The sequence below is a fragment of the Amyelois transitella genome, chromosome 26 (assembly GCF_032362555.1).
Source record: "Amyelois transitella isolate CPQ chromosome 26, ilAmyTran1.1, whole genome shotgun sequence".
NCBI lineage: Eukaryota > Metazoa > Arthropoda > Insecta > Lepidoptera > Pyralidae > Amyelois > Amyelois transitella.
This window is the reverse complement of record NC_083529.1, coordinates 7,099,152-7,382,500: the sequence shown is the minus strand read 5'-3', so window position 1 is coordinate 7,382,500 and position 283,349 is coordinate 7,099,152. Positions and strand designations below refer to the sequence as shown.

Here is a 283,349-nt window from a genome sequence, read left to right as displayed (position 1 = left end):
GGCGCTTGATGACGAAGCTCTCTTGCAGATCTAACCAGGCTACACCAACTTGCAGTCTTCTCTGGTCCAATAGTCAGATCAGAAACTCGTTCTGTTAATGTGCAAGGCCCTGAAGGCAGGCATAAGTTAAGTATTATGTAATAGGGCACAGAGACATGCAATAAATAATGTGCTAGACCCGAAGGCAGGCTGAATACTAAAAGGCTCATGTTACTACATTTTTACATGCATGTTATGTAGACCCCGCATGCATGTGAATAATAGTAGGGAAGATTTATGTTGAGGATCCTTAGGGAATCAAAATAACTAATTATTTCATTTTTCCCCAGATAAAGAACATGAGTGAAAGAAACATCCAGAATGCCAATATTACAGTTTATCATGGACCGCTGTATATTTATATGATTGTCATAAGCAAGAGCTTGCCTGATGAAGACATCAGGCAGCTTTACCCTATTCACTAGTTTTCTTGTCTGAGACAGTTTATTTTTGGTGAATGAAAAAGATTTTATCAATTTCTCTTTCCATTCATTCCATATTGCTAGAAGTAGTAGATTGCACTTGATCATCTAATATTACTGTTTCTGTTTTTTACTAAACCCTTTAAACATTTATATGTTGTTCCTTATCCATTAATTTTTTTATACTACCTTACTATGTCAGATGAAGCAGAATTTGAGCTATAACTTCTATGGCTATGCTTCTAATGTTTTGACTGACTCATTATTATCTTAGAACTTTCTACCAAAACTTGCATGACAAATAGTCCAATTAAATGCAATCAAGTGTTTAAATTTCAAAATAAGAATTTCAAAGTAAGAAAGTGTTTATCAAATTGAACAAATATTATAAAGTCGAAACTGTTTATAAAGGGTCATCAAATGTTCCTATTCACATTACATATTTTACACAGTATTTACACTCACTTCACCCTCGAGTGTCTATGCTCTGATAGAAAAGAAGGAAATAACATAGCTCACCAGCAACAACAGAAGCCAAGATGCAGGTGTAAAGCTGAAGAGTAGCCGTGCTCGCACAGAGCATTCCTTGACCTTGGGGCTGGTCGAGATCTGTGTCCAGCATGACTGAAGCCAAATTTTCACCAATAACCTAAAGCGTCACTTCGCAACTTGTTCTTCCGATAAGTACTTTCAAACACACAACAAAACTTAAACAGGGATAATTACACACAAAAAGCATCCATACGTGCAAAAACAAGCATAAATTTATGATTTATCATCAAAGAAAGTATGTAACTATCCCATGCACTTTAGAGTTTTTTCAAAGCCAAACCACCGAAACATGCGAATGATCGTGAATTTAAATCTCACTTTTGAATTGTTAAAAGATTATTATTATTTAAACCAATTTTAAGATCAGCAGCAAACAAATAAAAAACAATAAAAACTCTATAATACAACTAGATATAACGCGCTCGTAACCACAAACTAAATAGAGATCTTTCGTACCAACATGCCTGTCAAAAAAAAAGCCCAACGTCAAAGTGAAAAATATAGTGACGTGACACATTAAACCGATAAAAGAAGTGATGTGCTGAATCTTTTGATTTCTTGTGGTTAACAGTATGTTTAAAAGAGTAGAGCGTTCGATTAGTTTCAAAGAAATTAGATTAAGTTCTGACCATAAATGTGGAAGATATTCCAGGGAACTCCTGTAAAATCAACAGAAAAAGCTTTGCTTTTTAATGTACATATGTAACGGCATATCTCCGGTTATTATGATTCAAGAGGTGTAACTTATTATTTTTAAGAATATTTTTATTTATTTTGATCATAATCTTTATACATTTTGTAAAGTGGCAATATAATTGACATAATGCCATTGGTTATAAGAATTTTAAGCGGCAACGCCGGCCTGTTTAATAAATCTGTTTCTTTTTTTTTTTTCAAGTTTTTTGTATTGCTGTACATTCCTTTGTAGCATGTAATGTAAATGTAACGAAGAGGAGGTAGAGGATTCAGGATGAAGGCTTTTTAAAAAAAACAATCTATCTGAAATTTGGTGTCATTCAATGTGTTTAAGATAAAAAACATATAAAGAGGAAATAACATATTTTTAATAAAACGAACTAATAAAATTCCATAAATAAAGTTAGGTTTCTAAAGTAATAATGTCATGGCACTTAAAAACTAGCCCATTTATAAATATATCACTAAATTTAATATAATAATGGACATAAATGAATCATATCACACGTCTTCATTGGCAAGAAAATAATTTGCTGGTAACAATTGGTCAGAATATCGCAAGTTCTATGTGTAGTTATGTCTTTCTCAACGAAAAAAAAGGTTTGACATAAAATCATTGCTTTTCTATTTAAATGGGTTTTTAAAATCATATAAATCGGAATAATATCACACAATAGAAATGTGAGCTTTTACTAGAAACAATAGGAGTGATGTGTCATCGCTCGCAGTTTTCACAACCATAAGTTACTTTGTAAGTACTTCGATAGTCTTATGGTAGGTATTCCTAATCACAATATTTTTAAAGTAATATATTACAGTTTTTACTAGTAATAAAAAATATATGTTATATTAGATTTTTTTTTCCTTTTTACTGCAATTGCTATATTCCACAACGATTTCATATATTTTAGCGACACATATAAGTCGTTCGTGTGTGTGGTCACTCCCCTCGCGGTGTGAACACGCTGCTGGAGTGCGAGTAGTGAGGACACATAGTGAGGTCAGAACACCTCCTTGCGGAAGTGGAACCCGAAGCGGTCGCACTTGAGGCGCAGCACGCGCGCCAGCTGCGGCGGCCCGCAGTAGAACACCGTCACCTTGCCTTTGTTTTGTTGCTGCCACCAGGAAACATTTTTTTAGTACAATCTTTAAATTTTTGTTGCAAACCAGTGTAAAGCAATTATCATTATACGTATGCGTACTTTCTTAATACCAACCGAACTAAATGTTGTTAATGAAAGTAATAAAAATAAAAAAAGGAAATTTATTATTCGTTAGATCACAGTTAAACCACTAAACCATCAAAATCTGTATACACTTCACATTGATTTGATGCTATTTCCAAATAATCTTATGAAGTAAAAGTTTAAGAACATTACAGACCTGTAACTGCTGAAAGACTTTATCCCAATTAGGTCTGCCAGCGTTGGTGCGCGTCTTGAGCCCCGTGATGAGGTCCCTCTTGTCGCGCGCGTGCAGCAGGTCCAGCGCCAGCTGCAGCCCCACCGCGCGCATGTCGGTGCGCTGCAGCGCGCTCGTGATGTACATGTGCATGTCCAGGAACCGCTCGGCGCCGCCCAGCTCGGCCTGCTCCATCTCTAGTTGAGACAGCAGTGACACGAACCTGTGGAGTCGCGGCGTAGGTAAACATTTCTTATAAAATTAAATCGGTACTTATTTACCAAAAAAAAAGAAACGTGCAGAATACCGGTTGTGGTTGCTCGGAGGACGCGCCTTAATATCATGCATCATCAGCATGACATTATTTAATGTACAAGTACTCATTCAATATAATAATGAGGCCATTGCTGCCATCCATATTCCAGCCATTTTACAACCAAACGGTCTGGCTCGGGATGATGGCACGAGACCGGAAGGTATGACTTTGGTGCCCTGGAGATTGGGGCGGCCGTTGGTTGGAAAGGTACCTACTTGAAACGGCGCAAGTCATCTTCAGATTACTAAATCTAAGGCCGGTGCTGCTACAAATTACGAAGCAATCCTCAAAATGCGAAATGCGCAAAATGTAGGTCTCGGTCATATATTTGAACCTTTTGGGGTAGACAACTCTGGAGCCGTGGAGTCCTCCAGACCCGACAATTGTCAAAGAAGCAGATTGAGGTAAGTATCTCGTGACCGGAAATTTTCTAGCTCAGATAATCAGCATTGTCATTCAAATTGGCACACTCCCGCAAGCTGATGCTATGCAGGGACTGCACAATTTGTAAATTTATTATTAGTTTGTAATGATCTTTTTTATAAGCAGGTTTAGTTTGTAAACTTCAAGGTTATTTAGTTATAAAAAGGATATTATTTTAAAGATAAATCAAATTGATAAAGAGGCCGAAGACGATAACATACCACTCGAAGGACCTCTGCTCGCGGTTGATCCAGAAGAAGTCGACCTTGTTGAGGTGCATGCCGCGGTGCGGCAGCGCGGCCGCGTAGCGGTGCCCGCACGCGGGGCACTCGCTGCGCGCGCTCCAGTAGCGGTACATTATCGACTGACAATCAAACCATAACCAATCACGTTGCGTTATTTTCTACTTTAATAAATTTTGTGTAAGATGCATCACTATTTGTTTGTGAAATTTGATGATAAAGATTTTATTGCTAATATCAAATTCAAAATCAAAATTTTTGTTATTCTTATAACAGCACTTATTAATTGCCATATCTATTTTGGTTTCACAACATTGGGTTGACTTCAATGATAATCCAAAAAGAAATGTGGACGAAGGAATACATTGTTATGACGTATTGACTTCATTGAAATTTAAGTAATTCTTTTATAAGAGTTCGAAAAACTGGTCTAAATAAAGTTTGTCTTTATTCTATTAATTTTTTAAATCATCTTTTATTTCTCTTACCTGCGACGTTTTACTAAAACGCCACATTAGGCTTCTATCTAAACTAACCTCATCGCGTCCTAGTCCATGGACAGAGCCGATAGTCATAATATAAGAACTTGTTCGATGAAGACAAAGTGGCGCACCTGCAGTATGGAGGCGAAGGGCGTGACGCCGATGCCGGCGGCGATGAGCGCGGCGTGCTGCGCGCGGAAGATGTGCGACGACGCCGCGCCGTACGGGCCGTCCACGTAGATCTGTATTACAAACCACTTCTTTTTTAAACGTTCGCAGTCATTCTGAAGAAAACAACTGAGAATCTTTATTGGAGTATAAGAATATAAGAATACCTAAGATACCAAGATTGATGAGCTGGAAAAATTTACAGCAAAACAATCACCTCCATTTGAAATGTCGTTCGACAAAGTTTATTAACCGGTGACTTGTGTATGAACAATAAAGTACCTCGAGTGGTTTCCCGATGGGGTAGTCCGCGGGCGCGTCCTCCGCGCTCGGCTCCGCGCGCGCGGTCTCCGCTTCCACGTCCTTGTCGGGGGACAAACTCTTCGACAGTCTTCTCCTAGCTGCGAAGTGTTTTTGTACATACAGTTCTTCTTTAAATTTAAGCATAAAATTTAGTTTACGCGCCATGTCGTAATCACGCGTCGCGCATGTCGCACACCAATGTACAGTTATCACGCCGATTTTTATCATATAGATTTAATCATAATGGTTTTGATAGGATCGTCTACATTCAGCTGGGTTGCTTTCAGGATGTTCTAATGTAAAGAGTTTACAGACAAACTGCGGAACCAAACACAAGAGAAGAAGAACAAACTGCAAAAGGTTTACAAATGGAGAGAGTTTCTAGCATAAGCGACTCATCTTCAACAATATACATCGCTGCCAACATTCTATAGAATGAAATACAGTTACCGATGGTGAGTATGCTCTCGTTGCTGGATCGCCTTGGGCAGGGGTCGCTGGGCGCGCGGAAGGCCACCATGGCGGGCTTGTGGCGCAGGTAGCGGAAGCTGTCGGCCAGCGCGCGGCCCGGCGCGGCGCCGCCCGCCGCCGCGCGCGCCTGCCGCAGCTCGCGCGACTCGAACTGGCTCTCCGACTCCGAGCGGGGGCACTCGCGGAGCCTGCAATAGGTGGGGCAACATAGCAACGATAGCATGGCTCTGTCAATAAATCAACAACATTAGAAGTTCAATTCCACTTTCGTGTCTGAGGACTGAAGAATAGATAACGTACAGCTAAAACTACTGGATGTAGAATACAAAAATTTGGAGTAAAAGTTACTCAGGGAGCGTATAGGAACACTAAGATAGAATTTTCTGAAATTCCTGAAAATGAATAAAACACATTTAACAACAATGGGCTTCGCCATTCGTTAGTCCTGTTTAGATTATAAGCTTGTTTGTTTGTTTTAACAAATTTCTAGAAAGAGAAATTTACAAGACAACAACACAACAAAAAGTGATGGATTGACGAATTCGCGAACGTCAATGCTTCATTGGAGAGCTTATCGTCATCGTTGTGTACTCGAAGATACTATGTATGTGTCAGAAATATGATGGTTACTGACGCGATGTGCCTCTGCTTGTAGACGTCGGGCATGGAGCGCGACTTGTGGAAGCGCAGCGGCGTCAGCAGCGCCGCGCCGCGCAGCGCGCCCGGCACGTGCACTGGAAACACAAGCGATCTGTTACAAATATAAAATCCCGTCTCTTTAGGGAGGATGGGGTAGGCAGATACTACATCTTTCCACTTGTTATGATCCCGTCATATGCAGTGCAACCAGTGTTCAAGAATATTTAAAGGCGACGTCGCCTTTAAATATTCTTGAACGTGCCTTTTGTCAGGAAGTCCTTCCTCATGATGGTTTCTCTCCCCTCACCTACGAGCATCGATTAGCGGTTGAAATTATATCAGTACTTATTCAGAAAATAGTCATGGATTCTTGTCCGCGGTGGTATTCACCCACCAGCTCTTTGTTCACACTCGTCTTTCTTACGGATATTTCACATTGACACGGCGTGTTTACAAATGCAATAACTAACGTGTGGCGTCCCCCTTGCGTGCGTCAGTGCCGTCGGGCGCGAACGCGAGGTTGTCGTGTCCGGCGTCGGGCGCGAAGTCCACGGAGCGCTTCTTGTGGCTCGGGGTCGAGCTCCGGCGGCGGGTGCTGGCCAGGGACGACAGGCGCCGCACGGAGCTGAACATCACAAAGTCACGCTTATGGATATACGGTAACAAAATATGGAATTGACTTATTAATTTTTGCACTGCTATATGGGTGTAGGAAACTGTTTGGAAACACGTTTTTATTACTTGCGGGGTAGACAGAGCCATCAGACTTAAATGACTGAAAGACCATTGAGATTCATATAGTGAGAAGTTGTTGACCCTTCGCTTACAAGGAAATCTCAAGTTTTTAAGTCTTTTCCTTAGTCGCGCCTTTTAATACATGCACGGGGATGACATGAAGTGTCCTAGTCCCAAGTGCCGGGAACCACACGGCACAGGCTTCGTCACAAAGCAGTCAAATGCAAAAGCTTCTTGTCTATGAAAACGACAACAATATAGACAAATGGCTGACCTGTGTTTCAGGGGAGCAGTGGCATTCAATCGAGCGTGCTCCTCTTCGAAGTAGGAGTATAAACGGTTTGTCCATTGACCGACTCCACGGATGTGGAGCCAAATGTAATCTGGAAAGAAAAAACATTAACCTTTTTTGTGCCGTGTGGTTCCTGGCACTATTACAAAAAAGAATAGGACCACTCCATCTCTTTCCCATGGATGTCGTAAAAGGCGACTAAGGGATAGGCTTATAAACTTAGGATTCCTCTTTTAGGCGATGGGCTAGCAACCTGTCACTATTTGAATCTCGGTTCTATCATTAAGCCAAATAGCTGAACGTGGCCATTCAGTCTTTTCAAGACTGTTGGCTCTGTCTACCCCGCAAGGGATATAGACGTGATCATATGTATGTATGTTTTTATCGGAAGTGGATTAAGAAATCATTAAATCATACACACTTTTATCCTTGCATACGTCTTCTGCTTCACCCGCATCCACTAATCTTTTTAAGCAGGCTTGTCTGTCTGTTCAAAGTAGTCGTGAGAGAAGTTACCACAAAATCGTTAACTGTTATGGATATAGATTTCCGATGCTATGATTACCGATTTTATGTTTATAACCTTCGATCAACTATAACAACAGTACGTCAATGTTTATAACTGATAACCCAATCCAATTGGAGACTTCACCAGTAGTCTTCGTTATTCAGGTAATGAACTGCAGTTACCAGGCTGGTCCGGCGCGCTGCTGATAGTGAAGGGATGCCACTCGTAAGAGGCGATGGCGGGAATGTTAACAAACACGTAGTCCCCCGCGTGGAAGTCAAAGAGCGGCGGCCGCTTGACCACGAGGTGCGTGACTCGTGACGGTAACAGGATGCCGGATGAGATGTAAGTTTTTCCGTGTTCTGACCTGCAACAGCAATCATTTTTAATGGTGGAATGATTAAAAGTAGGAAGTTCTCGCGTTTCGACACAATCGAGAAGTGCTTAAGTCAGGTATTGAGCGACTACCATTTTTGTTTTGCAAGCATATAAGTAGAACGACTCAGCCTAGTTTGCATCAGATAGTGTTTGTGAGCCTAGTGACAAGTTGCCAGCCCTGAAGTAGCCAAACCCAGATCTAACTAATATGAAGAAACAAATCTGATGGCAAATTAAAACAACATGTACCTTGCCTGAGCCAGAAAGCCTTAGTACACTTTCAGTGAGGTACACGGCGCAGATGGCACGAACTTCTTCCAGAAATAGGTGGTAGTAATTATATGATGCCGCAACAAGCTAATTTGATGATAAATTAAAGTACCTAATGACATACCTAAGCCAGATGAGCCTCAGCACCCGTTCTGCGAGGTAGACGGCGCCCGGCAGCACGAACCACTTCCAGAAGTTGGGCGCGTGGAACACCAGCAGCAACCAGAACGGGACGTACAGCAGGTGCGTCCAGTAGAACACCTGGGGTACAACATGACATAAATGAATAAATGAAAAGCTAGTACCAAAGACCATCTGAGCATTCTCATTTCTATTACTGTTACTTAATGTTCTTTAAAATCACACTTCCTCTTATCACACTGTTCATTATATTGTCATTCAATGTTTGCACTAATTGTAATCTTTGACGCTTTCACTTAAACCACTCCACACTTTTTCTCCCAGACCCAGAATTGTTTTTTGTATGTAAAATGTACGCAGGCGAACGTTTTGCCAACGGCATTCTTTGCCAGGCGATACTTTTCACCAAAACTGAGATGTTTGTAAGGGTGGTGCGATAACTGTAAAACAAATGATAATACAAATATGTACTTACCTTAATAGCTCTGTTGCCCGCGGCTCCGCCTGCGCGTAAGTTGCTTTTCCCATAACCACCCATTTTTGAAAAAAATCCCATTTCCAAACAGCTTAATGTGGCCTATCAGACTTTTGACTGTTGGCTGTCTACCCCGCAAAGGACAATTTGTATGTTTGATGATTATACGAACGCGGCTTTTTAACTAAATAAATACCAAATTTAATTAGAATCGGTCCAGCGGTTTATCTGTGAAAGCGAAACAGACAGACAGACATACGGACTTTCGCTTTTATAACATTAGTAAGCGACATTGTTAGTCCTGACCTCGAAGCTGCCGCGCCGCCTGATGAACGGCTGGCTGCAGACGATCATGACGAGCAGGAAGGCGAGCAGCGCGAAGCCGGTGGGGTTGGCGCAGCCGCGCACCAGCCCGAACGCGCGCGGCCGCTCCGTCAGCAGCCACTCGAACACCGTGAAGTTGGCCGCGTTCACCACCGGGCTCTTCACCACCACCATGCCTGCAACCAGAATGCACAGGTATGGATAAAACATAAATAGGAATTATAAGCTTTTTGTTAAATTTTTATAAGTGACACATGTGTTTCGTAGAAATCTGAATAATCATATTATTTAGGTTTCTACGATGCGTAACCACTTCTTTGGTTTAGGGCACTCTTAAAACATAAATAAAATAATTTAAAAACAACAAATAAAAAAAAAAATAGTTTAAAAAAAACTAAAAAACTACGCTTTTATTGCTAATCGAACTAAAAAATAGAAAAATCGCTAGCGTGAATTTATTAATCCTGGCAGTTTTAATAAGGATAATGAGAAACTCTTATCAAAATATTGCATTGTCATCGGTCCTTGATACGTGTGCAAAGTTCCAAGTTGATCAGACGTTTAAAAACCAGTGAAAATTAAGCTCAAAGATTCTGTTACATACATACATACAACCCAAGCTAATAAAAGCGTAGTAAAAATAGTTCGCTTAAGGTAAGGTAAGGGATATGCTTATAAACTTGGGATTCCTCTTCAAGGCCCAACCCAACCTGTCACTTGAAACTCAATTCCGTCAGTAAGTCATACAACTGAACGTGGCTTTTCCGTCTATTCGAGACCGCTGGCTCTGTCTAGCCCGCAAGGAATTCGACTAGTATGTATGTATGTATACCAATTTGACAAAATATTATTATGTATCACTAAAATTCAAGTTTTTCTTACTAAAATTGAAAAGATGCATTATAGTGTGAACGATGCTGAAGATAAAGATGAGGACGCCAGTCAGTTTGTGAAGGTAGATGTTGTGGTCGAGCGGCAGCACGGCGCCGAGGCCGCGCACGCGCAGGGTCGTGATGCAGCGGCGCAGCATCAGCACCAGCACCCATGAGCAGTTGAAGTTAAGGCACTGACCTGAAAAGAAACATCTGCTATGTTGACAGGTCTGCCTACCTTAAATTTTATTACTGGGCGCAATGGATTAAATTTTATTACTGGGCACAGGTAGCATTAAGATTTACATATAAACCTTCCTCAGAAAATCTGCTTTCCAACATTTCAAAATTACCTAAGACTAATTTTGCCTGTTTAAACTAAATTTATCTTTGCTAATCTCAAAAAAAACTGTGTCATGTCTGAATTTAAATAATTACCTTTTTTGATAAAAATAATTCATCAAAATCTGACTAACAATTCATCCGTGAGAGCATAAGTAGGGACAGACTTTCACAAAGGGAGGTATATAAGTATAATTATTCAATTTTTTTTTACAAATATACATTTTCCTAATTATAAGTACTGATTGATATGGAATGTATGGAATTTAAATACATACAAGTCATCAAAACCGTACACTAATAAACGCCTCACACAATTTTTTTTATAAATGATTTGAATAAGAGCGAGTTACCGCAAGCCCTGGCCATCATGAGGAACACGCTCTGGCCCGCGTACTCCGCGCAGCGCGCCGCGAACAGCCCGACGTTGACGGCCGCGAACAGCGCGAGGTACGCCACCAGCGCGAGGTTGTTCCGCAGGTAGCCCGCCGACAGCTGGTGCGGCTTGAGGCGCTGCAGCCTCTGACGCCAGGACGCCGGGCGTTCCGGCTTCGGCGGGACCAGCCAGCGGTCGATGCTGGAACATTGTGCATTGGTAACATTTGTTTGATAACGTGGTGAAAATGTTATTAAAATTAGTTTATAATCTCGTGTTTTGGTATGGAAAAACCAAACTTTCTTGGTACAATGTAAATTAAGAATTATAACGTGAAGAGTAAAGTGCAGATTCCAAATTATATTCCTTCTTTGATGTGTATCGAATGCTATAGATATGGTCAAGATTAAGTTATTATTTCTTGATAAGTTTATTCTGCTGTAAAGAAGTCCATGAATTTCTCGTGACTTTTGATGTTTTCGTTGGCACTTATATTTCGTAATTTTTGTAAATAAGAACAACAGACCTGATGGAAAGGTTCTCTCTAAGCCCGTCGTGCTTCGCGAGCTGGTGCCGGAGCGCCTCGTACGTGATGGCGCCGCGGCCCTCCGCGTCCGCGTCCTCGAACATGGCGCGCGTGAGCTGGCACAGCTGCTCGTCGCTGAACACCATGCCGTTCTCCTCCATGCACGCCCACAGCACGTGTTGAAGCTCGCGGTGTTGGATCAACCCGTCGCCTGTAACAACGAACTTCCATTGAGTAAGGGAGAACCATCAGTAATGTCAGATAAATATAGCATAAAAGGTCACGATTAAGTAGGTACCTACTTTGCGTATTATTTATTACTTATCGGTAAACGGATTATTGTTGGTTTTCATACAGAACCTTGCCGCTTTGAGGTTTGCTATGAGGCTCAATCAGTGTAATTTGTCCCGTATATATTTATTATTATTACTCGTATAGAACTTGCAGTGGGAGTAGGTATCTAACTTGGTATGGTTAGCTAGTAAATAAAAATGCAGTTCCAACATAGTCTTTGGGGTGGGGTATGTAGATTTACCAAAAGATGTTGGGACTATTTTACAATTTTTTTAATTCGGTAAAATACTAACCGTCCATATCGTAGACCTCGAAGAGAAATCGTATCTTGTCGTCGGGCGTCTGCCCGGCGAAGCGGTGCGCGGCCGCGATGAACTCGTGCAGCGAGATGCTGCCGGAGTTGTCCTCGTCGAAGATCTGGAACACGCGCTCCGTGAAGAAGGGCTGGAAAGTATAAATAAGGAGAACATAAAACATGCGTTATATGAATTATATAATACTTCTAACAATTGTCGCTTTGTGTTAATCAGTCTTACGTTCTTAGAGTCGAGTATCTTTCGAAACTGTTCCTTGGTGATCTCCTTCTGATCGCCGACGGTGTCTCGGAACAGCCGCTCGAGGCGGTCGACGCTCTGCTTGTCGATGCCGGCGCGCGCGCGGCTGCTGGTGGCCGCGCACAGGAACTCCATGATCTCATCGGCGGTCGCTGCGCCGTCGCCGTCCGAGTCTACAGCGCGGAGGATTTTATTGGTTACCACTCGGTTCTGGAATAAATAAGGACGGAGATATCATACAGATTGTCATTTAACGTAAGTTTCACACTTGTTTCAGTGATGGTCAAGCCCGAGACATTACTATATTGGAGCGTTGATATAACATGACTTCATAAAAATGTTATATAGAAACATCAAAGAGCTAGTCAATCAAAAAGGTGAATATCAACTTGACCAAATATCAAAGATGGATCTTGCTGGTTTGGTGTGATGAACTTTATAAAAGTGATTGCTTAATGAACTTGACATGTTTGCATCATATAGCGGTAGATATACCTGCAGAATCTTCTGGAAGTCCCTGCAGGAGATGGGGTCGTCGCCGCACACCACGTAGGCCACGCTCTCTAGTTGTTCTATCAACTCTAGCTGCTTCTCCTCCCTGCAGCAGATACAAATATATACTTATTTCATCTAATGTAGAGGCAGATTCGGAAATTTTGTTTTTTCTTCAGCCCATCACGGTTTTTTTATTCTGGTCAACATTTCGATAACTGACGCTTTAACAACAGGGTAATGCTGGTACCAAAAACATGCTTATGGATTAAAATGTTGACACATTTTGATAGTATCGTCGAGCAAGTATCTCGGTAACACAAGTCTCGAACTTCGAGGCTAACTCAATCTATGTAATTTGTCCCATATATGTATATTTATTTATTTCAAAGATAACTCGGTACATTTTCTAATTCATTATCAAAAACAAGTAGGACATAAGCATAATTTTTTAAATGCGCACACCAAAGTTATTCAAAATCTTTGGATTTGACCCATTCGATGCATGATCCAAGCATTGGTATAGCAACTTAGACTTTTATCAGTATATTTGATCCATTGAGCGCTGTGAGTGTTCATTCCGTGACCTGTGTGAGCGACCTCGTCCTCTAATCCCCCCGCGAGTTCTGAGTGATCCATCACACTCTAATTACAACATGAAATGATACCGGTATATACAAATTATAGTGTACACGAGAGTATAAATCATCTCATGGTGCAACGCTTGTTAGTGTTCGATCATTTTCACTTGGGATTCCTTGGTAGGCGATGGGCTAGCAACTTGTTACAATTTGAATCTCAATTTCAACATGAAGCCACGCAGCTGAACGTGGGCTCTCAATCTCCTGTCTACTTCGTAAAGGATAAAGACGTGATTATATGTATGTATTTATATATTAATTAAAAAAATTCTACTGAACTTAATTGAACTTAATTCGAACATATACGTGCGTGCATTCACGACTCAATATTTATAATGTAGTTAAAGATCCGTTTTGTAAAAATTCTCTTCATTATAGGAATTCCTTGTCATTACAACGATTTCTAAACTACTAAGTACTTTCTATTTTCACCTGCAAGAAATGAAAGATGACTCGAAAAAGATGCCCAAATAATATTAGGAAGCTTTAAGTCAATGCTTTACTGGTAAGATAAGTACCGCCTGTGTCCTGCTTGTTATCAACTTTGAAAGTAATCGCGCCTGCTGTAGCTGTGTGGCAACTGTAAAGCACTGGAGGATCGTTAATGCTGGTGTGAGCAACGCGCGCAAGCAACAAGGACTACGGTCGTAAGTGTGTCTCACGTGAGCCGCTGCTTGAGGAACTCGAGCCAGGCGACCTGCCGCAGCCGCCCCGCGCGCCCCTCCTCCTCGCCCTCGCCGCCCTCTCCGCCCTCGAACAAGTGGAATATACGCTCCAATAAGTCCTGCAACAGAAAAATCGTATTAATATCTGTACTTTGTTTAACTTTAAAGCTTTTGCCCGTGACTTCGATTTCGTAGAAGAGTATATTACCGTACTAGATATGTTCTATTTATTAAAATGAATTGTATATGTTGCTAGATATAGCATTTATATTTATCACAGAATTAAGTTATAAGTAAAAAAGAAAAAACGTTTTCTTCAAAAGTTGTCCAGAAAGAGAAATAAGCGAATACAAACAGACAAGGCAATTATTTTCTATATTATGAATCTACTAGTAGGTATTGCACACGGGACCTACAATATGTGTAATTTGGGCCGTATATATTTATTGATTTATTATATTTACAACTTTTAAAAAAATACTACATTTAATATAATTACAGATACACATATTTTATATAAAAACATGAATTAAGAAAAAACAAAGCATTTCTAAGTCCTTTTATTTAAATTAGTTTAATCCACTTTATACACACTGGCATCTACGCACAGTACAAAAAAATATGACCAGTTTTACAACCAATATAAAATTACCAATTATACAATTTATATGGAAACAATAACTATATTATTGTTTCTCCATACATACATGCCCCTGTAGTTTTGATAATTGATAACAACGAAAATAGATCACGTGTATTTCACTCTTACCCTGTGATAGTTTGATGCTGGCACTTATACTTTGACAATGTCAATAATAAGATTCGTAAATGATAATAAATGTTTATTTGGAGCGAGTATTTAGGAATGATCCTTTTGTTATACGATGACAGGTTGTTCTACGTACGTAAACCAGGTATTTCCAACTACCGTCGAGAATATAATTAACTGTCATCTTGTCACCGATGTTGCATTTTTCTTCGATAATGTATGTTTAAAAATACTCAACACATTTACCAAAATAAGGACGGTATTACTGCAAGAGTGGCTGAAAACCTAAGGCGCAAACGGTAAGTATGAGCAATAACGCTTATACTTAGTTTTTGCGCCTTTTAGTTTGAACCTATGACATCAATAAAGCTGAATTATCTCATAACCAGCGGGGCTAGCAAAAAATATCGCTGTTTCGTTTTTATTATGAAGTGAACGGGACTGTCGCGCGAGCCATGGTAGCCTCGCAGAGGGCTGGAAATTATATGGCTCACAGAATCAGCGTTGCCATTCAATATGGTAATGCTGCCTGCCTTCTGGGCACACTCCATCAGATTGATCTCCGCCACCGCTTCGGATCCCAGTCAGCGGCCGACGCTGAGCTTTGTTGTTGAGATGGTGTGAGAAGATAGCGTCTCGTCTGACACGAATTGTATCTTATCTCACACAATGTTGTGATGCGTGTCTGCTTGTGCGTGACTCGTGAATCCTGACCAAGATTCAAGTTAGATAATTATGTGATTCATACTAGTTTAAATCGATATAATTATCGTATCGCATTAGTTGTGACAATAATTTATACATACATATATTTAATACGAACATAAGACTTAATTCCTCATAAGGTAGACAGAGCCACAGTCTCGAAAAGAATAAAAGTTTACCTTCAGCTGTTTGCCATAAAATAGAGATAGGTGGTTTATCGCTCAGAAGAAGAATCCCCAGTTTAAGCCTAGCTTTTCCTTTGGTTAACTTTTACAATCTGCACGGGAAGACAAGCGATAAATTACAAATACATGGACACATACTACGTATTTACCTTATACGAAGCATACAGACCTAAAAGTTATGACTCAAAAGTCACGAAACATCCAGAAACTTCTCCACACAATTCCTGCCACAGCAACAAGTAACACTGCTTTCCAGACTAAAAGTTAGTGTTGTCAATATGTTTCAATGAGACGACGTGTGATGGGCGCCGGGCCCCCCACAGCAGACTGTGCTGAGCTCGCGGGCGCACATTTGTTATGCAAACTGGCAGATTCATTATGAGTACGTGACAGGCTCACTGCTACCATTATTTAATTATGAATTTTCTTGATGAAACTATCACAAGTACAAGTAGTTTTGTAAATAAAGAAATACACAACTTTTTCTCTGCTACTAAATTTTACTGGCTGTCTCCCAAGTTTTCCAGGAGTCAATTAAAAGAGATTCATGTTCACCCATACTATCCAATCCCTACTGATGAAAGAGGAACAATTTATTTTAGCTAACAAAAGGCATAAAATTATATACATATGTATTAAATAGGATTATAGATCGATCAAATAATATTATGAAAAGATCTGATCATGAAAAGTAATTATACCTTTCCCTTTTTTAGATTCTATCAAATTTTGTACTTAGTCATATTAATCACATTAAAAAACTGAACCATCAATTTATTTGATGTACGATCATTCTAATTTTTTTGCTATAAGTAGTAGCTATTAGACCTCCAGTTAGTTTATTTGCCATAATTTGTCAATCCACAACTCGATCGATCAATCGGATGTGTTCGGACACAAATCGATTACGCGTCACCTTCGGCGCGTCGTGTGTAACGCGCGGACACAATGACTGCCCTCAGAGACAGCCTCTCGCGGTCACATTGACACAGTGAACTAGCGAGTTTACTGGTCGCTTGCTTCGTCATCAATTATCATCAATTCAAATTAATATGAAATAAAATTATTTGTATTGTAGACTGTTGTAGCCAAATGGCCAAATCACTAAAATTTTAAAAGCATATCAATTTTCATCAAAATCGGTGGAACAGAGCCTGGCAACCCTAATTATAGTCGTTTAGAATGAGTTTTGAAAAAACGTAGCTAACATTTGAATGTGAGGCGATATCTACCTACAGTCCTACACGCATATAAAATTTCATTGAAATCAATACAGCGGTTACGATCAAAAAGCGTCAATAACCTTTTATAGACATTTCATTTTTATTTTCAGAAAAATCATTATGGCATTATCAGTATCATCACTCGCCATAATTTACTAGTGCCCAGTTCACTCGGCCATCGTATCGCCACACACCGCACCCGCGCTTGCGCAACGTGAGCAATCAGTCATTACCATGCGAGCTGTCGGAATGCGATGCACTGCGCAGATAAACAAATGATCATTGTACCACTAGAGCAAGCCCGCGGCTCCGTCCGCGTTAAAAGAAAATCCCGTTAATTTCTATTCCTGTGGATATTTCGGGACATATGATGTACTGCTAGTCCACCTGCATGCCAAATGTCAAATCTGACTTATCGATGAAATACATTATCACCCTACACGAACGAAGCCCCAGGCTAACGTCTGTATTTTTATTGTCATAGAGACCGCACTACAGAAGACATCAACGAGCATGTTTATTTCTTACAAAATTCTTGCGCCAAGAAATACGAATATAGGTACCTACGGATGTTCTACAAAAACCTCGCAGTTTTATCTACGACTCGATTATCGTCTGATTTTGGCTAGATACTACAGATCTCCAAAATAGATGATTAATTTTTTATTTAATTTCGCTCCGATTTATTTTTTAATTGCAGTTAATATTATCTTATCCTATTCAGTTCTTTACCTATGTTAATGATAAATAAATCATTTAATGTCCTGAGGTTGTACAGCGGTAAGTGAGGCCTTCAATACCTAATAAAATCGACCTTGATAGTCTAGATATATAAATTCGGTATAAATCAATTAATCATAACAATGTATTCACTCGTGCACATTTCTATTCTAAGTTTACCAATTGTGAAGTTGACGTTAAACATATGTATGTAGTTTTAAGTAATTTATTTCGCCTCAACCAATGTTGCGAAACAATTATTAAGTGATGTTGAAATGTCCCATAATAATGAATAAAACTATTTGAATTTCGAATAGCTTCAAGCAGCTTGTAATGTATGCAGAGTTGCTGCCAACGAGCTGTCCTGCGGTCGCGCGCCATCCGCAGCTCGCTCCGCTCGTAGACGCGGTCTCCTGCTGACTGCGATGTAAACACTCCAAGACGCTACTATGTTAAAGTTGATCTTTATGACATTTTTTGTATAATTAACTTAACGTGTCATGCTCCAAACAGAGTGGGTTATTTGAATCTAACTACTTCAGATAAGACGTGCTTGTATCAGGCAGTGTAAATTGACTCACAATTAGCAAGTTGAATGTTTTAAAAAGATATTCGCTTATTTATACTCTTAAAGTTCCTTCGTAGATGAAGTAGTATAATTGTAATGATAAAGCCTTCAACATGCTCCACTGACAAAGCTCTGGAGAGTATACGGAGCTTTTTATATGCTAGCCAGCGCCCAGCAGAACTATGGTCTGATATATTTCCTCTTAATATTTCACATCCATATTACATACATTATAATTACGGCTTTATCCGTTTCGGGCCTTTTTGAAAGAGCCAATAGTAGAAGTAATAGAGCCAGTTGTATTGTACACGTGTCCGTATCACTAGGAAAACTTCCTTTCTTATTTAGTTGCTTCGATAAACTGCTTATTATGAATAGATTAAAAAAGTTATTGGAATAAAAAGTCCTTTACTCGCACGAATTCATACAATCACATCCAATCCACTCGGTATAATTTGATACGACGAAACAAATTTTCTTAAAATGAGCAGCAACAGGTTTCAGTTGATACGCTCAGAGTCGCGAGTTATCTTAATCGCCGCGAGATTACGATGAGCTTAACAAACTGACACGAGTGCAGACGGGATTATTTACTAAATTTAGCAATTATAGTCGTAATGTTTTCTGCTTTATGTACATCTTTGTTATAATGACCCTGGCGTGGCGCCCGCTCTCCGGAGAGAAGAGGTTAGGATTCACAAAGCGACCCCTGTCTTACCTCTACAACCTTTGCTCTTATTGCACATCCTGTTGCCTGAAAGGGCTAATTTCCTCACGATATTTTCCCTCGCCGAAATAACATCGGTTAACAGTCAAACAATGATGAACATAACTCAGAAAAGCTCGACCACTGATGGTCAAAAAACACGACGTGTAGCTGTCGCTCTGCAACAGATATCGGCACACGCAGCACCTCAACCAGCCCTCACATTTCGCGGCGATGACATGTTGTTACGACGCTGATTGCTAATGGATTTACTCTCAACAGCACCGTTACTACAAACTAACAATTAACTGGTTTACACGAGGATAAGTAAGATATGAAACTAGTTCGCTAGCAAAATAAAATTGAACGGTGAAGTTATTTGACTTATCAATCGCAATTTCATGCTTATATATACCTATTACAAGTTTTATTTCCATAAAAATATCCATTACATCAAAGTTGACTGATTAAAAAACACGCTGGTTATGCCATATGAAAAAGCATTTAAGTAATCAAAATATTATTATATTACTACAAGAAAATTGGATAAGAACGCATACAAATCTTTGTCCATACCGGCTAAGCTAAGCGCAAAGCAACTAAACATCGTGTAAACCGGGCAGAAAGCAGATTAATGCAGATTACGATGTCGCCGGAGCGACGTGAGCCGCTTGGCGCGGGCACTGGTGGGATCCATTATTTTCATTCATATTACATTTAAATTGACAACACTATTCGCTTTTGCCTGCGGGTCTGTATGTCGTGCTTACATATGCAGATGGTTTAGTATATTTAATTATTTTGCCATAGAAGAGAAATTAATTGACATATATACTGACAAACAACTAAAAGTCACCAAAAGGACGCAACCTCCACAAATCGTATTATTTAGAAATAAGTCTGAAAGCAGGATCAAAAATCTTTGTTCACATATTCTGTGATTTGATAGGAACAAAGCATACCGCTTCATGTAAACACAGAGCACAGCCCACCCAACACAGCTTCTTCCTCGCTCTGTGTCGTGAAACAAGGTGCCGCCGCGCCCTCGCGCCGCGCGAGCAGGCTTTGTATGGTAATCTAGGGCCGCCACTCGCGAGCGCGCATAGGACAAGGGTCACACACCACTGTCGCATACATTAATCACATTATGTCTTACAAACAAATACAAATTGTAATTCTATATATACCATAATTGTAATAATAATCACATGTAAAATGTGCGACAGATGTCCTTAACGCCATATGGCATTCTTTGCCAGTCGCAACTTTGGAGAAAACTGAGATGTATGGACGGGTGGTGTGATTTGAATATACCGCGGGGACGTCATCGCGCGGATCAAACCTTCATCCACTTCACGTGCTGTGCTAAAACTGGACAATGTGTTTGTAGTACATAGCCCTCTTGACACATTAAAGCCTGTTGAGTTTTGTGTTAGTTGTTAAAATTAGTTCATACAATTTCAATGCCATCTAAGCCCTCCGGTGTGAGTGGGCCCTAAGGGATTGTCGACACGAAACTGGTTCGTTAGTGTGGAACCTGTCCCACGTGTCGCCAACAAACGCCTATTGTGGAGCCACCGCACACCACTGCCGGCTGCAGGCCGCGACATGTGATTGTGGGCTGCCGACCACCTTGCAACGTACAATAATTACCTATAAAACTGCATTTAAGCCCGGACTTTTGTTTCCGTGAAAATTTCCAGAAATAAAGGAAGAATACAAATAAGTACAGTCTATCGTATGTCACTATCATATAAGTGCAGTAGCTTACGTATTTATTTTCATAAAAAAACACAATTTGTTCTCTTGACACTGTTTATACGAAATTGATTTATTTTATTATATTTAAGGCGAAATGTTTTAGCGCGAGTCTTACCTTCTTCTTAAATAAGTTTTGAAATAGTTACGTGATCAAATCGTATAGTTTATGTTACAAAGTGGCATTTGAGGCTTTCTAATACAAGTATTTTTAGCAAGCAAAGTGCGTGAGAACCTAATGAGCTAGGATTTTAGTTAAATATATCCAGTTGCCTGAATTTTCAGATTTCCCCAATGATGTTTTATAGCAATAGCTATAGTCAGAACCGTCGGAACGCTGACCGCGGTAGGATTTGAACCCGTGCCTCCCTGTGCGTCACACTTATTGATATCCGATTATCCCCGAGCACGCTTGGCTTTCCAATACGGCATTTCTATAGTCTTATATTATGCCGATTTCTAAGGTCCAACTAGTATTAAAAAAAGCTGATCACTCACATCATCAATCTTCGACTCTTGACATCGCTAGAATTATCTCTAAGATTATTATAATATAAAGAATTGATATTCTATCTGTATGAGATTTAAGATAAAGCCAGTCATTATGATTTTGTACATTGAAGTCACAGTCTGACATATTAAAATGTTAAAGAAAGTTGTTATTATTTTTTTTAAAGTACCATCATAGTAAATTATATAATAAATCAAATCTTTAGATGAATCAATTAAGACAAAATTTTTATTTTGATATGTTAGAGCTATGCTAGCCCATGAAAAAAGATTTTAAAAATTTGAATTATAAAAGTCCTTCGTCAACTTTTATAACTTGCACTTGATGAATGTGCTTATTCCTTTAGTCGCCTTTTGGCGAGAGCTTCGACGCTCATGGCAAAGAGATGGACCTATGTTCTTCCACTTCAAAACTCACAAGAAGCACACGACATAAGTGTATGTGATTTAGGTTAATGTTATCAATCCGGACACTGCCTCTGGCTCATATACTAGTGCACTCGCGGGTAGATGTGGTTGGCTGACTTTCGATGGCTCGCCCTATACCAAACCCGACAAGCAAAAGTAGTAATTAAATACTTAACTTATAGCTCGTAAACATTCCACTCGATTTGCCTTCACTTTGAGCATTAATTCATATTAGTCGAGTCAAGTTGTAGAACCAATATTTTCCACACTTTTTAATTTATCTTTAAATATCAACTCCATCAGTTGACCTTCGCTTTTGGGTTGTATTAGAGACACTTGGCTCAGGATTACGAAACGTAGCGTTAGCACCAGAATCATAATTAGGTTGTTCAAGAATGAATCAATTCATATAAGGCAAAAGAAATTTGGATGATATGTTAAAATTAAGCTCGGTCAGGAGCTCGCCAATTCGCTCGCCCATTGTGCATTTCAGCTCATGATAAAATTCTCCAAATTGCTCCAAATACAGAATACATGAATGGGTGTCTGTAACCAACTAGCTGTGTCGCGTCAATGCGGCGCCCGCGCCTATAACAAGTATCGACTTAATGGATTTAAAAACTCTTAATATTAACCGTTTTTGGTAAATTTTGATTAAATGAGAAAATTTATTGTTATACATTACAACAAGGTGTTGCTTGCCCTGTAAAACTAAAATTTATGTTTTATCGGACCGTATACACAAACTAAAACTAACATATAAGCAGAATGTGTGGGGACAATTACATGTCCACTTCATAAAACACTGTGTTGGTTGTCCTGCTAGTTGGACACGGCTGTTGTTACTCATCTTTGGTTTCTTTTCTAAATAGGAACAGATCATACAAAAAGAAAAACAGATTATAAAGGGGCAGTGCCACAAGTTTCCTTGACTGTGCAACTGGAAACCGGGCAGTCTGGTACGGCAGTCAGATAAAAACTGAATAAATGAGTGCGTTATATGATAATGTCATCATTAGCCGCGCACGAGCCAGCCCGCGGCGCATCGCTAGTCTGATATGAAACTTATAACAGTTGAGCAAAACTCAGCTTTATTACATTAAAATTGAGTACTTTTTAGAATGATGGATTTATAGCTGTGTAGACTACCGTACTAGTCGTAATCAATGAGATATGTTTAATGCCGCATTATTCAGTAGATTACAGAGAAATCATCATAATTGGTTCTCTTGGGCTCCTGTGTGTGAAAAGATTTACTATTATTGTGAGCAGCGAGGAAATGAACAAAACAGCTTTTCATGGCATACACGTTGCGGAGAGGCGCAATTCATTTTCAATATTTTAACGTATCCAAAAAGTAGTTAGCAATAATTCAATGTACTGTTTTTTGTTCAGCGGCAATAAACTTTCAGTACTTTTCATTTCATCTGGATTAAATGTAGTGATGGATCGACCGCCAAACTCTTTATACGAGTATGTTGTGCGGGGGAAGACGGCCGGCCTCCAATGTTGTCCAATTCCTGTGTAGATGTACCTACGCGAGCCGTAATGATTAGCGTTTTATCTCGTGATGGATGACATTACTTACCGGCGTTTACGAGAACCTGCGCCTGATACACACAGACCGGCACTCGATCTTGTATCGATACACTGTGACGGATATCGAGAAATCGCGCCCACGAGTTTTCGGAAACACTTAGATCCAAAGTTAATATGGAACAAGATTTCTTCAACATTTTCCTTAAGTCTAAATAAAAAGTCATAAGAGGGAAGTGACTGCCCGACACCAACACATAGCCCAAGCCACGGAGTCAAGAGATTTGGAAATAAGCACATAGATTCCAAACGTGGGCTAAGAGCGGTCAATCCTAAACTCACGCGCAAGCGAAAAATAAACGGTTTGTGGCCCGGGCGGACTCGCAGCCGTAGGTATGCAGTATTAGCGTATAATTATTTAGAACGTACGTGATCGTATGCCGTTTGACCTCAGTGTTGAGTTATATCTAGAATTCTAGACGTACAGAATAACTATGTACAATATTTAACCAAATTTTATAATTAACAAAAAAACCCTTATCATGGTGATAAGGGTTTTTTTAACAAGTAGTTTTTGGAAAAATATTCTCTTCGATGTCAGTTGATAATACATATTAACAAACTAAACTTCTGTTTCCTTTCCATTCATAAATTGAAATAAGTATACGGATAAATTTTAACTAACTATTACTTAATTTATCCTTGTACTTGCTGGTGTTTTTACGATGACAACATTTAATCAGGTGATTCATATGAATTTGATCTAAGGCTTATTACACATTGACGCTGACGCGCTGACGACGATTGAGCGCGTTTATTAAACCGCGCGCTTGACTTGTGGACTGATTCCGATCGTGGTAATCGATCACTGATAAACCTTTCACAAAACGATGCTAAACCATAACAACTACATCATGTCGCGGCAAACAACTGGAGCAGGCTGCAAAACATTTATAATTGCGTAATACGTTAACACACCACGATACCCATGGAAATGGGAATGATGTAGTCCTGGATAATATTTTGAGAGTAGGATTGGAACGCAGTTGAATTGCTAATGGATGAAATAATAACATCGCCATAACTGCGACACGAATATCGCGCGTTTTCTAGCAATACGAGTATATTCGACAGCGGTGGCAGCGTCCCCTGCGCGCGTTCCGACTGCGTCGCTGTGTACCGTCCACGTAATTACCAGCGGGGCAAACGCCTGTCTCTGGAACGAGCCCTAAGCCCGAGCCGCGTGACCGCGCGCCGAACATACTGCGATCACATTAGCGTCCGAGCGGATTGCCGTCACGGACGACCGCTCTCGATAATCTGTTCAATTTCCATCGCTCATTTAGATTGTAAATAGTTTCCAAGCCGGGCGCGATGCAGATGTGGCAAGGTTTGCAGTAAATGTTATTGGTTTCCTGTTGACAGTGGACAGTTTGGATCCGTTAAACTTGATGCAGTTTATAAGTTATTTCCTTTTAATAACAACATTGTCCAGCTTATCTTGGTTGAGTTTTGTGGCTCCTCTCTGGAGAGAAGCTCTGGGTTTGCCTTTGACTAAGATCCTGGATGAGGTCAGTCAGGTTACGCAAAAATAAAAAAACTTTTTACTCACGATGTTTTCGGTCGTTTTAGGAGCGTATTGTTAAGTACATAGTTCAGAAAAGAGTTAAATCAAGGTAAGATTTGAACCGGTGCCACTCGTCACGATTATAAATCGGACATCTAAACCGCTCGATCACCGCGGCGCTAGCTAAAGTACAGGACCCACTTTGTGTACAGTGGCGACAACGCGGGAGGGAGCGGACACAATGGTCGGGGGGCGACGACAGTCGGAACCGCGTGCGGTGTGTCGCCGTCCACTCGTGTCGCATGCGGGGTTACATGACAGATTAACACCGAGATGTGTGATGTTTTTCTGGGCCTAAGGGAAAAGTTAAACGCTGTCGTTTTTATTATTATTGTTACATAAAAATGCTTAAGTACGAGTATATAAAAAATGAGTAGTTACCAAATAATGATAATCTGTGCTGTGCTTCAAATACAGTTTGTTTCCGCTTCTTCTGCACTAACGCTTTGGAAGCGACACTAAACTTAGTCATAGAATAAAAATATTGAATTTGAATATTATTACTAGTCCTCCTATAACGTCTCAGCACACATACTACATACATTCCCACCACACCTCCCTCATTACGCTCTGCGGCCCGACAGTGCCTGTCGTCGGCGTGATGTATGGCGCGAGCAATTCAGCATTTCACGGATAATTGCCAATTTAAAGCTCTCTCTATGTCCCTGCAGTTGGCTAGAGAACTGATCTATCTATAAATCCCACACCTAAACGGGATTTACGTTTAACGCGAGCGGTGCTGTGAGCGAAAGCTAGTCTATGATGACCGCTTGCAGATTGACTGATTGATTGATATGTGCGTTGCACAGCCCGAACCGCTGGGTGTAGTGCAGAGACTTGCGGCGTGTATGCAGGGTCTTTATGCGGGCTCGGGGTGATTCCTACGAGATTTTACAATTTATACGGGCTGAGCCTGTTCTCTAGTGAGTCGATAATTGTATTCCCGTTAAATAGTTTTTTGAGATTGGACACCGTGCAAGAAGTGTGCAAGTTCTCTTCTGGGTGTATTCAGAGTGCATTAGTCTCAAATGATTAACCGTAAGATATAGCTAATGGTTCCTTGATATGATCACAAACTATTTTTATCAATTCATTAAAGCCATACAAACTTATGAGCCGGTACTTATCTAAATAAAAACATTCCATCTCAGCCGCACAGTAGCCGCAGTCAGCACTCGCGAGATCACGACCATTATCATCATAGGCACCGCATCACAATTTATTATCTCCTGTTCCTTTCACACTTGAGTGAAACAATAGAGAAGTGTATTGACTTTTAAGAGTGCTGAAGAAAAAATATGCGTTATATCTCTCGATGTAAGTTCACCTGCGGCTCGAAGTGATCACATCTAATGTGTTCATGAGAAACAGGCGGCAGGCACGACGAAGACGGAACAGCCTTTTCCAGCTGAGAGATCATTAGGGCGAGATCATCAAATCGGAGTCTAGGCTAAACAATACAAAATAATGATGCGAACCAAAAATTAGGGTTATGATTTTGACCTGAATGTATGTAGGTATGTACATATGTGGGTATGGATCTTTTCCCACATAACTTCTAAACTACTTATCATAATTAGATAAATGAGGAGTCGTTAAAGCCTCTTGATCTCCGCTGTTTATAGAATACATAACGTCACATTAATTTGATAACAGCGCCCTCTAGGGGACTTAAAGGAGAGAAATGAAAAAAAAAACATCTTTATGTCATCGTGTCATAATGTGCACATTTCAAATATATAAACATTAATAGCTGTTATTTATAAAATCACTTCCAAGCTAGTTACGTATCATAATTACATAGTTATACCTAAACAATAAAACCTTTACTGCTATATTATAATATATTATACCATTACAGCTCAAATTCTGCACCCGCCTTTAGTTATAATATACTCCGAGAACGGCCGCGCGCCGGACGACGCCTGATGAATCAAAAAGCTCGATGCTAAATAAGCGGTTATCTTTTTGCTAGTTAGAGCCGAACGCTCTCAGCCGGCACCAGACGTGACAAATGGCCCCACAGGAGCTCGCGGCCGGCGGAGCTGGGACCCCGCTCCTGGTTTTATGGCTGCCTCTACGGGGCTTTATAAGGAAATTCTACTTTATATATTTTACAACAACTATAAACAAGAATACTTTTTTATTTTTTTGTAAAATCAAATACATGAATAAAATCACGTCTACATCCCATGCGGGGTAGACAGACAAACGGTTTAAATCAATACATTATATCATTAAAATGTTACTCTTGGCGGCAGAAACCAAAAATACACAAGTTTTTTCGATAGATTTTGCTTTGAAGTCCCTTACATATTAAAACTATCAAACTAATATTATGAATGCGAAAGTTTGTGAGTACGTATATTTTTTACTCTTTCACGCAAATACTGCTGAACCGATTACCATAAAATATATAAGACCCAGAATAACACATAGGCTACTTTTCTTCCCGGTGTTCCCGCGGATAGGTTCCTAATTGGAAATAAATACATTTATCGCGGATGATGTCGTGGGCGGCCTCTAGGAAAAAAATAATCTCTCTATACGTTATGCTGCCAATATAAAGCCATTATTAGCGTTGTAGGTATCACGGAATGGCAATGACCTCAATTGAGAGCTTAATTCATTTTCTTTTCAATCATTCTTCATTTGTTACTTTTAAGATTATTCCGTTGAACCATTAAACAAAAAAATAAATATTTATACGGAATCAAAACATAAACCTAATAAAACAGTAGAAAAAGATATTTCTGTAGGTAGGTACATTGAATATGAAGAAACATCAGTCGAGTAAGAATTTGAAAAAATACTCTGAACTCTTTTGTTTTTCTGTTTGTGATAAACACGCTAATCTCTGAAACTACTAGACGGATACGAATGCAACTTTTAATATAGCTATTAGATCAGAGCAACCACAAACCATGATGGTCGAACTAAACTATCATAAAATATAGGAATGATGCCTTTACAAGTTATTCAACCTGATGAGCATTTGCTGATGAGCTTTATAAATCTAAGATCTAGAAAACAGCTAATATCTGGTTCTAGGAATTAAAGAAATGACATCATAACAAAAGCTGCTCGGCGAGGCGGGCGAGGAGAGAGGATCAAGTTTGTTTTGTTTTTCTTGAACGGCGTCTTTGGTTTTTATTTGATGCTTTATCATAAGTTTTGCAACTTGCGAATCGTAATCACGTAGCATTGAAGGCTCAATTACAGCGTTAGTTTCGGAGACGAGTCACGATCTGGCGGAGGACAGACTCACAGCCTTGCTGGGGACCACAGTCAATGTCAATGTATTTATGTGATGACGTCACCGTTCATATATGTAGCTACAATAACCATTTGGATAACACTCACCTATTTTTGCATGTGAAAAGGCAGGCTTTAGCAAAAGCACGCGCTCAAACCAAGTCGGCCTACGAATGACTCTTTTCCGAGTTATGTACTTTTGTATAAATGCTAACCGATGTGTTTACGGTCAAGGAAAGCACCGCGAGAAAACCTGCACATTCAGGCAAAAAAATTGGGGGAAAAGCGTTCTATGTAAAAATCATGTGTATTTATTTAGATGGTTTAAAATAAAACTTATAATCTAGTTTCAGTAGTGACCATTTACACAGTAAGCGGATAACGAGTGACCTTACGCTTTTATGAACGCACACTCGAGCATATCAATACGCCGCATGTGCCGTATGTCTGTCAGGGTGCTGTCTATCGCTTATCTGTGGATTAATTAGTTTAGCAATAACAAGGTAGACGTGCCCACACAGCTGTAGGCGCCTGTAGCCGGCTGCCATTGGTCGAGAAGATGGAAAGGTCGGCCAATCAGAGGCTGGCAATAGCTGAAACTAGGGCAGTCGTCACCGCTTGACGTTTTAAGGTCGGCACTCCCCGCCGGTACGAGTAAGTGGTTAGAGGCAGCTCATGTCACTTATTGTCACGGATATGCACAGAAAAAAGATATAGGTAGTCTCATGGGGTGATTAAAGCATCGGATATCGTAAGGAAAGCTGCACATTAAATGTATGACCGTGACCCAATATCTGTCTGTCTGTCCCCTTTAAAGGTTGCGGAGGTAAGGAGGAGGGGAGCTTCATGTATAACCCTGGGTTCTCCTGCAAAGAGGTAAAGATGCAGTCGGTACCAACGCCACGAGAAATAATATAAAGTAAAATTACTCTTACTGTATTTCAATACTCCTTTGCTACGAACAGGTTAAAACCCCATTTTCAACATTTCAGTTTTCTTTGGAACATATATTTAGCTCGTAAATCAGTCAATGAGCCAATCAAAACGCTTGTTAGTGGTAATTATAGGAATTCACACGCTCGCGGCCAGTCCACATGAATGACCGTGTGTAGTTAGTGTAAGACAATCCCAAGAAAACGTGCCGTATTTTGTTTACAAAGGAATGCTATACAACTACATCCCAACTTATTGATGCGAAAGTTAGGTATATTGTGTGTTCTACATACACATATAAAATCACGCCTGTCTCCTGGAAGTGTAATTTTAGTCTCTTTCCCGATCCCGGCATACCTTCTACTATATCCGCATTCATTATGCTATACGCTTTTAATGCAAGTTTTGTTTTTATTTTAGGCGTCTCAAGTCTTTTTTTTAAACTTGTTAACTTTCTTTTAAAATTAATTTAAGACTATGCACCTTATACCTTATGTCCTATGTTTTTAATTGAAATTCTTTTTCTGTTTTGATCAGGTAATTCAAAGTTCCACTTTGATTAACCTTCATTATAACGCTGAATGCTATAACAACTGCTTGTTCAATTACTTCATGAACAACATTATAAATCTTATACTTCTTGAAGCATCTTACTTTATGTTTTTCTTGTAACAAAAAGTATAAGCGTTTCCAAGAAAAGCCCAAATATGGCAGCCGGGAGCAACAGGCATTCCTGTAACGAACGGGGACTTTTTGTCGTATAAAATATTGAGGATTTCTCAGAGACAACTCAATAAGGACAAAATTGCTGGACGCGAATGTAAGTACGGGAACGGTCGCCAAGATAATGCCTGCTTTGGAATGCAAAACAGTTGTGGCACAGAGTAAGGAAGTTCAGAATCGGAAAATACATTGTATACAGGTATCAATAAAAGGAAAGAGTGTGATTTAATGATTTCAATACTGTTAAAGAAATTGAAACCTTTTAACTTCTAGATTCTCTCTCTAGTACTATCCTTTTGGTTTGGCTTAGCTATACCATACTTTTTGATACCTCAAAGATGCTGAGGTCTGTTCCAAGTGAAATACTTATATTAGAAAGAGCAACAAATGCTAGAGAGGTACCTCTTGAATAACAGAATAGTGTAAAAACAAGCGTCGAAGCACGTCATTCACCGCTCCGCCGGATTCCGGCCACGTCGCGCGTCTGCTCCGACACACACCTCGCCACTTTTTTGTCGCGCGCCGGTCGCCCGCCTGTCGGAAACTCATTACCGACGTTCAGAGCAACGCAAAGCCTCCGCTTTTGTATATGGAGCGTAATTGGCGTCCATCTTTGAATAGTGTTGCAAAGTTCTTTAGCAGACATAATACAGAACATTAGTGTTGCACAAGATTAAAGAAACAAGAAGATTAACTTATTCCCAATCTGTTACAATAAATAATGAACAAAATTTTGCATGAAAAATGCAAGCACCTACTGTTTTTACACGTTTTTTTGTTCCAGTTTATATGTTATAGAATATATCCAATATAGCATTTTTATTATGTTTGTGCCATGTGGTTGCCGGCACCAATAGAAAAAAGAATACGACCCCAACATATCTTTCTCATGGCTGTCGTAAAAGGCTACTTCGGGATAGGCTTATATACTTAGGATTCTTCTTCTAGACGATGTGCTACAAACCTGTCACTATTTAAATCTAATTTCTATCAGTAAGCCAACCAGCTGAACGTGGCCTTTTAGTCGTTACAAGATTATTGACGTTATAATATGATATGCTTTTATGTTATGTAAAAAAAATGTTTACAATGTAATATTAAGCTATAAAAATGTTCAACTTATATTTATCCAAGACGGTAATATGGTAACGGCGTGACGTATTTCCAGTTACCATATCTGCCTGTTTCCGTTATCCGCGGTATGCAACTGAGGCATCTGAATGGTGACAATTATCCCCGCAGCAGATAGAAATGCTGCCATTACATGTTTTGTGCCCCGTCGCTGCCTGCTCCTGTGTTTATGGAGATGGAACCAGATGCTTAATAGCCCTAAGTTTTTGCAGGGTACAAGCAGATAAATAGTGTTCCGTGTAAGGATTGGATTTGAATATACAAGCACATTTTGCCGTATTATGTCTTGTCATTGACATTTTTAGATGGAATCTTTATGGATTTGAGAGTGTCTGACGGTGAGTAGAGATAAGGGTTAAGAAACAATTTGATCTAATGGCTCATAATATAATAAGTCCAATACACTCATGACATATGTATTATATTTACCTATAATTGTGGCATTAAGTCCACCTGTTGCTCATTTCACGTGCATAAAGCAATCATTTATTTAAAGTAAATGAATAAATTATTAAGTATATTACTTAATAAGTATTTTATGGTTAGTCGTTCGAAATGGGGTTGAAATAAACTTTGTTTTAATTTATGTAAGTAATTTCCAAGTTATAGTTACATTGGGATTACGTTTAAAAAGATCATCATGCAAGATCTTTCTTAAAACTTAATACAAAAGAAGTAATAAGTTCGTGCCAACTCGTAATCAGAGAAACAATAATTGACTGCTATCGACCCGCCCCACAAATCTCATCGTCCATTATGCTGTCATACGGGATCATTACGAGCGGGCGATAGCTCACAGATCGCTATTGTTTCAATTCCATTGTCTATGCTCGGTGTTTATAGCCATAGATCACACGCAAAGGTCAGGTAATTTAGATAAAGCTACGTGAAGAGAAATTAATAGCCTCAGAGCCTCGAAAAGTTGCAGTTGAGGGTGCAAATGGGAACATACAGAAATATATAAGTAAACCCTTGTTAGTTAACGTGGCGCAGCAGTTACATTCCTGCCACTAGCCATTTCTTTTCTGCCTAATTCAATACAACCAGGAGCATGTGCCGCTGTTTACAGCCAGGGTAATACTGGTCCACATTTCGCTGGATGGCTAATCCAGCGAAATGTGGACTTTGGCTATCAGCTCTGTCTGCCCTACGGGATACAGAAATACGTTTTTACTTCTACTTTACTCCATATAGACATACTCGATTTGCGAGATAAACACGTGAATGTTTATGTCGTAGACTGTACTCGAGTTATGATATCTCTGACAGCGACACTTCCGGCGCACGCGCCACAAACCATTACAAAAATATACACTAATAGTGTATTATAGTTTTTATCTCTGTTTTTTCATTCAAGTAATAAGCAATCAATATTACGATTTATGAGAATAACAAACTCTTTTTTTCTTATAGCTATTAAGAGATAGGCCGTTAAAATATTATTACTAGACTTTTACCTGAGATATTTTTTGATTCACCTAATAAAGTGCCACAATTTATTAAAATCTGCTTATTCTTACAAATAAAGATCAAATCTTTTATTTAATGTGTAACTACAAATAGAATACAATGAAGTTCCTCGTATAATCCTCGTTGATGTGTTTAGTGTGCATCGCTAACACTTCATAGAAATAAACAAATGAATAGACTTTATTCTCTCACAATCTGTGCCAGTTTGTATCTTGAAGGCTAACGTATAAGTTTAATGCTGGCTTATTAAGGGCTCGCGCATTGAACATGAACCGCCATATATCATTCCAGCTGCGAATAACAAATATAAATAATACAGATATTGAACTAGCGTGACTGTGGGAACCTTTTTGAAAGGCAATTGATTAAATAAGGCTGGTTTTCTAAGAGGTATACTAACATTCTTTTTTCAAATTTCGTCAAATAACTTGCGTTTAACCTAAAATAAAAAGTCGGTATTCATACTATATTTCATCAAAATCTGTCCAACGATTTAACCACTGAAGCATAACAAACAAAGTCTTGATTTCACACTTCACATTTGTACAATAATTTATTTGTAATGTAATAGTATGTGTATGATACGAGCATGCAGGCAATTACTACAATAAGTCTAGGACAGGCATTGTTCGAACTGGAGCGATAAGATTAAAGGCGTGTCTGTCGGTTACAGGCATAAATAAGACAGGTATCTGTGGCAATGCTGTGTGCGACTGAATCTAACTAATCAAGCTGTTTTGTTGAACGTCTTGGAGAAAAATATATAAAAATATTTGGATATATGTCTAGTGCTTACATAGGTACACATTATATAAATCACGCTGCTTCGCTTCTTGCCACGATCACATTCATAATTCTTCATGCAAGCTCGTCGATTTAGGGTACTATTGACCTGACCTTTTGCCAGGACGTCTCCGATTTGATCAATATAGGCCTTCCGCTCCACCTGTCTGTTACACACTCCTCTTATATATTTTTTGATGTAAAGATGCTCGACACATTGCATGCATGTTTATGTCGTCACCTTATTTAAAGTCTAGTATGATCATGGGTCTTTTAGCCTTTTCGAGAATGTCATTACGTTTATTCGTACGTTCGTTACGTTCATTAGGTAAGTTATTCGATGTTATTGAAAAACAGGTGACTTTTAATTCAACTGCATAAATTTAACTGTTAAGTGGACTCATCTTAAGGATACCTATTTAAAAACGTTAAAAAAAAATTCGGTTCATATTTCAGAAAGTACGAAAAAAAATAAAAGTATCAAAATCCACGATTCTAAATACGTCATTCAAAAATGACGTTTAATTTAAATAAAAATAGGCTCAAACGGCTCAGAAGCATGGGTATAGTCTATGTTTAAAAGGATGCAGTTGTTTTAAATGTCACCCTGTATACACGAAACTTTATCTGAAGGTTTAGTATCGTATTAAAAAATACCAAACGGCCATGAAAATATTACGATTCCGGAGATATCGACACCGAACTATTTTTTACTGCCGAATGACAATTTTATAAAATTGTAATGTTTTGCCATTACGATGTGCCTCAAGGTGGCGCTGGCCATTATCAATGTATTGCGACTGCTGCGGTTCGGTGCCAACAGTCCGGTAGCCAAGCGGATGTGAGCTCATTTTGTTTATTGCTATCAACATTGAACTTTCTAAGATTTGGATTAAAAGGTTTGTTTTATTGACGTGGGACTCTTCTTCATGGTTTACCTATACAATAAAAAATAAAAAAAATTGTTTTTTTATTGTTTTACTTTAATTTGACCTGTACCTACTGTAATATTTATCTAATAAGGTAAATCTTTTACTTCAACAGAAGTGATCCAAATCTAATGAAAGCATAAGCAGGTTGTATGAAACCGCATCAAGATTAAGATACCTTTCACCTGTCTTGTCGAAATTCACATGAATATATCTTCTAAACCAGGATATTATTATAATGATAAATTACATTTAAATCTGTCCATTAAGCTGTAATATATCGGTAAATGTAATGTGAACGCCAATCGCTCGAGAGCTAACTAGATGAAGGTTTCAGCCGTAGGTATCACGCAGCGGTTAGCTGGCGCTCTGCTGCCAAGTTGAAGCGGGCTTAGTCTTAATTCAACTCAATTCATATTTTTATTACGTAGTTGTATAACTTTATAATAAGCCTGACCTAGGAATGCAAAATCAGCTCAAAGCAGTCTCAGTCCTAGGAATTATAACTTGTTAGATATTGTTATTTTTGCTAGCCGGCTAGTTTTTGGGAGAGTAGATTGGAACGTATATATAACGTTGAAGGAAAAAAGCACTAAGGCACTTTTGGATCGCTGGCCCTCGTTATCTTTGAGATTATTATATTTTTCGGTCATGAAATTATCATTTTCAGAGCGTTTTTGACGACCAACATTAATTAAAAAAAGAATCAATCATAACAAAAATTCAGTGCAGTGAAGTGTTTCATTACTATAATGCAACCCGCTTCCGCGCCGCGTGTGCCCACGCGCTCACAATCCTCGCGTCGTGATCCGTCGGGCGTGGCTCGGCCGGGGACACACATGAAACTCACGCGCATATCTCCGTATCTATGATATCACCTGCATTTATTTTATAGTAATCTGATTAATACGCCTACGTATAAACAAAAAATCATGCAAATCAACGTTCCCACGGGAATTTAGAATAATCCACTTTTAGTATACGAATTGACCATACAAGGAACTTGAAGAATTTCGAATGTGTAGACCTATGATATGGTTGAGCCTGCTCATACGATGATACGTCAGTCAATCAGTTATTTTTCTCCAACTGTTTCGTTCGCTTTGAAGCTTTTATTATCTAAATCATCTGACAGTTTACTAAAACGGTAAATTAAGAAGTATCAGCTTAGCACGAATATTACTTTTTGATCAAGGAACTTTAAATTTTCCTTTCTAGCCCCACCTTATATACTTTATCGCTCCCTAAATACAAAGAATCAAATCCAATAATGAATAAGAATTCCAATCGTCGTATTAAGTCAATATAAATTCAGCGAGCGCCCGCCATCGATCACCGCCGCGCGCGCATCGTGCGTCTTGTAGATGTTCTTTAGTTTTTGTTCTTGTTGCGTTGTTTTCCTTCTCGTTTCTCTCAATATGTTCATCAAAGTCATCGCTTTGACAACTTGTGTCTTCGATAATATGATTTTGATGGATTTATGTGGCAAAAATATACGGGTAACGTACACATCGTCGAACTCTAAGTTTGTGTTTATTTACGAAATCACATCTTTAATGTCAACAAATATTAAAACTTAGATTGATTGATTACTAAGAAGAATGTTAAAAAAACTCAGATCATAAACATTACATAACATAAAATCACGTACCTCCACCACCTCTTTCCCGGAGGTGTAGGCAGAGACTACCTCTTTCCACTTGCCACGATCTCTGCATACTTCCTTCGCTTCATCCACATTCATCTCTTCATGCAAGCTCGGCGGTTTCGGGTACTTTTGACCTGACCCTTTACCAGGACGTCCTTAATTTGATCAATATACGTTCGTCTAGATCTTCCCATTCTGACCTTCCCTCCACACTCTCCTTGTATATCTGCTTAGTCAACCTGTTTTCATTCATCCTCTACACATGACCGAACCATCTCAACATACCCTTTTCTATTCCTGTAACTACATCTTCTAAACTCAGATCAAGTGTTGAATAATAACATTAATTGTCTTTAAGTCTATGTAAAATTTACAGCCACGAAAAAATGAAATCTTAGCTTATTGCATGCTTAAAAGTAAATACAAATGAAAATTACAACATTTATAATAATAACTAATTATATTCTCATAATTACGAAGCCTCTAAAAAAACAACATACTATGACACCTAGAAATATACTGACATAAACTTGCTTCTCTCGCAAAATGGTAAATTAAGGTGGCAAATATAAAAGGCATCTCAGATAAAAGCAAATATAAAGGCTTAAACCACAACAAGTTAAGCTGACAATCAGTTCAGTTTCCCTAACTGCTCAGACCCGACCATTGCGGTCCACTTTCGTTGGCGACCATCAAATTGATGGCCCGCGTGCTCACCTGCCGATATACCTGCTGGTGACATCATCGCTGGCTAAATATTGCGTTTATTTTACCTATTGTTGATAACATTGACGCTGTGAATGGATGGAAATTTTATGTGGAGAAGATCGTTTTGTTGATTTGAATTCAAATAGCTAATTGAGAAGAATAAATGTATAAGTATTTTTTAGAGAAACATTTATAAATATACTTATCACAATTATAACCTTCACGGGGCAGATACTGCCCCTGACTGGTTACTCACCAGTCTCGAAAAACTGAAAAGCCACGTTCGGCTGCAGCTTGATGATGCCTAAGTTAATGTTAACGTTCAGCCTACTGGATGGACCCGGGCACAGGGGCTGCGGCCGGTGCCACCCGGTTGAAACGTCAGCTAAAAACGAAAGTTATTATGTATTGGAATATTAAACTCGTAAAAGGTATATTAACTTGTATTAGTTTTATAACATAAATGCATATTTTTTTATATAACTAGCTGTCCCGGCAAACGTTGTTTTGCCTTATAAATAATTTAAAATTTAAAAAATGTTAAGTGTGGACAATCCTTAACACTTAGGGGTATGAAAAATAGATGTTAGCCGATTCTCAGACCTACTGAATATGCATGCAAAATTTTGTTAAAATCGGTGAATCCGTTTCGGAGGAGTATGGAGACAAACATTGTGACACGAGAATTTTATATATAAGATATGCCGAAAATAATAACCCAAACTTCAGACCCAAAAATATCTACATATTATAAGAATATCATACTTCGAGAATGAGCTATTTAGAGAATATAATGTTTTGCTTTTATGATGTTTTGTGATTAGCATACATATACCGCGACTGAGGGAAAGTGACCAAAGTCTAAACAACCACTTTAAAGCTACAAACAGTTAGACTTTAATTAATTTATGGTTCTACCAAAAAGGCAAAAAAAAATGTCGCTGATACATTTATTAGGTATTTCAATAAAGTTAATATCAATTGATGTTATGTAAATTGTAAGTGCAATGATTTGACATGTTCTTTCCCAATAGAGAGAGGACGCGTAACATAAACCGTTATTGGCTCACAAACTATTTATTGGCATTTGGCTTCGTTACGTTAATTTTATTTAGCATCAGCGGTCCCCGGCGCAATTAGTTACTTATACAGTGGTTTCTAAGTCATTGGACCAAATTGAGAAATATCATCAGCTATAAATCAGCTAGGACTAGCTTACGATCTGTTTTATTAGCATTCTGATTTAATGTTAAGACATTTAACGATATAGATACTATCTACTCTAAGAGTATGGAGCCGATTAGTCTACTAATCCTGTAAATGCTCACTTACTCAATATAAGGCATAAACAGTATTTTCTTTTACCCCGTATTTTTAGTATAAAAAACGTTGCATTAATATTGTTAACATTGTTCATCAAAGTATTATGACAGAGACTACATGCATCCCCTTGCCACGATCCCGCATGTTGTTCCGCTTCATCCTCACTCATCGTCGTTCCCGGTACTCGTGGCCTGATCTTCCGGCACGACGTCCGCGTTTTGATCAAGGTAGGTTTGCCTCGGTCTTCCTCTTCCAGCGTTCCCGATCATACTCTCTTCTTATATTTGCATAGTCGACCTATTTTCGTTTATCCTCTTCATATGAACAAATAATCACAGCATTCATCCCTTAATTAGATAAAGTGGAAAAATACATTTTTGTCTGGCAGAGTGCACGTCCCCAGACTGAATTCGAGCCCATGTTACCCGCAGTTATATAATTCACTCGATGCAATCAAAGAACATTAATTAAGACTTATTCTATTTGTGTCAACGCAGAGATCCTAGCTGCCATTCGTAAAGCCTTATTGGGTTGTGTGAATGGGTTTTATTTATTAAAGACATTACCAATAGAAGCTATGTTACTGATTCTATTTTAAAGTCAAATAACAATAACGCTGTCGAAAGCCTTGTATTTAACAAATTAGAATTAAAATTCTTGTAACATACCTATAGTTCAAGTCAGTCAAATTTAAGGAATAAGGTTTTTAGAAACGTGTGATAAGTTAATTTAAAGATAAATCAGTGAGCGGATGTGTTGGCCTTAACGCGCAAAAAATAATTTCTTATATTGGTAAAATTAACTTGTCAAACTCCTCAAGTGTTATTAAAAACGAAGATTTAATTTGACGTCGAAAGAAGAAATCTAAATTAATTTAATTATAGTGCATTAAAGACACGACCTTTATGGTCAAAAATCATAAATGAAAAAGCGTCACGTTTATACAACGAAATGCTGCGAAGGTAAATCTTAAACTTTAGGTAAAGTAACCACTCACCTCATCTTGAAAGGCTCTATGCAGCGTCTCCTTTGTAAATTTCTGCTCACTCTGCTTGAGAATAGCGGCACACTGCTTAAGCAGCGACTGTCGTCTCCTCTCTCTCGCACTCTCCTGTTCCATGAACGACTTTCTCTGTCCCCCATGAGGCACTGTCAGGAGATCTTTAGCGTCTGGCTTCTTCTGTCCATTTTGACTCATTTCTTCTATCTTTTTCCCATTGGCTAAAGTCCCATTTTCTGTCTTATCCGATTTGATCTTAGAGTTTATTTTGATTCCGTTGCCATTCATTTGTATATCATGTTTCTCAGCATCATCGTTTAAAGCAGTTTCCTCAAAATTATCATTTTTTATGTTGTTAGATTCATTTGCTTTATTAGAAGAATCTCCACCATTAAGGATAGACTCATGTTCTCGATCAGCCATTTTAAATTTAATTTCACTTTCACTTGGTTTGTTCGACAACGCGCTTCACATAGTCATTGATTTATCACTCGAGATTATAATATTTTGACATCGGTGTTATTAAATTATAATCTAAGATCGAAAGTTCAAGCGGTTGATTCTAAAATTAAAGTCTCTTCACATTTGTTCAAGAAAACATTTGTTTTTTAGAATAATTATAATTATTAGTTTTTTATTTTCACGACATATTTTTAAGGATTAAATTGTAAGACATACCTACATCCAGCCCGCTAAAATGTTTTTTTTATTTTTATAAGAAGTAGAGAATAAATTTTGCATTTTAACCAAATGAGGTATAAAGTAAAGACTGTTTAATTAGTTTTAAGTTGTAGAAAAAAAACAAGATACAACGCTTTGTGATTACATGTTTTCTAGTTAGAATTAAAATAACTACAAGTGACTCGTACTCATTAGCAATTATTAATTGGAAATTAAGACCCATGTAAAATGTCCAAAATTAACATAAGACTCGTGTGACCGAAGTATTTCGAGCGTTATAAAAGTGAGAGTGCTTGGACGTGTCTGATAGCAAACTAATTGTTGAGCTGAGACTGGTGCGTAGGGGCCGCCGACGCGATTAATCTCCGCGCTCTGTAAAAAGCTTTTGATTCATTTTTAATGACTTTGATAGATGCAATCAAACGTAACCGGTGGAGCTCTTTATAATGATGTAAAGCATCTTTTTGTAATGAAATTTATATTAATGGACCGCCCTCAGAATTCGTTGCTAACCGGTTTTATTTTATTGAATATTTTAGGCTTGGCGATATTATAAAAGTTTCTGGTATCTGTGTTTGTATGGTTTTATGTTCTGAAGGTCAATTAATTAATTGTGTCCTTAAAGTAGCAAACATCTTTGCTTAGAAATGAAATTTAAAATGGTTATTTTTATTAATATATTTTGACAATGTATGTCATTCTAAAGCTGTCTTTTTCTTATCGTAGGTAAGTTTAAAAAATCTTGAAATCCTTAAAATTAAATGATCACGACACGAACAGGATTTCATCTTTTTTGTTTAACCTTTAAAGTTTGGAAGTGTCGACAATGACAGACAATGTTGTTGTTCGATACTATGTTAGTGATTCACAATCATTTGTTTATTAAAGTTCACTTATTCAAAATAAAAACTTGATGAATAGTTTTATAATTATAACGAAGATAAAAGTAAAACTTATTTCAAAATAGAGGCTAGGCTATTGAACAGCTAAGTAACCACTAACAGACATACTTTATTTTCCTTTATCCTTCATTAATAGTTATCTCTTAGAGGATGGATGGATAATAATATGGTATTATTAATAAAATTTTATTTATGGTAATATAAACAATATTAAAGAAGATATTAATAAGAGAAAAAGAAACCTTCATTCAGATGTGAAAAACAACAAAAAGTAAAAAACCGTTGCGCCCTCTCCTCCGATCGGCGGCGCATGGTCCCAGAGGGGTAGGCAGAGCTTATGCAAGTGACAGTATGCCAATTGTCACGATAACTGTATTTGCTCTTCTGCTCCATTTAACTTCTATTCGTCTCTTCATAAAATGTATTGAATACTAAGTTGATAGCGGACTAGTTATATATAATTGTATAGAGATGTTGAGATCTGCAATCATTAATCCACCAACGCTAACAGATATATTAGCTAACTGATTAATCTTAATAGTGTGTAAATCGATCATCTCTCATCTAATTAAAAATATAAATAATTTCATATTAATATTTTCTCTATAAGTACTCGTTCTGTTATTGGTATTACTGCATAAAAAGTATACAAATAGTGAAATTTACGAAGCGGGTACTCCGCTTTTTAAATATTTTAAAATTAGGCATTAGTAAAATATATATTGATAAAACTAAATATATTTCTTTGTACAAAAGTAATGTCCTAAATTGTACATGTTACTTTTAACCTTTCTCCAATCACCTTCTTATTCGTTTTATAAAGGAATTAGCAATTAATTAGTCTCTTATCTCGCTTACAAGTGTGTAGTGAAAGTGAACCGCTTGTAGAATTGGTAAAAGTTAATTGTGGACCGACTGAGAATTAGCTAAATGTTGATATAAATTAATTAAGCGCACAAAAAAGATTAAGGATAAGATATTTAGCTCACCGTTTTTCATTTTAACCTAAACAGATGTGAACTAATACAATTTTATACCTGTGAATGAAATCACGAAACGAATTGAACAAAATTATCAAATTGATGTCATCTATAAGAGAACTTTATAATTTGGTTTCAGTAAAAAACTATTCATAGAGACACTTTTCAATAAAACTTAAAAACAGTTTATAACGAATATTATAGGTATGTAATAAAAATATAATTATACTGATCCGCGGGGCGGCTTGAGTTTTTTTCTTATTTGATTGACTTTATATGTATATTGATAATGTTTTAACTCCTGAGACAGGTCCTTCAAACCACGGTGCCAATAAAATTTAAAACTCAATTCCTTCTGATTAACTTGATTAATACGAGTCTCGGTCCCGCTGTTCCGCTATTCAGCGCGGAAACGCAACCAGTGTTCTGGACACATTGACATTTTTTATATATTCTATTTTGTTTATTTCAGTTTTATAATATTCATTTTTTTTCAGTTATATGTACGTTTGGAAAATATTTTTATTATTTGTAAAGCTCCACTTTTCAATCATTTCCACTACTATTACAAATAACACTCAAATGTAAATTAATGCTATAAAATTTGACGCTTCATTAAAGAGGGCTGAATGTCTGTTTGGTATCGTTGTGATTTATTAGATTTTTGAACTTACACATACTATTAAATTAAATTAAAAAATTTTGAATCACATTTATTTAGTTTTTCCACTCATGCAAATTACACACAAATTTACATTTACGAAAACTTGTCACTTTATCAAACAGGGCCGTACGCGTGTTCGTGAGTCCCCCGCGGGCGACGACCGGCGGCGCCACTAGTGCTGGCGAGACTACGCCGAGCGAGCTTCGCGGCGCAGGCTGGGGCACGCTGTCGGCTGCACTGCAAACTTATTTTTAATATTACAATTATTTTTTTATTAGATAAATACTTTACAATTCTCTAACATGTTTATTTAAATATATTCAACTAAGATGTTTTCTGTGAACTTAATTATTGTACATCTAAACGTTACAAGATTCACTGTCAGATAATGCATTTAGCGTAAAATCCGCCCATTGTATCAATATTTTTTTTATTCAATCTTTTTTCACTATTAATATGCTAATAAGAATCCAGTTTCAATAACCAAAGGCTATGATCACCTTGTTTAGAAAAATGACGTGAAAACAAGTACTTTATTTAAATTAGTTGTCCATCTTGTACCCGTCCTTGACAGGCAATCAAGTCAATACACCTGGCTTTGCTCATCTGCAATGTTAATGGGTTGTCAAGTGATCTCGTTGTATCGTATACGATTCCTTAGTGAGAGTATTTTTGTACATATACCTATACAAACGCCAGCAGAGAAACGTGCCCCTCTGTATCAAACTAAAACCTTCAAGTGAAGTTAAATTTATCTGCAGGAGATTGTACGGTTTTATTTTCTTTTTATATGTCCTATTTGAGAAAATAAAAAAGCCGATATCAAAGCTACAGCTTTTTATTTTTGCTAACAATGAATGATTTTTTTTTAATGTTGAGATTTTAAAGAAAATATAAACAGTTTAGTCCTGTGGAAAGAATGAATGAAAGCAGTCCCCCTGCTTTCATTCATTATCTCCACATATCTAAGCGAATGTAAAGGAGAGTATGAATGGGAATACTATAAGGAACACATTCAACCTGGACGGACTTGATGTCAGGTGGAGAGTAGCGTAACCGATAAGCTCGCAGGAATTCAGTTTTAATGTGGATGAAGCGACGGAAGCATACTCTACCTGCCCCTCCGGGATATGGTTTACTATATAACTATGTGAAATTATTGGCCAACCAAAGACACACCAAACTAAGTCACCTAGTGACGACAAAAAAAGTAAATTTGTATAGCACTTGACACAGTAATCGGGCTAAGATGGTATTGAATTTTGATCGTTACGCTCTTTGAATAAGTGTGAATTACTAAAAATCGGCAAATACTAACATACCGATGTCTCCAAAGAAGCATTATTCGTTGTATTTTAAGTGGGATATACATTTCAACATTACCATGATCCATTAAATAGGTTGCTTCATGTAAACCCCTTTCTCACCCTATAAAGGAGCATCCTGGGCTCCTCTCCAGAGCGAGGATGTGATAGGGATTAAAGCGAGGAAGCAGAAGTATACGAGACAACAATTGTACAGACCAATATAAGGTGTCATCTACTAAGAATCCGTATAAAGTAGAAGTAATCCGGTTGTATGGTATATCCAGTCACGAATCCTGCAAGAATTTATACATTGTAAGGTTATTTCTAGTTTAGACAGGAGCACAAAGCAAGCGACCTTTATCTGGTTTTGAAGGACTTTAGGATATTCAATTTAGATTTGTATTTATTTAATTACTAGCTGTGCCCCGTGGTTTTGCACCCGTCGGAATTTTGGGATAAAAGTACTTATTATGTAACTAGAGGCCGCCCGCGATAGATAGATTCCAGGTTATATTTTGTGTTAAGTATACAAATCATCCATCAAAATTAGATCAGTGGATTTTGCGTAAAAGAGTAACAGTCACACATCCACAAATTTCTACAAACTTTCGCATTTAATATTAGTAGCATTCAAAAGTCTATTCTCCTGTTCAGAAGGAGATGATATTAAATAAAAGGCAAATGTGATTAAATCATTCTAAAGTAAGTTTCATGTGCAAAGACTCGCAACGCAACTCTTAGTGGGGCACTTCAACATCCCGGCCACAGGCAAACCCTGGGCTCCTCTCCATAGGTGAGGACGCAACTGGGTAACACCAGAAAAATGAAGATGCTCTATGGATAAACACCTATCGGGGGATCCAAGCAGAGACCTCAGGTTCATAGGTGAGGCATCACCCGGCGATCATAGAATACATACCTAGTTGGGTAAGGGATCTCATATAATGTAATGTAAGAACCATTACACCCACTCGATAAAGAGCAATAATTTCCATCCTCATACTAACAGACAGTTTCGCAACCTTCGAGTCGTGATGTGGACGCTGTTCCGTTCTCATTATAATCGGTCTAATAATCGATTACTGTCGCGATGTTGATTGACGGAGGCAATGTGATGAAAGGTCGGTGCCCACGTCCATGCATACCTACACGATACACTTACATCATCATCACATCGGAGGACGTTCTGATGAAAGGTCAGGTCAAGAGTATTCTAGCTTGATATGCAAAAGCTTGCTTTAAAACACTGATAAAGAAGTATGCAGGGAGCTGCCAATAATGTAATCTTTGCCTACCCGAAACAGGAATAAAGCGATCCTATCATATATTGTATGTTTCATTCTCCCGGGTATTTATCTTGAATCAGGGTTGAATCTTATCCTTTATAAACTTAGTTTTTATTCTTTTAAACTACAGTTTTTTAATCTCAATTAAATTAAACCATCGGCCTGTGTGGCGTAGCTATAGTGCGTTTGTCTGTGACACTGGTTAAAATCCCAACAAGGGTATAATGAGAATGAACTTTCTCTGATTAGTCCAGGTCTTTGGCATTTATTTTTATAAATATTTATTATAAAATATATGCGTTAATATCTCATAACACAAGACTCGAACTAACTTCGAGTCTAACTCAATGTGTAATATTTCCTGTGCATGTACGTATGTATGTGTCGTAAATACCTATTGGACTTTTAAAATTTTAATCCTCAACCTCGATTTGTGACTATTATATGAAGGCAATAAAAAACAGGTCCTTGTCCGGACCTTCGCCCGTCGCCTTCCTCGCCAGCTTCACGACATCGCACTTAAAAATGACCAATAAAAAAATCGCACGCCGATATCAGAACATAAATTTAGTGTAATTTCCGCCAATTACTAGTTGAAGCCAGTATAACAAACACAGAATGATAAGAAAACTCCATCACCCATTTTTTATCAGTACCTACATGTACTCGTAATAAGACAGTAAGAATCGATTGCCATTACATTAGATATTTTGGTAGGCGGTTAAATAAGCGTAACATAAACCAAAAAAAATTCTTGGAATTCTTATCAGTGTGTCTGGTACGGTATAACTTCGGAACTACTCCACAGACTTTAACGCGGTTTTCACAGGTTTAACAATTCGTTTACGTGGAAAGTGACCTATACGCGGGCGGAGTCGCGGGCAACAGCTAGTGTGAAATAAGATAATTGTAAAAGAAACTCCAAGTGACCACACGTTATAAGAAGTACACTTACTTCTTCAAAATGTACACAAATTTGAGCAACCACAGCACAACGGAAGTAGAAAATAGATTGTGGTACTTCATTTAGGTATAAATAGTATGAAATTTTCTGAAGTTCCATCCATACTACAATTAGCCACAGTTGAGCCAGGCAATATATTTATAATCAATATATTTTATTTTAATACTCGATTTAATTTATAAAGATAGATAGATAAATAAATAAATAATCATAAAATGTTAAATATAATAGGAAATATAAATATAAATACAAATATGTAAGGCACAAATACACATCATATTTACCTTGCATTGTTTAACTTACAAAATATTTAATATAATGTAATAGTTACTAACAGAGATTACATAAATATTCATATAATAAATAGTATTAGCGCCGAACAAAGTCGTGAGGCGATCGTCTCGTTCGTTGTAAAAGCCACGATGATCCTCGACTCCGGGAGAACAATAGCAACTTTATACAGACACCCTCCGTCTCGTAGTAATCGACGCCATCGTAATAATACCTATTCAGCCGCTAATACTCTGCGCATACGCAACCACTTGACAAAATAATCTAAAATCTATTGTTTATTTAAATTTTGTAAACAATGTGTTATGAGTTGTGGAATATATATATATACATATATATGTGTGTATATAGATTTGCTGTCCACACACATCGGTCTACCTACACATACCAAACCCACAATATAAACATATTTCGAAATCAAATTGATTTAATTTTAAGACAATATTAATGTTCTAATTTCATTTGAATTGTCAATATACAAAACCAAACATCTTACGTACTCTCATCTAACTGATTTACGCTATGACCTGCATGTTTGTGATCCGATAGTTGACTCGTTAAGTGATTAGCGCGGCATAGAACTCGATGAGACCACGACCAGCCCGGGGCGGCGCGCAGCCGGTCGTTGAGAAATCGGCTGTTGAAGGAAGGTTAATTTGTTTTTTAACATCGTGGAGTACCCGGTGACCTCCGTGACTTTAAAGCGAAAACTATTACAAAAATGTTATCTATGTCCAAATAAATAAGCACCAATTTTAAGTCAACTCTCGCATTCAAAGGTATTTATTATCATGTTTATCTATATTCCTTGCGGGGTTGACAAAGGTAACAGTCTTGAAAAGTCAAATCACACTTACATATATTACGTCGCCATCTGTTACGGGGTAGATAGAATTGTAATAATCGGAAAAATATTCAAAGGCCACGTTCTGCTTAATGATGAATTGAGATTCAGATGACAAGTTGCCAGCTCATAGCGCCGAAAAAATACCCTCTTTCTTTCATTTTTTTACGCATATTTTGTAATCAATCAAGGGAAAGGCTTTTACGTTAGATCAGTAATAGAATTGTGTTTAATTTAAAACTTATATACGTACTACGCTACCAATGCTTATAAAATATCGAAATATCGGCATTCAGGAGTTCAGTCAGCGTGTAGTACAGTCCCTAAATAAACTCCCGCAGATGAAACTATGTAGTTCGTTTCTTTAACTTTTACAATTGTTTGCGACAGTGTGCGCTGACATTTTGTTTCCGCATAGAAAAGACATCAACGCATCAAAAATAAAAGCGATAACTTAAAGTTAGTGCTATCGCAAGTATTTTACTTCATGTGTTCATTCTTCCATAGTCCACATTCAAATGTACGTTTAATCACATCTCTATCCCCTTTAGGGTAGACAGACCCAACAGACCCAACAGCCCCAAATTACTGAAAAGCGACGTTCAGCTGGCTTACCCCCATTGAGATAATGACATGATGCTAGTGCGTTACATAAAGGAATCCTAAATTTATAAGCATATTCCCTTTATTGAAAAGCGAGGCAGCTGGCGAACAATATATTTTTCCTGTGGTCTTATACCAACATGGAAGCTTTAGCTTTAGAACTAGATGAATGTACCTATTCCTTAAGTCGACGTATTATGATATCCATGACAAATATATTTAGTGGTCCTATTATAAAGTGCCGAAAACCACACGGAAAAACAGAGTATGTAAGTGTGTATGTGGCACCGACGCCACGTGACGGCGAGCCGCGCACTACTAGCGACCACACTTTAAATTTTTGCCCTCATTCTAATACGATTTACATAATTAAAAATATGTACCAAATGTAATTCCCCGCACTGGACCAGTTTTTGTACCGATTAATCGCGCGTTATTTAATCGATTTATACGTAATCCGATAATCGGATTAAATCGGTCCGACGCCTCGAGATCAAAGACACCGCAAGTGTGATAGACAAGTCAAGTATCGAATTACTGAAATTCCTGTTAACTAGGTACATTACTATTTAACTTGGTACTGCACTCGTGGAAGAAACATGAACCAACAGGTTGAAATAGTATTTGTGCAGTACAGAGTATCGTCTAGGATCGACCACTTGATCGAATTGTAAATTTTACATTCATAACTTCACATCACACGAAAATACTCGTATATCAGATTATATCCATCCAAAAGTAACTCAAAGAAAATATACACATTATAATCACGGGGTAAATGAAGTCAATAGTTTTAAATTACTGAAACGCCGTACATAGATTTCCAAATAGCCATCTAGATTTTTGGAAATTTGAATCTCATGTTTCATATTTTCCACATGAGATATGCCATCTAAAAGCTAACCTATCAAGGGTATGAACATATATATAGTAATAGACATATATCGAGTACACTAAAGCTATTAGGAGCGAGGCCGCGGGTGTGGCTCCGAATATAATATTACTCACGACTGTAACAGTGACGAACCGACATTTCCGCAGCTATAAGTCATGTTTAGTGCTTCCTACAACAAGAGCTGCGCGTGCGCCGGATGTTGTCCATTTTAACAGGATATGCCATGCTTTCATGCCAATCTGGCAGCGAAAAAACAAACTGTGACAAACACACATTTCTCTTGTCCTCGTCTTTCTCCTGGCGTTACTCCTGGTTACATCCTCACATCCCGGTCTCACATCCCGGTCTCGGTGTTCGCTTTTAACCATGATCCAGGATTGGGTTAGTCAGGTTTGCAAGGGAAACTCCCCCAAATGAGATCATGGTATAAGCAATGGTAAAAGTAGCACTAGACGGGGGCACACATTTCCTAAGTCGTCTTTTACGACATTTGTGGAAAAGAGAGGGAGAGGTCTTATAATAAAGTGAGGGAATCTTCACGGCGTTCATTCACAAACTAATGAAAAATAGGTAATTTGAATGCGCAGTGAAAGAAAAGTTCAATTTTAATGAAAACTTTTATATTTCCGTCTTAATCTGATAAGCATCCAACCGAGCTGGGATATAGCGGTTAAGGATAACAGTTATATCGTTATAACGACGATAAATCGTAAAAAACGTTAATTAGTTGATAACATGTTATGCTGGCAAAAAGCAGTCTCGTGTCGGTTCATTACAGTATGGAGTTGAAAGATGTGCCTCGGAACAGCGACGATAATTCGAACGGAGGTTCAGCCTGCGTGCTAAATGAAATTGAGTACAATGTTCTTACATTTAGGATTTTAAATTTACTAGTAGATATAATTCAACATTGTCTTATTATTTATAGTATTATTAACTTTCAAGTTGTAATAAAAAGCGAAACTACAATAGTTTATCGCGCGATAAAAACGGTGTCGCGCGTGCTGCGCTGGTGCACTATGGAGGCTGATATGCGAAACGAAAGCCCGAACAAAAACTTCTTTTATATACAACTCGAGATGTCAGCAAAACTAACTTTATTTTTGCACGAACGATGTGTTATAGCGAAATGTCAATGTATATGGCTATCATTAGTGGAAGTTAAGCGTCTAGTGAACAGATATGATTGTACAGTGGGCTGCAGATAGCTACAATGTCTGTGATTTTTCAAGTATCTTTAAATGCAATTAATCATAAGTTTTGATTAATTTGTATCTCATGACTATTATTATAGCTAAGCCCACTATTATTATACCTCTTTAATTTTGTAAAATTAGTCCCAATAAAAGTTGATGTACTTATTGTATGGATCTTTAAATTATCTCTCATCTCTCACAAATAAGAATATACCTAGACAATACAAAAGGCGTCCCTAATCACAAATTAAATTTCTTTGGCTTTCAAAGTAAAAATTACACATAGGCTACAATATTCGTAAGTGGAGTCACGGGTGACAGCTAGTGACTTGATTAATTATTCCAATTCTTAATCGGTTGTCAGCGTGTCGAAGAGAAGGTATTGAAATGAGATTAATGACAAGGGTCGGCGGGCGACGCGGCCGCAGACAAATTAGGCGCTTATCTGATGGTACCGACAGTCGATTGCACTTAGTTAACCGATCGGTTCTGATTTTTGTTTGTTACATATATCCTTTGCGGGGTAGACAAAGCCAACAGTCACGAAAAGACTCAACGACCACGTTTAGCTGTACCTATATTATTATAAAGTTCAGATTAAAAAGTTCCATACCGAAAAAGTTCTTTTTCCATCAAGACTTGAACGATGATCGAACTCGGGGCCTTTTGGTTTAGAGGCGAGAATCCGAAAACTGCTCAAACAGTTATTATACCATAACTGATAAAAAATGACGCCCTTGCGAAATAAATGTTTATATCTCATCTGATTTTAATACATTTCGAGCCTTGTAACATAAATATCGAAAAATTTCATTAAGCCATTTATGAAATTTATCGAATATTGCTGCCAAATGAATCGATATTGTATCGATAACATTTGCATGCTAATGGCGGTGAAGTTGTTTCATTGCAAGTATTTTATTTAGTTGCCCTTGCCATGTCCACAAAGGCTCATGTTGGTAGTTAAGCAGAAAATCTTTACATTGACTCAAAGATAAGTCTAACTCTATTTTTTTTTTTGTATCCACCTGTTACATACATAAAATACGCCTCATTCCCGAAGGGGTAGGAGGAGACTGCATCCCTCCACTGCCACAGCACCTGCACTCTTATTTCACTTTATCTTCATTCGCAGTCTCTTCTCGCTAGCTCCTCGCCTTGGGGTACTCTTGACTTTATCCTACTCAGCTATAACTTTATTAAATTATTTACAGTAATTTTAAATTAAATTAAGTTAGCTTAACATTCATTTAAATTGCTCACGAAATATTTAAGTAGCGACATCTACAAATTTATTATTAAACTGATATACATTAAAGTTGAAGCAATTTGAATATAGATGGCATTACTTATTACTGAAAGCCAAACAATCTTCAAAACTATAGCAATAACGCCTCTTTCTCAGAAAAGAAGACGAAGACTAGTACTTTCCAATTGCAATGATTCCTTTACCATTTTTGGTGTAAAAATTAGACCTGAGCTATTTCATAGGCTTCAATTATAAACCCAATATCTGTTCATAAAGTTTTTGTCGTTTCCCATGACGGAGATCGCCGTCCCGCCCGCGAGCCCCCGTGTCCACCTGGAATGCAGCCTCGAGAACCCATAACGATCTCGATAAAGCCTATAACTGGTGCAATAAAACGCATCCCGGGCTATCAGATGCACGGGGACTTGCAGAAAGCGATTGAGCGCGCAATGAATCCTCTAATTGTGAACATAAACTAGAAAATATGCTTGGGAAATGAATCGCATTAGTTTTTGCCATTTTTATTGTACTTATTGGTGAAACGATTTATTTTTAAAACCGTTGTAATGCCATCTAGGGGGAAAAATGTCAACCAGTCAGCCTGGTAGCAATTGCTAGTCCCAATTCCGATCATTTATTTGGTTTTCAATAATACTTTATTATAAAGTAAGATTTTCTTTTACCTTGTACTTAAGTTTATTTATTAACAAAATTATAACAAATCTATTTTAATTCTGTAAATTCCCACTTTAGGTAGGAAAGGCAGTCACTGCATTGCTTCAAAATTCAATTCGAATTGTAAAGTTTTTCGATGCGAATAAAACAATCAATTAACTCTGATACATTCTTTATATACTTGTTGAGCTCGTAAATCTAATTAATTGCAAAGACTAATTCATTAAATAAACATGTACTCAATAAAAACACTACTGTACAACTATAAAAGCATGTTAAATATTTATAAAACATAAATTAATGATCCCAAATACAAGTGTAAAACGAGCATAAAATACTGTAAACATATATTTCAATATTTCCTTAACAATTAAAACAACAAAATGCATTAAAATATTAGTAACTGCCACTGACAGATGATGAAAAAAATGTATTTATTTAGAACAAAACTAGAAAGTTATAATACATACAAAGTACATAATTAGTCTGTCTTTACTTTTTAAATAGTTTCTTTAGAATCTGATGTCCTGCACTGACTACCCCGTATAGTGCAAAGACGTGATTATAATACAACTTGATAACATGAGGTTACAACTAAGACCTCTTCAAAAGTACCAGGACGGCAGAAACTCAAAGAAGATTAACTCCTAGTGAGATATTCATTGGCGATGCTCTTCCAGTCAGTGGGGTCGTCGACCTCGGGCTTGGACTTGCGCAGCTTGCGCAGGAGTTCCCAGCCGTTGGCCTTCTCCGTGGACGACACGTACGCGTTGTCCGGGTCCTGCTCGCGGGTGTACGCGCCCAGCACTAGGCTCTGCACCAGCCGGGATGAGATCAGCGTCTGGAATATAAAAGTAGATGAATTAATTAACAATACATAATAAATTTCAGAAAATACACAATCAACGTCATCGTGGTGCCGTGTGGTTACACGGCACTAAAGGTTAGGCTTACAAACTTGGGATTCTTTTTTTAGGCGATGGGCTAGCAACCTGTCCCTATTTGAATCTCAATTCTATCATTAAGCTAAAACGTGGCCATTCAGTCTTTTCAAGACTGTTGGCTCAGTCTACTCCACAAGGTATATAGACGTGAACATATGCGGGTGGAATGGAATAAACATTTTAGCAGTTCAGATTACTTTCCACTTTTACAACTACAAGATTGGCCATAAATTAAAAAAGCAACCATAAGACCAGCCGATATTTTACACGCGCCATGCGAGGAGTGACTTTTTGCAGTGATGTGACACATGCATGACTCGATTAGTGATGTACTCGTTACAATTCATTTATCACGAACTACTTACGGTACGGTACTAATAATGGGGAAAGGAGAGAGGTGACAGATGTTTGTGTTTACGATGTTTGACCTTATTGATGTAGCTACAAATATATTGCCAATAACGACCTTCAAGAGCCTGTACTCGTCGTCAGGCAGCCTCCTGTTGACGGTGTAGCCGGCGAGCACGTAGCCGGCGTGGCGGGGGTCGCCCGTGGTGAGCATCACGTACGTCATGGTGATGGCCAGCTCGAACACGTAGTACGAGTACTGGATGTCTCCGAAGTCGATGATGCCGCAGATCCGGTGTTCGGTCTCGCTGTAAGCAATAATGGTCATTATTTTGCAATTGATACCAATATAGTTATTGACGGAACAGCGTGATAAGGGAATGTTGTGATGTGAAAGAAGATGTAGTTACAGGAATAGAAAAGGGTATGTTGAGATGGTTCGGTCATGTGGAGAGGATGAATGAAAGCAGGTTGACTAAGCAGATATACAAGGAGAGTGTGGAGGGAAAGGTTGGAGTGGGAAGAACTAGATGAACGTATCTTGATCAAATTAAGGACGTCCTGGTAAAGGTTCAAAAGTAAGTAAGTAAGGTCAAAAGTACTCGAAACCGCCGAGCTTGCATGAAGAGAGTTATGAATGTGGATGAAGCGAAGGAAGTATGCAGAGATCGTGGCAAGTGGAAAGAGGTAGTCTCTGCCTACCCCTCCGGGAAAGAGGCGTGATTTTATGTTATGTTATGTTATAGTTGTTGATTCTGATAAATTACTTCACATGATGATGATGAATAACAATTTACTTTATTTAGTTTCTTACACATGTAAATAAAATATAAGTAAATCTAGACAGACGTAAGTGCTAAGTGTGTTAGTGAAAGAAAATAATGTTGACCACCTCATATTCAGTGTTTGTTTCTTCACGTTAACACGAGTAAGAATACAAGACCGTACGATAGTAATTGTACGTTGTAGATCCATTGCTCCCTACCCGAGAATACCTCAGATTGTCATAAGTATTTGAGTGACAATGTAAGGGAGGCAAGCGAAGAAATCGACAGATTGTCTATTTTGAGGTGTTACCTAAGTAAAATTCCGTGGAGGATTTTGGTGCAAACCTTCAGAGTAGAAGTGCGTAGAGGCCTAGTGATTAGAAAATGTTATTCATTTGTTAGTCTATCTATTTATTGTGATACTGAGGATTATCAATAACTTTGATAAAAATAGGTTTAAAATGTATCATTATTTCTATTAATTACAGTCCCAAAAAAATCTTATTCTTCGCCCTCATTGCTGTTTAAAAAGAAATATCTTCTGATCACTCATATCATAAAACACCCATGATCCTTTGGTCATTAGAAAACTTCTAGACCTTGGAAGATTATTAAGATTGCTATATGAACGTTGACTAAAACATATTTGTTTTTCGAACTATGATATTATGTTCATGTTATATGATGTAAGCGAGTCTGGCAAACAGTGTTATCTTGCTGATGAGCTAGCTAACAACAAACACGGATAAGAAAAAAATTGTGCATCCAATGCATACACATTGTTTAGATGCTAAGTTTGAGAATAATGAACCTCACAACACCAAACAAAACTCAGTTCATGACAAGGGTGCGATATTTATAGTCACTAATATTACTTATTACGGGAGTTGATTTATCAATTAAAAATTAGGGAACAATTATTCGAAATAAACATTCATTCATAACTCTCTTCATACAAAGTAGTCGCTTTAGGTACTGACCTTTTACCAATAGCTGAATAAATTTTTAAAAGTGCCTTTGATGGTTCTTTTTAAACAATAGAATTATACCGATGTTTATTTATTTATTATCAATCTTATCGGAATATAATTTACACGCACAGTACATATAATAAGATAAAAGTAGAAGAAGGAAGAATAATTATAATAAAATCATGAGTCGTATCCCACAGGATGTGTTTACACAAAAAACAAACGGGAAAAGAGTTGACAGTAGATGGCTCCATAATATCAGTATTAATTTGGGTCACCTCAACATTGGATCAGTAAGCCAATTGAACAACAAGTCAACAGATCACTTGTCTCGGTAATGTACCTAATGAGAGAGTTATGCGGGGCGTTAAGTGTGGCTGATCCCAACCATTGCATCCTGTTTCGCATAACAACGATAACCGCTGTGGGTGCAATAGTGAAAGATATTTGAGTAGATGTATTCATTCCGTAGGAATCCAAGCCAACCAAATTACAATAAAGGGTTTTTCAATAATTATTATCATTTAAGTTGCAAGTCTTATACTATATTTAGATGACATCATTTAAGCAGCTCGGGAGCTACGATGCCACTTCCAAACAGATAGACACGCTCAACATAAAACACTATGAATATCATGTGACGAAGAAGCACGAGATAGATTGATCGGAGCTAGAGGTACCTGCCGCCGGGCTTGTGCGCCACGAGCACGTTCATCTCGTTGACGTCGCCGTGGATGACGCCGCGCTCCAGCTCGTCCAGCCGCGGCACCACCGCGTACTTGAACTCTTCGATCACCTGCAGGTGACAGATCTCATGTTTAACATAATGTACCTAGGTGAAATTCCAATCTCTCTTAAATATATATACCCAAAATGTTAACAACAAATTCAATACTATACATAACTCTGTTTGAATTATGAATTTGTGTCAAAGAATTCACTGAAAATTCTCGATGAAAAATATTTTGATACTGCAATCATAAATAGTTACGGGCTTTCGTAGCATGCGAAGATTAGAACTTCAAATAAACTATTATGCCATAGAATTTGAACGTTTCTATCACCTCTTCGGCCAGCTCCTGTTTGTCAGCGTCCTTCACCGCGAACTTGAACTTGTCCAGCTCCGGCACCTTGCTCAGCATCCAGATGTGCTCGCGGGAGACCAGGCCCGAGTGGTTAAAGTTCTGGAGGCGATAACATTTACGGTTGATAAGTTGTCAGTAATGATGGAATTTAGATTCGAAAAGAAGAAATTATGCGAAAGAAGTATGCAGAGATCGTGGCAAGTGGAAAGAGGTAGTCTCTGCCTACCCCTCCGGGAAAGAGGCGTGATTTTATGTATGTATGTATGTAGATTCGAAGGTAATGACAGGTTAGGTTGCCTGACTGAAAATTTAATTGATTAATACAGACATAGAATGATAAAATTCAATCTGAAAGATACCAGACAAGCGAAGAACAAACGTGTCATTTAGTTATAGCCATACATTGTTTTGCCTTCTATTCCTTTTTTTCACAATTTAAAAATTAACATCTGTTAGAAGTCATTAGTCATAACTCACGTTAAAATATGGTTATTGTGGAAACGATACACTAACGAACTATTACGTGAAGCAATTTTCTTAACAATTTACATCAACATGTTCGGTGACTAGTTCACAGTAGTCGAGCGAGCTGCGCTCGTTATTTATATCTATGTGATCGTTACTAAGAACTTTTTCTATACAATCATCAATTCTGTCTGTTTTAGCTTTAGCTTCTCAAAAATATTCTTTGTATTAATGAAAATTAGGAATCAAACTTAAATACTTATAGATGCATTGGCATCTGACAAAAACCAATGACTACTTTTTTTCAAATTTTAAATGATCAATCAGTGGGACAAGGCAAAATTACAATAATTAAAGATATTAAAAATTTGATCATTAGAAACAGGATATCGATATCTTGTCGCCAGTTCCAACTCGATCAATGTGAAGCTAAGCGAACTGAAACTGAACACAACAATAGACTCGTACGTGAAGTGTCGACCTTGTGTCCGCGCTCGCTGTGAGGCTGGCAGCCGGACCGGTGCTGACATGACAAATCGGTTGGGATCTGATTCAACCTCAGGTTTGACCTTAGTTATGAAAAGTTGATTATAGGTTTTTTAGTCTGTGCATGTGTCGCTCATGCACGTTAGGTACTTTCCAAGGTTTCAGTGATGTGAGCATATCAAACCTATCGCCCTGTCTCATGTCTGCATCTAAAGTAACTCCGCTGTTATGATATTGTCTTTATATTTAGTTACAGCCTCACAAGAAAGTAGACCACATAAAAAGGTGTTAATTTACATAGTACCTAAGGTCGTATCCTCTTATTTTTGTGGCCCACTATAATAAGGCAAATCAATCTCACATGATGATGTTACGTCAGACATACTTGAAACTTTTAAAAAAATCTTCATGAATTCATTGCCACTGAGAATTCAGTGATTGATGAAGTTGGTGGAAGCGGATGCTACACCGACGAGTTTGATGACGAAATTGGTGGATTCAATGTAGCGAAAGAATTATGAATATCTTCGCAGACAAGAAAAACGAGTGAAAAACGTGACTAGAGTGACTTCGAATGAAGCATTACCTGTAGCTTATTATCAAGATTAGCAACAAACTCCCCGAGCTGGTAAAACAAGGCCTCTGTCTTGGGCACGTTCTTGAAGAGTTCCCCGGGCACGTACTCCAGCAGGCGCACGGCGTGCTGCTTGCCGTTGAGCGTCTCCACGGAGTGCAGGTGGCCGTACACGTTGCGGACCGGCTTCGGGCACACCACCGAGCGGGCGTCTGGAAGAGGAGCACAATGTCGTTATAACTACGGATCTGTAAGGCATAGACCGGTACAGTGGCCTCGAAGAGGCCACCTTCAGGCGAGGTGACACTGGGATCTCCACTGGGCTCACTGTACTATTTGGAATATTTTGGTGGTAAAAGTTCTTCTTCGTTTGCAAGCAGGCTTTGTAAGAGCTTCAAATTTAGTGAATTTTATTGTTTCTAAGTACCCACATTCCACTCTAAAACAAAATGACTTTGGGAACGTACAACAGACATCAAGCTGAAAAAAAGAAGCAAGCAGCATTGGCGGCAGCATTCCCGCAGGGAATACGTTGCCAAAAATTTCTCGAGTATGGGCACTGGAGTTATGAGTGCACTGGAAAACGCAAGATATTGGTGCGTCCATCCCGTACTCAGATCCTAAAGAAGAATCTGAAGGCCAAAGATGACAAAGAAGAAGGCTCATGCAGCAATGGCAAATGCAAGATACCAAACAAGAAGAAACGTCAAGAGTCAGATTGCTCCGACTGTTCAGACAAAAGCTCTTCATCGGGTAGTTCAAGTTCGGACTCTTCATCGGACAGCTCAGGGAGTGGTTCCGGTAGCGACAGTAGCGATTCCGAAAGCGACAGTGACAGCGGAAGTGAGTCCGGATCTTGCAGCGATTGTTAATATGGCACTCCTTAGTTTTTTAGGTATAGTTTTATTGGACAAAGGTTTTCGTTGATGAAGCAGGTTTAAGGAAAATATTTAAAAAGTGTAATAATATAAAGCTTATTGTCCCTAGTAATTAAATAGGTAGCAATCTTTCCAAATTCCTGAATATAATTTTTAAGCATCTACCAAACATGGCCTTCTACAGGCACTCCATTGGCAGCTTAAGAAAAGCTGAACAGGTACAGAGAGAAATTGGACAAATTCTTTATTAAAATTTGTAAAAAGTTCCCATTGATTGTGTAAAAATGTAATAGCTGATGTTGCTTGAAATATGATTTAACAAAAACCTTTGTCGAGATTTTATGATATGAATATTGTAAGTGCCGGTAAATGCTGGTCATTTTAAACAGTAAATTAAATTAAATTATTTTTTAAATGTAAAAGTGAGTTTGTAGGTTTATTTTATGTTCGTGTTGTGTGTTAATTTCATGTCACAGGAGTATATATGTTTTCGAGATATTATTTTATTCTTTCATCAATGAATAGTATAATATTGTTTAAGATTTACCGTGTGGTTCCCGGCACCAATAGAAAAAAGAATAGGACCACTCCATCTCTTTCCCATGGATGTCGTAAAAGGCGACTAAGGGATAGGCTTACAAACTTGGGATTCTTTTTTAGGCGACAGGCTAGCAACCTGTCACTATTTGAATCTCAATTCTATCATTAAGCCAAATAGCTGAACGTGGCCTTTCAGTCTTTTCAAGACTGTTGGCTCTGTCTACCCCGTAAGGGATATAGACGTGATGATATGTATGTATGTATGTATGTAAGTTCTAGAACAATATCCACGTTAGACTTGGGCTCTAAGACAGAGACCTACATTTCGAAAGCCCTAGTTGGAGACACTAGGAATTGTGTAGCACATTTGTTGTGGCCAAATTAAGATGAAATTTTATGCAATAAAAGCAGAAGATGCAACCTAACACGCAAAGATTACAAAGATATGATTTCCATAAAGTCGGCTTTTGAGAAAAAAATATCATAAAGGTGTAACTCAGAAATCTCCTACCTAATAAATGAAAATACAGCTTTAAAACCAAAAGTCTCTAAAATGGGATAATGTGTGAACATTGACTGGTTACTCAACACACGATGAATATAAAAAATTAACAAAATATCAAATCTCCGCAATATTTACATTATCTTGGTTATCTAGTTAGATACTTGTATTGCTACCGCTTCTATTTTGAGACATGACGAAAACACTAAATTGACACATTTACAGAACAGCCTGTTTTTGAAAAGTGAATGTTTTTATTCCAGAGTGCTATATTATCAGAACCGTAGCCTGCTAGGTAATCACATTAAGATAAGCCTTTCAAATATTACAGTTGTCCTTTTTCATCGTTGAACGTTCCAAAACATCTCTATATGGATGGATATGATCTAATGATAAGACGGCAGACACTCATATATCTCACTCAAATAGTTCATGATCTCGTTCTGAGCTTCCACCACCTCGACGTTCTGCGAGTCCATGGCGTTCATGATCTTGAGCACGTAGCCGTGCGGGCTGTGCGTCGTGATGAGCGGGTTCTTCACGTTCGGGTCCTCCGTGATGCGGAAGTTTCTGGAAACAATTAACGTTAATGTAGTGACAGGAATAGAAAACAAAATGCATAAAGGGTTTGGTCATGTGGAGAGGCTTACTGAAAGTAGGTTGAATTAGCAAATGACAATTTAATAAAAGGTAGATGAAGATTCAAATATGAGTTTCCATTTTTTGCTTGACTAAATATAAAATGGTAGTTTTCTTTTTTTAATCAAGCTATTGTTAAGATATGTATGAGTACCTACATGACTTATTATCTATTAAGATTCATTATCATTTCTAGCTGCGAGGGCAAAGATCCGTTTGTAATTACTGAACCTTAGGACTTCATAGATTTAACCCAGATTGAATTGTAGAAGAATTATTTGACATTTCATAAATGTGTAATGGTATGTATGACATTTAGATTGGAAATTAACTCATTCAAAATTATCATCATTGTCCTGACTGATTGTTAGGCCCGGTCGCGTCCTCACCTCTCCGGAGCCCCAGCTCAGACTAAAGCACGTACAATATGCAAAAAGCTTGAAACACAGCGCAACCAACCTGTCGTCATAGCCATTAAGTTCTGTGAGCTCCAGCACGCTGATGCCGTACAGCCGCTCCACCAGCAGCTGCACGCCCTCGGGGTCGATGACCGGCCGGATGACCGCGCCGGGCTGCAGGAACGACGAGCTGTCCGCGTCCGTCATCTGGGAACCAAGTTAGAGGGTCAGGAGGTCGTCTAAGAGTTATACCGGTTGCATCCTTAGCTAAGACCTGATTATCACTGGTTGATCGACATAAGTTCCCAGCTCAAGAAAATTATAAAGTCAGGTAAAAATAAAATTGGTCATTTTAAAATTTATATTAATTCAATATTTATGTGCCACTCAATCTCTTTCCCAAGGATGTCTTTGGGATTCTTCTTTAAGGCAACGGACTAGCAACCTCACTGTATGAATCCCAATTCTATCATTGAGCCAAACAGCTAAACGCGAACTATCTACTACGCAAGGAATATAGAAGTTTTTATATGTATGTGAGTATGTAAAATTTAAATATCAATGATATTTTGTGATACCCAAATGTCGCTAGGGTTCTTATCCATGAATTCTATAGTAATAATATAATAATTTTTGTATTTCTATGAAAAATCGTATATTCAAGGAAAAACGAGAGGTCTTTCTGTTGCTTTTTATCTAAAAAATCAAACATCAGTACGACTGTAACACGTCAGTGCGTGTCATGTCATCAAGATAAATCATTTAAATGATGTTTATTTGCGCGGCATGCACCGCAGTAGCGCGCGCAAACAGATGTGATGTAACAATGGTTTTATTTGGATCGTTTAAAATTCTTAAATTAATATATATATATATATATATATATATATATATAATATATATATATATATATATATAATGTGCATATTATGTGTGCGTTTTCTTTTTCAAACCAAGAGAATTTGTAAAATTTAAAGGGATTTTATTTTTAAACGAAATATCATTAATTGTGATATATACGTTAATGTCAAAGGACGATCTTAAAATAAATGGTAAGTCGAACACATATTACAGGATGTAATTTGTTCTGACTCAGATATATGGAGCGCGGACCTTCAACTGGTAACAAACCTGACATATTGTTACCACAGCGTTAATGATACCAAATGTGGCTTAATTTAGGAAAACTCCTAAATGTATGGAGTGCATCGACTTCTCACACCTCGAGAACAATTCCGATTTCATGATATTTCAACACGCGCAGACAATTATCACAAATTTGACGCGCTCGTGACGTCTAGGTTCCGTCTGTGTTTTGGATAATACCACAGAATTACTATTAAATATTAGACACACGAATCAAGTGTTTGTTCCTTTAGGGGTAGACAGAGGCAATCCGCGGGTAAAAGCTAGTTTATAACAAAAGTTTGGCATCTTCTTCTGCCTGTCTTTTGGGTGAAAAGAAACCATACCGGCATGATCGGCTGAAGTTGATGAGTCTCAAATCTCTATTAGAACAAAAGTTACATTGTACAGCTACCTACTACTGAAATGCAAAATACATATTTTGAAAATCAAGCATATTTAAGAGTTGTTAAAATTATTATATGTTTTATCAAATTGACGTAAAAATTGTTATAAGATTGATGTTTTGATGGACGAGCCCATGTGAGCGACGCAGTGGCGACGCCAAGCGGCCGGCGGCAGAAACTGTGTCACATGATTCACATGATGCATTAGTAGTTACCATTACCATGACCCACGACTTTCAAACAGTTTGGTACAATTACAGACCTATGATTAAGTGAGGTAATTGAAAATGTTTACGTATGTCCAGTGTAGCAACCTATTTTAATATATAGGTACGTTATAGAAACCATTGTCATTTAAACTTTTGTTTACCCGTAGGATGCTGCATTATTAGTACATGTTTACGAATATCTTTGCACTAAAATCATCCAAAATAATATCTTTATATTGGCCAATATAACAATTATATCAATAATAAACAATTGGTATATAAAAATAGCATAAATAAGTGTCATTACCAGCGGGATACTTATGAAACAACAAAATATAGCGTATAAATCGTCGTCTGTTATTTTAGAAATATAAAAAATATTTGTAAATTTAAATTCCAAAATTTATTTAAATCCTAATTTAACAATCAAAGTAGTGGTTAAAAGTACTTTATTTTGTTAAATATCACCGTTATTTCAATTTTAAGTGAGGATTGTTAGTGCCTGATAACTGCAATTGTTTGTTATTATTCCAGTTTATATGTCTGAATTTATCATGTATACAAACAAAATTGAAAACTTCAAAAATATTTTATTTTGAACTTGAATTAATTTCAATAAACATTCATTGCAACTCCGTAAACAGGAGTACTTTTTGTAGTTATTTTTATTTTATTAGTGTTGACATCCGAGTGATATACCTTTCCGTTTAATTCTTAATTGATTCCAATACATTAATCCGTATGTAAATACTTGTCACTAAACTAAAAGTACCTACGTATTAAAAATAAAGTAAACATGTACTTACTTTCCAAAGTCACTAAATCGAATAAAAGAACACAACTTGTGACAAAAAATAAGCGAGCTGTCTGTCTGTGTGCCGGCGGTCGCGAGATCACTGAGAACAGACGCTCACACGGCGGGGAGTGTTATCAGCCCACTGATACACTGATACGCGAGGAGATGGACCGCGAGCGGAGATTTCTGTGATCTCAGATTGTATGCGAAGGACTTAGTTTGGTGTTTATTATATGGATAAACTTATAACATGTACTTATTAAATCACGACTTTACGGGACATACAGAGCCAATAGAAACAAAAGACGCATTATCTTTATCTTTCGCACCTAAAGAAGCCTTATTATGAAATTGATGCGGCTACCAGGATTTTCTCCAATGGCTGAACTCTATACTTACAGAAAACAATTTGTTAATTTACAGCCTTCTAATATTACCTACAAACTTTCATTTTATGACAACCGTAGCGGTAAATTACTCAAAGTATAGTCATGATTTCTTTTTATACTGTTGATTTCAAGGTTTGAAGGATAAATTATATTGTTGTTGTGAGCTGAGCTACAATCTGTCGCAGCATCGAGATACACTGACAACTTGACTGATTGCCCGCAGAGGTCGTTAGCTCTCTCATAGCACGTCCGTCACTCTTTGCTCTGCCTACAAATAAATGACATGTTTGTTAAAGTTGGTAATTCGACGTACAGATATAAATAATAATATATATGGGAAGTGTGCAGAGATCGTGGCAAGTGGAAAGAGGTAGTCTCTGCCTACCCCTCCGGGAAAGAGACTTGTATTACGAGATACTTACCCAAAGATACGATATTTTATAATAAATACTTTTATAGATAAACATCCAAGACCCAAGGCAATCAGAGAAAGTTCATTTCTCATCATGCCCTGCCCGAGATTCAAACCCGGGACTTCCAGTGTCACAGACAAGCGCACTACCGCTGAGGCCGTCAAAGATATGCAGATACGCAAAAAAAAAAAACAAATTTATTTGAACTAGCAATCATAGGAAAAGGCTTTTAAACTTTTCGTGATTGTTCTTGTAGCGATGGTTAAACAAAATAACCTGTGTATTTGAATCTCCATTCCATCATCAAGCCACCTGAACACAGCTTTTCAGTGTTGTCTCTGTCTACCACGTAAGGAATAAACACGTGATTATACTTATGTATGAATGAATTTGAAATATTACTTTGTTTGATGTAATTTTAACTTAAAACGAATAGGTAAACCTCGTTTTATGGCTAAAGTAGCCAAAGCGAAGGCCGAGCAAACAAGGATTTTACATCAGTGACACATAAACCATTAATAATTAAAAATAACCTTAGGCTTGCTATATTAAGCTAATAATAGTATAGTAGTAGGTAGAAAATAAGCTCCATTAAGAATCTAGTATGTACTGTATACTACTGTGTTAGCTATCTAGCTCTGTCTACCCCGTAAAGGATATGGACGTGATCTTTGATCAAGTAAGTTTTTTTATACTTGATCGAAGGACATGATTGATGTACAAAAATGATATGATAATGTATTTACAATTTTTTTGGAACCGCGCCTGATTCGCGTCACATCGCAAAAACGTACGTGCACATACAGACAGACAATTTATTTACATAATAATTTCAATGCACATCCAGCAGACAGTTGCAATGTCAAGTGCATTATTACACAGGAGTTTTTAGTACCTTGATTAGCAATTCGTGTAATAAAGTAACTAAGTATAATTCACCACCATAAAATATTACAAACACTTAATTTATTTTATCATTTTCTCGTCGTGTGGGCAACGAGCTCTGTTTGTTTGTGTGTTGAGGAAATTTTACAACAAATCCATCAAATGATGACATGTGGCCGTTATCGTACACCAAGTGCAGAATATATCTAGGTAGGTAGTTTTGTATGTACACCGAGTACACCTTAAGTACTAGATTATTTTTGCAAGTAGGTAAGAATTTTGTATTTTCACGCTAAGTACCTAGTTAAGCTTATTAGATTATTTAACTAAATTAATCGTTAAATGTACTGAATACCTACTATTACTAGTACCTACTAAGTTGATAGATGATAATAAGAGTCTGTTTCGGTAAAAAGCACGAAAATTATTAAGAAGCAAATATTTTTTTCAGTGTTTGCTTTTAAAAATGTAAACTTATTTGTTATTTTATATATTTTTTTTACTTGATTTAACAATCTTTTTAATATAATCGTAGCGCCATCTATCAGGTAATATGTGAACAATTAGATTGTGTATCGCCATCTATTGACAAGATATTTCAACTAAAACTCAAGAAATTTTTATAGTTCTCAAAAACCACAATAGATGGCGCTAAGTTTAAATTTTAAAATATGTTAGCGCCATCTATTATTACCATTTTAAACTGTTATTTTATCTATTCGACAAAAGATGGCGTTGTAACAAATCATTGTTTAGTCAACAGATGGCGCTTAGACTTTTTAAATGATTTATCCATTCGACAATAGATGGCAGTATCATATACAGCATTTTACAAATATTGCGGATCTTATTTTAATAATATGGTAATCAATATAACAAAAATTTAATATTAAATGAAATAATACTTGTAAGTAACGAAGGAATAAAGCTAGTGTGTTTTAGCGGAAAATGTGTCAATGGAAAGGCATAAAAGTGTGATGGACTAACAACCCGCCAATATCTGAATCTCAATCCCATCTTTAAGTCATCCAACTGAAAGTGTTCTTCTTTTATTTTCATAATTTTTGCTCCGTCCACACTGTAAGAGGTAAAGACGTGATATATTATTATATTACTATTGTATATCTTACTACCGTGACGTGCCATGCCGTGTGGTTCCCCGCACCAATAGAAAAAATATTACTCCATCTCTTTCCCATGGATGTTGTAAAAGGCGACTAAGAGATTGACTTATAATCTTGGGATTCTTCTTTAAGGCGATGGGCTAGCAACCTGTCACCATTTGAATCTCAATTCTATCATTAAGCCAAACAGCTGAACTTGGCCTTTCAGACTTTTCAAGACTGTTGGCTCTGTCTACCCCGCAAAGGATATTGTCGTGTTGATATGTATGTATGTACTTCTTACTACCCTTGGGTTTGATTAAATTTTGTATTTAGGTAGTAGGATCCCAAGAATATTTTTTATGTTGGTACCTAATACCTAATACCTAATACATTTTACAAATCTATGTTTCCACTAAATTCAAATTCAAAACTTTTATTCATTATTATGGCACACTTCAATATCACTTAATAATTGTCATATCTATTGGATTCGTCAACCAATGTTGTGAAATCAAAAGATTTGACAATTATTAAGCGGTATGAAGTATCCTATAATAATCAATAATTTTGAATATGAATTTGAATTCACAACATTGGTTGACGTCAAATTAATGAGTCTGAAACGACAAATGTTTAATAACTTAAACCTAATTTTACTAGGTAGGTAATAAACTGCACTGCCGCATTTTCCTCGACAACGCCAACCTCACAACCATCGAAACTTAGAATACAAAGTGGACGAGAGAATACATTGCTGTGATTAATTAATTGCACCACCGTACCTAGTGATGTAAAATTTATATTAATTTTTGTACTTAAAATTTTTCTAACTAACTAAGATAATGAAAAGTAGTAATGAATATTACCCACCTAATTTCCACGTCATTGACCTTCATTTATCCCAATTAGAACAGAACCTACCTAACTAGGGCGGACTCGAAATTTAATTATAAACTACACTTTCCACTCCGGACCCAGCAGGCCAGTCGGTACGCTAACCAGCATCCGCTCGCTGTTCTCACTCCACTAGCGCCCCCTAGCGGTAATCCTCGGCACGCGTCGACAATACCAAATTAATTTGTTCTTGGTGATTTTTAATTTGATCTAAAATGTTTGGCGATGACGGCCAAAGGGTTGATGTGACGATAATGCGACAAACAGACGAACAATCACGCGACCATAATTTGAATGCGGTTTTAAAGTTTGGCAGAAAATCGGTTAATTTAATTAAGTACTTACGGTCTCCTTTGTTAAGCGAAATTGGTAATAGGTCATAGAAAGAGAGAGGTAGCCATAAACACATATATATGTATATAGCATATGTATAGCAGTCTGACACCACTATTCTCCGCCTGCCCGCACGCCGCCCGTTTGTCAGCTTTTCGCGAGATTTTAAAATAGAATTACTAGTAGTAGGAACGTGATCATAAAAAAAAATATTATTAAAAATCGGTCCACTGTCATTGTTGCATTCAGGCATTGTTAAATATTTGTTATATTATAACTTTTATTGGCCCAAATTTTTTCGATCTGAATCAATGTTTTTATGAAAACGTTGATGAAGATGTTTTCTTAGACAATCCATCATATAATAAGGGAGGTGGTATCTACAGATATAAGTTATCTATCTTTAAAGATAAAAGTAGCCCCAATGTGTCAAACTTATTTGGTTTTGTAGAAAGTGCGACGCAGACACATTAACATTACTTCGTCCTCGCTACAACTGGTCGGCTGACAAATACTGAGCTTCACCTACGACGACGACGTGATTAAACTTCAAATTACTCGTTATGCAAATTATATCAAAAACAGGATTCACAGTTAGACGATCGGTGATTGAAATGTTAGGTGCTCGACTAGAAACACATTATGCCCTGCAAATGCAACCTCGGCCATGAACCAATGACTCTTCAGTTATTTACCTACTTTAGTTTCAGCGCCGACCGACGCGCTTACGGCGTGGCAACCTCCACATCCAGCGACTAGACACAATATGGGTTAAGTTTCTCTAACTTCGGGAGTCCACTTCGTATAAAATCTCGACTCACCCAATCCCGCATATATTTTGTCTGGGATAAATAAATAAATAAATAATAAAATCGTTTATTTCCTCAATTAACAAAGACTCAACATGGTTTCTTAATGCTAGTACTCAGCTAAGTTGGCATGTTACATCAATCTTTGAGGAGAGGCTAGTTCCTGAAATAGGGTCTTGCGAACCTGTGCTACGGGTAGCTAGGCCTCCTCCTCGGATATAAGTAAATGCTAGGAGTAAAATCTTAAATATAGGGAGAATTAACTAAATAGGTATCTACGTACAAAGGAATGGTGGAAAATAATAGGATGAATTTATGAGGGATCGAGATAAGAAATGGAAGGGGAATTAGAGGAAATGTTCATGTGTATGTATGTTTGTGTGTATGATGTGTTGTGTGTTGTTGTGTTTGGTGAGTGACTGGAGTGTTTAAGGCACGATGATGAGGTAGTGATAAAAAAACAAAAAAAAAAAGAGATAGGGCGAGGTGGGTGTATTCCAGGTAAATTTTGAGTATGTGGTAGGATGGTTGGATAGTAAAATTGTAGATGAAAGCAATAATTTAGTGAAGGAGGAGGTCAGTTTATCGGTGTTAGAAGGTTTTCTGTGCTGGGATAGTCAAGAGATTTGAGGTATTGAGTAACAGTTTTTTTACAAGAGAATTTATGGAGAGGGTAAATATTGAGCAATGCATTAAGTTTGTTGTATAAATATGGACCGAGGAAACAGAAAAAATTGTGAGAAGTTGCCGTGTTAAATCGGTACCGTGTGCAGACTGGTCCCCTTCTACGCTGAAATCTTCGTAAGTTGGGATCGTATTGGACTTGGGAGTGCTGTTTAAGTATCGTGTACAGCACAAAGGACTGTCTAACTGTGAGCACGTCCCAGGTTCTGTACAAATCAGTCGTTGGATGGAGGTAAGAAAGGCCCGCCGCAACCTTGAGAATGGCACGTTGGGCTCTCTCCACCACCAGGAGGTGAGTTTTGGCTGTTCCGCCCCAGGATGTGATGCAGTAATTCACTAACGACTGGCATAAGGCATTATATACAATCTTGATTATTTTGCGGTTTGAAATGTGCCGTAGGGTTTTAAAAATATATATAAGTTTGCGGAGCCTGGCCGTTAGTGATTCGATATGTGAAGCAAACGACAAGGTATGGTCAATTATGACACCCAAGTATTTGGTTTGATCTGTTTTATGGAGGGCAGGACAGTGGCAGTTTTGAGCTTGGTTACAGTCGGAGATATGGGATTTTATACTGAGGGTGGCAGGAGGTAGATAACTAGTTTTGAGAGCAAAAGGGATGTAAGCGGTTTTGTTTATATTCAGTGTTAGAGAGTTGAAGTTTAGCCAATCTTTCACAGTGTCGAAGCCAACCTGGGCTTTGGAGAAGGTGTCCTCCCAGGAGTCGCCAGAGAAGAACAGAGCTGTGTCATCAGCAAACGCAAGGATTTTTGCATCTTCGAGTTGGAGTTGGCAAAGGCTGTCAATGTAGACGAGAAAGAGGGTGGGAGAGATTATGCTTCCCTGTGGGAGGCCAAAAGTGAGACATACCTCGTCACTCGTCCACTCACCTATCATGGTTTGTTGAGTTCTGTTGCTGAGGAAGTCTGAAAATAGTTTAAGCGGGATTCCTCTAACTCCAACCCTTTCCAGCTTGTCCAATTGAATGGGAATGGACACTGTGTCAAAGGCTTTTTTGAGGTCCAGAAATATAGTTAGACACTTCTTTTTCCCGTCCAGTGAGGTGATAACTGAGTGGACAAGCTCGTGGACCGCCTCGCCAGTGGACTTACCGGTTCGAAACCCAAACTGAGTGTTTGAAAGCAAGTTGTTTGTTTCCAAGAAGCTTATGAGTTTGTTGTTCATAATTCGTTCTAGAATCTTTGAAAGAGAAGAGAGTAAAGAAATTGGTCGATAATTGTCTACCCTATTTTTATCTCCGTCTTTATGGATAGGCTTGATAAGGGCCTTTTTAAAGGGAGCGGGGAAGGTGCCTTGTTCTAAAGACAGGTTACATATGTGGGTAATAGGTTTAGTCAGCAAAAGGGCATATCTTTTGATAACTTTGTTTGGAATTTGATCCGGGCCAACCGCACATCTTTCTTTTAGGCTTATTATGATGCTAAAGACATCCTCTTCAAGTACTGGGGTCATTTGAAGGCTATGTAGACATGAGCATGTAGAAGGGAGCGTATACATGGGAGATTTGTAGCTAGAGGGGATTTTGCCAGCCAATTTCCCTCCCACGTCAGCAAAAAATCTGTTTACCTGGTTTATGCTTTCACTTGGGGCCTCAGGGGTAATTAGGGCAGGGAATGATCGGGTGAGCGATTGGTGCCACTTATATCTTTAATAACCTTCCAAAGCTGTTTGCAGTTATTTTGAGATGCTTGAATTTGTAGCCTTTCGTATTTTCTTTTTGACTTTTTAAGGACCGCCGAACAGAAACTCCTGTAGCGTTTGTATGTCGAGGCCAGAACTTCGTTTGTCGGGTTCTTTTTATGTTTTTTATGTAAGTTGTCCCGGTTTTTAATGCATCGGAGAAGCCCTTTAGTTATCCACGGCTTGTGTATTATTTTCCGTTTGGGAGTTTTTGACCTATAGGAGCTGCTTTTAATGGCCAAGTAAACAGTTTCAATAAAGAGGTTGGCGGCTGCATTTGGGTTAGTACAGTTTAGGATAGGTTCGAAGTTTAGCTCAGACATGTTTTGATCTAGAACCTTAAAATCAATTCGGTATTCATTTTTGCTATGGGTGGATGTAAGGTTATATTGCATCTGTAGATTAAGGGCCACCGTGAAGTGATCTGTTAGGGTGGAGTTAATGACCAGGCAAGAAGCATCGTGTTTAGATTTTAACATCATGTGGTCATAACAGGTGCGTCCGTGGGTGGGGAGGGAGTGGCAGGAGAGCACACCATGGCCAGCGAGAATATTTAAGTAGTCATGGTGAGTTTTATTGGGGTTGTTAGGTAATATATCAATGTTAATGTCTCCACATAAAATAATGTTTTTAAATGTCTTTAAATTGGACAGGGCTTTATCAAGTGACTGTAAGAAATTTGAGACGTCTTTGTGAGCCGGGGGTCTGTAAATTCCTATAACACAGGTGGATTGGTCGATTTTTAATATAAGGCAGTTCGCATCTTCCACAGGGGGCTCTTCGATCGTTGCATTTAGGGATTTGTGGTAGTATATCGTGACTCCTTCGTTTTGTGTGGAATTCCGGGACGTGGTAAACTGCATATAGTTATCTAGCTTCGGTATGTGTTTAGTACTTGGTAGCCAACACTCCGATAGGACTATAACATCCCAGGGGACCTCGGATGCTTGAAGTAAGGCGGTGAAATCTTGCATATTGCAGTTTAAACTGCGAATATTTTGGGAAATTATGTTTAAAAACCGGCTATCGCAAGATATATGTTCTTTGATCTCATCAGCGCTGCACTCAATAATACGAGCTACAGACAGAGAGTCCAAATCCGAGGCTATGCAGTGATTGTTCATCATTTAAACTTTTAGTGCTATTTGTTTATGAACAGTACCTGCAGTCACGGAACACGCGTGACAATGGTAGGTATATGTTGAGTGAGGTATATTATTAGTTATGCCTGAATATGGGCTCTCGCTGCAGCTCGTGAATTTTTTGTGTTGTATGAGTGTGAAAAAATATTTGTGTTTAGGTGTGAGAGTTTTAATGTATATTATGTAGTTGGGATGAGGTAGGGTAGGGTGGATGTAGGAGAAAAGGGCGGCATGGCCACATGCGTACAGTACCTTTACAGCTATAGTTATACTAATTATAGACATTGAAAAACTCAAGTAGTTTAAAAATAATATGTAGGAAAAATTTATAGATATAAAAATCAAAAGAAAGTTAGGACAGAATGCAAATGACAATGAAAAGGGTGAAAGCCCGCTAGAGTAGGGTGCAAAAACTAAAACTAGTCATATGGTGATTTCAGAAATTTCGTTTTCTTCTTTTATGTGGATTGATGGTCCAGATTCTTCCTTCCGGATGAACACCTTCCCGTGGGATGTCCATGCCGCCACCAGCTTTTTGTTTTTAACACCTTCGCGTGCCAAATAGAATAGATGTTTCGATTTACTAGTTAAGGATTCAGATAAGTAGATTGGTTGGGGGGGACCGGGTAGGTTCAGGTGTATAGAATTCAGGGTTGGTTCCCTTGCGTGTCTCCTTGCCCTATTAAATACTTTGTAGGTCGATATAAGGGATTCCTTTCGGATGGCTCTTGTCAGGTCGACAACTACCGTTGTAGGTTTAGTTCTGTGAATACTATTTATGTCGCCTTCCGAAATAGGATTTTCCATGCCTAGGGTGGAGGAAATGTCTTTGACTATATTTATAAGGACCTCTTTGGTTTCACCATTTTTCTTTGGCAAGTTACGGATTTCGAAGGTCTTGGAGAGGGTCTGTTTTTCGAGGATCTCCATTTTGTTCTGTAGAACCATTACTTGGTCTTTATATGCGGTATTTTCTAGTTCTAGGGTATTTATTTTGGATATAAGATCGTCTTGTTTAAGGGTCATGTTTTGAATGGATTTTTGAATATCCTGATTTTGGTTTAAAATGGTAAGTAGTGTTTTGTTAATAGCTTCAAATTTGCATTCGACAGTTGAATTAAATTCCGAGACATTCGTGGCAGCTTGGTTTGTGAGATCGTCAAACGAGCGTTTATGACGCTTTGTAGTGTTGAAGTAACTATCCTCAGCTTGAATAATGCTCGACGAATTTATAGCCGAATCTGAGTTGTAGTGATCAATAGCCGTTTGATGATCATTAGCCGGGATGTTTAAATACTTATAATATATGTTTATTTTTTTACTTCTTACTATAAATATATGTGCGAAATAAAAACAATGTTGACGGAATAAAGGAAGGTAGTACTTACTAAAGTTAGGAAGACCCCAACTTTTTTATAAGCAACGTTTTTTATATTTTTTTTCTGTCCAGTAAACTAAGTGGTGCCGATGTCTTTCACTGGCCAATATTATTTTAATTCCTAGGATTTTAATCTCAGAAAGAAATTAAAGTTAAATGCAGCCGAAGACATCACATCTCGACCTTAGTAAACTGTGCCTTTTGGCGACCTTAATGTCCACTTCTGTTTGACCCCTTGCTAAACTCACTGCAGTCAAACAGACAGTTCACTATAAACTGGATCAAAATAATACTTTGACAAAACCTTGTTTTACGCCCGACATGCGTTCACAAAGTCTCTTACACATTACAAACTTTACGCTATATATTGTCGAAACTAAATTTTAACGATTTTCAACTCTATTTTGTTTAAAATAAGGAGATAACGTGAGTTTTTTGATGGAAACCCTACCCTTGCTAAGACATCCTCAGGCAAAACACTTGGCTGATAGGAATCTTGTTAAAGGAAACGTCTTTTTCAGCTTCCATTGTCTACAATTATTTAGCTTTGTGGTCTGATACGACTCGCGGCCTCTTTCTAGCAAGCTAAGGTTCATATAGTGCATCTCTGTCACAATCTTTTGATATAAACTTGAGATTTCCGTTGCGTTTCGAAGGAGTCTGCTTTTGTTTATGTTTCGTGGTGATGAGTTCAGCTGATATTCTAACAATCGGCTTCCGATTAAAACTTCTCTCCGATCTCATCTCATACGAGTACAAATTGTTTATTTCGCCGCTACTGGGACCCATAAAATTTTATCACTCTACTTATAGAGAAAAAATTCACAAACAGCCATACCGGCACCATCCAAGCACCCACTCCAGCAATGCATCGAAGAAAAAAATTTGTTCCCGAGAGATTTAAAATAAACGAAAGGATAAGAGTGAAAATTACTAAGTTCTTAAGATACGTATATTGAAAAATAACCAGTTTTTGATTTGTTATGATTTAAAAATATATTGATATCCTTTTTTTACATACTCACCTGCATACCTGCTAGACTGAATTTTGTTTAAGGCTGGAAATTTCCAGAAAAATAAGTCTACTGGTAATATTAGTATGGACTCACATTATTAGGATTCATACACAATTTTTGTGCGTATTCACAGGCTATATTTAACATAAAAGACACTGTCTATCTCCGGCACGCACTCGGCGCCGCGCCCTGGGCTCGAGAACAACAGATATAATTGCATTTTTCCCGCCCCCGCCCTGTGCGTGACAGATGACCTAACGGGTTAGGGGTGAGACACACGATTGCAAACAAATATTTACGATTTTAATTTATTTTTAATCACATCAAAATTGCGGATAAATGTGTCGCTTGTAAGAAAAATCACAAGTTTACACGCCATTACCTTGTATTTTACAATTTACATGGGAAATCTTTCCTTTAGGTATATTATATCTTTTTTCTTTTATTCATGGACGAAGCCTGTTGGCGGATAATTGTGTTCATTTTTAAAATTAACCTTATTACATATAAACTACCTATTATAATTTTTTCTTAAAAAAATAAATAAGATGTATATAATTGTCGCGAATCATCACCGCTCAACCCCTTGCTCGCTCAACCCTAGCTCGTATCAATAACTGACCCCGCGCTGTTAAAAAGATATAAAAAAGTAATAAAACGCAGTCTCAGCCGCCATAACATCTTCAAGAGAAGTTTTTGCCGAGAAATAGCTACTATTAGCATTTTTATACAGTTTGTTCGCGAGTCTGTTTGTCCGGTGAAGGGTTCCAGTGGGATTTATCGGCGTTTTTTGTTCCTACTTTCTTGTTCTGCGAGTGATGGTGGCATTGATAGAGTTAATCAGTTATTGTTTTTGTGATCAGTGTTTGTGGAAGTCCTCTAGTATTGGATTTAAAAAAAAAGAAAGCAAAAAGCTTAAGTAACAATAATTCCTGAACTTCTTCATTTTCCGACTTCCGACGGTCGTTTAACGTAAAACAGTTGGACGATATTATGTTTTAGTTTTCGAATGATAAAAAATATGTCGAACGCAGCAGTTTGACTCTTATGTCTCTCAACTTAGCTGATATTAGCAAAGAACTGATAGGTTTCTTTTGAAAAAATGGCGTAGAATTTTTTGACTATCAAAATATGGTTGTGGTAGCGGTGACCGCTTGCCGTCAGATGCGCCGCCTGCTTGCCTACTTAGCGATGTAAAAAGTGGTGTGTCGGAGTGCCGGCGACGAGAGCGGCCCCGAGCGCTGCGCCAGCGCCGGCCGAGGGCGCTTACAGTTTCGGTGTTAATTATTTATTTAGAAGTATAATTTCAAAATTGCCGTATTGGATAGGTACATTAAAAACTAAAATACATACATACATATGGTCACGTCTATATCCCTTGCGGGGTAGACAGAGCCAACAGTCTTGAAAAGACTGAATGGCCACGTTCAGCTGTTTGGCTTAATGATAGAATTGAGATTCAAATAGTGACAGGTTGCTAGCCCATCTCCTAAAAGAAGAATCCCAAGTTTATAAGCCTATCCCTTAGTCGCCTTTTACGACATCCATGGGAAAGAGATGGAGTGGTCCTATTCTTTTTTGTAGTGGTGTCGGGAACCACACGGCACAAAAAAACTAAAATATCCTAAATATCAGCGACGGATTGACTGACGTACCTATACTTAAACAAAACCGATGCGTCTGACTCTCTCTGGCGTGTAAGTAGGTAAATTCCTTATTCCGGAAAGGTAAAAAATATAGGGTTATAAGAAATATATTTGTGCCGTGTGGTTCCCGGCATTTCAGAATGGGACCACTTCATATTTTTCCCATAGATGTCGTGAAAGGTAACTAAGGGAAAAGCGATGAGCTAGCAATGGAAGCAAATGGAATTTAGATTGAAAATTTTTATTATTTGGACATACAGCTGAACGTAGCCTTTCCATGTTTTCAAGCCTGTTGGCTCTGTTTACCCCGCAAAGGTTAAAGACGTGACTATTTATATGTATGTATTTACATATTATATGATATTTAACTGTATTTTTGTTTAAGTCCGTCCCTGTAAGGCCACCCTGCTAGTATTTTGTTAGTCGGCAGCTTTGTGTCCACTCGCGTCTTCAACTCTGATCTCCTGTCCCTGTCACTCACCTCCCGGCAGACAGAGACGGCAGGCGGTCACGGGACAATGCCACAGATAATATTTGGCCACTCATTGGCTACAATGACCGCGAGGTATTTTTTAGTTTTGTTAAGTGTTTGTCCTCGTTTTTGATATTTTTTGGATGAGACTGTTTTGTTAGGTTGCGCAAGAGTCAGTGCGATGGACTAGCCTTCGCCCGGGGCTTCGCTTCCATGGGAAATTCGGGAAAATATATCCCAAAATTGCGAATGTCTGTCTGTTAAGTCTTCATTCATAACTTCTCGTTTTTAATGTTGGTTAAAAAGAAATCGAAAAATTGCACATATATATATCATGAAACCTCTTTCCCGAAACAATAGCCAGAGAAATTATCGTTTAACTTTATAACTCTGCAATGCATAAGTTCTTTTTCTTCATCCACATAACTACTTATCAGTCTATTTAATAAGCTCATTAATTAAGGATACTCTTGACCTGACCTTTCACCAGAAAGTCTTTAGTTAGATCCCCCGGATCCACTCGCGTGAAATGAAAATCCCGCTCACTTCCGTTCCCCCAGGAATAACGGAAAATGTTCTCTTAGTAACCCTAGACCATAAAAGGAACCTACCATCTACAAAACAAATTTCAAGTCTTTAGAAGCAGCGGTTTGGGCTGTGAGTTGCCTTGTCATTCAGTAACGGAAATGTTTCATATTTTACTTTAATTTATTTTAACAATATCAGCCATTAAGTATTTTACAAAATAGTACCTACAAAAACAACATTGAACAATAGAACATTATTAATACCTATTAGCAGCAACATCCATTATCTTACAAAATAATTATATACCTACCTAAGTAAACTAGATATAGATAAAATTTTGCTACAAAACTTTTATTTAACTTTTCATTTTTTTTAATGAAAATCCGCTATCTTAAACCCGTTCACTAGACCTGCAAAATGTTTGGCAGTAACAGACACACAGACAAACAGACAAGTGCGACAGAACAAATGATGGGTCTCCGGTGTCCCACGGTGGGGCAACTGTTTGTGATACGCAACGGATGTGTAGGGACAGCAAATATCCATTGGATTGTATGAAAATTTATTTTATGAATTTATTTATTAATAAACAATAATAAAAAAAAATATTAATAAAAATTAAATAAAACAAATTAAATGAACTCGTCGAAAACAGTAAATATTGTTTACCTCAATCAAATCGAGGAACGTCCAAGCGAAAGGTCAGGCCGAGTGTACTTCCAGAAACCGACGATCTTGCATGAAATGGGTTGTGAATGTGAATGCAGCGAAAGAAGTATGTGGCAAGTGGAAAGATGTCGTCTCTGCCTACCCGTCAGAGACAGAGGCGTGGTATTATAAATATACTGAGTATGTATGTATGCTATAACTGTTGTAATTTCGCGCGCGTTAAACGAAAAATCCTATAACTTCAATTCCCCCAGATATGACGGGAGAAAATTACACTCTAGACCATATTTCATATCTCACGATACAACGGTTTCTGCTCTGCGTTGGCATATCAGTCAGTCAGTGTCCTCTTTTATAAAATGACTTACAAACTTCCGCATGTATAATATAAGTAGGAAGCATATTTAGTGATTCCTTTGCCGACGGTCCATTCCACTTGAAATAATATTAATCTATCGAAAAACTGGAAATCACATTAGCGTCGAGGCCGCCACACGATATTCTAGCGAGTGACGCAAGGCGACGCAGGTTTACTTAATTCCACTGTTTGAGAACAATTAACCCGTTTCAAAGACACCAATTTGGTACAGCCGTTGACAAAACTGGATCCTAGATAAATTGCACATGCATTCCAATTCGCTCTTGACGATGGAACACAAGTTTCAAATATAAATCTACGACAAAATAGATAAAATTATAAAAACAAATATAAGTACCCAGGTTCTTTATTATCTTAAAATTTCTTACATGCTTGTCTTATACTTAGACCCTACATAAGTCCTTGGCCTAAGAGGACGCAAAAAAATGGCGGAGGTCGATCAGCTGATCGCGGTGTTTTACAAAAATGAACGACATCTCTATTCCCGAATATTTTGTTTTGTACGAATTTAAGGGACCACAGACTATTGCCTGTAAAAGAATTTCACCGGCCCTAACACAATATTTTTAAGGAGAAAATTTGTATTTGTTGTGGAAATGATCCAAATATTGCTCGTCTAACTTTGATGAAAAAAGAAAAAGTGCAAGTGCAGTGCAGTCTCTCTCGTGGTTGCATATATTTTGTGTCTGTGCTTTGGGTATTTGATAACATACATATTTTACTACGGGGGCAAAGTACTACAATCCAGTTTCTTATAAAAAATGAATAGGTAGGTACTCGAAATATAAAAAGCGTTTTCCGCCCGGCTGTTCTCTCACTGGTAACACGATAGCTGCTCGCTTGATCACCTGAACTGTGTTTGTTCACCTCGTGTTTGACTTCCACTGTCCATCCCGCCATGAACACACACACAGGTATAAAAATCACTACAAAGACACAATATTTGGACATTTTAGAAACTTGAATTTCTAATTAAAGATACACAAGAGTGATTGCGTATATTCTGTTGATCGCTATTTAAATTATTTTAGGTATTTAAATGGACATTTTAGGAACTTTAGTTAAATAAGGTTCTTTTAAAAGCAAAGATAAATATGTATAATATAAACTTGTTAATAATTGACATTATTTTGAATAATAATGTTTAAAAAAAGTAACGTTGGGAGTTCAGGTCAAGATTGCCCTAAACTGGCAAGTTCGCGTGAATAGAATGGCGAATGTTAATGACGCGAAAGTAGTACACTATAAGTGTATTACTTGGATGGACAGTCTCATAGTACCTACAAGTATTGGTATTTATTGATTTGTAGCGCCTCGTAGTACACAGGTTGCTAGCCCATCGCCGAAAAAAATGATTATGATCCTTTCTTTGAGAGCGATGATCCGGCTCGACCGCCACCTAGGCTAGGTGTGATGTCTGAGGAACCGATGATTGGATGTTGTGACGCGTGGCGGAGAGATGTCGCCACAACCCTTCCGGAAAATAGACTTTATTTTATGTATTTTTTTGTTAACAAATGCGCGGGAACAGAATCAACTGCCACCCATCGTTTTTCTTCGCTCCCAGTCCAGCGTGGAGTCTTAAAAGCTATATTTACTTAAATTATGTAAACATATTCGAAAAAAATATTCTTCAAATAGAAAAGAGATTAAGTTAATACAATAATCCAAGTTTCCGGGGGCTCATTGAACCGAACAATTGCTTTATTCGAATGAAATTCGATATTTTGTTTGAAAACGATATTATTGAATCAGAGCTATTTGAGTATTGTTGCTGGTTTGCAAATAGCAGGCAACAGAGCGTGTTGTGTTGTGTTGTGGGGCAGTGGTTTAATTGTATAATTCAGTGGTAATGGCGCGATACAAAAAAAAGCATTTGTTGGTGTAACACTTGTAAAATTCAAGTAATAAATATAAAATACACAATTCATTTTTTTTACTTCGGTAACTTATAATTTACAAACTGCTCAAAGTTTAAAGTTAACCAAGGGAAAGGCTAATATACTTAACTTGGGAATCTTAATTTTGGCAATGGGTAAGCACCACGTCAACACGCTACATAATTCTCAATTTTATCAATATGCCATTCAGTAACCGTCGAGTTTATGACTATTTACTTATTTTTTGTACTCCATATGTACTTTAATATTATAAAGAATTTTAGTAAATTTTATTGTTTCTTTGTAAGGGGTAAACTTCGAAAATACTAAACCGATCGTGAAAATTTTTTCACAGTTAAAATATACTTTATCTACGGTTGTTAAAGACTAACGTATGTAGGTACTACGCGCGAAGCTGCGGTGGACTGCTAGTATGGGATAAACATGATAAACATGACAAACAAAAGCCATAAAAATGCAAATTAATTGTAATAATTTCATAAGTTTATCCAGAGCGAAGCCCCATAAACATAATATTTTTTTTATATATCTACGAGAACTGACCCTAAATCTCAACAATACGAAAAGGTTTCCTCGAAGGGCGCGCAAACCCGTCGCATCGCATTAGTTTGTAACAAATCAGCGTCAAAATACAGTGCGGCGAAGCGTAGGGAAATGATTTAGAGGGATGTCGCTGTGTTTCATGTAGTCAGTAACTTTACTTCAAATTAGACAATTATTGTTATGGGATTTGATGAAAATTAAAAAAAATTAATGAAATTCGCCGAAATAAAGAAATAATTATTTTAGTCTAAACTATTATTTAAAAAAATGTTTAGAAATTAATAGTTAAACGTTAATAGTTTAAAAATTAATTATTAATAGGTACTAATGAAACTGTATGAGAGCTGACAAGTGACAGATAGAGCCAATAGTGACAAGTTTGACGGCCACGAACTAAGATGGGTAAGAATCTTGGGGGTAGTGGGTAAGAATTGTTATTTCAACTTTTACAAATCTCCCGCGTTAAATGAAAAATCCTGTTCACGAATCTTGATAAATCATTTCTTAGTGCACACTTCATGCTTCACTATATTTCAAATCTGTGGACTCAGTCACTATAAATACTTACAATAATCGCCAGCCCTAACGCCGTGCGGCGATGCGAATAATCGCAAATAGCGCGCACACTCCCGCGACCAACAAATCGTCCCGCGTCCAAACAAGCGCGTTACCGCAAGACTGCGGGCCGCCTTCGCGGAATTCATAGCTCGCGTTTCTATCGATACACTTAGCCATTCAGGTTGGTTTTTTCTTAGAAACTGTTGTTGTGGGTGATTTAATTTATTATTAGAAACATTTATCATGGCTCTATCTTTTACGCGGAAGACAGAGCCAACAATCTCGATAATTCTTAAAGGCCACGTTCATTTGGTTTCGAAATTCGGTTAGTGAAAAAGCTAGCCCATCGTCTAAAAAGATGAATCTCAAATTTTAGTCATTCTCTCGTTTAACTTTTACAGTTTGCATGGAAAGAGAAACAGCATGATACTAGGACAGCTTGAAATTTAAGAGGCAATTGACTTATAATTTAAGACGCCACCGCCCAAACCGCTGGGTCTAGAGTTTTGAAATTTGGCATGTATAAAACATATTCATGTATATATAGTACTTATTTACCAAATTTAGTCTAATGCAATAAGAGAGGAAAGCAAATCAACACGATTTTTAACTTTTCGCGAGGACAGCCGGTATATCCTACTTGTGACGATAATGAAAACGGTAAAGCTTCGAAAAAGTTTGATAATTCCGTTATATAAGAAACTGAAGGGCCATTTTTAAACATGCTAAACAGTTCACTATACAAATCTTGTTTGTCAATCACATATTACCAACCGCTTGTCAAGCCGCTAACAAAGAATATTATAATAACAAACAGAAGCCCACTATCTCCCACGCAATAAAAAATATTTTTAAAGCGGTGGAATCACAACCTTATTGTCATATAAATAGACGCAACTTAATTCAATGGGGATGTTAACACAATATTTTATTAGTACAATGGTTATAAAAAGCATTTTTTTCGGTCGATTCTGCAATCATCTCACAATGAGTAATTGATATGCTTCCAATGGATTTCAATGTAACTTCAACCAAGCTAACTTGACACACCAACCCTCTATGTTTCAGTACGATATTGGAAGTCGAGAGGGGTTGGTCGAGGAGTTTCAAGGGTTCACAATAAAATTGACGTTTTATTCAATGTTACCTGCTATTATGTTGAAATTTTCATTGAGTGCTTTTAATTTTTTTCTTTATTTGTACAATTAAAGTTGGATTGCGGTCCGTAAGCCACAGCTGGGCATATTAGATGACAGTATCTTTGTTGGCAAAAACCCTTTTGAGTTTTGTTGGTGATAGACTATTGAGTTGAGAGAATGGAAGAAAAATAAAATTATAGACGATACGAGTAAGTAAAAGGAAAGGATGAGGCGTGTGGTTGGTGGCCAAGATAGCATCAAACATTCATTTGTGAGAAATCGCAATCGAATGTTTTCACTTTTGCTTGAAGTTCCTGTTTCCTGGCGGATCAAATAAAAAAAAATACTCCTTTTTTACAAATGGTGGCTTATTGAACACCAGCTAAGTTCAGAATACCTATAAATGAATGGGACACACAAACTCTCTAAAGGATATACCTAGTAACTAGAGTGCGCCCCGCTCCCGCGGGAATTTTGGAAACTAATCGAAGTACCTAATACCAAATTGTATCCCTCTAGAGCGAGGAATTTGTGCTGTAAGATATTTCTTTATGTTGTCAAAAGTCAAACTGAGTTAAGTTTGCTCAGCTGGACTGTTGAGGTGTTATATTTGACGGCTTCTGTGGCGCAGCGGTAGTACGCTTGTCTGTGACACCGGAGGTCCCGGGTTCGAATCCCGGCCAGGGCATGATGAAAAAAGAACTTTTTCTGATTGGCCTGGGTCTTGGATATTTATCTATATAAGTATTTATACTAAAATATAGTATCGTTGAGTTAGTATCTCGTAACACAAGTCTCGTACTTACTTCGAGGCTAACTCAATCTGTGTAATTTGTCCCGTATATATATATATATATATAAAGTTTGCGTGCATGAGTTGATCATCTCTTCTTCGGGATCAAGCAATCGTGGTCACAAGAAGATCTATCTTACCTCTTGTGTCCTGGTAGGTACCTTACCTTAAAAAAAATAAAACAATTTCCTCCTATCAAATACATTCAAGGTTTCTAAGGCATTTCCTAATTATCCTCTGTAACACAACGCTAATCCTCAACAAAGGAGGTTTCCAACAGACCAACGACTTAACCACATTACACTTTCTGTCGCTCACGAACCCTCCAGGACTGTTTCAGGATCAGTCTCCACATCATGCGAGACAATGGGTTGGAACCCTGGGCCTGACTATGGAGCTCCACACGACTCCAATTGACTGCACTCGGGGGCACTCGCCATTGTTTTATTATTTCTTTGTAATGCACTTACTAGTTTTAAAGTATTCAGTTGTGCAAATTGGGCGAGTATAATGGACAAGTTGTATGGCGAGTGGTCCCTGGCTGTGGAAATAAAATGTACGGGGCAGTGACAGTTCCAAATGGTTAACACTTCATCTTAATTCTTTCGAATCTCTTTTTTTCATTATTACGAGGCTCCTTATATCTTTGTAACAAGATTTACCACTCTTAGCTAGATTTATTTTATATACATAGTAACAGAATGCTAGCCCGTAGCTACAAAGTAAGTACTTGGCCTTGATTGACTTTAGCAATCTACGTGAGAAGAGAAACTGCTGGCTTACACTGATTTTTATCCACTACCATATTATTAATAAACCTTTTTTCAATAAAATTTAGAATGTACGTATATATTTAATTTATTTTTAGACCTACAATCCTTTAAAAAACATATGTTATTTAGAACTTTTTAATTTGAAAGTGTTAGATGTTGCTCGTCGTGTTAAAACTCGCGCAATATGAACAAGAATTGAAATCAACGCTCAATAAGCTAACAATTGTTAACTTGAGTTTAATTCACATGAAATAAAGACTATAATTACTTATAGTATAATAGTAAATAGGTTTTTGAAGTATTTCGAACAATGGACTTAGTGTAAACTTGTGTTTTTGTGCCGAAGGGCGTGGACGCTATTTAGAGGTTAAGTTTTAAGGGCGGGGTCTTTGGTAAACGGTTGTTTGTTTAATTAAATGGATGGAAATCACAAACTGCGGTTATGTTATTATGAGTAATTACTTAGATACTTTTCTCCATTTAGATGCAAAGAAAAACATTGTTGGAATATTTTGATCGCTTAAGAACAAGACCACAGTATCTCTTTCCTGTTAATGTAAGTATACCTACTTACTGCGCAAAGAAGACTAAAATTTAAAATTATATCCCTTGCAAAATAAAGAGGAGGCTACACTAGAACTATTCTGATATAATTTCATCATTGAATAGGAAATAACACTTTAGAATAGGACTACTCAATCTCTTTCTCGTGGATGTCGTAAATGGCGACTAAGGGATAGGCTAATAAACTTGGGATTCTTCCTTTAGCCGATGGGCTAACAACCTGGCACAATTTAAATCTCAATTCTATCATAAAGCCAAACAGCTTAACGTGGCCTATTCGTCTTTTGAAGACTGTTGGCTCTGTCTACCTCGCAACGGATATACATGTAAGTATATGTATGTATGTAAATTTATCCACCGCAAACAAAATTTAGACACAAAAATCCTTAACCCAAACCCCTGTGTGTGTATCAATATCGCGTTATCTCCAATCTCCCGCCCACAACTATTGTCACAGTTCAACAAAGCCACTTGTCTGTTCGTCTGTTTATCTTTATATCGCAGATAAAAGCGATCACGCTACTTGAAAAGGTTTAAAACGTTACCCACGCGGTTGTGAACAAAAATTTTGAATTGACGACAAATAGTGCTTGTGGCGGCATGACTCCGAATCTATATAAAAAAGAAGGCTGACTGTACAGTAACATTTCAACGCACAGCCCAAACCTCTTGTTCTGGAGATAATAGTTTTAATGTTAATAGATTCCTAACTCGGTCAAAGATGGGCGTTCCCAAAATTCCCACTGGTGCAGAATTTTTTGTTTTATACAGGCACTCCGCGTGATCTAGTTAATAATAAATAAACAATTTGTGTGTTACAAAGTGACAGACAATGTACTACTGAAAATATTTGGCTGATTAACATCTTTGTTCTTGTGAGATGATTTAAATAAAAAGGAGAATCCCAAATTATCAAGCGATTTTTTGTATGTTTGTATGAGATTTCTGTTGTAACAATCCATTCACGACTTAAATATAAAAGTTACTTCAGCTGAAACATATGATTCGTAGGTATTTAGAAAGAGATGAAAGAGAGATCTAAAAAAACAATGTCACAGAAGCGAAATCCTTAACAATATTAAAACATCAAACACATTATTATCATGGTGTTTTTAATACTTTAGAGAAAAAAAAATTCCTTATTTTTTGTTAAGACTTATAGATTTAGTTTTATTTTCTTTGTGAACAAACAAAAATAACCACCGACATTGTATACAGGACAAATTACACAGATATAGTCAGTAAAAGGCCCAAGTAAAAGAACCGATGCCAAAAAAGCGTAGATAAAGGATTTACAAATAACCCGATTCCCACGCGACCTGCTCATCTGATCTCTCGGTTACAATACACCACAATACAGTAACACAAGTGCATCTTTATGGTTTATTGTATCGATGTTATCGCTCGATCGATTCGAAATCGATACTCCAAGGGTTGTTTATCTAACTCGGATCACCGCATTGGGTTTGTGAGTAACCAAACAGAATAGCTATAACAAAAAAGTTGTATTTTTCCGTCTGAACCAAAGGTCCAGAGTTCTATTCCAGATCAGGCTAGATTATAAGACTGTAACTGTACCGCAATATTTTATAATAATACTTTGATCAAATAAAGCAAAAAGTAAACGTTTGTTATGTTTATTATCAACAAAAATAAAATTACAGAGAAAAGAGATAAATGGACGAACTCCGCCGACAAGCGTTAGCTCTTAAATTTAAGAACAAGTATTTTATCGATAAAAGAAGTCAGTTGGTCCGGAAATCTAGCATTCCATACTATTCATAGTAATATTATAATTGCGAAAGTGAGTTTATTTGTCCTTCTTTCACGTCTTAACCAGTGAACCTATCTCCATGAAATCTTGCATACGTATCGTGTGTCGCCTTCAACTGAGCGAGGTGGAAGTCATTGTGGGAGGCCTATGTTCAGTATTGGAAGTCTTACGCCTGATATGATGACAATGATCATATAGTGAACACATAAAACCATGTTTCTATCCCAGAGGAGTAGGTAGATACTACATCTTTCTACATACCACGGTATAATGGAATATGTCAACAAAAATCAATTACCATGGACAGCAAATAAATAAAATAACACAATAATATAGCGGGTGTCCGTCTGTCCGTGTTTCCATCGCGATACTCGCGCCGTAAGTACATTTTATATTCACGAGCGGGCCGATGACGCCCGGCTAGGGAAGTAAGGAGAACGCTTTTTTAAAAAGATTATTGCATTCCCAGTATATAATTAAACATTTTTTTTACAAACATATTATAAGCAAAATTACAATCAACATTTTAACTAACAAAATGAAAATAAAATAAAATTGCCAGGCGTTCCAAACACTTGCAACTGTATCGTAATGTTGACATTGTATTTACAAGAGCTGTCATCTGGTCATTAATACATTGTTATCAATTAGAATCCATAATAAAAAGTCAATCAAGGGAACGGCAAATTAACCCACGGGATTCTGCTTTAAGGCGATGGGCTAGTATTCTGTTTGTAGTTGAATCTCAGTTCCATCATTGAGCCGAACGTGGGCTTTCAGTCTTTTTGAGATTCTAGGCTCTGCCTAGTCCTAAGGTCTACGTCGTAAGAGATTAAGATGTATTTATAAATATGTTTGTTAAAAATAAAACGTAATAGCTGTCCGTTCTTATTTATATTTTGCCTTCTTCGAATAAACCCAAAATAAATATTTCTTTACTTAATTTTGAAAAGTCCATCTCCTCACTAACAGCCGCTACTCGCTGTCACCGACACTCTCGCAGTAATTATTTTTATTATTAGCCTCTCCCCCCCCCCCCCTTCCCCTCCCTCCGCACCCCCTCCCCTCTAACCGCAGTGGCGTTTGTTATTTATCGGGCTCGCGCCTCGAATCAGCGCTAATTAACGCTTTTTATTTCTCTTTTACTTTTCACTAATTTATTTTATACTTAAGAGGGCGTACCGCATTCAGTGTTGCCGACAACGAAAAAAAATTTAAACAACAACTTTATCTGTTGTGTCGGTATATAGTCGCGATCCTGGATTGGTCATACGAGAATTTTACTGCCGTCCAAGGATGCGGACGTCAGATGACCTAACAAACATGAGAACTTTTTATTTATAGTTAGTTTTTGCCAGGGAGAGGCACCAGTTGAAATCCTACCTCATGAATCAATTACTCTTTTCTGAGTTATGAAAGTACATTAATTTGAGTGTTAATCAATCTGCAAACCTTCACAATCAGGCAACTGGACGTGGAACCATGATTCAATATGAGGTACAAAGGTTGCGAAGATAAGACGGGAGTCGTTTTGCGTAAAACCTGACTCACCCAAACCAGGATTATGGTCTGCACAATGGGCTCCTCTCTAGAGGTATGACGATGTCACCGGGACTTGCGCCAGGTGGAAATAGAGGACAGCTTTTGAAGCTGATATATAGTAGTAATAATAAACTAAGGTAAAGTAAGGTAAATAACAAACATAATAATAGGCTGTGTGGTTCCCGACACCAATAAAAAAATAGAATAGGACCACTCCATCTCATTGCCATGGATGTCGTAAAAGGCAACTAAGGGATAGGCTTGTAAACTTGAGATTCTTCTTTTAGGGGATGGGCTATCAACCTGTCACCATTTGTATCTCACTATGATTAAGCCAAACAGCTGAACGTGGCCTATGAGTCTTTGCAAGACTGTTGGCTCTACCCCGCGAGGGATATAGACGTGATTATATGTATGTAAAATAAGCTAAGGCATCGTCGCAAGGTCACTTGTCTATTGGTCTATTATATGATCCCTTTTAGTGAGTGTGCAAAGGCACTCTTTGAACTAATAGAACCTTCGACATTCCTCCACCGGACTGCGAGACGCGAACGGAAAAATCAACCTTTTGTCGTTGAAATATCAAATATGTAGTGGAACCAAACGCTTCGATAATTCCTTTTTGTTTCGAGTGGCTAAGGTCTGGAATGAACGGCCTGCGTCATTCAGAAGTAAAATAAATGGATATTTCTTGGATAGGCGTCGTCTGCATCGTCACTTACCATCTGGTGAGATGGAAAACAAATGCCTAAACCAGTATTGAATAAAAAAAGGAAGAATGTGACAAAAGATACAAAATAAATTAATTCAACTTGCGAACTAACAGCAAGCCAGTAAATAGATAACTGGCGAGTAAGTGGGGGAGAGGGGGGGACCTCTGGCGGGGGGAGGGGGAGGTCACAATGCGAGAGTGCAGGTTATTGTACAACTTTATGTATAATTCATCTGACACTCCGTTCCCAGTGAGGACGGGGTTATGCAAACTGTGACCATGATAGTTTTTTTTTCTTTTTATTTTAACATGTTTAAGAGAACTTTTTACAAAACAAATTACAGCATACGCATTGAGTATGTAAAATATCAATAACATTAGGCAAGGAAACACTTAACATTTAACAGGATTAAGTTTATTTGTCATATCAGAATAATAAAAACAATTAAATCGTACAACTTACTTTAAATTTCACTTTTGTTAAACTAAAAATTGGTTTTTAATTTAAGGTTTCACGAGTATTTTGGAATAATTAGTAAAATCATAAATTAGCTCAAAATAGAGATATTTTTGTTAATTTTAAAATTTAACATTAATTCAATAAAATAAATGGTGTCAACTCGCATGACCCCGTCCCCGAAGGCGGTATAATTCAATACTTTCTTCTAACTTAGCTACCACTATTACAATAAGTTGAGCCGAGCGAGACAGCGCTACAGTTTCCCAACGAGAACGAGCGAGACGAAGAATCCTTTGTACTAAGTTCCAGCGCTTCGGATGAAAATTGTAAAATTGTCGAACTTGCGGTGTTAGATTTATTTTGTTGGCGTGAGTTCGATTTGAATCGAGTTATTTCTTAGACGATCGGTTATTGGCAATCAAAATCCAAGCTAACGGCGCAAATTATTGGCCAAGAGCGCGCTAGAAATTTTGTTTTCCCCAATTGCACATTAAAATAAGTCTTTTTATCTTATAACTGAATGGTATCTATGATTGTAACAAAAAATTGAAAAATCTGCACTAGTTAAAAGACGAGGAACCCTAGAATGAAAACATAGTATTTCTGTTCTCCGTGAACTGCCTATATTTTGAACCAAAGGTTAAATTGGAATTTCAAATAAATCGATACCAAAATTATCTTTATTGACTCTCTTTCTCAAGTCAAATAAACAATAGTCGTAGACCGTCTACGCGCGTAGCATCTCGTAGCCAAACTTGTAGCAGCCTACGATAATTTGTAGAGTTCGCTACAAACTGTCTACGAAAATATTTTTTGTTGATTTAATTTATTTATACACATAATTTTTCCTAGTCTTTCATTACATCAGTTGAACACAGACCTTCCCCAAAGACTTCCACGTCCTTCCACATTTTTATTCCTAATTTCGGTAGACAAACTCTTAAAACACAAACTACCTTCATACATAAATGTCCTCTTCGCGTGGCTTTGCTGAGCTCATCTACGGCTCGTGCAGAATAATCAGCGTCGCGGTGCCTGCGACATTATGCTGGGTCAGGACCTTTTCCATCATTGTTCACATTGCACATTCACCATTGTTATTACTGTTAATAATGTATGTAACCAAGAAATGTATTGTGATAATAAGAATAAAGCTTTTATCTATCTATCTACCTCCTGAATGTTACAAACATGAAAAGTTATTAATTGAAACACTTTACCTCTTGCGGTTCACACACTTTAACTTTAACACTGGCTGAAAAGAAAATTAAAAAAAATATACTCACCCCATTTACATAAATCCGCATTACAATTAAAACTGAACCTTTCCCACGCAATCGGATTGCGTTTACGAGATTTAAATTCGAATTTGGAACAAAGCGGCGGCCATCTTGGCGCGTGTCGCTAAACTGCTAGAGGGCGCCACTGAGTGATGTGATGTGACATTTCAATGAATATCATTGCGGTTAAACTAAGGGTTTAAAAGCTGTTTAATAAATTGACTATTTAGACTAATTAGCTTGTTGTTTTCTTTATATTTCTAAACTCAGGCCTTTATCCATATTATTATTAAAGATGAAAGTGTTTTTATTTGTTCATCTTTTACGTCAAAACCACTGAACCGATCTCAATGATATTTGTAGTTATTATACGGTGAAGGACAAAGGGTACGTATCACGCGGGTTGAAGCTAGTTCCTAGCAAGAGTATTATTACAATTGACAACTGAACTGTTCTCTTTTTAAAGACAATATTTTTTGTTTTGTAGCAATGACAATTTTTTGTACAAATTCTTTGGCGGGAAAATATACATCATTGATTATTTTCAGAGACCACGATCAGCTGATCGACCTCCGCCATGTTCTTTAAGAATAATTCCTCAGATTAAGAATTAATTCTATCTGCACAGCCACAAATGAATGAAAGAAGAAAATGCTTGAGTCATTCTATTCGTTTTCATGAAATTCATGTGATTTCGTATATCGTAAAGGTAATTAAGGGAAAGCCTAATTATATTGGCATTATTTTAGGCGATGGGCTAGCAACCTATCACTTTTTGAATCTCAATTTTATCATTAAAGTTGCCTTACAATATTTTCAAGACTTTTGGGTCTGTCTACCTCATAATAGATAAAGTCGTGATCAAACGTACGTATTTTTTTTTACATGTATTTCTCAATAAAAATTGAGTTATATCCTCGATAACGTATAGAAATGTACGCGCAATTTGGCAAGGGCTTTAACCTAGGAACAGGCCTAGACTAGCCTCGTCTCCCAAAGGCACGCAATCACAAGATAACGTTTGACAGACAAACAGACAAGACAGATTGCCCGCTGTGGAGGACAAAGGACCAGGAACATGGGGGTCGTGGTCTTAGATTTCTAGTTAACGATGCTATAGTATGTCAATGGGCCGTGTGGTTTCCGGCTCTTTAGAATAGAACCTTTCCATGTCTTTCCTATGGATGTAGTAAAAGGTAACTAAGGGATAGGGCTTATAAACTAGAGGTTCCTCTTTATGATGGGCTAGCAACCTGTCACTCGATTCCATCATTAAGACAAACAGCTGAACCTGGCCTCTCAGTCTTGTAAAAGTTTTTGGCTCTGTCTACCCCTCAAGGGATATAGACGTGAATGTATTTATGTAAAAATTTCATCAAAATTGATCTATCTGTTTAAGTTACTTTGTAAATTACTAACAATATATGGATACTTAATGTCCGAAATAAACATTATTTATTATTATTATTTATTATTAAACCCATGACTACACATTTCAAATTTAAATTCAAATTTGTTTTTCATTATTTTGAGACATATCAACGTCACATAATAACTGTCATATCTCTTGGTTTCACAACATTGGTTGACGTCAAATAAATTACTAAAAACTATGTTTACCGCCGCTTCCAAAGCGTCAGTGCAGAAGAAACGGTGACTGACACCGCAGCATTTTCTTCAATAGCGTCTACTTCACAATTATCCAAACTAAGAATAGAATCTCATTATTCTATTCTTCTATCTATCATTAAGCCAAATAGCTGAACGTAGCCATACAGTTTTTTCAAGACTGTTGGCTCTGTCTACCCCGCAAGGGATATAGACGTGACCATATGTATGTATGTAGGTATGTAAGAATAGGAATGTGGACGAGAGAATACATTATTATGATTAATTGATTGATATACACTATAAGTTTGGTTAGCATGTACTTACGCCTAGCCCCTCAGTTTGATAGCTAGCTCTCAGTGTCCCGTCTTTGTACAGTACAAAGCGGGGCTGAGCTGTTGTCCGGCGCGTCACGTGTCAGATACACTCGCCCGCTAATTGAACTGGTGGCGATAGGTCGTGCATAGCTTAGCTAGCGATAGTTTGTTGCTTTATTGCTCACGGAAACAGCTATTCGGTTATCAGTTCAGAAGTAGTATAAAGGTCATTCTTAAAATCTTGGGATTCTTCATTTAGGCGATAGCTAGCAATCTATCACAATTTTTTCAAGATTAGGCATTTGTCTTCCATCTCACGTAATAAGTGGTGATGAAAGATATAGATGTTACCTACATGCCTATCCAAGAGATACCCGTTTATTCTTTATTTAAATCTCAATTTCATAATTTCATCATTAAGCCAATCAGCTGAGCGTGGCCTTTAGTCTTTTTAAGACTGTTGACTCTGTCTACCCCGCAGGGCATATAGACGTAATTACCTATATGTGTTATATGTTATTCAAAAGTATCCTTGATATGTATTAGAATAGAATAGAATAGAATAGATTTATTTTCAAAATTGGATACAAGGTATCACTTATTGACGTCACATAACTTAAATCTAATTATAACTACTACCGCTTCCAAAGCGCATGTGTAGAAGAAGCGGCGGAACAAACTACACTGCAGCATTTTCATAGGACGTCAATTTACAAATATAGATCTCTTAAATCTAAATCGTGGACGAATGCACATTGTCTACATTAAAAAACATGTATGAATGTAGAACTGATTATGTCAATATGAATATTTCGTCAAATAAAATAAATATAAAATAAAATATGTACATACTGTACAAATTATGTCCAGATCATGTCAAAAATACACAAGCATTTAAGAGGCCATTATGTCCAGCTCGGGCCACACATGTTTATCATTAATATAATCATCCGTGCTGTAATAGGCTTTCCTACAAAGCTCAACTTTAATATACTGTTTGAATTTTCTATCATTCATTTCAAGAACACTTTTTGGTAATTTATTATAAAATCTTATACAATTAATAAGAAATGATTTCCCTACCTTAGCCAGCCGATGTGCTGGGATCGACAACTTGTAATTGTTCCGCAGTGATCTACTAGTACATTCACCTACTTTTTTAAAAGAGTCTAAGTTTTTCCTAACATGCATGATGTTATCGAATATGTATTGGGAGGGCAAAGTTAAAATATTTAGGTTTTTGAAAAAATCTCTAAGGGAATCTCTTTGTTTAACATACATACATACATACATAAAATCACGCCTCTTTCCCGGAGGGGTAGGCAGAGACTACCTCTTTCCACTTGCCACGATCTCTGCATACTTCTTTCGCTTCGTCCACATTCATAACTCTCTTCATACAAGCTCGGCGGTTTCGGGTACTTTTGACCTGACCCTTTACCAGGACGTCCTTAATTTGATCAAGATACGTTCGTCTAGGTCTTCCCACTCCGACCTTTCCCTCCACACTCTCCTTGTATATCTGCTTAGTCAACCTGCTTTCATTCATCCTCTCCACATGACCGAACCATCTTAACATACCCTTTTCTATTCCTGTAACTACATCTTCTTTCACATCACAACATTCCCTTATCACGCTGTTCCTTATCCTGTCACTCAATTTCACACCCATCATACTCCTTAACGCTCTCATTTCCACTGCATTTATTCTGCTTTCATGCTTCTTTTGCCATACCCAACTTTCACTCCCATACATTAATGTCGGGACCAACACGCCCCTGTGCACAGCCAGTCGAGCCTTTTTGGATAGTTTCTGACTGCTCATAAAGGCATGCAAAGCTCCATTCACCATGTTCCCCGCGTTCACTCTCCTTTCAATATCACTATCATACTTGCCATCTGATGTAAACTTTGATCCTAGATATACAAACTCTTTCACTTGCTCCACTTTTTCTCCTCCAATCAAAATATTACATGCTGTCATTTCTTTCTCCATTTCAAAAACCAGTGTTTTAGTTTTACTTACGTTCACTTTCATTCCTTTCTCTTTTAAAGCTTCATGCATACAGTTTACCATCTCCTGTAACTCCTCCGCTGATGACGCCAGTATAACCTGATCGTCGGCATAGAGCAGACATTTGACGAGTAACTCATTCATCCTTAATCCACTTTTAGACTCTTTCAAATCTGTCAAACAGCTATCCATAAATAGGTTGAACAGCCACGGTGACGCAACACATCCTTGCCTAACGCCTTTCTCAATCTTAAACCACTCAGTGTGCGCTCCGTTTATCCTGACACAAGCACTCGAATCCTCATATAAGGATTTCAGTGCTCGTATTAAGAGACTGCTCACCCCATGCATAGAAAGTGCTGACCACAATTCATTCCTCTCAACTCTGTCATAGGCCTTTTCCAGATCTACGAATGTGCAATAGACTTTTTGACTCTTGGCCAAAAACTTTTCGGCTATGCACCGCAAGGAAAAGACCTGATCAGTACATCCCATTCCCTTTCGAAATCCCGCTTGAGCATCCCATATTTTGTCATCAGTTTCATTCCTGACTCTATTAATCAATACCTTAGCATACAATTTGCCGACGACGCTAAGCAGGCTTATACCACGATAATTTTTGCAGTCCAGCTGTGACCCTTTTCCTTTGTAAAGTGGCACGATAACAGCCTTACACCAATCTTTTGGTACTCGGCCGCTTCTCCAACACAAATTGAAAAGGCAGTACAACTGACTAGCTACTACGCCTTTTCCTGCTTTAAGCATCTCGACCGACACTCTATTACACCCAGCAGCCTTTCCCGCTTTCATACTCTTAAGTGCTTCCACAATTTCGAACATTTCAATTTCGCCTTCCATCTCATTCTCTTTTTCTTCGCTATAGCAGAAATCTTTCTTATTTCCTTCCTTTTTTTCAAATAAACTTTCAAAATAGTCCTTCCATATCTTTAGTACACATTCTTCTCCTTTCACAACGCTACCATCCTGGCATCTGATCCTAGTCAGCTCTCTGGTTATAGTATTTCCTCGGGCTGACCTTACGGATTTCCAGAATACTTTCAGATTTGACTGAAAGTCTTCTGATAGCCTTTTATCAAAATCCTCTTTATACTCTTCTTTCTTTCTAATCACAGCTTTCTTAACCAAATCTTTCATTTTCTTATATTCCTTACGTGCTTCATTCACATCTTCATCTATAACCTCTTGCATTCTTAAGTTAGCTTTTGCTGCTAACAAATCCAGCCATGCTTTCTTCTTTAATCGCACAAGTTCTTGCACATCTTTACTCATCCACGCATTTTTGTGATTTTTTCCTTTCCTTCTTCTACTTACACCACACACTTCAACAGCTACTTTCACAATTCTTTCTTTAAATTCCTTCCATCCATCTTCAATATCGCTCATTTCCTCTAAATCTTCAAATTCATCCTTCAGTCTATTAATATACTTCTTACCTACATCCATATCTTGCAAATTTTCTACTTTTACTCTTTCCAAAGCGCTGGTTTGCTCCCTTACCCTGTGCCGCCAGCGATTGAAGATACCCCTTATCCGGGATATCACCAGTAAATGGTCCGAGTCAATGCCAGCACCGCGATATGCACGGGTATCCAGCACTTTGTTCTTCAATCTTTCATCTACAATCACAAAGTCTATCATACTTTTTAAAATACCTTCCACTCTTGTGTAGGTGTGGATCTCTTTATGTTGAAACATTGAGTTCGACACAAAAAGATCCCACTCTAGACAAATTTCTAATACACTTCTTCCATTATCATTCACCTTTTCGTCACCAAACGCTTTCTTTGTTTAAGACCGTAGATATATCGAATTGCCCTTTTTTGTAAAATGAAAATAGTTTGTATGTCTGCTGCTGATCCCCAAAGCAGTAGACCATATGACATTAAACTATGAAAATAACTAAAATATACTAGCTTAGCAGTTGCCACATCCGTCAAATGCCTAATACGACGAATAGCGTATGCTGCAGAACTAAGCCTTTTAGAAAGTTTTAAAATGTGAGCATGCCATTTCAAATTTGAATCTAATGTTATTCCTAAGAAAGTAGTACTATCAACAAAATCTAATCTTTTACTACTTATACTAATATCCACATTTGCCTGCCGCACATTGGGAAGTGTAAACTTAATGCATTGGGTCTTATTTGCATTTAACAGTAAGTTGTTGATTGTAAACCAGTTAGAGATGGCGGCTAAAGTGCTATTCACATCATCACAGATTTCGCTACGGCGGTTCATTTTAAAAATTAGTGACGTATCATCTGCAAACAACACGATGCCAGTCTGTTTCTCAATCATGCAAGGCAGGTCGTTGATATATATCAGAAAGAGAAAAGGTCCCAAAATGGAACCTTGCGGTACCCCAATTTTTACCGTCGCTCCTTTCGATTTTGTATTATTTAAATCTACCGTCTGTAATCTATCACTAAGATATGATTTAATTAGTTCAACGGCAGCAGTATCGAACCCGTAATGAGCGAGCTTGAGCAGAAGAGTTCTATGATCTACGCAATCAAATGCTTTGGTCAGATCGCAAAACACTCCGATGGCATCCTGTGAGTCTTCCCATGCATTGAGAATATGAGTGACAAGAGCCACACCTGCATCTGTTGTACATTTCCCCTCAGTAAAGCCGTATTGCTGACTATGAAATAATTTATTAGACTTAAAGTAACGCTGCATTTGATTAAGCATGATTCTCTCGAACACCTTGCTCAAAATTGGTAAAATTGAGATAGGTCTATAATTACCAGGATCTGATTTTTCACCTTTCTTGAATAATGGAATTAGTTTACTATACTTCATTAAATTTGGAAATATCCCTTGGTCAACACAATTATTGAATATATAAGCTAAGTCCCCAGCTATAATATTTATAATATGACATATCACAACAGCCGACATACTCCAATAATCCTCAGACTTTTTCAGATTAAGTTCTTTAAAGGTATTAATAATGTCAGTAGGGTCAATATTTAAGAATTTAAATTTGGAACTGCAAATGCTGACATTATTTTTAAGTAGAATTTCAGCTTCATTAGGGCATGAGTCAATATTAGAAGTTAATTCCAACGGTATATTTGTAAAAAAATGTTCAAATAAATTTACTATTTCTGTTGTAGAGGTAATTTTATTCTCTCTCGTAATTCTATTCTCTCATACAACCTCCGACACACCATCCTAGCGGAAAATCTTCCCCGGTGACGGTCGAACCCGAAACATCGCTCCCGCTACAACCCAATGATAAACAACTGTAGTGTAGTTTTTCTTTAAAAAAATATTCAAAAAGATACTCGATATTTGCACACTGACACATAAAAGCCGATAAAAAACACGACGGAGCGTGAACGACTCTCGATCTAATTCTAACGCCCTACACGTGTCATCTCGACGTCACCCGCCGGACAGTCGCACAGACCGGTCGGACGGCCGAATGGTCGCCGGTCGGACAGGACTGCGCTTTGTCTGTTAAATTGGACTACGACATTGTTGGAAGAAGTGACGCGACGATGGACGAATTTAAACAGCGAGTGCAAACGCTCGAGTGCGATGTGGAATGCTGATGCGGACGATGCGGTTAAGGTTTTGTTTGGTTTCTGTATCTATTATAGTATCGGAAGATTTTGGGGGCGAAAGAATGAAAATGTAAGCTGTGAAGAACAAGAATTACACCAATTTTAAGATAAAGACATCATTGAACATTCATGATTCTCAGTTGCAAAAGACCCAATAAGCAACCTAATTTTAGATGTTTATGCACATGTAACTAGTTAGGTAAATTTTTCCTTTAGTCACTTTCAACAATAGCCAATGCATAGAAGTGGTCCCATTTCTTATTATGAATAAGAAATGGGACCACTTCTATCTTCATTGGATGAGACGAGAGATGATGAGAATTTATTAATAAAAAGACAAACTTGAATTATTAGTTTTATTTAGCGTTATTTTTACATCAATACTGTAAACTTCACGGTAAATTATCTTAGAACGATAAGCACTGGAAACTATTGATACTAATTATTTATTTACATTATATTTATTTACTTTATATTGAACACTAGGTCAAAAATAAGATAATGCCCGATTCACACGAGTTTAGTTAGAACAAAGCGCTTCTTTTATACTTGTTTAACTTAACTTGTTTCCACCAAGGTGAGGATGTTACCGGGGCTAACGCCAGGAGGAAGAACATTAGATTACAAACATTTATTTTATTGTAAGTACTCTTTAAAAATATTTTCTCTTTCGTTTAGCTTCAATAATAAGCTTTTTGTTATAAAAACCCTAATGGAGTAGGTATTTGTATACTTTCATAACAACAACAAACTGAACTTTCAAGCGCGCATTTACTAAACCCATGTAAACGAGGCACGTATTATAAGATAATAATAATTTCTTTGAAAACCTACTAAACATATGCATGTAAACTTACCTATTTTTGCGATTATAGCGTCTATTTACAGGTTACTTAAAATCAGATCCTGGAATGTTGTTTTAAATAATAATTATTATATAGAAAATTAATTACGTATAATAGGTATTTTTCAGTAATGAAATATTTACATAAATTAGTATGGCGTTACACGCATACACATCATATTCATAAAAACCAAAATTCTTACATTCTTAATTTATTTATGTTTTAGATTTAAAAAAATTTGATAATGTAGTCATATTTTAATCTAAAACATGATTTCTACTATATTAAGTATTCATATTTACACAGTATATTGGAAATAGTTCTTTACTTCTAAATCTACATTACATTTGGTTTATCAGAACCATTCGCCTAAAAAACGCAAAACATATTTTTCTATTTACTATACCTATATTAATCTGTTTCATTTATTGTATCTACATAACACGAAGTCCAGGAATAAGTACAGTATTATAATTATTTTATTATGAACTCTCTAAAGAAAAATTGTACTTGATCATTTTACATCAATATCAAACTAACATACGATTATACGAAGGAAAGGGTCAACTAATTATGAACCCTTATCAAATATTTGAAAACAACTATTTAATTTGATATTTTCACATTTGGAAATCTATGCAAGATCTATAAGAACAATTTCTTCCAACTGGTAGTTTTATAAAAAAAACATGATATTGTCTCTGTATTACGCTGCTACTCTATAACTTACTTACTCCATCTTTGCAACATATTTTTATTAATTACGGTCACGGATACAAGTCCTTCAAGGCTTTATTTGGTTCAAACTTCACTCGTACCCACACTCAGTATGTCAGACCTTGGATGGCGCCTACAGCATCGTCCAGTATTTCAGGTACCCCTAATCGGAGAAGCCTTCATTATTTGTGTTATCTGACGTCGGGGAGGTTCCGGGAGACGGCACTTGCAACTGCCTCCCATACATCAACTCCGCTGGAGGCATGAACGAGGATAAATAATCGGGAGGAGGTCGAATCACCGTCGGCAGGTACCCGGTTCCACTGTATGGCGGCGTCAGGAACCTTCTGGACGGGGAAAATTTGAAACTCTGATTGGAGAGTGGGGAGAACGCGGATTTGGACTGGTAGCTCTGTAGGTAGGGCGGGGACTCCTGCGTCAAGTTGTACGCAGCTTCAGTCCCGTTCACCATCATGTCCATGGCGGCTACGACGTCGCCTTTGCACCTGGTTAGTATCGCTTCGATTTCTGTGCGACTCCGTCTTGGAAACACTTTGATGAGGACGTCGACCGGGGACTTTTGGTAGGAGGGCGAGTCTTCGGGCTCGGGGATGGCTTCAGGCTTTCTGTCCCGTCTGAACATTTTGTATTTGAAATCAGGGTCCCATTTTTCTTCGTCTTCTTTCTTAACTTCGTCGGCTCTCGGTTCCTTCATTGACAAGTTCTCTGGCGTCAGGGAGTTTTCCGATTGGTCTTCCAGTTCCTCTTCGACGTTGAGGTCGTGGTCGGAGGGCGAGCGCGGGGGCGGGGTGGCGAGCGGCGGGGAGGGGGACGCGGGGGGCTTGTCCTGTGGTTCTGGCGGTGACGGGCTGGAGTGGACCTCGGTGATGCGGGCGCGTTTCTGAACTGTTGGCAAAAGAAAAAGAGAGTTATAGTCACATATACATAATAATCCTTCATGACGAAATATCGATGATAATATATGAAAATGTATCAAAACAGCTCGGACCTGGTTAATTCGACAACGAACGGTTAATATCTAAAGAAACTTGCAGGCCTATAAAGAAACTTGAAAGAAATACGATTATCACTAGTATTGTTTCTTTTGCTTCTTTGAAAAACCTAAGTAAATTTATTCTGGCTTTTAAAAATCAGTAAGCAGCACCCTCCCTCAACTTTCTGGTTATCTCGCAATAATTTCTTTAAACGTTGGTGTAACTCAAAAAGAGGGCGGAATAAAAATCACAAATGAGTTTGATATTTCACCCCTGTGTTGAACGGGGGGACTACAAGAGTCAATAAAATTATAATCGATAAACAAACTGTTTGCTTGTAAGTAATATCTATTTATACTTCTTCATTCTTCTAGTGTAAGTCCCGGTCCTGCTACTTCGATTCGGGATTGGGTATGTTAGGATTTTACATGAACCACTCCTGTCTGACCCCCGCAACCTTTGCACGGCAATCCTAACCTAATTAATAAGAGCATTAGTTATCAAACAAAGTATATTATATATAACTCAGAAAAATGTCATTGGTACACATTACCGATGTTAGGATTTGACGCGAATTAAAATTAACATCTGCGATAATTTCTACGGTCATTACAACAAACTGTTAGATAATGCTATTAGCATTAAGTCCGCCTATTGTACTTTACAAATTGTAATTGTTACAATAAAGAATAAATTACTAAATAAAAAAAATACAAAGAGAAAATTTCTATGCACTTTCATGCTATTACAATAGACTCCCAAACTTCGAATAAACACATAATACATTTCCTCATGACAGTTTAATAAAGGACTTCCATATTCCATAAGTACTAGGTACAATAAGAACAAAACTGTAAGACAATAAACTACAGTACACATTCCCCGACAAACAAAAGTGTAAGAAAAGCCACATAAGTGCGCGTTTACATCGAGTTAGTACAGTCGCGTGCACAAGTCATTGTGTCGTTCCAATTACACTCGGCTCACTCGCGCGGGAGATTTTAATGGCGATGTATTGTTTTTGCGGTGGTGGGGGTTCGATCAGCGATCGTTAACACTCGCTTGTTCGAGTAGTTTCAGTACAGTACGTTCTGATTTTGAAATTTAATATTTGGTGGTGACGTTTTAATTCCTTTTTTTTTCTTGTAATTAACCCGCATATTTAGGCAGCTTGAGCTTATGGATTTCTATCTATTAGCATAAACCATTAGATCATAATGTAGTTAAGCATACTGTATCATGGTATAATGATTTTTAATAGCGTTCTTTCGCATAACGGTTACGCATAACTACTTATTTAAAGCATAACTTACCTAACCTAACCTAAAAGTTAATTATGCCAAATTTACCCGGTTGGCGAAAATCAATGATGCTTTTATGCCAACGAACATAAGGACAAAATAATTTAAGTTTGCAATAAAAAGTGCTTATTCGCGGGAGTTATTCTCATTAAAATTTTATATAATCACCACTCTAGGATCGTGGCTATGCGCGTGACACCGCGCTAACACCAGCAGTGTGAACTATAACAATGACTATATAGAAATAACCCTGAAGAGTAAGGAAGAGACAAAATCTTCCCACAAACTATGGGATAATCACATTTATTAATATATTTATATTTACATATATACAAATTCAAATTAATGTTTACACGATCGTAAAAAGAGAACAAGTTAACATCAACAATGTGTAATGGAAGCTGACCAACCAACAAAACGTAAAAAGACAAATTTCAATAAACATAATAAATGCTTGCAGGAATGTTGAGCAGTCTAAAGAAAAGCCACAAAGAAAATAAAAATGTACTCCTTGAATCGAATTCGAGTGTGTTCACAAAAGCTACGCCCCCGCTTTAGACCTCTACAAAAAATCATTAAAATAATACGCCATTTTACTACACAATACACTTTTCATTTGTATAATTACAATAAAAGAAATACTGGCCATTTTGAATATCATTATGTGGGTGTAAGCGGGATGGATATAGCGTTTTATTATTGTATGAAAGGGATGCGTGGCGCTATTGAATTTGGAATTGGTATTAATAGAGACATCTGCTTGTAAGTTATGTTATATACGTCGGAGCCCAATTGTTCCACGACATGGACTATTGTACGGGACGTCGTGTGTGTGCGGTGCATCGTGCCCCTTGATATTTGTGTATTTCAATAATTACAATTTACTCTACATATACACACACACACACACATATATATACATACAGCTACAAAATTTCGAATATGGGGGTCGCATTATTACCTTAATTATCCGTTCTAATATACAAAAAAGCAATCGTGATCGTAAGCGGGCCCCGGACCATTTAAAGGCAGGATTCAACTAGGACAATGATGATGATACTGTAGCTACTAATTTTGTTTTAATAATTATCTGACTAATTCCTAGTGTGTCATAAATAACACCAAAGAATTCTGAACACAATAATATATGCATATCACACACAACTATAATTATGTCCACCATCCTTTTAATCGTTTAATCGTATAAAATTAAGATTACCTAGTTCTCTAAAAATTAAACATGTTGTTCAATTTCTCACTTAAAAATAAAATACTAACCATACATCAACAAAGCCATATTGGGAAACATGATCAAAAGATCCGTTTAAATTTCGCTCAAATTGATCAGTCAACTTTATTACCGGCGTGTAAAATCCAATTAATTGGTCATTAAATTATATTTTGCTTGCACTGGCCGACGGTGGCGCAATGTTCGGCGATGATTTACCACTCTGTTTATAACACTGGCCGCAGTTGCGAACAAAAGAAGCATTGTATTGTGTGCAAGCAATGTTGTCAGGAGATAAATCATCGCTATCGCCATTCAAGTGCATAACATATGGATATTTATGTGTACTTACTGTAAAAGTAATGTTTGTATTCTACTTAATGCTTTTCGTAACAAGTCTTTTAATTATTTTTTTATTTAATTAAATTTAAGTTGCTAATTTATCTCCAGCAATATTTGATTTCCTTCGGTTGATCTATAATTTGAAATAATATATTTTTCTACACTAGACTTAGGATAGTTCGCCCGCGTTACACTGTCTGGAATCTTTCAAAGAAATAAACAAAACAAACTTCAGGTTTTTTGTTAAATAGTTTTGGCTGTATGTTATTTATATCAGACACTCAGTACATAGTGCATGACCAAAAAAATTATACCTATATACATACAAATTGTCTATACATATATACATACAAATTGTCACTTCAATATCCCTTGCGGAGTAGACAAAGCCAACAGTTCTATAAAAACTGATAGGCCAGATTCAGCTGTTTGGCTTAATGATAGAATTGAGATTCAAATAGTGACAGGTTGCAAGCCCATCGCCTTAAAAAAGAATCCTAAATTTATAAGCCTATCCCTAAGTCACCTTTTACGATATCCATGGGAAAGAGACGGAGTGGTCCTATTCTTTTTTGCAGTGGTGCCGGGAACCACACGGCACCATAACGAAATATCTAGATATATTGATTTGTATAAAACTGTGAAACTAATCTCGTATTGGTCGCAGACATTCCCCACTAAAAGGCAAATCCGAAAAAAAAAAAATCTATAACATATTCCAAAGCAACCCTTCGACATTCGCCAGAAACTGCAAAAAGTGGGCTTTATTGCTTCGCGTTAGCTGAAATAGCGCCACAGAGCAAAGCACAGAGCAAACAGCACGAGTGGAACACTTTGTCCAGTTAATTATTATATGGACCGTTTCTCGAGTAATTAGCCGGTTTTAACTTGAGTTCCTCTGTTGCAGACTTTGATTTGTGCGTGCACTTTTTAATGTGCTCGAGTTTGTTTTTGTTTTCAGAGTGGGGAGGAAAATATTACTGAAAGAGAAAGGTTATGTTTGAAATCGTTTTATTGCAAACGAATGCTTTATTACTTTGCTAGTTCATACGAAGTCGGGTATTCGTATCTCTATTTCCCATTATTCCTATTCTTAAAGGATTTCAGGAAATTCTCTAGATCTTCTTTTCTATTGTATTCCGTGCCGTGTAGTTCCCGGCTCGAAAATAAGAAATAATAGGGCCACTTCATCTATTTCCCATGGATGTCGTAATAGGAGACTAAGGGATGTGCTTTTTAACTTGGGATTCTTCTTGTAGGCGATGAGCCTCTCACTATTTGAATCTCAATTCTGTAATTAAGTCGAACGTGGCATATCAATCAGTCTTTTCAAGATTGTTGGCTCTGTCTCCCCGCAAAGATAATAGATAATAGACATGACTACCTATATGTATGTATGTTCTATAATATAAACCTTATTCTTAGGATCACAGATGCTAAACTAAGCCTACTATTTTCTAAAAGGTTCACTATAACTTAAAGTTATACTAAAATTAGTTTCACACTTATTTATTAGGTATAGGTACTTACTACCAAATACTATGTATTTTTTACCAATGAAAATGTTATAAAAACAAAAGACCAAAACCATAATAACGTTACAATCATAGCGAAGCTCTGTCTAATAAATCAAGTACAATTTCCCATGAATAATAATCCGTCCACGCGTCACGGGCACTCGCCACTAAATCACTGGCACTAAGCACTAACGCCGCCACTCGCCCGTGGCGCGGCGCCAGGGGATCTGTGTTTACAGTACACTGTGTTTCACTTTATTACCGCGATCATGTAAGTATGTAGAAAAGTGAATCGTGGCTTTCTTGGTGAAAAATATATTTTATAACCCATAAATTGTCAGCTCTGTGTTCACGGTAGGTACACTGTATCTCACTTTAATATTGCGTACATTTCTGTACAAACATACATATGGTCACGTCTTATCCTTTGCGGGGTAGACAGAGCCAACAGTCTTGAAAAGACTGAATGGCCACGTTCAGCTGTTTGACTTAATGATAGAATTGAGCTTCAAATAGTGACAGGTTGCCAGCCCATCGCCTAAAAAAGAATCCCAAGTTTGTAAGCCTATCCCTTAGTCGCCTTTTAAAACATCCATGGGAAAGCGATGGAGTGGTGCTATTTTTTTTTGTGTTGGTGCCGGGAACCACACGGCACAAAAGTACAAAAGTTATATTTTTGGACTTTAATCCAATCAATGACATATAAGACATAACTCACAAATATCTAAACCCGCCCCACAAAGAAATCCTCAAAATCGAATTACATTTGACAAATGGTGGCTTTTAAAAATTAATAAAACATTTTCTAGCGACTTACGGCGTCCTCATTCTCCAGTGATTAGCAATCGACCCTTCCCAATTGTTGACGACACCTATTATTTACTACCAATCCTTAATTTTAAACTCACAACCCTATTTTATATAAATTAAGGATCAAAATCACTCGTTACGCAGAATAGTTCGAAATCAACTCCGTAACTTTGAAACGACGGGTGGTAACAATAAAACCAATTGTTGGGCGCTTCTATTATGAAAGTGTTCCGTTGAATTTGAACTTTTTAATTAGAGAGCTAAAGTTGGAATTGGAGTGGCGGAGATGAGTGATCTGGTTATGCATTCGATTGAGGAATTAGTCATCTATTGCAGCGCGATCATACGGCGCCTGGCGTCAGGGCTGCCTCGTTTGATCACATTGTATTTAGATTCTAAATTCAAAAACAGATTCAACGATTTCAAATAGGTATCGGAACAGTTCAGGCTCGAAAAATGGCTAATAGTAAGGGAAGAGTTTCAGCAAGGCTAAATGCAAAGGTGGGGAAACTATACTTCAACGGCATTTAGTCGGAATATTCATATAACCTATTCTACAAATCGTAGAAACTTTGGTATCATGGTTCTAGGAGTGTGTTGTATGGCTTAATAATAGAATTTAGTGTAAAGATTTGGATATTGACAAGTTTAAGTTTTAGGCAATGACAAAAACAAGTTAATTATTTTTATAAATTCGGTCAATAACTACTAACAGCCAGCCCTATAAACAGGGGTCGCCAACATTCAAAATTAAATTACTCACTGTATTTAATATTCCCGCGTTCCATTGTACGCGGATCACGAATAACGTTCACAGCAGATATTTCTATATAATTACAGTTTATTAAACCTCGCGTGAGGGACACAACTAATAAAATGTTGAGTGGTGAGCATCTGGTCTTTGTAATGTAACACTTTGGGAGTTTGTTTGCAAACGTTGCTTGCGTGAAACGAATTGTTTGATGTTCGATGTGTGTGTGTAGGGGAGTTGGATGGAATAAGATTCAGTTTTATTGGTAAAACTGCTTTTTTAGATATTCCTCAGACAGTTTATTCTTGCTCGTGGATGCCTTACAATACAACTGAGGAAATAAGTAGGTATTTTCATCTCCTGCAACAATAGTTATCTAAAGAAGGTTATGTTGTGCGTCGGCTTGATTACTTGACGAACTTACCGCAGACAAGCGAACTAACACGTGACAAGGTAGATGCTGGGAGGATAATGATAATTTCGATCCAAAATTTTGTTGGCTTTTTTGATACTTAGTTTGATTTCGCACTTGTATAACTTAGTTAATATAAATTTTGTTCGCTGATAGGATCACGACAACATCACCGAAAAGAGAACATCTTAAACAAAAGAAGAATGAGATGATAATGTGTTGTGCAAATTAATCGAACCCTTTAAATCAACGAAGAAGTATCTGGCATGTCTATGTATATGGCAACTGTGTATCTTACAGAGCACACGGCGGAAAGATAAACTGTTTGTCTGCAACGCGCTCGCGGCCGCAGGGTGGGTCTCCGGCGACACACGACGGCCCCAGGGAACAGCTTGGGGGCTTCTGAAATCGACAGGTCTTCCGCAAGGTCTAATGGAATAGATAATTTGTATTCGGTGTTGATGATGCTTGAGCTGTTTGATAGGGAGACACTAGAAATAAGATCTTCTCCTTAACTGTGTGTGGTTTTGAGTTAGAATTAAATATTCAAAAGTCAGTTTCGGATTATCATTAAAAAGCTTAATTGCCTATCAGTCACTTGGTAACGAAAGAGTTTAATTATTATGATTGTTTTGGGTTTTTGTCCATAGCATATTTGGTATGCAATTTTTGTACTCTTATCCTTATAATATTTTTATTAAAGAAGTTATATAAGATAAATTGTCCCTTAACTTTTTTCATCACATTTCTTATTGTCTCTGTTAAAATATAAATTCAGCTCATTTTATCCTACATCCAAAAAGTTCACGAACCGAAATGAAATTTGGCGAAAACAATAACGGACTTGTAAGTCTGCACATGTAACTGCCAATAAAACGAAACTCGATCTTGTTTAATCAAACCGAAATAAAAATGGCGTCGCGACCGGTTTAATAAAAAAAACTTTAGAAGCCTTGCGCTTCGAGTATCGAAGCTGTGAAGATCACGGTGGAACAGAGCCAAAACATGATAACAATCGTAAATTGATTAAAGTTAAGGAATAAGATTAGAATCCATTATTTTGTGGAAATAAATTCCAAAAAATAATTGATTCTAAAATGAAATGAATAAAATGAATTCTAAAAGAAAATAGATAATTCACAGGTATATTAAATATAAAAATCATTTCAAAATCCATTTCTTTTCTTGTAAAGGAGGAATGATAATTAATGTTCCTGAGTATGACTTTAAATTGAAATGTAATTACACAATTCGATTAAAATGTTTAATTTTTTATAAGATAATCCTGTTCTGTGTGTGCTTTCATAAATCTTTGTCTCTGTTTTTTTATTTCGTGCCGGGACGAGCCGGGGTGTTCAGTGTATCGGTTACACAGATATAGCCAAAAGGGGAAGAAAAATATTTTTTACTTTCATTTCCCGTTCGTGACGTGGGGTAAGTACTTTACAACCTGATTCTTGGAGTATTAATATAAATAATTTTTATTTATTTACCTTTAATCAATTCAAAAATATCTTATTCTTGCGTGAATGTCTGATAAGATAAAATATTAGGCGGGTATACAAATCTGATTTTACGTTCGCGTTTTTAGATGGGAATATAGAGAGGATTTCCCGAAGTCGACCACGAGAAGGGGTATTTCGGGAATAAAACTTAACGTGGATGGAGATGCAAACTTAAATCTTTTAACATTTGACGTTAAAAGATACTCGAAAAAAAAAACATCTACATATTAAAGTTCATGTAGTTTAAAATTGTATGTGTGCCATAAAACTTTATAACTTTATCTGCTGAATAAATTTATATACCTGTACTAGTCAACTAGTCAATAGACATAGTGATTCATGATAAGGAAAATTGGGTGTAATTATTTTACCTATGACTAATACCAGAAAATAATAAAGTCCGATATTAACGACTGTCAAAGTAATATTTCCACTTGTTTCGTCTTAACTATAATATTTACTTTTTACATAGTTTAAACCCCACACGCTGAGCTCATGAGGTCACAGTATGACCTTACATACCACAACAATTCGGCCTTCAGTACGATTCTAATTGTAGTTGGTAAATGTTGTTTTTACAATTTAATTCCGATTGATTTCGTAACTTTATTTGAATTTTAATTTTATTTCTAAGCAATTAAGCTTAACGCGACCTTTGTCCATCTATACCATATGGGATAATGACGTCTAGGTAGTATAGGTTTATTTTCACAACTTTTCAAATATCTTATGCAACAAAATTATTTAAATCAATAAGCTCTAATGGATGTAAAAATAGTCCTAATACTTAAGGTTATCTATTAAATCAGTAAAGTAAATCATAAATAAATAAATCATTTATTTTTTTAAAGCTTTATACTAAGTATTATTTTAGAAATCAAGATCCAGTTCTTGCATCTAGTGATTAAATTAATCTCTCACGTAATAAAATCAGTTGACATTTTGTCAAATTCAATACATTACGGTTTGGACCATTGATGAGATCCCGTCGGCAAATATTATATAAGTACCTACCTAAAGAAATTCTGAACACTTTTGCGTTCACATTGAATGAAAATGAAATAGGATTAATAGGATATCTTTCCGGCATTGAAAGGTTTCCCGGACTCTAACAACCCGTTCCAGGAGAACTATCTCCTCTCCTGATATCAAACAGTTTACCCTCAGTCGATTACTGAACCATTAACCTTACTCTTACTCGAGTACTCTCCACGCACACAGCTCTTCTAAACCCAACCCAATCACGAGCAGATAAAGTACATTTCCGATCGATGAAGTTTAAGATACGGTACTAACAGGTATTTTTAGAGTGTAAAAATTGTAAATCTCTTGGATTTTCAATGCCGTGGTCAGTTACAAGAGGACTTGAAGGCTCATTATTGAGTTGAACCATTTGGAGCGTGTGTACGCCATTATACTACTTGGATACTTGTGGCTCGAGGGAGGCTTTCCGCTCAAATTGGAGAGATGTCTTCGAGTTTTCAAGTGGTGAATTGTTATTTGAATAATTTTATGATTCATAATGGACTTTTAAGGGTTTCGTAACACAAATTGCAAAATACCACTCAAAAAGGGTCACAGGTTTATTGCAACTGATATTTTCGAATGAACTGAATTTGATACACTTAAGAGTGATTGAAAAAAAAGCAATGCAATTTAGAAATACTCGTAATACGCAATTTTGGAAGGCAAATAAGTTTCTATATCGTGTTATATAGGTATCATTTGCAAGGGGTTGCAGGGATATGACATTATAGTCATTTGCTCGCATCCCGAAGTCTGAGTTTCGAAGACAATACCTATAACCTATATATCATAGGTAGAAGAAGTTAGTATACATGTTAAGACTGCTTTTTCTCCAAAAGATTCACCCTGTTAACAGAAAATCACACCCAGCTCCAATCATAACATTCAATTGTTTTAATATTTTTCTTTTTAACGTTTAAACAGAACGCTACATAAAACAGAGAGCAACCAAAAAATGAAATAAAAACATTTCTGCTAATGAGTGCGGTGTAAACACGGACAAGTCCACTCGACGCAACCCGACCGACCTCACAACACAACTGTATACGGCGGGTCATCCCAAACTGCCCCAGAAGGTAGGGCTGTCTATACGGGATAACGAAATAAGAGCATACATACATATCATCACGTCTATGTCCCTTGCGGGGTAGACAGAGCCAACAGTCTTGAAAAGACTGAAAGGCCACGTTCAGCTGTTTGGTTTAATGTTAGAATTGAGATTCAAATAGTGACAGGTTGCTAGTCCATCGCCTAAAAAATGAATAAAAAAAGCTAATACCAATGTTCTTCAAGGTTTCGTTCGGATCAAATTTGATTCAAAGTTAAACTTGCAAAGCTTTTGTTTCTTGTTCGGAGATCCTGAACCAAGACTTGATCTTAGAATCAGTACAAATATTTGTCCAGAACTAAACCGGTAGCCATGATGGTTGACGACCATTTATTTTTGTGGACAATAAATAATTCTTAGGCTGAATGTTCAAACTGATTAATCAACGATCGATCAAATAGTCATATTGTTTTGGTTTTTTTTTCAGTTTGCGGCAGCCCTATACCTGGTGAATCATTTAGTTCGCAAGAGTGAGCAGGACGGGTATAGAAGTCGAGGGCCACTTGAAATATAAATGGTAACGGATCGAGCGGGCAGAGCGAGAGGTGAGATCTAGAAATGTTCACGAGATGATACTGGCCAGTTGTGCATAAAATGGTAAACCAGAAATTGAAGATTTGCAGCAAATGTTGGAAGGTAAAGAGAACCTAAAATACTGTTCCAGAACGAAATGTGTCTGCGTTGCTCTGAAGATGACGTCTCACCTCTTGTATTGTTCTGATTGTCTACTTGCTTACAAGGGAAAGTAGAAACGAAATAATAAAACCCACACAAATGAAAACAATTTCAAAATTCAAAAGCACACTTTATTTCTACCAAATGGCCCCTAAAAGAAACTCCGTAAACCAATAAACGCATCAACTTTCCACTTGACTGATAATATCAAGTAACAGTGACCACGCGGTGTCCAAATAATAGGTATTTAAAATGTATTATTGGTCTCTGTCAGCGCGCGCCGCCACCCGTCACCCGACTCCTGGCGACGACATTTGGAGCTATTACCGGGTCGCGTTACAAACCAATTTATTCGACACAACGATTGCAGAATTACCCACCCTTGGGGTAAACTGGGATATAATAAATTCGGGGAATTATTTTTTATCCGTTTAACAATTTAAGGAGTTCGTTGTATCTGTTAAAAATTTAGTACGGTTATCATATTTTTCGATTTAAATAAATATGTAAGTGCAAGAAATGAAAACCACAAACTTATACTTAAGAAAAGTTTTTAAATACGGTATGTCATACTAAAATTACAAAGAAGAAAAGAAAATTTTTGTATTATGTAGGTATTATTATTAAGTTATAATAGAAGCCTAGTCTATTCTAAGTATAATTTAATATTGTGAAGTTGACGTTGTTGAAGAAAATGCTACAGTGCAGTTTGTTACCGCTTCTTCTGCACTGACGCCTTGGAAGCGGCAGTAAACTTAGTTTTTAAGTAATTTATTTGACGTCAACCAATGTTGTTAAACCATACGACAATTATTAAGCGATATATAGTATCCTATAATAATGAATAAAAATTTTGAATTTTGAATTTGAGTCACTTATATTAATGGTTATGGGTTTTTTTCATTTCTGGAAATTCACATGCGATGTAGATAAAAACAGAGTGTACTAAGTAGTTAATATTGTTCCCGCGCACATTGTTAAGTCAATAATTATATGGCAAGTATTGACAATCTTGAAATTCTCCTTTTAGGCGATGGGCGAGAAAAAGTTAGTGATATAAACGTAATTATATGTAGGTAAGTATGTTTTCCAGGTATCTCTTACGTGTTAGACAGAATTATTGTATATGATTAAATAGAAATAAAGACAGAGACAGGTTAGCACATCGCCTTTAATGTAAATATATCTATATAGCCACAAAAGGTCCTTTCGATGTGCAGAGAAAATACTTAAAGTAATAAAAGTTCCTTCCTATTAATATCTACGATGACGCGATATTATACAAATACGAGTCGCAAGCTCATAAGACGCATCGCCACACAATACCACAGAGTACGCAATACTCGTAGACTGCCGCGCCACAGTCTAATAAAGAGTAGTAGCCACACAGTGTACCCGATATTGACGGCATTCCTCCGCGTGCCAGAAGCGGACAAGGCATAGGCTTTAGCGGGAACGTGATATTTACGAGTAAACTTGTTAAGAATAATTCTTTCATTGCGTCCTCCTAATGTTTGCCCGTAGTAATATCAATATATAAAATCACGCGTCTTTCCCGGAGGGCTAGACAGAGACTACATCTTTCCTCTTACCACGATCATACTACTTATATTAAAATTGCGATGCCGTTCCATATTATTTGAAAATTGCGATGCCCACCAGGGTTCATATTGTATATATTTTATTGTATATATTTTATTGTAGACATTTCTCAGCGATCGTGATAGCGATTATGAATGGTTTATAGTAGAACCTATGTTTATAGTACCTACTTATAAGTGCAAAACAAAAGTTGGCTTTCTAACTTTTGGCTTGTAAGGGAAAAGCGAGTCTTCTTCTAGGCGATTAGCTACCTATCTGTTATCGTCTCTTATTCTCGATTCCATCATTAGGATTTGTAACTAAACGTAAATTCGAGTTTTGTGACTTGAAGCTCTGGCTACATCGTAAGATAAGACTGAGATGGTATTGAGACTTGATATGGGTGTAACAGTTTTTCTAATCCCGTTTATCTATCATCTTGTGACCGACACCAACCCCCGTCCCATAAGACAGTCCCCTGCCTCTAATGTGGCCACATTTTATCGCCGCATACCGCCAACTCCCTCCCAAATGATATAATAATCGTTTAACTGCTTCTGTTATGGTCACACGATTCTTTTAATATAGCCTACCGCATATGAGGATGTAACTTTTTCATATAAAGCGTTTGGGTAAAATTCAGCGGAATATTCTGAACCATTAAACAGTTGTTTAAACAGTCATTTATCATATGAAGAGGACTTTCGTGAGATATTATGAAAAGGTATGCTAAACTTTAAATAAATACATACCTACAAACGAGTACAATCAAGTATTTATCCCTTACGGGGTAGATAGAGCCAACAGTGTCGAAAAACTGAAAAGCTACGTTTATGGTTTAATGGTGGAACCGAGATTCAAATAGTGACAATCGAGACAGAACTAGCCCATCAGCTGATAGAGTAAGTACTTACATGCGGACATGAAATACCGCACACTTATGATTTAGATGAAGATATTAAGGCAATAAAGCGTGCCAAAGAAACAAACATATAATACAAAAACAACCCTCATTTCGTGATTTTCTAATAATAGAAAAAAAACATACATTTTAGTGTAAATATTCGCGCATAGTCTGAGAGGCGGGCGCAAGAAAAACGTGCCAAATTAACACAGCTTGAAGGCGGGAGCTAGTTTCATACATTTAATAATTTAGTAGCAGCAATTATTTAGCTTTGAAGTCTAATGGCGGTGCACTGTTAAAGCGGCAAATTATGAGAGCTCGCCTTGTAAGTATACAGCTTTAATTGCTCCTGAGTAGGATGATTTATACTGCACGATTATTTGATTAGAAAATTATATTAAAGAGAAAAAATTATACATATTTTTCAATAATATAATATATTTTCTAATAGTACCTATAGTTTCCATTCGTCATAATCTTTTTCTTTTTAACTTACTTACACTACGATATTGTCTAATTTGCTATTAATTTGTATAATGACCGACGTTAACTTAATTTTTAGTATAATTCCATATAAATAACAAAATTATAAATGTCACAAAAAACTGCATGAGTAACATTCCGAGTCTTGCAGTGTAAACAGACCTCGTTTTAACTTCTTTTAGTCAACTTTCAGTAGACGCTACACTTTTAATTTAAGCTGCGAAGCAATACGTGGCTCTGAATAGGCAGTTGGCAGTATGGAGGTACTATAAGTACTATGTTACGAATAGATTTGGTTTTCGTTTCGACACACAAAAATAAACTTACTTGTTCTAATTGTTAATCCATAATTATTATAAGTAAGTAATTACCTAAATTATAGAAAGATATCTTCTAATGTCGTCTTAATCTTCATACTTCATTTTCCTTAAGAGAAAGTAAATCAAAAGATCTCATTAATCATTTGAAATTTGTCATGAATGAACTGAAGAATGCCTAACTTTTTTGGACTAGATTGTATGGCGAGGAATAAACTGATGGTTTCCATTACATACACGGATAGATGGACAGGTTCTGAGCCGGACCTTCCGTATATTTGAAAACGAAAGGGAAGTTATCATTGGAATCAAATGGAACATAGCATAATTTTTCTTCCTAACTGTTTGTCAGGGTATTTACTTATCAAATTATTCAACTGATCACCTTATCTTAAACTTCCTCATTATTTTGCATTCATCTACACTGTGTGAATCTAAATTGACTGATTCAGCTCTGTTTAGAAACAGTTAAAGCAGCCATCATTTAAAGTCCCGGCGCACCACAAGTTCACACGTCGTAACATTTTACGTCGACGTGACAAACACGACAGTGAATGTGTACAACGCCATACATCTGTATACAACACAACGCAACGCTAACAGTTTCTCACTCGGCTCTCAGCGACGGTGGCGCCGCCAGCACTTGTATTTAATTGCTTGCTAAATGTTCTTTTCTGCGGAAACGGGCGGTTTTCATTTTGTTGCGTTTTCACTGTACTGTTGTTTTTGTTTGACTGTTTTAACTGTTCCATTGGGGGTTTGATTTTTGTGGTTCTCTAGTTTGTTTTCCGGGAAAGAAGCGTGATGTGATGTACTTAGGTAGTCTGCAATACTCAATTATTTGAAGTATCTCATGTTTTTTACATATTTTCACTTGTCACGATCCCTGCATACTTCTTTGACATTCATGACAAGATAATGATTGATTTTGATTTTGCCACGGGATTTGACTTACGAGTAAAAATAACGGCTTCAGATGCACCTAGCTGGGAACCCTTAGGTACAGTTGAAAGAGAGAGTTTAGATATATGTAAATGCAACATGTATTAATAATGAAATGAGTGATCCCCACAAACAAAAATAAGGTTTTATAGTAAGAATAAGGGTTTTAGGCAAATTCTAAAAGAGTGAAGTACCTAGAGTAAATTTAATAAAATTTATTTCACCTGTATGATCAATCAATCAATGGTTAACAATAGTAAAGTTGTCAGTCCGACTCACAACCAATTAGCAAGAAAGCTGCTACACGTTTAGAAATTGCAAACTCAAGTAAAGCGACGCCAATTTCTATACACAATATAACTAATGGCGTAGTAAGAGCTAATTGTGTGTTCGGTTGGAATTAGTAGCTGTTTGATTTGTCTTTGGGATGGCGCACGAAGTTACTTTAGTTGTATTACCAAGACATTTTAAAAGTAAACTTAGGGGATGTATGAAAGGCGGCATTGTGACCTATGCAATTTCCAAGCAAACATTTTTTTTGTAACTTTTTATGCTTATTATAGCAACACAGTATTAATTTCAATGTATACTTACCTACTAATACATACATACATACATACATATGATCACGTCTATATCCCTTGCGGGGTAGACAGAGCCAACAGTCTCGAAAAGACTGAATGGCCACGTTCAGCTATTTGGCTTAATGATAGAACCGAGATTTAAATAGTGACAGGTTGCTAGCCCATCGCCTAAAAGAGGAATCCTAAGTTTATAAGCCTATCCCTTAGTCGCCTTTTACGACATCCATGGGAAAGAGATGGAGTGGTCCTATTCTTTTTTGTAATAGTGCCGGGAACCACACGGCACCTACCTTACCTACTAATCCTAATAATATTATAAATGCGAAAGTTTGTGAGTATGTCAGTAGCTATGGATGTCTGTTACTCTTTCACGCACCTACTACTTTACCGCAACTACTTTACCGCAACTACTAAACCGATTACGAAACTTGATATGTAGGTAGCTGAAGGCCCAGAATAACATAAAGGCTACTTTTATCCTGGAGTTCCCGCGGGATTGATAGGGTTTCCATGTAGACGAAGTCGCGGGCGGCCTCTAGTAATTTTATAATTTTTTTTCTAAATATTAATATAAATCTTTCAATCTTTGCGAAACTGTGGACACTGTCTACCCAGTAAGAAAAAAAAACGTGATGATATTTAAGTATCTTCTAGCTAGTATTTTCATTAGACTAAAAGTGATAGTGACCTACCTTAATCAACTTATATGTATATGCAGGGCTCGTGACGAGTGTAAAGATATCTACACGCTTATCTGCCTACCCCTCTGGGAAGACACGTCTATGTATAGAGTAGAGGAAGCCGCTTCATTACAAAGGGGAAATGCCGCCAGCAAACTACAGACGTCTTAAAGATGTGACTAGAGTTGTAGAAGACCACCACAGACATCGATTGTAAAAGTCCATCAATTTTATTGCGATTTAACATCAATAATTTCAAGTAAATCAATTCATCATAACACTGTAAGTATTCTCACGTTTACATTTCTAATTTTAAGTTTCAATAATTGTGTTGTTAAAGTGAATATGCTGCAGTGCAGTTCGTTACCGCTTCTTCCGCACTGACGCTTTGGACGCGGCACTAAAGTTAGTTTTACGTAATTTAAAAAAAAGAATTTTTAAATAGAACTAGTAGTTTCTGAGATTAGCGCGTTCAAACAAAAAACATACACTCTTCAGCTTTATAATATTAGTATTAATAGGTCAGATACCTACGAATTTTACTACTTAATATTTTCGGCTTTGCTCCATATTAACTACATTTTAGGGAACATAGTACGGTTGTTTACCCATTCACCTGCCGTTTGAGTTTGATGGACACCCTACCAGATCCCATAGATACTCAACATACTACAACATACCAACAAATAAAGAAATTAACTGAGAAAAGGAAATTAATGGAGGACGCTATTTTAAATCCACCGACAAGAGTTAGCTCTTAAGAAGACGAATTACTAGTTGTCGGCGCACGCGCATCACTCACCGGGGGCAGAAGAAGAGGTGTCGTCGCCAATGTCGGGGTAGTGCGGCGCGGCGGCCGGCGCTGCGCCGTACAGCAGGTTCAGTTCCCGCGCCTCGTTCTCTTCTTGCGCTTGCTGGCGACGCAACGCCACCTGGGAAGGGAATACTTGTTTATATTCATCATTTTAGAAAGAGGTAGTCTCTGCCTACCCCTCCGGGAAAGAGGCGTGATGTTATGTATGTATTTTATTTTTTTTATTTTATTTTTAATAGGAAGACCAACAGCTACAAACATAATATAGTAGTAGAAATAAAGCTAGTTAGCAAAGGAGCCAATTAAAGGTCCTCACAAATAAGAAACAAGATATATAGAAAAAGTTGAACACTGACAACACAAACTTAGAGTTCAAAAAAAAAATAATAGAAACTTAAAGTAAAAGTTTTTACAAGATATGTTCTACGATTCACGTGCAAGATGCAGTATACAATATAATTAAACTAAATTAGATACCTATCTTATGAGATACAAAATAAAAGGAAAATTTTGTATCTATGTATGTATTCATCATTTTTCAAGCATTTGGTCTACATGCGTAATCAATATTTTTTCATCATCTGAATGAACTATTGCTGATTGGCCTGGGTCTTGGATGTTTATCAATATAAATATTTCTTATGAAATATAGTCTCGTTGAGTTATTGTCTCGTAACGCAAGTCTCGAACTTACTTCGGGGCTAACTCAATATGTGTGTGTTTGTCCCATAATTTATATATTTATAATTTGTTAATTACTTATAAACGTTTGAATTTTATACGAAGTTATACAACCAATTTAATCTTAAAATATCATTTTTATAATGTCTACATCATCGTGTCAGTGGAAGAAGCCCGGGGTCTACCTTAGACCTCGATCTTAACATAAAACAGGATAATTCCAAAAAACAATTGCTAGTAATTATTATTTACCTCTCTTGTTTTCTTCCTTCTGGCAATAATCCCGGATAAAGTAACAAAATAATACCTTGTCAACCTTCGTAATAAAGGCCCGTGGATTTTATTATGATAAATGTTTATTTTCTTTGCTATAGGTAGGTATTTGGATCAAATTGTGGAAGGTGAACTGAGTTAGATAAACAACCCTTAGAGAATTAACTTCGGAAGATAAAATCAATACAAAGGAGCACTTGTGTTACTGTATTGTAGTGCATTGTATTGAAACCGAAAGATCAGAGTAGCAGGTCGCGTGGGAATCGTCTTTTGATAAATCCTATGACTACGCTTTTTGAATCGATGGTTATTTCGAAACACTGCTGTTTCGAGTGACAGTCACATCATTGCGTTTTATCCTTTCCGAGGAAGATAGAGCCAATGGTCTGAAGTCTTGAAGGCAACGGTAAGAATACACTTCTGATACCTAGATGGATTTCAATGAAAGAATCTCAATTCATTCAGAGATAGCGACAGGCTAGCCCATCACCCGTGAGATCAAACGTTACCAGTCTTCAAGTAATAATATAAATATGACAACCAATATGGACCCAATTTTATTAGGACTCAAACGCAAGCATTCTTAGCTTCTAGTAAAAATAATAATCACAAAAATCAACATAGGTACGTACTTGTGACTTTGAGATATGTGGAAACAATGTAAGATCACGTATCTTTCCCGAGCGGGTCAGCAGAGACTTCCTTTCAACATCTTCGTCTTCATCGTCACTTACCATCAGATGATTAGGAAGACAAATGCCTAATCCAATATTGATTAAATCAAATATATTTAAACGAGCAATTCTTGTATATATATATAATCAGGATCTCCGAAACGGCTCCAACGATTTTCATGAAAGTTACAAATTAGGGGCTTTTCGGCTTAAGGAATCGATTTATCAAGGTCCTAGGTTCTAGAAAAGCTCGGTTCCCAAGATATATAAACATTTTAAAAACCGCGTTTTAAGAAACTATATCTGCGCCATCTCTGGTAGATCGAGTACTTAGATAATAAAAGACCATAAAGTAATTGACATACCTGAGCAGCCATGACCCTCTGCCGCTCCGCGATGAGAGTGCACTTTGCGCACACGCAGTCCCGCCAGCGGCAGTAGCGCTTGTGGCCCTTCAGCGCGGACACCACGCCGTGGTTCCTGCAGCGCGCGCACTTCGGCGTCCGCTGGTGGGCGAAGGGGGGCTGGTCAATGTTGTAGTAGTGTTGTTACGAGGCGGGGAACGTTGCTTATAGTTATCAAGAACTGTCCGCGACTTCGTCCGCGCGGAATAGTTATTTTGGGCATCATTGAAGCAATCAAGGATGAATTTCGCCCGTTTTTTTTTTACATTTTCCATTATTACTTCGCTCCTAATAGTTGCAGTGTGATGTTATATAGGTAGCCAAAAGCCTTATTCGATAAATGGTCTATTCAACGCCAAAAGAATTTTTCAATTCGAATCAGTAGTTCCGAGATTAACACGTTCAAACAAACAAACTCTTCAGCTTTATAATATTAGTAATATTATAAAGCTGAAGAGTTTGTTTGTATATAATAGCAGGAGATTGAGGTTCCAAATCAAACGTTTTGTCACAAACGTAATATCTTCTTACTAACTAGTTACTGTGCTTACCTTGTACCTACATTTATTTGTGTTTATTTGTATTTATTTAGTTTGGAAGGGTTTAATGATAGTTTTAAGCTTTAAGGGATTCCCCATGTAAGCGATGGGCTAGCAACCTGTCTCTATTTGAATCTCAATTCCATCATAAAGCCATCCAGCTGAACGTGGCCTTTCAGTCTTGGAAAATGGCTTTGTCTACCCCGCAAGATTATAGACGGATATAGACGTGACTATATGTATGTATTTATGTAAGTAAAATTACTTACCAGCAAACTTGAAATTTATAACAGTACGATAAGGCAAGTACTTACCCTTACTTGCGAACAATATTATACTTCTATCTGTGAGTCAAGTCTACTTATATCAAAGTAGATAAAGCGTAGTGAGGTGACTAATAAAACAAACACTATTTTGAATTTCAGCTTAAGTTTAAGCAATCTATTTCTAAAGACGGTTAAATTACTTTAATTTACTAATTTGACTAGAAACATTTCTGCCTACCCCTCCGGGAAGGTGTGATTTTATGTAAGTATGTATATGACTACGACTATAAAAGCTATTAGATCTTAACTTCTTTTTACAGTTTATTTGATTATTAAATAGTGACAAAAAATATTTTAACTAGAACATACTATGTTATTAAAAGGGAAAAGTTAGTTCGTAAGGGCTAATCTTTAGAAATAGTAAACCGGTCATGATTGTTTTAGACTAAGTGGATGTATTATCCACCGGCGAAGCCTCGGCGGGTGCTAGTCATGTGTAAATAGATTTCCAGTGGCTGAGACTTATTGATCAAATTAATTATTAATTATTAAGTATAAACTGAATTAAAAGAAAATAAACAATATATTAAGCAGTCTAACACAAATAGATCAGATACGCCTTTACTTGTATATATAATAAGTTATAAGTGTATATAATAAGTTTGTTATAAGTAAGTAGGTATGTTTTGTTTTCATAATGGAACCTAATGAAAATAATTCTAAATTGTATTACAACGCAATAGTTTACGTTTTATATTTAATAATACCTAGGTACTTACCTGGATCTAACAGTATTTGTACTTACAAATACTGTTAAATCCAGTGTAAATACAAATTTCTTAGTTTCAAGTATCAAAAGTATATCTATCCCGACTTCTTTCCCTTGTTTTTTTCAAATGACAAACCAATTATGAGTTCATCATTAAACAGTTACTGTCATTGTTGTGTTTTAACTAGAATAAACCAAATGTACCATTTGGTTTTGCGTTATTATTACAGTACTTACGTATTGATATAAAGATGTGTACCGTCCGACCCATAAGTAATTACAGGAAATACTTTGAATAGAAATACATACCTACCTACAATGTGAATGCAAACAATGTTGCCACTAACACCCTTATAATTCAATAATGTTACATTACAATTGGCCATATCGCGTTACATTACAATACAATAACAATTTAACTGGGTAATTGTATTACACACATTCTTGGAATCAGGTTACGGGGTTAGGGAAAGAAATATATTGTTAATAATTATAGGCTAATATACGATTTTATGATAATAACTCGTGAATAAATGAATGTGTTCGCAGGAAGTGTAAATGAAACCATTGGTTATTGTTATAAAAGACTTTTTTGTTGAAATGACTATCATCATATAGTAAAAAAGAAAGTACCTACTTAGGTAACTATGCAGTCTCAGTAATTATGCTTAACTGTTAATAATGCAAATAAGAACCAAAATGAGTAGGTATTATTTAAAGTGCAAAAACAGTTTCCTTCGAATGTAGAAAATAAATGTCTTAAAGTAAGTACCTATATTCAGATTCATGTTTTAACAGCATTTTATTTTATTCAATTAAATCATTTATCTATCTTTCTTTTAACTTAGCAAAAAAAGTGGATGCAAAATTTTATGGTTTTATAACATAATGTAGGTATGTCAAATGTGGCGATTCGATTTTGAAAAGACTGTTTAACACTGTTATCCTCGTAAGGAATAAAGACATGATTAAATATAGGTAGGTATGTATGTTACAACAAACACAAAATTAATTACTTACAGACCCTCGAAAAGATTACCTACCTAAAAGTGCTCAAAAAATACTTTATTAGTTAATTTCTTGTCAATAGGTATTGCTCGTTTTTTTCCGTCGCTTATGTGACCTAGGTACTTATAAGTATTTAAATTAAGTACCAAAGCCACCAATCCTTAAGATACCTCCTTTTAGCTGTTTTAGTGTTTGTAAGGAATTAACTTAAAATTAATGAATATATTTTGAGGAAATTTAAATTTAACACCTTGATTCACTTCACCTAATGAAGTAGGTATCTAACATAATTTACAAAGCCACTTTTCTGGATTCTTTTTAGGATAAGGTATATTTATAGAAGACCTTAATTTGTTGAGGGCTCCCTGAGCTATTTCAACAAATTAAAGTTTAGATCAAGATAAAGTTATATATTTTTTCTATTACCACATTTTGAATATTTATTTTTCTTGCAATATTATTTGGTAGTTAAATGATTTAAAAACGCACAAACTCTTTGAAAACACTTTCCGTCACTTCAATCCTCGAGTTTCCATAAAATATTTACCTGATACCTCTCCGACGCCCTGAGGAAGAACGGCGGCAACGCGGCCAAAACCGGGTGCTGAACTAGTTGGGACACGTCCACGCCGTTGGGAAGAGACATCTCCATAACCAATCGACCCAAATAACTAGTGTCTAGAACCACGCAATCACACAAACATAGCACAATTAAAAAAACAAACTGTCAATTTCAAACGAACGTCAATTCGAACGCAGAACGCAACAGTTAAGGCGACGTGCCTCGCCGAGTTGCTACCGACACTGTTGCTTCATTTTCGGCGCTGACAGTTGCCGCGGATTCGCCAGAAAGAGACGGCGCGAGTGCGAAACGACACACTGTATTCTTGCGATAGCTGCGTCCCACTCTAACTATAGTGTTAACTGTATATGTTGTATCATCCGGTTATATAAAATGTTGTCAGACGAGAGAGCCGAGCCCGCCAATGGCGTTGCGATCCGTCCCCGCCTCTGCGCTCTGATTGGACGCCGTAAAGGCTGAAACTTAATTTATAAAGGTGACTTTTTTGAGAACCAGTTTTTGTGTTACCGGACAAAGCTCTATTGAATGAAGCACAAAACACACAATTATGTTTGTTATTCGCGTGGATTCTTTTTATTATTTGTTGTGGGTTTTTTAATTGTTTAGATCGTTTGTTGCAGCCACTATGAGTTTATTTCGAGAGAATTATTTTATAATGTGATTGGAATATGCGATAGCATTGTCAGAACTTACTGTCTGTCTGTTTATCTTCCGTCGTTGATTTAGTCTGACATGATATATATTTTGCATTATTTTCTGAACTGTTATCAGATGGACGAATATGCAAACATTGTGGGAAAATATTTATAGGAAATAAGCTATTGTCTAGTCATTAAATTAACATCATACTTACAGGCTGCCGCTAATTACGAAATCATATCTATTCAGCAAAAATATAGTTGGCCATAAAAGTAACAACGCCATTTTATAGTTTTAAATAAACAGTCCTTCGAGCCGGATCTTCCCTCAAACGAATGTTACTTACCTACTGAGGTATCTATTTTTCAGGTTCTAAGTTCAGGTATCTAACTATAGGTAGAAGATATGTTTATAGCTCCATTTGAATCGCGACAAAATTAAGTTGAAATATAGGTAGGTATGTGATTTCCATTAGATGGGTAGTGGAAGTAAAAACATAGCTTACCATTGAAGTATTTGTGTAAACATATTGTTTCTCTTCAGGTATTCTTATTACATTAGGTATATTAAGGTGTAGGCAGATATTACTTACCTATATAAATACTCCTACTTACCAGCAATAAATCATCGGATACTCCCTTAATTTTATTCCTAATTCGAATGTCGAACGCGAGCGGAAGGTGCGTTCAAATTGAAATATTTCAATTTACTTGTCGGAGGGAATTCGATTTAAATTACAATGAGAGCGCTGGCGTGGGAGGGGGGCGCTGTGGGGGAGGGGGCGCTGTAATTATCAATGTATAACTGAATATCTGCGCGTATTGTGTTCGAACCGATCGGGAATTCGGCTACAGGGTGCGTTCGGCAATATAATTTGTTCGAATGACTTTTTATATCGAGGTTAGACAATAGATTCGATTGATTGAGGGGTCGTGTTTGAGACCATCTGTGGGCCGGTTAGTGGGAGGTGGGTTGACTGTTTTGAATCTGAATTTAGTAGCAGGCGTATTTATTTTATTGTTTGTATAAAATAATTGATTTAATTGATCAAGGATACTAGAGACTATACCAATTCAAAATTACACAATATATAGGTACTCTGGTTTGTTTCAACTGAACATAAAATCATTTGCATAATAACCAACAGTTTCATTTTTGCAGTCAGATAAGTACCTAGGTATACAAAAATGTTAGTAAGTTTAATGACGCACAAACAAAAAGAATGACGGCTTAGCACTATTAATTCATTTGAATGTCGAAGATGAGACGCTTCTATTCCCAACTCCCCACTATTGAGGTCACCTCCCGTAGAACAGATACAGGTGAGAGGGATGAGGGTGCAAGGGAGAGCGTAAATGAGAATTCCGTCGCGCGACGATCAATTCGCGAAATGTGAACATTTCGCAAACGTCTCAACTTGGCCTCGGGCGTTTGGGTAGTGATAGTATCGATAAAAAATAATAATTAATTAATCAGATTATTTTCACTAATAACTTGCAAAAGTACCTACTAGTTACAGTACAGAATAAGCTTCAAAATTCAAGACAATTACATATCTAGGCAACAGTGGATCCATGAAGACCATAATATGCTCCACTCTTATGCGCGATGTCACAGATCATTAGAGAGGCTGCCTAAGTTAAAAGTACCTATAACAATGTAGCTACTTACGCCAACAGGAGAGGAATCAGTCACAATCTTGTTAGACCATTACCTACTGATGGGCCTGACTCTCTACTCGAAGATTAGATCTTGGATCTGTTGGTAAATCTGCACTCAACAAGCAATGCCTTCAATCTTATCGGCAGGTAAGAAAGGTACTGTCGAATTGAGATACCTTCTTGGCGGCTCCCATGGAGGACGCTGCTACTTATGTTGGGTAGATTATGAAAAACAATCAAGAGAAAGGCTTTAAACTAGGGATTCTTATTTAAGTAGACAAAAACCTGTTTCTGCCTCTGAAACTCGTTTCATCAAGCCGTGTGGCTGAAAGTAGACTTAATTCCTCCTCACTCTATTAGTCAGCGCTTCCATACCTAATATTTCTATCGACACAACATTTTCATCGTTGCCGGACCATCCCTCGGGAGCGTGAGAGCGGAGCGGAATATCTTCGCAAGCGTTAAAATGAAATGTTCGCAATTTGAATATCGTTTGTCCCCCTTCCCCTCCCCGCCCGCCGGGGTTCACACCCCCGCACCCGCTGGGAACATGTCTTTAAGAGACGTAGGATGTAAACTGTTCTGTAAAGAGATCGTTTTATTAATATTAAACATTAATTAATATTGTTTTAATATTTATAACTAACAGAATGAAATGAGAAAATATCAGCAATACCTAATATACTGAGTATCAGATATGATCATGACACGTAGGTATTTCTATTAAACAATTGAACATAAGAACTAATAACTGATGCACCAAGCAGTACTTAAGTAATTGTTCCTATTACTTATTATACTATATATATTATATTTATACTTACAAGTTCGAGAAATAATGTTGGTAAATACTGAAATTAATATATTTTTGCACTTGATATGGATTCGCAAAAGCTTCATCTTCATCCAGCTGAACGCGACCTTCTAAACTTATAGTTCTGTCTGCCCAGCAAGGGTTTAAACGTGATTTATGTTCATTTTTGTTAAATTCTAGACAACAAATCCTTAAGTATGTGTAGGTTCATCTGAAGATCTATTAGTAGGTAGCCTAAGAAGATCTATTAATTGCCAAATTTCAAGAATACCGTATAGTAGGTAATACCTAGATATTCATAAGTTAGTATAGATCAAGCAAAAACAAGAACTATAAATAAATACATACAAAAAATTTAAAATTATTCATGTATGACTTTAATTTATCTGTCTCAACCAAAACAATTTACGTTGTACGCCGGCCCCGCGAGCGCCGGATATTGTGTTGTAGAAGTAATTTCAGAGACACAGCCATATCACTCCTACAGCCGTACGCGACGCGCGCCATACTCACTACAAGTATAAGACAAAGACGAGGCCTTTTTGTGAGCACTTTATTGCTTTCCGTCGAGATACAGCCGTTGCTTTTGTTTTGAGATGTGCCTACTTCATTTCATTTGTTATTTTCCGTTAACATCTATAATTTCTAATAATGATCTTTGGTCCAGGTCGTATCTTTCCTGGGGTATTATTCAACTCAGCACGGCTATTTTTACGGAACTAGAAAAGGTCATTTGATCTGACATAAATATTTGAAATTTACAGTAGGCGAACACAGGTAGAAGCAGATTAGGTAATTTGATTCAACAACTGTTAATGCATTTTTTCGTTACAGATGTAAATAAGTTGATAAGTTTATAAGAAGATTTATATAGCTTTCAATAAAAAAATACTGCTTACCTTACTTTCTAGGTATTCTAACAACAACAGGATTTTGTCCGTATGCGAAGCTTGACCTTCTCCACAGAAATTACACTTACAAAACTTGTTCTTCTTAGAAACTTCTTCTCAATGCACACTTGTAGTGTCGAACATTTTGTATTCCCCTTAAACTCTTTTGTACCTACTTACTTATAATTAATAGGTATATGTGTAGTGTATATACAAACTGAAACAAAACCCGCCCGAACATCCCCACCACCAAAATTAACTTTGTATCAAACGAGCCCCCGTGTCGCCGACCAATCGCGAGCGAGGTAACTGTTGCGGGTTCGTCCATTGGAGGGGGGCACTGTAGCCGACTGTCGCGAATGGGCGGGAATGCCTACCCGAGGTTATATAGTTACAAATATATTCGTCAAAAGGCTTTTTTAAGCCTGTAATGTATGACGATTTTGGTCCAGTGGTAGTGAAGATTACGGTTTGAACCCTCTTTCAATCAAGGCATTGCTGTTCTTTCGTGGTTCAGTTCTAGTTAGGTGTTCCTGATACTAATAAGTAAGTACCTTCTTTGAAGGCAAAGCAAAGACAACATTTCATTTCGGAGATAAGTGTTATAGATATAGAAAAATATACCTAAGTCCTACTTACCTACTTACCTACTTAACACTTTTATAGTTGCAAGTTTTCTACTTCTTATGGTGCCGGTCAGCGTGTTAGTGAATGCAAATACAAATATAGGAATTTAAAAAGATACCTACTTAAAAAAATTTTCAAAGTCCTTAAGTAGGTATTACTTCGCCTTAAATATCATAATTTTAATTACCACTTTCATACTTCCTCTTACGTACTACGTAAATATATCTTAAGACTTATACCTACCTTTAAATAAATGTAAGTAGGTACTTTTCATAAATAGTGACTCTTAACTCTGCAAAAATCCCGCAACATCAACAAATTCGAGAAAATTTATTTCAAAAGGGAAAAGGCGCTAAACATACGAGCATGTTATTGCAATCCGCTGGGTATTTACATAAAGCCAACCTAAACACTACCGTTTGCAAAAACCAAAGATTTGGCAGCGAGCGGTCCTCTGTGCTCTGTGGTCAGCACAAACGATCGTCCGTTACGCGCTGACCGCAGGCACTGAAAGGTTATTGTGGATATTCTGTGATATGAAACATTTTGTTTTATTTCTAAAAAAGAAATACGTAGGTAAGTATGGTTTTGTTCCTCATAGACTTAATCCACGATTAGGTACATATTTTCTGGAAAGGAGCCCGCGGGAGTAATTTTCAACTACCGAAAGCGAATCACTGCTGACCTCCGCAACCTAACCAATATAAGATCCATAGTGGTACACACACAATCTAGCCGAAATGTGAAATTTCCTGTGTCCTCTATGTCCTCCCTCGCCGTAAGAACATCGGTTAGGAATCAAAATAGGTACCTAAGTAGGTTTATATAAGAATAGACAAGCAACATGTCCGCCATAGAGCGAGAAAATCAGGCATTTTTATTCAATCACCGTTAACTCTTTTAATTTTTTTTTTAAATAATATTACTAGTGTATTTAGGTTTATGTCATACATACCTAAATCTGCACCTGGAACTTAATAATTATAAATCATAATTTGTAGTTCTCAACATAGGTTAGGTATAAGGTAATTGTGTACTTCTTTCGTTTCAGTCATTTTCATAAATACAAGTTAATCAATTCATAATTGTCATTTTATGTTTACAAAACATTTTTTCATAATCTAATCCAGTCTTATCCCCGTTAACCCTTCGCAAAACAAATCGCCAGCGTTTTTCCGTCTGCCGCTGAGTTTGACGGAGCGCCGCGTCGCGCACGCTGCCAGTTTGCGGACACAGCGCCCTCTGCAGTTTTACGATTGACAGTTTTTTGTTTTTGTCTTTTATTTATTTTGTTATTGATCGCCGGTTTTCAGACTATAGCTAGAGGCAAACGATTGGCCGAAAACTGTAGATGACTTTGGAGACCGTAGTGTAATATATAGATGATGGATATTCCAACTAATATGCGACAGTAAGTTTATTTGTCATCATGGGTTATCTACTAAATTAATCTTCTTGAAATATCACGTATTAATAATTAAGAATCCTCTCCACATGACCGAACCATCTCAACATACCCTTTTCTATTCCTGTAACTACATCTTCTTTCACATCACAACACTCCCTTATCACGCTGTTCCTTATCCGGTCACTCAATTTCACACCCAACATACTCCTTAACGCTCTCATTTCCACTGCATTTATTCTGCTTTCGTGCTTCTTTTGCCATACCCAACTTTCACTCCCATACTTTAATGTCGGGACCAACACGCCCCTGTGCACAGCCAGTCGAGCCTTTTTGGATAGTTTCTGACTGCTCATAAAGGCATGCAAAGCTCCATTCACCATGTTCCCCGCGTTCACTCTCCTTTCAATATCACTATCACACTTGCCATCTGATGTAAACTTTGATCCTAGATATACAAACTCTTTCACTTGCTCAACTTTTTCTCCTCCAATCAAAATATTACATGCTGTCATTTCTTTCTCCATTTCAAAAACCAGTGTTTTAGTTTTACTTACGTTCACTTTCATTCCGAGGATGAATGAAAACAGGTTGACTAAGCAGATATACAAGGAGAGTGTGGAGGGAAAGGTCGGGGTGGGAAGACCTAGACGAACATATCTTGATCAAATTAAGGATGTCCTGGTGAAGGGTCAGGTCAAAAGTGCCCGAAACCGCCGAGCTTGCATGAGGAGAGTTATGAATGTGGATGAAGCAAAGGAAGTATGCAGGGATCGTGGCAAGTGGAAAGAGGTAGTCTCTGCCTACCCCTCCGGGAAAGAGGCGTGAGTTTATGTATGTATGTATAATTAAGAATCTGGAGAAAGACACGGAGTACCTTCATTCCGCTGAAAACTAAAGTTCCTGGGTGATTTCCGAAAATCCTTTTTTCTTTTGAAATATATTATCCTGATGGATGGCGTTAAATTCGTTGCTTTTTGTAGGTTTGTGCTAATTTCGTCTATAATATAAAAATATAAAAAACACCAAGAAAGAGGCATGATTTTATATAAAAAAAATCTAATAAAAGGGTAAACGACTATTTCCACTTGCCACGATCTCTGCATACGAGTACCTACCTACTTCTTTCGCTTATCCACATATTATAGTTTATACCATAACTATATAACCACATATATAGTTAATTGGTATCGTTATATAATGTTATAGGATTTCATTACCATATCACGCCTATAACGGTATCAGTTATAACTTTTTGAAAAATATCTAATAGATAATTTAATAACGTTAACAAGCCTTAATCTGTCGGGTAACGAATAAAACTTCATGTTTGAGTTGCGCCATCTAGTATCGAAAAGCTGTACTTAATCCTCCTTTCTTAACGCCATCTAGTGTCGAATTGAATAAATATTGAGAACCTATTCGGTGGAAAAAGTAGACTACAAGTACGTACACATCTTCTTTTATCCGACACTAGGTGGCTCTATGACTATTTCTATTATGAAGCAAAAAATTGTCTAAAATTTTCCGAATCCTTGATTGAACGATTATGTATTTTGGGTGGTAACGCAAATACTCCCCGCTAAGAATATACGCAAAGGAATCTCCGGTAAGTGATCCAAAAAATTCAAAACAAAATTACAAAAAACGATTGATCAAATAGCCTATCCCATAGAAGTAGAAAAAAAAATTTATTTTTATTAAATTTTTATTTCTGTGTGTACCTGTAAAAGGAAAACCATTATTTTTTCCATCTTTTTGTCTGGTTTGTATAAGGTATTAATTAACTCCATCTTTAGTTGAGCCCTCCGTGACTTATTGAACATTTTCCGGGGATCCTGTAATCTATTGATGTTGGTTACACATCCAGCAGCCTAAATGTTCCGGTTTCTGACCGGTGTTCCTCTTTCAGTATGTAGGTATGTAGGTAGTACAACACACGTGTTTTGTGTAGTATAAATTCATTAAATGAATATGATTGTCTTATACTCCAAATATCTAATTAAATATTTTTACATATATGATGATCACGTGTATATCCCTAGCAGGGTAGACAGAGCCACCAGTCTTGAAAAGACTATAGGCCACGCTCAGCTGTTTAGCTTAATGCTAGAATTGAGATTCAAATAGTGACAGGTTGCTAGCCCATCGCCTACAAGAGGAATCCCAAGTTTATAAGCCTATCCCTTAGTCGCCTTTTACGACATCCGTGGGAAAGAAATGGAGTGGTCCTATTCTTTTTTGTAACGGCGCCGGGAACCACACGGCACTTTTTTTATTTAGCAAAAAAGACGTTTTGTATGAAAACTTGAGCGTACGGGAGAGTCTTAAAGACTTATTTCAATGTAGCGATCTCACGCTTATCAAAAGACAAGCAAAACCAAGCAAAAATACAATCACAGCATCGGTTAAGAGGAAATACCACACACCAAGAAAATTCATTTTTATTGTGCACAAGACAATTGAAAATTGTTATGCCGGAGAAAAACCATGTTTGTTTGTTTATTTTAAGTAAGTAAGAACTTACAATGATGTGTGTGTAATGCAAATATAGTATGTATAAAAGGAGTTGTTGTGAAGTAGGTAAAGCCACAGGTTCAAATCATCAATTCCCACCTCAGCTATGTACCTACTAATGACTATTTTCGAAGTTATGTATGTACATTAGTCTGAATACTGACCGATGCTTTTACGTTGAATGAAAACATCGCGAGGAAACCTGCAAATTCAGGTAACTGGATGTATAATCATGGTAGATCCAATTTAGGTTCTCTGCGACGGTTTCGGAAGTCAGACAGGAGTCGCTTCGTGTAAAAACCTGACTCATTCAAAAGCATACGGGCTGCTCTTCAGAGTAGTGAGGATGCAATCGGAACTAAAGCCAGGAGGAAGAAGAGAGCTCTTGTCAGTGATGAGTCCATGTATATCATCTTAAGAAAATTCCCTTCGCACGTTCCCCGCATTGTTTCTCATAGTTGTTTGATTGTATAACGGCGGTAAGGTAAACAAGGTACCTACACTTACAACAACTGTGTTTGAAAACAGCGTTGCCACTCCGACCAGCATCCTGCGTTAGTCGCGATCCACCGGCTGAGGCAGCGGGGCTGGGTGATGGTAACTAATACGTTATTTTTATTACATTTTAGGTATATGACAAAAGATAAAATTTCAGGGCTAGGAAAGTGACTTTCATTATAGGTTCATAGAAACAGCATTATTATAAAGAATTTTAACAAGCTTTCATGTAGATTTTTATTTTGTAGACAGAATTTGTGACGAAAACAAATTTCGTACAAGATTTGAAGCGGGAAGAGAGATGTCTTAGTTTTTTGGAAAACACCTCGATCAGCTGATTGATTTCCGATATTTTTTATTGTCATCTCTCAGACGAGGGTCATCTTCTGGATCAGAACAAGAGAGAATAAAATGCATGCTGGCTAGAGAATGGGTTTATTCGTTTTCATGAGGTTTTGCATATATTTTTTACGTAAGATTATTTTTAAAAGGTTGTTTTCTGTCACCGTTTACGAATATGAATTTTGGAAGGGCCCTGCACTTTTAACTGCAAATAAAAATAAACTATAAAATAAGTCCTGTACGTAAAAATTTATAAGTAAATGGTTATCTTATTGGATTCCCTTCTAACCATACAATGTCACTTGGAGAGTCCAGTGACATTGTAACGTGGTAGGTATGTTTTTACCTGTATAGTTTCATCAAAAACCTTCCTCTACAGGTCCACGCGCCACCTCCAAACCACAAAATGCCCCGAACACTGCTCTCAATTTGCATTTTAGTGGCAACACTATGCATCATCGACTGCCAAGCAATGATCATGAGGAACAATGCGCTGATGAGCAAGATGGTCTCCCACTTCCAAGACAACCACGTCGGGGAACCTCCCCCCAAACATAAAGAAGACAAACCACGACCAGAAAAGGTCATGACCATTATGCAGAGCGTTTTGTGCAAGAATTTTCCTTCAATTCCTTGTCAGGTCATCATTGAAGACGAAACGCTAAGGATCCTAATAGAGAAATCAATCCAGCAGATCCAATATAAAAGATTGCAGCTAGAAAAGACCACAGCAAGGCCGGGGTACACGCTAACGTTATTCCCGATCGTAAACAGCGAAGACTTATCAAACTTCCTACAAGTCCGCGAGTCACAATACTACGGGAAGGACAAAAAGAAGGAGGTGAGGAAACGAAAGCCCAAAAAGAGCTTCGCGACGGGACACTGGTCGAAGGAAGAGACGAGCAAGCATTCGAAGAAGCAGAAAAACGATGCCAAGAAAAAGAACGTCTACTCGGGAAGGAAAATGAGGAAGTTTTACCCTCACAAGGTGAAATACAAGGATAAAGTTGATACGCATCCAGTTATGGAATCAGATGAGAAGATGTCACTATCAGTCGAAGTCCCCGACACAGCTGCGGTTAAAAAAAGACATCGTCTGGAATACAAAGCGGAGCCGGAAGACGCCGTGTGGAGAATAGACTACATGAAGCACGGAGAGCCGAGTCTGAATAAACTGCCTTATGGTTCTGACAATTTGAACGCGAAATTTTCAAAAACTGGCCCCAACGTGATTGTGGACGATGGTCTGATAGAACAAGGCCCGAGGAAAGACGTGCTTCATCCCGACGTGTATATAAAGAAGAATTTTATTAGGAAAAATGTAGATAATTCTGAGGGTACCGATTAAATGAAATGACTTCTGATAAGTACTTCAATTTTTTTTTTCGTCATTGTGTCTCCAACATGAGGACCGTTTAGATAATGCTCTAACTTTTTATCGAATTAATAAAGAGTTTGAAGAAGTAAATCCGTCGATAAAAAGTAACAAAATGATGACAATCTTTGTGACGATAAGTTGGAAGCGTTTCATTGTTTACTTTTAAAACTTTCAAAAGAATCAATTCATCATATCCATTTGTTGGTTATAAAATTTTATTTAGCCTTAGCCTTACTATTAAGACTATTTGACTAAGTTACTACGATGTTTTATTCTGATCAACAACAGACATTTTAATTTTGTTTAATTTCTCATTACTTAACTAAGTTTCATATCAGCAATTAATGTCAAACTTCAGTCGGAGACTCAATGAAATAATATCGACGTCAAATGGTTACTTATTATTTGTAGATAGTTTAGTAAAATTTTAAATCTCAGTTTAAGAGTACCTACACAAAATGAAGACACTTCGCTATTGAATACCTCCTATGTGAAAAGTACTATGTCCTTCCCCTTACTACAAATTATACTATGTATGTATGCGAGATTTCATAGAGATCAGTTCACAAGTTTTGACATGAAAGGCAGACAAACAAACACACACGCGAAAATACCGCTAATTTGCAACCCGCGAAAAAATTGAGGTGCACCGAGATAAGAAATTAGTGGGTATTTTTGGAATGGCGGACGAACTTTATACATTACGTAAAGTAATTTCTTTGCTATTGTATTGTAGCAATTGGAAATCCATAGTCTCTGCTTACCCCAATGGGAGACATGCGTGATGGTATGTTTGTATTGAACCACTATAAACTTGTGTAAACTTAATTTTATAACCCGACTAGATCAATCTTTGAAAAAAGATTCAACGCGATCCCGTACTATGAGCGATAATGCGCGGGAGACAAATCATGAGTCTTGATAATGTAATACAATGACCACGCTCTGAGACGAAACTAAACCAAATTTATATTAAATAAAATTTTGGCTGTAGGCTAGCAACCTGGCACTATTGAATTTAATCTCAATTCCATCATTTAGCCATACAGCCGAACGAGGCCTTTCAGTCTTTTCACTGTTAGCTCTTTGTACCCCGCAAGTGATATAGACGTGACTATATGTGTGTACCTATATAATAAAGAGTTATTTTGATAACTTCTTCAGAATTCGAACCCGGTACCCTTTACTACGTGCAAGATACTCCACCGAAGCAAATATAGACATTTGAATAAGTAAGTACATTATAACAACCTATTTAAGCGAGTTTTAAAATGCGTTGTTTAAAATATGAAGATACCTATAATCCATAAAATATGCCAACTGTTATGTTGCGACAAACAAAACAATGCATACAAATTAACTTTAAATTGTGTCCATTCTTTTCGATTTTTTGTAGGAGTATATAATATACCAATACCAAAGCATATTTTGTATAATTCCTGTAAGTACCAATAAGTATCCGCATTTTATCACTGTTTATTTAAAAAAAACAGAATGTGGTAGGCTGAGTTAAGCTTAGGACTTTCTATTGTATTTAAATAATGTTATAGATGCTCAAAGAGGTAAGCCATATACTTACTTATATTGTGTACCTGACTTCCATACATACAGACATACAGATATCTTCACTGATAGACAAACGGTAATTAAAATGGAAAATATTCTTTATCAATAAGAACTTAGGTACCTTCAATAATGTGATAATTACTAAATTAATAATCATTAACAAAAACGATAAAATTAAATTATCCCACGCGGGTGCGTGGTCACCCCACACATAACCTTTCTATCGAGAGTGCGCTGTAAACCCAAACAATACTAAATAGATATTTCTTCAAATAGCACGCGTAGTTTTACGAAACAAAATATGGCGAGACCCATTCTCTCTTCACACGTGCTGGACACTTCTGTGGGAAAACCAGCAGCAGGTTTATTCGTAGATCTGTTCAAAAAGAAGGACAATTCTTGGACTCAGTGGCACAGTGCGGTGACAAATGCCGATGGAAGAATCAGTTTTCCGTTCACGAGCGAATCTATGGCGGAAGGAACGTATAAATTGCATTTCAAAGTTGGGGATTATTACAAGAATGCTGGAAAGGAAACGCTGTACCCCTACGTAGAAGTAAGTACTTACATTATCTCTCATCACAGATATTAATATGTAATATATGTGTCTCATCTCACCTTTAATAACTAGAAAATCTTTACACAAAATACGTTGATAAATACCAGATGTGTAGCGCCATCTATAGTTGGATAGTAATATTTATGTTTGATCAGCGCCATCTATGACAGAGAGCGCGAATGACGATCGGTTGCTTAAATCCAAGCATAGATGGCAGCACGAGTATATATAGGCAAAATATATATGGGTATTTGAATAAATAGTAAATTGAGGAAGGTATATATTAATATTTTTTATCACTTTTTCAGATTGTTTTTGAAACCAAAGAAGGCAACCACTACCACATCCCCCTACTCCTCACACCTTACGGATACTCTACATACAGAGGCAGTTGATGAATCATAAATAAAACTCTGTTCTTATTTTCTCTATTTTTCTCTTACCATCTAGGTACTCTTAGACCGGACGTCCATTCCGATTCCTTTATTCCATCTAGTCCTACCAGTAGTTGTTTAGTCAAACTGTTCAGATATTTTTTGTGGGAAATACATAAAATCACACCCCTTTCACGGAGGGGTAGACTGAGATATTTGTATTATTATTGGCTCCATATAATTGTCTCTATTTTAAAACTATGCACCGATATATCTTATCAGCAATAGTGATTAAATATAAGCATGTATAAGAAGCCAACACTGATTGCCCGTGACTCAGTTCCCGCAGGAATGTTCGGAAAATAGTAGCTTTCTTTCGTTACTCAAGGTTTTGTCAGTGATGGTCAAGAAATAAAACAACAGTGAATGAACAACAAACTGTATTGCTGAATAGAAACCGCCTAAATCTAATTACAAAACAATATTTACAACCAACTTATTTACATAACTAACCACTTAATTTATTGGTAGCGTGCCTACATAGGTATTATCAGTGTAATATCTTTATATTATTGATGATTTATTGGTTGCACTATTCGCCTAAATAAAATAAGTATTAGCATTTAGCATGGACCAAATATGTTAGCCAAAAAGAAGATATATACCACAGAACAACTGTGTTCTGTGTGTATGTACTGACATATATATAGAGTAGATAAAAATAGTTATAGTACCATATACTGGAACTATTTTTTTTTTCGACAAAATTCATTTTGTCTTACAATAAAAAAAAAATTAATTAGGTACCTTATTTTCGAATTAAATAAATCAAAGGAATTTAAAAAATATATAAAATATTGATACCTACTTAGAACAAAAAGAAAGATTTTAGTACGTTAAGCATGTTTATAATTTTGCTTGACGTAAGTATAACAATAGATAATCAGTAATTATACACTTAATTCTTAGGCATAATGAGGCGAATGTAACTAAATAATTTCGTTGTTTAATGCTAATTTAAATGCAAAAATAGTTGTTCTTATTTAAAGAATAAAAGAACCAAATATTACTTGATTAAAATTTAATTACCTTTATTATACTTTTCGTATAATATCATTTGTTTTAAAAAAAAACTTATGTATAAATTATTGCTTGTATTTACAGTTAGGTCCGATCTCATGCGTTATGCTCCGGAACCCAGGTACCGCTTAATTTATATAGAATTAAATATAATATAACATTTATTTACTAAACAAAACATTATAAGCGCGAATAAGTAATTTGCTGCTTTTTCTTATTATTGGTTATTTTACTCGTGCACAGTAATTTCTCTTTAAGATTTTTTTAAGACAAGTTGTTTTTTGTAAATAAAAACAATCTGTTTACTTTTTTAGTAAACAATTAAATCGAACACAACTCGATCACATGGTAATGAAAAACTTTCCACTTCTCTTATACTATTTCTTTAATATAGTTTCTTGATTTTTTATCTATAATAAATATACCTAATTTAACCATTTCAGTGACAACAACTGAATTTGTAGTTATTTTCCAAAAGGCAGAATTAACTTTTGGGATTTGCTCAAAAGCTGTCTTTTTATATTTTCAAAATGTTAGTTAGCGGCCCTTACTATCAATAGCCACGAGACCACTTACTAGTCAGCACTGTGGATTTAACATTTAAATAATCGTGACCACGCAACCAGTAACACCTAGCTACAACACTAAGGACACACTGGTATTCCTAACAACTTTGGCACGAAGTCCGGTCCTTGGCGTCGATTCTGTAATGCAAATGGTCATATTCGTCAGTTAAACCATAGAAGTCACCACGTAATCACCGTTTCTTCATCACATCACTAGAAAATATCACAGTTTGTTTTGTATCACAGATACGTTCCTGTCCAAACATTGTCTCTCATTCGGGCTGTGGCGCTGTAGGGCTAAAAGCTAGAGTATTTGACACGAGGAAGGAAAAATACTAGTTATTGGACAATAATCGGGATATTTAGAAGATATTATTAGATTTAAATTATGTGACGTCAAAAGTAATACCATGCATCAAATTTTGTTAATAGTTGTAAATCTATTCTATTCCATTTCAAGGAAAAATTATATCTTCCTTCAGATACACACATACACTTTAAATTAAATATTTTTTTAAGTTTTCTAGATTCCCAATGATTATTGTCCAATAACTGATAAATTACCAAATAGAAAATCATCAATCTTCAGATTTCTTCCAAAATGCTTACCCATATAACCTGTAGGGGAAAAAATGTGTACAAGATATGTGTAGTCTATGGTACTTATCTATACTTACCACGAGTGTGGATGTCCTATCCCGGGGCTGAATGGAAGTACGCTGCGCCTCATCTATTGTAGTGAAACCAGAATCAAACCATTAGAGAATGATATAAAAACCACCTTACAAGACCTTTACCCAATTCATGGAAAATAAGCAGATGTTTCTTCACTTAAGCTCGTAAGATATATTATTTAATTTAAGTATACATAATAATAAATGTAAGAATTGTTTTTTATTTATATTTTAAAATATTGTAAAGAGAGAAATAAGTTGAATAAAAGAATATAATTATGTAAATAATATTATACATATGTATATGTATATAAATATTTGGTCAATATAATTATACTAAGTACCTATTAATAATTATGAGGTTTAATAAAAAGAAGAAAATAAGTTAAGTCTGAAGTATGTAAAAAAGAAATGTAAAATTATAATTTAATATTCTTCTAAATTAATTTTAAATTTTGAACCTCTATATGAAAATTAACAAATTTTATAAATTCTTATTATAGTAGGAATAGTGGGGGTAAAAAAAAATTGAATTCATTGTTCATTTTTTTGCCACAGATTACCTCGATTATATGACCCCCATTATCTGTGGATATTGGCAATCGTATCATGTTCAACATGGTCACATTTCTTCAAGATCTAATCTTGGGAAAATATACAGCACATACTGCCAATTTCTTATACCATAATTTGACTAGAATACTAACAGGATTAACATTTGAAAGTAGAAACTTCACTGACCTTTTGAAATCGGTACCTGTGAACAGAGAAGGTTAGGAAAACAAAGAATAGAAAGGAACCCACCTATTTTCCCTCCTCTTGTCCGACCACCTCCTTATATCTTGCTATCATAAGTTTCTTCACAGTGTCCCGGTAAGTTTCCCCAGGGGTTGGTGTGTAAATCCCTCTTTTCTGGCCAAGGCCGGCCAAACTCGGCCTCTGTTCTGCCTCTATCGGGGCTATTCTCCCTTGCTCGGTTTTCCCAAGGCCTCTGCCTTCAGACCAGCCCATTTTCTGCAGCATTTTGCCTCCGATCGTGTCTACTACGTTGGGTGGAGGGGCAGGCGGCATCGAAGTGTGCATGACGTCGGGAGGCTCATACCTCTTCCTCATTGGCGGGGGCTCATCCTCGCCAAACTTCATTCTGCGTTCCGCGGCCCTGTCTCTGTAACCATTGGTCTGCGGCAACAAGTCATTTTTCTTACGATATTCAGCCAGATTCTGTTTATGTAAGTCTGATAAGGTTTTGTGTTTATTTAGAACGTCCACTGAAGGGAACTTGCGTTTACACAAAAGGCAGGTCAATTTCGCCCAGTCTATTATACCTTCGTCGCTTTCAAACATCGACTCTGATGAACCAGCAACTTTCTTCATCAAGAACTCATCTGTGGAAGCGGGCGGTGGAGATATTTCTCTCACATGTATAGGAGGAGGTAAGGAAGGCCCTGCGCCGAGCACAGAAAAACCAATATCTGCTGATCCCTTACTTGCCCCTGTATCTAAAGGTTGCTCCATGACAATGTTGCTACGCGCATTGTCTTTCTTCTGGTTCAAAGTCCGGGCCCAACGCTCCATATCTTTCGCTATCTTTTTGGCAACTTTAACCTTATCCTCTTTGTCCTTCTTTTTCTTTTCTTCAGGTTCTTTAGCAATAGTGTTCTCTACAGTAGCCGTCGGGGGATTCGGAAGCTTCGGTTGTTCAGTATTCTGTTGTGTTTGGGTGGCCGCTATGTAAGTGGAAGTGGAGGCGTCCCAGTACATGTACTGAGATGTCTGGCTGTTATAGAAGTACTGTGTGGTGCCATCATAATAGAGACCTGTTGATGGGTCGTAGTAGTAACCTGAGGTTTCATCGTAAAGGAATGTTCTGACATCAGGGGCGGAGTACTGTGTTTTGCCATCTCCCGTTGGCGCTTTAACCGTAGGGACACTTTGTACAGCTGATGCAACGAATGTTGGCACCGATACGGGTGTCCAGGACATTTGCCTTGCCTGTGCTGCTGAAATCGCTGACTGAGCGACCGCTGCAGCAGCATTTACACGATCAGCTTCAGATAAAGCTTGTGAATTCTGGTATTTACCCATTTGAGAGTAATATGCGGTGTAGTCATTTGGTTTCTGTGGTTTCTTGGGCTCATTGTAAAACGAAACTAATACTTCGCGCCCGTCAATCTTCAAAGGCGGACTCAATGCTTGAATTTCATTATGTGCAGCCATGGAATCCGCAATAGAATTAAAATTTACATATGCTAGACATTTAGAGGCACCCGTCAAAGTCTCCCTGCCTATAGTGATGCCCGCTATGGAATCTATAACAGCTTTTGAACATCTATCTTTCAATGCTTCCAAAACTTTCTCCTCCGTAGTCAAAGCATCTAATCTCCTCAACAACAAGCGCTTAGTTATGCCTGAAGCCTCACATCCCCTATCAGAATCACCTCCAAAGACTATCCCTTCCGACCTTTTTCCATTACAGTTCCGTCTATAACACACTTGCCGCCTCTTAAAGTTATACAACCCACATTTACAGAACCAGTCCCCTGGGGAAGCATTGATTGAAGACGAATCAAATTGGTCTAAATGATTCATATCGTATTTAGCTTCATAACTCTCCTGATCTTGCTCGTGGCTCCGTGATCGACTGGAAGACCTAGAGGGGGGTCTGTCAGTGTCTCCGCTGATGTTAGGCGGCGACGGCGCCTGAGGGATGTCGCGTTCTTTATCATCATCTCTCCTGGGCGAGCGGCGGCGCTCCCGACGGTCGTAACGCTCGCGGCGGTCGCGATCACGGTCATCGCGGCGGTCCGCCCGGTCGCGGCGGTCATGTCGGTCATGGCGGTCCCGGTCGCGGTCGTAGCGGTCGCGGTGCCGCTCCCTGGGCGAGGCCCGCCTGTCCGGGGAGGCGCTGCGGCGCGGCTCCCACACGGGCGACCTCTTGCGCTCCCCGCGGTCGCCCCACCGCGACTCGTCGTTCCACCTTGAACTTCGCTCGTCCCGACGCCACGACATGTCCTGTGAACATCGACATTGTCAAAAAACACTCACTCGCCTCGCCCATGCCTCGGATCCCCGGATCGGTTTCGCCGTTCGATGACCTTTCTCCGCCCTGTTTTTTTACCTGTGTGTTGATAACCAGCTCGAACAGTAATAGATTGGAAAGCTTATTTGTCAGTTGAACACTGAACCACACGTGTACAAATTATCCTATGCTAAATTATCTGAAAATTGCACGGAATCTTTCACAATACTAGACAAAGCAAACGTAAAACGCAAACGAAGACGCCATTTTTCCATTCTTTCTTTTTCGATTTTTTGACGTTAGTGACAATACGAATGTTGCCATGCTATTACTTCGAAACACGTACAAATAATTTTCTATTGATATTTTAAAACCGCTGTTGCACAAAACTAGATAAAAATAAACACTTGTGTTATAAAATACTTACTCAGCGATACGAAATTGTATTTATTTATTTATTTACCAATTTATGTTCACAGAAAACTTCAGGAATGATAAATACAAGAAAGAACAGTTATATGGTACCTATATATAAAATACATTAAGTCACACCACTCATTTTTTCTGGAAGTGTAGGCAAAAACTACATCTTCACATTTACCACGATCATTGCATATACTTCTTTTACTACATCTTATATTTAGTAGATAGATGAACTGTTTGGTCAAGGTTTGTTCATCTAGCTCTTCCTCGTCCAACATCCCCATATTCCCCATTTACACTCTCCTTGTATATTTGTTTAGTCAATCTGCTCATTCTCTTTTTCTCTCATCTGGCATTAATCCTGAATACTTGCTCACCTTTTTGGAGAGGAGCCCGGGTTACGAGTTTTGACCATGATCCTTGATTAAATTAGGTTTTTACACGAATAAACTGCCTTCTGAACTCCGTCACCTGGGGAACCTGTATTCATTCATCCTCTCCACATGCCCAAACTTAAGAATTTCTATATCTAATCCAAAAACTACAATCTTTAACATCACAAAATAAATGTTTATTATACAAGGTTAACAGGATGATAACAGGGCACACACAAATAATAAGGTAAATGCAATAGAAGTAAAATAAATTTTATTTTCAGTAACTCACATTTTAACAAATACATTATGATAAGGCGATCACTATTTATTACCGACTTTAGAGAAGATAATGTGATATTAAATGTCGTGTATAAATAACACTAATAAAATGACCTTGTCATATGATTCAGCGTACCAAATAATCTAAGTACTAAAGTACTCATTCATTAATTATGAACGAAACGTTCAAATAAAAATTAATGAGAATATATGTGTAGATTCTGTCTTCTCAATGATGAATGAATGGAATGGAACTAAAATTTAAACACTATATTATAGAACAATATTTGTACATTTTAGATCCCTATCAAATTGAGCTTTTAGTCAAAATATGGAATATTAGCTAAGCTCCAACATAATACATTAAGTAGAAATGGCAACACAAGCATTGCATAGAATATCTCCTAAAATTACAACAGAATGGACAAAAAACACATTCATTCTCTACCTAATTCCGTGGAAGCGATGTTGTTATACAAATTAAGATAGCAAAATTATGCCAATTAAATTAATTTATAGCTTACATCATGTTATAAATCAATTCTCATGTCAATTCCGCAGTATTTACGAAACTAGACTGCTTAAAATTTTCAGATCACATTTCTCATAATTTTGCGTACTTATTTTAGAGAAATCATTTGACATATTGTAATGCCGTAATAAGGTCATTGAATACATACATATACACAGGACAAATTATAAAGGACTTGTATTACGAGATACCAACTCAACGAACGAATTCAACGAATAACCCTTAACCCTGTAGATAGTTACCTTATACTCGACAAAAAATTGTTTTTTTAACATTTAGGATCACTTCAGAGATTAAGAGAGGGAACATAAACATGATAGGTATTTCTTTTAAAAAAAAACATTCATGAATAAGCCTTATTTGATAAGCTACCTAATCATTGATCGTCATTTATCAATATCAAATACTCACGCAAAATTATGTGACCCACAGCACAACAAATGTCTATATAAAGCTAATAAATAATCTTTACAGGTTATCGTCTCCTATTCGTTCCTCCCGGTCAACAAATGTTCCCGTAACGTGCATATTTCCCGCTCGATATTTTCCCTCGCGGCCGACTCAAAACATTCGAACTCCGGCGTGTGGTATAACTTCGGGATTTGAGAGAACTGATTGAGAACCTGGAATTTTAGAGTTGGGTATAGGAATAGCATTAGAAAAAGTGCGTGGTCTACCTTATTACACCTAAATTTTAAGTGAATTCATGTTTGTAACGAATAAACTAAAAAAAAAATAATAATATTCGATATACATCAATACCTCCAACAGACACATGCTTATTACTGCAAATTTCCATTGCGTAAACCTTGGGATTGTTCAGTAGTAATTTTTTTGGACATAATTACTAGTAGTTCCACTGATAACACTACTTACTTGGTAATATTACAGGAATCAGGGGAAATTACCGTATCAAGTACGGAGTACCTACACGTGTTTCAAATTTTCAAAAGAAGTAGGTATGTTCGGAGCGATACAAAGATGTAGTCTTTGCCTACCCCTTTGAGAAAGAGGCATGATGTTTTTATGTATATGAAAAAATAATTGTACCTTTATTCTTAATTCCACATAATTTTCTTGCGTCAACTTGGAATATTCCGCCCTCACCAACTTAGCGTGGGCATCATATTCTTCTTTCGAAGCTGCCAAAACTGAAAATAAAAGGAAATCCCTTATTTAAAAATTTCGTTATTGCTGTGTGGTTCCTGGCACTTTAGAATACCACAGTACTATTCCATATCTGTGATATGGATGTCGTAAGATGCGACAAAACAAAAAAAAAACTTGAGATTCCTCATGGTGGCAATGGACTGTCTGTGGATGGCAACCTGTCACTATTTAAATCTCAATTCAATCATAAAGCGATACATCTGAATGCAATTTTTTAGTCTTTTCAAGACAGAGCCAGCCTCCGTCTAACTCGCAAGGGATAGAGAAGAGATTTTATGTATGTAGTTATATAAGAGCGATGTTTATGGCATCTACTTAGAGTAGTTGCTTGACAATTGCCATGTGCTTCCGATATTTTAGAATTGAAATTTCATTCCTTCTCTGTAGATTATTAATTATAAGTAGTTCGGTTGGGAGTTCAGACGTGGCTTCGTGTAACTTACCTTACGCATCGAAAACGCAACACTTAATGTAAAGCAACCGTCCTCATTCTTATTCATGGCGTAAATAACAATTATATCCTCACCTCTTTGGAGAGGAGCCGTTTGGGCGCAAATAAGTATTTTGATAATTATTTTAAAATTAAAAATTTATTAAGTAGTTACTCTAGCTTTAATCGAGATACGATACGACGAGAGAAAGCTGTAAGTTTCAAAGCAAGGCTAACAAACAATGTCAGATTCAAACCCATTCTTTCATAATTTCGAATGACCAGCCAGCTTTCTCTTAAACTTTTCTCAGTCCACGAGCTACAAACTCTCATCCTAACTTTTTTAAATTTCAAATTGAAACCAGCCAGCATTATCAACAATATATTTTCAAATTTAGAATGCGGTGTTACCAGCCAGCTCGCAGTCCCCGAACAGCTGCAGGTCGCGCAGCGGCGCGGGCCCGGCGGGCGCGGACGGCTCGGCCTCGCGCCCGCAGCTGCCGCAGAACTGCGCCTCGTCGTCCGTCAGCAGCGCTAGCACGTACGATGTTAGGTCTTGCTGGAAGTCGGTTGTAGTTTGCGGTTAGCATTTATTTTCAAATGTAAGTGCGGTTTTGGCTATGATGAGATTCCAATCCTTAGTAACTGTTTTATCATAAGAGGAATAAAGGAAAATTGTTTTGAGAAGTGTCATCATAATTCTTAATATGTCAATTATTAAAGAGAGTAGGAATAATTATATAGTTAAAGTTTCCCAACTCGAAACTTTTATTTCTTGTCTTCTTTCCATCCTGGTACAAAACATAGAGAATTTACTTACTATCTTCTTACAAACTATTACATTTCTATACAGCCGGCAGTGCAGATGGATCAACTTCTCTACCTGTTATATAAATATAATATTGCCTGCCCCTTTCTATCAAGACTAGTAATACCTTACAGCAATATTTTTAAAATTCGCCCCTAATACAAAGATTTACATATTTCGAGATTTCAACTTTCACGCAAAATGCATCTTTAAATAGTCATAACGAGAATGTTATCAACATAAACTAAACATCAGTAAAAACTTTTTATACCTACATTGCCATAATATGTGGGAATTTATGCTCGTCAAAAGAAATTTAATAATTCAAAAGAACTCTCTTTACCGCTCATTTAAAAACAAAATGAACATACCGACTGCGGATGCAAGCGCAACAAATCAGTGAGCAGCCTCACTACCAATTCAGATGGCGTGTGTCTTAATACAATCGCTAGCTTGAACGCCGCTGGTTGGATCACGTCGTCGATGCCTTTTGAAAGCAGGTTCGCCCATACCCCTGCCTGAAAACCAGCAATGGATGACGATCATTAAGATGTTATGGTTGAGAGCTGGTAACGGAGTAATCTAGAGAAACTCGTTTGTTGCTTTTGTGTGAGAGGGAGTTGTGAAGAGTTAAATTAATGGATGTGTCAACCTGTCAACGAATAAAGAGAGTAAATACAATTTTCTGATTATGACTAAAAAGTTTAAATTTGTAAAGAAAAAAAAACAATCAGTAAATATGAGAAAGTACCCATTGGCAAGAACAGATACTCTAAACTTTTGTCTGGCGAGACTTTAGATTAATTTACCATTTGTTTTTCTTATGTGTATACAATATTTTATGTGTACCTATTATAGTATCTAATATTTCCAGCAGAAAATAATATTAAGGAACAAATTTATCCAAGGACATCATTACAGGTGACATTGGAAAAAATATAAAATAATAAATAATAATAAGTGTTGGTGGAGGTTAGAGACAGTCAGTGCTAAAAGCAGTAACCTCTTCAAATCGTCTAAAACCTCTATCAGAGGATAAAAATGTTTAAAGAATTCCCATGTTACTCGTATAATCGCTTACATAAAACAAATAGCCTCTATAATATTGTTTATTCTTTGAAATGATTCTAATTTCTAATCTATCTCACGGCTATCACGTCCAGCAGTCATAACATCCATGTAATCTACTGAGAAAATAAAGGGATCAATGCATGTTTTTATACCGTGCATGTAAGTATGCGATTGTGAGCCAAACCAAGCATTGTTAACTGTTTGTGTGGGGCAATGGGGCCTACTTTTACTGCTTCTTTTACGACTACGATTCAAACTCGTGAAATTATAAAATCTGGTTCGTCGTTCTTTATATTTTTACATGTGATGGTTCGAGTTTTGGCATCGGTTCATGGTCAAGGTCAAAATGCAGGACAAGTTATCTTGTTAAAGCATTAATGGGCTGCAACAAAATTTTAAAGACTTTTTATTACAGTGTCCCCAATTTGATCGAGTTAGTTTACTAACTTCAATTTATCTTCATTCAGTTTTCCCATTTTCTTATCTATTTCATAATTATTATTTATTTGTTGCATATACTTTATCTTAAACTATATAATAACCAATCTCATTTCTAAAAATAATAACAAGCAATATTTTAAATAACGTTGCAATGAACTTGAATTACGACAGGACCTTGAGTTTTATCACACCTAGAACATAATAATTAACGCACATAACGGAAGTAAATGTAGTTACCTATATGATAAAATCTGTAGATAAGTTGGTACTCTACAATTTTGGTAGATTGAGAAAGTAACCTATTTGTATCTCATGAAATATTATTTATTTGGTAAGAGAGATATTTGTGAACATTTTTTGTAACATAAAAAGAAGGATTTTTGAGTAAACATTGATAAATGCTTCTACTTCCCTTTGAAAATTCGATCGGTATGTCGACATTTGTACACCATAGACCACTAGTTTAATCAATTTAATGCCTCAATCATCCGCAAACTAAACAATAAGTATAGACGTGATAGTTTGTTTTTACCGAATGAATAAAATTGTTTAGCTTGACATACATACATACATACATATGGTCACGTCTATATCCCTTGCGGGGTAGACAGAGCCAACAGTCTTGAAAAGACTGAACGGCCACGTTCAGCTATTTGGCTTAATGATAGAATTGAGATTCAAATAGTGACAGGTTGCTAGCCCATCGCCTGAAAAAGAATCCCAAGTTTGCAAGCCTATCCCTTAGTCGCCTTTTACGACATCCATGGGAAAGAGATGGAGTGGTCCTATTCTTTTTTGTATTGGTGCCGGCAACCACACGGCATTTAGCTTGATTTTGCTCAATATTTAAGTACGTCCTTCCTGATATACTTATTTACTTAGTAAGCATTTAGCCTATTATATTCAGTGTCAGTATCTATTATCATTTCTTCGAGAGAAAGTATTCATGAATTCTATGTCTGATTGCGTGCTTGTCATTTTTATTGGCAATAGAAATTTGAAATTTGTTATAGAAGCCTCATTGCTTCGACAAGAAATCAGGTTATCTGTCAAAACTTGGCCAAATATTCATTAAATTTAAGTACGAGTACATTTAAAGTTTATCATTCAAGTATGAGTACAAGCTGTATAAGCCCTTGTAATAGTCAGTTAAAAATTTAAACGTAAATTCGTCATTATTGGTACGACATTCCAGTATTGGTCATAGAAATTTTCTGAAAATGGCCACTTTGACCGACTGTAACCAGTAGCTTCCAGCTAACTTCTAACGAACCTGATAAGCCACGCAGTTCCTCAATGAGTGCCACATGGCGTCAGGAGGCGAGGAGTCCACGATCTGCTTCCAGGCGTCGTCCGCGCCGGGCGCCACCAGCGTCCCGCAAGCGACGCGCCACATGCGCGCCGCGGCGCAGCCTTCCCGCTCCCCGAGCGGGACTGACATGGAACACATTGATAATACTACTTATAGTCTGGAGACATCTGAACGTGGTTAATGTATGGGTACCCTAAATTAACTACTTTCTGGAAAAAGATCAATTGAGATTTATGAATGTGGATGAAGCAAAGTAAAAAAGTCTCTGTCTATCCCTCCAGGAAAGCGACATCATTTTATGTATGTATGTAAGTACCACGGTTTTCTGGGCTTACACAAGCTTGACAACAAATTGAACAATCTTAAGTACATTATTATTAGTTTATTCTCTAAGTACATTTTATTACCCTGGCCATACCATAAAAAAGAAAGTTTTACCAAATAAAATAGCGATCGAGATCTTTCATGATTATCTAAATAAATATTCATATTTAATTCGAAGAAAGCAGCTTATTATTTGAACTGTTTGTTTTAAAAGATACCTACCCGAATTCATGTTTACTTCTTAGTATTAAGAGATAATATTTATTTATATACTTTTTACATGTATGGCAACACCACAAATCAGTTGCATTGAAAAATAAAAGCAGCGGCAAAATTTTAAAACAGAAATTTTGTTGGTACATTTAGTAAAAACCCTTTACATGTAAATAAAAATAATTAAAAAAGGATAACACTTACTGTTCGTAGTAATTCCATAAAAATGTGCATTAAATTGGGTAAAAAAATTATAGCAGTATGTAGGCCTTCTGTATTTACATTATTTGTCTATGACGATCGATTTTTCGAGCAATAAAATTAATTATCCCTGTAATATAGAGTCTATACCTGCATCGATTGTAATAAAGGTATTCACCTCCCATGTCCGGTTCCTTCCACCAGTTTATCGCCAGTTTGAACAGTTTGAGGCCTTACAGCCTTCGCCTCGTCAACTGAAAACAATGAATAATTTATTATGTAAAGATTTAAGGTTTCAAGGCTACAGAAGCTGCGTTACCTAACCTGTAGGGTGATGGCACCAGTAATCGACATGTACCCAGTGATCGACATCTAACCTAGTCTTAAGGAAAAAATAAGAGTTATATTTTGGTTTCCCGTCATGGCAACACTTAATCATAGACAACAGGACTCCCTCTGTCGTCACAAAACAGAACTTTGGGCTCGGCCATTTGTTTTCAAAATGGCGAGCTAAATATTACTGTCACCGTTTGAGTTCCTTAGCTAATCCGATTTTATTAGCGAAATCCATAACAAGGTAAGTTGAAAATCTTCATTTTATTTTTAATTTAACGTAACTGTATCGAAGTGCGTATTGATTTCTGAGACTGATATTAAATAAGCTAAAGTAATTATATGTCATTGCGACGATTAATAGATTTGGAGGTTATTAAAAATCGATGTCGATAACTAGTTCCGTGAAAATTTATTTTTCCAGTTTTCGACATATGTCGATATTTATTTTTTTTTATTTTTTTTAATTCGATTTAAGATCTTGGCTTCTTGTTTAGTGCTTTATTATTCTGTGTTTTAATCATAAATATTTTAGATCGCTTACCATTAATCGACACTGTCGATGACTGGGTGTCGATAATTGGTTTTCATATAATTTTGTTTCCAGAACACGCGCACCTATTTCAAGAACTATTCATACAGATAAAATAGCAGCCACAAAAAAAAACGATGGATGATGCATTAGGTATTATAGTACCATCACCTTTTAAAAAGTTTCTTGAATAGAATAGAATTGAAAGACGATATAAATAAAAAGAAAAAAAGAATAAAGAGAGAAAAAATACCAGCAGCAGTAACAAGCAAGGCATGGCGCGAATACCATGAAAAAAAAGAAAATGAGAAAAAAAGGCAACAAAAAGAAAAAGAAGAACGAGCAAGAAAACGACAAGAAAAAAAGGAGTTGAAAGAAAACAATGCAGAAAAGAAAAAGAAAACCATTTCTAAAAAAAATAAAAAGAAGATACCCCGAATTGAATCATCTTCAGAAGAGTCAAGTTTAGAGATTGAGTTTGCTGAAAGTGATTGCAGCTATGCTGAAGATAATATTTCGGAAGATAACGACAGAGAAAATATAATCAACAAAATCAGTAAATCAGTTAACAGTGAAAGAAAACCATTAAAACGTAAAAAACCAGTGTCTCCCACCACCACTGACTCTAATTTTGACATAGATGCCTCATGCTCACTTAGCACACTTACTACTAAGAAGAAAGTAAGTAAAACTAGACAAACAAATAAAATTACTTCAGGATGTTACGTAATAGTAACGTACGAAAATAAATACTTTCCCGGGAAGGTAGAAAAGGTAGAGAATAATCTATTCGAAGTTAGTGCAATGGTTTTGTCAATGGGCAACACCTTTAGATGGCCTGAAAAACCAGATAAAATATGGTACAGATTTGATCAAATAATTGAGAAAATTGATACACCCGTGCGTCTCAACAATAGAGGGTTTTATAAAATCAAAGAAATGCAAAAGTATTTACCTGACATATATAATTAAGGATCTCAGTAAAAATATGTGATATATAAATATATATATAATATAAAATTTGGTAAAACGTTAGGTATATATATACTTACTTGGATAAAATATGTGATCGTTTTATAGAACTTAGTTGCTCACTCACTTGTTTGTTCCTAACAGAGATATACATATTTATTTAAAGGTAAGAGTCACTAGTTCTTCACTTAATTTTTTTCTACTTAATATATATTTTATGAAGAAGAATTAGATTGATATTTTTGAGAAACAGTAGTTAGGTATATTGAAATTATTCAGAATTCTATAAATGTTATAAACATCAACGTTAAAAAAGTTCGTTACTTATTTATTTGTAAGTAGTTTAAGTTGTCAGACTGAATTTTAATTTTGTAGCATTTGTACGCATTTCTGATATTTGTAATTTTAAGTTGTAAGACTGATTATTAAATTTTGTAATAATTTGTACGCATTTGTGATATTAGGACGCATTATGTGAAATAAATACTTAACTAAATATTTTACTGTCTTTAATTACTGGTTTTTCCTATTTTTACGACATCATTGTCGATAACAGGATGTTGATAACTGGGTAGGTGTCGATAAGTGGTAGTCGATCGTTGGATTTTGAATGTCGATAACTGGAGATTCTGATGATTTTTTAAATTTAATTTATATTCTAATAACCATTATTAATTAATTAAAAATTTGCAGCACATATTATTCTTATACTATTTCTTTATGATTTTCACCAACTTCAATGGTTCTTGGTATTATAGATTTTGAGTAATCGCTATTCATTGAACATGATGCTCTAAAAGTGTTGATTACTGGTGCCGTCACTAATACAGCTGCAATTCGAAGGCAATCTAAACGAAAACGATCGAGAAAATTATTGTAAACGAAATATAGTTTACAGTAATGAATATGTGTTGCCATTATAAAAAAAACGGATGATAAAACGTACCTAAATAATCCAGTATGTCCTTCGACCAGTTTATTGTAATAAAAAACTGTTCTATTTTTGAACGTGACAGTCTCGTAGGGCGCTCTCGAGTGTCATGGCGCGGCCGAGTCATTCCGTGAGTGAGGGGAGGAGGCGCGCGCAGTGATGTGTGCATAAAAACTTCACCGACTATCGATACAGGCATAACAACGGTCAATGTTTCGCCGGCAGGTTTATGTGTTTATGAGGCAGTTACGATTACGATATACTGCTAAATCGTTTTGCAGACAATTGCAGCCTTGTTCGACAATACGTTACGTTTACTTATTTGTAGTAGGTACCTACCTATAGCTTATTGTTTGAGCAATAAAACGTCTAGACGAAACTAATTAATGTATCATTTACAATTTATTTTACGAACTGTTTTTTGTTTTTAGTAGTGATAGCATGTGTGTGTTTTCAAACACGTAACTTATTTTGGAACTTGCTTTCCAACATCAATCATCATTATCGTCATAAGAAATCATGGTGTACAGAAATAAGTATAAAATTAAATCGTCATAGAATTAGTCTATACCTACTCAAGTGTTTTATTGCGTAGGTACAGCAAGTATTTTTACAAAGAAAGTTAAGACTTAAAAGTCTTACTTATTTTACCGACAATAACTTAAAATATTTATACCCATCTCTATAAATCAGGGGAGGGAAAAGGTGGAGAATCTACGCATGCGTGAGGGCGGCTGAAAGAACTATTTCTAGTCAACTTTATCAAATTTCACTTGTTTTCGCTAAATTTATTCTTAAACTATTTAAGTAGGGTTGAATTTTGAATGACTGCGCTTTAAAGTGTCAATGGTTAGTTTTAAATTTCGTTTAATTCCGTATCTTATGTTATTCGCATAAGGTTTACTTTATGCAGTTTTATTTTGTTCGCTGACTCATGCATTACCTACCTCAGTTAGATAAGCATTGAACTTGGAAAATTCACATTACTCAAATGTTTTCATTAAGGTTGAAACTTCACACATTTGACGAATTAATTAGCTATGAATGTTCTATAAGACTACAAAGGCGGTGCTTAAGTACTGATAAATCTGTCGTTAGAAACGTAATAATCATCACATTCACCACCATCAGACACCGTTGTGTTTAAATGTTTTTTTGACCGCGCATAAAACAACGTGCATGACTGCGACATATCTTTTCGATAATTTCAAGAACAATGGTAGGTACAGTACCTACCTGTGCATTTCTATTGTGATTTAAGGGCATAGGTATATGGATTCATACCTTCTGACGCAAGGAACAGTCATCTGTAGAGAAACAATGAACTTGATATAAACTAAAAATTAATGGGTCAAGTTTCTTTGTATACAACTTTAGCTAAGGTGTCTCTGTATTGGCTTTGGTATAAGAAGCTGTAGGCCGTAGATGATCGTGTGTTTCCCTAATATACGACCACTGTAAATCTAAATGTAGAGCTTTAAGGACTATGGTCGGTGTGAAATTGCGTGACCGGAAAAGAACCAACGTAATAGGGGAATGTCGTGATGTGAAAGAAGATGTAGTAAGAGGAATAGAAAAGGGTACCTATGTTTAGATGGTTTGATGAATGAAAGCAGGTTGACTTAGCAAATATATAACAACTAGACTTAGCAAATAGACGAACGTATCTTGATCCAATTAAGGACGTCCTGGCAAAGGATCTGTGGCGACATCTCTACGCCACTCGTCACAACATCCAATCTCACAACAACTGTCAATCATCGCGAAGAAATTGATGCGCTCAACCAATAGCAGCGAAGAATCTAAATCGCGATTTCAGAGATTTCACGGATTTATATACAACCTCCGACACAACACCGTTGGAGCCGCGGTTCCCCAGGCATAACACCTAGCCCGGCGGAAGATCTTCCCTTTGGTGGCGGTCGAGCCGAATCATCGCTCTCGCTACAGATCGAAAGAAAATAAGCGATGTAGTCTCTGTCTACCCCTCTGGGAAAAAGGCGTGATTTTATATATGTATGTAAATCTGTCCGACAGATAAGCGAATAATGACATCTTTACAGGAGTTATTGTAAGTGAATTATTTCTAAGCGCCTTTTATATTTAAAACCGCAAATGTTTATTTTTAAGTAGTAATATGCTACCAATTATGGAAGGAGACTTTGTAACTAGAACTTAATATAGTATATCCCTCCATTGCATGATTTTTCCTATTTTTTTAAAATAAATCAATGCTCTAGATTAAAAGAAAAATATTTAAAAAAAACCTAGTATAAATAAGAATTTGAATTATTTGAAAAACAGTGATGAAAATTTACATCATTATGCATTGTTACATTATATAGCTCAGTACTAAATAAGTCAAAAGATATTGTTTACTCATTCTCCTTTATTCTAAATGATAATTTTGAAAACAATTATTATTTTTATTCAAGCACAAATTAACTCCACATTGATTACACGAAATTGTGGAATAGCCTTTACATTTGGAAAATTTACACCGAAGTGACCTTTCTTTTTTATTATTGTAATTCTTCTTCTAGTAGACTGGTACTAGGGTTTTATTGTACGCAATAGTCATTTATAAAGTTGCCAGCAACAACAAATTTAAAGTTTACAGTTTTTGAGTAGGTACCTTTTTTTCTTCACTAAATGTTATGATTGAAATTTCCATCATCATGCAAAGAAGGGATATACGTAGGTGAAAGCAGAATTCGTCAAAATTTTTTCACCAATAAAATGAAGTTGTACTCTCTACTCAATGACGCCCACTCTCCTCTTTACCTAAAATCTAAATTATTATATATATATATTGATATGTAATAATTATGCCAAAAACGTAAAGTATGGCACCTATCCATAGACATATTTTATTAAAAAATACAACTATATTATAATAACTTTGAACTAACTAGATTCAGCGTGAAACAAGTGTGGGGCTGCATGGACCTACATATTTCTGACACAAATTGGAACATGGATAGAAGACTCACATAGAGAGATGTTAGTGTGATTGTCGATGATTTTGGTGTGTCTGTTAGTGTAACATAATTATCGTTTTTTTTGACGTTGATTTAATTCCAGGGGATGTGGGGTACGGGGATCCATACACAACACAAAGGGCTCTATATATATTGATTACGGATTCAGTGTAATATATTTTCTATAGTGCGAATTATACTTAGAAAAATATAAATTAGTACACCTTTTGATGTGTTGTTTCTATATTATGATCCATCTTTTCCTGTAGATTGCAAATGATATGATTTAAGGATAAATGCACTTATAATTAATCAGGCAGTTTTTAAGACCAAAAGCTTTACTTTAGGACAAAGGTTACCGTCAAAATTTCTTAAGCTATAAATTTTAATTTGATAAGCGATAATGAAGTTGACGTTATTGAAGAAAATGCTGCAGTGACATTTTTTACCGCTTCTTCTGCACTGACGTGTGAGACCAAACGATATGACAATTATTAAGTAATATTGGAATGTCCCATAATGATGAATATATTTTTTTATTTGAATTAATTCTCTTAATATTTTATCATTCTCTGCATGAAGCGCTTAGATAAGAAAATTTTGCTCTATTATTGAAGTCAGATAATAATACAGAAATGCATGTAGGAAATGAAGCCTACGTTTACAGTACGTTGCGGAAATTACCTTGAAGAAAAAAGTTTCTTATTCATGAAACTTAAATTTTAAATTCGAAAAAAAATTATTTTGGATATCTAAAAGAAATGTTTAGCTCTTTAAGTATCCTCTCTCGGTCCAACATCCCGTTCTTTCACCGTGGTCCCGCTACGGCAGTCCTCATCGCACTTCCGAACGCACGTCACGTAAAGAAGTAAAAATTTAAAAAGTTATTTGACAGAGCGGCAAAAAGTGCGCCGCGTTTGAAAGTTGAAATTATCGAAAAGAAATTGGATTGTATTTTTTTATAATTTTAAATGCAAAGGTGATTGTGTTTGTTGCTGAAATTGTGTGTTGAAGACGAGAAAATGACGCGGTTATTAATATTATGTTTGGTGAGTACATGGTTTATTATTTTTTATTTGATAATTTGGTAGGAATATTCTCTATATTTTCTGAGACAGTCTTAGTTATTACGCATGACAATGCTCGAAACGTGGTATGGCTTATATAAATTAAAAACTGGCCAAGTACGTGTCGGATGTGGTCACAAAGAGTTCTGTACCTAAGTACCTACTATTTGTTCCAAACGCTACAATGCATGCGATGGCTGCGGCAGACGTACAGAATACAAACATTATAGTCTGCATCAAAGAGATTTTATTTTACTTAGTCGAGATATCTAGAGAGACAACTGACAAGCTAAACATTTAACCACATGCTGGTCTAAATAAGCGAATCATAGTACCTATGTGCCATCTGCGTATCATCCCGAGAATATGGTGGGATAGACTAAAAAAATGTTTCTTTTAAGCTATATGCTAACAAAGCAACCTGTCACTGTCTGAATATCAATTCCATCATTTAGCTATCTGGCTGAACGTGGCCTTTCAGACTTTTCGAGACTATTGACTACTTGTACGACTCTATTACGACGATATAGAATATAATAGATTGACGTCACGTCACTTAAATCAAATTATACCTATTTACCAGCGATTATTTCACAAAATATTTATATTATCAAATACAACGTTTTCAGTGCCATGTTCGCTGCATACCTCTTTCGCTTCATCCATTTTTATAACTCTCTTCATACAAGTTCGTCGGTTTCAGGTACCATTGTCTTGACCTTTGCCCAAAACGTCCTGATACCTAAATGTCGCTCACCTCAATCCTTACAGTAATAGTACCTAATAAAATTCGTTTATTATCAAAATGGACGTGATTGTACCTATGTGTATGTTTTTTCAAAATACGATAAAATGTGTAGGTACCTAATTACATGAGACATTTCTTATAGTGTCTACGTCTAGCGCATTCAAAGTTTGCACTTTGAAGTCTAGAAGAAGTAGCATACCTACATGTAGCAAGCTAACGCTATTTCGCTTTATATTCGGACAGGTGATCTAGATGAAACAATTGAATGATGCAATTTTTTAACAGATTTCGCCGGCTTCGACAAGCACAGTTTAAAAAAAGAATATTACATTACAGAGTGCATACCTTTAACTTGAGTGTAAACCCATAGACCTAAAGGTAAATTACTTAGGAGAAAACGGAAATTGACGAAAGTAAAATAGTTGAATGGTAGAAAGCTATGCGTAATGTTTGGGCCAAAACGATCTAGTTTCTTTCTCAGTGAATGCTTCAGTGATCATTTTCTAACAAGATCGTTTGTGTCTTTTTACCCTTGTTGAAAAAGAAGTGTGTTAAAGTGGTTTCGCCAACTCTATCACCTATCAATTTTGGAACTACGAATCCACAAAAATATATTTTTATCGCATTTTGTCTGTGATTGTTTTTATCATTTTCGCGGTAATTATTACCATGCTTCTTTACTGAAGGAGTAGGCAGTGACTACATACTTACACTTGCGTGGTCTCTGTCTACTCCTAATCTTTCATTTTATACCGAATCCGTCAATCTTTTAATGCAAGCTCTTAGGTTAACGTAGTTAATTTAAACCTGAGTTTCCCCGATTTGATCAAAATACTCGTCTTCACCTTCCATCGTTATATGTTATAGGTGTAGTGTTAGTGGTGTATTGTGCTATGTGGCTCCCGGCATTATAAAATAGAACCTCTCAATGTCTTTTCCTATGTCGTGAAAAGCGACTAAGGGATAGGTTAAAAATATTAAATCTATTGAATTCAATTGGAATCTCAATTCCTTCATGTGAAAATGGGCTTTCTATCTTTTTGAGACTTTTGGCTATGTCTGGGATAAAGATGTGATTATAATATATTTATGTTTCCTTCCTATGGGTGCCTCCCAAAGGAGTTTAATATACAAAATAAGGCCTGTGCTACACTAGGCGGCTGGAATGTGACGTATAGGTACGATACCGTTCATCAGTTCCGTTACCATTACATGAATATTGCATGAGTGGGCTTCGATTTAGGTAAACGCTCAGCGCCTATGCTAATTCTGACACCATTGTTTTGATCGCTATCCCAACTTATAAATGCTTAAAAAGTATGTTTGTTTGTTACTGATTCACGCGTTATCTTCTGAACCAACAAAATTCTTGAAATTTCGCGTATCTATAATTAGGATGTAGTGTTGTAAAAGGCGACTAAGGAATAGGCTTACAAACTTGGGAGTCTTTTTTAGGCGATGGACTAGCAACCTGTCACTATTTGAATCTTAATTTTATCATTAAGCCAAATAGCTGAACGTGGCCATTCAGCCTTTTCAAGACTATTGGCTCTGTCTACCCCGCAAGGGATATAGACGTGACCATATGTATGTATGTAGTGAAGGACATAGGGTTCCTTTCATCCCGGAAAAAAACTATAGATTTGCTTTATTTGCCAAACACTTGTATTTTTAGGTGAAAAAAAAACAAACAAATACCTAGTAAGAAATTACTTTTAGAACTTTATAACACCGTAGACATATGATTTGTGTCTAACACAGATCATATGTCTACGGTGTTATTACATTGAAATATAACCCAACAAATTGAATTGCACCGATAACTAATAACTGGAAAGCGAACATATAATTGCTATCTAAGGGCTTTGGAGAAACTTGAAGTAATTATGGTTATTAATAAAGCTGTAATTAACATTTATGCGAGAGCTTGTTTATAACTAGAACAGGGCAAGTGTGTGTTCGGCCTTACACTACTTATTTTTGTTTTGTTTTCATACGAGTACATTCTCTTTTCCGGGGGTTTACGTAGATTACATCTTTCCATTTGCCACGATCTCTGCTTACTTCTTTCGCTTCATAAAAAAAGCTTATTGATGTAGTTAAGATTCATACAGTGACAGGTTGCTAGCCCAGCTCAGAAGCCTTATACACAAAGTACTTTGTATAATATGGAACCTTCCTTTAGATTGTTACCGATTCTTCTGCATTGACGCCTTTGAAGCGGCAGTAAACTTAGTTTTAAGTAATTTATTTGACGTCAACGAATGTTGTGAAACCAAAAGATTTGTCAATTATTAAGAGATATGATAGTATCCTATACCTTTTAAAAATAAAAATTTTGAATTTGAACCACCTCTCGCACCTGGCAGACCATATTTTTTTCGCTAAAAGACCAGCATAGAAGCGTTTTATTCATTACTCGACACGGCTTCGCCCTTGGTACCTACATACATAGCCAATACACCCACAGATAATGTACCTTTTTAACGGTGAAAGAATTTTCATGATCGAATCAGTATTTTCGAGAATTAACTATTAAAAACAAACACTTAAAGTTACAAACCTTAATAGAATAGAAGTATGGATTAAAAAATTATTGAAATTTTGCCAGAGTGGTCAATTAATTCTTTGTTTTCGTGGAGTTAGTTAATCACCTGTGTGGTATAGTATAGCTATGTCGCCATACCGGGGAAGGGGGTCACCGCGACCCGTTACACTTTCACGACTTTTGTTTTGATCCTACGCAAACAACGAGGATGTTTGTGCCGAGAATGTGACAATTCTTCGAGTTTTAAACTGATTTTCTAAACCCAATTTCATTTATTCATTCCATCACAGCTGAACGTGGCCTTTCAGTCTTTGCTCTGCTCTGCCTACCCCGTAAGGGACAGTTTTCCGACGTTTAGAGTTTCACGACATAGTTAACAGGCGTTCAGCCGTCATTTTTTATTTCGAACTATTTGTCGACAATAGACACTTTTCTGTCGACGAAAAGTTCATAGGCCGACCGAATACCGAAACCGAGGAGAATAGCTTCAGGCTTATACGCGGTTTTTGACCGAATGCGGAGCGAATCGATGTCTTTAATTAGAATTGGGCTACAAAATATTTTACGTAAAGTGCCTACGTCAGTCTTCATTTATGTATGTTTGTGATGAATGAAGATGAAGAAATGACATAAGTGTGTTTTTCGCATATTCTGGGGGAACTGAAATTTGTGGGATTTTTTATTTCACGCGATCGAACCTGCGGATGTACTTTAAACCATTATTTTTTTCAAGTTCGTAAGACATCAAAATTGTATAAAAATGTGTCAAAATACTTTAGAAAAGAGAGGGCTCTGGTTGGTCTAATGCACAAAAATCAAATCAATACTAAGACAAATCCTCAAAGGTTCCATTGCATTTTAATATTATGATCGTAATTACTACATCAAGTCTCTTACCTTACTAGCTTTGGGTCAGCGGTCAGGCGTCCCAGAGAGGTGAGGGACCCCCAAGCGCCGGTAACTGGGTGAAGGTCGCTAACGGGACAAATGACGTCAGCACGCGAGATCAAAATACAGATATAGGATCGTATGATGTGCCGTGTGGTTCCCGGCACCATTACAAAAATAATAGGACCACTCCACCTCTTTCCCATGGATGTCGTAAAAGGCGACTAAGGGATAGGCTTGGGATTCTTTTTTAGGCGATGGGCTAGCAACCTGTCGCTATTTGAATCTCAATTCTATCATTAAGCCAAATAGCTGAATGTGGCCATTCAGTCTTTTCAAGACTGTTGGCTCTGTCCCTGCAAGGGATATAGACGTGACCATATGTATGTAAGTATGAATCGTATAACTTTTCTTTATAGGTGCTTGTGAAGAACATTGTTCATGGAAGTCAATAACTGATAAGCCTACGGCTGAATGAGGTCAATGTTAGTGCCTCATTGAGGTTAGGATTTCGAAAAGAAAATTATAGACATTAGGAAGTCGTTGCCGCGTAGACCCGCGTAGATTGAATAATTTGAAAAAAATATATCATACAAATGATGAAAGGTATTGTTAGAAGCGGCGTTATGTAAGAGTAAGAGAAAATAATATTCATTTCATTTCTAAAATTAGATTAATTCAATATTTGTCTTTACTTTTATTTGAGATTCCCTCATTAAGGAGAAAGAGCTCGACAAAATAGGCATGTATTCTGTGGACAAACACACAAGCGTCCCAAAAGCTTAACCTTCGTTTTGGTAACAAAAAATAATTTTGGTGATATTTTTCACCTGAATGTGTCAAGGTCATCATTTCAACAAGAATACTTGCATCAAAAATAAACTTCAGGCACCGTATTTATAAACCAGCTGATCCAGTCTACTTAGGAACTGGTTTGTTTACAAGTACCGTTGCTCTATCTGGCTATCATGAACTTTATGTAAAACGTGCAATGTTAGTCGGATGGAAACATAGTATTTAGAATAATATAAGACAGTAGAAGTGGCGAGTTCTCGTGAATGTGACCTTTGTCGTTTATTACGACTACTTCTTGATTTTACCCGGCAGCTTCGCCCGCGCGTATTTAGCGCCACCTATAAAAGTAAATAACGTTTTTACTTTCAAGATTCTTGTCCACGATACCTGCCACTTCTATCGCTTCGTCTACATTCATAACTCATGCAAGTTTGGCGGTTTCGGGGACTCTCTTATATCCCTCACACACGTTCAGCTGTATGGCTTAATGATGGAATTGAGATTCAAATAGTGACAGGTTGCTAGCCCATCACCTACAAGTTAAACCTCAAGTTTATTAGTCGAAGAATGTCGTAAAAAGCGACCAAGGGAGAGGCTTATATCTAGTAGAGAATAATTCACATGTCGGGGTAAACGTCGTACAATCAGACACCGGTACTTCACGCGTGGTTGTTTGTCTCGCTCTGTTTGTCATCATAACGGTCTTGCTCTTCATACATCAGTAATTGATACGAAACGCCTTAAATATTACACCTTATTTGTGTGACGTTAAGGTGATAAGGTTGTTGGACGTGTGATCTTGTTAAAGAGGAAAATTGAATGTAAATGGTGGTAATTGATAATAACAGTTGTTTGTTTGAATTGGCGTGTATTTTTCGTTATTAGGTTCGTACGTTTTATTTAATTTATAATATATCTCAACGCATTGTTTTTTTCCATTAAATAATTGGAATCATCAGCTCCTCACGCATAACCTTTGCCCAAAATTAATATTGTTTTAGTATGGTCTTAGTCAACTAAGACCGATCATTCTTTCCTCGCCTAAAAAAAGACTAAGACCTGATCGCTGATCACAAATTGTGTATCGTACCTATTAGTTTTCTCTACCAATAAAAATTTAGCCTTTATAAAGTCTTAATCTTTTCTCCGACGGCCGTTTTACCTACGAACGGTTCAACGAAAAATTTTTTCGACATCGTGTGATTAATCTGTGACAGAAATTTTCATCTTTGAACGATTCGTCGACCGAAAAGTGAGTGAGTCTATGATTCTTTGTCTGATGAATGCTTTATGATGAAAAACCATGTCATTTATTTTTTCTTAGGTTCTTCTAGTTCTTCTTAAACGACGGTCTGAGACTAGTTTCATACTTCTTTATGATGATAATACACACTGGAGAAATTCCTGTTAAACAAATGACTGTGTTGTCCAGTTGTTCTTTCTAAGAAGCGAGCTCTCGTGGCACGAACGGAATCCAGAATACTGAGGTTACATTTCCCTATTTAACATTCACATAAAAGATAGCTGAATGTTTGATATTTATTGCTTAAAATATGGCACATAACAATAAGGAAAAGATAAATTATTTAATTGCTCAGGTTAATTGTCTCAGCGGTTGTTTAATTTTTTTTTAAACGGTAATATGAGTAGTTTACTTATAATTTAAAAAAAAAATTTTTCTTTTGTCTGTTTGTTTGTACACGTTACTTACTACCTACTGGAACTACTGGCAAATTCAATCAAAATCTATAGAAATGACATCTTAACAAAAGCTACGCGAGCGAATCGTGAGCATCAACTAATATAGAAAATAAGAATACCAGTCCATCCATGTAGGTATCTAATACATTGCTTTTATAAAAGAAAGTGAGTATTACTGTACTCATATTAAGGAGCTTAAAGCTTTCTTGACAAAAACTTTGACGTGTTTTGTATTGTAGGAATTAGTATGATTATATGTAATTTTCGAAATGGCAACAGAGTTTGCAACCTGCCATCAAAATTGCGTGTAATTGGGTCGCGGAATTACTGGTGTCATCTTTAAGTGGTCATATTTTTTTTATAATGACTGTGATTATCCGTATAAAATTTATGAGGTTACCTACTAATTTTAAAGCTATACTAGCGGCCCGCTACGGCTTCGGCCGTGGTACGAACATGGTCTGTCACACTGGCAAATATTGTACCTTTAGGTTCAGTATTTACAAAGATTAACCCTTACAAATAAACATACAATGTAAGTACAAACTATAACTCTTTAAAATAAAAGTATAGATAGATTTAAATTATATCTAAGTAGGTCATCCAGCGGACTTTCATTGTTTTTAAAACTGTTTTCGTCTGTCTACCCCGCAGTTTTAAAACCAAAAACTAAGATGTTATCATGTTTAATACGGTCATGTCGGAAAATATGAGACCATTAAGTCTATGTAACTGTGGTGACACAGAAATTACTATGTAGCATGAAGCAATTTTACGTGACAACGCTCTGGTTTGGAAACTTAATAAAAGTTGGATGATGGAATAAAGACATTCAAGTGGTCATGTTTATAAAACTTAGAGGCTCTTAGGCTAAGTCGCCGGATTGCGATTCAGATAATGAGAAAAATGCCAATCTATCTATACATATAATAAAAAATTAAAAATATTTTGTCTGTACATTTAGTATTTTTGCCTGAAATAGATAGAGGGATGCCTACTTAGAATGAATAAAAGAAATCAAATTTTTTTTGCCTGTCTATCTGTATGTATGATCACGCTTATCTCCGAAAGTACTGAACTGATTTACTTAAAACTTTCACCAATTGCGCTATTATGTCATACTTTTCTTGTATGTAGGTAGTAGGGTATGGGCTAGCAATTGGGCAGTACCTGTTTCAAACTCAGTTCCATGGCTCCCGAATATAGCACTGTCTACCCCGCGAGAAATATAGCCGTGATAATATGTATATACGTTCAAATCAAACATACTCCCTATTTCTCTGGATATCCTAACGAAACTTCTAGAAATACCTAAAACAACATAGGCAAAGGTTAGAAAGCAGCCTGTATTTCCGTTACCCCTCTGACCTCGTTCACATACTGTGACACCATATTTCAGTAATGACGTATTAGTGAAGCCATAATTAGTATTGTGGGAAAGGGGCGTCTTTAGTGTATCCAACTATACATAGAAAGAGATGGAATGGTCTTATTCTTAAGTGCTGGGTATTCGAACGGTTAAATAAACTACTTAAGTGTATTGCAACTGTGCAAACCACAATCAAAATCTTTAAATCTAAGAATCTGAAAGTAGTTTTATATATTGGGTTTCAACGTTCTTGACGCAATCGAACTCACTAATCCCATTGTAGGTGTCACTTGTACTACCATGGTACAATTTAGTGGGACTAGTGAGATAGGCGTAAGTGACTGTGTAAATTCCGTAACAATCAATTAATCATAACAATGTATTCTCTCGTCCACATTCCTATTCTAAGTTTGGATAATTGCGAAGTTGAAGTTATTGAAGAAAATGCTGCAGTGCAGTTTGTCACCGCTTCTTCTGCACTGACGCTTTGGAAGCGGCAGTAAAATAAGTAGATATTTATTTGAATGTTGTGAAACCAATTTGAAATGTCTCATAATAATTAATAAAAATGTTGAATTTGTATTTGATTCCAATTTTTATTTACATAGTATTTAGGAAAGGGAAACAGCAATAAATTCTATCATTAAGCCAAATAGCTGAACGTGGCCATGTATGTATGTAAACAGCAATAAGCATGGGTTTTACTTTAGTCGACGATATTTCAATCTCAATTTCATCATTGCGCTTTAGATTAGCTTCAGTTTTAAATACTGTTGTCTATGTCTACCCCGTAAGGGATACAGAAGTGATTATATGTATAGATTTATTTTTCAATATAGGAATGCCCGGTCTGCTACGATAACTTGTTTAGCAGAACGGTTATAACATACTATACCGTAAGGTCAGTGTCACACCGCGCGGAATGCGGGTCGTAACGGTGGAACTTGCGCATGCGCCACTATAGGGACGATTACCTCGCGACCTTGGGAATTTGCATATTAAAGAGCTTATAAAATAATAGTGATAAAACCTTACTAATTTTGACGAAAGGTGATTAATATCTAATTGATACTTCTTGTCTTCGCTTGACACACTCAATTTTCTTGAAATTTTGTGTATTTAGATAAATAATGTAACAAAAGTTTTAGAAAGAGCGCGTAACGCCGGTGAAGCCGCCAAAAGTCAAAATTAAATTTTTTACAATGAAAAAATGACAGTGACATTTTGTTTTTAATATTTTGACAAAAGCATGCATTCTTGTCTTTGGGCATCATTGGGCCTAAACACTTCTTCTTCCACTCTGGAGAGGACCTCGGCATTCGCCCTTGACCTCATGATTCCAGGATTAGGTCAATCAGGAATGAAGCTACATGAAGCGACTCCCGTCTAGTATACAATAAAGTTATGGCATTGTATATTGATGTTTTGGGTGCAATGAAGTGCAAATTAAATATGTAAATACAAAATAAGTTTCATTCTACGAGTACCTATGTACCTCTAACGTAGCCGCCTCTATTTTACAGTAACTCTATAAAAAACTAGTGCCACTATATAATTCCCGGCACTAATCGAAAAAGAATATGATCACTCCGTCTCTTTCTCATGGATGTCGTAAAAGGCGACTAAGGGATAGTCTCTTAAACTTGGGATTCTTCTTTTAGGCGACGGGCTAGCAACCTGTCACTACATGAATATCTGTATCATTATAAAGCCATACACCTGAACACGGCCTATCAGTCTTTTCAAGACTATTGGCTCTGTCTACCCCGCAACGGATAAAGACGTGATTATATGTATATATGCAACTATGTAACGAGGAAAGCTAGTATTAGATAAATGCCCACGTATTCCAGCAGAGACAGCATTTGATATGCAAGTAGCCCACTGCAGGACAGATGTAGGACGATAAGTGGGACTGTGCGGAAATGAGGAGTTTCAATAACTAGGTAGTTATACTAGCTCTGCCGGCGGTTTCGGTCGCGTTGGAAATTTATCCCAATTAGAATCGATTATGACACACATTTTCCTAATCTTTTCGTGGGCCCGGCATATTACACCAAATGCATTTGCATCATCATCATATCACGTTTTTCCCTCCCTTACTATCTACGAGAAGTTCGCGCGGGTAGGTACATAGCAGGTATTTCAGGTCATAAAAATATTAAAGTGCCGTGTGGTTCCCGGCACCAATACAAAAAAGAATAGGACCACTCCATTTCTTTCCCATGGATGTCGTAAAAGACGACTAAGGGATAGGCTTACATAATTGTGTTTTTTTTTTAGGCGATGGGCTAGCAACCTGTCACTATTTGGATCTCAATTCCATCATTAAGCCGAGCAGCTGACCGTGGCCATTCAGTCTTTTCGGGACTATTGGCTCTGTCTACCCCGTAAAGGATATAGACGTGACTATATGTATGTATGTAAAAATATTAAACCCCTTCTTCCTTACTTGCAGGCGCTCGTGACCCTGACCTCCCAGGCAGTTCAGGAGACCACACCGACGCCCGAAGCCCCCGAGGCCAGAGCTGAAGATGACGTCACGAGCGACGAACCACCTGAAGGATACTACGCTTTTGTGGAGTCTCCCAACGCTACACCACCCAGGTAAATATTGAGATTCTCCGATTATATCAAATCCTAATGTGTCCCGTATATATTTATTTATTTTATTTATTTATTATATATCAAATCCTAATTCCAACTAATATTATAAATGCGAAAGTAAGTTTATTTGTTTATTTGTAACCTCTTCATGGGTTATCTTTTAAACCAATCTTGAAATTTAATTGCGTATATTTTTGTACATTATATACCTACTCTACTCAGATAGATTGTAGACTACGATTTAACACCGATGGAGCCGGGGTTCCCCAGGCATAACACAAAGTCTGGCGGAAGATCTTGTAGTATTTATAAAAAGTACCTTTAATGCAACGCGAAAGTTTAAAATCAGTTGAAGTAAGCTCTTTTTGTATGCAAGAGAAGCCGATCACCATGTTATTTTTAATAGACCACACTTTCACCGCTGCACTAAAGTGCATCCTCTATAGAGGAAATAAACGTTTGGCAGTGAAACACTAATTGTGTATTATTTCTAAAGGCATAAGAACAAAGATAAAGTAATAATATTGATTTAAACTTAGCGAGATAATGAGGATAAAGTATGTTTTTAGCAGTAACTATAGCTGCTCCCTCGGGTTTCTTAAAAATTCTTATCGTATATTAGTAGCTGTATAAATATAAACGTAATAACGAACTAAACGGAATAGGGCTAATAACGTTATAGGCTAATAACGTCATTACCCGTGCATGTTTACCGGCGGGCCCATATGATGTCCTAGCCCAGTATTTTTCTATTATATTCACTCATTCTTTCATGAATTTCTTCACATCATACATTTAATTCTTACATTTTTTTGCAAACTTTAGCGTGAATTGTCAATTCGGAAGTACCTATCTATGTACTATAAATTTATTTAAACGACAGTTGGATAGATTTTTCATTTATTTGATTTGCTTCACACAATTTACAATGTACATATGAAATTCAAATTAATAAGGGTATGAGTTGCAGCAATACAAAAAGGTCATAACTCAAAAAATATATTGTTAATAGAGCAATACGCTGATTTTCAGTTAGTTAGTTAGGTGCTAGTGCTTCCATGTATAAAAGAAAAACTGTCATTACTAAAAATGCTTTAAACTTCGTCATAATAATGGAGTAATAGATAAAACATCACACGTATTAACTTATTTTTAGGGTCCGCCCGCCTCCCTATCGGCAAGTGGCGACCGACTGCCCCGAGGTGGGTGAAAAACGGCCAAGGGTGAGCGCGCACAACCTGTGTGGGGACCTCAACCGGGGGACCATACCGAGGAACCCTATGGGGCAGAACCCTAACGGGGAACCCTATCCATTGTGAGTATTTTTTAAGTTTATTTCTTGATTCAGGATTATATTTGTTTCGTGTGGTTGCCGAAATTTCAGAAATGACCACTCCATTTATTTCCCACGGATGCCGTTAAAGGCGACTAACAGAATCAGGCGCACATTCATCTAGTGCAGGTGCAAGCCAAGTCTGGAAGGAAAAAGAACTTTTGTTACTATGAAAACATAGTGTGTTCCAGCTTCTTTTCTTCCCGTGCAGATAGATAAAGTTTATCAAGGGAAAAACGAGATTTTTTTAGGCGATGGCCAAGAAACCTGTTACTATTTTAATCTCAATTTTATCATTTAGCCAAACAGATGAACGTTTTAGTCTTTCAAGACTGCTGGCTCTGTCTACCTTTCAAGGAATATAGTCGTGATCATATAAATATTAATGAATAATGCTAATAAATATATCATTCTCTACCAACTCAACCTTCAGAAAATAGCAAACAGATAAAAATCAATTTAAGAGTAAGATTAAAAAAACACAAATGTTTAGTTACTCGTAATAACGTTAAGTCTTTTGAAGACTGCTGTGTCTATCTGCCGTGACCAACTGTATGTGTGTGTGTGTGCGCCAGCGAGGTGATCCGCAACCAGACGCTGCGCTTCCTGTCGCGCACGCTGCCCGTGCTGCGCGCCGACGACACGCTGCCGCGCGTGGCTGCCCTGCCTCCAGCCAGGGAGACGCACGACCTACACTCCAACCAGTGAGTATTATTTTCGAATTTATGTACCTACATTAGTTTGATTATTATAATAATACTAGAGGCCGCCCGCGACTTCGTCCGCGTCGAATCAATCCCGCGGGAACACCGGAATAAAAAGTAGCCTATACGTTATTCTGGATCTTCAGCTACTTACATATCAAATTTCATCGTAATCGGTTGAGTAGTTTTAGCGTGAAAGAGTAACAAACATCCATACAAACTTTCGCCTTTATAATAGTAGTAGGATGATAACGTTTATTTGCTCTTCACAAAAATGTTCTTATTAACAAGTTAACAATAATGTGTTTAATCTTTAAATGACATTGAAGTCCTGCGAAGAGCTAAGTTCCTGAAAAAGGTCCAGGTGGACCTGTGCTACAGGTAACTTGGCCCCTCCCTTGGCATTTTAGGTGTTAGGTATTACACATTTAGATATTAACCGATAAGTAGTACTGTGAGTAGTAGTACCAGTGATTACCACGCGCTCATGTGGACAACCAGCCCTGATTTATCATTTTTGACAAAGTAAAGCTCGAGACTCGATAAAAAGATGTGTATTCGGTCCGCGTTCAAAAAAGGCGGGGAGATGTGTTCCTCTTTTTTTTTTCATGATGGAAATTGCGCACAGATAACTAATTGGCGCAAACACCGGTAAGGTGACCGGTTAAAATTCAAATTATGTTGAATTAGAATTTTAATCGGTCACCTTATTATTTATATTTAATTCATTATTACTAAGGGGCATTGCAAAATCACTTATAAAATAATTGTTACATCTTTCGGTTTCATAACATTGATTGACGTCAAATAAATGACTCAAACAAAGTAAAAAAGCGACAAATTGCTATGTTATTTTATTACCAATTATAAAATTGTATTCTAACATAAATAGAAATAATAAACATGACGTATGTTATACCCGTCATTATATATGTTCTTATTTATAAATAAACATACATGATCTGAGGTATACATGATGTAGTCTCTGCCTACCCCTCCGGGAAAGAGGTGTGATTTTATGTATATATCTGAGGTGAGTGTTATTATTTTCAGCCTTGACGACCGCGGCAAGCGCTCGCTGCCCGCAGAGGAGGCCGGCGCCGAGCACCGCGCCGCCGACGCGCCGAGGGATTCCAGAAAGTTCTGCGACGGCGGCGGAGTGTGAGTACCCTCTTTTATGTTACTTTTTTCAGATTTCACTGCGTATTATGAGTGTTAATATCTTAGTACCCGGTCTACCAGAGATGGCGCTGATATAGTTTCTTAAAACGCGGTTTTTAAAATGTTTATATATCTTGGGAACCGAGCTTCTCTCGAACCTAGGACCTTGATAAATCGATTCCTTGAGCCGAAAAGCCCCTAATCTGTAACTTTCATGAAAATCGTTGGAGCCGTTTCCAAGATCCTGAATACAAGAATTGCTCGTTTAAATATATTAGATTAGGCTGACAACATTCACCAAGAGGGGTTAGTACGAGTTTTAATCGATCAAACGCGTCAAGCAAGTAAACGCGAATTTGTATGTGATTTGATCAGCGCCACCTAGTGGTAACGCGATGGCACTAATGCAATTCCATACAAATTCGTGATAACTTGCTCGACGCGTTCGATCGAGTAAACCTCGCACTAACCCCTCAGATTTGCTTGCCGCCTTAACTACCAACATGGCGACTTCACTAACGTCACACGCCATTAGCCAATCACAGTGAGAATACGACGCTCTCAGCCAATAGCAGCGAAGAGTCTATGGTCACATTTCAAAATTCACACGTCACGACTAACAGTGCGTATTCTAAATCTTGATATTAAAGATTTCGTGGATTGAAGCATAAACACAACCTTCGCCTCAACATTGTCTGTCTCGCGGTTTCCCGGCATCACACTATCTACAGGATGATCTTTTTGCTCTGTGGCGGTCGATTAGTAAAGCATGTAAAGTAGGTAAAGCATGAGATGAGGAAGAGAAACAAAAATTCACGTTTACAGCATCCTAAAATTTCATTCAAAAGCTTATTTATTACCTCTTCACGCGTTATCTACTGAACCAAATTTATAATTACAAGTCTTGAGAAAGACATAGCGCCATATACATACAAAAGAACACAGGTTTTTCGCAAATCGTACGGGAACTTTTTTACTTAACCTTTTGGAGATGGCGCTAAATTCACGTGGGCGAATCTGCGGTTAAAAACTAGTAAGGTTATAATGAGAAAACCAAGGTGCTAAATATAATCATAATTTATTTAGTTAATTTAACAATGCTTACATCTAATCCACAGTTTACACTGAAATTCATACAAAACAGATGCTTTACCCCACATGTCATACACTCCCCGTCTCATACAATTTACCATACAGGTAAATGTATGAAGAACACACTATAATATATATTTTTTGTACAATTTTTACGTCTTCAGATCTCAACATGTTTACATTTTATTATTCGTGTGAAAACATTAAAATTTTACCCTAAACATTATGTTAAAATAGCATCGCCATCTAGTGACGATAATTGTAACTAACGCCATTAAAAATTTGCTAAAATAGAATAACGTTTATATATATCGCAATTTGTGCTATTCGCATTTCTGTGTCCTCATAAAATAGAATGGTCTGTCCTTTTAAAAGAACCAAATGAAGTTTATAATGAAAAGTTTATTTTTTACGATCTTATAAAAAATACATATATTCGCATTACTATGACCGCGAGGCTAATTCCTGTATATAAAACTGCATACAAAAATAATATTTGCGCACCAAACAACTATACGTTAGAAACGGTAAAAGAAAATAAAGTTTAAAGAACCTTATTATTAACACGTAAAAGTTTGTTTTGTGCCATACGAAAAATAAGCGTGGATAAGTAAGGTTTCAAAAATATAAAATTAGGCTTTATTTATCATTATTTTACATTTAAATGGCACCCGCCGTGTTTTTTGGACATCAATTTAGGGGTGCCCTAGCCAGTAGTAGCGAAGATTCTAAACCGCGCAAGCAAAGTTCCTACGGATACTATAATCACGTCATTATTCCTTACGGGAATAGACAGAGCCAACAATCTCGAAAAAACTGGAATGGCCACGTCCTGCTATAGAAGTGAGTATAAATGCAACCAGTGAAAAAACCTGGCTTCCTCTAGCTTAAAATTTATTTCCATACAATAATTGGATAAATAAAATGCAATAACATGATGATTGTTCTATTTCAAAGATACATACAGTCACGTGTTTATCCCTTGCGGGGTAGACAGAGCCAACAGTAGAAAAGACTGAAAGGCCACTAATTCAAAATATAAGGCAAATTACTCTTTGGTTTTTTCGATTTTTACGCTTATTTCCCGGAGGTATAGGCAGAGTCTACATCTTTCGACGATCTCTTTATACACCTTCCATTTCATCCACATTCATATTTTCACTCCGATTTTCGGTAATTTCAAAAGGACAGTTACAAAAGTTATTCTACACTGACGGCGCCCAACGCTGTGACGTCATTCATAACGGTTTCGAACACGTCCGGGCGTGTGCCGTCCAGCAGAATCACGCGGCGGTCTTTTTCTATCTGCAAAAAAATAAATAAAACTAAAAAAAAAATCTTTAAAAAAAGTTTTGGAATATTTTTTTTTAAGAAAATATTTTGTTAGAGACGGTAAAGCACTCTTTAAAAAGTAAAACTTAGATATGGAAATAAACTGGGGATGCTCTTGGGATGAAGTAAAACTGCACTTTGGTTTAACTTTAAATATGCACTGTAATAAACCGCTGAACTTATTGATACAATAATGTTTAAACAATTTGACTTGTACTAGATATTGTTCATTGTAAAAAAGAATCAAATGCACACTTATAAAATTTTCTTTTTCTTTTTTTGTAACTGGCCAGTTATGATACATTCTGAATAAAATATAAAAAAGATCGCACAATACAAATTATATTGAACATATTTATTTTTATTACCAGTGTCTATAGAGTAGCTGATGGTTTAACGAGTATCCTGATGTACTTATCTGTCGTAATAGTTATACTTTTGTGTTATTTATTGGCGTCAAAACTTGTTTATATATATATTTTTTTCTGAGTCAAATAAAAAAAGACCATATAAGGATGAAAATTGATCAGATGTTTTGATTGAACTTACATTACTTTTGTATTATTTACGAGCTCGGCTCTATATTTTAAATGTTCGGACCACACAGTGTCTGACAAATTTATTTACAATAGCACCGCTCTACCCTTAAGATATTTCGGCCCGAGTTGAAGAAACTATACAATAGCGCCATCTTTTAGCAAGTATCAAAGTCTGTCTGTCTGTTCCACTTGCACAGCTATACCGTTGGATCAATTCAAATGAAATTTAGTGTGCATATAGTTAAAAATCCGCGTTCTAACATGGGTTACTTAAAAAAAATCTATCTTTAAAATACTAAAATTAAGGACGAATTTTTATAAAATTTATCATAAATTGTATCCCTGCGAAGTTGATCCAGAGCGCTAACTAGCGCTACACGTATAGTATAGAGTCACCTCAGCCCTATATCTGAGATGCGCGGGCCACACGCAGCCGTCGAAGTAGCCGGCCACGTCGGGCGGCGAGTACAGGCGGAGCGCTAGTTAGTATAGTATAGAGTCACCTCAGCCCTATATCTGAGATGCGCGGGCCACACGCAGCCGTCGAAGTAGCCGGCCACGTCGGGCGGCGAGTACAGGCGGAGCGCTAGTTAGTATAGTATAGAGTCACCTCAGCCCTATATCTGAGATGCGCGGGCCACACGCAGCCGTCGAAGTAGCCGGCCACGTCGGGCGGCGAGTACAGGCGGAGCGCTAGTTAGTATAGTATAGAGTCACCTCAGCCCTATATCTGAGATGCGCGGGCCACACGCAGCCGTCGAAGTAGCCGGCCACGTCGGGCGGCGAGTACAGGCGGAGCGCTAGTTAGTATAATATAGAGTCACCTCAGCCCTATATCTGAGATGCGCGGGCCACACGCAGCCGTCGAAGTAGCCGGCCACGTCGGGCGGCGAGTACAGGCGCAGCGCTAGTTAGTATAGTATAGAGTCACCTCAGCCCTATATCTGAGATGCGCGGGCCACACGCAGCCGTCGAAGTAGCCGGCCACGTCGGGCGGCGAGTACAGGCGGAGCGCTAGTTAGTATAGTATAGAGTCACCTCAGCCCTATATCTGAGATGCGCGGGCCACACGCAGCCGTCGAAGTAGCCGGCCACGTCGGGCGGCGAGTACAGGCGCAGCGCTAGTTAGTATAGTATAGAGTCACCTCAGCCCTATATCTGAGATGCGCGGGCCACACGCAGCCGTCGAAGTAGCCGGCCACGTCGGGCGGCGAGTACAGGCGGAGCGCTAGTTAGTATAGTATAGAGTCACCTCAGCCCTATATCTGAGATGCGCGGGCCACACGCAGCCGTCGAAGTAGCCGGCCACGTCGGGCGGCGAGTACAGGCGCAGCGCGCGCCGCGACGCGCACGCCGCGTACTCCAGGATGAAGTAATAACTGTGAAAAAGACGAGTTTCTATACATCTATATATATATATATATATATAAAGCGAAAAACAATCACGAAATCTCTAAATCTACTGACCCAATAAAGATGAAATTTGACAGGAAGGTAGATTTTAATTGGGAGGGATCCAATAAGAAAGGATTTTTGGAAATTCTATTCCTAAGGGGGTGAAATAGGGGTTGCAAGTTTGTATGAAACTTCGTCATTTTTAGTGTAGGATAATTACTTGAAAGTTTAGATTTAAATTTACGGTTAGATTAAAATAATAATCCATTAATTGGATTTTGAAAATTGCATTCCTAAGGGGGTGAAATAGGGGTTACAAGTTTGTATGAAACTTCGTAATTTTTAGTGTGGGATAATTACTTGAAATTTTAGATTTAAATTTACGGTTAGATTAAAATAATAATCCATTAATTGGATTTTGAAAATAGCATTTCTAAGGGGGGTGAAATAGGGGTTGCAAGTTTATAAGAAACTTCAGCATTTTTATTGTTGGACACATGAAATTTTAGATTTTTTAACGATTAGATTAAAATAATAATTCATTAATTGGATTTTGAAAATTGTATTCTTAAGGGGGTGAAATAGGGGTTGCAAGTTTGTATGAAACTTTGTCATTTTTAGTATTGGACACCAGAAAATTGTGATATAAATTTACGGTTAGATTAAAATAATAATTCATTAATTAGATTTTGTAAATTGCATTTCTAAGGGGGTGAAATAGGGGTTGCAAGTTTGTTTGAAACTTCGTCATTTTTAATGTTGGACGCATGAAATTTAAGATTAAAATTTACGGTTAGATTAAAATAATAATTCATTAATTAAATTTTGAAAATTGCATTCCTTAGGGGGTGAAATAGGGGTTGCAACTTTGTATGCAACTTTCTTTGTCTTTTTCTGATTGGCCTTGGTCTTGGATATTTATACATACATACATAAAATCACGCCTCTTTCCTGGAGGGGTAGGCAGATACCACATCGGAAAGATTGCCACGATCCCTGCACACTTGTTTCGCTTCAGACTATACGTTTTTGAGGTTTTGGATGGACAAAGGATATTTTTTTTAAATATAGTGAATAAATGATAAATCAACAGTTTTAAGTGTACCAAGATGAGGTGAGATAAAAATATTTTTTTTAAGTATTTATTTTTGATCGACTAATATTTGTCTCTGTCGTTAGACAAACATATGTACATAGTGAAACTATGTACAAGGTTTGCTTATTAGAATCGTGACGTTAAAATTCTCAAAGTGTTAAGTTGAAAATGAAAATGCATTTATTTCTTTAACTACAAAGTGTACACTATACATTGTTAGGATTTTCTATTAAGCAAAGTATGCCTGTATCAAAAAATCCTGCTCTTTCTTAACATACACTATTGAACACTTGTTATAACAATAAGTAGGTAATACAAGTTAAAATAAAATATAAAATGAATTAAAGAAGATATGGATATAATTAAACAAAATTTGTTTATATGCAGAGTGTAAGAATATTTTTAACTAGTATTCGTGTGAAGAATAGAAGAATATTGTCATGTAATTAGGGCTTCTGTTTGATTATAATTGAGTGTTTTTAACCAATCGACAATTCTTTTTTTCACTTCGCGTAGTCTCAAAGGATATACATTGTGTATGTCATTAATTTTGTTATATATTTTTGCTGCTTGGTACTTAAATTGCCTTTTAGCAAATTTAGATTTTGTGTTATTATCTTTTGCTACCCTGTTCCTTCTCCTTCTACATAGTTACATACATACATACCATCACGCCTGTTTCCCATTGGGGTAGGCAGAGACTATGGAATTCCACTTGCTGCGATCCTTACAGACCTCTCCCGCTGTCTCCACACTCATTACTCATTTCATGCATATTCGACATTTACGGGCACTCCTAACATCTCAACATAAGGCCTCGTGGAACTTTCAAGGACCAAATTTCGAATGTGTTAAGTTAACAATAAATAATACTCACCGCAAATTACAAATATCCAAAATCGGTTTATAATTCAACGCTGTAAACCCTTCGACGATCAAAAACTTTTTTCCTTTAATTTCTTTTTTTCCTTTACTCTTCACTACGTTACTCGCGTGACTTTTATCTTTTCCATTCAACGTGTCTAAAACATCCTGCATCATTTTCTCCATATCTAGTGCAGATAGGATATCGTAGTTGTTATGTTCTAGACCTACGCATTTGATATGATTCGGGCTGTCGTCAGGGTAGAAGTATTTGTCCTGGTGGAACACGTAGACGGGGACTAAGGACTCTTTCAGTTTGTTAGCGAGTGTCGTTTTGCCACCGCATGTAACGCCGGATATACCTGGAAAAAAGAGACATTTATGAAAAAAAAAACATATAATAAAAATAAAGTACGTTACTGGAAATTTGTTTGATAAAAAATATTTAATAGAAATTTTTTATAAAGTTATAAGGAATAAATTAATAACGGGATTACAGAGCCAGTAAGGCTTTAACAAGATTTATTTAATAAAAGAATTGCAAAATTAAAAAAAAAATTCTCTCTTTTATAGAGAGTGAACGACATGAGACCAACAATAAACAACAATATTGGATTCAACCTTACTACTGACAAGTAGAGGAATAACAAAAAGAGATAAATTAAAGCGTAAGAGAGAGACACGTGTCAGAATGATCTGGATTATATTAGTCTGATATGTCAGGAGTGGGATTAAACTTTTTGTATTTTGTTAACTATCTTACCTGCGCCGTTTGGTTCCCGGCACAAATAGAAAAAAGAATAGGACCACTCCATCTCTCTCCATGGATGTCGTTAAAGGCGACTAAGGGGTAGGCTTATAAACTCGGGATTCTTCTTTTAAGGCGATGGGCTAGCAACCTGTCACTATTTGAATCTCAATACTATCTTAAAGCCAAATAGCTGAACGCGGCCTATGAGTCTTTTCAAGACTGTTGGCTGTCTACCCCGCAAGGGATATAGACGTGATTATATGTATGTACATTCTATTCTAAGTTTGGATATTTGTGAAGTTGACGTTGTTGAAGAAAATGCTGCAGTGCAGTTTGTTACCGCTTCTTCTGCACTGACGCCTTGAAAGCGGCAGTAAACTTAGTTTTAAGTAATTTATTTGACGACAACCAATTTTGTGAAACAAAAAGTTTTTGACAATTATTAAGCGATCTGAAGTATCCTATAATAATTAATAAAAATTTTGAATTTGAATATAAAGGGATAAAAAATAGAGAAGAAAACTCACCGATAACGATCCACTCGTCCTTATTGAAATGGGCCATGTTACCGCTGATCACAGATACGGGTAGACGTGGTAGAGAGTGAACGACATGAGACCCCCGACAAAGCACAGCCCCCAAGAACCACTGTGGATCCGGCACTAGGCTTGTTACGTATAAATCTGTGAAACAATATGAATAAAGAGAAGAAAACTCACCGATAACGATCCACTCGTCCTTATTGAACTGGGCCATGTTACCGCTGATCACAGATACGGGTAGACGTGGTAGAGAGTGAACGACATGAGACCCCCGACAAAGCACAGCCCCCAAGAACCACTGTGGATCCGCCACTAGGCTTGTTACGTATAAATCTGTGAAACAATATGAATAAAGAGAAGAAAACTCACCGATAACGATCCACTCGTCCTTATTGAACTGGGCCATGTTACCGCTGATCACAGATACGGGTAGACGTGGTAGAGAGTGAACGACATGAGACCCCCGACAAAGCACAGCCCCCAAACGGCGCACGCGACCAAGAACCACTGTGGATCCGGCACTAGGCTTGTTACGTATAAATCTGTGAAATATATAATAAAATCAAGTACCCGAAACCGCCGAGCTTGCATGAAGAGAGTTATGAATGTGGATGAAGCGAAGGAACTATGCAGAGATCGTGGCAAGTGGAGAGAGGTAGTCTCTACCTACCCCTCCGGGAAAGAGGCGTGATTTTATGTATGTATGTACGGTACGTATAATAAAATCTATATTACCAACTATATACTAAAATAGAAAACCGATTGATTGGCTGACTGAAATATAACGCACAGTACAAACCTATGGGTTTAAAAATTAGATTTTGGCATTTTGTAAAATTTTAATACATTACATTTTTTCCATGTAAGCGATGATGGGCCAGCAACCTTGAATCTCATTATAAAGCTAGACAGCGACCCCGTAGGGAACATAGACGTGACTATATGTATGTTTTTTAAATAAAAAATACAAAATCTATACACAGCAAGTTTTGATTCTTCTGACGTTGTGTTTCTCGTTTGTTTTATTGTGTAACAAAACATGTCGTTACCGTGTAAACATTATAGAACAATCAATCACCTTTATCCAAGAAGGGGTAGGTGTTGACCCACAACACGATGAGGCAGAAAATCGCGGCCGTCGTCACCAGCAGTAGTTTCCCGAGCGCCGCATCAGCTATGTCCATATACAGGCATGCCCGGCTACGGAAAAAAATAGGAAAATATTACTATGTATTTATTTCATCGTTAATTAATAGGAACCTGAATACTGATCAGATCAATACATACATACATACATAAAATCACGCCTCTTTCCCGGAGGGGTAGGCAGAGACTACCTCTTTCCACTTGCCACGATCTCTGCATATTTCCTTCGCTTCATCCACATTCATAACTCTCTTCATGCAGGCTCGGCGGTTTCGGGTACTTTTGACCTGACTCTTTACCAGGACGTCCTTAATTTGATCAAGATACGTTCGTCTAGGTCTTCCCACTCCAACCTTTCCCTCCACACTCTCCTTGTATATCTGATTAGTCAACCTGTTTTCATTCATCCACATGACCGAACCATCTCAACATACCCTTTTCTATTCCTGTAACTACATCTTCCTTCACATCAGATCAGTAAACAATTAAAAATAAAAAAGAGCGAACAACACTATCATTATTTTATTTGAATTTGTTACTTTATTATTATATTGTTGCTAAAAACATAGTGACTTGCCGCTTTTTACTTAATTATTTAGTTCCTATATTGTTTGCCGTTTGACTGGAAGAGATCCCTTCATGGGATAAGTCCGTCATTGCAAGTGATTTGTTTTTGTAATATTTCTTGTTGGCCTCTGTGGTGCAGCGGTAGTGCGGGTTCGAATCCCGGCCAGGGCATGATGAGAAAATAACTTTTTCTGATTGGCCTGGGTTTTGGATGTTTATCTATAAAAGTATTTATTATAAAATTTAGTATCCTTGTGTTAGTATCTCGTAACACAAGTCTGAACTCACTTCGAGGCTAACTCAATCTGTGTAATTTGTCCCGTATATGATTGATTGACGTAAACTTAATTCTTAGTATAATCTCAAACCTTACTTAATGTTTTGTAAGATCTTTCATACAATATTAAAAAAAACGTATGTATTGTTCCTGTGTATATTTCTATGCAATAAAGATATTAGCCGTATGGTTTCCGGCACCAATACAAGAAAGAATAGGACCAGTCCATCTCTTTTCCATGGATGTCGTAAAAGGCGACTAAGGGATAGGCTTACAAACTTGGAATTCTTTTTTAGGCGATAGGCTAGCAACCTGTCACTATTTGAATCTCAATTCTATCACTAAGCCAAATAGCTGAACGTGGCCATTCAGTCTTTTCAAATCTGTCGGCTCTGTCTACCCCGCATGGGATATAGACGTGACCATATGTATGTACGTATAAAGATATTACAAACAAACAAATCATTATTACCTCTCGGCAAACCAGTCTCGGACACAAGTCGGAACTATTGAGCAGTTGGTTCGTCTTCGTCTGCGAACAGGATGGACTTTATCTCCTTTGGTTTTGGCTCCGGCTTCTCGATCAGTGGCTTGCCTTTGATCGCGCGTTGCACTATCTGCGGAAAGAGAGTTATTGTTAACGAGTCTTGTTTGGGGTTAAATTGGCTTAGGAACTTTATGGAATCGAGCAAAACCTATTTCAAACTATGCTCTGTGCCACGTTAATGGGTTTGAGTTTTAAAAAAACCCTCTCTTTGTTATATGACTAGACCACTGGATTAAGGATTCTGATTGAAGTTTCATTCCAGTATGGATTTAGAAAAAAATAATACACTACTTTATTTTGTAAAAAAATAAAAAGAAATTGTTTATTTTATTTTGATCATTAACGTCTCTTGTTTGTTTATAAAATTATTATTATAGGTACATATAGGTATTTCTTATTTATTTAAAAATTTATTGAGCCTTATGCATATAGCATTCTCTAAGTAATTTCATTCTTATTCATTATTCGTTTGCAAACAAAAATATGAAAATTGGCTTTTGCAAATTAAGTTCGGTAAATTATGAATTCATACACGTTTAGTTATTTTTAAATCATTTATTATTCATTCGCTTGTTCACCACACCATTACCTGGAAATTATGGCAGTGCGATAAGAAGGAATGCTGTATTTAATTTTTTGTAAAAATATCAGTTATCATCTTATCATTTGTATGTTTTATGAGGTAACAAAAAGTAAACTTATTTTAGTAAGTTTATTTCCTGTGACATATAACTAAGCCATTCAAATCCAGAAATCCGCTTTTAAAGTATTAGTGCAGAAGAAGCGGCAACAATCTGCATTGCAGCATTTTCTTCAATCACGTTAACTTACCGAGGTCAAATTTAAATAAAATTGATGTACAGAGTGTACCGAATTGTAATTTGTATTATTTTGATTAGTTTCATTATAAAAAAATATAAGAATTAAATATCCAATAAAATGCAACAATTTACCAGGGGGATTTCTCCTAATATAAATTAAAAGACATGCATTATTAACTATACAACTATTAGATTAGATAGTTTTACATACCTAGATCTTTTCTAGATGTGAGCGGCGATCGTGTATAGAAACACCAGTCTGACTGCTTCATTTTGAACCACAAGTTGGTAATCAATGTAATGGTAATCAGGGAAACGGTAATCCAAGTAATAGTAATCGAAATAACGCTAATCTAGTTTAGTTTCAATCAAACTGTTATTTATTTTTAGATACAATTATGTCACAAACGATATTTATTCACATATCACAATTCTCGTTAACAGTATGTTTTACAAGTCTTGTTAACAATAATTATTCAAAAACACTTACTGTATAGTGTTGATAACTTTAAGTGATCTTAAATTGCATTCCTTGAGTTTTACTTTTCGAAAACATTCAATTTTTTTTTTGTAAAAATAATAAGTTATTAAACTTTCTTTAAGGTTTTTTTTCCCTTAGTTACATCAGAAATCTTATTTTTAAATCCTATTTTAATAATATCAATTTTATGAGTTCTAAACACTTTCTAAATTTATTTCTAAGGTTTAATATCACTTTCTAGTCAATTTTTTTCTAATAATACTAAAAATAAATGCACGCGAACACAGTCCCATAGTAACATCGTATGTAAACTGATTCAAATTATATATAGCCCGCGGCCGTTCTAGAGTTACTCACTAAACGATAATACTATCAATTCCGATGGCTGTGCTGATAACAAATCAGACATTCTTAGTATAAATAACTTATTGTGTCATGCTCGTATGACTTTCCGTAAATATGAGATATCGATGAGATAAAAACAAGGGTACCTACTTACCATGAGAACTCTTTAGGTAAGGAGTAGGTCGTACCCTAATTAAAGATATTGGTAAAAGTGAATAAAAAAAAAGGTAATTTCTAAAATTTGTTTTCCATAGACAAACATAAAAGCACGCCTTTTTTCGGAGTGGAAGGCAGAAAAATAAAATGTATCTTATGTTACTCCTGAAGGTTTTTAGTCTGGCTATGTGATAAATCTCATCAAAATCGGTTCAGATTTTTAGTATGAAAACATTACGAATATATTACAAAAAGACACAAATGTTTCCTCTTTATAATATTAATATACGTCTACAGTATGGATGAATATGGGGCAAAAAGCAATTTCAAGAAACCCTTTTTACTTCTAAAGTAATTTTCATCCAGAAGGCCAGCTTTTTCTCAAATTATGTGACGTAATCTATTAATTTATGTTTGTCATATTTGTCATTTTAAACAAATTGAGACTTTTCAGGTAAAGTTAAGTATATTTTACGTTTAAAGTCTTATGATAAAAGGTCAACGTCCATAAATGAACTTATCTAAAAGCTCATGGATAATCGTATTAAACTGTGATAATCACTTATATTTTTATCTATTTATACATATTGTCTTACGAATCAATTTTTAATCTATAAGAGTAGTAGTAAAAATGAATTGTTATACCTACTTAATTATAGAATATACTAGCGACTTGCCCCGGGCACAGGTAGAATTTAAACATAAAAACCTTCCTCTTGAATCACTCTATCTATTAAAAACAAAACCGCATTAAATTCCGTTGTTTAGTTTTAAAGATATAGGCATACATACAGACGCGGAAAGCGACATTGCTTTACTTATACTATGTAGTGACTAGCGAGCCGCCCCAGGTAGCATTTTTACATATAAAACTTTCCTTTTGAATCACTATTAAAAAAACCCGTCAAAATCCTTATTTATTTATTCCTTATTTAGTATATCCTTCGTTTAGTTTTAAAGATCTAAGCAATACATACCATACATACAGAGGAACAGCCGCAGGAAGCGACTTTGCTTTATACTTTGTAGTGATAGTGAAGGGCTTATAAATAAACTTATAATTAAAAGTATTTATGAGACTAATTTTAATTAAATTACAGACATTTCCTCATACTTCTTATACTTCATCCACTTTCATAAATTTTTCATACACGCACGTCAGTTTTAGGTGCTCTTAACTTAACCTTCCACCATAGTCCTTTTACAGGACTTTTACCTTAAATTAAATAACACAAGATCTGTATAAATTATTAAGGCCATTTTGCAAACCCTACTTACAGCAAATAAAAATGACCTAACTCTAAAAAAAGTCGATTAAAAAAAGTCTAGTGAGTATTATTAGTTGTGAGTTATGATAAAATGTGCAAATCACTAATGGGATTCCCTGTATAAGAAAACCATAAAACATACTACCCTTATCAGTAATATTTATACGACCGAACCAGAGGACAAATAATAGTAAATTATAAACATGAGAATTCCCTATAATTTAGATTAAATTATTGCGTTTCTGATCACGTATGCAAGGAACAACCACTTATCAAAGCTTAGCAATTTCTTTATCATAAGAGCATTCGCCAACTTCAAAAATGATTAACAATACTTCTATGTTAATTATCTATGTCCAGAAATATAGGTATAGAAGCAATCATATATTTTTAAGCCTTAATACTAGAAAGGCAAGAAGAGGGGAAGAGATGTATTTTTAATTACTCAATACTAACCTTGAAAATTTATCTATATACATAGTAAAACCCCCTCAGAATAGGCTTACTTATCTGACATTATCAAAGGCCACATGATCGCACCACCAGTACTTTGATAGCTATCTGAATTTATCTACAGTGACTTCTAAGTACCTATAGTGTATGTTAATTAAAGTAAGTAAAAATACCTTTATTATACTATTTACGAATAATACGGCTATTAAACAGAGACGGATTCGAAAATTCAGAGATTCTTAAAATAAAGAAAAGTTTTAAATATCCTTTGTAATAAACTGATGAATGTATTACCATACTCAGCTTATACTTGGAATGTTAGAAGATGATAACTCTATATCATCAGGGAAAAAGATGTGTTTATACGTATGTAAGAGCTGAATGATAACACATAGGTGACAAAATAAATAAACATTTACAATACGTATATATCATAGTAGGTGTGGAAGTGCCATAAGCTATGTTCCCAGAAATTCCCATAAGAGCTTCGTCTACATTGCAACCTCAAGACTGAGGGTCATGACCACCTTAATCTTTTCTCCTCAAGAAGGCACTCTAGGCAGCTCGGACTTGCGCTTACGCCATGGCCTTCTGAAGGTTGGTGCGAGTGACAGTCCTGATCATGTCTGTACATCTTGTCAGTACTCGTCCTTTACCTCTTTGGCTTGGGATATACATGGGACACATATTTCACTTTGAACCTCCAAGGTTAAAGAAATCAAAGAATCTCTGGAGACATGTTGTCGAGAGACAAGACTGGATTCCCAGTTCGAGCTATCCAAGATATTACCAGAACATCTATCTTTTGTTGAAGATAGGGTATCCAAGCCATGCCTAGGTTATAGTCTCTTAAACAATAATAATCATTATGAATCATACTAATAATTACCTTAAGTGCTGTTTTCTTGTCAGATGCTGGCTGTGACAATGCTAGCAGTTTCTTGATGGTTGCGTTAGTAGTTTGTGCTTTAGGCTGCTTCTCTTTTGTGGGTCGTTGGTAGGGCTTTTTCTGTTCTGAAAAATTATTAATAGCTTTTGTTAGGGATCAGCTCTGTACATTTATTATTTGTAGGTTATGTCTATTAATACCACCATTTTATTAATTAGTTCACATCTTGTTACTAAATAGTGGGTTTTACATAAAAAAGTTAGTTTAGTTAAATAAATATAAAATGAGGTAGTTTCCCTGCAAAGTATTGTAGGTCAGACGGAAGTTGCTTCATGTGAAAACTTAACTTCCTCATACCAGAATTATGGTCATAGACCCCAGGATCCCCTCATCTAGTTGAGGACGTAGCCGGGTCTAAGTCCAGGAGAATAATGTCTACACTGGATATAAATTATTATCATACATATTACAGAGTTAAATATAACCTAAATACCAAGTTAATGTGTTAACTCACATGATCTTTTAACACACCTCTGAATACGACAGACACGAATCTCATACTGAATTGCATAATTTATTACTTGAGATTCGATAAATTCTGATAACACACCAACTATTACATCTCAGTTGTTTGACGTATGATTACAAGTAAAACGGTAATATTCTTATCAAGAAGGCAATAAAAAACTACATATAGATTATAATGACGCAATGGTTAACGCACCTTGACCTGAAGACCCCTTCTTCCCCTTACGGCGTTTGTCACGTACCTCGCCTTCTGCAGACAGAAATAACATTTAATTGCCGAAAAATTTCTAAGCATAAACAAAGTGAATAGTTCCCGGAATAAGCGAAGTTCACCTTCTTGATCGACGAATTCCAAGGCCTGGCGAACTAGAGCTGCTGACATTTTTCTAAATATTGTAAAGAAGACATTTATTAATGGTAGGTATTTTCAGAAATACACACAAGAATTCTGCTTTCCTTCTTAACCTAAAAATGCGATTGTTAAACCGTCACCTGTCACTGTCAAAGGCAGCACTTTTTTTTTTGGTGTGAGCTGCGTTTTGTTGTTTAATATTTTTGTTTAATTTGTTCCGCCGCTTCTTCTACACATGCGCTTTGGAAGCGGTAGTAGTTATAATTAGATTTAAGTTATGTGACGTCAATAAGTGATACCTTGTATCCAATTTTGAAAATAAATCTATTCTATTCTATTCTAATAAAACCGCTCATAAATTTATTTTGTTCGATTTTGTTATGTATCTTTACCAATGACTGGCGAATAATTATCAAAATTATTATTAATAATTATTAAAATGCATCTGTTACATTTACCCTTTATCTTTTTCATTGTAGATTTTGTATGCTGTACCGTGCCTTCAACGGCGATAGCGAGCCGAGCCCTGCGCCTGGCGGCGTGGAGAGACGTGAAGATCCCGGCTCCAGGCCTCCCCACCTACACAGATATGAGGTATAAATGCAGTAAAGGTCCAGTCTAGTATTTTTGTGTTGAAGCAAAATTCTATGAAGATCGGTCTGATTCATGTGGCGACATCTCTACGCATTAAGTCACAACTGCCAATCACATTCACATTAATTATATTTTTGAGTTTTTGTAACGTATAGGTACTTTTTCATAGAAAATTTTCTCTCGGCTTAAACTTTCTCCCAATTTGAATCTCAATCGTGGCTTTCCTAGGGCCCGCCAACTCCGTGCCCTGCCCGCGTGGAGTACGCCACGCCGGTGTTCGCCAGGAACTACCAGGGCGTGTGGCGGTACGTGGTGCAAATCCCGTACGAGGGGTACTTCACGCAGACCGTGGAAGTCACCAGGTAAGCTGAGTAAAAAAAAAGTTTACCGCCATTTTTTTTAATAATAACGGTTCTCTCGATGATCAAACGATGAAATATGCGAGGAGGAAATCGACTTTTAATAGATTCTAAAAAAATATTATATTAAATACATAATTTATATAATACGTTTCATACCTATATTTATGTCTACATAACTAATATCACACACCAACTGTCAATCATAGCGAAAAAAATGACGCGCTCAGCCAATAGCAGCGAAGAGTCTAAATCGCGCAAACAAAGATTTCACGGATTAGAGGCATCAACACCAGCCTGGCGGAAGATCTTTCCTTTGGTGGCATTCAAGCCTTTAGCAGGAGATATGATTCGGTTCGACCGCCACCAGAGGGAAGATCTTCCGCCAGGCTGGTGTTATACCTGGGGAACCACGGCTCCATCGATGTGGAGTCGGAGGTTTTATTTATGCTTCAATCTTTAAAATCTTTGCAATCGCAATTAAGATTCTTCGCCGCTATTGGCTGAGCGTCGATGTTGTGTGAGATAAGTGATGACGCCACAAGCCTAATCAAATCATCGCTCCCGCTACATATTATTTATAAATAGTATCAACCTCTCCTGGAAAGAGGTGTGATGTAAAGTAATGATGCTGTGCACCAGATGCATGCAGTCGCGCTGCCACTACCTGGAGGGCGGCTGCCTGAGCTCGCCGCGCTGGGTGTCGCTGCTGGTGGCCGAGCTGCACTACCCCGCCGCCGCGCCGCACGCGCAGGTACCGCTCCGACACGAGTAGATGGCGTTACACACAATTACATTTTATTGCAACGTTTTGCATTGTGGATGAAGCGAAGGAAATATGCAGAGATCGTGGCAAGTGGAAAGAGGTAATCTCTGCCTACCCCTCCGGGAAAGAGGCGGGATTTTATGTATGTATGTATGTATGCAACGTTTCCTTACATTTATTTACTTACTAGCTTTCCCCCGCGACTCCGTCCGCGCGGATGTCGGTCTTCGCGTAGATGGTTTATTTCTCCATTTTATTTTCAGTCCGGTCAATTTAGACCAAAAAATAGGAATGAAGCTACATTAATTCCCATCAAGCTGAAAATGAGTATAATTGTTTAAAACACAATCAAAAGCATTATTTCAAAATTCCCCATGATTCCGGTTTAAGGAAAAAAAATACCCAAGGTCAAAGGAAAGAAAATGGGATTTTCACGATTTTCTTCAAAACGGTAAGTTTTATAGGAAAATTACCTCAGACATAGATTGTAGATCATAAAGATATCTATAAAAAGGAATCAATATTTTTTTTTCAATAAAGCTACCGTTTCTGAGACATTACAATGCAAAAAGTTGCAAGCGTCATAATATGCATAGCATAAGCACGTCTCGTATATACTCTATGTAGCAGTAATATAAGTAAAAATATTGTTCTGTCGGTAATTTTAACTTGAATTCAAAATATAAAATATACATAAGTATAATGAAACCCAGTCCCTTCATTTATACTGTAGTGAAACCTTGAGACAACATCTGTCTCTCTGTTTAATTGTGTACGTGGCTAGGGTAGTTTAGCTGCTTTATCTCAGAATGCTCAACACATGAAATACCGTTAGTCTTTAATAATAGTTGTCCTTGCGGGGATACCGTTGTCGGCTATGGACACCACGGCCTCTCATGCCCTAGGAGTGCCGGCCGTTTAGGGCGCCATGCCGCCCTAAATGATATAATCCTCCTAGAACCAAACGGTCTGGCTCGGGATGATGCCAAGAGACCGGATGGTATGACTTTGGTACCCTGGAGATTGGGGCGGCCTTTGGTGTGGGATGCTACTTGTGTCGACACACTTGCGCCGTGTCATCTTCAGGTTACTAAATCTAAGGCCGTTCAAATGAGGCAAAAAACCTCAAAAGGCGCAAATATGTAGTTATCGGGATCAAAGTTTACATCAGATGGCAAGTGTGATAGTGATATTGAAAGGAGAGTGAACGCGGGGAACATGGTGAATGGAGCTTTGCATGCCTTTATGAGCAGTCAGAAACTATCCAAAAAGGCTCGACTGGCTGTGCACAGGGGCGTGTTGGTCCCGACATTAATGTATGGGAGTGAAAGTTGGGTATGGCAAAAGAAGCACGAAAGCAGAATAAATGCAGTGGAAATGAGAGCGTTAAGGAGTATGTTGGGTGTGAAATTGAGTGACCGGATAAGGAACAGTGTGATAAGGGAATGTTGTGATGTGAAAGAAGATGTAGTTACAGGAATAGAAAAGGGTATGTTGAGATGGTTCGGTCATGTGGAGAGGATGAATGAAAACAGGTTGACTAAGCAGATATACATGGAGAGTGTGGAGGGAAAGGTCGGGGTGGGAAGACCTAGACGAACATATCTTGATCAAATTAAGGACGTACTGGTAAAGGGTCAGGTCAAAAGTACCCGAAACCACCGAGCTTGCATGAAGAGAGTTATGAATGTAGATGAAGCAATGGAAGTATGCAGGGATCGTGGCAAGTGGAAAGAGGTAGTCTCTGCCTACCCCTCCGGGAAAGAGGCGTGATTTTATGTATGTATGTAGTTATCAGTAATATCTATACTTTTGAACCTTTTGGGGTAGAAACTCTGGGACCGGGGGGCCTATCTGCCCATCAGCTTTTCCGACAATTGTCGAAAAAGCTAATTGAGGTATCTCTTGACCGGAGGGCTGGAAATTATCTGGCTCAGAGAATCAGCATTGCCATTCGAATTGGCAATGCTGCCAGCCTTCTGGGCACATTCCCGCATGTTGATGCTATGCAAGGACTGTACAATTTATAAATTAAATTTTAGTTTGTAGTCATCTTTTTTCTTTCTTTTTATGAGTAGTTTTAGTTTTAATTTGATTATTGCATTGAATTTGATAATTGTAATCTCTATTATTGTCCTAAGATGATTTTCTTCACTTAGGGTAATTCTATTTTTTTTTTAAATAATAAATGCGAAAGTTAGTCTTGAGTGCCACTGCGTAGTGAAAACACGTGTTTATTCTAACCTATTTCAGACTTTTTCAAGTTTAATAATAAAAATGTTAAAAAAAATGGGCTAATAGTACACTACTTCAGAGGTGGCAAGGAAACGGATGCATATTATGACGCTTGCAACTTTTTGCATCGTTATATCACAGAAACGGTAGCTTTGTTGAAAAAAAATATTGATACCTTTTTTATAGATAACTTTATGATCTACAATTTATGTCTGAGGTAGTTTTCCGATTTGAAAAACTTACCGTTTTAAAGAAAATTGCGATACACCCATTTTTTACCTTTGACAGTGAGTAAATTTTTTTCCTTAAACCGGAATCATGGGGAATTTTGAAATAATGCTTTTGATTGTGTTTTAAATAATTATACTCATTTTCAGCTTAATGGGAATTAATGTAGCTATGTAGTATTTTTTTCATAGTAATTAGTAGCGGCCCGCTTGTGCAGCAAACGGTTCAAGCCAAAGCCGACTTTAGGCGCTACATGTTACGGCGCTAAATCCACTGCGGGTAACGCAACGTGTGTTCGCGGTTCTACAGAACAACGTCTATGGATAAACTGAAAAATTAAGATTTTTTTTTCTTCGTATTTTTTCGGAATAAAAAGTATCCTATTTTACGCCCAGGATAATAAGGTATAATTATACCAAGTTTCATCAAAATCGAACCGTTAGTTTTCACGTGATGCCTGAACATACAGACAGACAGACAAAAATTTTTTTAATCACATTTTTGTGTTTGGTATCAATCCAGTAACACCCCCTGCTATTTATTTTTTCAATATTTTCAATGTACAGAATTGACCTTTCTACAGATTTATTATATGTATAGATATAGACTAGCTGTCCCGGCAAACGTTTTGCCGTATAATTAATGCTTAAGTAATTTAGGAGTATGAAAAATAGATGTTGGCTGATTCTCAGCCCTACTCAATATGCTCACAAAATTTCATGAGAATCGATCAAGCCGTTTCGGAGGAGTACGGGAACGAACGTTGTGACACGAGAATTTTGTATATAAGATAAAAGGTATTAGCTTAATTAATGAAAGAGCGTTGTTAAAACGTGTGTTGCTCATAAAGGCACAGGTTCGAATCATACCACGGCCATGTACCATTGACAATTGTCGAAGTTATGTACATTAGTTTGAATACTAACCGATGCTTTTACAGTGAGGGAAAACATCGTGACCAAACCTGCACATTCAGGCAACTGGATGTGTAAAGAAACCATGATCCAATACGAATTAGGTTCCCCTGCAAAGGTTGCAGAAGTCAGACGGGAGTCTACCCATACTATCTTTCACTTTAAAATTTCTTCAATTTGGTTTTTAAATACTATATTTTTTTATCAACCTCTGGGACGAATCCAGTTTAAGTAAACTTCTCTACCAGGACTACCAGCAGTATCTCCAGAAGCGGGCCGGACTCCCGACAGACGCCGAGCCTGCCTCGGAGAAGCCTCCGCATTGCGATGGTCATGATGAACTGGGATGCTATCAGGTCAGTTAAAATTAACTTCTTTTTCTGACATAGGTACATATAATCACGTCTATATCCCTTGAGGGGCAGGCAGAGCCTTCAGCTGTTTGGCGTTATGATACAATTGAGTGACATAATTCATATAGTGACAGGTTGTTAGCTTGTCGTCTAAGGGACAAAGTTTATAAGCCTATCCCTTACTCGCCTTTAACGACATCCATGGGAAAGAAATGGAGTGGTCCTATCCCTCTTTCTATTGATAAATTATTGAGGTTACTCTTTACCTAAAACCATGGACCTACTGGAAGAAAGTTCTCTAGAAATAAGTAGTAATCAATTTCTCCTTAGTTTGAGTTCTATTCGTATTTTTTTCCTTGTTTAAGATAGATACATTTATTTGATTTGCTACTCACAATTTACAATATACACATAAAATTACAAAATAAAAACTGTACATAATAAATGTACATAAATATATATTTTAAAAAACTTTCGCCATGATGACTTAGCTTTGTTCAAGATTCAATCATCAAGGCCTCTTCCCTAAACAATCAATACTAATATTACAAAGCTGAGGGGGTTGTTTGTTTGTTTGAACGCGCTAATATCAGGAATTACTGGTTCGATTTAAAAAAAAATTGTGTTTAATAGACCATTTATCGAGGAAGGCTTTAGGCCATTTATCATCACGCTGCAACTATTAGGAGCGAAGAAATAATGGAAGAAAATGTGAAAAAAAAAACGGGGATAATTCCTCCTTGAGGGTTTCAATGATGCACAAAATAACTATTCCACGCGGACGAAGTCGCGGGCAGAGCTAGTATTATTATAATATTCATAAAATGATGTACTAATGATCCAGGTGCGATTGTACTACGACTGGTTCCTGGTCCCCGGCTCGTGCAAGTGCTGGAGGCCGGACTACTTCGCCAAATACGTTCGCCGCGCGCACAACGCGGACCTGTAATGGCGTGCGTGGAGCGAGAATGGTTTACCTTGGCCGGCTAATTCTGATAATAACGGAGATTATCAATTTAAAGTGAGCTAACTTTAGCTGTCTGTTTTTGTTTTACAGCTTTACTCATAAGAACACTAAAATATTATAATGACAAGATAATAAATAAAATTATCAGAGCAACAAGTTTCAGAATACTAGAAATCTTGACGACGCGCCTTGTTCGATCCGTCAATATTAACAATACAAATATTATGTCATCCATATAAATAAAAATAATTTCAAAATTATACTTGTAAAACCAATTTTCTTGAAAAATAATTAATTTATATCTGATATATATTCCAAAAACAATATAATTATGTCTTTACAAAATTATTTGTCAATGTTTTGGGTTTCTCGATGATAAAGAAACTATGGACTGCTAGTTAGTTATAATCATTAGATAGATCTTACAATGAATACTTACGACGGTTAAGTAAAAAATATTATTTTGTTTTAAATTGTATCTTTATCTTTTTTATTGAATTTTACGACGTTCATTTTATACATAAGCATTTTAATATAAAAACAATAAGTACATAGATTTTGTACAAAAAATTACTTTTACTTTAATTGGTGCTATTTATGAATGTTGTGTAAAAGACTGTAGGGCACAATTTATAAGGACTTAATATTGTTATAATTTACTATTAACTATATCTTTTATGAATAAGGTATAGAGTACCAAAACTATATATTTAATGAAAGGAGAAAAGAGATCTCTTAAGATTGTAACAAGTATTCTATAGATAATTTGGAACGTAATTTTAAGATCGCACCTTTTAAATCTTTTATTGGAATTATGGGTAGAAAGTGCTGGTAATTTATAAACAAGAATTGTAAATGAGCCACTTAGCAGAAGATGTGTTAAAATTTTATTGTACCTACTAATTGTTTGAGGATTGAATTTATATGGCTTTTTCGAGCAAGAGATTTAAGACGATATAGTTTTTTTATGTATATTAGCTAAATACACACTTATATTTGACATTTGTACTTCATAACAGTTACAAATAAGATAATTACTTCGTGCTTTTTGCCATTTGGGCATTAGAAATCTTAATCGTTGGTAAATTTTTGATTTTAATTGAGCTCAAAGTGCATTTATTATTTATTTACTAGTAGACATAATTAATTTAAGACATATAAAGTCTAGGCTTGTATTTATTGATGTAGATGTAATAAATAAAATACAGTGGTAAATTATGTTTTTTTTATTTTAAAAATATTACGAAGCAGAGATCCATTGAGTAGGTATTCGAGGATTGACAAAAAAGTATAATTCAAAATTCAACTAGCTGATACTACTTAAAATAGTTACGATGTTTAATTAATTGTTTTCGTTGTGTGGTAATTTGTCTTTGTTTAACAGTTTATTTTAATTTAATTACAAAAGTACCTATTCAACTAATATATTGCTCATATTCCATTTCCATCTGCAGCTACAACTACTGCTTGGTTCGTGATTTCTACAGCTACTTATGGTGTCAAAATCTTTATGACTACAAAATTACAAAAATCATCTAAAGATTACAACTTACTGACTCTACAGGCTTGGGACTATAAAATACCTTATAATATGCGTTTAGAGATCAAATACTGGTCTATATGAAAACAACGTACAAAAATAACGTTACTCTACGTTTATACTTAGTTTTATATTTCTATACTTGAAGACTTGACCTATCAGGTACGTCGGATGAACCTGCATCACTAATATTCACGACACACTCATTTCTATCAACTGGAGTATTACTTTCACTATTCACATTATTGCAATCCCTTGCAATGACCCTCCCATTTTCGAAAACCAATTCTGTTTTAGAATTATCACAACCGTCACTTTCTTTGGCAGTGTTATCAGCGTTCTGAAGATTAATATCAGGCATACTACTTGAATGTCCAGCATCGAGTCTGTTTTCGTAAATGATTTCTCTTCGTCTGTTTAAGAAATGCACAGAAGGCACTCCATCTTTGGGGTTGGAGTACGCTACGTAACAGGCTGAATACGGAGGCGGTGGTTCTTCTGGGCCAATATATTTGTTGGCATCAGTATTGGCTCCGTTGGCACATTCGGAGTATGGCGGTGGAAGGTCATTGCTGAATGTATCTTGGTTGACTTCTGAATGTAGAACGTCTGAATCTTCCATTCGAGGTGACGACGACAGATCTAAATCGTGAATGTGTCGATCTGAAACAAAAATAATATAAATATTATAACAAATATGCCTACAAATTATTAACTACTTATTCGAATCTCAATAAAACAGCGGAATGTAATCTCATTTCTCGAATATACATATACCCAGATCTGATTCCTCATTTTCTTGTATGAACTAAGTTGTATTCTAATACGTGTGATGATAAATAAATAAAAAATAAATTATAAATGAACTATGAAGATATACTTACGACTAGTAGCAAGAACGTTTGGTGTGGGCCACTCTTCTGATTGTCGTCTTCTCGCTAAAACAAGAGAAATATTTTTACAGTTATTGATAAAGTTTAAAATTATATACCCGATGTGAATCACTTAAAGCCAGCAGTATGACTACATAATGCAGATATTTCCATTTGCTACGATCCCCCACACTTTTTTTCGCCTTATTTATTCACATACATAAAGTCTCTTCATTTACTCCATTTTATTTTTTTTCTATTACCATTTTATTTCCGATTTGATTCCCAGATTGCAGGCAGTATGCAGATTCGAAGACCTCCATTGACTTACTATCCATGGAGTTATAGCTATCAAGTGTTACATAGATAATCTTCTTCTCTAGCTAATAAATGTTAGCTAAACAGTGTCAATTATACTTATGCCCTGATCCGTTGAAACACTGCTTGCGCTTTTTACAATCTCCGTTGCTATTGGCTGATGACGCAGCAAGCTTTGCCGTGATTCGCTGATGGCGTGTGACGTAGTTATATCACCACATACATACTTTTAAAGAACTTCCTGTGAACACAGTTCTCGAGGGCTCTGACGATGAGCACGACGGCGAGCAGTATGAGCGCGCCGCCCGCCCACGCGCGCGCCGCGCCCTCCCAGTGGCGCGCGTGCGCCCGCGGCGGCTCCGCGCGCGGCGGGGACGCTAGCGGCTGCAGTCTTAGGTGCTGGAATACAAATATATGTACAGCAACATCTTGATAACCTTATCGATAACAGTAAATCAGCAGACCCCGATAGCGGTGTCTTTGACGCGTCTGATACCGTATTGCATTTAGGGCTGACAACTGTAAATACATGCATACATACATATAGTCACGTCTTTATCACTTGCGGGGTAGACAGAGCCAACAGTCTTGAAAAACTGAGAGGCCAGATTGAGCTGTTTGGTTTACTGATAGAATTGAGATTCAAATAGTGACAGGTTGCTAGCCAATCGCCTAAATGAAGAATCCCAAGTTTATAAGTATATCCCATAGTCGCCTTTAACGACATCCACGGGAAAGAGATGGAGTGATCCTATTCTTTTTTATATTTGTGCCGGGAACCACACGGCACCAACAAATTACGGCAATAATAAATTACATTAAGGCATAATATAATTTTTGCAATTAATTTTATAATAAGACTTAGGGATAGGCTCATAAACGTGGGATTCTTCTTATAGGCGATGGGCTACCAACCAGCCACTATTTGAATAAAGTGGAAAAGTGGACCCCAAGCATACTGGAAGAGGGTGCAAATAGGAACACACAAAGATGAGAGAGAGCATCTAGTGTTATCTATCCATTATCTATATTATATAGGTAATAAGGGCGACACTGTCAGTTCTTACATATCCAACGAACACATTCGTTTGAAACATTTTAATTAATTCCTGTACCCAACTACCTTACATAATTCGTTATGGCCAGCGTTCGTGTTTCATAAGGTACAGACCGACAATTACATGCAATCGAGTCACGGTAGAATTAATGGAATATTTGTCGTAAAATACAGAACAGATGAGATGAGAGATATTAATATTTAGATGCAAGTTTTGTCTTATTCTTTTGGTTTTAAATAATATTCGTCTGTCGTCATAATTTGCCAATTTTCCACTATTGGAAATGTGTAATTGAATAAAAAAAAAACCAAAATTATTAGAGCCCTTTACATCAGTACGAAAACGAACACAAAAATATAACAAGGCTGACTTAGTGCGGAAGGCGACCACAGTGCAGGCAGTATAAATCTAATAGATCAGCAATCTGATCATGCAATTACTTTTAAATCTGGCAGCTTCCAGTCCTCTCCACCAAACAGGCTGAATCCTTTAGAAGTACGCCCTGTCGGAGGAATGGGGGGCCATGACCCGTCCTGGTAATTCAGGCCTGTACCCCGCGCTGAGTTTGATGAGTCTAGTCTGAAATGTGAAAATGTATTGCTACTAGAACTGTGTATTCTCAAAATAGATCCCAAATATACATATGCCCAGCTGTAACATACTTTAGTATAAGTGTAACAAAAAGTGTTGGGACTAACATATACCCTTGTAGAATGCCTTTTTATCTGTCATATAAATTAGGACGTGATTAAGGCATTTTCGACAATTTGCAATGTGTATTTTATGCTGATGTCATTAAATCTTTGACATAATATACGAACAGTATTAATGAATGCAACGGAGAACATAATCGGTAACAATTACAGCGCAAAACTTAATCAAAAGCCTTAGGAAAATCAGTACTATTTTCCAAATTACCTGATTAAATGTTTCAAGTTCTTAGGCACGTACACAGCTATCTCCTGCCTTGGCAGATGGTTCCAGTCGATGTTTAGTCCTCTGGTTGCATCGTGCATGTTTCTGAGTTCAGCTAAATCGTGAAGCGTCAACCTGAAGCACATTGAAGATACATTATAAGGCATAAAGTAAATATTGAACTAGGGACTAACATACATATGTACATACTTATAATCACGTCTATGTCCCTTGAAGGATAGACAGAGCTGAAAGGCCGCGTTAAGTTATACGTTCAAAAATCACGGGTACTTACAGTTATTTCGTATTAAAGCAGTAATTCTAACTTCAATGACTCAATTTCTACTAGAATTTGAAGAAAAACAAATTAGAAGAAGCACAGAGTAAAAACTATCCTCTGGAAGTACAGGCTTCCTTTCTACCAAAAAACTCCCTAAAAATTCTCATATGAAACTTACCCGGGCTAAAATTAAACATCATTGATGCAGCCTCAACCTTCGTGCCGTCATTGTATTTCATCTACCCAAACTTACCGTCTGCTAGCCCCGTGGTATCTGTTCTTTGTCTTCCAATAAGTTTGATAATGCAAAACAAACCTGAACCGTCGCCTTTGGTAGCGGTCCAGGAGGTCCCCACGCGCGTCCCAGCCGGGCCACGGCCAGGGGCGGACTGTTGGCGGCTGCATTCTGGAATGAAGAAGAACTGTTTAAAATATATACTTTCTAACTTATTGAGGTCCATCCAAAGATCCTCTGTGGCGCAGCGGTAGTACGCTTGTCTGCGACACCGAAGGTCCCGGGTTCGAATCCCGGCCAGGGCATGATGAGAAAAGAACTTTTTCTGATTGGCCTGGGTCTTGGATGTTTATCTATATAAGTATTTATTAAAAAATATAGTAGCGTTGAGTTAGTATCTCGTAACACAAGTTTCGAACTTACTTCGAGGCTAACTCAATCTGTGTAATTTGTCCAGTATATATATTTATTTAAAGATCAAGTGTGATGTAGAACTAAATGGACACTTAAAGACGTTTTGTATGGAATTAAGAAAGGCATGATTTTCGTCTCGTATAACTGAAAGGTAATGGTTAAACGTCACGTGTACATTCATAAAGTCACGTCGCTCTTTCAGAGGGGTAAGCAGAGACTACATTATGTGTGTTCTTTGCTTGTGTAAAAAATAACAAATATGACTAAGCAAATATACAAGTGAAGTGTGAATGAGAACGTTGTAGTGGGGAGGTCTAGACGAATGTACCTTGATCAAAACGGAGACGTTCTAGCAAAAGGTCTTGTCAAGAGCACCTGAAATTGCGATCGAGCTTGCAAATATGTAGATAGATAAAACTCTTCATTGCACCATAAGTGTAAAACATACAAAACAGCACCAAACAGACAGAGACGGTACAAAGGCGGACTTATCGTAAATGCAATCTCTTCCAGTCAACAAGTCTCTCACTATTACTTACATACATACATATATCCCTTGTGGGGTAGACAGAGCCAACAGTCTTGAAAAGACTGAATGGCCACTTTCAGCTATTTGGCTTAATGATAGAATTGTGTTTCAAATAGTGACAGGTTGCTAGCCCTTCGCCTAAAAAAGAAACCCAAGTTTGTAAGCCTATCCCTTAGTGGTCTAACGACATCCATGGGAAAGAGGTGGAGTGGTCCTATTCTTTCATGTGTTGGTGCCGGGAACCACACGGCACTATTACCTACTCATAGGCAAAAAATAAGTAGGTGAAACTGTTGCCTAATGCCCACCCTGTCACGTCCGCAGTTACGAGTACATGCTTAGACGTGTGCTGCTGCTCTTATTACTTCGCCACCGAAGAAATCGACGTAGAATCATACGAAAACACTGGATCAGTCCATTTATAGCCTTGAGGAATAGTGACGGACTTTTTTTCTTTAAAGAATATCAAGAGTTAGTTTTAGACGAAAAGAGGTTTTACAATTTTTTTCGAATGAGCGTATCCACTTTTGAAGGTTTATTGCAATCCTTAGAGCCACATATACGGAAACAATATACTAATATGAGGAATCCAGTGGAGCCAATAGAAATGTTGGGTATCACTTTGAGGTAAGTAATGAAAATCTTTTATTTTTTCAACTTGCTTTATTCGAGTTAAGTACAAATGGTGTAACACACACGACTTTGTTTTATATATTATAATAGATTTTCAAATCAACTTCAGGGCAATATTATCACTTACATGTTTGCAAAGTCATATTCAATCTCTTCGCTATTTTGAGACACTTCAGAACCTTGATTTGGAGATTGAAATACAGCAGAATTTGAGTTTATTGAACTGTACGTACCCGTACTTTGGTAATTTCGGGTTTGATACCCGTGTGATAATTGCTCTTCAAACGCAAAGGACGAATGTGGAGTCGATTGTCCATAGCGCATTTCCGTGATTAGTTGTAAAACTTTTGTTTGGAAAGTCAGGGTCTGAAGTTCGGTAAAATCTTCTATAGATGGCAGTATGCCTTTAAAAAAGGACAAGTGGCGATTCTCCTTCTCCTTAGGAGCTTTTAATGCTTCTAATGTATCTTTTTCAAAATCATCCAATTGTAATGTTCTCTTCCGGGTGACAGGAACATAGCGGGACGGCCCAGGAACAGGAACATCATCTGTAGAACACATGGTCGATTCATCAGCTAAGTTTAAACTATCGTCCGTGGCATTCTGTGCTATTTTGGTTAAAAATAATAGCTGATTGTAATAATGATATTTTGCAAGCTTTTTAGCGGCTGAGCCGGATCTCGAGGCTTCTTTAATTTTTTTCAAATGTTTGAAAAAGGTGTCTTTGACATTTTTCCACTTTTTCACAACAGTATTACCTGAAATGAAAATCAAATATTACATGTATATTTGTAGGTTCATCGCGTCTTTTTTTAAGGTCCTATAGATGCGTAACTAGAGCCTTAAATCGAATACTTCAGAAATGCATTTCATAAATATAAGGGAAAATATTGCCGAATTTTGAATCACCTCTAAAAAGTGACTACAAACTACCAGTATGTGGTCACTTTCAAGGGGTGATTTAAAAACATATAATTTTGTATAAGCATCTACCCCTGAGTGAGTACTGTTTTATAGACGAAGAGTGAAGCGAAACTAGCGCCACCCGTCTATTTATTCTTTTTCTTTCTGATTACATCATATTATACAAATCTAATTCGATAGTGCCCTAGTAAATGACTCATAGTATTTTTGGTATAAATTTCACATTTTTCCTTCGGTAAATTCAGAGAAAAATTGATTACTGCCGAAAGTGGCCACTTTTGGCGATAATCAATTTTTCTCGGCGGTTTTGAAAGGAAAAATTGTGAAATTGATACGAAAAATACTATGAGTCATTTACTAGGGCACTATGGAATTAGATTTTTAAAATATGATGTGATCAGAAAGAAAAAGAACAAATAGACGGGTGGCGCTAGTTTCGCTGCACTAGTCGTCCTAATAATCTTAATTTTTTTTTTTACAGGTACCTAGGAAGTGGAAATACGATTCAAGATTTAGAATTCAAATTTAAACGGGGGAAATCTACGATTGCATGTATGATATTGAGAGTATGCGAAGCTATATGGAAACATCTTCTTCGTGACAACATCCCTGAACTGACAACAGACCGATTCCAAAAAATAGCATCTGATTTTGATGTCAGAGCAAATTTTCCTCATTGCATCGGGGCCATCGACGGAAAGCATATACGCATGTGTAATCCTGCTAATAGTGGCTCCCTCTTTTTTAATTACAAATCTTTTTTTTCTATGGTGTTGCTAGCTGTTGTGGACTCTAACTATAAATTTACTTTTGTCGATATTGGCGCATACGGAAAAGAGTGCGATTCAACTGTTTTTCAAAACTCAAAACTGTACGAGTTAATGATTTGCGAGAAGCTGCCATTGCCTGATCCCCAGCCACTATGTGGTTTTAATAGACCAATCCCATATGTGTTAGTGGGTGACGAAGCTTTTGGATTAAGCAAACATGTTATGCGTCCTTATGGTGGTAAAAATCTCGATGTAATACAGATGGTATTCAATTATCGTCTTAGCAGGGCAAGAAGATATGTCGAATGTGCTTTTGGAATCATGGCAAACAAATGGCGCATTTTTCACAGACCGATAAACGTATCCTATGATTTTGCTACTGCCATTGTAAAAGCATGTTGTGTCCTACATAATTTTGTGGCCGATCGGGAAGGTGTTCGTCAAAAAGATAAATTGGCGATAATTTGTGATGAGTTTCACTCTCTCCAACCCCAAAATGAAGAATTGACAGCAGCTAATGGCATTAGAAATGAATTTGCAAACTATTTTATGAGCAGCACAGGATCTTTGAAGTGGCAATTAAAGAAAATTTAGTCATGTTACTAGTATGAAGAAAAATAAGGACTCACCAATTTTGTTCTTTCGATCGGGAGCGTAGCTATCATATTCTGGAAATAAATTTTTTGTAACATCTGCCCATGCCTTCGCTTTTAAATTATTGTTTTTAAAATCCACATGAAACTTATCCCACAGTACTTCCCGTTCTTGAACTAAAGAAATGAGGTAGTCCATGTCAATATTTTCCTCATCACTGGTACTCATTTTAATAGGTACAGGTTACGTGATCGTACTTAATCCAGCATGCGTCCTTCCCTATGCTGCGCAAACAAACAACTGCGGCGCCGCTCCGGCACCGCTCTGCTTACACCCCTCCCCGCCTCGTCTCGAATCCGATGCGCGCGCGGTGCGGCGCCGGAGCACACCGCACGGCGCCATGTGGCTACAATGCATTTTTGTATGTAGAAAACCGCAGCGGCGCCGCTCAGGCGCCGCGCCGCAGCCGCGCCGCCCGTGTGGTTTGGCTCGTACGTAGCGATGGACAACCCCTCATTATGCTACCGCTGCGGCGCCGCCGCGGCTCCGTAGATCGTTGCGACGCCGCTCTGCCCGTGTGGTCGCCAGCGCGGCGAAATGGCTTGCGGTGCGGCGCCGCGCCGCCCGTGTGGTTTAGCCCTTACACAGAACTACCGAGTTCCTTGCCCATTTACACTCTACTTGTTATGAGTGGTACTGGTGTAAAGGTGTGGTCACACCTGCACGCACGCTTAGCACGCACAAATTAACTCTGTTTTTTTTTTATTTCGTTTTGGCTATCAACTTTTTCATGGATTAATTTTTGCCAGTGTCTTGTTTTAGTCAGTTACAGATTATTCATCGTATTATGGGTGATTTACTTCGCCCATTCTCGGGACTTTTTGGGACAACATCAAAAGTCACTAAATTCGTTATTGTAACACTTTTGCAATACTTATGCACTTTTGCATGTCCAGTAACCCTTAATAATCAACATTCCACATTTGAAAATCATTAATAAAACGACGACATATTTTGAAAAAAAAAATATATTACAGCACGAATGATATGACGTTTGGGTTCCCGCTAAAAAGTTCTAGGTACCTAGGTATTAAGTTTTTTTACTTTATAAGAATGGCTGGCTAGGGTTAGCTCGGTTAATCATGCGAATATAGTGTGTCTGCACCTTTTTGAAACTAGTTGCAAGCAGTTGTTGCAGTAAATGCAGTTTAACATAGATACAAGTAATGACCTATTCAGTCGACTGTGATGTGTTAAAAGGTATTCACTTTAGAAATAGATCCTTAAGAATCTAATAATTTGTAATTGACGAAACAAGGTTTTTTTTTTGTGCCGTGTGTTTCCCGGCACGTTACAATAGGACCACTCCATAAAGGCTTATAAACTTGGGATTCTTCTTGTCCTACAAGGAGATGGGCCAGCAATCTGTTCTAAATTCCATTGTCTAAACCTTTTGCCAGGACGTCCGTAATTTGATTAAGGTACGTTCGCCTAGGCCGTCCCACTCCAACTTTTCCATCCACACTCTCCATGTGCTTAGTCAACCTGCTTTTATTCATCCTTTCGAAATGAAAAAAACATCACAATTCACAAACATACTCCGATTTACGACTAAGTAAGTATGAATTATTTTACGTAATGCAGACACTAAAGTCTTTATCTAAGGGAAATGAACTCACATTGTATCTTTATAATTAGGTGGAGGTCAGATATAATTGTGTAGGTTAGCACATATCACTTGATTTACTTGTTTTCTTCTCAATACAATGTGGGTAATTCACCTAAATTGATATACTTAGTTACTGATTAGAAGGTGACATTATTGAGATATTTCACTTAGGCAAGGCTAGGTGCAACCTAGGTACTGTGCTTAACACCGAAGCTAAAACTGCTGTCTGTGTGTGTTTCTCTGACAACGTGCCTCCAAAACGGATGAACGGATTTTGACTTTTTGGAAATAAGGTCGAAGATGACGCAGCAGTCGCAAAGTTTTGAGTTCTTAATTGTATTTCATGGTTGCTTAGTCGCGTGATTGAATGCCCCGCCATCTCATTCAACTAGGTACACAATCACATATACAATACTAAACTAATCATTTATTGATAAAAGGATAGCTGTAGGTACAACTTATTTTCTATTATACCTAACCTCTTCTAATGTTACATTTTGCGCCAAATAAAGATTTTTCTTTCTTTCTTTCTTTCTTCTTTGCTACATAGACCTTTTGATCTGAAAACGTTACCGTGTCATATCCAACAATTTAGAATATGACCACTGTTTCTACTTCCCCTGGATTTTCTGAACGTGACTAAGGGAAAAGGACTTTCGTCTACTGCAACAATAATGATTCAATCAAGTTAAGATTCCGAAAGTGTTATGTAAATAAGTATATTTCTTTCTCTTTTTATTCTTCTTTAAACTCAAAGGCAGATTGAGAATGCCTTGCCAAGGTTCGTGAATCGACCCCCTGATCTTTCCAGACCTTGGGTCCGGGGTCCTATAGCCAGTCCTACGATAGATCCTATGACCGTACCTTAAAACATTACGTTTCATTTGATCTAACTTTACGAAACTGAATTTTGCTAACCTTGTGTTACCTTTATGGATCGTAAAACCACATCCATTTATAAGGAAAGCATGAGAACTTAGGTTATGACTTCTCAAAAGCGAAAAAACGGAACTTACGGTATCCTCAGATCCATTTTTTAGCAATCCATCACAACACAGTCACGAAAATTAATATAATCTCAGCTCAGTTCACTCGTAGACTCCGTAATATCGATATCAACAAACAGCGGGCGTGACGGCGCATGCGCGGTGTGGAGGGGGGTTAAGGTGCGCTGTTGAACGAGACGTCAGAATTAAAATGAATTAAGTATTATGAGTATAACATATATATGATCTCGATTCTATCATGAAGCCGCTGAAAGTGACCTTTTGGGCTTTCAAACTGTCACTATCTGTGATTTCCCGACACTTTTAAATAGGAAATCCATGGGAAAGAAATGCAGAGGGCATTTCTTTCCCATGGATGTCGTAAAAGGTGACTAACAAACTTGGGATTCTTTATTTAGGCGATGGGCAACCTGTCACCATTTAAATACTACTACTATCTTTATATACTGTGTACTATCTGTGATCTCGGTTCTATAATTACGCAGCGGAACACGACCTTCGAGACTTTTAAAGACTTGGCTCCGTCAACCCCGTGAGGGATAGAGACGTGATAATACGCATGGTTACGCGACGCTGAAAAATCTGTCGTTGAACGGAATCTTCGGAACTGGGCCTTAAACTTGAAGCTTATTATGTCTGAGTCCTAATAAATTTGATTGAGTAAATAACTGCATGTAAATAAGAAATTTAATAAACATTGACGGCCTCTGTGGCGCAGCGGTAGTACGCTTTTTTGTGACACCGGAGGTCCCGGGTTCGAATCCCGGTCAGGGCATGATGAGAAAAGAACTTTTTCTGATTGGCCTGGGTCTTGGATGTTTATCTATATAAGTACATACATACATACATACATATGGTCACGTCTATCTCCCTTGCGGGTTAGACAGAGCCAACAGTCTTGAAAAGACTGAATGGCCACGTTCAGCTATTTGGCTTGACGATAGAATTGAGATTCAAATAGTGACAGGTTGCTAGCCCATCGCCTAAAAAAAGAATCCCAAGTTTGTAAGCCTAACCCTTAGTCGCCTTTTACGACATCCATGGGAAAGAGATGGAGTGGTCCTATTCATTTTTGTATTGGTGCCGGGAGCCACACGGATATCTATATAAGTATATATTATTAAATATAGATTGTTGAGTTAGTATCTCGTGACACAAGTTTCAAACTTCGAGGCTTACTCAATCTGTGTAATCTGTACCGCATATATTTATTCTCTAAAAAATTTCAACCTTTCCCCTAATTGACTTTCACAATTCACGCAGGAAGAAATGTGTTGAAACACACTGGATCATCGTGGAAGCTATTGATATCATTTTTAATGGCTTGTGTTTAAACGCCTACCAGAAATGCACCTATATTACTTCCAATAAATTCGAAGTGCCTGCCATAACGGATAAATGCTCACCAAATTGTGTATCACAAAATATTCTAGAAATAAAGCTATTTTGCTTTTTATTACATTCTATAAAAATAAATACACACCTTTAAAGTCAATTTGAGTCCAAATTTTGTAAATTATCGCTAAGGAGATGTTACCAATATTTTATTTTATTACTTTCATTTTAGTTATCTATGCTGAGGGAAAAAATTACAGTCAACCGCAAATATTTTTTTCATACCAAATATAATATTGATTACACCAAACACAAGTTACATAATTAATGCATTATGCATTTAATTATATATTTTTATGCAGTTACATAATTACTTTGTTGTCAATTATTGCAACACATAATGACTAAGGTATACAATGAAACAAACCATTGGTAGATGAGGAAATAAAAAATCTAAATTAAAACAGAAATTTTATTAAAGTGTTCATAAGATTAATTTAAGAATAATCAATGGCACTTCAAAAGGAACACAATAATTACAGTCTTATACAATCTTATCTTATAAGATTAATTTGTACTTAAAAATAATCAATGGCACTTTATATTTTACGTATATATAACGTTTATATTACGTAATCTTAGCTTGACCATAATATATTTTGGATTTTGGTTACATAATTTGATTACAATAAAGCAAATTTGAACTGTACATTTTGGTATCAATGTTACTGTTTTAGTGAAACAATATTTGGTGAGCATTTATCCATTTTGGCAATCAAAAGAATATTTGTACACAACGTACGATTATTCTGACGTGTGTATACTTATTTTGAAGCTTAATACGTTTTACTTTGGGAAACTAAGTATAGATTAATTTTAATTTATATGGAGTTAATTTATTTTACTGGGTAATAAAATTTGGAAAACAAAAGCTATTTTGGTGAGCCCTTAAATTGTACCCATTTTTAATTAGCCAATATCCGAAATTTGGAAATTTCTATTTAATCCCATGGATGTCGTATAAGAGCGACTAAGGGCTTATAAACTTGGGATGCTTCTTGAAGGCGTTGGGTTAGCGACCTGTCACTATTTGAATCTCAATTCCATTATAAAACCATAAAGCTGAACGTGGACATTCAGTCTTTTTGAGACTCTTGGCTCTGTCTATCCCGCAAGGGATATAAACGTAACGTCACTGTCTATCATTGTTCATGGAACATACATGTACAATGCAAATTCATCTTTGTTATTTATGTATCCATGTATATAACCTACAAATTTATTGTGATAGTGAATGAAGGTTTTATTTTTAATATCTTTCTACTATATATTATATGTATCTATCTTTTGAGGGAGTATCCCCGCAACAGGTTCAAAATTGGAATAATACTCAAAAGTCCCAGAATACAACTCTACTTTAGGGCTAGCTTTATCTTTTTTTTGGTATGTTGTATAATGGTAACCTACACTTGCATGAACAGAGTAATAAATGTGTATGAAGCGAAAGACCGTGTGGTTCCCGGCACCAATACAAAAAGATAGGACCACTCCATCTCTTTCCCATGGATGTCGTAAAAGGCGTCTAAGGGATAGGCTTACAAAACTTGGGATTATTGTTTAGGCGATGGCCTAGCAACCTGTCACTATTTGAATCTCAATTCTATCATTAAGCCAAATAGCTGAACGTGGCCATTCTGTCTTTTGACTATTGGCTCTGTCTACCCCGCAAGGGATATAGACGTGACCATATATGTATGTATGTATGAAGCGAAATAAATGAACAGGGATCGTGGCAAGTGGAAAGATTCCTACCTACCCGTCCTACCAATCCGGGAAAATCCATGATTTATGTAACAAAGTGTATCAGGACAGTTCTTTGGGACCTAACCTTGAGCTTATGTCCTGAAAACCGAGCTTCAGAGCCGATACGTCCCGAACTACGATCGATGCCTGCGCGGTGCCGCGTCTATGTGGCCGCGCCACTCCGGCGCCTTGGTTGGGACGGAGACACACTGGGAACTTACTATAACATACAAACCCACAATGGTTTGTTCCCATTCAGTCACACCCAGATCTGTAACACTGTTACTCAATGGGAAAAAAATTCCCGTTGTGTAGCAGTGGTACACATTGCAACTATCGTTTTCCCAATGAGTAACACTGTTACACAGTGGCACTTTGTATTCCCGATCAGTAACACTGGTTTGGTTAAGAATATTTTTTATAAAAGCATTTCTAATGTTTGTTTAATTAGTTCTTAATTGAAAAAGAATAAGACATGTAACGAATTAGTGTATAAAATACATATGTATATTGTTGCAATGTTTTTCATTGTTTATTAAGTGACATCATTTACTTACCTGAATTACTTGAACCCTGCGCCAGCTCACTTGCGGCGTATTTCAAAGCACAATTAACACTAGTTTTCGTGGAACTGGAAGGCCAAAAAGATATAAGATCGAAGACTACAATATATGTTTTTTCTACACTAATTCGTTACATGTCTTATTCTTTTTCAATTAAGAACTACTTAATTAAATAAACATTAGAAATGCTTTTATAAAAAATATTCTTAACCAGTGTTACTGATCGGGAATACAAAGTGCCATTGAGTAACAGTGTCACAGATCGAGGTGTGACTGAATGGGAACAAACCCACACAATCACGTCTATATCCCTTGCTGGGTAGACAGAGTTAAGAGTCTTGAAAATATTGATGAGCCACGTCCAGCTGTTTGGTTTAATGATAGAGTTGATATTCGTACATATGTACATACATACGTATAATCACGACTTTATCCCTTGCTGGGTAGACAGAGTGAACAGTCTTGAAAAGACTGATAAGTCACGTCCAGCTTAATGATATAATTGAGATTCAAATAGTGACAGCCCATTGCCTTAAAGAAGAATATCAAGTTTTTAAGCTTATCCTTTAGTCGCCTATTACAACATCCATGGGAAAGAGATGGTAGTGATCCTAGCCTATATACGTCACATTGATATTCGTAATCATTTCAATTTAATATAATTTTTAATTTAATATTGAAGCGAGAGCGATGATTCGGCTCGACCGCCACCAAAGGGAATATCTTTCGCTAGGCTGGTGTGATACCTGGGGAACCGCGCGACAGACGATGTTGTGTCGGAGGTTGTATATATTGCTCCAATCCGTGAAATCATTGCTTGCGCGATTTTCGCTGTTTTTAATTGATAGCGTCGCGTGATTTTATTTTTTATTTCTGTGGCTTGTGGCGTATAGTTATCGCCACAATATCATTTAAGTTAACCCATTTCATGCAAATAAAGATATTATTTCTTATAAATTTACACTCAGTGTGCCCACAGCCTCCTCACCACTCTCGTTTCCGAATGTTTTGTCAGATTCAAAGCAGAGTGAGCTCTCATGTGGATACAGTTCAGTTGCCGGCGGTTGGTGGAGACCTAGCTGTTCCAATGTGATCCTTGTAGATTTGTCTGGTCCTTTGGTAAGAGTTAGTTTGTAATCAATATCAATATTATTAATGCTTATTTATAATAAATAGTACATTGACGGAATTGGATGGATTTTAATGAGAAAATTTTTTTGTGAACCTATTTTACTTAGAGGTACTTACAGTTACTGGTTATCTTAGAAAGTAGAAATAGTGATAAATAACAATTTAAGTAAGGCAAAGTTTAATTAAATATAGAAGACGCATCTTAGTGTATGTTCTGTTTATATTTTAAGACTTTGTTTATAAATATCAAATGTAGTTGTGATTTTATAAAATAAAGGTTGTTAGATTTTTGATATAAAGTTTCTTTTTTGTATTAATACGAGTACGATACTTAAATTTGTGTATGTACGTATATACGATACTTTTTGTTTTAATATAGTTTTAATCAGTATCGAGAAGAGTAATTTATTTTTAAATTATTATGGCAGTGAAAATACCCTGTAAATACCTACCTGGAGTATCAAACTCCATGACATTTTGCTATAGAGTATCCACTTAATTATAAATTACTTGTCACGCACAAAAAGATGATAAACAGTGGTGCTAGAAAGCGAACGAGTTACCACAGAGACTTAATAATTTAGAAATTATGCCGATACATACCGTGTGGTTCCCGCCCCTTTAGAGTGTTATCACATTGTAAAGGACGACTAAGTGAATAAGTAGATTCATCTATAGCAAGCTTCCATGGTCTAGTAGCGAAGACAAATAAATAAATACGTAACTTGTTCTATTCCCGCGCAGATTGGTATCCTGTAGATATCTATGACAGGTTACTTCGGATATCCAGTTCAGGCAGCAGTTCTCCACAACAGACCATTCATGCAACTTATGTATATTATTTATTCTTTATTGTAACAATTACAATTTGTAAAGACAATAGGCGGACTTAATGCCAATAGCATTATCTAACAGTCTACCATTGGGTTAAGCAGAGAACCTTTGTGTGGGTGATAATAAAAAAAATGTATAATAAACATACTTACTATACCATTTATACTATAAACCTATACTTATTAGTTATGGTATAATTGAGACACCAATTGTATTGTTGTGGAGAGAAAAAAAAAGTTCATTTTTATTTGTTTATTTAGATTAAAAAAAGTCGACCAAGTGCTGGGTTTGAGAAGTTTCACAGAAAATCCGCGTTAGGAACTCTCGCATTCGCGGCAAACTTCATGTCTCTGATATAATAGCAGAGAAATAACGATAATCGTCTCTACGTTATACTACATCTATTCCCACAATTATTATAATTATGCTTTAATGAAATTTTAAAACACCCTTTCTTATACATAAATACATACTTACATAAAATCACGCCTCTTTCCCGGAGAGGTAGGCAGAGACTACATCTTTCCACTTGCCACGATCTCTGCATACTTCCTTCGCTTCATCCACATTCGTAACTCTCTTCATGCAAGCTCGGTGGTTTCGGGTACCCTTTCTCAGGGGAATTAATTATATTAACGGGCTTTTGGCAGAACAAAAATATTAAATACAAAGAAGAATATTTTAGTCAAGAGAAAGGAATTGGAAGGTTGAACTCAGGATCGTTATAGAAAAAGGGCGCCTCAAAGTCCCTAAATTCATTACCTAAATAAAAAGCAATAAGCTCATAAGTACTCATAAACGGTGTAGTGACGTCAAAGTCCATATTTCCGTTGTTTAATGATTGTATTAATGACTCGTAAATCAAGAGCGACAGATTTCCCCAAATTGTTGCATTTATTAATGGATCATAATCGTTATGGAAATTTTCGGATGTTTACAACCGTGGTCCAGCAGTAGTGCCGTGTGGTTCCCGGCACCAATACAAAAAAGATTAGGACCACTCCATCTCTTTCCCATGGATGTCATAAAAGTCGACTAAGGAATACGCTTACAAACTTGGGACTCTTTGTTAGGCGATGCCTGTCACTATTTCAATCTTAATTTTATCATTAAGCCAAATAGCTGAACGTGACCATTCAGTCTTTTCAAGGCTGTTGGCTCTGTCTACCCCGCAAGGGATAAAGACGTGACCGTATGTATGTATGTTTGTCCAGCAGTATTTGCGTGGGTCCTCAAATCTCCTATTGAGATTAAGATAGTAAAGTAACAGGCTGCGTATCCATTGCATTAAAGAAGAACCAAGTTTATAAGCTCTACATTGCCTGAATTTTACAAAAGGGAAAGTCTAATACTTGTTCTTCTTATTCTTCTTTTATACCATGGGTTAGCGGCTGTCACTATTTAAATCTCAAATCCATAATTAAGCCATACAGCTGAATGTGGCCTTCCAGTCTTTTCAAAACTGTTGACTCTGTAGTGACGAATATAAAGTTACGCCTTTCCCGGGGAAGTAGCCAGAAACCAGGTCTTTACACTTGTCACGATCCCTGCATACTTCCTTCGCTTCACTACATGCTAAGTCTCCTCATGCCAGCTCATCAGATGTTCTTGGCTTTTAGTCTTTTCCGTAAGGTCGACGTAATCCACACTAGACAAAAATTGTGTGTTTACAACAAATTTACTGAACTGATTTTGTCGAAATTTGCTACACAGCTAGAATAGGCCTTTAGGAATACAAAAGCTTTATGCTGGAAATTCTCACGGAAGCGAAACTCAAGCGCAAAAGCTAGTTATAGATAGATAGATAACTAACTCTATATTGCACCATTAGAGTAAAACATACAAAACAACATAAATCAGACAGAGATCGTACAAAGGCGGTCTTATCGCTAATGCAATCTCTTCCAGTCAACCTATGTATTTTATGAAGTTATTATTATTATCAATTATATGTTATATGAAGTTATTTAATCATTCAGCTGATACGCCTGTTCCAACTGCTGTCAAAACCTCATCCTTTCATTTCCAGGTCAGCCTCAGGTCCTCAGCATGGGCGCGAGGCGAGGCGAGTCCACTCTGGCTCCGGAGTTGTGCGCGCCACTGCTACTCCTGTGCTGGCTTTGCTGCTGGAACGATGATACTAATTCAGGTATGGTGATGTTTCTTCTATCTTCTTTCATAATCATTAACAGAAACGATTGGCCGACAAGATTTTGCATCTTTAAACAATTCGTCAACGTAAAGGCATCCATTCAGACCAAGAAAGGTTCAAAGATTAAAGTCCTGTCTGGTGAATGCTCGCGGACAAAAATATATGTAGTTGAATTAATTTAGAACAATTTTATAGACTCTCTCTAAACTGTAATGGTGTTTCAGACTCTTCTAGTACGGGCAAACCTCCTCGAAAGCCAGCCAGCCATGGTGTGTATGTTAGTCTGTGTGTCACGATCACCAAACTTAGATGGCATTGGCACTGTTGAGTCCTGCTTATCACTTGATGTGGTAGATTTTGAATCATCCATTGCAATTTCATTACTTTCAATTTGATGATCGATCGGGGATAAGAACACTTCTTAATCTACATACAAACATAAAATCACCACTTTTCCCGGGTAGGCAGAGACTACATCTTTTCACTTGCCACGATCACAGCATACTTCTTTCGCTTCTTCCAAATTCATAACTCTCTTTATGCAAGGTTTTGGGTACTCTTGACCTGACCAGCCAAGACCTTGCCAGGATGTCCTTAATTTATTAAGGTACATTTATCTTGGCCTTCCCACTCCTGCTATTCCATCTACACTCTAATTGTATATTTGCTCAGTCAACCTGCTTTCATTCAACCTCTCCACATGACTAAACCATTTTAACATACCCTTTTCTATTCCTGTTACTACATCTTCTTTCACATCATCACATTCCCTTATCACGTGTTTACTATCCGGTCACTCAATTTCTTAATCTATTTTGTATAATTTTGTCACCTATTGGTGTTGTCCTTTTGCACCATTGGGTTTCTATCAACCATCATCTGAAACTATTTTAATCTCAATTTCTTCAAGTCAAACAGCCTTTTAGTCTTTAAAGACTGTTGCCTCTGTCTACCCTGTAAGGAGTATTAGATTTGAATGTATGAACATACGAATCATCTGAAACACAATAAGTATTTAGTCGTCATTTGTCATGATCAATTCAAAACAATCCAGAATGCGTCCACAAAATAGTGCTTAGAAAATTGGCAATCAAATGTGCAGTACAAACATTACCCAGCGGGTGCACGGGTCGCGGCTGCTAACTTTGCTCCAGTATTGACAAACACTCATAATTCTTATAAGAATTTGTGTTGTTATAGATTCAGGGTCACACCGACGCGCGAGTGAGTTCTTCAGTCGTCGTTTTGGCAGCAGCGCAGTGTCCCTGCACTTGCCAAGCACTTCAGGTAATTGATTTTCTATTGCTTATTATGAAATAAGAGGAGACGGAAGTATAACCATGATTGATCTAACCCATTCCTGGATCGTGGTGGGAACCCCATGCCCGCCAAAGAGGCCAGGACATACGACAGAAGGATGAGGAGCATGATTCGCTATGTATTATTCTCGAATCTGTAATTGGCAAAAGTGTCACTTCCTCTAAAATTACATCTTGCCCTCATGGATGAGGTTACGGGTTAGGATTGGCCTAAGTTTATTTTATTTATTTTCTATTTACAAAATACACAATAGATTTAATATATTGTAGTACCAGTCAAACAATGAATCAGGCTTATGATTATTTTTAAAATATGCATTTGTATTAATAATAACTGAATTTCCAACTATTACAGGAAGCACCAAACAGCCACTATCAGCACACAGAAGCCACGAGGAGATTCCGAACCGCAGGAAATCTCATCACGAAATCAAAGACGAGGTAGAAGCCCGATACCACTCCGCCCCTAGCGTCATCGATGAAGTGATACACAGACGGGACTGGGAACGGTCCACACGAGATCTACACATACCTCTTAATCCAGACTCAGAAATCTGTCTATCAGATGTCAGCCTGACACCTGAAAGAGCTCCTAAAGCTGAACCAGAATTATCTTCAAACGAAGTTATCAATGACCAAAAACCCTGTAAGAAACACCACACTAACATAAAATCGTCAAAGAAAGCAAAAGAAAGCATTGACGATGATAAAGACACTGACGCTACTGAAATTGAAGTATCGAATTTTTATATAGGCGAATCTAAAGAAGATGAGTCGTTGTTAAGTAAAACTCCTGTCGGAGATGATTTTGAATATGAGAAAATGGTAGCAGAAGAGAGGAACAAGGCGCTGTATAAAGCCAAAGAGACTAAGCAGTCTTTTAATGAATCGATTCGGTCTAAAGATCGTCCGAAATATGCTTTGGTACCGTTGGAGGAAGGACAAGCGTCCAATGTGTTTACTTATTGGTTGGATGAGGATATAGATCAGATTGACAGGTCGGGAGCGGTGCACCACACTGTTGAGTCTCGGATGAGTATCGGAAGGCCTTATCCACCTCCCTCTGTTGGTAAGTTGGATAATACGTTTGTTTATTTGTTCGTTTGTAATATATTTAATACACAGAAATGTATGTTACGAGGTATTTTTGTATCCATGAATTGTCTATTGAGGAATTAACATGCAGCCCATTTGTGAAATCCTTGCATCCTTCCTGGGTAAGCCCAGTATGCGCTTATAACTAAGATTCAGAAGTAAGTCTGTGACCCCATCAAATAGATAAACTTAACCCAACTAAGACATAAGCCTAAAAGTGGTGAAAGTGCATACTATGTTTAAAGTCACCAATTTGTAAATCTTTTTGTGTATTCCCAATTGAACCCTCGGCCATAGTGAGGGGCTTTCTTTAATTTCAATTCCGATCGTCATATTGTAACAATTACACTAAAATAAGTCTTAATTACAACTATTTCATTATTTATCACGAAGATCACTAAAGTTACAAGCTATACTTCATCTTATATAGAAGTCGTTGGCTACGACGGAGGCGCCTGCTACCTAGCAGAAGAGGGGTCAGAGTGTGACCTCCATAACCGGCCAGTGGTCAGCAATGTGGGCACTCTGAGAGCGAGGCACGCGAGCGATGGTGACATCCTGGCGCCACCAGTGAGGCCGGAATCTGGTGCTTTCTCTGGTAAGTGTAGATGAATAGATAAACTCTTTATTGCAAAACAGGTTATGAGGTACAAAGGCGGATTTATCGCTAAAGCAATCTCTTCCAGTCAACCTTAGGAGTTGGATTTTGATATTTCTTGTCTTATTTATACGGTTAGATGAATTTAGTCGATATCCCCTACGCCCCTTGCGATTCGTCAAATCTTTTATCATGCGAACCGCTGTGATTTGTAATTCCCGCATCTTTCTTCTCTAATACATACAACTTGGGGATTTTCATGGCAAGAGTGAATAGGCACTATTTGAGCTTGCTTGCACCATCTTAGGCCTCATCTTGCCTACCACCAGGTAAATGGTTAGCCAATGAGGCCAAAACCTGGTGCTCTCATTGGTTTTAGGATTTGGATTTCAAGGAAGTAGATTATTCTTGTCTTCTATGGTTTTTCCAGATAAGCCTCCTGCGAGGCAGAAGTCTGGGGCTTCCTTAGGTATACATAATTACGTCTCTTTCCGGATGTGCTAGACAGAGACATTCTGTTAGCACAAAACTTACTACAACCTGTGTAAATTCAGTTGCTTGGGATTTATGATTTATTTTTAAATGTATCATAATAAAAAAAAAACACTCTTTTGGTTTTACTGAAAATGGCGATGTTGTGTTTTATTTATTATGTGTCGAGTGGCACTTTGGAATAGAAAAAATCCATATATTTTTCACAGATGTTGTAAATGTACTGTCGAATAAACATTTTATATATCCATCTAAAAGGTGACTAAGGGATAGGCTTACAAACATGGGATTCCTCTTGTAGGCGATGGGCTAGCAACCTGTCACTATTTCAATCCCAATTCAATTTCCAGCCATGCAGCTGAACGTGGCCTTTCAGTCGTTTCAAGACTGTTATGTATGTATGTATATTTCATTTCAGAAAGTGACCTGGACCTGGATTTAGAAGAGAGTGAGGAGCGTCCTCCGGAGTACCACGAGCTGCAACTCTGCTCCGCTGACCACAAGGAGACTGCTATTTAAATCAAAGTTTAAAAAAAATCAGCGGAGCTTAAAAAATAAGCAACGGAAGACCGACTCAAAACATAAGAAAATCGGAATTCAAAGTTTCGAATGACTTTTTCTTTTTCATCTCTTTCAAATAGGCTATTACACTCTTTTTTGAAAACTGTTTTAAATCAATCCTGAGACTGTGTTATACCTATAGAATTTTTATTAAAATTTTTTGAAGCCGAAAAGTGCTCTAAAAACGATTTATTATTTATGATTTTGTATTTTCGCGCGAAAACGCCATCCGCCATGCTGTTTTGACTCGTGACGTCATACTTTTAGTAAACAATACGGCTCTACGTAAGACTAAAGTAAAAAGATTTTTGTAATAATGAATTACAATACATATTGTTGGTGTCTTGTTCCTGAATGCAAGAATATTAGTATAAAAACACCAGAAAAATTGTGGATTCCACTGCCAAGTGATATTAAAATGAGAAACACTTGGTTGAAATTAGCAAGAAGAGATCCAAAGGCATTGTCTATAAAATTATATACAATTATATAAATTATATACAATTATATACAATTATAATTATGTCTATTATATACAATAAATACTTACATCGCTGTTTTAACATTTCTTAACTCAGCAGAACAGAAATCGGGATTGGACGCAAAAAATTTCGCCACCATCAACGTATTAATCCTCGGTAGATTTATATTGTCTGCTTTCACAAAACCGTCTTCCATGATTCTATTAAATTATTAAAGAGTAAAAACCCAAAAACGTGATAGAAATTTTAAAATTTCAAAATAAACAGAGCCTGACATCATCAATATGTTTTCGATTCGATATTTGTTTACTAAAAGTATGACGTCACGTCAGTACCCAACATGGCGGATAGCGTTTTCGACTTTTGAAGAACAGATTAAAAAAGAGGATTTTTTAAATTGAATTATAAAATCCATATTGCACTTTTATGAATAATAATCCATGTTTTTCTTTTATTTTTTACAAAATCTATAAGATACGTGCATTTTTATATTTTTTTTTACATGGTGTAAAATAGCCTATTGATGTCGGTTAGAAAGAGGCAAATACTTTTCCGTTCCCTCTAGTTTTCCTTCTCATTGAGGTACGAATAATTAAATCTTTAAACAGACATCTTGAAATTTTCAAGTTCTATAACCGTTTAATGATATTCCACATTGGGGCCTTGTGTGCCCAATACCAGAATAAGAAAGAAATAAATTATTTTTTTGGAATAAGGGATTACTTTACCAAAATTCTAGTCAATTTGGTGATAAGGAATTATTGGAGGACTTTGATAAGGCCATATAAATAGCCATAAATACATATAATCACGTCTATATCCCTTGCGGGGTAGATGCGTTAAAAAGAAAGTAAGCTAATATTTTTCTTGGTAAAAATTGTTATTCAATTACGTGTCACAATCGCAATTCCTGGTATTGTTAATGTCAATTAGATGTAAGGTTATTCCTAAACTTATTTCAATTCTCATTACATTGATAATATTAAGCCTTTGTATGTTTGATTAGGTAAAACATTAATAGATTAAAAAACAAACTACTGGACAAAAATTTGTGAAGCAAAGATGTTTGTTATTTGATTTGTAAGATTCTAATATAACATTTTATGACGAAAAAATTACTAATTAATAACGCCTCTTGTGCCAAGTTTTTTGGAAATTAAGCCTTCATACATTCAATTAAAATACTTTTACTATAAAAATATATATATACTTGTATAAAGCATAGATAATTATTTAATATACAAAAATCCATGATAATATTTATTCATGCTCTAAAAAAAAGTATTCCGCCATATTTTTTATCTGTTATTTACAATGTATTGTTTGTAAAATAAACAATTACATGATGTTTTAAAACACTATTAGTTTTATTCATTTATCCTGCCCAAGAACAGAGATTAAAATATTATCCTTCTTCTTATTATTTTGTTTATATTATTTATGTAACTGAAGATAAGCAACTGTCCGCATTATGTTTTTTTTTGCTACCAGACCAGGCCAGCCTTGAAGCGTCGTGCGTTATGTACAAAATACATACATACATACATGCATATATATAGTCACGTCTAAATCCCTTACGGGGTAGACAGAGCCAACAGTCCCAAAAAGACTGAATGGCCACGTTCAGCTGCTCAGCTTAATGATAGAATTGAGATCCAAATAGTGACAGGTTGCTAGCCCATCGCCTAAAAAAAGGATCGCAATTTTATAAGCCTATTCCTTAGTCGCCTTTTACGACATCCATGGGAAAGAGATGGAGTGGTCCTATTCTTTTTTGGTGCCGGGAACCACACGGCACTGCCGGGAGCCACACGGCACTGTACTGCACATGTACAAAATATCTGTTAAAAACCGTATAAAACTTTAGGAACATTTTGATAGAAAAGTATCTGTCCCCGTATAGTGGCACGCGCGACGCCGTTATTATCGCGCGAAAAACTATCGCTATCTCGTTTCACGTCATAACAAAAAGCGAAACAGCTATAGTTTTTCGTCTTCAGAATCTATAGTTTTTAATGATACTTTCTACTTACTTGCTCGGAAAATAACCAGCATTTAACTTAATACTGTAGTGTTAAAGTTTTAGGGATATTTCTAAATAAATTTTCTTTTATATAGATGAGAGAATTTATTTTTGTTAGGACAACCATAGGAACATATGTAAATTTTGTTCAATTGATTATATTTGGTTACGATAAATGAAAGTAAAATATTTTGTGGATTTTTTTTAATAGTGAATTGATACATTCAAAAATATTTGGTATATCTTAACGAAATAATAAATAACACTACGTAAATAATGAAAAGGGCTTTACTCAATAAAAATGTTTCAGTTTTTTTGTTGTAATAACAGAATATGGCAATAGTAGTAAATTTTTTTGAGTTAATAATTAGAAACAGTACTTTTGAACAACATTGCAAAGTTTTTTAAGTTTTAAATGCTGACTTAAATTAAAAAAGTATAGTTACAATATTTTCAAGTCATATTTATTAAGTTTTTATTTCCGCATGATGATGATTTTGTGAACAAAATATATATATTTTTTTACTTACATGTCTTAAAAATAAAAACTTACTTAATATGTACTTTAGGTACATTATGGCAGGATTTTTAATACTTTGAACTACTAAATACCAATTTGAACTACTAAAAATAATGGCACCATACAATTTCCTAAATCGTAGCAAATTTTATAAAAAGCTAATTTACTATAAACACGTATAATATAGATAAAATCTGTTAAATATTTGCGACATTTTTCTACATATTCATACAGGCACATTGACACTTAGCTACATATACATTACTCTCCTCACCTTTTAATATAAATTGCAAGTTATAGTTTATTTTAAAGCTGTACTGTTATATATAATGGACACATATTAACTTTTATTATAAAATACAATTATAAATCTACTAAAATCACAAAAATCCTAATAATAATATGTGTTTATAAATTTTATCAAATTTCTGTCAATAAAATGTACTTATACAAAGTCATCTTAATTTGACAAATAAAGTTAAGTCAAATTAAATATTAAAAAAAAAGTTAAACTTATAATACCCATTATTTTTCATATCCACGTTAAAAATTCCGATTCAGTCTGGCAGTTACGTCTGACAAATTTACAATGCTTTATTAATTTTTATTTAATTAAACTTCATTGCACAAAATACAAATGTATAGCATAATTGGCGAATGCTAGTAGCATTATCTACCAGTCAAACGTTGGGTCTCTCAGAGAACTTTATGTGGGATCAAACTAAATAAATATATTTATACCTACACAAAATACAAAATAAAACAATTATATTTATGCCTACACAAAATTTATATTATAATTTTCATACATAAAAACAACAATAAATAAACAAAATACATATATAAATTTATTAATAAAAATACATTTATCGGACGGTTAAACCTTCATTGACGGCAGTGCCGGCCGTAGCGGCAGGTTTCACGGGGCGCTCTACAGGGGGCGCCGGGGCCTGCTCCGCGGGGAACACGGTGCCTCCGATGGGCTGCGAGGGCAGCTGACGACACAGCTTGGCCATGGCTGAAGCGCTGTCGCGGACCACTGGAAGTTCATATGAAGACATTAAATAGGGGAAGTCCCGGCAAAAGGTCGGGTAAAGAAGAGATTTATGATGGTCGTGGCAAGTGATAAAATATAGTCTCTGATTACTTCTTATTAGAAGAGTGGCTTTATTTTATCCTTACTAATATTATATGCCTGTCGATCTGTCTGCCTGTCTGCCTGTCGATCTGTCGATCTGTCTGCCTGTCTGCCTGTCGATCTGTCGATCTGTCTGCCTGTCGATCTGTCGATCTGTCTGCCTGTCGATCTGTCGATCTGTCGATCTGTCGATCTGTCGATCTGTCGATCTGTCGATCTGTCGATCTGTCGATCTGTCTGCCTGTCGATCTGTCGATCTGTCTGCCTGTCTGCCTGTCGATCTGTCGATCTGTCTGCCTGTCGATCTGTCTGCCTGTCGATCTGTCTGCCTGTCGATCTGTCGATCTGTCTGCCTGTCTGCCTGTCGATCTGTCGATCTGTCTGCCTGTCGATCTGTCGATCTGTCGATCTGTCGATCTGTCGATCTGTCGATCTGTCGATCTGTCGATCTGTCGATCTGTCGATCTGTCGATCTGTCGATCTGTCGATCTGTCGATCTGTCGATCTGTCTGCCTGTCGATCTGTCTGCCTGTCGATCTGTCTGCCTGTCGATCTGTCGATCTGTCTGCCTGTCGATCTGTCGATCTGTCGATCTGTCTGCCTGTCGATCTGTCGATCTGTCTGCCTGTCGATCTGTCGATCTGTCGATCTGTCTGCCTGTCGATCTGTCTGCCTGTCGATCTGTCGATCTGTCGATCTGTCTGCCTGTCGATCTGTCGATCTGTCGATCTGTCGATCTGTCGATCTGTCGATCTGTCGATCTGTCGATCTGTCGATCTGTCGATCTGTCGATCTGTCGATCTGTCGATCTGTCGATCTGTCGATCTGTCTGCCTGTCGATCTGTCGTATGTTTGTATGGTTGATAATAGGATCTTGAATGATAAGGGCAAATCGAAAAATGTAGGTGACACCAAAATGGGACTCCTAATGTTATCAAGATAGGATAAGTATTAACCTGGTTGTATGGGGTAGGTGGTCGACGAGGTCGGAGCCCGGGGCGCCGTCGTGGGAGCCGCACTGCAGTATTCTTGGAGGGTCAGCTCTGAAAACAGAAAAAAGGTTTTATTATGAAAATGCACGTTTATACATATACATTAAAGGACATAGTAAAACTTGAACTTTAATAAGATATAAAACCAATAAAATACTCAACAATAATAGTTTAATACATAAACATTGTAAAAATAGTGCACAATGTCTCAGAATGCCGTGTGGTTTCCGGCACCAATAAAAAAAAAAAAGACTGGGACCTCTCTATCTTTCCTATGGATGTCGTAAAAGATGACTAAGGGATAGGCGTATAAACTTGGAATTCTTCTTTTAGGCGATGGGCTAACTACCCGTCACTATTTGAATCTCAATTCTATCATTAAGCCAAACAGCTGAACGTGGCCTATCAGTCTTTTCAAGACTGTTGGCTCTGTCTACCCCGTAAGGGATAAAGACGTGATCATATGTATGTACGTATGTACGTTTTAATGAAATGCGTTCGGCTCTGCCACTTTTTATGTACACTGCTTTACCAGCTGGTCTGAATGAGTGCATTTCCACATTTTTTGGATGATTGCCAAAAAAAAACCAAAACCTGTTGCAACTCCTTATGAACTTTTTCTTTTGGACTATTGCCAAATGTTACTTCAAGGTCAACTGAATGAACGCTGTGCCTGTCTGTACCTCTAAAACCTCACAAGAAAATTCCAAATTGCATTTTTATTAACCATTTTTCTAACGGGTATAGTCATTGTGCGATATCTATTTGTTGCTGTCAAATAATAACCTGTGGAAACCGTGTTCAAATCAATTGAGAAGTTTCGAAGTTATAACGTACTAACTACTATACTAACTTAAGGATTCTATATTTTTATAATAAATACTTATATAGATAAACATCCAAGACCCAGGCCAATCAAAAAAAGTTAGTTTCCCATCATGCCCTGGCCCGGATTCGAACCCAGGACCTCTAGTGTCACAGACAAGCGTACTACCGCTTCGCCACAGAGGACGTCATTGTGTTAATACTCGTATCTTGTACTTACTTCGAGGCTAATTCAATGTTACTTATACAAAAGCCAGTCTCTCCAAGTCTTACCTTTTACCCTTTTGATACAGAAGAATAAAAAGTAACAGCATAGCAACAAGAGTAATCCCACCACTCCAGCTAACGCCACATAGTACGCCACGTGGCTGGGGGGCCGGGCCCCGCGCGGGGGAGGGGACCCCATGGTTGTAGCTGGAAGATAGAAGATATACATACATACATTAAAATCACGCCTCTTTCCCGGAGGGGTAGGCAGAGACTACCTCTTTCCACTTGCCACACTATAGAAGATATCTTAATCTTAATTTGTAAATATGAAAGTGCATTTGTCTGGACCACTCCATCTCTTTCCCATGGATGTCGTAAAGGCGACTAAGGGGTTATAAAACTTGGGATTCTTTTTTTCAGGCGACGCGGTAGCGACCTGTCACTTTATTGGAATCTCAATTCTGTCATTAAGCCAAACAGCTGAACGTGGCCTATCATTATTTTTAATGAAAAAATAAATTAAAGTACTTACAATTTGATGACAAGAAAATTAGAACATCACTATTTTCATCTCCATTCTATCGATATGAAAGTCCTTTGGTCAATCACTAATTTAAATCATCCTTAAAATTTAACCACAAACTAGAATTAAACTTCTATGTATTTTTACAATAACGTCACGAAGTCATTATTAAAGATTTTTCACGTTATCTTTTTTCACGCTTTTTGGAGTAATTTATCACATTTTCTTAAAGATATTGGTCATCTCTGCCAACCACGAAAGTGAGATTCGTCTAAAAGTAAGCATCACACACACGAACGCAAGTAGGAAAGTATAGCTAAAGCTGTCTTTACACGAGGCAAGTGAGCTGTGAAAATTCCTATTCAGTTACCGCGAGTTGTCTCTGTGGAGTAATAAGTAAGTAAATAGCTGAACGTGGAAGATCAGTCTTTTTAATTAGCTCTGTCTACCCCACAAGGGATATAGACGTGACGACGGACAGAGAATAAATATGTCGTTAAGTTCACAAATCCTACATATTTTTTTAAAGGAATAAATTTAAATAGTATATTGTTGATTTGATTATTAAGTTATTAACAAATTAGTGTACGAGTGAACTATATCCATGTAAAGTGGTCTTTAAAGGCTTTCAGTGAATGTGCGAGTCTCATCCTGTGAGGGTAGACTCGACGCAACAAGTCGCCGGCACTCCGGCGCCAGATGGCGCTAGGGTTGCTACTTAATAGAAAAACTTATACTCTTGATTTTCCCGTGGCTTCGCTCGTATGGGAATATTGATACGACCATTTAAACCAATACATACATACATATGGTCACGTCTATGTCCCTTGCGGGGTAGACAGAGCCAACAGTCTTGAAAAGACTGAATGACCACGTTCAGCTATTTGGCTTAATGATAGAATTGAGATTCAAATAGTAACAGATTGCTAGCCCATCGCCTAAAAAAGAATCCCAAGTTTGTAAGCCTATCCCTTAGTCGCCTTTTACGACATCCATGGGAAAGAAATGGAGTGGTCCTATTCTTTTTTGTATTGGTGCCGGGAACCACACGGCACTGCCGGGAACCACACGGCACTGCCGGGAACCACACGGCACTGCCGGGAACCACACGGCACTGTCCAATCCCGTCTGATTCTCTATATGTAGTACTAGAGGCCGCCCGCGACTTCGTCCGCATGGAAACTGGTCTTCGGCTACCTACATACCAAATTTAATCGTAATCGGTTTAGTAGTTTTTGCGTGAAAGAGTAACAAACATCCATACAAACTTTCGCCTTTATAATAGTAGTAGGAAGTAGGATTAGTAGGATGTTTGTACTCGAATCTTGCGAATACTATTGTTCCGGCTCTGGAGACGAGCGCGGGGTGTGCCTTTGACCATGGATCCTGGATTAGATGAGTCAGGTTTTTACACGAAGCGACTCCCATCTGACCTCCGCAACCTTTGCAGGTAAACCTAACGCGTAATGGGCTAGCAACCTGTCACGTCTGAATCACAGTATCATCATTATGTCAAAACTGTGGGCTCTATCTACCCCGTAAGGTATTTCTACGTTTCAACCCTATGCATCCACCTACGAATCACCGGCGTCTCGACTCTTCGGCGCCAAAGGATCGCGCATGCGCCATTGAATATTCGAAATTTAAGTCGGTCAAAAATCATATCAGTTAGTGTCAATGCCCTTATTATCATTATTTTTCTTCTTACAATGTATTTATGTAGGAAGAAATACATACATGTATGTATGTTTATGTAGGGGACTTACGGGGCAGACAGAGTCAACAATCTCGAAAACACGAGAAGGCCACGTTTAGCTGTATGGGATAATGATGAAATTGAGATTCAAATAGTGACAGATTGCTAGCCCACTGCCTAAAAGATTGATTCCAAGTTTGTTAGCCTCTCCTTTGATTGACTTTTACGATCTGCATGGGAAGAGAAGCGGCCGGTAAACATTATGTTTTTTCGCTGTCGAACTATTATGGAGGCATGTATGCATAGTGTAGGAGATAATAATTGTAGGATTCTGAGATACACTTTTTTTTTGTACCTATCTATACTAATATTATTAAGCTGAAGAGTTTGTATGTTTGTTTGAACGCGCTAATCTCAGGAACTACTGGTTCCAATTGAAAAATTCTTTGCGTTGAATAGACCATTTATCGAGGAAGGCTTAAGGCTATATAACATCACGCTGCAATTATAAAGAGCAAAGAAATAATGGAATGTGTGAAAAAAACGGGGAATATTATTCATCATTGAGGGCTTCAATGATGCCCAAAATAACAATTCCACGCGGACGAAGTCGCGGGCACAGCTAGTGTAAGATATAAAGTTGAAGACGTGGGCCTGCTGGAAGACATTTCTCTAGAAATAAGTAGTGCCCTTGTGCTGAATATCTCTTTTTTTTAAGTTTTATTCTATTTTTTTTTGATGTACATAAATATATAAAGTTCTTCGGTGATCTTCATTTGGCTACGTCATAAAATATCGAGGGCACTTTGTTCAATAATACAATTTATAGATATACACGCTGGTCAACAATGACACCGCCTGAAATCAAACCACCAATTTTACCCTCCTGTCCAACAAAAAAAAAAATTGTCAGGGGAACATAACTCATATTGGATCATGGAAAAAGCATCACTAGATGAATGTGCATATTCCCTTAGTTGCCTTCACCAAGATCCATGGGTTGTTTGATATTGAGTATTGATATAATTACTAAATAGTAAGAGCTAAACGTGGTTTTTCAATCTTGCCAATACGGCCTCTGTTCCGCAGCGGTAGTACGCTTGTCTGTGACACCGGAGGTCCCGGGTTCGAATCCCGGCCAAGGACATGATAAGAAAAAGATTTCTGATTGGCCTGGGTCTTGGATGTTTGTCTATATAAGTACTTATTATAAAATATTGTATCGTTGAGTTAGCATCTCGTAACACAAGTCTCAAACTTACTTCGAGGCTAACTCAATCTGTGTAATTTGTTCCGTATACTATACATATTTATTCATATTTAATATGAATATTTATATGAAACTGACACAAGATTGTATGTAGGTACTGTTAGCTTTGTCTAGCCCGCAAGGGATAAATATGTGATTACATGTAAGTACGTATGTAATAAAAGCCAAACTAAATACCTCAGTTCCAGCAAAAGCAAAACTTCCAACAGTGAACCACTTTTCAACAATTTCAAAACAATCAGATATTTTCTTGAGACACCCTCCGCTGTATACATCGTGTCGTGTGCACCGATATCTAGTAAAAAAGTACTTGGGTTGGTTTCTCAAGAACAAACGAAGATCGAACGTTGAACAACAACTCGGAGGCACCAACCCTACTCCGGTAATGTTTATTTTGTCGTCTAAGAATTCAACAATAAACCTTTCCATTCCTCGTAACTCTCTTTCGTTGTAATAACTTGAACCGTGTGTACCGCAGCATTTGACCTGAAATATACCTACACATACATACATACACAAAATCACGCCTCTTTCCCGGAGGGGTAGGCAGAGACTACCTCTTTCCACTTGCCACGATCTCTGCATACTTCCTTCGCTTCATCCACATTCATAACTCTCTTAAATAACCTTAAATAACCTCTCACCTGAAATACATATGTAACAGTTTATTCCGTTTTCGTTCCTTCCTTAAGTGCCGTGTGGTTCATGACACTAATAAAAAAAGAATAGGACCACCCGTGTTATTCCCATGGATGTCGTAAAAGGTGAAAAAAGGATAGGCTTATAAACTTGGGATTCTTATTTTAGGCGATGGGCTAGCAACCTGTCGCTATTTGAATCTCAATTCTATCATTAAGCCTAACAGCTGAACGTAGCCTATCACTCGTTTCAAGGCTGTTGGCTCTGTCTACCCCGCAATTGATATAGACGTGATTATATATATGTATAATTAATTGAATGTATCGTGTTCTCGACACTTTGGAATAGTAAATCTAAAGGAATCTAAACTATACTTACAAGATATTGTATCGCATTAATCTGTTTATCAATAAAAGCGTTTGACGTCGAGTGGAATGTATCATTGATCTTCTTCATCACAGACCTCTCGGCCCTACCGAGGTGTTCAGTTTTCGAGATAAGAACAAATAGACATGCACCGGTTAATATGAACATAGCTATAATGTACTGAAAATATAAAGACAGGATTCTTGAATAGAATGACAATCCATAAAAAACGTTTTTTTTTTAATAAAATTTCTTTTAAGTCAATCAATTATTATTCACTGAATGAAGCTTGAGATATAGTTTCTTAAAGGCCCAAGTATCAAAACTATTTTAATTTGACAAAAAAGAACATGATTCGATTACGGCCTTCCAAAAGATCTCTTTGGGTATATGGTTTTTTTGACAGTTGTAATTAACAACCCGTCAAAATAGTAGATGCAAAGCTTATATCAGTGAATGTATTCTACTAAAACACAAACAAATCAGAAACTTACCGTAACGAGTAGATATTTATGTTGCAATCCGTAAAAACCACATAAATTTATAACAACAATAACACAACCAAAGATAATGACTCCGATACAAAGATTCCTCGTAATATCTTTGTTTATTAACTCTCCTGTAACTTCTTCCAAAATAATATTATTATTTAGGCTAAATTTATCGATGTGGGTAATAAAGTATGCGGCGTAACTTCCAGCAGCTATAACACCTAAAGATATGATCTGAAATGACAGAAAGCCAGATCAAGAGTATCCTGGGTATAATCAAGCAAAAGTGCCGTGTGGTTCCCGGCACCAATTTAAAAAAGAATAGGAACACTCCATCTCATTTCCCGTGGATGTCGTTAGAGGCGACTAAGGGAAATGCTTTTAAACTTGGGATTCTTATTTTAGGCGATGGGCTAGCAACCTGTCACTGTTTGAATCTCAATTCCATCATAAGGCCATGCTTTCCGAAACAGTTCTATCAACCCCGGTTTAATGAAATGATTAATATCTAAGTATGAAACTAATCAAAGAAAGTAACGTACCATTTTCGAAATAATAAGGCATTTAAAAAGCAAAGGCGCTTTGTACATAAAGTTAGTCTTGTATTTTATGAAACTAGGCAAGTTGTTAGGTATTTTACATACATACGTAAATTTTCTTATCCAAAACGTGCAATAAATCTAAAATATTTACAACGCCATTGCTTGTTTACCGAAAATAATTTTGAGATAAGCCAAAAATAAGAACGAAATGATATGGGAAAACTTTATCTGCGACAACTTTTTGTCCGAGGATTCTTTCTCGGGGGAATTTCTTGAAAACTATTCTTAGCGGACGCAATTAATGTACTTACATTTATAATGGTTTCACATCTCCCTTGGAGGGATAGCCTGAGACTAAATGTTTAAATGAGCAATCTCTTCCAGCCAAACTTTGGGTCGTGATATGAAAACATGGGTCCTGGTGGGCATACCTCACAGAATATTCAAATTGAACAAGTAATCAATGTTTAACAAAATTGGTAGGTACGTGATAACGTCGTTAACGTAATATTTTTCAATATATATATAAAAAATTAAATATATCTAGTACATATATAAGAACACTGATAAAAACCACAGAGGTTTGTCCACAGTGTTAACATCAACGTCAATATAAAACATTTTACCATTATATATTAATATATATATTAATCACATAATAGTTAATTAAAAGACCAAAAAAATAGGAACCACGTACGTAGACCATTTAAAAAAAAAACAAGTACCTAGTAGTAAGTTTTACTTTATCACAATTGTTCGATAAAGTAAGACTTGAGTTTCTTTTTAATATTTTAGGAGTCAAGTCATTTTTTACAGTGGTGGGTAGATCACTGCCAACAGTAAAATAAATTACATACATACATATGATCATATCTATATCCCTTGCGGGGTAGACAGAGCCAACAGTCTTGAAAAGACTGATTGGCTACGTTCATCTGCGTAAATTGTATTCAATTTTACAGATAAATTACACTTATGAGTACACTTGCTTTTGTGCTATGTAAATGAACGGTTTTGGGAATTCCCAGGGGTGGAAAGAACCGGGAAAAAGCTAGATTAGATAATGTCTTTATTAATCCAGTTCGATAAGATTACAGTAGCAACAGCACTGCGTTTTAATGGATTATCGATGATTGTGTTTTTTTAAAGTTTATTATCCATTTTATAATATTTTAAACTTTTCTTCAAATTATATTTCGAAAAATCTTAAGGGAGCAGGCGAAACATCGTGAGGAAACCTGCACATTCAGGGGACTGAATACGTAACCATGACCCAAGATGGTCAAAGCTTCCCCTGCAAAGGTTGCGGAGGTCAGACAAGAGATGATTCGTGTAAATATTTGACTCACCCAATTCAGGATCTCTTTGCCAGTGAGGCGAGACACTCAATCGAGCCTGACCTGATTGGGAATCTAAGTAATTCGTCAATTAAAGAGATAAGGTTAATAAAAACTAACTTTATGATTCATAAAAAAGTATGTATCACAATAAATATTATTTCAAATAAATACTATCTAATTAATCTTTCTAAAATATTAATATTGTTTTCAAAGCATAAGAACCTTGAAATAATTATACTATTCTGAAAATTCAAATATATCACAGATCTTGGGAGAAAAAGATCAGATAATTTGTTGAAAAAAAAAAATTTTCCTCGTTGATAGCATATAGATTTATGATCAATATTTTTACTGTAAATTTTTTATTACAAAATCCAAAAAAAAAATTATGTATCTATGTACTTCATTGAAAAAAGATTAAATCAATTTCGAACTCCCCGTCTTTTAACCTCTGACGAGAAATAAGAGAAGATATGTTTGTATTTCTCTGTGACAAAGGAAAATTAAAACAACTTATCTGGAGACAAGGGAGTGTCCCCGCCAAGTCGAGCCAAGCGAAGCGCAAGTGTCAATTTGTCGTTTTTTTTATTATTATTTTCTCTCTTCTCTCTTGACAGTGGAATTTCCGCTTTTCCTTACTACCTATTATTTGATTTTTATTTATTCTTGGCCCGTTGGTAGCCGATGTGGTTTGAAAATTTTACTATTTTTTATTTTTATTGTTGATTTAATAGTACCTTTTTTTTTCTTTCTTGGATTTTATAGCGCAGCACATGTAAACGCCGAATATAAACGCCAAGGCCTGAAAACAAAATAATGAAATAGTAACTAAAAGAAAAAAGGAATTATATAATAAAACTGATTACATAATTCTTTTTTCTAAAACTTATATCATATAAGTACTAATCTGTCAAATAAAAATTTTCGTCCACATTTTATTTAACTTATTAAAAAAAAATAATATGATAAATAATAAGATACACTTCAGTATATTTTTAATCTTGCGAAATACCTTGGGAAATGAATTAAAAGTAGGTACGATGTAAAATCTTTGGCAAGACGCGTCAAACCATATAAATTATACGACAACTAACTAATACCAGTTTTATACTTTCAACAAACGGGCTGGTCAGTGAGTTATACAGAACTAAAGGGACTCTAAAGAAATTTTGTAAGTCAGAGGTAGGAAAGAGAGAGAGAGAGAGAGAGAGTGAGCAAACACGAGAACAGTGCACTTCTCCCATAATTCTATAACGATAACTGGTTATCAGTAGAGCCATGAGTGTGGAATTATTCTATGGTGGACTCCAAATTATTAATGACTAGCGGCCCGCCCCGGCTTCGCACGGGTGGACATATTTTTGTGTTTTATATTTTGAAATAAACAAAGAGTAAAAACAAATTTATGCCTATGTCACTTTTGAAGGTCTATTCTATATCTGTGCCAAATTTTATCAAAATCGGACCAATGCCGTGTGGTTCCCGGCACCATTACAAAAAAGAATAGGACCACTCCATCTCTTTCCCACGGATGTCGTAAAAGGCGACTAAGGGATAGGCTTATAAACTTGGGATTTCTCATTTAGGCGATGGGCTAGCAACCTGTCACTATTTGAATCTCAATTCTATCACTAAGCCAAACAGCTGAGCGTGGCTATCAGTCTTTTCAAGACTGGTGGCTCTGTCTACCCGCTAGGGACATAGACGTGATCATATGTATGTATGTATCGGACCAGTAGTTTTTGAGTTTATTCCACACAAACATACAAAAATACAAATCTTCCCTCTTTATTATTAGTGTGGATAAAAATAAACTGACCACTTACGTGCCGTGTGGTTCACGGCACCAATAAAAAAAGAACCACCCCATCTCGTTCTCATGGATGTCAAAAAAGCGACTTAGAGCCTGTCGCTTATAAACTTGGGATTCTTCTTTTAAGCGGTGGGCTAGCAACCTCCCACTATCTGATTCTCAATTCTATCATAAAGCCAAATAGCTAAACGTGGCCTATCAGTCTTTTTAAGATTGTTGGCTTCATCTACCCCGCAAAGGATAAAGACGTGATATGTATGAATGTATAAACTTACCACAACAGCAGTAACCACAATAAGTATAATAGTAAAATACTTCTCCACGACATCAAAATAACCCAAAACTTTTGTCACACAACCTTCTTCATACACATCTTCTTGAGTACATTGGAAGGTATTTACGATGTAATCTTTGGGGTCATCCAAGAATGCTCGTAAATCTAATGTGGAGCAACAGCTAGGGGATATTAATCCAACCCCAGAAATGTTCAGTTTCTCGTATATTATGTCTAATATAGCTGGGTCCAAATTGTCTGCATTAAACGTTGTCCCGTTGTAAAACTCTGGACCACGGGTGCCGCAGCACTTTATCTGCAAATCATATCATCTATATGAATAGGTTGAACAGCCAAGGTGACGCACCTTGACTTTCAACCAGTCGCGTACGTTTATCATTCTGACTTAATAATTTGAATTCTCAATAGATATATGCAAAATGAAAACAGTTTCAATAAATAAACAAGGTCACAATGGTCAAATCGTTAAGTATCCAACAAAAATGAGGCACCACTTTAAATCCTACACGACCAAGTACCTATGAACCTTTGAGCTACGTACATTAGTTTGAGTGTTAACCGATGCTCTTACGGTGAGGGAAAAGATTACCAGTAATAAATAGTTTTTTTTTGTTTCTCTTAGGTTTTACAATTTTTTATTGTTCTTGTGACTTCCACCAATAGTAGCTTTTTCATTTTTTTAACTTATTTATATGGTTTTTCTGATGTCCACCGAGCACCACTCGGTCACCCAGACACTACGTTATTAAACATAGATAATAAAAAATCTATACATTCGTAGTTACACGTCTCTTTATACTTACAGTATATTGTACAGCGTGTATGCTTTCATCTTCAATCGGGTACTGTGGAGTGTAAAAGGTCTCATTAAGCGTCCTCTCCACCGCCCTCTCAGCTTTGTCAAAGTACCCTGACCTGGTCACGAGCACGAAGATACAAGCGCCACCTAGGATTAACATCACTACGGCGTACTGAAAAAAAAAACATGAAAAAAATATTTCAAAATAATTATACCAATAGAAAAATGAAAAACCATAACCAACCCTAGAATAGGAACAGTTGCCCCGATTATACGATGCCTTATCCCTTGATCGACTTGTACGATTTACACGGGAGGAGAACCAACTGCCACATTCTATGTTTTTGTTTTGCTCCCAAACCAGAATGGAGAACGCCAGTTCTTTAGTCAACCTTCTTCCATTCATCCTCTCCATATGACCAAACCAACTAAAAGCATTCCCATTTCTATTCCTGTCGCTATATCTTATTTGAAATCACAACATTCCGCTATCAATTTGTGTCTTTTATTCCTACAGACACATTGAGTGGTATTAGTGTTTATTTAATAGCATCAGCTTTAGATAATTTTAAGAAAATAGGTACCTAATTACCTACATACCTACTACAAATAATGTTGAAAGATTAACTTATCGATAAGATACGTTATACATCAAGTATCTATAAAACTCAATGATAATTCAATGATGATTGTTTCACAGTATTTCCTTTGTGATTCACAATCACTTGTGTTAGAAACCTCATTGATAAAAACCTTATAAGTGACACATTATAAGGATTGAATCTGGTAAATCCCCGACATGTGAATTAACATAATATCACTGGCATTTGCACATGACATTGCTCGCGAAAGTTGTCTTTTATGACATAATAATTTTTTATTTCCTCTTTAGTAAATTGTATTCAGTGCACTTAATTTACTTCACTAATGTTAAGCACGCTGTACTCATTAATTTGTTGGTTTTCAACCAGTCATGACCTTTGCTATTCGTATTAAGACATTTTATGTTGTAAAAATGTATTGTGTGCCAATAAATTAAAAAAAAAATCCCGTGGGAAGGAATCTTTTTCAAAACGCATTTTCAAATATTGTTTTCCACTGACTCTTTCTAATAACACCAATTAGGAAAAGGGGTACGGAATAATGAAGATTTTCTTTCCTGTTTTGAATTTGATTTGTCTTTTTCTATATTTTGGATCAACAATTGAGAAAACATGAGCTATGTAATGTGTCTTGTCAACGATATGTCCAAAATGGACGATGGGAATAAACAGGATATTTTTATATACTTATACGTGCAGGGTCGCGGGCGTCTTAGTGGCTTTTATTCTCCCTTTTTAAGTATTTAGTAAACCTTAAAAATGAAATTGAGAAGATATACATTCCTTGTCAAAAATAATTCAAATATAAATAACCTTAGGTTTGATACTATCAAAATAATAAGATAATGCTCAAAAATGTTGATGACATACAAAGTTTTGACTTCTACTCAATTACTTCGGTGTAACATATATAAAAGAGGTTATACTGTAGATATCTTACCGAAACAATAAGACATTTGTTCTCCGCTATAGATCCACAGCAGCCGCAGAAAGATATTACAAATATCAAACATCCGAGCGCAATTATAGCGATGCATATGTACTTCAGGATGTCCTCGTTGAAGTTCTGGAGCACGCTGACCTCGGCTATGGAGGTAATGTTGGTCAGAACTTCGTTGTGGGTCACGTAGTGGAAGGCGTAACTGCCGGCGCCAATGATAACTAGGGCCACTATCTGGAATGGAAATGCACGTACATTAATAACCATGGAGAATACATTAAAAACCATAAGTGGAGGGGAAAAGTGGACGGAAAACCATGGTGAAGAAACCGGCACATTCAGGCAACTGGATGCAACCATGATCGATACGGGTTAGGTTTACCTGCAAAGGTTGCGGGGGTCAGATGGTAGTCGCTTCGTGTAAAAACCTGACTCGCCCAATCCAGGATCCATGGTCAAAGGCATACTCCGGGCTGCTCTTTAGAGTGATGCAACCGGGACTAAAGCCAGGAAGAAGATCAATAATGTTATCATTCCTTACGAGGTATGCCAACTGGAAAAGACTGAAAGGCCAGTTTTCTAGCCGATCGCCTAAAAGACGAAAATAAATAAATATATACGGGACAAATTACACTGATTGAGTTAGCCTCGAAGTAAGTTCGAGACTTGTGTTACAAGATACTAACTCAACGATACTGTATTTTATAATAAATACTTATATAGATAAACATCCAAGACCCAGGCCAATCAGAAAAAGTTCTTTTCTCATCATGCCCTGGCTGGGATTCGAACCCGGGACCTCTGGTGTCACAGACAAGCGTAGGTACTACCGCTGCGCCGCAGAGGCCGTCTTAGCCTTTCCCTTGATAGACTTTAACAAGCTCTGGAGAAGAAGCAGCTGGCACAAACTATGTTGTTTCTTCTTCGCCAGGCAGTATGGCAGCTTGCACAAGATGTATATGCTACTATGTGGATGAAGCGAAGGAAGTATGCAAAGATCGTGGCAAGTGGAAAGATGTAGTCTCTGCCTACCCCTCCGGGAAAAAGCGTGATTTTATGTATGTATACATTAATGCTGCTATTCAGTTTTTTTTATACATAGACTGATTCAAGGGGAAGGTTTTTGTGTATAAATTCTACCCGTGTGAAACCGGGGTGAGTCGCTACTGTGATAATTTTAAGTCTATACAAAGAGTTTTAGTAATGTTTTTAAATAAATACAAACTTACCGCGAAAATTAAATTAAATATAAACAATAAATGTTTTACAATAAACTTTAAACAATTCATTTTTTCAGACTAACTTCGATATTTCGTATAAATTTCGATAACTTTCGCTTTTTTTCGATAAATTTACACTTTTTTTTTCTATTATTTCACAAATTTTCGCACTGGTTTTCAATGTTTTCGTCAGTTTTTTCTAATTCACTAGATATTAATAATTTCTTTTTTTACAATATTTTTCCATTAATTTTCACAGGATTATTTCACTAATTTTAACACTTTTTTTAATATCTCGAACAAAAACTGTGCATTGTACGCGGCGCGTTCTAATCAACTGTTCACATATTACAGACTGATTCATTTATCAATCACACAGTATGCTCTAATCATGAAAAAAAACATAACGTCATAATTGAAAAAGAATATTAAACGTTAATTTTGCGTTGCGTTGTCCCAAGATTATTATTTTTAAAACAAAAATTAATATTTCGCCCCTAAAATCTGTGCACGCGCAGAAAACTTGTTGTGCATAGTACGTTGCCCTCTAAGAGTTATTACTAGATGGCGCTAAAGTCAAACTCAAGGTTGGAGAAACCCGAGATTAACGAGGTAAAATTTAATAGCTTCCAATAGGGAAAACAGATGATTGCCAATGTGTGACGTCAGAAAACCTAATAAACACATTTAGTATGTAAGAAGTGCCGTGTGGTTCCCGGCACCAATTCAAAATAGAATAGAACCGCTCAATCTCTTTCCCATGGATGTCACAAAAGGCGACTAAGGGATAGGCTTACAAACTTGGCATTCTTTTTTAGGCGATGGGCTAGCAACCTGTCACTATTTGAATCTCAATTCTATCATTAAGCCAAATAGCTGAACGTGGCCATTCAGTCTTTTCAAGACTGTTGGCTCTGTCTACCCCGTAAGGGATATAGACGTGACCATATGTAGTATGTAAGAATGTTTAGACGAAAAAACTTGATTTGAAGCAACTTTTAGCCGAGATTTGAATATGTAGCGGGAGAGATAGGGCTGGACCGCCACCAAAGGGAAGATCTTCCGCCAGGCTGGTGTGACGCCTGGGGAACCGCGCGACAGACGATGTTGTGTCGGAGGTTGTATATATGCTCCAATCCGTGAAAGATAGGTATCTCTCACCATACATAGGTCCTTTAGTTGCCCTTTACGACATGGGAACGAGATGGAGCGGTCCTATTCTTTTTTTTATTGGTGCCGGGAACCACACGGCACACCGTAGTACATAATCCTACTTTTTATGCAGTCGAGTAAGGAGTATAAAACATTATGTATAATCTAAACCCTTGTATGAACGGCTCAGTACTTACACGGTAATAAAACTGATAAAATGATAAGATAAGCGGTGTTGTTTTTACCTATAAGAGTAGTTCTAATAAAACGGGAAATTGCGAATAGATTGGTGTATATTATCGGTGAATGGATTAATTAGTTTATTTACATACGCAATGGAATATCTATACTTATATTATAAAGCTTAAGAATTTAATAGATTTTAATAAATAAAGAAAGAATTTAATAAATTAAAAAACAAAATTTTTGCTTTCTGTTATTCATTCTAAATGTCCCTCTATCCATTTCAGTCAAAAATACTAAATGTACAGACAAAATATTTTTACTGTTTTATTATACATATGTATAGATTATTATTTTTTATTATAGAAAATGTTTGACATATTCAATGTTTTCCGCCACGCGGTAAATCGCGGAAAATTATTCCCGACCGCAGGAGAGCGACTCGCGAAAGCAAAGTGCCTGCGGAGGGGATAAGGCTGCGGCCCCACTGAGGCGGAGACGAGCGGGGCTGAGGAGCAGAGCTGTCGATCTACCACACTTTCATTGAAGCGGAGCGGAGACGAGATGTGGATTCCATGTAATATGATTGGTCGATCCCCACACGTCCACTCTCCGCTCCGCTCGTCTCCGCGTCAGTGGAGCCGCAGCTTAACATTGTTATTTTGGATAAGAGATTTAAATTTTGAGTTACCTGATTATTTTATCTTTTTTCTTCTGAAAAAAGATAAAATAATCAGGTTTAGGTAGGTTTAGGAATTAAAGCATCTTTTCTTTAGAAATGTTATCATAATTCAGAATGCCGATGTGACGCAGTTTGGTCGAGAGGCACGTCATTAGAAACATTAATGTTGTCTTAATTGAAACTAATTGATCGTCTAGTGGAAAATATTCACAAATGTGAGGTGTTAAAACCTTAGAAAAAGATTATTCCTATTTTTTCCTCCGTGCTGTCGTAAAAGACGACGGACAAATAATCTGGAAATAAACTCCTGAATTGAAAAATTTCAAAATGAAAAAAAATATCTTTATCATTATTAAACGCACAATAGAGTTTTGTTTTTAGATTCTTTTTCCTTTTTAAGGGTTCGATTTATCGTACATACATACATATGATCCCGTCTATATCCCTTGCGGGGTAGACAGAGCCAACAGTCTTGAAAATACTGATTCTATCATTAAGCCAAACAGCTGAATCTGGCCTACGCTCAGCTTTTTTACTTAATGATAGAATTGAGATTCAAATAGTGATGGTTGCTAGCCCATCGCCTAAAAGAAGAATCCCAAGTTCATACGTTTATCCCTAAGTCGCCTTTTACGACATCCATGGGAAAGAGATGAAGAGGTCCTGTTCTTTTTTATATTGGTGCCGGGTACCACACGGCACATTAATATTAATCAAAATGGTTTAAAAAATTCTACCATTAAGCCAAATAGCTGAACGTGGCCATTCAGTCCTTTAAAGACTGTTGGCTCTGTCTACCCCGCAAGGGATATTGACGTGACCAATTGACCATGTGTATGTATATATGTATGCTGAACGTGGCCTATCAGTCTTGGCCTTAATTTAAAAAATAGAATAATAAAAAATCACTTCAATTTGTCAACGCTGTGAGCGTAAAATTGCGTTAGGGCGTCCGCACGCGCTACTGCGCGCTGATTGAAAACCGTTTATCGCCTTATCAGGGAACCGCAGCTGAGTCCTGCCGACTGCGCCCGTTTGCGGTTCACCATCAGTTAGGACCTGCTCTTCTTAGGGTACAGTTCCTATGTGTCACTTGAAAAATATAACCTTTTTTTGTCGATCAAGTTGCGCGACTTAGAGAAATAAATCCTATAATTACTGTTAGAGTGTGATCGATCAAAGATTTTGTGTGTTATACTGCTTTTACCTTTGAATCGTAAAAAAGTTGGCGCGAATTATTACTAAGCGAAATTTACTTTTTCCATTATAGATATTTTGGTTATATCTAAAAGTTGATTTTTTCGAAAAATCTCCTTGAATTTTAGCTATTGACTAACGTGGATATTGATTTTGGTTTACACTGATTCTTGTGTTAATTTCAGTGTTTTACCAGTACTTTACGTAAAAACTCATCAGTATTGATATAACTGTATATAATTATACACTCTTTAATTCAATATCTCAGATCTCATTATTTACCATCATTGAAATTATTTTTTAATTCCTGTATTAAGCTGATTGAGGCATATTTCAGTACCGGAGGGCTGGAAATTATCTAGCTCAGAGAATCAGCCGTTAGCAATTAGCTGCCAGCCTTCTGGGCTTTCTTCCACTGCAGGTTGATGCTGTGTAGGGACTTTGCAATTTATAAATTTATTTTAAGTTTGTAATCATTCCTATAAAGTACATATATACCTAATAATAAATAAATCAAATTGTCGGAACCACGGTTGCCGTGAAAATGGGCAGTGATTCTAGTAACGGCGCGCTTGCGTTCGCCCTTATATATTTTACGTTCTTTTTAGACAACGTACTTCTTACTGTACTAGGTAAGTTAGTATCCTTATCAGCCGACAATAACAGGAGGTTTTCTATAATATACATACTTTCTATACTTTTCCACTAAACTATTCTATATACTTTTCATTCGCCGCGAACTATGACCTCATGAACACTTTTATTTTTTACGAAATTGTAAATATATTACATCAAAAAAACTTGATCGATTTAAATGCCTTATGATAAAAGCTGAATAAACAAATCCTACTTACCTACATTACAAATTTCATCAAAATCAGATTTGTTAATTCGAAAAAATATTAGGTATACTTGCTCCAAGTTTATTCAAAGACCTCACTCGCTTCGCTCAAAAAGGTTTTACAAAAACCAAGATTATGCCAAAAAAAATTAAAATTAGCGGATATCCGTAATCGTTCCCTCAGTGCCGATAATCCCGGACTGGGTCCGCGGGGAATCCCTGGAGCTGTGGACCAAGCACCAGGCGCCTCTCGCCGTCCTCCTGAACAGCACCGTGCACCAGAGACGAGATGAGGATACATCGGGTAAGTTGCCAATTCTTCCCGTTCTGTACATACATACATATGGTCACGTCTATATCCCTTGCGGGATAGACAGAGCTAACAGTCTTGAAAAGACTGAATGGCCACGCTCAGCTATTTGGCTTAATGATAGAATTGAGATTCAAATAGTGACAGGTTGCTAGCCCATCGCCTAACAAAGAATCCCAAGTGTGTAAGCCTATCCCTTAGTCGCCTTTTACGACATTCATGGGAAAGAGATGGAGTGGTCCTATTCTTTTTGTATTGGTGCCGGGAACCACACGGCACCGTTCTGTAATTATATTAATTACTGGCGACCCGCCAACCACGGCTTCTGTGGTACATGCATAGCCTGTAAGATCTGCAGATAATATCCCTTTTAACTTATAGGTAAAATAAATTAAGGACGTCCTGGTAAAGGGTCAGGTCAAGAGTACCCGAAACCGCCGAGTTTGCATTAAGAGAGTTATGAATGTGGATGAAGCGAAGGAAGTATGCTGAGATCGTGGCAAGTAGAAAGATGTAGTCTCTACCTACCCCTCCGGGAAAGAGGCGTGATTTTATGTATGTATGTACATACATACATACATACATATGGTCACGTCTATATCCCTTGCGGGGTAGACAGAGCCAACAGTCTTGAAAAGACTGAATGGCCACGTTCAGCTATTTGGCTTAATGATAGAACCGAGATTCAAATAGTGACAGGTTGCTAGCCCATCGCCTAAAAGAGGAATCCTAAGTTTATAAGCCTATCCCTTAGTCGCCTTTTACGACATCCATGGGAAAGAGATGGAGTGGTCCTATGTATGTAAAATAAAAGTTTTATTATTTCAAGTTAAACTGTCTTTTGTTTTTGGAATGACGTTTCTTTTAAGAGGATTTCCTAAATCAGTGAGGGAGCGAAAAATTTAACAGGAGCGTCGGTTTTGAAGAGCGTCTGTTCTGTTCCTTGAACATACATACATACATATAATCAGATAATCACGTCTATATCCCTTGCGGGGTAGACAGAGCCGACAGTCTTGTAAAGACTAATAAATAGGCCACATTCAGCTTGGCTGTTTGGCTTTAAGATGGAATTCCTTGAAGCGGACGCTATATAGAGTAAGAGGGGTTAAGTGCTAAGATTGTTTGTAGCTTATAGCTATAACTTAAATTTATTTTATTGCAATACAAAATGACCTAAAAATGTGCCTACATAGGCATTTTCTGAATAAAATATTGATTTTGATATTATATTCTATTCTATCGATTTCTATCAAACCACGGCACCATTAACACACAGAAATCTAAATAATAAGACAATAAAGATTTGTACTAAACTAATTTCGACAGAGATTACAATTAAATCAAATTAAAACTAAAACTACTTAGAAAAAGAAAAGAAAGAAAAAAGATGACTACAAACTAAAATTTAATTCACAAATTGTACAGTCCCTGCATAGCATCAACATGCGGGAGTGTGCCCAGAAGGCTGGCGGCATTGCCAGGAATCCCACTTCCGATATAATTACAGTAGGAGGCTCCCAAGCTATCGTCGGACTAGTCCTCGGCGCCAAAGCGGCTGCTCAACTGGTGACGGCGCCGCTGGCCGGCGCTGTCAATATTGATTCTGATATTATATCATTTTCTATCTAACCACAGCACCATTAACTCACAGAAATCTAATTAATAAAGCAATCAGATTTCTACAAATTTTGGCGGCCTCTGTGGCGCAGCGGCAGTACGCTTGTCTGTGAGACCGGAGGTCCCGGGTTCGAATCCCGGCCAGGGCATGATGAGAAAAGAACTTTTTCTGATTGGCCTGGGTCTTGGATGTTTATCTATATAAGTATTTCTTATAAAATATAGTATCGTTGAGTTAGTATCTCGTAACACAAGTTTCGAACTTACTTCGAGGCTAACTCAATCAGTGTAATTTGTCCCTAAAAAAAAAAAAATTATATATTCATCCCTTCTTCTTCTTCTTCTAATATAATTACAGTAGGAGGATCCCAAGCTATCGTCGGTCTGGTCCTCGGCGCCAAAGCGGCTGCTCAACTAATGACGGCGCCGCTGGCCGGCGCTGCGGTCTGCAAGCACGGGCCTGCCAGGGTGCTGGAGCTGGCTACCGCTGCGTTGGCTGCTGCCGCCACGGGTAACTTCCTTCTACCCTGGAGGCTTCAGAACCTACTGAAGATTTGAATCTTCAGTAGGTTCTGAAGCCCTTGAGAACATAAGCAAGATATCCGTTCTGTAAAAGTTCCATCGACTTTTCTTAACTTCAGTTTGTTCTGAAAATCTCTAACTCATCGCCTAAAAGAAGAATCCCAAATTTATAAACCTATCCCTTAGTTGGCTTTTATGACATCCTCAATTTCTTACTCAACTGTAGATATTTGTTGAATAAAAAGGTAAGACGGTTGTATAAGTACACCTACGTGGCCACAATTTGAATCTACAGATTACATTGAATTTCCAGTTTTCATGCTGTGCAGCGGCCGCACCGGCGTGTCGGGCGTGTGGTGCGCGTGCGCAGGTCGCGCGACGCACGGCGCGGCGGCGGCCATGGCGGGCGTCGCCGGCCTTGCGCTCGCGGCGGCCGCCGTGCCCTCCGAGCAGAGGGATAAAGCTATTGGTGCTCTACTCGGTGCTGTCGCTCTGGGTAACATTATCAGTCTACATACAATCTATAATCACGTCTATATCCCTTGCGGGGTTGACAGAGACAACCTCTTTCCACTTGCCACGACCTCTGCATACTTCCTTCGCTTCATCCACATTCATAACTTTCTTCATGCAAGTTCGGCGGTTTCGGGTACTTTTGACCTGACTCTTTACATCACGTCTATATCCCTTGCGGGGGGACAGAGCCAACAGTCTTGTAAAGACTGATAGGCCACGTTCAGCATACATACATACATACACATGGTCACGTCTATATCCCTTGCGGGGTAGACAGAGCCAACAGTTTTGTGAAGACTGATAGGCCACGTTCAGCAAACATACATACATACACATGGTCACGTCTATATCCCTTGCGGGGTAGACAGAGCCAACAGTCTTGTAAAGACTGATAGGCCACGTTCAGCTGTTTGGCTTTAAGATAGAATTGAGATTCAAATTGTAACAGGTTGCTAGCCCATCGCCTGAAAGAAGAATCCCAAGTTTACCCCACACACAATGTAATCTCTCTATGAGTCTGGTTACTTGAATAAATAATTTTTCATTTATTCATTATAAGCCGGGTAGGCTTAGTCGCCTTTTATGACATCCATGGGAGAGAGATGGAGTGGTCCTAATCTTACACAGACAAGCGTACTACCGCTGACACAGAGACTGAAGTTCTTTATGGTGATAGACCCTGCAGAGGAAGAACAAACTTCGGCAAAAAGAGGGTGCACTTGTCATTATTATCATCTCTTTGTTTTGGATTACCTGGTCCACTATTTCCAGGAGTGCTGGTGGGCTACCCCTTCGGTGGAGCATCATACGCCCTGTGGAGCCCCGGCGCTCCATTTCTTCTCATCTCGATCGCATTATTGGCAAATTTAGGTAGGTAAATATACGGGTTACCCGCTTCGCCTACTAAAAAAATATATCACAATACATATATACATATATTATCATGTCTGTATCCCTTGCGGGGTTGACAGAGCCAACACTCTTGAAAAAAACTGACAGGCCACATTCAGCTCTTTGGCTCAATGATAGAATTGAGTTTCAAATAGTGATAGGTTGCTAGCCCAGCGCTTAAAAGAATCCCAAGTTTACAAGCCCACACACAATGTTATCTCTAATGCCATATCATGGCTATTGCTCAGATCTTAACTAATATTATATAAATATATATTAAGTACATAAGTTTATTTATTTGTTTGTCTGTCACCTCTTCACGGGCTATCTGCTGAATTAATCTTCTTGAAATATCCCCGATATAGGTATGATTAAGTGTCTGAAGAAGGACATTGGGTACCTTTAATCCCAGTCAAAACTATAGTTCCCGTGGAGTTAAAAAAACCTGTATTCTTTTGTAGGTGACGCTAATTTGTCGCTTTTTGCCGCTGGCGTTTAATTTGTTGCTTTTTGTAGATGGCGTTTAATTTGTTGCTTTTTGCAGCTAGCGTTATATTCGTCGCGTTTTATAGATGGCGCTAAATTCACGCGGGTAAAGCTGGGGGTATATGCTAGTATATAACTAATTTGATTACTCGATAGTCTACAAAGTTGTTATTTATGTTAAATTTGTATCTATTGAATTGATTAAATTATGTTTCAGTTATGCAAATCATGTTCCTGGATAAGGAGAAATTCAATCAGGTATTTAGAGAATGCTCTGTTTCTAACTCTGTCATATAATCAATGCTTGCCTTTCCCTCCATGTTTTTTCCATCGGTGGCGTAAAAGGCGACTAAAGGAAAAGCTAATGACATTGGGATTCTTCTTGTAGCTGATGGGCTAACAACCTGTTGCAACTATTTGAATCACAATTAAATCTTTAGACGAACAGCTTAACGTGGCCTTCCAGTTTTATCAAGAATGTAGGCTCTGTCTACCTCGTAAGGGATATGGACGTGATATATACATACATACATACATACATACATATGGTTACGTCTATATCCCTTGCGGGGTAGACAGAGCCAACAGCCTTGAAAAGACTGAATGGCCACGTTCAGTAGAATTGAGATTTAAATAGTGACAGGTTGCTAGCCCATCGCCTTAAAAAGAATCCCAAGTTTGTAAGCCTATCCCTTAGTCGCCTTTTACGACATCTATGGGAAAGAGATGGAGTGGTCCTATTCTTTTTTGTATTGGTGCCGGGAACCACACGGCACGTGATATATGAATGACTATTTAAGTATGTGTGTAGGCAAAACCAACAGAATTACCAGGTCGTTCAAAAAGCTTTACATCAGATCTAATGTAAGGATATGTAATTTATATGATTTCTTCTTTCAGCTGACACCACTGACTCCAGAAACATCAGGAGTGTGCGGTTCTGCTCTCAGCATGATCCAAGTGTCGAGGAAGGAGTCGGTAGCGGCGTGCGTGGGCGCAGTCTTACTTACCACCAGCGTGATGGCTTCCCTGGAGCCCTGTCTGCCTTTGTGGATCATGCATGTGTTTCACCCTCAGGTTCTCTCATCAATATGATGACGGCCTCTGTGGCGCAGCGGTAGTAAGCTTGTCTGTAACACCGTAGGTCCCGGGTTCGAATTCCGGCCAGGGCATGATGAGAAAAGAACTTTTTCTGATTGTCCTGGGTCTTGGATGTTTATCTATATAAGTATAAGTATTTATTATAAAATATAGCATCGTTGAGTTAGTATCTCGTAACACAAGTCTCGAACTTACTTCGAGGCTAACTCAATCAGTGTAATTTGTCCCGTATATATTTATATTTATTAATATACCTTCTGAGGTCAGAGACAACAGTCTCGAGAAGACTGAATATGTTTCATTACCAGGTTAACTAGACTTTTTCCTAGTTTGTTCGCTCATACAAGAAAGACCACTACCAATAACCCTGGGCTGTATGGAAGTCGCTAAATAGGTTATGTGCGGAGAACAAAAAGCATTGTGCTTTCTTTAGCAAAGAACAGTCTGCTTCAGTCACTACAGACAGAGTGACTATGGTTACGTGCAGTTGCTGGATCTTTTGTCCCAGCGATCATTCCTTGCAAGGGGTAAATGTTACATTAATACAAGTCTTTATTTGTTTCCATACTTACATATAGGCTTACATATAGGCTACTTATTATCCCGAAACTTCCGCGGGATTGATTCCACGCGGACGAAGTCGCGGGCGGCCTCTAGTACCTACATACACAAAATCACGCCTCTCTCCCGGAGGGGTAGGCAGAGACTACTTCTTTCCACTTGCCACGATCTCTGCATACTTCTATCGCTTCATCTACATTCTAGCTATATAACTCTCTTCATGCAAGCTCGGCGGTTTCGGGTACTTTTGACCTGACCCTTTGCCAGGACGTCCTTAATTTGATCAAGATACGTTCGTCTAGGCTTTCCCACTCCGACCTTTCCCTCCACACTCTCCTTGTATATCTGCTTAGTCAACCTGCTTTCATTCATCCTCTATTTGTTTCCAGCGTTGGCAAACCGGAGCCGTATTCATCCCCGACAGCCTGGGCTACTTGCTGGCTGCGAGTGGACTCGGCGGGGTGGCCAGGAAACTGGGCGCTGAAAGGGTGGCCTTGGCTGGGCAGATCGCTGTTGGAGTGGCAGCTTTGGCTGTACCTCATGCTACTTCTGTTAGTTCTTGTAACGTTAATATTGGTGAAGCGGTCCAAAAGATCTTTCTGTAAAAGAAACTCCTTGAATACGTCCTTCAACACCTTATGACTTACCCAATGGAATAGAACAGAACAGAATAGAATAGATTTATTATCAGAATTGGATACAAGGTATCACTTATTTACGTCAACATAATTTAAGTCTTATTATACTGCCATTTCCGAAGCGCATGTGAACAAACTACACTGCAGCAATGAAGCAGACACTGCTTTTCTCACAACCTTCTTCATATCTTCCTGTTTACAGACTGTCTCTAGATTTTACTTGGTTAGTCCAGCGCATAGATGATAGGCAGCGCTGTCCAGTCCCTGCAGTCAAGGGAATCAGAAAATAGGGATGATGACATTTATATACTCTCCTCAGGTGTTAGGCAGGTGTTGAAGATGCTTCCCGGCACCAGTACAAAAAAGAATTGGACCACACCATCTCTTTCCCATGGATGTCGCAAAAGGCGACTAAGGGATAGGCTTACAAACTTGGGATTCCTTATTTAGGCAATAGGCTACCAACCTGTCACTATTTGAATCTCAATTCTATCATTAAGCTGAGCGTGGCCTATCAGTCTTTTCGAGACTTTTGGCTCTACCCCACGAGGGATATAGACGTGACCATATGTATGTAGTCTACTTTAATTTCGACATCACCGCAACGGCTTCGATGGTCCAGTGGTTAGCGCGTGAGACTGTGAAGTTGGCGGTTCAAGTTCGAGTCCCAACAAAAACAGGATATTATTTTTTTATTAGGTGTCAGGGCTGGCGCTGCCGCACTGCGTGCTGGGCGGCGGGCTGGGCGCGGCGGACGCGGCGCTGGTGCCCGCGCTGCTGGCGCGCCACACGCGCCGCGTGCCGCACCTCGCTGCGCTGCTGCAGGCCGCTTCCAGTTTGGCTTACGCTCTTGGTAAAAAAAAATGTATTCTTTATTATAGGATACTTCATATCTCTTAATAATTGTCAAAACATTTGGTTTCACAACGTTGGTTGACGTCAAATAAATTAATTAAAACTAAGTTTACTGCCGCTTTAGTGCAAAAGAAGTGGTAACAAACTGCACTGCAGCATTTTCTTCAACAACGTCAACTTCACAATTATCCAAACTTAGAATAGAATGTGGACGAGAGAATACATTGTTCAGATTTATATGAGATTTTAATATTAAAAATATATATATTTATTTAGTTTAATTTTAATATACTTATTTATATATATATATATATATAGAGTAGATATGACTTTGTACTGTCTTGCCTGTTGGTAATTAAGCAATTAATGGGAAACTGAGGATGTTTAGTTGAGAGAAAGTGGGACAAAAGAGAAGCTGAGAACAAGGATGAAAGACGGGCAGTTAATTCCACATTTCTTCATAGGCGTCTATGAATATGTCGTTCCATATAGTGCGCGCTCGGTCCAATTCTTCTATATTTTTTTATTGAAATTTGAATCTCAATTCTATCCTTAAGCCTCTCAGCTGAATGTGGCCTATCAGTCTTTCAGGATTGCTGAATCTGTCTACCCCGCAAGGGACACAGACGTGATCATATAAAATAAAAAATAAACTTAAAAAAATTGTTAATAAAAGTCCGCATTTTAGTTGTACCACCCTATATTTTGATTCCTAATTATATTTCTACCATCCAGGTCCAATAGTAGGCGGTCTGCTATCCTGGTGCGTGGGGTTCGAGACCGCACTCCGGACCCTGGGTATTCTCAACTTGCTGTACGCTGGCTATCTGTACAGCGCCCTGACTGAACATCCGCTGTCTGAGCAGGTCAGTATTTAGATACATAGTTTAAATAAATAAACTCTTTATTGCAACAAAAATAGGCGACAGGTGGTTAACCCCTGACCTATTTGAATCTCAGTTCCATTATTTAGGCATATTTCTAGTCTTCTAGGCTTATAAACTTGGGATTCTCTTTTAGGCAATGGGCTAGCAACCTGTCACTATCTGAATCTCAATTCTATCAAACCAAACAGCTGAACGGGGCAAGTATTTCAAGACTGCTGGCTCTGTCTACCCCGCAAGGGATATAGACGTGAATATGAACCTTTGTATGTTTATCACATTTCAGTGGGGCGCCAGCACTCCTGAAGAGGACCCTGAGAGCGAAGAAGGAACTCCGCTAAGACCACAATTATACACGCCCTTGAATTAAGCAGAATTAGAAATTGTCTTAATTAAATAATCTTTTATCTGTCCAAATTAGTTTTATTCCGTTACGTTTTTATTTATCCTTAATGAATCATGCTGGCTTTTCACTATTTATGTAGCAATGGACCCGGTAGCATTTAACGTTATCTCACAAAAAATGACGTAATTAGGTACCGCCACCTACAAAATAATACAGATTTTTCGCGAATCCCACGGGAACTATAGCTTTAACCACTATGATGTCTTTCTCAAGTCTCTTTATCCTACTACTATTATAAAGGCGAAAGTTTGTATGGATGTATGGATGTTTGTTACTCTTTCACGCAAAAACTACTGAACCGATTACCATGAAATTTGGTATGTAGGTAGCTGAAGACCCAGAATAACACATAGGCTACTTTTTATCCCAGAGTTCCCGCGGGATTGATAGGGTTTCCATGCGGACGAAGTCGCGGGCGGCCTCTAGTTACATATATACGTGACAATTCAAGAAGATTAATTCAGTAGATAATCCGTGAAGTTAATTAAGTACTAAGTTTATTTGTTTTTGTTACCTCAACAAACAAACAAATAAACTTACTATCACATAATATTATTTAGGATAACTGATAGATTGTAATTTTTTCCTAACTTTAATGGGGTGGCATCGGCTTCAGAAATTGCTGTAGGTAGTTAAGTTAATTTTCAATTATTTTTAAGCATTTTAGTGTTTCTTGAAGTCGGTTATATGTTTGAAAATGTCACCTATGTAACTGCAAAAATGTAGTCTCTGCCTACCCCTCGAGCAAAGAAACGTGATTATAAGTAGAACCTCTTTTTTAACTAATAAATATTCTTGACAACACGCCAATTTATCATTTGTTTTCAAAATTATGACATAACCCAGCGTGGCCGACGATACTGTCAAAATTAGCCGTAAATTATTAAATGTGATTAAAATTTCAGTGTTTTTCATCATCAGAAACAATTCAGTATGTCTAAGAAACCTTTGGGTAAGTAACAGTAGATAAATATCTAAACCACCGAAAAAAAACTTCGTGCTAAAAATTAAACCCGCAAATTTCTACGTGGTTTGTTCCCCGGGAAATTACCAAAAATGCTCTCTAAGTGAGCTCGTAGGTACACCCTTTAAGAGGGCACGCAACTACGTCTGTATATGTAATGGCTAAACGTTTGTATGTACCTCCCCCAGGACCCGGGCCAGGGGCCTACAGGCTCCCCACCACAGTGGGCTTCAACCTCCACGACCCTTCCCGGTACAGGAACCCCATGTACTCGTTCGGGACCAATGCCGGCATGCGGGTGAAGCAACTCGGCCCGGGCCCCGCTTACAGGATAGACAGAGTCACCCGGGACGGCGTGGTGTCTTCGCCCGCTTGGAGCTTTGGTGCCAGGTAGCTGATGATTCAATTGTCTGAAGGTTCTCACTAGTTCTACATTCATTCATGTTTTTTTTAATGTAGACAATGTGTAGTCCATGATTAAGATTTAAGAGATCTATATTTGTATTGAGGCAAAACGCGCGCCGGTCCCCAAGGGGCACGAGATCGGGATAAATACTAATCTAATTATAACTACTACCGCTTCCAAAGCGCATGTGTAGAAGAAGCGGCGGAACAAACTACACTGTAGCATTTTTATCGGATAGTTACAATGACGACTCATTCTTAAATCCAAACTTTCCACAGGTTCGCCCCACGCGCGCTGCTCCGCACGCCCGGACCCGGGGCGCACGCTCCCGAGCGCTGCCCGCCGATGCGGGAGCCCCGGGCGCCGATATACTCCATGGGGGCGCGCCTCGGGTTCATGCTGAAGAAGGCGGGGCCCGCGCCGAACGCGTACGCCCTGAGATTGGGCCCCGGGTCCCCTGCGTATACGATGGGAGCGAGGGTGGGGTTCAACTCGAAGCCTAAGTCGCCAGGGCCAGCAGTTTATTTCCAGCATAATACGGACGTTTATAAGACCAAGTATGTTTTTCTCATACATACATACATACATACATAAATAAAATCACGCCTCTTTAGGTTATGTGCGGAGAATAGAAAGCATTGTGTTTTCTGTAGCAAAGAAAGCATTGTGCTTTCTTTAGCAAAGAAAGCATTGTGCTTTCTTTAGCAAAGAAAGCATTGTGCTTTCTTTAGCAAAGAAAGCACAATGCTTTCTTTTTTTTCAGTCACTACAGACAGAGTGACTATGGTTACGTGCAGTTGCTGGATCTTTTGTCCCAGCGATCATTCCTTGTAAGGGGAAAATGTTACATTAATACAAGTTTTTATTTATTTCCATATTTACATACATACATAAAATCACGCCTCTCTCCCGGAGGGGTAGGCAGAGACAACCTCTTTCCACTTGCCACGATCCCTTCTACTTATACTTATACTTCCTTCGCTTCATCCACATTTGTAACTCTCTTCATGCAAGCTCGGCGGTTTCGGGTACTTTTGACCTGACCCTTTACCAGGACGTCCTTAATTTGATCAAGATACGTCTATGTGTTCATTTCCCTAGCTCTGTAGTATTAACATCTTATTAATATTGAAGTTTATGCTCTTATGATGAGGGGAAACGTGAACATTCAAGCAATTTGATGGATTACATTAACTAATCTACTCAGGTCAAGCGGTAGTAGGACTATAGTCTTTTTTCTTTCAAATGCGCTAAATTCATGTAATTTCCCAAACTTGGATCGTCATTATGGGCAGACCTTTGAAGGCAGGAGTTTAAAAATGAAAATCATTATCACTTAATAACAACTCCACATTCACCATCGCGGAAGTATTTTCATTCTTCAGGAGAGAAGTTGGAGATAAAGCCGGAACATTTTTTTTATCGCGCAAAAGGACTTATATTATAAAGCTGAAGAGTTTGTTTGTTTGAACGCGCTAATCTCAGGAACTACTGGTTCAAATTGAAAAATTCTTTTTGTGTTGAATAGACCGTTTATCGAGGAAGGCTTTAGGTTATTATAATATCACGCTCCAACTATTAGGAGCCAAGATATAATGAAAAATGTGAAAAAAAAACGGGGAAAATTATTCACACTTGAGGGCTTCAATGATGACCAAAATAACTATTCCACGCGGACGAAGTCGAGGGCACAGCTAGTATATTGTAGCGGGAGCAATGATTCGGCTCGACCGCCACTAAAGGGAAGATCTTCCGCCAGGCTAGGTGTTATGCCTGGGGAACCGCGGCTCCGACGATGTTGTGTCGGAGGTTGTATATATAGCTCCAATCCGTGAAATCTTTGAAATCGCGTCTTAGATTCTTCGCTGCTATTGGTCGAGCGCGTCAATTTCTTCGCGATGATTGACAGTAGTTGTTTGATTGGATGTTGTGGCGAGTGGCGTAGAGATGTCGCCACAATATCGTAAAGATCTGAACACCACAAAATGTTGCAGGATGCCACAATACTCGCTGGGAGCGCGGCTGGACGGCGCCGGCAAACCTACAAAGTCGCCGGGGCCGGCCACGTATCCCCCCAACTTGTATAACACGAAGAAGGTGAGACTGAATTATATTTACGTGCATACATACTTACTTACTTATAATCACGTCTATATCCCTTGCGGGGTAGACAGAGCCAACAGTGTTGTAAAGACTGATAGGCCTCGTTCAGCATGCATACATACATACACATGGTCACGTCTATATGCCTTGCGGGGTAGACAGAGCCAACAGTCTTGTAAAGACTGATAGGCCACGTTCAGCATGCATACATACATACATAAAATCACGCCTCTTTCCCGGAGCGGTAGGCAGAGACTACCTCTTTCCACTTGCCACGATCTGTGCATATTTCCTTCGCTTCATCCACATTCGTAACTCTCTTCATGCAAGCTCGGCGGTTTCGGGTACTTTTAACATACATACTTACTTACTTATAATCACGTCTATATCCCTTGCGGGGTAGACAGAGCCAACAGTCTTGTAAAGACTGATAGGCCACGTTCAGCATGCATACAATAACATTTTTTTTGTATTGGCGCCGTGTGGTTCCCGTTTCACCAATACAAAAAAGAATAGGACCACTCCATCTCTGGATGTCGTTAAAGGCGACTAAGGGATAGGCTTACAAACTGGGCTAGCAACCTGTCACTATTTGGATCTCAATTCTATCATTAAGCCAAATAGCTGAACGTGGCCGATCAGTCTTTTTAAGACTGTTGGCTCTGTCTACCCCACAAGGGATATAGACGTGACCATATGTATGTATGTATGTGAAAAAAAAGGGGGAAAATTATTCACCCTTGAGGGCTTCAATGATGCCCAAAATAACTATTCCACGCGGACGGAGTCGCGGGCACAGCTAGTTATTAATATAAAAACTTTTTCACAGAACCCCTACGCCTACTCGTTCGGCACCAAGCACGGTGACTACGCACCTCCAATGATCATCAAAGAAGACACCATGGACTGTCTGTGAACTGTTTGACCTCCAACTGTAATGTCGTCCATAAAACTCTAACATACCCATATTAAAGATCACATCATACCCATATTAAAGATCATTAATAAGCAACAATTCCATGGAGAAAATGCTGTTTTGCAACCAAAGAATCAAATTTAGTACGCTCGTTCGATTTTTAAAAAAGAATGATTTGATCTCATTCCAAAATCGATAAAAACGAGTGAGATAATAAGCTAAGCGCGCAAATTTGAGACAAAGGTTTTTCATTGCGCTTCAAAAAATATTTCAAATTAATCAGAAACAGTAGGGGAAAGTGGTTACCCTTCGTACACTTTTTAGATTATTTTTTTTTACTTTATGATTAATTGCCGAATTTATATAGTTTATGTTCCTAAGTATAACAAATATATTGTAGTTTGTTATAAAAAAGTTCGAAACTTTTATGTCAAAAGGTTAAAGGGTTATAGTGATTTTTTTATGATAAGATATTTGTACGAATGTACCCCACGTACGGGGTACGTTCGTACAGTAGGCGGGGTACTTTCGTACAGCATGGGGTAGATTCATAAAGGAAATTAAAATGCCAATTAAAGTCGTTAAATTTTTATTATTTATTATAAAAATATTTATTTATCAAAGAACTAACTTAATAACTTGTGACTTGACTCATAGTCGATAAATCTTTCTTTAGAAAAATAACAAAAAATAAAATCGCACATCCTTAGTTTACTTATTGATAATTCTAAGTCTAAATGAGATGTTTACAATCATTTTGTATAACATCGTTGTACTGTCTTTGATAATTTAAACTTAAAGTATATAATTATTAGTGTCCGACCGAAGCTTCGGCTTCGGCCACCTTCGGCCAAAAATCCAACTTCGGCGAAACATTCGGTTTCGGCCCAAAACCCGACCGAAGCCGAAGGTTTCGCCGAAGGTCCGAGCGACCGTCGAGATTGAACGAACTGCTACGAAAGTCATGAGGCGGCGGGGAGTCACTGTCAAAATATCACATTGCTGATTGCGTGCATCAAAACAAGTCCGTACTACGTTTATTTATCTCTAAACCTCTCTATGATATATCATCAACTTCTATATGAGACAGTCAATATATAAACCTTCAATATTGAGGTTTTAAAATAATTTTAATATTAATTGTAGCTTGTAGACAGTATTGAACAAAATTAATTACTGAGTGCTGAGAGAATATAAACCTTCGGCTTCGGCTTCGGCCGAAGGTTGTGGCGATAGCCGATTAATCGGCTTCGGCTTCGGCCAAAAATAGACCTTCGGTCGGACACTGATAATTATACATTTGGTTGTTACTTTGGAACTTATTGCACATTATAATTATTTAAATTAACTACAAAAGTAAAAATTCTAGCCATTCTGCATGTACAACCCGGTCGTGGTTGAGGATCAAGGAGGATCATGGCGACATCGCTGATATACACAGTGTGTATGTCTTCTATATCGAGGAAAATGAAGGACCACGATAATCCCGGTTTCTTCCGAAGATAACTTATTTTCATCTCTGTATCCGAATAATGACTGAGAACTTTTCCGACATAATAGACAACAGAAGTCTTTTTTTCGCACCATGATTCTGCAATAAAAAAAATAATTATAAGGTCGACTTAATAAAAATATTTCATTTTGTTAGAACAAGAATACTTTAAAAGGTAATACCTACTATATTTTATTTCATAAAAATTTAATTTTAATATACTGGTAGTTGATAAAATCTAAAGGGGAGCATTCGTACCCGTACGAATGTGCCCCCTGTCTGGCTGTCCGAATGCACCCCATGCCTTTGCACAAAATTAAAATAAAACTTTATACAAATTCTAATTTAGTTTGAGAAATATAACAATTAAAGCTCAAAATAAACAATGTTAACATTGATTAAACATCACCATTTTATCAAAAACATAACAATTCTACTTACAATTACGAATTACATTTAGGTAAAAAAAATTACTCACCGTGCGCGAAAACACGTTACGTCTTGTCAACTGATACACTGTAATGCGACTGGCGCGACAATCCGCTAGCAACATGGCGGCCGATATGTCTATGCACACAAGCAAAGCCGTGTTTTTTACCCCGTTTAGTATTTTTGTTAGACTAACTGTACGAATGTGCCCCGCGTACGAATGGTGACCACTTTCCCCTAATATTGCCTGCTTTTACTGCAGAAAAAAAAATTAACTTCGAATAACAGTGATGTGAGTACCAGTATCAAAAAGAGTTAAAAGCTAATTGATTTTGAACTCAATAACCGTGATTGTATGGTTCATTATTCTGTCTTATTTTCTCTACAGCGGAAGATAATACGTTAAATCTTACTTTAATGAAAATATTGAAAGAATGGTACAATTTAGATAACTTTTGGATTTATGACTTAAAAACTATCAGTGTAATCTTATAAAACGATTTTCTTGAATCCAAAAAACAGCATAACGTGAAAATGGTTTTTGTTTCACATTTGTAATCATGTTGTTTTGACGTCCTTTTGAGTTTTACAAGTGTCTGTTTACATTGTTTGGTTGAAAATATATGAATTAAGTAAAAGATCGTCTATTATTTTACATAGATATTTATTCATAACTATCTACTAATAGTTAGGAAGTAAGTACTTTAATAGTAAGCAACATAACAAAAAACCGAAGCCACGTCAGGTCACGTCTATACCCCTTGCGGGGTAGACAGATCCAACAGTCTTGAAAAGACTGAATGGCCACGTTCAGCTATTTGGCTTAATGATATAATTGAGATTCAAATAGTGACAGGTTGCTAAGCCATCTCCTAAAAAAGAATCTCAAGTTTGTAAGCCTATCCCTTAGTCGCCTTTTACGACATCCATAGGAAAAAGATGGAGTGGTCCTATTGGGAAAGGGACAACTGAGACTAAAAAGTCCCACTTGTCATACCATGGGTCAACTCAAATGGACTAGTGGGTAAGACAGTGTGGCGACATCTCTACGCCACTCGTCACAACATCAAATCACACAACAACTGTCAATCGTCGCGAAGAAATAGACGCGCTCAACCAAAAGCAGCGAAGAAACTAAATCGCGATTTCACGGATTGGAGCTATATCTACAACCTCCGACACAACATCGCCGGAGCCGCGGTTCCCCAGGCATCACACCTAGTCTGGCGGAAGATCTTCCCTTTGGTGGCGGTCGAGCCGAATCATCGCTCTCGCTACATACAGGCTTTTAACCATAATTAAAAGGAAATTTTTCGGTCTGATCTCCCAAACCTTGTCTTCATTATTATTATTAGATACTTTTGCCCAATCTGATCCATTCTGAAATATTTGACTGGAAACCGGGAATCAGAATGGAATAAAGAAACAATTAAAATCTAATAATAAATATAATTTGTCAGATTGGAATAACAAAAAAATAAACCAATGAATTGTGAACCTCCTTTTCTAAAGTCAGTTAAAAACCATACAATAAAACATACATACATCATTTTATTCAAAAACCGGTACCTATTCTATCAATTGTTCTGTAACACTTCACCACCCAACACTAAAACTTCCTCATGGATCTTAGCATGTTGTTCCTCCTTATACCGGCCGCTCTGACCCTCAACCAGTACTGTTTGGAGTTGGGGTCGAGCTCCTCTAAGCGAGGAGGCACGGGTCGCAGCTCCCACAGCCAATCAGGGTATTCGCTGTCATCTTTCAACTGAAATTATAAAAAAAGTCTGTTTGCATACAAACATATTATTGTTCCCGGCCTCAATGTGTGGTTCCCGGCACCAATACAAAAAAAGATTGGACCACTCCATCTCTTTCCCATGGATGTCGTAAAGGCGACTATGGCGATAGGCTTACAAACTTGGGATTCTTTTTTAGGCGATGGGCTAGCAATCTGTCACTATTTAAATCTTAATTCTATCTTTAAGCCAAATAGCTGAATGTGGACATTCAGTCTTTTCAAGACAGTTGGCTCTGTCTACCCCGCAAGGGATATACTCAATAACACTAACTTTGTACAACTTATATTTATTTATGTACACAAAATTACATACAGCATTTAATACAGTAATTCAAGTACGAAGGTGCTAAATATTTCAATAGAAATCTCTTCCAGTAACCCCATGAGAGTAGACTTACCTTAACATCCTCCCCTGTGGTGTAGATGTTAGAACCGCACACGTATGTGACCAGCTTGTGCGGGTCCGTTTCCACGGGCAGCTGCTTCTTCTCCATTGTGGTGATCTTGCCTGCTTTCTTCTTACCCTTGCCCAGCCCCATTACACCTTTAAATGGTAAAATTAATGATAAGAAAGAAAATGCTGTGTGGCACTAATAAAAAAAAGAATAAGACCACTCTATCTCATTTCCCATGGAGGTTGTAAGAGGCGATTAAGCCTTATAAACTTGGGATTCTTAATTAAGGCGGTGGGCTGTTTCTATCTATTCTCTTCTATTCTATCATAAAGCCAAACAGCTGAATGTGGCCTATCAGTATTTTCAATTATAATATATTTCAAGGATATAGACGTGACTAACTGAAGTAATATGATGATGATGAAAATGAAAGAAATTAATTAATTGGAGAGTACAATAAAATCTTATTCTCACTAGTATGCTACAATAAAATGTCACTCAGCTTTTTGGGATGTCATGATCTAGTAGCTGGTATTTATTTCCAGATTATACTTGATTCCGTTACTAGTCATGCCATGTAGTTTCTGGCAGTTTAGAATGGAACCACTCCATATCCTTACCATGGATGTCATATAAGGCAACTAAGGGACATGCTTATACAATTGGGATTTCTCTTGTAGGCAATAGACTAGTAACCTACAGCCATACAAAGTTTTCAAGACAATAGTCTCTGTCTACATCTCAAGGGATATAGACGAGAATATATTTATGTATGTGTAATTAATAGAATTTACTTGCTATTTTAACACAAACATTATGCCCTTTTTCCTGTAGAAAGGGATGACATCTCAACCCTGCATATTTCTATTACTTCATCCACATTCATAACTCTCTTCATGCAAGCCTGTAGGTTACGGGTCCACTTTCTATGTTTTTGAATGACTAAAAAGCTTAGTTATAAACACACAGTTTAAGAAAATTAATATTCTCAGTGTAAGACAAATAGTTTTGCGATGGAACTGATGGAGATGCATACACTTTTCACGTCTTTTATCCAAGAGAAAGACAGAGATTGTTTACTAGCTACGATTTTCACAGTTTTCTTCTAAGTACCCATGGAAAATAAAACTAATTAAAATGTAACCTCCTGCCGCCGATGTTGTTTTCTTAACAGCAAAGGTAACTGAATTAGTGTGTAAATAGTTCATATTCATTTTGAGAATAAGTTTTAATTGGAGTAAACTACTTGTGATGGATAGTGAATTCATTTTTCTGACAATTATTTCTAATAAACAAACAGAATAGATAATAGTTTTTAGGTTACACAATTCCCAGTGTTAAGTTTTTACTTAATTTCCCGTTGTAAGTGACTGACTGAACTGAACTGACATTGACAGAAACAAAAACAAGAAAGCTGCATGCAAAAGCAAAATGTTATAATAATGTAGGCGTGTTAATTAAATAAACTTTAACACGGCTTTTCAAAATTTTTATATATTCATACTGACTTTGAATATATAAATATAAATTACACTAAGTGACAGCAGTTAAATTGTTATATGTGTAAAATTCTATTTTGGTGCTAACACTGCATCGCACCTGAGCTGAGAAAGAACCGAAAAAAAAATATTCATTTGACAACTCGTTCCGACATAAGCAGTTATCGATCAAGCATTGTGCTACGGAGATTATAGATAGCAAAGTAAAAAGTGGTAAAAAGAAACAAGATGTTCAAACAAATGCCCGTAAAACGAAACGTTCACTGTATTATTTTTTCAAACATCAGGGAAGTGAAATAATAGCGTTCTTTGCTTGTGTTGGTTGATTTGAAGAAGGAAATCATTCATAGTACTTAAACAAAAAGGTGGGTAAACTTGTTATGTACATAAATGTATTTGTTTTTAAACGGTGAAAAATGGGATTAATTTCTACCTACACACGTGACGTTGACAACCGCTTCGTAAGCCAACTAAAAACGTAATGCGATGAACCAGTTTATGTGGATTTCCCAGTATTTATCTATCAATGATGATTCATTCTTGTAAGATCAAGTGATGATATTAATATTTACTGGCTTTTAATTTAGTTCTCATCGCGCATTCGTTTCATAGTTGTGTGTAAGGTGTAAAAAAACAGTGAAAAATGGGTTTCTTTGATCACGACGATGATGATGATTTTAGAGTAAGTCCGTTCATGTTTCCTCTTTATTATTTCACAATCGTTTCAAAAAACTATTCATTGTTTCGCCTGCAAGGTTTCGCATTTCATGCCAGACATAAGCAGTTTAATTGTAGAGAAGACTGCTCTTTAGTTTAATAAACTTAACTATTGTTAAATATTTCCACTGCTATACCAACTAAATTAAATATCTATTGTAAAATAAGATCTCCCAATTTGGAGCCTTAATTGCTCAACTAATAATTATAGAGCCAATCAAGACCCAGTGCAAACAATAAATCTCTTTTTCCTTATTGTTTAAGTTGTTAGAAAGATTGTGTTCTATTTTTGATAAACACAAAATTTTTTACAATTATAGTAAGAGACGTATTATGGAAGTGCTAATAGAAACTTAGTACTTATTCCGGTTTATGGCGATGGGCTGGCAACCTGTCGCTATTCAAATCTCAATCCTATTATTAAGCTGTACAGCTGAACTTGACCTTTCAGTTTTTTCAAGGACTGTCAGCTTCGTCTACCCTGTAAGGGATATAGACGTGATTATATGTAATTCAAACTTATTTTCAGAGTATTTTTGTAGGTTAAACAATATTTGGTTTATTATAGTGTATACTTCTATTAGATACAAATTTAATGGCAATATTACCTAATGTCATGCAAACAGAGTCCTGTTCACCGTTGCAACATTCTGACCTTGTTTTGTCTGTCATTTGCATTGCTAAGTCAGCAAAATGTAAGACGGCATGCAATTTCAGTTGAATTGTAAGCACAATTTACGTATTTAAGCACGTCTCACACATGTTCTTACAAAATCACGTCCATATCCCTTGCGGGGTAGACAGAACCAATGGCGTTAAAAATACTGATAGACCACGTTCAGCTGTTTGGCTTAATAGTAGAATCGAGATTCAAATAGTGACAGGTTGCTAGCCTGTCACCTAAAAGGAGAATCCTAAGTTTGTAAGCATATCCCTTAGTCGCCTTTTACGACGTCCATGGGAGAGTGATGGACTGGTCCTATTCTTATTTTCTATTGGTGTCAGGACCCAAACGGGATGAATACATTTAGCAAACAAGACAAATGTAATTATACATTAATTTGTTTTTACTAAAAGATTGCAGGGCTCCGTCCGATGCTTTCTCTTATCAAGTTATCATATTGTGAGGACATAATTCTTCAAATTATTCAACATGTTTAGTTATAAACTTTGCCTGGTTACTGTATAAAATGATAAGCATTTCCGTTACATGTAAAGCCTCTTGTAAATATGTTATACAAATATTGCTATGAAATTCCCTTCAATGATTTAAATCTATACTAATATTATAAAGCTGAAGAGTTTTTTTGTTTGAATGCGCTAATCTCAGGAACTACTGGATCGAATTGAAATATTATTTTTGCGTTGAATAGACCATTTATCAAGGAAGGCTTTAGGCTATATAACATCATGCTGCAACTATTAGGAACCAAGAAATAATGGAAAATTTGAAAAAAACGGGGGAAATAATTCATCCTTGAGGCCTTCAATGATGCCCAAAATAACTATACCACGCGTACGAAGTCGCTGGCACAGCTAGTATTTATTATAAATGCGACAGTGAGTTTATTTTTTACCGCTTCACGGGTTATCTACCCCGCAAAATCATATGACTTTCCGTCTACCCCGCTAGGGATATAGACGTGACTTTATGTATGTAATCATATATGTATATGTATAAAGTTCTCGTGTCACAATGTTCGTTCCCGTACTCCTCCCGAAACGGCTTGACTTTCGATTCTCATGAAATTTTGTGAGCATATTGAGTAGGTCTGAGAATCGGCCAACATCTATTTTTCACACCCACAAAATGCAAAACAACGTTTGCCGGGACAGCTACTTCAATATTGGGTAAAATTGTATCTCGATTCCCTTGATAATCCGTACAACTGAAAGTGTCCAAATTATTTTCGAGACAATCAACTCTGTCTACTCCAATGATGCATAAAACCTTTAATGTATAAAAACCTCATTAACTCTGTCTACTCCAATCCTACTACTATTATAAAGGCGAAAGTTTGTATGGATGTTTGTTACTCTTTCACGCAAAAACTACTGAACCGATTACCATGAAATTTGGTATGTAGGTAGCTGAAGACCCAGAATAACACATAGGCTACTTTTTATCCCAGAGTTCCCGCGGGATTGATAGGGTTTCCATGCGGACGAAGTCGCGGGCGGCCTCTAGTGATGCATAAAACCTTAAATGTATAAAACCTCTTTCTTCCAGAAAATCAGCAAACACTTTCACAACCATAGCCACGAGGATTTCGAAGACAACACCATGGAGATAGTGGGGAGCGTGATCGGGTGCATAGCATTCGCTCTGGTCGTCATATGCCTCATCAAGTGCTGCTGCAGGAGGAACAGGGGTCAGGTGTTGCAGCGTGAGTGTTAATAACCGTTTCGTTTTCAGAGTTCTGTGCTTCTGACCATCATTAGATAGTGCCGTGTGGTTCTCGGGCACCGATAGCAAGAAAGAATAGGACCATTAAATCTCTTTCCCATGGACGTAGTAAATGGCGACTAAGGGATAGGCGACCAAGCTCTAAGAATCCCAGGTTTATAACTTGGGATTCTTCTTTTAGCTAGCAACTTCACTATATGAATCCAATTCTATCAGTAAACCTGCAACAGCTGAAGATGGTCTATCAGTATTTTTAAGACTGTTAGCTCTGTCTACCCCGCAAACATTCCCATTATTAATTTGTTAATTTGAGTGATTGGGTTTAGAAAAAAAGATACAGTTTTAAAGTATCAGTCTTTTAATGACTGTTGGCTCTGTCTACCCCGCCAGGGGATATAGACGTGATCATATGTATGTATGTATTTAGTCTATGTTTGTTCGTTTTGTTTGGTATGAGCTAACACTAACATACTAACAATTCTATGGTACTTACTAAATTAAAAAAAAAATCGTAACGTTGTTCTTGGTCCTTCTATATTTATTTGCCTATCTGTTAGTAATTTTTAATCATTATGTGTGTAACTTTGTAATTCTATATGCACATTGGGTTATTTTAAAAAGCAATGGTCAAATTACTTCGGCCGTCTAGACAGATATAAAGAAAGAGATAGAATAATTGTTTATTTGGTACCAAATACAAATTAAAAATGTGACAATTTCCATACAAAAATGTACAAAAAAGGGGTCTACCGCGGATGCCTTTGACCAAAAAAAAATAAAATAGAAATAAAACAAAATCTATATATCTACTACGTAACACTGCTATCGTGTTTCAAATATGGGTTATGGTATCTGCAGAGGTGTCGGAGGTCAGAGACGTGAGTCGCTTCGTGTAAAATCCTTACTTACCGAATCCAGAATCGTGATCAAAACCAAAGACAAAGATATCAACGATACTGTATTTTCAAATAGCAGACTCAGTCCAATTGGATAAAGTTCTTTTTCCATCATGCCCTGACCGGGATCCTTACCCGGGAACATAGATAGTCATCACCATTAAATTGCTCTGTCATTCACTCACTGTTCCATTATCAAAATTTTTCTATGTTTTAAAATAACCCTGTATAACCTGTGGTTGCAGCGGCCCCCTCGATCCCCCCCGTGCCCCCCGGGCCTAACAATGTGGTTCAGATAGTACAGCGGACCTACGTACCTGTTCACCCCGGGGCAGGTATGACGTCATCACTAACACCTTAACATCACTACCTACTAATATCTTAACATCTATACTATACTAATATTGTTAAGATGAAGAGTTTGTTTGTTTGTTTGAAGCGCTAGTCTCAGGAACTACTGGTTCGAATTGAAAAATTATTTTTGTGTTTAATAGACCATTTATCGAGGAATGCTTTAGGCTGTGTTATTATATTACGATGAAAATGCTGCAGTGTTGTTTGTTCCGCTGCTTCTTCTACACATGCGCTTTGGAAGCGATACCTAGTAGTTATAATTAGATTTAAGTCAGATAAGATGTGTAAGATATAATTATAAGGTTCACGTTCTTTATCAGTAGTTACCTACTATAGGTTCTCGAACTCATCTCGAATAATTGATCATTTACAGCGCCCCCAGGCCAACACACGACAGTAGTTGTGCCGGCCACCCCAGCGCCTTACCCACAGCAGACGTACCCCCCGGCGCCGTACCCACAAACAACCCCGTACCCTCACCCCGCGCCGTACCCGCAGCAGGCGCCGTACCCGCAGCAGTCGCCGTACCCACACGGCATGCCGCAGCCGCACACGTCGCCGTATCCGCCCAACGCGCCCGATGCCAGCGGTGAGTTACGTTTATCACGTCTTTAGTCTTTTCAGGGTGGACAGGGCTACCGGAGGCTTAAGTTCTTCGTAAGTAGGTGACGTGTTCCGACTTATTCTCTATTCTATTCTAAGTATAATTTAATATTGTGAAGTTGACGTTGTTGAAGAAAATGCTGCAATGCAGTTTGTTACCGCTTCTTCTGCACTGACGCCTTGGAAGCGGCAGTAAACTTAGTTTTTAAGTAATTTATTTGACGTCAACCAATCTTGTTAATCCATACGACAATTATTAAGCGATATATAGTATCCTATAATAATGAATAGAAATTTTGAATTTTGAATTTTTTTTTGACTTAGTTATGGTTACTACTGTTATTTCTAATAGATGTTCTTTTCGAAGTGCCGTGTGGTTCCCGGCACTAGTACAAAAAAGAATAGGACCACTCCCATCTCTTTCCCATGGATGTCGTAAAAGGCGATTAAGGGATAGGCTTACAAACTTGGGATTCTTTTTTTAGACGATGGGCTAGCAACCTGTCGCTATTTGAATCTCAATTCTATCACTAAGCGAAATAGCTGAACGTGGCCGATCATGTGTCCGTGTCACCGTGTCATCGTGTCATTTCAAGACTGTTGGCTCTGTCTACCCCGCAAGGGATATAGACGTGATTATATGTATGTATGTAATATTTATATCTAATTAAATGCCTAATGCTTTCATGCTAGCCTTTTATGGAATACCACCGCCAGGATGGAGTTCACAAGGTATTCAATTTGTATGTTTGTTCATCTATAACGCCACAACTAATTGGTATGCGCGACTTATCTTTATGACACACTAAGGATTATTTAATGTTTGTTATGATAACTTGCTAGGTGTTGTCCGCGCCTTCGTTAGCTGTTATAGTTAAAAAAAATAGTCTTATGTTCTTCCTCAGGATTAACTGAATCTGTATTAATTTTATGAAAATCGGTTCAGTGATTTAGGCGTGAAAGCGTAACAGACATACAGAGCTACTTTCTCATTTTCGCATTTGGTATTTGAGTGTACAGTCAACGTCAGAGAAACATGATGCCGATGTTATACAAACCATAACCAAAGTTGTTCAAGTTCTTCTGCAGTTGGCTGTAGGGGAGACTGGGGACACTTGATCCCCATTTTAGTTTATTGCTCATATCTTAGTCTATAGTAATGGCTTTTAGAAAATTTTTGGTGACTACCTAGAAAAACTATTCATCTAACTTTGTTCATTATCAGATTATGGAATTAATTAATAATTAGTACTTTTTTTTTTTAAATTTACTACGACATTATAAAAGGATCAAGTGTCCCCTATGCTGGGAGACTTGATCCCTGTGTAGGTAAGATTTGATTATAGGGGAACAAGTGTACCTACGTCATTATAAAATAATAATAATGCATTTTACAATATAAAAATTGTTTATTTAATCATATAAACATAACAAAAATCAACACTTACAATGGTTATATTATTTTAGACCTCTATGTGGTTACTTAAAGATAATTTGAGTCTTAATAATCACAATCCTTACTAAATGTGTACCTACAAAAACTTTTTGTCTTATTTTTATTATCGCAATGATTTACATGATTATTGGGAAATTTAACATCTGGCTGTCGTTGTTGTTTCCTGGCGTATCTTCTTAGTGTCATCAAAGGCACATCATAAAGTTTTGCAGTTCCTTTGATAGTATTTCCTTTCAAAATCGCTTTAACTGCTAATTCAAGTTTTGTTTTGTCTATGGGTATGGTTTCTTAGCGCCCTCTTTATACGTAATATACGTTTATATTTTTCTTCCATCTAAAACAAGTAAAAATACTGAGCTATCTATATCTAACCAAATATAGGGGACACTTGATCCCGGGATCTACTCTCCCCGCGCTCGCAGGGATCAAGTGTACCCGGAACTGATTTTTTTCAAAAACCAAATTTTTGTTAAAGAAATAAAGCGGTAATTAGATGAAAAACCCATCAATACAAACTTCAATTAACAACTTTTCTAGTCTTTAGAATGTGGTTACTAATTTATAATAAATAATAACTATAGATAATGATTTGAATACTCACAGAAAAATATTTTCACCTGGCGAAAACAAAATGGCACCATTGCTCTGAAGTTGTCAATTGTGAACCGTCAAATTTACGTTCAGCCATAGACAATGAGTGAAATCAACAGTATTGCCAGTCTTTAAAATAAAAATACCGTCTGCTTATCGATTTATTGACAAGGGATCAAGTCTCCCTGGGGATCAAGTATCCCCAGTCTCCCTATACCTATGCAATATATATTGGACTAGACTTTTATATTGTGAATTATGTGGTCAAAAAATTAATAATCAGAAATTCAGACCACATCATATTGCGGTTTAAAAAGTTAATTAAAATATTGCGCTTGCATTATTTATGTACAAGAAAAGGAAACAAACCCAACGCTATATCATATATGTTTACATACATATAGTTACGTCTGTATCCCTTGCGGCGTAGACAGAGCCAACAGTCTTGAAAAGACCGCTAGGCCACGTTCAGCCGTATGGCTTTATGATAGAATTGAGATTCAAATAGTCATTGACAGGTTTCTGGTCGTAAGTATATTTTATTCCGGGAATGTTTGAATTACCTTAATTTGCCGTGTGGTTCCCGGCACGAATAGAAAAAAAATAGAACCCCCTCGCATCTCTTTACCGTGGATGTCGTAAAAGGCGATTAAGGGATAGGCTTTTAAGCTTGGGATTCAGGCTGTCACTATTTGAATCCCAATTCTATCATTGAGCCGAGCAGTCGAGCGTGGCCTATCAGACTTTTCGAGATTGTTGGCTCTGTCTACTCCGCGAGTGATATAAACGTGACTATATGTATGTAATTTGTCAACCAGCGTGTTTCTACAAAGCACGCATAATAGCTAAACACACATTGCCTAGTCTTATAATAAATAACAGCGGATTATGTGTCATATTGATAACGGTTATGTGTGACGTCATGATGTTGTAAACATTGTGTGCCCGAAACCGCCGAGCTTGCACGAAGAGAGTTATGAATGTGGATGAAGCGAAGGAAGTGTGCAGAGATCGTGGCAAGTGGAAAGATGTAGTCTCTGCCCACCCCTCCGGGAGAAAGGCGTGATTTTATGTATGTAGGTACTAGAGGCCGCCCGCGACTTCGTCCGCGTGGAATCAATCCCGCGGGAGTTTCGGGATAATAAGTAGCCTATATGTTATTCTCTGGGCTTTAGCTACCAACATACCGAATTTCATAGTAATTGGTTCAGTAGTTTTTGCGTGAAAGAGTAACAGACATCCATACTGACATCCTGTCATACTCACAAACTTTCGCATTTATAATATTAGTAGGATGTATGTTAGTGTAGAAGATGTATGTATGTAAATGTGTTAATAGTAATAGTAATGGTAATGCCTTGCGGTTTCCGCCACTCGAGAATAGAACTACTCTCTCTCGAGCCATCGAACCATGTCTTTCCCATGGAGGAATGTCGTGAACAGCGACTAAGGCTTATAAACTTGAGATTCTTCACCACACGACACCATTAATATTATAAGTTATTTTGTTATATCTATGTCCAATAAAGGGTATTGTACCTAGCTATCCATCTATTTTCCACCTGTCATAAGAATAAGTATTCTCTCACCACGATTCAGAAAAAGTAAAAAATAAATAAAAATAGTAGTAAAAATTAGGCAATTAGAGTTAAGTCATCTTGTTTGAGAAACCTAGATTGGATTATGGTAACTGAATTTGCAGATTCAGGCCACTGAATGTGTTAGCATGCAAACTTATTAACATAATTTAAAAAATAGGCTATATATTTGTATTGATATAATTATTCTTTCTTTTTTTTTCAGCGCTCCCACCAACATACGAACAGGTCATGGGCCCAGCTGATTCGACGCCCCACGCCAAACAACCTCCTTACAATCCGTATCTTTCACATTAAGCGACTAATCGCTGCGATGAATCGCCACGACAAATCGCACGTACCGCGATCATGATGCGATGATCATGTGCATTTTGTTTATTTGTGATTACAATTGTTACGAATTATTGATTCGATTAATCGTACAATATTTTATTATTAGACGTTATATGTCGAGTACTCTTAGTTATTTAAGAAATTTAACGACTTTTTCGATGCGACAAAGCGCAGTTGCAGCCGATCGGCGGATCTCTGCGACCAGTCTTATTATAAACACGGTACTTCGTTCATGAGCAGTAAAATGGTTAGCGCGATTAATTACAATGTCGACTAATTAATCACACCGACTTGCAAAAGTCGCACATAAAAATTGGTAAAACCTATGAAAATATCCAAATAATTTCAATTAAGTATTTAAGTGAATTTATTTAAAAAAAAAAAAAAAAAAACATTGCGAATTCAATTTCATCCAAGAAATGTTGATACACATCTAAATTACAATGGCGGAGGTCAACTATTACTGGTTTTTGTTTCTTTTTTAAATTTGGAACAATTAATTAATTTTCTTTTTATTTTGAACCGAGTGTAGATAACACGTAATTTTTTTTTTACAAATAAAGTAAAATTTATTTTTAAAATGTATTAAATAATGTTTTCTTTATAAACTGCTCTGGTATTTGCAGCCAGTTACGCTTCAGTGAAATTTAGATTGTATTTCTAAGGAAATAAAACAAATATATTCTATTGTTGTAATGAATAATAACTAAGTTTTATATTTTTACCATCAGTCACGGTTTCGATCGGTATTAAAAAAAAACTCCACGTAATCCTCCAATTACAATGACGTTATGGCTAGAAATCATAATCAAAGTAAAAAAAAAATAGGCTGATTAGAAGTGAATATGTTTGATATTATTTAAGTCTTTTGGTTTTTTTTATCCTCATAATCTAAAAAATTTCAAAATGTAAAAATACACTTATATTCAAGTAGAAACTAGCCATCTTTATTATGAGATAATATGCGTTTAAAATATATGTACCTACCTAAATCTCAACTTTTTTTTGATTATATTAGAAAAAAATATTAAACTATTAAAAAGTTATAGTAACTACCTATGAAAAAATAATAACACGGGTAGAGATTAGTCAAAATTACAAATATGTTTTTAACGAATTTATTTCTCAGCAGGGATTTTTTGTAAATTATATGAATGTTTCTTATGATTTGAGATAATTTGTCTGTAGTAAGTAAAAATCTTTTAGTTTTGTATATCTTTTTTCATTACGTAAGAGAAATATTTTATATTCTTAGCTATTAAGCTCTGAATAGGTACACTTGTGTAACGAAGCAGTAACCTATATTTTTTTTCATTTATGTATAAGGAGATAATAAAGAAAGAATGTTATGTTCATTTTCTGATATTTTCAAATTGGTTGTTTCGACGTACAGACCACATTTAAAAAAAATATGATTAAAAAAATATAGATACCAATTGAAAGTTAAAAATTTAAATTTAGTTTAAAGATATGATTAAACTGTTTTTATTTAATTTTTCCATACTTATTTTCATAGATAAATATAATTAGCTAAAGAAATATTATTCCATAGAAGTGAAGTTCTGATAATACATAATTTAAGAGTAGACGAACAAATTTTAGGCATCGCCAAAGTCATTACTTATGAGATATTTTCCATGAAAACTGAATAAGTACATTTGTTTTAACTTTTTTTTTACTATAAATGTAAGTTTTACTTACATATATAATGTTTTACTAAGGTTTTGGCACAGAAGGGACTCTCAAAATGAAATTTAGATTTTCATATGGACATATGCATAATGTCAAAAAATTTATTGTTTATTGTCAAGTGAGGTTATCCCCTTTCTGCCCCCAAACCTACGAGATTAACGTGATGCATTTTTATGTAGTAATATATACATGGTTATGTTTTATTTAGTGAAAATAATTTCACATGAGAAGGGTTGTTTCGTAAGAAGAAATGAAAAAAAAATATTTTCTTAATTTTAATTTTGGTTCCGCCATGAAGGGTTTACGTAATGGGTCTGGAAGTAAAGCATGGATCAAAAACTATTACTCGATCATTATTGACTGACTGCGACTAAGATATTAGTGAGACTGATGAAGGTAGATGTAAGAAGCACGGATACGACCATTTGTTAAATTTAAAAATGTAAAATTTAAAAAGAAAAACATGTTATTCACATCCTGTGAAATTAGTTTCACTTACTAAAAATAGCATGTACAAGTACTTATATAATGTGATATGATAGTTTTTATGATCGTGTGTATCCAAAAGATTATTTTTAAACTATTGATTATGGCTTAAGTATTTCTTAGCTATCCTGAACGTGATTTGAAATTAACATATTATTCCATTCTTCAGGAAAACTATTGTCTAAGAAAACAGCCAAACTAAAAGTCGCTAGCTAAGCAAAAGAAAATAAAATATCTGATTTTTGTACAAACTAATTTTGGTGCCAGTTCTATACTATCGATAAAACTAGACCATAAAACTTCATCTTATAGTCTAAATTCGTTTGACGTTCAACTGATCTTTATAACCTATCGGAACTCAATTTTCGATAGATTCTGAATTTTTCTTATTAAAATTTATACTTTCGACCACTTTTGTTAGTGGTATATAAATATGAAATACTTGTTAAGACAATAATTTGGATAAATGCTCTCATCTCTTTCACGTTTATATAAAAGAGAGGGAAGGCACTACGTGCGCGTGTGCGTTTACGATTTTATTTTCGTCTAGATTTTGTCAATTTCTTCCATTTTAAATATCCCGCATCGGTTAAAAATTTTTTTAAAAACTTTTTTTAGACACATTTTCGTAGTAATTTAATAAGCTTAAAATATTATTATACTTATTTATATTGTATACCTTTAACGCTGGAAAAATTGACATTTTAATGTTGGTACTTCATGAAAGCTCAATCATTGTAAAACTGCTCAGTTCAAATATAACCGATGTGGGATTTTGTATCGTAAGTTTCAATTTAAGTGATTCTGAGCTTTATGTAAATAGTTATAAGAACCAAAATACCATGTAAATGAATGTTAGAATGTATGCGGTATTTTTTAATTATTAAAATGTTCAAAGACAACAAACGATTTTTATTTGATGTACCTACGCATTGACGTACTATAAACAACACCTACGTAATAAAAAAATTACAAAAAAAAGAACAAAAATTTAAGTTAAATAAATTTCTTGACATAAATGGACAGATATTGCAAAAAATCTATATGGGAGCGATGACCAACAGGAAACAAATATGTGATTTTTTTTTCAACTAGCACGTCTGTCATGTAACCGCATTCAAATCGGAATCAATAGGTTGCGTGATGGGAGAAAAGAAATTCTAAAAATCACAATTTTGTGTTCTGTTAGTCTTTTATAAATCCCAGAATAATATATAGATTTTTTCCCCAATATCTTTAGTTCAATCAAAAAGCAATCGGTCAGTTCTATTTTAGTGATTCTATGGTTTGCCAATCTATGGCAATACCTAAGAAAACAATTTGTTCAACGGCAGAAGAAGACGCAGGAAGCTACTATTCAAAAATAAATACTTCTATTAAATAGGCTAGATCATACATAACATAGGCTACTTTTTCTGCAAAATTCCAAGGGATCGAAGCCCAGCGCCAATGCTAGTTGGTTTATAATAAAATCAATACATCTACTAAAACGGGAAAATCATTTATACATACATATTATACACACAATCACATCTATGTCCCTTGCGGGACTGACAGAGCCTTGGAATGGCCAAAAGGCCACTAAGTGATGGATTTGCAATACAAAAAGTGACATGTTGCTAGCCCATCGCCTACAAGAAAAATCCTTATTTTATTAGCCTATCCCTTAGTCGTCCTATACAACATCCCTGGGATAGAGATGGATTGGTCCTATTCTGAAGTGCTAGGACGGCAGATAATTATTAATAAATTAATATAATATATGTAATATATTATCTTCATTTATATATACATATATTATATATATTTTTTTATATTAGTTTTTATGTTTTACTGAATGTTATGTAATAACGAAACGTACCTATATTAGTCCATCAATGTCAAACGCGTGTCAGCTCAGCTGCTTCATGTACTGTCATTGTCAGTCAGTCATGTCATTTCGTTGTTGTGGCCTGCGTGCGTCAGTCGAATTAGAATGAATTGATTTGGTCTTATGTTCTGTAGACTTGGACCCAGGATAAGTTAATTTCACGTCCAGATATCAGGCAATGTGAAACTAAAATAGCGGCGCCTTAACGGGCTGTGTTATAAGAAAAATTCTAGTAAACGCCGTACAGTTAAAATTCACTGTTTCATCTTCAACACCTTCAACAAGTTATGGTGAGTAACCCTTTGATTTCCGTATTAATGGAGTAATTTATTATAAAGAAGATATCCGCCCCCCTTATTTGGCTGATACGTTTAATCTCGAGTGAAAAATATCCCTATTTTTTTTAACTCTTTAAATAATGGGTGCAAAAAAATATATAGTTTGATTACACACCTATTAGTTAGAATCGGGTTTGCAAAGAACTGTAAGCCCTTTGTGCAATTTATAGAAAAACCAATAAAAAAAGTTCTTTTAATAATATTTGTGTTTTTAGCTGATGTGGAAATAATTTTATACAAGTTTATTAACATATTTATCTACTGAGACATAGTTCAATTTTTATTTAATAACTTTTGTAGTTAGTGACTTCATGCTGCCTTAACAAGGTATTTATAATATGTTTCAATTTTTTTTAATACTTCTCACAAAGATAAAAGCCTGCCTCTGAGCTGGGTGGATAAAATTATCCAGATTTTTGCCTATTTACATACATGTAAGTTTAATATAATCTTACCAATTGTCACAGATTGAGCAAGAGCCAAAACAATCCCTTTGTTGTAAGATGCAAACTCAAGAATTACTTATACATACTAAACAATGATCCACCATTATGTTATTCCCAAATTTACTCTTTAAAAGAGGTGAGCACAGTTTCTTAGTTCTTATTTATTGTCTGCCACCTCACTAGACACCCCTTTCTTATTGATGCTATCCATCTATTTATTAGTTTTTCCTGATTGCTGATTTTAAAACCAAAAACTATTGCTGTCCTGCTGTTTCATGTCTTAATAAAAAGTTAATAAAAGATAGCTTATTTTGCGATGAACACAGTGTCGGTCCTTAGTGTGTGTCCTTACTATGGGGGCAGGTATTAGGAGGTCATTTTTAATAATAATGTTTTAACCCATGTTAAAACCATTGTGTATGGTAATACACAATGGTTTGCCACCATTGAATTACAGTTAAATGTGTGGTGCAAGCACATTGGAACAATAAAGACAATTGTTTTTTTTTTATATCCTGCCAAACGCAGGACTTAGTTCAGGAACATTTAGCTTTGCCGTGTGATTCCCGGCGCCAATAAAAAAAGAATAGGTCTATTTTATATAAAATATCCCTTGCGGGGTAGACAGAGCCAACAGTCTTGAAAAGACTGAATGGCCACGTTCAGCTATTTGGCTTAACGATAGAATTGAGATTCAACTAGTGACAGGTTGCTAGCCCATCGCCTAAAAAGAATCCCAAGTTTGTAAGCCTATCCCTGAGTCGCCTTTTACGTCATCCATGTGAAAGGAAGTGAGAAAAGAGTGCCGGGAACCACACGGCACGTTAGTTGTCGAATTTCTATTAGTTATTATGCAAATAAAAGTTTGAAGTTATTTATTTATATAATATCTTCTATCCTCCTACTGATGTTATTTCTGATAGTGTCATTTAAAAGATCTTAAAATATATGCCGTGTGGTTCCCAGCACCAATACAAAAAAGAATAGGACTCCGTCTCATTCCCATGGATGTCGTAAAAGGCGAGTAAGGGATAAGTTTTTAAACTTGGGATTCTTTTGGGTGACGGGCTAGCAACCTGTCACTATTTGAATCTCAATTCTATCATTAAGCCAAAAAGCTGAACGTGGCCTATCAGTATTTTGAAGACTGTGATTATATATTATGTATGTATGTTATATTTAAAATAAAGGCATTCAGCGACTGGGACCCAAGTTCTCCTTGATTGTGATTCCAGTTAACGGATTACTACATAGGGATTCGAACCCAGGACCTCCGGTGTCACAGACACAGGCAAGCTTACTACCGCTGAGCTACTGAGGCCGACAATATACATGAGATTCGAGTGAGAGATAACATACATACATAAAATCACAATTTCCTGGAGGGGTAGGCAGAGACTACCTCTTTCCACTTGCCACGATCTCTGCATACTTCCTTCGCTTTATCCACATTCATAACTCTCTTCATGTGATCTCGGCGGTTTCGGGTACTTGTGACCTGACCCTTTACCAGGACGTCCTTAATTTGATCAAGATACGTTCGTCTAGGTCTTGCCACTCCGACCGTAGAGATTACATTAATAAAATTATTGGATAACATTTTAAGTGATTTACATTTGAAAGGGGTTAAAAATTACATACTTAATTAAGTGTATGAAAATTGACTTCACATGTTCAGCCATTTTGAATTTAAAGTATTTTATCTCATAACCGCATGTCACGGATAAAATATAATCAAATAGTGAAATTGAGAACATGCGGCCTGTATCTGTGGGCTATGTAGTTCAATACGGACATACATACATATAATTATGTATATATCCCTTGCGGGGTAGACAGAGCCAACACACTTGAAAAGACTGAAAGGCCATGTTCAGCTGTTTGGCCTCATTATAGAATAGAGATTAAAATAGCGACAGGTTGCTAGCCCATCGCCTAAAAGGATCCCAAGTTATAAACTTGGGCCTATTCCTTAGTCGCCTTTTACGACATTCATAATAAAGAAATGGAGAGGTCCTATTCTTTTTCTTTTGTCGTCTTACTTATTGACGTCACATAACTTTAAATCTAATTATAACTACTACCGCTTCCAAAGCGCATGTGTAGAAGATGCGGCGGAACAAACTATACTGCAGCACTTTCATCGGACATCAATTTACAAATATAGATAGATCTCTTAAATATAAATCGTGGACGAATGCACATTGTCTACATTAAAAAACGTGAATGAATGTAGAACGAACGTAGTGTCGCAAGAGACTGTTGGCTCTGCCTACCCCGTAAGGGATATAGATGTGATTGTACGTATGTATACATGTAAATGGTCATTTGTCTCCTGACAAGCTGTCTTGTCTAGATCCTTAGTAGGCCTGTGACGTTAAAAACACATAGGTACGCGTAACATTTCAAGCTACATATTATATTACGGGCAATGCGGCCAGTGTCATAATTAATGTGCCGTGGAAACAGAGCACCCTGTACAAGGTGACATACATATAATCACGTCTATATCCCTTGCGGGGTAGACAGAGCGAACACAGTCTTGAAAAGACACATATGCCACGTTCAGCTGTTTGGATTATCGATAGAATTGAGATTCAAATAGTGACAGGTTGCTAACGCATCGCCTTAAAGAAGAATGACAGTTTTATAAGCCTATCCCTTAGTCGCCTTTAACGACATCAATGGGAACGAGATGGAGTGGTCGGTATATGTTTTGGTAATTCTGTGTTACTTGTTCCGCCGCTTCATTCACACACGCCTTACGCCTGTAATTATATTACGGCCTCTGGGGCGCAGCGGTATTACGCTTGACTGTGACACCGGAGGTCTCGGGTTCGAATCCCGGCCAGGGCATGATGAGAAAAGAACTTTTTCTGATTGGCCTGGGTCTAGGATGTTTATCTATATATAAGTATTTATTATAAAAACATACTAGTATCGTTGAGTTAGTATCTCGTAACATAAGTCTCGAACTTACTTCGAGGCTAACTCAATCTGTGTAATTTGTCCCGTATATATTTATGTTATCTAAACAAAAATAAGTTTTAGGAAGGCAGTATGCTCGTAGATTGCCAAAAAAAGTAACATTAATCTGTAGTATGGTAGGTACACAGTGTTGATGATCAGGTCACGATTTTGCCGCGACCTCCGAAGGCCTTGGTGTGATCATCATATCATTATTTTCATGGTAGCAGGAAGGATGACGCATTTTTTTTATGTTTTTTTTTTTTTTTTTTTTTTTAATTTAAGGCATTCAAATCTTTCCATGAAGGTTATTAAGCATTTATCCTAGCTGAAGGCAAATGGTTGATGCGGTATGTGTACATAAATCATAAATACATACATATGTATGTACACATATAGTTACGTCTTGTTCCCAACGGGGTAGACAAAGACAACATTTTCGAGAATACTGTAAGGCCACGTTCAGCTGTATGGCTTGATGATGGAATTGAGATTCAAATAGTGACAGGTTGCTAGCTTATCGCCTAAAATGAATCCCAAGTTTGTAAGCCTTTTCCTTAGTCGTCTTTTACGACATCCATGGGAAGAGATGGAGTGGTCCTATTCTTTTTTGTATTGGAACCACACGGCATCTTTGAATAATTGATAATTTAACTTCTTCCTTCTCGCTTAAGTTCTCTAAGAGTTTTCTTACGTAGGTACCTACCTACTAGTATATTCGAATCGATTATCGATCGTTTGGTCAATTATTCGAATCGATACTCGTGTATGAATCATCTTAAAACCGCGGCTGAGTAGCGAGGTCATTTACCTCTCCACGTGGGATTAGCATAGCATGACCGTGAACAAAGTAATCTTTATCTATGGTCAATAACTGTACGATATAATTAGCTTTGTCTTTAAAAAAAAATTGAAACTCATGTAAATCTGATTTAAAAACGTTAAAGAATAAGTGATCTAGTAGATTTTTAATTAAAAAATCATCATACAGTCTATCTCTTACGGGTTAGACATGATCAACAGGCATGAAAAGAATTTAAGATCTTTTTATTAAACTATTTAGTTTTACGCCTTGGGTGAGACATACTTATTACATTCTGAATATTATTATCCGTGTGGTTCCCGGCACCAATATAGAAAAGAATAGGACAACCCCATCTCATTTCCCATGGATGTCGTAAGAGGCGACTAAGGGATAAGCTTATAAACTTGGGATTCTTATTTTATTCGATGGGCTAGCAACCTGTCACTATTTGAATCTCAATTCTGTCATAAAGCTAAACAGCTGAACGTGGCCTATAAGTCTCTTCAAGACTGTTGGCTCTGTCTACCCCGTAAAGGATATAGACGTGACTATATGAATGAATGAATGAATATTATTAAAACTCGGAATTTTCAGCATAAACACTCCCAATTCAGTTAAAATGTCTAGACAAAAACTTTTATTTTTGTGCGCACGCGTCTACCCGTCTCAAGTACAAGCAACCGTAAACCGTGAAGTAAGTGGAACGCCATAAATATGGTATTTGTTGTGTGGTTAAACAGGCTTGAGTATGCGCAGGCGCAGGTGGCTTGCATTCCAGAAATATAGGCGATATTGCTCCGGTATCGATTGAGTAGTCGATGACAGGGAATCATTTAGTAACTGTTTCGATTTTCCTTATTCTAAAATTAATTATGTGGCTTGAATGATAAATATATGCGTTCAGTTATCGAGGTTCAGTAAATATAAAAATAAAAAAACTATTTCGGTTTCACATATATACATATACCTAAATCACGTCTATATCCCTTGCGGTGTAGACAACTGTTTGGCTTAATGATACAACTGAGGTTCAAATAGTGACAGGTTGCTAGCTCATCGCCTTAAAGAAGAATTCCAAGTTTATGTGATAATTTTATTAATTACTGAGGCCGCCCGCGATTTCGTCCGCATGGAAACCCTATCAATCCCGCGGGAACTCCGGGATAAAAAGTAGTATGAAATTCAAAAATTTTTTTTTTATTCATTATTATAGGATATTATTATATCGCTTAATAATTGTCGTAATTGTTAATCTGGGTCTTCAACTACCTAACTACATCATCGTAATCGGTTCAGTAGTTTTTGCGTGAAAGAGTAACAAACATCCATACTGACATCCTGACAAACTTTCGCATTTATACTATTAGTAGGATTAAAAAAATACGTCGTGACACAAGATTTTTTCATTGTAAACTTAAGTTTTTATTACTGGATTCTTATATTTCCCTATCAACTGCATTTAGCATGTACGAGTAAGGTGCGATGCGGTGTCTATGTTACCGACCTTGGCCTCGCCAAGATTTAATTCGTCAATTCGTGATTCCAGCAAACTGAACAAATATAATAATTGGAAATCAACCTTCTCCGTTCCAATAAAATATGTACATGTTTACTTCACGTGCGCAATTCATCGTGTGTTTGCAAATAAGACCTTCGGGATGACACAATGGTCTTGCCACACAAATTAATGGAAAAAAAAGACTGCTTGCATTGACATGACTGCAAACGGCGACGGTGAATGAATTCTCGAATCGGTTGCTTTATGAATCATAACCCGTTTTGAGTTTTGTTCTGGTTATATAAAATGAAAGGTAGTCTTCATGGTTGAAAAATACATAGATAGATAAATACATACATATGGTCACGTCTATATCCCTGGCGGGGCAGACAGAGCCTACAGTTTTGAAAAGACTGAATGGCCACGTTCAGCTATGTGGCTTAATGATAGAATTGAGATTTAAATAGTAACAGGTTGACATCCCATCGCCTAAAAACAATAATCCCAAGTTTGTAAGCCTATCCCTTAGTCACCTTTTATGACATCCATGGGAAAGTGATGGAGTGGTCCTATTCTTTTTTGAATAGATAGATAGATAATATTATAAAGCTGAAGAGTTTGTTTGTTTGTTTATTTGAACGCGGTAATCTCAGTAACTACTGGTTCAAATTGAAACATTATTTTTGTGTTGAATAGGCTATATAACATCAAGCTTCAACTATAATGAGCGAAGAAATAATGGAAAATGTGAAAATAACGGGAAAAATTATTCACCCTTGAGGGCTTCAATGATGCCCAAAATAAAAATAACTATTCCACTCAGACGTACTCCCGGGCACAGCTAGTATGTTATAAGTTTTGACGGCCTCTGTGGCTCAGCGGTAGTACGCTTGTCTGTGACACAGGAGGTCCCGGGTTCGAATCCCGGCCGGGGCATGATGAGAAAATAACTTTTTCTGATTGGTCTGGGTCTTGGATGTTTATCTATGTAAATATTTATTATAAAATATAGTATCGTTGAGTTGGTATCTCGTAACACAAGTCTCGACCTTACTTCGAGGCTAACTCAATCTGTGTAATTTGTCCCGTATATATATTTATTTATTTATTTGTTTGTCATCGCATCGCCAACCCCGTGGCAATAGTCCAGATACTTAATGATTGATGTTTCTGACGGTACTTGTTTCTGCTGTAACAAATTTCACTCTTTTGTGATTGAAGGTCGCCTTTATGTCGAGGAGAATATATTCTTTTGAATCACCAAATTTTGGTCTCGACACGTTTACAAACGGTAATTTACAAAAGTTAATTTGTGTCACAGAACGCGAAAATAATGCATTGGCAAGGTATTTTGCAGCATGTATATAAACTGTGCCGTGTGGTTCCCGGCACCAATAGAAAACAGAATAGGACCACTTCATCTCTTTCCCGTGGATATCGTAAAAGGCGACTAAGGCATAGGCTAATGAACTTGGCATTCTTCTTTTAGGCGACGGGCTAGCAACCCGTCACTTTAATGAATCTCAATAGGCTATTTGACAAAGTTCTAAAAACTATCTAAGGGTATTTATTTGTTTATAAGGAGCCCTACAAAAATACTTTTCTGCCTTTATTACAGCTATTTTATTAAAAAATCGAAAAAGAAAATGAAATATTCAAATATGCCGCCAAAACGCGACTTTTAGCAATATGGCGGCCATAGCATGCAGTGACGTAAATTTCGTGTAAATATCATACAAAGCTTGTTGGTGTTTCGAAAAGTTTTGATTTCCTCTTGTTTTATTTAACTTGTGCCACGTCATATGTGTGAAAATTATTAAAATGAGTTCCTATAAATGTTGTGCAGTGCCTCAATGCACTAATACAACAATAAAATCTCCTACGAAACTGTTTTTTTCTATGCCGATGGATTTGAATATTCGTAAGAAGTGGTTTCAGATCATGATCTCAGATCAGTGGTTACCAAGATATACTTACATTGATGTTTTCACATTCCTCAGTTCGGCAGCATAGAAATCTGGATTGTCTTTGAAGAAGACAATCCAGATTTCTTCTTCCAACCATTATTGCGTCCACTTTTGGTAGGTTTCAACTGTCAGCTTTCGCGGAATTGGTTTCCATTATTAAATACCTACGTTATCTGAGTAAACCTGAGCGATCAAACACTTATAAAATCTTGGAAAATAATAGCGAACACTAAGGAACGGTACGATCCACAGTCTGTTTATGGATAATTGACGTCATAATAGAAATAGCCAATCACGTTCGTTTTTAGTCACGTGACAGCTGCATATAAAAACCAAATTTTCTGAGACGGATTTTGTTTAAATAATGCAATATTTTTATCTCGCGTTATTACAAATCGCTCCAAAAAAATAATATTAAGACTGATGACATAAAAGAAATGTATATTTTTAATACAGTCAAATAGCCTATTCTATCAGTAAGCTAAACAGCTGAACGTGGCCTATCGGTATTTTCAAGACTGTTGGCTCTGTCTACCCCGCAAGGGGATAAAGACGTGACCATATGTATGTATGTGTGTATGTAATTTCTATGATCGCTGACCGGCACAATGATGAAATGACTCTTTTTAATTAACTTTTATCGTTCCGTGTACGATTTCGTTGTGATCGGCTTGTCTGACAAATAAGATCGTTCAGTTTTTTTAACAAGAATAATTTTGCACGATACTTGATTATTTTTACTTATATGTATATGTACACAATGTTTTTGTTAATATCAGAAATTTCTATTATCATTCATATTGTTTGTTCCGCCGCTTCTTCTACACATGCTTTTTAGAAGCGGTAGTAGTTATAATTAGATTTAAGTGATGTGACGTGTCACTTATTGTGATATTTTGTATACAATTTTGAAAATAAATCTATTCTATTCTATTCATATTTCTCAGAAATAGATTTTCCAAACATTAATTACATAAAATGTATAATCACGTCTTAGCCCTTGTGGGGCAGACAGAGCCAACAGTCTTGTAAAGACTGATAGGCCACGTATAATTATGTATTTATACCTTTTTCAAAAGCGTCTCGATCGTTCTTTAAATTTTTCTTTTATGTATAAGTACTTTATGTAAAAAAAGACGAATAGAATAGTAGAATAGTTATAAATAAACGTGGTCAAGTGTAATTATCGTTTATGTACGCTGTATTTGGAAGCGACGTACATAATGATAATTACATCATGAATGTTACGACACAAAATATGTGTTAACTAGCTTATGACCACGGCAATGATCATACCTATAGAAATAAAAAGAACCTTCCTAAATTGAAGTCTACGTCACTATTTAGGTATTCGGATAACTCTTGAATAATGTATTCAGTAATGCATACATATTTTATGCTGATTTATTTTTTAGATTACGATAACATACCACATAATTACGTCTATATCCCTTGCGGGATAGACAGGGCGGACAGTCTTCAAAGACCACGTTCAACTGTTTGGCTTAATGATAGAATTGAGATTCAAATTGTGACAGGTTGCTAGCTTATCGCCGAAAAGTAGTATCCCAAGTATATAAGCTTAATCGTCTTTTATGACATTCATGGGATACAGATAGAGTGATCCTATTATTTTTTTCTTATTGGTGCCGGGAACCACACGGCACTCCAGATTAACCTATTTTATTCAAATATCAAAGGCAACATGATTCATAATATCAATTTCCCTCCATTCCAGTTCCTGCCCCATGTGGTGAGGTGAGGTCGCGATGGGTGCGGTGCGGCGTTCCCACGTGGCGGCGCTGGCGGGGGTCGCGGCCCTACTGCTCCTGCTGCTGGCGAGGCTGCCCCCGCCCGCCGCGCTGCCCCCGCCCCCCGCGCCGCTCTACCCCCGCGAGACGTCCACCGTACCGCCCCCCCCCACGCCCGCCGCGAACAAAACCACACCCGCGCCAGTCACCTCACCCCCCGTTCCAGTCAAATCCGTCCCTCCAGCTCCACTTGTAGTTGTTCCACCTAAAGTCACAGTCAAGAACTCCTCGGCGCCGGTTCTAACTGGCGACGTCTATGTGGCCGGCCACGAGAGACCTCACCCGGAACTGTGCCCGTCTTTGGGCGCCAAATTGAGACTGTTAATCCTCGTGACGTCAGCACCCTCCCATTCCGCGGCGCGGGAAGCCGTGCGGATGACTTGGGGACATTTCAATATACGTTCCGACATCGCGTTCGCTTTCGTCATAGGTATACCACCGGACACGGTCAGACCAGCGATTGAAGCGGAAGATATGTTGTACGGTGACATTATCGTGGGTCGTTTCCTAGACTCTTACTCGAATCTCACATTAAAAACTCTCTCTATGCTCGAATGGGTGGACACGTACTGCCCTCGGGTACAAAGAATACTCAAAACAGACGATGACATGTTCATCAATGTCCCGAAGTTGATGGAATTCGCGAAAGCACCGTCGCGGGTGAACGCGACGAAAACAATTTGGGGTAAGGTCGTGAAGAAGTCGCTGCCGAAGCGGACGAGCCGGTCGAAGTATTACGTCTCCCCGCTACAGTTTCCAGGAAAGGTTTTTCCTGATTTCACGACTGGTCCAGCGTATTTGCTGACGACTGACGTCATAAGGGATATTTTAGCCGCCGCTCCGGCCGAGCCGTATTTGAGGCTCGAAGACGTTTTTGTGACGGGCGTGCTTGGGAGTAAACTGGGCATAAAAAGGCAGCATGCCACAGAGTTTTATAATAGAAAGATAGCGCACCCGTGCGCCGTGCAAAGGGGGATCGCTGTGCATATGGTTAGGTTTCATGAGCAGTTTGATCTCTGGAGGAAATTGCTCGATGGCAAGATGAAATGTGCGAGCTAGTCTGCGCGCGAGTTCGGGATGCTCGCCGCGTTTGAATCTCGAACAATTTGTACATTGATATTATTTTTAATTTTTTATTTATATTGATGTGTATTTTTGTATCTGATATTGTGAAGTGAGAGAGTTGATGACGCGAGTGTGAAAAGCTCTCCAAACTTAATTTGCTTGACAAATTATATTCGATTCATGAGATTGTCTGGGACATTAAGGCGCTACATTCAGATGACATGTACCTCGATGCGGGCGAGAGGCTCACCCCGCGCGGGGCTCACCCCCGACCAGCTTGCCCCGCTAGATCGCCGCTGCACCGTAGCCGCTGGCGCGTGACCTCACGTAACCCGAATAAAGTTTGCGAATGCAATGGAGTCCGCATCAGAATATTTTATTGTTTTTGATACAATAAAATAATTTTACAAAAAAACATACATATATTAAATTACATTATAAGCAATGATATAGTTGCGGATGTATGCAAAAATTTTGTATAAAATGAATAAGTTTGTAATGGTTTTAAAAAAACTACTCGTAATTACTTATTCGATTTCGTTCAAGCAAAGGTAATTTACATAGTAATGTATATCATATATTTTTAGGTATCTATGGTTTTCTGTATATGGTTTTCTATCTTGGGTTGTCGTTGATGTCGGCGTCGGAATAAAGCCATGACTATCTAAGTCCATAATATCAACTGTCGACTCCACACCATCCGCACTTCTCTGTTCGGACATTGTCAACGACGATATCGGAGACAATTTATTTTTCCTAAAAATTAATAACAATCAAATAATGGGATAATGACTGTGATCGTGCCAAATGAAGAAAGCGAAGAAAAATAAACCCTGCGACGTCTTGCAGCTGAGGAGGTACCCTGAATAATACAGTTACCTAGGAGTAAGTACCTATAGAAAAAGACAGAATAATCATCCAGTAAAAAGTACTGTTTCCGTAGGCAAAGACCAGGGCAACAACTAGTGACAGTATAACCGACGGCGGCGGAGCTGTTGTTTGTTGTTGTTTTATCTATCTATCTACCTACTGCCGCCCCGCCACAAGCCGGTATCAAATGAAATATTTTTCACCTTCAGTGTTTGCGGAGAAAATCTAAGTAGGCATCTATATGTCTATCTATTAGTAAGTGTAATTAGTACCCACCATCTTAATTGTCCCATATGGGAAGCTCTTTCAAGGTTTTTTTTTAACATGCTTACATTTAACATGCTATCATGACGTAAAATTATACACCTATTTACACTAAACGAAACAAAAAAACTGTATTAAAAACTAACCTAAACTATCTATAATAGGTATATTTCAGAAAGTACCAAAAAAAAAAAAAGTATCAAAATCCACGATCCTAAATACCTACGTAATATCACCCCGTCCGGCGGAAAAGCGACGCGTAAGATTCAGAGATCAACGACACAATTCAATAAGCTGAGCTGACAATTATGTACAGAAATAAATTCAAACAAAATGAATGTGGGAAATTAAATACTTCGCAGAATATTTTTCAACGACGCTCGGAGCGATTGGCACAGGTCCTGCGTCGGAGAATGTGATCCGCGGAGTGAGGCACGCTTACAAAGGATAGCGCTTTATCCCACCCGGTCGTGTAGGAATGAGACAGAGATAAAGTGTCAACACTCTACTGTCCAGTACTATTGTCGCAACAATTTTAATTCCTGTTTTCAGCTATTTAGTTTAATTACGTCTAAACAAAACATCCAATCGAAATTTCATCTTCCAGAAGTTATTATTTTTTAATGATCTTCAATTTGGTACAAAATTCAAATTTTAAATCCTTATAGTTTGAGATAAATAATCGAAATCTAGACTTGTGTTCCTGAATTTTTTTGATCGAGGATTTTTGTTCCAATCGTGTTTTCATCTTCCACAAATATAATTGAATATATTTACTTTCATATCCAAAAATATTGAAACGATGCAAGTTATATTTTATGAGAAAAAACCAAGTGAAAATGACCCAAAATCTATGATGTATCGCCTTAAATATGTCGTTGTAAGAATTATCTTCCAATACAACTCATACTTTGCTTAATCTAGAAATTATAAATACTCAAAGGTTATCTTAAATGAGTTTTATGGTCATATCATTGAGATCACATTTGCTGTGTATTTGTTTTGATATTTTAAATGACTAACGCCCAGTACCTAAGGCTTGCAATATAATTTCTCTGGGCAGAATATATAACGATTACTGCCTATATCTGGCTTACTATAACAATGATCCAATATGAGTAAGGTTCCTCAGCTAAGTTCAGAGGTTAGACAGGAGTCGCTTTAAATAAATACCTGACTTACCCACTTCAGGGGCATTGATGTAATGTCAATATCTAATAATTTAAATTGAGTGCTGCCATCTATGTATAACTTTGGTTTACAATAAAAAATTTAGTCGTTCTACTACCTTCAATAGAAACGTTGTTTTATTATAGGTTATGGCCCTTACGCTCATAATTTCGCGTTAAAATAGTAGTTTTGCAATATTATTCAGTAAAAAGGACGTGATAGAACTGTATAGTGACAAACTGTTGTTATTTTGCCGTATCATCGCAGGGTACAAGATAAAGTGCATCGCAAAAATGTCTGCTAACTATCTTGTCAACGTGCCGAAGCTTACGGGGCGCGATAACTACAGTGAATGGTGTTTCGCGGCGGAGAATTTTTTAATTCTTGAAGGCATGAAACATTGTATCAAGCCAGAATTAAATCAAGAAATTAAAACCGCAGATGACGAAAAAACCAGAGCGAAATTGATTATGACGATCGACCCGTCATTATACGTTCACGTGAAAAATGTTTCATCATCCAAAGAATTGTGGGAGAAGCTGAAACAATTATTCGATGACAGTGGATTTTCACGAAGGATAAGTCTACTAAGGAATTTGATTTCGATTCGCCGAGAGAATTGCAGTTCAATGACGTCTTACGTGACGCAGATTATTGATACAGCACAGAAACTCAGCGGAACAGGTTTTGAAATCAACGATTTATGGACAGGATCATTGCTATTAGCGGGATTGCCTGATCGATTTGCCCCTATGATCATGGCAATAGAGCATTCCGGCATTCCTATAACGGCAGATTCCATCAAAACAAAACTGTTGGATATGGATTTAGCAAGTCATGACGAGAGTGAAGTTAGCGGTGCATTCGCTATTCAGTCAAAAAAGAAAAACAACACAAATTTGTATAAGGCCAGAAAAAATAATGTTGGTAGCACTGATATGTCAAATGTCAAACAGATAAAATGCTATCGATGTAAACAAATCGGCCACTATAAAAATCAGTGTAAAAACGAAAATAACTCGTCAAATCAGAAAAATAAGGAGAGAATGCAATCAAATGCTTTTAGCGCAGTCTTTTTGAGTGGAAACTTCAACAAAGATGAATGGTATATCGACTCGGGCGCAAGTGTACACCTCACAGCCAATGAAAGTTGGGTTATGAATGCACAATATGAACAAAACAGAGAAATAATTGTTGCTAACAGTGAAAAGGTGTCAATATTGTGTTCTGGAGATGTGAAAATTACGACTACAACAGAAAATCATGATTACGACATTGAAGTACGCAACGTATTATGTGTGCCAAGTCTGACAACAAACTTGTTATCAGTAAGCCAATTAATAAAGAATGGTAACAATATCTCTTTCAACGAAAGTGGTTGCTCAGTTTACAACAAAAATAATAATTTGGTCGCCACAGCAGCGTTAGTAAATGGTGTGTATAAGGTTAATCTGCTAAAACAAGTTAGTTTAGCAGCATCAGTTGTGTCAGGAGTAACATGGCATCGCAGATTAGGACACGTAAATAAAGATTATTTGAATCAGATGAAGAACGCCGTCCAAGGTATGTCACTTGATGAAAAAGTTGACATTAGCAAATCTTCCTGTTCAACATGCTGTGAAGGTAAACAATCTCGGTTACCATTCAAGAGCACTGGTCAGAGAAGCAGTAACATATTAGATATTGTCCATACGGATATATGTGGACCTATGGAGAATATGTCTATAGGTGGCTCAAGATACTTCTTGTTGTTTGTCGACGATCATAGTCGGATGACATTTGTTTATTTTCTGAAACACAAGAATGAGGCTTTGAAGTATTTCAAGATTTTTAAAGCTCAAGTGGAAAATGAAACAAAGAGAACAATCAAAGTATTAAGAAGTGATAATGGCCTGGAGTTCTGCAGTAAAGAATTTGAAGATTACCTGAATAGTTTTGGCGTGAAACATCAGAAGACCAATCCATACACTCCTCAACAAAATGGATTATGTGAACGATTCAATCGTACAATAGTAGAAAAAGCCAGATGTCTACTATTTGATGCCGTTTTAGGAAAAGAGTTCTGGGCTGAAGCCACGAATACTGCAGTGTATCTGCAGAATCGAATTGTGGCAGCTGCATTAAACAATAG

The 283,349-nt window shown here is 37.0% G+C and overlaps 19 protein-coding genes and 1 long non-coding RNA gene across 35 annotated transcripts; 10 read left to right on the top strand and 10 right to left on the bottom strand.

Annotated features, from left to right (window-relative positions):
• Positions 1–2,160: 2,160 nt before the first annotated feature.
• LOC106140594 (NADPH oxidase 5) lies at positions 2,161–39,187 on the bottom strand. Its single transcript, XM_060951737.1, has 20 exons — positions 38,655–39,187; positions 14,037–14,158; positions 12,737–12,839; positions 12,224–12,451; positions 11,981–12,131; positions 11,394–11,604; positions 10,845–11,068; positions 10,160–10,348; positions 9,260–9,453; positions 8,462–8,598; positions 7,872–8,056; positions 7,164–7,272; positions 6,625–6,779; positions 6,150–6,249; positions 5,495–5,703; positions 5,024–5,142; positions 4,705–4,815; positions 4,071–4,213; positions 3,093–3,333; positions 2,161–2,824 (listed from the first exon to the last, which is right to left on the bottom strand). Exons 1-20 carry the CDS (start codon positions 39,078–39,080, stop codon positions 2,711–2,713), a joined length of 3,471 nt encoding a protein of 1,156 aa, XP_060807720.1. The 5' UTR covers positions 39,081–39,187; the 3' UTR covers positions 2,161–2,710.
• Positions 39,188–51,349: 12,162 nt separating this feature from the next.
• On the bottom strand, positions 51,350–62,498 carry LOC106141689 (hydroxylysine kinase). Its single transcript, XM_060951769.1, has 8 exons — positions 62,339–62,498; positions 59,853–59,998; positions 59,176–59,324; positions 56,847–57,046; positions 55,289–55,408; positions 54,905–55,020; positions 52,605–52,794; positions 51,350–52,035 (listed from the first exon to the last, which is right to left on the bottom strand). Exons 2-8 carry the CDS (start codon positions 59,996–59,998, stop codon positions 51,835–51,837), a joined length of 1,122 nt encoding a protein of 373 aa, XP_060807752.1. The 5' UTR covers positions 62,339–62,498; the 3' UTR covers positions 51,350–51,834.
• On the top strand, positions 57,216–58,201 carry LOC132903436 (zinc finger CCHC domain-containing protein 10-like). Its single transcript, XM_060951770.1, has one exon. It carries the CDS (start codon positions 57,284–57,286, stop codon positions 57,704–57,706), a length of 423 nt encoding a protein of 140 aa, XP_060807753.1. The 5' UTR covers positions 57,216–57,283; the 3' UTR covers positions 57,707–58,201.
• Positions 62,499–97,516: 35,018 nt separating the features above from the next.
• LOC106140906 (doublesex- and mab-3-related transcription factor A2) lies at positions 97,517–121,288 on the bottom strand. 2 transcript variants are annotated; one of them, XM_013342554.2, is made up of 4 exons: positions 121,045–121,288; positions 117,877–118,017; positions 115,872–116,001; positions 97,517–98,814 (listed from the first exon to the last, which is right to left on the bottom strand). In XM_013342554.2, the coding sequence occupies exons 1-4, from the start codon at positions 121,147–121,149 to the stop codon at positions 98,072–98,074; spliced, it is 1,119 nt and encodes a 372-aa protein (XP_013198008.1). In that variant the 5' UTR covers positions 121,150–121,288; the 3' UTR covers positions 97,517–98,071. The 2 variants fall into 2 exon arrangements, with proteins under 2 accessions (XP_013198008.1, XP_060807809.1); XM_060951826.1 differs by lacking the exon at positions 117,877–118,017.
• Positions 121,289–127,050: 5,762 nt separating this feature from the next.
• LOC106140904 (uncharacterized) lies at positions 127,051–134,402 on the top strand. 2 transcript variants are annotated; one of them, XM_060951766.1, is made up of 4 exons: positions 130,110–130,230; positions 130,853–131,713; positions 133,764–133,973; positions 134,285–134,402. In XM_060951766.1, exons 1-4 carry the CDS (start codon positions 130,228–130,230, stop codon positions 134,369–134,371), a joined length of 1,161 nt encoding a protein of 386 aa, XP_060807749.1. In that variant the 5' UTR covers positions 130,110–130,227; the 3' UTR covers positions 134,372–134,402. The 2 variants fall into 2 exon arrangements, with proteins under 2 accessions (XP_013198004.1, XP_060807749.1); XM_013342550.1 differs by lacking the exons at positions 130,110–130,230; positions 133,764–133,973; positions 134,285–134,402 and adding an exon at positions 127,051–127,122 and having other exon boundaries at positions 130,853–131,821.
• Positions 134,403–134,773: 371 nt separating this feature from the next.
• LOC106140909 (RNA-binding protein 5-A) lies at positions 134,774–140,001 on the bottom strand. Of its 3 annotated transcripts, XR_009657403.1 has the most exons (4): positions 139,789–140,001; positions 137,475–139,682; positions 136,674–136,726; positions 134,774–136,134 (listed from the first exon to the last, which is right to left on the bottom strand). XR_009657403.1 is itself a non-coding variant. In XM_060951765.1 (3 exons), exon 2 carries the CDS (start codon positions 139,677–139,679, stop codon positions 137,475–137,477), a length of 2,205 nt encoding a protein of 734 aa, XP_060807748.1. In that variant the 5' UTR covers positions 139,680–139,682; positions 139,789–140,001; the 3' UTR covers positions 134,774–136,726. The 3 variants fall into 3 exon arrangements, 2 of the variants coding, with proteins under 2 accessions (XP_060807748.1, XP_060807747.1); XM_060951765.1 differs by having other exon boundaries at positions 134,774–136,726; XM_060951764.1 differs by having other exon boundaries at positions 134,774–139,682.
• A 778-nt stretch (positions 140,002–140,779) lies between these two features.
• Positions 140,780–150,261, bottom strand: LOC106140905 (uncharacterized). 3 transcript variants are annotated; one of them, XM_060951822.1, is made up of 7 exons: positions 150,054–150,261; positions 147,421–147,524; positions 146,494–146,678; positions 144,080–144,226; positions 143,312–143,459; positions 142,351–142,451; positions 140,780–141,923 (listed from the first exon to the last, which is right to left on the bottom strand). In XM_060951822.1, exons 3-7 carry the CDS (start codon positions 146,668–146,670, stop codon positions 141,786–141,788), a joined length of 711 nt encoding a protein of 236 aa, XP_060807805.1. In that variant the 5' UTR covers positions 146,671–146,678; positions 147,421–147,524; positions 150,054–150,261; the 3' UTR covers positions 140,780–141,785. The 3 variants fall into 3 exon arrangements, with proteins under 3 accessions (XP_060807805.1, XP_013198005.1, XP_013198007.1); XM_013342551.2 differs by having other exon boundaries at positions 147,449–147,524; positions 150,054–150,260; XM_013342553.2 differs by having other exon boundaries at positions 146,494–146,654; positions 147,449–147,524; positions 150,054–150,256.
• On the top strand, positions 147,603–148,342 carry LOC106130595 (uncharacterized). The gene is made up of 2 exons (XR_009657415.1): positions 147,603–147,847; positions 148,211–148,342. It is a non-coding gene; the product is annotated as an uncharacterized LOC106130595 (long non-coding RNA).
• Positions 150,262–153,882: 3,621 nt separating the features above from the next.
• LOC106140903 (uncharacterized) lies at positions 153,883–190,995 on the top strand. Its single transcript, XM_060951699.1, has 10 exons — positions 153,883–154,068; positions 164,594–164,742; positions 165,899–166,057; positions 166,651–166,779; positions 167,833–167,940; positions 183,861–183,975; positions 184,204–184,337; positions 184,977–185,088; positions 188,726–188,833; positions 189,675–190,995. Exons 1-10 carry the CDS (start codon positions 154,042–154,044, stop codon positions 189,777–189,779), a joined length of 1,146 nt encoding a protein of 381 aa, XP_060807682.1. The 5' UTR covers positions 153,883–154,041; the 3' UTR covers positions 189,780–190,995.
• LOC106140910 (nicotinamide riboside kinase 1) lies at positions 169,000–183,527 on the bottom strand. 6 transcript variants are annotated; one of them, XM_060951700.1, is made up of 9 exons: positions 183,363–183,527; positions 183,226–183,279; positions 182,502–182,626; positions 178,014–178,158; positions 176,630–176,751; positions 175,729–176,093; positions 174,272–174,620; positions 172,156–172,282; positions 169,000–170,337 (listed from the first exon to the last, which is right to left on the bottom strand). In XM_060951700.1, exons 6-9 carry the CDS (start codon positions 175,955–175,957, stop codon positions 170,233–170,235), a joined length of 810 nt encoding a protein of 269 aa, XP_060807683.1. In that variant the 5' UTR covers positions 175,958–176,093; positions 176,630–176,751; positions 178,014–178,158; positions 182,502–182,626; positions 183,226–183,279; positions 183,363–183,527; the 3' UTR covers positions 169,000–170,232. The 6 variants fall into 6 exon arrangements, 5 of the variants coding, with proteins under 5 accessions (XP_060807683.1, XP_060807684.1, XP_060807686.1 ...); XR_009657402.1 differs by having other exon boundaries at positions 170,267–170,337; positions 171,728–172,282; XM_060951701.1 differs by lacking the exons at positions 183,226–183,279; positions 183,363–183,527 and adding an exon at positions 183,016–183,167.
• Positions 190,995–201,677, bottom strand: LOC106141343 (uncharacterized). The gene is made up of 7 exons (XM_013342994.2): positions 201,565–201,677; positions 195,097–195,186; positions 194,504–194,635; positions 194,026–194,164; positions 192,755–192,926; positions 192,222–192,275; positions 190,995–192,000 (listed from the first exon to the last, which is right to left on the bottom strand). The coding sequence occupies exons 1-7, from the start codon at positions 201,579–201,581 to the stop codon at positions 191,474–191,476; spliced, it is 1,131 nt and encodes a 376-aa protein (XP_013198448.2). The 5' UTR covers positions 201,582–201,677; the 3' UTR covers positions 190,995–191,473.
• On the top strand, positions 196,454–198,921 carry LOC132903452 (uncharacterized). The gene is made up of 2 exons (XM_060951854.1): positions 196,454–196,585; positions 197,997–198,921. The coding sequence occupies exons 1-2, from the start codon at positions 196,470–196,472 to the stop codon at positions 198,877–198,879; spliced, it is 999 nt and encodes a 332-aa protein (XP_060807837.1). The 5' UTR covers positions 196,454–196,469; the 3' UTR covers positions 198,880–198,921.
• On the bottom strand, positions 196,585–199,107 carry LOC132903453 (uncharacterized). Its single transcript, XM_060951855.1, has 2 exons — positions 198,915–199,107; positions 196,585–197,349 (listed from the first exon to the last, which is right to left on the bottom strand). Exons 1-2 carry the CDS (start codon positions 199,105–199,107, stop codon positions 196,715–196,717), a joined length of 828 nt encoding a protein of 275 aa, XP_060807838.1. The 3' UTR covers positions 196,585–196,714.
• A 1,208-nt stretch (positions 201,678–202,885) lies between the features above and the next one.
• LOC132903459 (uncharacterized) lies at positions 202,886–214,357 on the top strand. 3 transcript variants are annotated; one of them, XM_060951891.1, is made up of 8 exons: positions 202,886–203,641; positions 206,272–206,375; positions 209,251–209,370; positions 209,598–209,642; positions 210,574–210,660; positions 211,048–211,761; positions 212,218–212,385; positions 213,296–214,357. In XM_060951891.1, the coding sequence occupies exons 3-8, from the start codon at positions 209,271–209,273 to the stop codon at positions 213,394–213,396; spliced, it is 1,215 nt and encodes a 404-aa protein (XP_060807874.1). In that variant the 5' UTR covers positions 202,886–203,641; positions 206,272–206,375; positions 209,251–209,270; the 3' UTR covers positions 213,397–214,357. The 3 variants fall into 3 exon arrangements, with proteins under 3 accessions (XP_060807874.1, XP_060807875.1, XP_060807876.1); XM_060951892.1 differs by lacking the exon at positions 206,272–206,375; XM_060951893.1 differs by lacking the exon at positions 209,598–209,642.
• A 12,455-nt stretch (positions 214,358–226,812) lies between these two features.
• Positions 226,813–232,554, bottom strand: LOC106138237 (23 kDa integral membrane protein). Its single transcript, XM_013339338.2, has 5 exons — positions 232,174–232,554; positions 230,945–231,178; positions 229,407–229,574; positions 228,584–228,898; positions 226,813–227,297 (listed from the first exon to the last, which is right to left on the bottom strand). The coding sequence occupies exons 1-5, from the start codon at positions 232,231–232,233 to the stop codon at positions 227,223–227,225; spliced, it is 852 nt and encodes a 283-aa protein (XP_013194792.2). The 5' UTR covers positions 232,234–232,554; the 3' UTR covers positions 226,813–227,222.
• A 3,368-nt stretch (positions 232,555–235,922) lies between these two features.
• LOC106140386 (synaptic vesicular amine transporter) lies at positions 235,923–244,973 on the top strand. Its single transcript, XM_060951736.1, has 11 exons — positions 235,923–236,010; positions 236,404–236,523; positions 238,508–238,660; positions 238,985–239,167; positions 239,959–240,057; positions 240,782–240,822; positions 241,465–241,641; positions 242,616–242,777; positions 243,564–243,717; positions 244,455–244,585; positions 244,890–244,973. Exons 1-11 carry the CDS (start codon positions 235,923–235,925, stop codon positions 244,971–244,973), a joined length of 1,392 nt encoding a protein of 463 aa, XP_060807719.1.
• Positions 244,974–245,864: 891 nt separating this feature from the next.
• On the top strand, positions 245,865–249,454 carry LOC106140387 (ciliary microtubule associated protein 1B-like). The gene is made up of 5 exons (XM_060951881.1): positions 245,865–245,961; positions 246,162–246,363; positions 246,658–246,936; positions 248,374–248,476; positions 249,312–249,454. Exons 1-5 carry the CDS (start codon positions 245,943–245,945, stop codon positions 249,396–249,398), a joined length of 690 nt encoding a protein of 229 aa, XP_060807864.1. The 5' UTR covers positions 245,865–245,942; the 3' UTR covers positions 249,399–249,454.
• A 3,294-nt stretch (positions 249,455–252,748) lies between these two features.
• Positions 252,749–254,892, bottom strand: LOC106138218 (large ribosomal subunit protein mL54). Its single transcript, XM_013339314.2, has 3 exons — positions 254,660–254,892; positions 253,519–253,664; positions 252,749–253,087 (listed from the first exon to the last, which is right to left on the bottom strand). The coding sequence occupies exons 1-3, from the start codon at positions 254,781–254,783 to the stop codon at positions 252,929–252,931; spliced, it is 429 nt and encodes a 142-aa protein (XP_013194768.1). The 5' UTR covers positions 254,784–254,892; the 3' UTR covers positions 252,749–252,928.
• A 304-nt stretch (positions 254,893–255,196) lies between these two features.
• LOC106138236 (protein shisa-5) lies at positions 255,197–265,449 on the top strand. 3 transcript variants are annotated; one of them, XM_013339337.2, is made up of 5 exons: positions 255,197–255,379; positions 257,962–258,118; positions 259,280–259,369; positions 259,762–259,977; positions 263,842–265,449. In XM_013339337.2, the coding sequence occupies exons 2-5, from the start codon at positions 258,016–258,018 to the stop codon at positions 263,931–263,933; spliced, it is 501 nt and encodes a 166-aa protein (XP_013194791.2). In that variant the 5' UTR covers positions 255,197–255,379; positions 257,962–258,015; the 3' UTR covers positions 263,934–265,449. The 3 variants fall into 3 exon arrangements, with proteins under 3 accessions (XP_013194791.2, XP_013194790.1, XP_013194789.2); XM_013339335.2 differs by lacking the exon at positions 255,197–255,379 and adding an exon at positions 255,462–255,696; XM_013339336.2 differs by lacking the exons at positions 255,197–255,379; positions 259,280–259,369 and adding an exon at positions 255,461–255,696.
• A 2,642-nt stretch (positions 265,450–268,091) lies between these two features.
• LOC106138215 (beta-1,3-galactosyltransferase 5-like) lies at positions 268,092–281,239 on the top strand. The gene is made up of 2 exons (XM_013339310.2): positions 268,092–268,307; positions 277,777–281,239. The coding sequence occupies exon 2, from the start codon at positions 277,808–277,810 to the stop codon at positions 278,906–278,908; it is 1,101 nt and encodes a 366-aa protein (XP_013194764.2). The 5' UTR covers positions 268,092–268,307; positions 277,777–277,807; the 3' UTR covers positions 278,909–281,239.
• The last annotated feature ends 2,110 nt before the right edge of the window (positions 281,240–283,349 follow it).

Coding starts and splice junctions, on each gene's coding strand:
- LOC132903436 (XM_060951770.1), top strand. CDS start 57,284: ATGACTTTGGGAACGTACAACAGACATCAAGCTGAAAAAAAGAAGCAA.
- LOC106140906 (XM_013342554.2), bottom strand. CDS start 121,149: ATGGAGATGTCTCTTCCCAACGGCGTGGACGTGTCCCAACTAGTTCAG. Junction 118,018..121,044: donor GGGCGTCGGAGAGGTATCAG/GTAAATATTTTA, acceptor TTCGCCCACCAG/CGGACGCCGAAGTGCGCGCG. Junction 116,002..117,876: donor AGAGGGTCATGGCTGCTCAG/GTATGTCAATTA, acceptor TTCCCTTCCCAG/GTGGCGTTGCGTCGCCAGCA.
- LOC132903459 (XM_060951892.1), top strand. CDS start 209,271: ATGGGCGCGAGGCGAGGCGAGTCCACTCTGGCTCCGGAGTTGTGCGCG. Junction 209,643..210,573: donor TCGAAAGCCAGCCAGCCATG/GTGTGTATGTTA, acceptor GTGTTGTTATAG/ATTCAGGGTCACACCGACGC. Junction 212,386..213,295: donor GGAATCTGGTGCTTTCTCTG/GTAAGTGTAGAT, acceptor ATTTCATTTCAG/AAAGTGACCTGGACCTGGAT.
- LOC106138237 (XM_013339338.2), bottom strand. CDS start 232,233: ATGAATTGTTTAAAGTTTATTGTAAAACATTTATTGTTTATATTTAAT. Junction 229,575..230,944: donor ACAAATGTCTTATTGTTTCG/GTAAGATATCTA, acceptor TTTTTTTTTCAG/TACGCCGTAGTGATGTTAAT. Junction 227,298..228,583: donor TTGTGGTTACTGCTGTTGTG/GTAAGTTTATAC, acceptor TTTTGTTTTCAG/GCCTTGGCGTTTATATTCGG.
- LOC106140387 (XM_060951881.1), top strand. Junction 246,364..246,657: donor GCTTGGAGCTTTGGTGCCAG/GTAGCTGATGAT, acceptor AACTTTCCACAG/GTTCGCCCCACGCGCGCTGC. Junction 248,477..249,311: donor ACTTGTATAACACGAAGAAG/GTGAGACTGAAT, acceptor ACTTTTTCACAG/AACCCCTACGCCTACTCGTT.
- LOC106141689 (XM_060951769.1), bottom strand. CDS start 59,998: ATGACGGACGCGGACAGCTCGTCGTTCCTGCAGCCCGGCGCGGTCATC. Junction 59,325..59,852: donor CTTAATGGCTATGACGACAG/GTTGGTTGCGCT, acceptor AATTGTTTCCAG/AAACTTCCGCATCACGGAGG. Junction 55,021..55,288: donor AACAGGAGCTGGCCGAAGAG/GTGATAGAAACG, acceptor TGTCACCTGCAG/GTGATCGAAGAGTTCAAGTA.
- LOC106140909 (XM_060951764.1), bottom strand. CDS start 139,679: ATGTCGTGGCGTCGGGACGAGCGAAGTTCAAGGTGGAACGACGAGTCG.
- LOC106138218 (XM_013339314.2), bottom strand. CDS start 254,783: ATGAATTCACTATCCATCACAAGTAGTTTACTCCAATTAAAACTTATT. Junction 253,665..254,659: donor AACAACATCGGCGGCAGGAG/GTTACATTTTAA, acceptor TACCATTTAAAG/GTGTAATGGGGCTGGGCAAG. Junction 253,088..253,518: donor CCACAGGGGAGGATGTTAAG/GTAAGTCTACTC, acceptor TTATAATTTCAG/TTGAAAGATGACAGCGAATA.
- LOC106138215 (XM_013339310.2), top strand. CDS start 277,808: ATGGGTGCGGTGCGGCGTTCCCACGTGGCGGCGCTGGCGGGGGTCGCG.
- LOC106140386 (XM_060951736.1), top strand. CDS start 235,923: ATGGGCAGTGATTCTAGTAACGGCGCGCTTGCGTTCGCCCTTATATAT. Junction 238,661..238,984: donor GTTGGCTGCTGCCGCCACGG/GTAACTTCCTTC, acceptor TTGAATTTCCAG/TTTTCATGCTGTGCAGCGGC. Junction 243,718..244,454: donor CAGTTTGGCTTACGCTCTTG/GTAAAAAAAAAT, acceptor TCTACCATCCAG/GTCCAATAGTAGGCGGTCTG.
- LOC132903453 (XM_060951855.1), bottom strand. CDS start 199,107: ATGAGTACCAGTGATGAGGAAAATATTGACATGGACTACCTCATTTCT. Junction 197,350..198,914: donor CGATCGAAAGAACAAAATTG/GTGAGTCCTTAT, acceptor TTTTCATTTCAG/GTAATACTGTTGTGAAAAAG.
- LOC106140910 (XM_060951700.1), bottom strand. CDS start 175,957: ATGGCCCAGTTCAATAAGGACGAGTGGATCGTTATCGGTGAGTTTTCT. Junction 172,283..174,271: donor TTGGATATTTGTAATTTGCG/GTGAGTATTATT, acceptor TCTTTTTCACAG/TTATTACTTCATCCTGGAGT. Junction 170,338..172,155: donor ATCTCAGATATAGGGCTGAG/GTGACTCTATAC, acceptor ATTTTTTTGCAG/ATAGAAAAAGACCGCCGCGT.
- LOC106140905 (XM_013342551.2), bottom strand. Junction 143,460..144,079: donor TGCGCTTGCATCCGCAGTCG/GTATGTTCATTT, acceptor ACCGACTTCCAG/CAAGACCTAACATCGTACGT. Junction 142,452..143,311: donor CGGGGACTGCGAGCTGGCTG/GTAACACCGCAT, acceptor TTTTATTTTCAG/TTTTGGCAGCTTCGAAAGAA.
- LOC106140903 (XM_060951699.1), top strand. CDS start 154,042: ATGACGCGGTTATTAATATTATGTTTG. Junction 164,743..165,898: donor CCCAACGCTACACCACCCAG/GTAAATATTGAG, acceptor ACTTATTTTTAG/GGTCCGCCCGCCTCCCTATC. Junction 183,976..184,203: donor CCCACCTACACAGATATGAG/GTATAAATGCAG, acceptor TGGCTTTCCTAG/GGCCCGCCAACTCCGTGCCC.
- LOC132903452 (XM_060951854.1), top strand. CDS start 196,470: ATGAGCGTATCCACTTTTGAAGGTTTATTGCAATCCTTAGAGCCACAT. Junction 196,586..197,996: donor ATGTTGGGTATCACTTTGAG/GTAAGTAATGAA, acceptor TTTTTTTTACAG/GTACCTAGGAAGTGGAAATA.
- LOC106140904 (XM_060951766.1), top strand. Junction 131,714..133,763: donor GCCCCAACGTGATTGTGGAC/GATGGTCTGATA, acceptor GACACTTCTGTG/GGAAAACCAGCAGCAGGTTT. Junction 133,974..134,284: donor CGCTGTACCCCTACGTAGAA/GTAAGTACTTAC, acceptor TCACTTTTTCAG/ATTGTTTTTGAAACCAAAGA.
- LOC106140594 (XM_060951737.1), bottom strand. CDS start 39,080: ATGGCTGATCGAGAACATGAGTCTATCCTTAATGGTGGAGATTCTTCT. Junction 12,840..14,036: donor TTCCTCAAGCAGCGGCTCAC/GTGAGACACACT, acceptor TATCTGCTGCAG/GGAGGAGAAGCAGCTAGAGT. Junction 12,132..12,223: donor AGATACTCGACTCTAAGAAC/GTAAGACTGATT, acceptor TATACTTTCCAG/CCCTTCTTCACGGAGCGCGT.
- LOC106141343 (XM_013342994.2), bottom strand. Junction 194,165..194,503: donor AACTTGAAACATTTAATCAG/GTAATTTGGAAA, acceptor TTCACATTTCAG/ACTAGACTCATCAAACTCAG. Junction 192,276..192,754: donor TCACAGGAAGTTCTTTAAAA/GTATGTATGTGG, acceptor CTCTTGTTTTAG/CGAGAAGACGACAATCAGAA.
- LOC106138236 (XM_013339335.2), top strand. CDS start 255,658: ATGGGTTTCTTTGATCACGACGATGATGATGATTTTAGA. Junction 259,370..259,761: donor ACCTGTTCACCCCGGGGCAG/GTATGACGTCAT, acceptor GATCATTTACAG/CGCCCCCAGGCCAACACACG. Junction 259,978..263,841: donor CAACGCGCCCGATGCCAGCG/GTGAGTTACGTT, acceptor TTTTTTTTTCAG/CGCTCCCACCAACATACGAA.